Source organism: Truncatella angustata (assembly GCF_020726525.1).
Source record: "Truncatella angustata strain MPI-SDFR-AT-0073 chromosome Unknown BKA67scaffold_3, whole genome shotgun sequence".
NCBI lineage: Eukaryota > Fungi > Ascomycota > Sordariomycetes > Amphisphaeriales > Sporocadaceae > Truncatella > Truncatella angustata.
The window spans coordinates 1160161-1403163 of NW_025763383.1; the positions used below are offsets into that span (position 1 = coordinate 1160161).

General features: G+C 50.3%; 77 protein-coding genes and 1 non-coding gene across 78 annotated transcripts; 41 read left to right on the top strand and 37 right to left on the bottom strand.

Moving 5' to 3' along the window:
- Nucleotides 1-580: 580 nt before the first annotated feature.
- BKA67DRAFT_591713 (nucleotide-diphospho-sugar transferase) lies at nt 581-3354 on the bottom strand (the record flags this gene model as incomplete). The annotated part of the gene is made up of 7 exons (XM_046104751.1): nt 581-1817; nt 1874-2085; nt 2142-2312; nt 2377-2961; nt 3042-3148; nt 3213-3240; nt 3319-3354. 7 exons carry the CDS (start codon nt 3352-3354, stop codon nt 581-583), a joined length of 2376 nt encoding a protein of 791 aa, XP_045959529.1.
- Nucleotides 3355-5590: 2236 nt separating this feature from the next.
- Nucleotides 5591-6731, top strand: BKA67DRAFT_231876 (uncharacterized protein). The gene is made up of 4 exons (XM_046095633.1): nt 5591-5623; nt 5679-5750; nt 5831-6110; nt 6181-6731. The coding sequence occupies exons 2-4, from the start codon at nt 5685-5687 to the stop codon at nt 6540-6542; spliced, it is 708 nt and encodes a 235-aa protein (XP_045959530.1). The 5' UTR covers nt 5591-5623; nt 5679-5684; the 3' UTR covers nt 6543-6731.
- BKA67DRAFT_231669 (chromosome segregation protein) lies at nt 6732-10377 on the bottom strand. Its single transcript, XM_046095632.1, has 8 exons — nt 10170-10377; nt 9925-10067; nt 9701-9868; nt 9465-9635; nt 8093-9402; nt 7954-8036; nt 7598-7901; nt 6732-7548 (listed from the first exon to the last, which is right to left on the bottom strand). Exons 1-8 carry the CDS (start codon nt 10237-10239, stop codon nt 6921-6923), a joined length of 2877 nt encoding a protein of 958 aa, XP_045959531.1. The 5' UTR covers nt 10240-10377; the 3' UTR covers nt 6732-6920.
- Nucleotides 10378-11957: 1580 nt separating this feature from the next.
- Nucleotides 11958-16736, top strand: BKA67DRAFT_515548 (uncharacterized protein; the record flags this gene model as incomplete). Its single annotated transcript, XM_046097736.1, has 1 exon — nt 11958-16736. The coding sequence occupies one exon, from the start codon at nt 11958-11960 to the stop codon at nt 16734-16736; it is 4779 nt and encodes a 1592-aa protein (XP_045959532.1).
- Nucleotides 16737-19015: 2279 nt separating this feature from the next.
- Nucleotides 19016-19858, bottom strand: BKA67DRAFT_515267 (ABC transporter; the record flags this gene model as incomplete). The annotated part of the gene is made up of 1 exon (XM_046097713.1): nt 19016-19858. One exon carries the CDS (start codon nt 19856-19858, stop codon nt 19016-19018), a length of 843 nt encoding a protein of 280 aa, XP_045959533.1.
- A 213-nt stretch (nt 19859-20071) lies between these two features.
- BKA67DRAFT_560108 (Mis6-domain-containing protein) lies at nt 20072-23211 on the bottom strand. Its single transcript, XM_046102435.1, has 8 exons — nt 22992-23211; nt 22512-22887; nt 22387-22458; nt 22210-22333; nt 21991-22161; nt 21676-21942; nt 21500-21623; nt 20072-21451 (listed from the first exon to the last, which is right to left on the bottom strand). Exons 1-8 carry the CDS (start codon nt 23062-23064, stop codon nt 20547-20549), a joined length of 2112 nt encoding a protein of 703 aa, XP_045959534.1. The 5' UTR covers nt 23065-23211; the 3' UTR covers nt 20072-20546.
- A 1842-nt stretch (nt 23212-25053) lies between these two features.
- Nucleotides 25054-26753, top strand: BKA67DRAFT_657221 (uncharacterized protein; the record flags this gene model as incomplete). Its single annotated transcript, XM_046107077.1, has 3 exons — nt 25054-26458; nt 26510-26653; nt 26707-26753. 3 exons carry the CDS (start codon nt 25054-25056, stop codon nt 26751-26753), a joined length of 1596 nt encoding a protein of 531 aa, XP_045959535.1.
- A 5694-nt stretch (nt 26754-32447) lies between these two features.
- BKA67DRAFT_231964 (kinase-like domain-containing protein) lies at nt 32448-34765 on the bottom strand. Its single transcript, XM_046095634.1, has 4 exons — nt 34590-34765; nt 34456-34523; nt 34212-34379; nt 32448-34137 (listed from the first exon to the last, which is right to left on the bottom strand). The coding sequence occupies exons 1-4, from the start codon at nt 34639-34641 to the stop codon at nt 32497-32499; spliced, it is 1929 nt and encodes a 642-aa protein (XP_045959536.1). The 5' UTR covers nt 34642-34765; the 3' UTR covers nt 32448-32496.
- Nucleotides 34766-36522: 1757 nt separating this feature from the next.
- On the top strand, nt 36523-40680 carry BKA67DRAFT_516154 (uncharacterized protein; the record flags this gene model as incomplete). The annotated part of the gene is made up of 2 exons (XM_046097790.1): nt 36523-36594; nt 36670-40680. 2 exons carry the CDS (start codon nt 36523-36525, stop codon nt 40678-40680), a joined length of 4083 nt encoding a protein of 1360 aa, XP_045959537.1.
- An 836-nt stretch (nt 40681-41516) lies between these two features.
- On the top strand, nt 41517-43976 carry BKA67DRAFT_231987 (maltose permease MAL31). Its single transcript, XM_046095635.1, has 4 exons — nt 41517-41523; nt 41590-42030; nt 42117-42130; nt 42192-43976. Exons 2-4 carry the CDS (start codon nt 41854-41856, stop codon nt 43657-43659), a joined length of 1659 nt encoding a protein of 552 aa, XP_045959538.1. The 5' UTR covers nt 41517-41523; nt 41590-41853; the 3' UTR covers nt 43660-43976.
- A 544-nt stretch (nt 43977-44520) lies between these two features.
- BKA67DRAFT_232031 (WSC domain-containing protein) lies at nt 44521-48068 on the bottom strand. The gene is made up of 3 exons (XM_046095636.1): nt 47420-48068; nt 45984-47370; nt 44521-45933 (listed from the first exon to the last, which is right to left on the bottom strand). The coding sequence occupies exons 1-3, from the start codon at nt 47987-47989 to the stop codon at nt 44597-44599; spliced, it is 3294 nt and encodes a 1097-aa protein (XP_045959539.1). The 5' UTR covers nt 47990-48068; the 3' UTR covers nt 44521-44596.
- A 2055-nt stretch (nt 48069-50123) lies between these two features.
- Nucleotides 50124-51097, top strand: BKA67DRAFT_534208 (uncharacterized protein; the record flags this gene model as incomplete). The annotated part of the gene is made up of 3 exons (XM_046099828.1): nt 50124-50287; nt 50349-50567; nt 50629-51097. 3 exons carry the CDS (start codon nt 50124-50126, stop codon nt 51095-51097), a joined length of 852 nt encoding a protein of 283 aa, XP_045959540.1.
- Nucleotides 51098-51622: 525 nt separating this feature from the next.
- On the top strand, nt 51623-52907 carry BKA67DRAFT_232176 (uncharacterized protein). The gene is made up of 3 exons (XM_046095637.1): nt 51623-52129; nt 52177-52224; nt 52497-52907. The coding sequence occupies exons 1-3, from the start codon at nt 51877-51879 to the stop codon at nt 52808-52810; spliced, it is 615 nt and encodes a 204-aa protein (XP_045959541.1). The 5' UTR covers nt 51623-51876; the 3' UTR covers nt 52811-52907.
- BKA67DRAFT_232208 (uncharacterized protein) lies at nt 52772-54743 on the top strand. The gene is made up of 3 exons (XM_046095638.1): nt 52772-53121; nt 53299-53439; nt 53548-54743. Exons 1-3 carry the CDS (start codon nt 53004-53006, stop codon nt 54540-54542), a joined length of 1254 nt encoding a protein of 417 aa, XP_045959542.1. The 5' UTR covers nt 52772-53003; the 3' UTR covers nt 54543-54743.
- A 968-nt stretch (nt 54744-55711) lies between these two features.
- On the bottom strand, nt 55712-57729 carry BKA67DRAFT_534210 (aromatic amino acid aminotransferase; the record flags this gene model as incomplete). Its single annotated transcript, XM_046099829.1, has 3 exons — nt 55712-56795; nt 56859-57492; nt 57561-57729. 3 exons carry the CDS (start codon nt 57727-57729, stop codon nt 55712-55714), a joined length of 1887 nt encoding a protein of 628 aa, XP_045959543.1.
- A 1438-nt stretch (nt 57730-59167) lies between these two features.
- On the top strand, nt 59168-61195 carry BKA67DRAFT_657229 (methylenetetrahydrofolate reductase 2; the record flags this gene model as incomplete). The annotated part of the gene is made up of 1 exon (XM_046107078.1): nt 59168-61195. The coding sequence occupies one exon, from the start codon at nt 59168-59170 to the stop codon at nt 61193-61195; it is 2028 nt and encodes a 675-aa protein (XP_045959544.1).
- Nucleotides 61196-61789: 594 nt separating this feature from the next.
- Nucleotides 61790-65029, bottom strand: BKA67DRAFT_560151 (uncharacterized protein). Its single transcript, XM_046102436.1, has 4 exons — nt 64467-65029; nt 63949-64406; nt 62612-63900; nt 61790-62371 (listed from the first exon to the last, which is right to left on the bottom strand). The coding sequence occupies exons 1-4, from the start codon at nt 64729-64731 to the stop codon at nt 62260-62262; spliced, it is 2124 nt and encodes a 707-aa protein (XP_045959545.1). The 5' UTR covers nt 64732-65029; the 3' UTR covers nt 61790-62259.
- A 729-nt stretch (nt 65030-65758) lies between these two features.
- Nucleotides 65759-67267, top strand: BKA67DRAFT_657231 (trub family pseudouridylate synthase-containing protein; the record flags this gene model as incomplete). Its single annotated transcript, XM_046107079.1, has 2 exons — nt 65759-65795; nt 65853-67267. 2 exons carry the CDS (start codon nt 65759-65761, stop codon nt 67265-67267), a joined length of 1452 nt encoding a protein of 483 aa, XP_045959546.1.
- Nucleotides 67268-67711: 444 nt separating this feature from the next.
- On the bottom strand, nt 67712-68609 carry BKA67DRAFT_515141 (C-8 sterol isomerase; the record flags this gene model as incomplete). The annotated part of the gene is made up of 2 exons (XM_046097703.1): nt 67712-68076; nt 68321-68609. The coding sequence occupies 2 exons, from the start codon at nt 68607-68609 to the stop codon at nt 67712-67714; spliced, it is 654 nt and encodes a 217-aa protein (XP_045959547.1).
- Nucleotides 68610-68919: 310 nt separating this feature from the next.
- BKA67DRAFT_690102 (uncharacterized protein) lies at nt 68920-70330 on the bottom strand (the record flags this gene model as incomplete). The annotated part of the gene is made up of 2 exons (XM_046109123.1): nt 68920-70074; nt 70148-70330. The coding sequence occupies 2 exons, from the start codon at nt 70328-70330 to the stop codon at nt 69181-69183; spliced, it is 1077 nt and encodes a 358-aa protein (XP_045959548.1). The 3' UTR covers nt 68920-69180.
- An 888-nt stretch (nt 70331-71218) lies between these two features.
- Nucleotides 71219-72945, top strand: BKA67DRAFT_560158 (uncharacterized protein). Its single transcript, XM_046102437.1, has 5 exons — nt 71219-71398; nt 71476-71530; nt 71585-72064; nt 72139-72471; nt 72540-72945. Exons 1-5 carry the CDS (start codon nt 71362-71364, stop codon nt 72613-72615), a joined length of 981 nt encoding a protein of 326 aa, XP_045959549.1. The 5' UTR covers nt 71219-71361; the 3' UTR covers nt 72616-72945.
- A 195-nt stretch (nt 72946-73140) lies between these two features.
- Nucleotides 73141-73828, top strand: BKA67DRAFT_516460 (uncharacterized protein; the record flags this gene model as incomplete). Its single annotated transcript, XM_046097812.1, has 2 exons — nt 73141-73593; nt 73658-73828. The coding sequence occupies 2 exons, from the start codon at nt 73141-73143 to the stop codon at nt 73826-73828; spliced, it is 624 nt and encodes a 207-aa protein (XP_045959550.1).
- Nucleotides 73829-75330: 1502 nt separating this feature from the next.
- Nucleotides 75331-76056, top strand: BKA67DRAFT_657236 (uncharacterized protein; the record flags this gene model as incomplete). Its single annotated transcript, XM_046107080.1, has 1 exon — nt 75331-76056. One exon carries the CDS (start codon nt 75331-75333, stop codon nt 76054-76056), a length of 726 nt encoding a protein of 241 aa, XP_045959551.1.
- Nucleotides 76057-79006: 2950 nt separating this feature from the next.
- On the bottom strand, nt 79007-80267 carry BKA67DRAFT_515973 (CoA-transferase family III; the record flags this gene model as incomplete). Its single annotated transcript, XM_046097771.1, has 2 exons — nt 79007-80160; nt 80207-80267. The coding sequence occupies 2 exons, from the start codon at nt 80265-80267 to the stop codon at nt 79007-79009; spliced, it is 1215 nt and encodes a 404-aa protein (XP_045959552.1).
- A 315-nt stretch (nt 80268-80582) lies between these two features.
- BKA67DRAFT_657238 (RWD repeat domain-containing protein) lies at nt 80583-81425 on the bottom strand (the record flags this gene model as incomplete). The annotated part of the gene is made up of 1 exon (XM_046107081.1): nt 80583-81425. The coding sequence occupies one exon, from the start codon at nt 81423-81425 to the stop codon at nt 80583-80585; it is 843 nt and encodes a 280-aa protein (XP_045959553.1).
- A 349-nt stretch (nt 81426-81774) lies between these two features.
- Nucleotides 81775-83996, top strand: BKA67DRAFT_232411 (Metallo-dependent phosphatase-like protein). Its single transcript, XM_046095639.1, has 7 exons — nt 81775-82213; nt 82282-82362; nt 82434-82869; nt 82922-83165; nt 83220-83581; nt 83639-83762; nt 83815-83996. Exons 1-7 carry the CDS (start codon nt 82064-82066, stop codon nt 83849-83851), a joined length of 1434 nt encoding a protein of 477 aa, XP_045959554.1. The 5' UTR covers nt 81775-82063; the 3' UTR covers nt 83852-83996.
- Nucleotides 83997-84792: 796 nt separating this feature from the next.
- On the bottom strand, nt 84793-85230 carry BKA67DRAFT_534220 (uncharacterized protein; the record flags this gene model as incomplete). Its single annotated transcript, XM_046099830.1, has 1 exon — nt 84793-85230. The coding sequence occupies one exon, from the start codon at nt 85228-85230 to the stop codon at nt 84793-84795; it is 438 nt and encodes a 145-aa protein (XP_045959555.1).
- Nucleotides 85231-85698: 468 nt separating this feature from the next.
- BKA67DRAFT_232428 (transcription elongation factor SPT4) lies at nt 85699-86451 on the top strand. Its single transcript, XM_046095640.1, has 3 exons — nt 85699-85874; nt 85964-86217; nt 86299-86451. Exons 1-3 carry the CDS (start codon nt 85788-85790, stop codon nt 86327-86329), a joined length of 372 nt encoding a protein of 123 aa, XP_045959556.1. The 5' UTR covers nt 85699-85787; the 3' UTR covers nt 86330-86451.
- A 329-nt stretch (nt 86452-86780) lies between these two features.
- BKA67DRAFT_534222 (uncharacterized protein) lies at nt 86781-88781 on the bottom strand (the record flags this gene model as incomplete). The annotated part of the gene is made up of 1 exon (XM_046099831.1): nt 86781-88781. One exon carries the CDS (start codon nt 88779-88781, stop codon nt 86781-86783), a length of 2001 nt encoding a protein of 666 aa, XP_045959557.1.
- A 643-nt stretch (nt 88782-89424) lies between these two features.
- Nucleotides 89425-91956, bottom strand: BKA67DRAFT_635969 (transmembrane amino acid transporter protein-domain-containing protein; the record flags this gene model as incomplete). Its single annotated transcript, XM_046105668.1, has 3 exons — nt 89425-89776; nt 89833-91871; nt 91938-91956. 3 exons carry the CDS (start codon nt 91954-91956, stop codon nt 89606-89608), a joined length of 2229 nt encoding a protein of 742 aa, XP_045959558.1. The 3' UTR covers nt 89425-89605.
- Nucleotides 91957-93522: 1566 nt separating this feature from the next.
- On the top strand, nt 93523-97388 carry BKA67DRAFT_514978 (amino acid permease-domain-containing protein; the record flags this gene model as incomplete). The annotated part of the gene is made up of 4 exons (XM_046097687.1): nt 93523-93667; nt 93715-94697; nt 94749-95754; nt 95947-97388. 4 exons carry the CDS (start codon nt 93523-93525, stop codon nt 97386-97388), a joined length of 3576 nt encoding a protein of 1191 aa, XP_045959559.1.
- A 390-nt stretch (nt 97389-97778) lies between these two features.
- BKA67DRAFT_560179 (DNA-directed RNA polymerase) lies at nt 97779-99136 on the top strand. The gene is made up of 4 exons (XM_046102438.1): nt 97779-97991; nt 98464-98522; nt 98570-98680; nt 98732-99136. The coding sequence occupies exons 1-4, from the start codon at nt 97975-97977 to the stop codon at nt 98911-98913; spliced, it is 369 nt and encodes a 122-aa protein (XP_045959560.1). The 5' UTR covers nt 97779-97974; the 3' UTR covers nt 98914-99136.
- BKA67DRAFT_560184 (uncharacterized protein) lies at nt 99137-99998 on the bottom strand. The gene is made up of 5 exons (XM_046102439.1): nt 99751-99998; nt 99626-99682; nt 99500-99566; nt 99380-99443; nt 99137-99318 (listed from the first exon to the last, which is right to left on the bottom strand). The coding sequence occupies exons 1-5, from the start codon at nt 99785-99787 to the stop codon at nt 99280-99282; spliced, it is 264 nt and encodes an 87-aa protein (XP_045959561.1). The 5' UTR covers nt 99788-99998; the 3' UTR covers nt 99137-99279.
- A 368-nt stretch (nt 99999-100366) lies between these two features.
- Nucleotides 100367-102099, top strand: BKA67DRAFT_657247 (ribonuclease H-like domain-containing protein; the record flags this gene model as incomplete). The annotated part of the gene is made up of 2 exons (XM_046107082.1): nt 100367-101369; nt 101420-102099. The coding sequence occupies 2 exons, from the start codon at nt 100367-100369 to the stop codon at nt 102097-102099; spliced, it is 1683 nt and encodes a 560-aa protein (XP_045959562.1).
- A 1223-nt stretch (nt 102100-103322) lies between these two features.
- On the bottom strand, nt 103323-104204 carry BKA67DRAFT_232784 (uncharacterized protein). The gene has a single exon (XM_046095641.1). It carries the CDS (start codon nt 104016-104018, stop codon nt 103566-103568), a length of 453 nt encoding a protein of 150 aa, XP_045959563.1. The 5' UTR covers nt 104019-104204; the 3' UTR covers nt 103323-103565.
- Nucleotides 104205-105555: 1351 nt separating this feature from the next.
- On the top strand, nt 105556-106793 carry BKA67DRAFT_560190 (Longin-like domain-containing protein). Its single transcript, XM_046102440.1, has one exon. The coding sequence runs from the start codon at nt 105723-105725 to the stop codon at nt 106329-106331; it is 609 nt and encodes a 202-aa protein (XP_045959564.1). The 5' UTR covers nt 105556-105722; the 3' UTR covers nt 106332-106793.
- Nucleotides 106794-106933: 140 nt separating this feature from the next.
- On the bottom strand, nt 106934-111366 carry BKA67DRAFT_534229 (TRAPP II complex; the record flags this gene model as incomplete). Its single annotated transcript, XM_046099832.1, has 2 exons — nt 106934-111126; nt 111201-111366. The coding sequence occupies 2 exons, from the start codon at nt 111364-111366 to the stop codon at nt 106934-106936; spliced, it is 4359 nt and encodes a 1452-aa protein (XP_045959565.1).
- Nucleotides 111367-112087: 721 nt separating this feature from the next.
- On the bottom strand, nt 112088-113445 carry BKA67DRAFT_534230 (uncharacterized protein; the record flags this gene model as incomplete). Its single annotated transcript, XM_046099833.1, has 3 exons — nt 112088-112821; nt 112880-113203; nt 113373-113445. 3 exons carry the CDS (start codon nt 113443-113445, stop codon nt 112088-112090), a joined length of 1131 nt encoding a protein of 376 aa, XP_045959566.1.
- Nucleotides 113446-115479: 2034 nt separating this feature from the next.
- BKA67DRAFT_591730 (uncharacterized protein) lies at nt 115480-116743 on the top strand (the record flags this gene model as incomplete). Its single annotated transcript, XM_046104752.1, has 7 exons — nt 115480-115512; nt 115550-115711; nt 115762-116029; nt 116072-116253; nt 116339-116473; nt 116516-116576; nt 116616-116743. 7 exons carry the CDS (start codon nt 115480-115482, stop codon nt 116741-116743), a joined length of 969 nt encoding a protein of 322 aa, XP_045959567.1.
- Nucleotides 116744-117461: 718 nt separating this feature from the next.
- On the bottom strand, nt 117462-120173 carry BKA67DRAFT_232789 (general substrate transporter). Its single transcript, XM_046095642.1, has 10 exons — nt 119635-120173; nt 119528-119578; nt 119433-119459; nt 119338-119382; nt 119238-119284; nt 119134-119177; nt 118194-119078; nt 118090-118139; nt 117772-118035; nt 117462-117686 (listed from the first exon to the last, which is right to left on the bottom strand). Exons 1-10 carry the CDS (start codon nt 119694-119696, stop codon nt 117503-117505), a joined length of 1659 nt encoding a protein of 552 aa, XP_045959568.1. The 5' UTR covers nt 119697-120173; the 3' UTR covers nt 117462-117502.
- Nucleotides 120174-121280: 1107 nt separating this feature from the next.
- On the bottom strand, nt 121281-123581 carry BKA67DRAFT_591732 (uncharacterized protein; the record flags this gene model as incomplete). Its single annotated transcript, XM_046104753.1, has 7 exons — nt 121281-122094; nt 122145-122275; nt 122326-122358; nt 122415-122632; nt 122686-122838; nt 122892-123055; nt 123106-123581. 7 exons carry the CDS (start codon nt 123579-123581, stop codon nt 121281-121283), a joined length of 1989 nt encoding a protein of 662 aa, XP_045959569.1.
- Nucleotides 123582-124645: 1064 nt separating this feature from the next.
- On the top strand, nt 124646-126032 carry BKA67DRAFT_232994 (uncharacterized protein). Its single transcript, XM_046095643.1, has 2 exons — nt 124646-124854; nt 124915-126032. Exons 1-2 carry the CDS (start codon nt 124838-124840, stop codon nt 125879-125881), a joined length of 984 nt encoding a protein of 327 aa, XP_045959570.1. The 5' UTR covers nt 124646-124837; the 3' UTR covers nt 125882-126032.
- A 2824-nt stretch (nt 126033-128856) lies between these two features.
- On the top strand, nt 128857-131571 carry BKA67DRAFT_560217 (acetoacetyl-coenzyme A synthetase). The gene is made up of 5 exons (XM_046102441.1): nt 128857-129165; nt 129215-129996; nt 130153-130597; nt 130644-131243; nt 131297-131571. Exons 1-5 carry the CDS (start codon nt 129058-129060, stop codon nt 131453-131455), a joined length of 2094 nt encoding a protein of 697 aa, XP_045959571.1. The 5' UTR covers nt 128857-129057; the 3' UTR covers nt 131456-131571.
- A 1-nt stretch (nt 131572) lies between these two features.
- BKA67DRAFT_534236 (uncharacterized protein) lies at nt 131573-132094 on the bottom strand (the record flags this gene model as incomplete). The annotated part of the gene is made up of 1 exon (XM_046099834.1): nt 131573-132094. One exon carries the CDS (start codon nt 132092-132094, stop codon nt 131573-131575), a length of 522 nt encoding a protein of 173 aa, XP_045959572.1.
- Nucleotides 132095-134713: 2619 nt separating this feature from the next.
- On the top strand, nt 134714-137122 carry BKA67DRAFT_233070 (WD domain-containing protein). The gene is made up of 4 exons (XM_046095644.1): nt 134714-135674; nt 135741-136144; nt 136202-136682; nt 136739-137122. The coding sequence occupies exons 1-4, from the start codon at nt 135026-135028 to the stop codon at nt 136963-136965; spliced, it is 1761 nt and encodes a 586-aa protein (XP_045959573.1). The 5' UTR covers nt 134714-135025; the 3' UTR covers nt 136966-137122.
- Nucleotides 137123-138525: 1403 nt separating this feature from the next.
- Nucleotides 138526-140806, top strand: BKA67DRAFT_591737 (vacuolar dynamin-like GTPase; the record flags this gene model as incomplete). Its single annotated transcript, XM_046104754.1, has 3 exons — nt 138526-138575; nt 138710-140587; nt 140638-140806. The coding sequence occupies 3 exons, from the start codon at nt 138526-138528 to the stop codon at nt 140804-140806; spliced, it is 2097 nt and encodes a 698-aa protein (XP_045959574.1).
- Nucleotides 140807-142495: 1689 nt separating this feature from the next.
- BKA67DRAFT_514994 (NmrA-like family-domain-containing protein) lies at nt 142496-143866 on the bottom strand (the record flags this gene model as incomplete). Its single annotated transcript, XM_046097689.1, has 1 exon — nt 142496-143866. One exon carries the CDS (start codon nt 143864-143866, stop codon nt 142496-142498), a length of 1371 nt encoding a protein of 456 aa, XP_045959575.1.
- Nucleotides 143867-148099: 4233 nt separating this feature from the next.
- BKA67DRAFT_489372 (fungal-specific transcription factor domain-containing protein) lies at nt 148100-150113 on the bottom strand (the record flags this gene model as incomplete). Its single annotated transcript, XM_046096960.1, has 3 exons — nt 148100-149334; nt 149390-149600; nt 149685-150113. Coding segments are annotated over 3 exons (1875 nt in total), but the record flags the coding sequence as incomplete, so codon positions are not given.
- A 1062-nt stretch (nt 150114-151175) lies between these two features.
- BKA67DRAFT_591740 (uncharacterized protein) lies at nt 151176-153374 on the bottom strand (the record flags this gene model as incomplete). Its single annotated transcript, XM_046104755.1, has 3 exons — nt 151176-151468; nt 151508-153180; nt 153250-153374. The coding sequence occupies 3 exons, from the start codon at nt 153372-153374 to the stop codon at nt 151176-151178; spliced, it is 2091 nt and encodes a 696-aa protein (XP_045959577.1).
- Nucleotides 153375-157947: 4573 nt separating this feature from the next.
- BKA67DRAFT_t75 lies at nt 157948-158049 on the top strand. The gene has a single exon. It is a non-coding gene; the product is annotated as a tRNA-Ser (tRNA).
- Nucleotides 157987-159375, top strand: BKA67DRAFT_233113 (uncharacterized protein). Its single transcript, XM_046095645.1, has one exon. The coding sequence runs from the start codon at nt 158423-158425 to the stop codon at nt 159179-159181; it is 759 nt and encodes a 252-aa protein (XP_045959578.1). The 5' UTR covers nt 157987-158422; the 3' UTR covers nt 159182-159375.
- A 194-nt stretch (nt 159376-159569) lies between these two features.
- On the bottom strand, nt 159570-160352 carry BKA67DRAFT_657262 (uncharacterized protein; the record flags this gene model as incomplete). Its single annotated transcript, XM_046107083.1, has 2 exons — nt 159570-160124; nt 160188-160352. The coding sequence occupies 2 exons, from the start codon at nt 160350-160352 to the stop codon at nt 159570-159572; spliced, it is 720 nt and encodes a 239-aa protein (XP_045959579.1).
- Nucleotides 160353-162620: 2268 nt separating this feature from the next.
- On the top strand, nt 162621-164379 carry BKA67DRAFT_644825 (uncharacterized protein; the record flags this gene model as incomplete). Its single annotated transcript, XM_046105861.1, has 1 exon — nt 162621-164379. The coding sequence occupies exon 1, from the start codon at nt 162676-162678 to the stop codon at nt 164377-164379; it is 1704 nt and encodes a 567-aa protein (XP_045959580.1). The 5' UTR covers nt 162621-162675.
- A 47-nt stretch (nt 164380-164426) lies between these two features.
- Nucleotides 164427-166603, bottom strand: BKA67DRAFT_560294 (DNA polymerase subunit delta-2). The gene is made up of 4 exons (XM_046102442.1): nt 166469-166603; nt 166111-166420; nt 165110-166046; nt 164427-165049 (listed from the first exon to the last, which is right to left on the bottom strand). The coding sequence occupies exons 1-4, from the start codon at nt 166513-166515 to the stop codon at nt 164829-164831; spliced, it is 1515 nt and encodes a 504-aa protein (XP_045959581.1). The 5' UTR covers nt 166516-166603; the 3' UTR covers nt 164427-164828.
- Nucleotides 166604-166817: 214 nt separating this feature from the next.
- Nucleotides 166818-168534, top strand: BKA67DRAFT_560295 (WD40-repeat-containing domain protein). The gene has a single exon (XM_046102443.1). It carries the CDS (start codon nt 167011-167013, stop codon nt 168460-168462), a length of 1452 nt encoding a protein of 483 aa, XP_045959582.1. The 5' UTR covers nt 166818-167010; the 3' UTR covers nt 168463-168534.
- Nucleotides 168535-171015: 2481 nt separating this feature from the next.
- BKA67DRAFT_534248 (aspartic peptidase domain-containing protein) lies at nt 171016-172465 on the bottom strand (the record flags this gene model as incomplete). The annotated part of the gene is made up of 3 exons (XM_046099835.1): nt 171016-171489; nt 171550-171877; nt 171948-172465. The coding sequence occupies 3 exons, from the start codon at nt 172463-172465 to the stop codon at nt 171016-171018; spliced, it is 1320 nt and encodes a 439-aa protein (XP_045959583.1).
- Nucleotides 172466-172986: 521 nt separating this feature from the next.
- Nucleotides 172987-174416, top strand: BKA67DRAFT_560297 (Elongator complex protein 5). Its single transcript, XM_046102444.1, has 2 exons — nt 172987-173330; nt 173513-174416. The coding sequence occupies exons 1-2, from the start codon at nt 173172-173174 to the stop codon at nt 174371-174373; spliced, it is 1020 nt and encodes a 339-aa protein (XP_045959584.1). The 5' UTR covers nt 172987-173171; the 3' UTR covers nt 174374-174416.
- BKA67DRAFT_621445 (nucleophile aminohydrolase) lies at nt 174417-175962 on the bottom strand. Its single transcript, XM_046105483.1, has 3 exons — nt 175581-175962; nt 175390-175501; nt 174417-175250 (listed from the first exon to the last, which is right to left on the bottom strand). The coding sequence occupies exons 1-3, from the start codon at nt 175616-175618 to the stop codon at nt 174606-174608; spliced, it is 795 nt and encodes a 264-aa protein (XP_045959585.1). The 5' UTR covers nt 175619-175962; the 3' UTR covers nt 174417-174605.
- A 74-nt stretch (nt 175963-176036) lies between these two features.
- On the top strand, nt 176037-177265 carry BKA67DRAFT_560302 (vacuolar protein sorting 55). Its single transcript, XM_046102445.1, has 2 exons — nt 176037-176615; nt 176966-177265. Exons 1-2 carry the CDS (start codon nt 176360-176362, stop codon nt 177097-177099), a joined length of 390 nt encoding a protein of 129 aa, XP_045959586.1. The 5' UTR covers nt 176037-176359; the 3' UTR covers nt 177100-177265.
- Nucleotides 177266-177370: 105 nt separating this feature from the next.
- On the bottom strand, nt 177371-178193 carry BKA67DRAFT_534252 (uncharacterized protein; the record flags this gene model as incomplete). Its single annotated transcript, XM_046099836.1, has 2 exons — nt 177371-177915; nt 177992-178193. The coding sequence occupies 2 exons, from the start codon at nt 178191-178193 to the stop codon at nt 177371-177373; spliced, it is 747 nt and encodes a 248-aa protein (XP_045959587.1).
- Nucleotides 178194-179057: 864 nt separating this feature from the next.
- Nucleotides 179058-181094, top strand: BKA67DRAFT_657271 (cleft lip and palate transmembrane 1; the record flags this gene model as incomplete). Its single annotated transcript, XM_046107084.1, has 2 exons — nt 179058-179108; nt 179172-181094. The coding sequence occupies 2 exons, from the start codon at nt 179058-179060 to the stop codon at nt 181092-181094; spliced, it is 1974 nt and encodes a 657-aa protein (XP_045959588.1).
- Nucleotides 181095-182071: 977 nt separating this feature from the next.
- BKA67DRAFT_657272 (uncharacterized protein) lies at nt 182072-183172 on the top strand (the record flags this gene model as incomplete). The annotated part of the gene is made up of 2 exons (XM_046107085.1): nt 182072-182288; nt 182421-183172. The coding sequence occupies 2 exons, from the start codon at nt 182072-182074 to the stop codon at nt 183170-183172; spliced, it is 969 nt and encodes a 322-aa protein (XP_045959589.1).
- A 1254-nt stretch (nt 183173-184426) lies between these two features.
- Nucleotides 184427-187797, top strand: BKA67DRAFT_508066 (uncharacterized protein; the record flags this gene model as incomplete). Its single annotated transcript, XM_046097153.1, has 3 exons — nt 184427-184478; nt 186071-186715; nt 186794-187797. Coding segments are annotated over 3 exons (1701 nt in total), but the record flags the coding sequence as incomplete, so codon positions are not given.
- Nucleotides 187798-188684: 887 nt separating this feature from the next.
- Nucleotides 188685-189842, bottom strand: BKA67DRAFT_534256 (uncharacterized protein; the record flags this gene model as incomplete). Its single annotated transcript, XM_046099837.1, has 1 exon — nt 188685-189842. One exon carries the CDS (start codon nt 189840-189842, stop codon nt 188685-188687), a length of 1158 nt encoding a protein of 385 aa, XP_045959591.1.
- A 1963-nt stretch (nt 189843-191805) lies between these two features.
- On the top strand, nt 191806-192479 carry BKA67DRAFT_516347 (acyl-CoA N-acyltransferase; the record flags this gene model as incomplete). Its single annotated transcript, XM_046097803.1, has 2 exons — nt 191806-191974; nt 192076-192479. 2 exons carry the CDS (start codon nt 191806-191808, stop codon nt 192477-192479), a joined length of 573 nt encoding a protein of 190 aa, XP_045959592.1.
- A 281-nt stretch (nt 192480-192760) lies between these two features.
- On the bottom strand, nt 192761-195843 carry BKA67DRAFT_560316 (uncharacterized protein). The gene is made up of 3 exons (XM_046102446.1): nt 195226-195843; nt 193195-195158; nt 192761-193144 (listed from the first exon to the last, which is right to left on the bottom strand). Exons 1-3 carry the CDS (start codon nt 195498-195500, stop codon nt 192900-192902), a joined length of 2484 nt encoding a protein of 827 aa, XP_045959593.1. The 5' UTR covers nt 195501-195843; the 3' UTR covers nt 192761-192899.
- A 675-nt stretch (nt 195844-196518) lies between these two features.
- Nucleotides 196519-197425, top strand: BKA67DRAFT_534259 (uncharacterized protein; the record flags this gene model as incomplete). The annotated part of the gene is made up of 3 exons (XM_046099838.1): nt 196519-196725; nt 196886-196912; nt 197078-197425. 3 exons carry the CDS (start codon nt 196519-196521, stop codon nt 197423-197425), a joined length of 582 nt encoding a protein of 193 aa, XP_045959594.1.
- A 456-nt stretch (nt 197426-197881) lies between these two features.
- Nucleotides 197882-199211, top strand: BKA67DRAFT_534260 (uncharacterized protein; the record flags this gene model as incomplete). The annotated part of the gene is made up of 3 exons (XM_046099839.1): nt 197882-198111; nt 198206-198591; nt 198652-199211. 3 exons carry the CDS (start codon nt 197882-197884, stop codon nt 199209-199211), a joined length of 1176 nt encoding a protein of 391 aa, XP_045959595.1.
- Nucleotides 199212-201284: 2073 nt separating this feature from the next.
- BKA67DRAFT_657278 (uncharacterized protein) lies at nt 201285-206270 on the top strand (the record flags this gene model as incomplete). The annotated part of the gene is made up of 3 exons (XM_046107086.1): nt 201285-201315; nt 201388-205980; nt 206092-206270. 3 exons carry the CDS (start codon nt 201285-201287, stop codon nt 206268-206270), a joined length of 4803 nt encoding a protein of 1600 aa, XP_045959596.1.
- A 589-nt stretch (nt 206271-206859) lies between these two features.
- On the top strand, nt 206860-209159 carry BKA67DRAFT_234012 (putative choline dehydrogenase). The gene is made up of 4 exons (XM_046095647.1): nt 206860-207402; nt 207471-207736; nt 207807-208118; nt 208253-209159. Exons 1-4 carry the CDS (start codon nt 207008-207010, stop codon nt 209095-209097), a joined length of 1818 nt encoding a protein of 605 aa, XP_045959597.1. The 5' UTR covers nt 206860-207007; the 3' UTR covers nt 209098-209159.
- On the bottom strand, nt 209152-212220 carry BKA67DRAFT_602840 (Sec39 domain-containing protein). Its single transcript, XM_046105337.1, has 3 exons — nt 210527-212220; nt 210321-210477; nt 209152-210269 (listed from the first exon to the last, which is right to left on the bottom strand). The coding sequence occupies exons 1-3, from the start codon at nt 212031-212033 to the stop codon at nt 209222-209224; spliced, it is 2712 nt and encodes a 903-aa protein (XP_045959598.1). The 5' UTR covers nt 212034-212220; the 3' UTR covers nt 209152-209221.
- A 250-nt stretch (nt 212221-212470) lies between these two features.
- BKA67DRAFT_657281 (NADH:ubiquinone oxidoreductase 11.5kD subunit) lies at nt 212471-212896 on the top strand (the record flags this gene model as incomplete). The annotated part of the gene is made up of 3 exons (XM_046107087.1): nt 212471-212498; nt 212557-212696; nt 212753-212896. The coding sequence occupies 3 exons, from the start codon at nt 212471-212473 to the stop codon at nt 212894-212896; spliced, it is 312 nt and encodes a 103-aa protein (XP_045959599.1).
- Nucleotides 212897-213603: 707 nt separating this feature from the next.
- BKA67DRAFT_234039 (uncharacterized protein) lies at nt 213604-216107 on the top strand. The gene is made up of 2 exons (XM_046095648.1): nt 213604-214351; nt 214406-216107. The coding sequence occupies exons 1-2, from the start codon at nt 213822-213824 to the stop codon at nt 215685-215687; spliced, it is 1812 nt and encodes a 603-aa protein (XP_045959600.1). The 5' UTR covers nt 213604-213821; the 3' UTR covers nt 215688-216107.
- A 26-nt stretch (nt 216108-216133) lies between these two features.
- BKA67DRAFT_560380 (NADH-cytochrome b-5 reductase) lies at nt 216134-217515 on the top strand. The gene is made up of 3 exons (XM_046102447.1): nt 216134-216316; nt 216380-216475; nt 216566-217515. The coding sequence occupies exons 1-3, from the start codon at nt 216191-216193 to the stop codon at nt 217316-217318; spliced, it is 975 nt and encodes a 324-aa protein (XP_045959601.1). The 5' UTR covers nt 216134-216190; the 3' UTR covers nt 217319-217515.
- A 1991-nt stretch (nt 217516-219506) lies between these two features.
- On the bottom strand, nt 219507-222818 carry BKA67DRAFT_560382 (putative gamma-adaptin precursor). Its single transcript, XM_046102448.1, has 5 exons — nt 222563-222818; nt 222359-222482; nt 222079-222267; nt 219911-222014; nt 219507-219848 (listed from the first exon to the last, which is right to left on the bottom strand). The coding sequence occupies exons 1-5, from the start codon at nt 222570-222572 to the stop codon at nt 219762-219764; spliced, it is 2514 nt and encodes an 837-aa protein (XP_045959602.1). The 5' UTR covers nt 222573-222818; the 3' UTR covers nt 219507-219761.
- A 307-nt stretch (nt 222819-223125) lies between these two features.
- BKA67DRAFT_644848 (alpha/beta hydrolase) lies at nt 223126-224661 on the bottom strand. The gene is made up of 2 exons (XM_046105862.1): nt 224297-224661; nt 223126-224241 (listed from the first exon to the last, which is right to left on the bottom strand). Exons 1-2 carry the CDS (start codon nt 224360-224362, stop codon nt 223363-223365), a joined length of 945 nt encoding a protein of 314 aa, XP_045959603.1. The 5' UTR covers nt 224363-224661; the 3' UTR covers nt 223126-223362.
- Nucleotides 224662-224838: 177 nt separating this feature from the next.
- On the bottom strand, nt 224839-227669 carry BKA67DRAFT_560386 (ATP-dependent permease MDL2). The gene has a single exon (XM_046102449.1). It carries the CDS (start codon nt 227525-227527, stop codon nt 225149-225151), a length of 2379 nt encoding a protein of 792 aa, XP_045959604.1. The 5' UTR covers nt 227528-227669; the 3' UTR covers nt 224839-225148.
- Nucleotides 227670-231486: 3817 nt separating this feature from the next.
- On the bottom strand, nt 231487-233447 carry BKA67DRAFT_560390 (uncharacterized protein). Its single transcript, XM_046102450.1, has one exon. The coding sequence runs from the start codon at nt 233108-233110 to the stop codon at nt 231575-231577; it is 1536 nt and encodes a 511-aa protein (XP_045959605.1). The 5' UTR covers nt 233111-233447; the 3' UTR covers nt 231487-231574.
- Nucleotides 233448-243003: the final 9556 nt, after the last annotated feature.

Below are 243003 nucleotides of genomic sequence, written 5' to 3' on the forward strand. Positions count from 1 at the left end.
CAAATTTCACATCGCTTGTTGTATATCGAGGAATTTGTCAAGGATTTTATTTCTATCTTCTTCCTTCATCCTTGCCATTCTTTCGAGGCACATTTACTATTATCGGTCAATCTCAAATTTCTTTGAGTGCTCTTCACAGAAGCGTTATTTAGCAGTGCAGTCTGAGCAAAGGGGAAATATAAAGAGGAATGGACAAAATGTGATCCCGTTCGTGGTCAGCGGCTCTTCGACAAGCAGTCTATTTCAGACATCGCATGCTTATTTTGGGTGGAACTACTATAAAGCCTAGAACCAAGATTACTGAGGAACGATTTTCATTGTTTGTTTGGCAGATGGCACTATCGTCCAAGCTCAGTCCCAGTAGTTGATTATGCTGAATTATCGATACAGACCAGCAGCAAGGTATGTACTGCGGCGGCATCATCCACCTTGGCCGCCATTTCCTCTGATTCATCGTTCTTCGTATTCCGTGTATCGTGACACCAAGTTCCCTTATACTACACACATTACAGCTATGTCGTGTAATGCAAAACCATTTGTACTAGCAATAAGCATTAGCAGAGGCAGTACTGCGGACCTCCTATGAGTTAAGCACATCTAATTCGTTCTCGCTTGGCGGCAAAGGGGTTGAGTGCTTGGAGAAGTCCTCGCCCTTCTCGAATTCGGAGCCGGGCCCGCTGTAGCTTGGCTTCAAGACAGTATCTGATGTAGCTGTGTCACTTGTTCGGTTTGAATCTCGAGGTTTCGCCGGTTCTTCGGAGACAATGCTGCGAACTATGCTTGAGCTGGCGCTACCTTTCACTGGTTGCGGACTTAGCACTTGAGGAGATCGCGCCATGTACGTGGGGGAAGTCAAATCCTCGGAACCAAATGGAACAGATCGTGACGGCAAGTCGTCGCTGTCATGAGTATGGTCCCCAAGCTTCTGTAGCAGCGCCTCGGACTGTTGCTTAGCCAGTTTCTGGAGTTGCGCTACAGGATCCTTATGATGACGCAGAACGTTAGTTAGGTCGCAAAGGCAATCTGTTGGCTTCCACCATCGCCCATGCACACATACCCATTCACTTTGGCCAGGCACGCCCTCCGCGGCCGGCAGCAAAGGATCGTCGTCATCACCATCGCCGATGCCGGGGCCACCGCCACCCCAGAACTTCGGCCGGCGGATGGGTGCAGGCGTAACCGGCAGACTCGGGCGTTCAGCTTCCGACGGGAAGTCGGTCACTCTAGAACCGCGTCGCGTCTGCGCAAAGTCACGCTCCGCCACCGCCCCGCCCGGACCCGATAGGTCTATCTTGCCAGGAGATTTCAGACTTCTTGTACGTCGGTGACTCTGCATTTTGTCGACGTAGCGCTCGATTGCGGGCACTTCGTCCCATGCATTGGTCCGAGTAAAAGCAGTCCAAGGATCTGATGGCGTGATATGGATGGTTGGGGTGGCAGGTGTGACTGGCTCTTTCTGTTCTGCACCGGAGTGCTCTATAAAAGTAGTTTCAGTCGGCGGCTGGCTTTCAAAAGGAGCAGAAGCCCGTGGCTCACCCGTAGGCGTGCTCGATTTCTCCGTCTCGGTTTCTTGAGTCTGGGACGAATCATCGGCAAAAACACGAGTCGGCCGTGGTTGGCTGGTCTCCCAAGGGAAGATGGACTTGGGCTTCTCGACACGATATGTGGGTGGTTGTTCCGGGACCTTGTACCACATGTCTTTCGGCGGGCTCGGGTATCGTTCGGGAGGGACGAACGGAGCAGTTTCTTTCGACATCTCATAAGATATGGCGGGGAAATTCGCAGCTTCCGGTTTCGAGTCGGCTGGTGGAGGATGTCTAAACCATCATTAGGACTCGGCATAAACACAGGCGCGGATTGATCATAGACTAACCTTTGAGCGTCCCAGTCAGAGAAGGTGACGGGTGGCCGCTCGGGCTTCTTCTCCTCCGGCGGAGGGGGAGGGGCCTCCGGATGATACTGCTGCTGGGGAACCTGCTCTGCACGAGCCTCAGCTTGGGTTCCCTCGACGGTAGAGCTACTAAACGACGATGTACTAGGAAACTGCTCATGGGACTGTGTGGTGGCCCCGGACTGAGCTTGATGCTGCCCCCGTGGCCGACAGGTTGCCCAATGTGGTGCTGGGCATGGCCGCCAGGGACACCATCTTGTTGGGGATAATTGGATTGTGGCGCTTGGTCGTCTCCATGTTCATCGTAATGCTCACCCGTGCTCTTGCCATGTTCGATGTTGGTGACTCGAGGCTGTGGCGGTTGATATTCTCCCTTGGTCAGGTACTGTACCAGTTCTATTTGTGGTGTTGCAGCGGTATCCTTGGGAGACTGGATTTATTAGCGGATCTGCATCGAAAGAAATCGAGGGGAAGCATGTGTTTACCTCAGCCCTATAATGTCTATCGTATACTGCCCACCATCTGCCAATCATCTCGTCGTACGGCCCACTCCCTGCACTCGCACTTCGCCCTTGGTACCAAGGCTTGTCTGTGCCGATAAAGTGGACCATATTGATACTCGATTGGAAGTGGCGGTAGGCAGGGATATATTGATAGTGGCCGGACGGGGTAACATTGTAAGTAAAGCTCAAACGATTATAGGTATTCTTGAAATACATGTTCAGCAGGCCTTGATCGGCTCCATCAAAGGATATGCCTCTTTCTGCCATGGCGGAGAGGGCGTAGTAGTCCCCCATGTTAGGTGTCAAGACCATGACGCCCGTGTTGAAGATGTCAGGCCAGCCGATGTCTGGCGCAGCCGAGAAGGCATGGGGCAGGTCGAAGAGCTCATCGGGGGCTCGGTATGCCACGACATCTGCGTCCAAGTAAACTATCTTCCTGAAGCTGGTCTGTTTCCAGAGGTTGATCTTGGTAAAGGCAGAGGCGAGATCGGTACGGTTCATGAGCGACAGGTTCGCGGGGAAAGCATTCTTGATTCGTGGTACCGGAATGACATAATCGTATACCGTCTGCGGTTTGGAGTCGATTAGAACGCGGACGTGGCAGGACTTTATAAATCAGAGCGTGAGAAGCTTAAGCTTAAGCCTACCTTGAGTTGTGTAATAACTTCGGCAGCCACCGAATCCAAGGTGACTAGCACACCGAGCTTCTTTGTGGTACCGCTGTCTCGCAGCGAATGCGCAAGCACCAAAGCACCTGTCGTCTCGTTAGAAAGAAATGTTGGGGGATTGAGTACTTTGCTTGGGCGGAAGGAGTTTACCAGGCAAGTATGTGTCGGTTAGTAGAAGCTGTCGCGTGAGTTGTCAGCCATAAGCTCTGATGACCAGCGGCCGTTGGTCGGCAGCCGGTAGTGGGAGCTAACTTACTGTTAAATAAACATCCTCCGCTCCTTGCACAGCCATTGTGTGTAGGAATTGTGATCAATTCGCGCCAGGTTTGAGATCAAGGGCGCTATAAATGAACAAAGGAAGAGATCCTGGTAATTTGAGGAGCTTGCACTTGTGACGTTTATAACAAACGCCGCGAAACAAGTTCACGGAGTGTTGGCAAAGAAGGATGAGGTAGGGTGGTGTGTGGTATCGTAGGCCGCCGATGCTTCGCGACTCTTCTCGTGACTCGTGATGTGATGTGGGCGAGGAAACAAAAAAGCCCGGATCAAAATCCACCGATCAACTTTTCGGCCCCTCTGGATCTCTCAGAAGACCACTTGATGGGCTGAGTTCGCCGGCCTAGCTTCTACATGGGCATGGGCATGAGCATGGGCGTGATTGCAACTCGCAACAGAGCCGTCAAGTCAAGCCAGGCCAAGCCAAGCGCAAACCAGGGCTGAACGATTAGACAAGGTCCGTAACTGCAGTGACGAGAGCCTTACAGGCGCGCAAAAAAAGGCAACAAATTTGATAGGTTGTGTAACTAACGGTTTTTCGCCGTTAGCGAGATTTTCCTCGGATAGTTCAGTGGTGGAAACTCAAGCTCAAATTGACTTTGTTTCCCCTTGTGTTAGAACGAACTCTCGTGACATCAGAAGTTCAGAAAACCTCACCCCAGCTCAGATGGGAATTCGACGCTTGAATACAATCCGAACCCCAAAGTGGTTCCATATTTCGTCACTTGGCCCCATTCATGATTCGATCCAGTCCAGAATCCCCATGGGCGATCAAGTGGGCTTCGTTGAGCTCCCACTGCCTGACACCCGCTCCTGTTGGAGGAGCTTCATGCCCGTCACAAGGATCCTCCTCGGCTCTGGCGATGCGAAATTGCCTGGGAAGTTTTAGCGTGACTAGTGCTGGCGAGCTGGGAGCTAGTTCATCTGGATGATCCAAGCTCCTCAAGCTCCTTGAGCTCCCCAGACCCTCGTCGCATGCTATTTCATCATCATGCAGCACGGCAGCTAGAACCCTTTTCAATTTAGTCTTTGTTCAACCAAACAATCCTCGAGTTGCACATGTGCCCATCCCCGGATCGAGAAAAAGAACGACCCGCTGCATGGTGAACGTGATCTTCTTCCAGCGATCATCGTGTTCTCGTGATTGTCAATTGATGCCCTTGGCTGCAACGTACAGATGCCCGCACATGTATGTACGCATATGCATGGGTGGTGTAATATGGGCAGATTACGGAGTACAGGCACCCTGAGAATTCGCAATCTGCGAGCATTGATAACACTGCAGCAATATTGCAGTGACGTTATGCCGCAAGCCGAAAGGCCACAGAACTATGACTGGCGCTTACTAATATCCTGAAATCCCGGGCATACAACTCATCCATGATATCAACCAAGTCTGTGTGAACGCACAGCTCAGGCAACTCTTTATGGGGCCACCATGTCCGATATCCACTCCCACTTGCTAAGACCCCCCGCATTGTTTACAAACCAATCATAAGTCAAAGCCGCCCTTTGAGCTTCCCAAGTTAGGTAATGCCTAAGAGCTCCCAAACCTCAAGCCAACACTATCATGACCGCATGCGTAGCGGCCCAAAAGAGGTCGATTATTGGGAAGTTAACCAGCAGCGTAGACTTGATTATCACAACACGCCATGAGAACGAATACTGAACCTGAATTCAGGTGCCAAGAATGTGTTATGAACCAGACAAGAATCAACGGCAAATCATACCGCGGACAGTTGGAGGAAGGGCCGAACATGGGGGGGAGTACTATGTGATCGTGGAAAGGCCGTAGCAATGTGTAGCTGGGCATTGAAGCTTGTTTTCTCCACGGAGCAGTATTATCTACACCTGACTGACTGTGGAATATGAAGAAGCATTGATCAACATCCTGTTCATGTAATAGACTAGTCGGAGATTTGCGTATTCGTGGCAAAAAATTCCTGATGGAATAGCACAAGAGCAGTGTGTCAAAGACACAGAAAGACCAAAGCATACAATGGTGCCGCAACAGTCACAGTTGAGTTCATGATAGCAGCTGTTCCTGCCAACACTATTACAAAGCCGCCCCGCTGCCGCCCATGAAATCTGCTGCGCCGGCTCATCGATGGCATGTACTGCACAGTCCAAGTTTAAAAGCCGTCCTCATTGGAACCAAACATATTATTCACTGGAATCAATGGACTTGTGGTTGCCTGACACACTTTTACAGTTTAACCCCGAGGCACAACCACAAGAAACAAGACCACACAGCTTGGATATTGTACAGCTCAAGACACGACTTAGTTGGTATTCCTACCGCAGCCTCAGACATTCTCAGCTGACTGATTTTACTTCCTGACCACCATGAAGCTTCTCAGGGCCTTGGAGCCCAATCGACAGCAGGAACTCCTCCTGTCAGCGGCTGCTCAGGTACGCTTTCTGAACCGGGAAACCGGCAGTGATGTTGCGTGTTTTGATGGCTGACGACAAGCTCATTAACAACCCTGCAGTCGTACCGCCCGCTCAACCAGACACCGCCGATTGGTATTTGCCTGCTCCTGGCGAGACTCCCCTTGGAGCTACGGCTTGCGGTCTACGAGCTGCTTCTATGCTCGTCGCCGAAGATACTGATATCACACACCAGGCGACAGCGTTCAAGCTTCTGCCATTTTTGCGGCGGTGCTCCTCCGGCTCATTGGCGAGCTCAGGCGCCGATCCTGCAAACGTGTAAGCAGATCAATATGGAGGCCACACCGGTCCTCTATGGCCAGAATCACTTTGTCATCAGCTGTAAGTGACACGCCCACCCGCTGGGTGTTCAGCCGGCATGAGAACTAATTGAAGGTACTCTGGGGGACAGTTCCTCTCGACAAGCCGTTGCAGCTGTCCCATTTCTTCATCTACCACGTGCGGCACTCGACAGCGCTGGAGATGAGAAACCTGACATTCCGAGCTGGCTACATGGACAGGGACCTATACCCAGCCGCCTACCGCTGTCCATGTAGTACCGGTCAAAGGGAATGGAAGACAGACGGAAGGGCGCTGAGCAAGATCGTCTTCCCCCATTGTTCCCGGAGTACCCTACGACCTTCCCCGAAGAGAACCAAAGAGATTCACGAAATCATCAGGAATCGACTTCAGGTGGATGGAAATGATAAGAACCACAAAGGCCATAATAGGGCAAGATGGTCGTGCAGCACTTGCGGGCATGATCTTTCTTGAAGGGGGAGCCTCCTTCTAGCCCACGGTACAGGAGGTGATCGAGGATATTGTCACGTGGATTGGGAACGGGCTCACGGCAAAATTCGCCTAGAACCTGTTGTTTTGGTAATGGTGATATGAGGTCTATCTTGTATTGCTACAATGGGAAGTCCGTAGTGTCTATGTAGTCGATGATATTCTTCTAGCGCTGAAAAAACTTCTTGACCAGCTAGTTATAGGCATATCAGGCGAACAATACTTCATGGTGGATCGTGATTTATTCGTGAAATAGCCTCTCAAGTACTCCTTTTGGTCCCTATCTACATGATGTGTAGTGACATGGTATCTCGCTTCCATCCAGAAAATGCAATCATCCTCAAAATCATACAACTATTGCCCCTAGCTGATGTACACGGCCAAAGCCTGTTTGCCTTCGTCTGTAAGACGCTCCTGGACGTAACCAGCGATGGCGTTGTTGGACGCGGCATTCTCCTGCGTGAGGTACTGCTTTACCCATTGAGAAATGTCCTGAACTTGGGGGAGCTCGTCCCGCGGTGGTTGCTTGCATGTGTTTAACGGCGTAAAACCCATACCAAACCCTATATCATCGACATCTGCCTCATTCACCACCTCACCATTGCCTCCGGTCGCCACCTTCGGCGCATTCGCCAGCAAGGTCAGCATGGCCTCGCAAGTGAAGCGCCAACCTTTCTGGTAACGCTGTGCAAATGCCTGGCTCTTTGCAAGTGTTTTGGCGAAGGACACGACGGCAAGTTTTCGGTCAACGGGGCGAGCCAAAGTCTGTGAAGTAGGTAGAATTTGTTGCAGATAGATAGGCACGAAGATGCCCTCTTGAATGGCGTTGGTCTTGGCAATGAAGAAATCGGCTCCTAGTCCAGCATCTGTCCTGGCAGAGATCAGATGGTAGAAGCAGACAAAGCTTCGCTTGAACGAGTCTGAGGGATTGCTCTGAAGCTTGGTGTACAGGAGCTGCAGGATGGTGACGAAATACTTCTCAATGATAGCCCTATCAACTTGTTAGACCATGTCATCTTTGCGGCCGGAGAAGTACGTACTTGGGAAACGCTACTACAATTGCGTCGAGAATATCAAATGCACTTTGTTCAGTCTTCTTGCCGCTGAGCAGTTTCTGGAAGATACCCAAGATCGGCTCAAGTTGGTTCTCAGCCACGATTGAATCAGCCGTTCTTGGAACAATGGCAGCCAGCAAACGAGCAGCACCGGGAACGTTGCCTCTCGTTTCCCATATTGTTGGTAGGACGAGGGGTACGATTAGAGCCTTGTAGTGAGCAGGGAGAGCACCTGATGCATTGGGTTCCAAGAGTGCTGCAAAAAGTTGCAAGACGTAAGGAATAAACTCTACCAATCGTCAGTACTGCCCGCAATGTCACTTCTGTGGAGAAACGCATACCGTTGACCTCCTCAGTGAGGATTTCGTGGAAAGGTGTCCATAACCGCTCCTGCAATTGTGCGCTAGCACCCGGAGAACCATTTCTAAGAATATCAGTCAGCAGCGAGCTTTGTACATCGTTCAGTAACTAGAAACTTACTTGACCAATGCACCCAGTGCTTCGAAGTGGTAATAATAGAATCGAGGGTTGCTGGGGTTCTCCTTGATGACAGCAGTTATGTTGATCAGGTGGTCCAAAACCATGTCGGCAAAGGGCAATACTCCATCCTTCATGACGATCAGCACACGCATGATGCACCGCATCAAGAACTCGTTCTCCTGCATCTTTGCTGCAACGCTTTCCTTCTCTACGAGCTTGAACAAATGGTCGAGTAGGTCCTTCGCGAAAGGCTCAATGTCGTTCCGGGTGAATACATGGCTGCCAGCATCATCTGTCAGATACAGAACACGCTCTACAGCGATAGCAGCATACGTATAGACCACGTAGTTATCGGAGCCCAGGTTTTGGATGAGTGGTTGAAATGCTGCTTGCCATTGCTCCTTGGTGAGCTGGCTGCGGAATGTGTATAGGAACTTGATTGCGTCAACCTTGGAAATTGGTTCAGAACCAACATCGACGAGGTCCGAGGCAATGTGCTTCTGGAAGAAGTCGACGACGTCAATGAGCGAGTTGACCGTCTTGACACCCTGTGCTGCAGTCACGGCACCCTTGGCGGCGACAGAGAAGAATAACGATACAGCAGTGTCCTTATCCTTCCAGTTTGACTTGCCTTGCTCCAAGTAGTGGTTGATGTACTTTCCGGCGACTCCAGTCACAAGCCCTTCGAACTTTTCCTGGAGCTTTTTGAGGAAATCTGTGGCTGCACGGCGTCTGGAATCCGTGTCCGAGCCTTCGAGATCTCGTCGGATGAACTCAATAGGTTCATCTTCGAACTGTTCAATGTCAGACTCACGCAGCGCGACGTTTGGCAGCACGACTCCTTCAACAATTTGCTTCAACACGTTCTCATCATTGAAGTTCTGAGCATGTCGATCCTGGCCGGCAATAGCAGTCAGGAACTGCAGCGCCCTGCTGACCAGGTTGTCGTACTTCTGCTGGGGGCCAAGCGATGACAACAGATTCCAGGCACTGGTGATGAATGTCGGGGTAAAGCGACCAAACTCGTCGTCGTACTTGCTTGTATACAACTGCAGCACCTCGCAAATATCGGCCTTGACGTTCTCCAACACCGAAGCCTCATCGTCGTCATCCGCTACAAGCAACTCGTTTTGGTAAGTGAGATACTCGTGCAGCAAAGTTGAGATGCGCTCCAGATTATCCTCGAATTGTGGTGGTAAGTCCTGGCATGACAGGTCATAGAAGACCTTGACAAGTAAGCTCATGGTCTCGAAATAGGCCTTCAGTGCCTCCTTGTTGTTCTGGTTGGCCTTGATCTGTCCATCGGTGGCCTTCACGATTCTGTGGTCAGTATTGCACCGTCTCTTTTGATATCGATCTGGGGACTGCTCACATTCAGCAGGTTGAGGAAAGGCACAGCAAATGTCTGCAAGACATGGTTGATTTCGGTAAAGAGCTCATCGGAGCGGTACAGAGGACGCCATCGTTGAAAGATGGAGTGTGCAACCTCTAATACACCGTTGTTAACCTTGGCGTTGTCGGGGGTCAAGCGTGAGACGAGATCCTGTTTGCATTGATTGATTAGCGCTGCGATTATGCTCCGGGCCGGGCTTGTCTTGTGTTGCATACCTGAACGAGTGTTTGCCATCTCTCCCAGAAATCCGAGTCGGCAATCAAGCTAATAGCATCCCCGAGCTGAGTCTGGATCGAGGGGGGACATGAAATCATGAGTCCAATCAACTCCTGCTTGATGGTGTTGACCTCATCTTGCGGCAGCTTGTAGCTGCCTTGTGCATCCTAGACATGCCGATCTTTAGTATGGGTTCTTTGAAGCTGTGCCGGACCCAACATACCACATAGTTGAATCGGATGAAATTCTTGAAGTATAGGGCGGCCGACAGGCGATTCTGTGCAGGCAGCGACTCGTTGTGTACGATTTGCAAGAGGAGCAGAGAAAACTTGGGCTGCTTCTCCTCTGCCTTGAGAAGGCTCTCGGCTGCGCGATGGATTAGTCAGTCGAGGGCTCCTTGTGATACACCTTCGCAAATGCTGGACGGGATAGAGGAGCAAGGCGGGGCATTGCAGTGGTTCAACATACCTTTCTTACGCTCAGCAGGCTTCAGTGTGGCATCCAAGAGCTGGACAACACGGCTTATGTCACCGGCCATGATTGCGATGCCTGTGTGATGTGAAGGGATCGAACAAACAAAGCTGTGCAGTGGGGGATGTAGGATGGTGAAGAAAAAGTTATGGTGAGGATGCAAGACCACTATTAGCCAAGCTGAATTATTTGGTGTAGTTTGTTTGCACAGGGGACTAATGGCCAACCACAGCAACGGAAGCAGCGCCCAAAGCTTTAGCGGGGTAGGTATGTTAAAAGTGTGACCAGGTACGGATCCGTGTACACAACGTACACAACAACGGAGTTAAGCAACGGAATCTGTACTCCGCACTAGTAGTACCACTCACCAACGTTGCTAACCAAGTTATTGCTCGGGTGCAACTTCCATATCTCATATCTGTTAGGCACTACGGAACTTGGAGAGGTCTAGAATATATAATAAACCACCGCCAAGGCAAACAACACACACAAAGAAAGAAAGCGAGGAAGAAGAACCAGATAAAAATGAAAATAAAGGGCTGCTGTTAGTACATCACATCCCACGCTTTGGTGGCCGGTATATGCATAGTTCACAAAGCACAGTGCGGCCTTTACTGCAGGGGGAAACATTAACACTAAATAAAGTACCCTTGCACCTTGCCTTGTACGCTTCACCAAGCCAGATGACTGCAACCACCCATCAGTCGCTGACATACAGTGATTACTTACATACAGCAGCGTGTGACGAGCCGTTGTCACGTAAATGCACCCCCCGACGGTAGTATTTACTATTCGGCTCAATGTGAGGTCATGATCTGGAAGGTCCAAGCTAACATTTGAACGTTACGTACAAACTTCTGATGCCCTCAGAGAGCTGTTGCACTTTCTATTGGTCTGGCGCCATGGATAAACGATCTTGCGGCATCGAAAATATGCACGTCGCCCGAATAGGCACAGTGGCGGTCGCTTTTGTCTACCTAGACCAAGTACTTTGGCGACGCTCCATCCTGCTTGACATCAGTCCCCAAGGTTCATTACACTTTAACCTCAGAGCTTATCTTGCTCGATAAAGTTTGATGTCTTGTCATGGGCACTTTTTCCATGTATATCTCTCTCGACCATTGACCCACAAGGATTTCGCAAGTCATCCGAGGTTGTAGCACGACAACGCCATAGATTTAGCCTCTGTCAAGTCCTGTGAAGCTCAAAGGTGTAAGTCGCTAGCAGAGGACCATCTTGCACCACGGCGAGCGATTCGATCCGGGAGAGGCTACGTTGTTCTGCCAGATTTCATGCGGTTCGGATCGTTGCACTGGATGGAGGCTTCACAATCTGCGACTGTCCTTTGTACTTTTGATTAGCAGCCCTATGCGACCCGTAGTTTGCCTGTAAGTTGAACATGTTTCCTCTAGCCCATCTGTTATTTGTCCTCTTTCCGTGAGGTTCTGTGAACTCTTCCTTCCGGAGGTGAAGGCCAGCCATCGGCCGGGCGATCCAATGCCGTGCCCAATCATGGCATAATCGCCGCGACAACCAGCAGCTGATGTCGAGGAGAGGGCTGGATTAAAGAGCTTCCCATCCATCAGGGTATGCTTTGAAGCAATGGGAACTAAGCTCATACCTTCCCAATTTCCTTGATAAGCTTCTTCCTGCACATCCAGACCATCTACATTCCACCACCAATGCCTCCAAAGCAAAGCCGAGCTCATCGCTGACATGCTGCTGTGGTTAGTGTCCTCACTCGGCCTCCAGGCCGCTGAAGGCCAAGCCGAAGCCGACGACGACATGGCACCCTCGCCGGGAGACGACGGCCAATCGTCGCAAGACTCGAAGAATACTGGTGGACTTGCTGGTGTTTTCAAGAGCCTTACCGGCGGTGGTACGAAGCTGACGAAAACGACTTCGAATCCTGTGCCAACATCAGGTGCTTCCACAAGCATCAGTCTTGCCGCGCAGTTGAACGACTCGACGCCCCCACGAGGTCTGCCGCCGAACCACATGGAAGCTTTCGAGCAGCTCAGGACAGGCGCAGCCAGTGAGCGAGTGTCTGCTGCTCAGCAGCTTCGCCATGCTGTCGTTGAATATCCCTTGAACCCGGTTCTTGACATATGGTATGCAGCTAAGGACATGATCGACCCCAGCAATCCCAGCACTACTCGGTTTGCCGGTTGGGAGCTGCTCACAGCCTGTGTCAAGCATACATCATCCACAGATCTCGAGCGCAAGGAGTATTTTCAGACAGTGACTGCGCTGGCCAATCCGGAGGACTTCCATTTGCAGCTGACGGCGCTTGTTGAACTTACCAATCATGGTCGCAACCTCTCCGGGTTTGAGTACGATACGTTTCCGCTTGCGACCGTTTGGCTAGGCATGAAGTTTGAATCAACGCGACTGGCTCGGAAACAGGCGTCCCGCACGAAAGGCAAGGCTGTTTCGTCGGGTGAGGACCAGGATTTTGCGGATCTGTTTGCCTACATCATGGATCTCATCAAATTTAACTTCGGTGTTATGGGCGACGAAGCTGCGCAGGGCCTGATCGACGCTTTGGTCAAGATTTGCATGAACACCAGCAACACCGATGACCTCAAGGCTTGCATTGGTGTCATGGGCGCTGTTGTGACTTATGGCGCTATCCCTGACACTAAACTCAAGGATTGTGTCCAAGTGTTGAGCTCAATTCATTGCTTGGTGGACGAACTTCCAAAGGAATCGTGGCATGCACTAGGCATATTCTTCAAGTCTCACCATGGCCATGCTGTGGTCAGAATCCTGCTAGATATGCTAAGCTGCAGCAATGACGAAGTAGAAAAATCCAAGGAAGAGATTCGAAACGTTCGAGGTGCCTTGTCCGTGCTCCAGAAGCTCGTCTCTAAAACGACAGAGAAAGGATACCCTCCAGTTGCCTACGGCCTGCTCGTCGAAGGCATTTCCAACGTGACCAACTCCGCCAAAGCATGGAAGATACACAACGATGTTCTGCGTCTAATTAACGTTCTTTTTGAAGGGCCACATGGCCACATGAACCCAATGGTTATCGACGAGGATTGGAGCCCTCTGTTCGACGTCGCACATGTGTGCACACGTGCTTTCCTCAGTCTGCCGACAAGCGGTGGAAAAGACGAGAAGGAATCTCCACATCTTGTAATGGGGAGAGAGGTCATCAAGCTTATTTCCCACATCGAAACAGTGCTCAATTCTCAGCCAGATGAGCTATTGCAGCGCCAGAGCTGCATCCACTTTTTCAGCAAGATCAACAAGGTGCTACCCGACACTGCTGCAACATTGGTTCTCGACTACTTCAAGGAGTTCCGATGCTGTTACCCATCCGATCTTGACTGGGAAGAGAACTTGCGACTAGTTTTGGACGTCCTTTTCGCTAACCGCACAAGGTCGTCACAGCTTCGCGTGCAGGCTCTGCGGGTCGTCACAGAGGTATACTCCATGGTAGAACTACTCCATGATCAGCTCGAGCCCGACTTTGTACCCAACATGGTAAAAAGCATTCTCCGGGACGTGGCTGAAGAAAGCGACATCGATGTTCTTCGAGACATTGTCTCCTTCACTATTGGCATCGCGAGCAACGCAAAGCATCCGCTATTCCACTACATTGTGGACACACTTCACGGCATCCTCGCAGTCAATCAGTTGCGGCCCGCCATCTCGCCTGTTGCATCCAGATCTCCAGCTACGCCATCTTCGGATCATGCCAGCGAACCACAACAGAGTCCATCTGATGTTGTGGCCAAAGGCTACGTGCAGATATTCCTCCGAGTAATGCAAGCCGACGCGACCAAGGCCATCCGGGTCTTCGGCCTTCTGGTTACCTTGGCCAGGTTGAATACAACAGAGGTTGATGCAAGATTGACCGCGATGAAGTTGCTATTTCGACTCAGAGCCGACTGGGCCAACCGTGTGTACATTACCACGTTCTTCGAGACCGAGAACTTAGCTGCTACGCTTTACCGAACGGATGCATCTCTGGCAAAGAAATCAGGCGAAGAAGCAAGTCATCAAGGTCGATTGTCGCGAGGCGAAACTGGCTCTGGTCGTACGTCTCGCGGCGTTTCATACGGCACAGGTCAAAGCCAAGAGAGAAGCCTCTCTGACCGAAGTTTTGCTGTGAGAACAGGCGCTAGAGGTCTTGCTCCAGCGTATCATCAGCTTTGGTCTGACTCGGAGCCAAATCCCTTGCCTGAATTGGCCTCACGAGATGCCAGCCCGGTTCTGTCCTCGGTCTCCAAATCTAACAATTCTTCTGGAGACGACGAAGCTACTTTGCCAGAGTCCGTTCTTCCTATCTCCGACTGGCTAGCTGCAATCGTAAGCCTTCTCCAGCATGGGTGTGATTGGGAAGTTTACAGTTTTGTACTGGTCTATCTGCCATCCCAGCTCAGCAACCATGCCATGTTCAAGGAGGCAATCGATCAAGTTCGAGAACTGCGAAGAGTTGTCTGCGAACTCATCAAAACTCAAGGGTTTCGGGAGCCGCCTAGTTCGACGGGACTCAGGCGTGCTGATGTGGCTATATGCCTATTCCATGCTCTCACTATGATTATGAGTTATAATGAGCATTTCCAGAAGGCTGAGGAAGATGAAATCGTCAGTACCTTTGTACAAGGTATGGCCGCGATCGAGCGTACCGCGAAGCCTTGCATTCATGCTCTGTCCATATGCTGCTATGAGCTGCCAATGTCGACAAGCAAGGTTCTGTTGACCATCTTGCAGAAGATGTCACAGATCATCACCCAGCCCTCGATAGCTATTCACATCCTGGAGTTCCTTGCCTGTCTTGCTCGACGCCCGTCTCTCTTCAGCAATTTCCGCGAGGATGATTATCGCGTGGTTTTCGGCATATGCTTCCGGTATTTGCAGTATGTCAGAGAGAAGAAGCAGCCCCCCCGCACCAATACCGCCGGCGATGTGACCATGACAGGATCCGGAACATGCGGCCAGCCGGAAGGACAGGTACATCCAAATGCTTCCGACAACCTCCCACAATACGTCTATGCATTAGCTTATCACGTCATCACATTCTGGTTTTTGGCTCTGAAGCTACCAGATCGCGCAAGACATGTGGGCTGGATTGCGAAGAGTCTTTTCACTGATGTTGACGGATCCGAGATTGCTGAGGAACAAGCTCAAATCACGATTGATTTCATGCAAAGAGTGGCATATGCTGATGTTAGCGAATCAGCCGCTGACCCTCTCTTTACTGCCGATCGGTATGGCGAGATCAATAAGAAGCGATGGTTGATAGGCAATAGCATTGTGACTATTGAGCAAGCCCGAACTAGTGGTTGGGCACAAGTCACGAAACGTCAGCCGTCTGGTACATCTTCATACATGATCCATGAGACGTTCCATCCGCCCCCTGCACACCAAGAACACACGAGCAATGAGGTCATGGGCAGAGATGGCCGTTTAGAAGATGGAGACAATGTTCTTCCGAGTCATCTGCTCGTGCAACTACTTTCTTCCATGCCACAATGCACGGATCAAGCACGCCCAATACCCTTACCTAAAGAAGATTCAATCGACAGAGCACTCCGGGTGTTTGATCGGATCTCTACTGTTGACGGCCACAAAGCTGGCGTCATCTACATCGGCGAGGCCCAGACAAACGAAGTGGATATTTTGGCCAACGTCTCCGGAAGCAGGGAGTATGTTGAGTTTCTGAGAGGCCTCGGCACGCTGACAAAGCTCAAAGGCGCCATATTCAACACGCAAGGTCTTGACCGCGAGTATGATTCTGATGGCGAGTTTACTATTTGTTGGAGAGACCGAGTCACCGAGATTGTCTTCCATGTTATCACGCAGATGCCAACCAACCTGGAGCGAGATCCTCGATGCACCCTCAAGAAGCGCCACATCGGCAACGACTATGTCAATATCATATTCAATGATTCTGGCCTACCCTTCAAGTTCGATACTTTCCCATCCGACTTCAATTTTGTCAACATTGTCGTAACTCCTGAATCGCGAGCTTCGTTCGTCGCTACTAGGCAGAGGGCACCGATTGGCGTAAGAGAGTCATTTTACAATGTTCAAGTCATGAGTAAACCAGGCTTTCCTGAGGTCTCTCCCGCTTCAGACACGAAAATCATTAGCTTGAAGGCACTTCCCGACTTTGTGCGCTTGGTGGCACTCAATGCTTCAGTCTTCTCTCAAGTTTGGGCAAGCCGTGAAGGAGGCGAACACATCTCGTCCTGGCGTCAACGCCTCAGGGAGATCAATCGCTTGCGCGAGAGACATGCAAACAAGCCCACCACGCAGGCCCATGGTCCGTCTCCCTCGCCCCCAGGCACCGCTTTTAGTGGAAGGGCTCTTGCTAGTGCTCTGAATGCGCAAGGTGAAATGAACCGGCCAGGAAGCACTGTGCGAGATAGTTTTAGCAGCTTGCGACGATCCTCGGTTGCCACGTTCTTCTCAAACACGAGCGAGCCCAATACACACTCACACAGGTCATCAATCTTGTCCACTGCTCCAACAGAGAATACCGAAGTTATGCCCACGGGCAGCTGCGAAACCCTTGTCGACAAGCTCGACTTCTCAAAATGGGCCTGATCACATCACATTTTGAAACCACTTCAGTTGAAGTGTACGTAACGACTTGCACGTTTCACGCATGACCAGCTGGGAAATGAACGGGGATCTGCCACATTATTCGCATATGCGTCGGCGTCTGCAAAATTGAAGGATTACGGCGTTTGAATACGGAGGATACCAAAAAGTTCTTGTTTTTCCATTTCATTTCCACATTCCCCCCGCCTCGCAAGTCGGGCTCGGTTCGAGCTGGCGTTTCAGGTATTTGCATGGGGCGGTATGGACTACCATCTGCATTAGATGGCTTTTCATGTTGTCAATACCGCAGCTCATTTTGCTGCAGCACGAAGAGGTCCGAAATTCACGGCATGAGCCAAAACGCCAAGGACCAATCGACAGGCAGATGCCGTTCATTGCTTGACTTTTATGGCCCGCGCACTTTGTACTCAAACCATTGTGTTCAGTGTTGTATATGCGCAACAGAACAAGATTTTGTGGCTCGCTGCCAATATTGTCACAACGAAAGAAAGAAATAATAAAAATAAAAACGAGAGAACCTCTAGTCGACGCGCAATGTACATAAGGACCTAGGGCTAGCTAGCAATGGACCTGCGAGAGAACGTAAATCGGGATGAAAAATACAAAAAAATATGTACTATGGCCACAAAACGGCTGCATGATGTCTATGTTCCACGTTGACTTGATGACACTATGTGATGTTTTGGATAATATCTCGGCTTGAAGTATGTCAGTATTTGCGAATTATTAACAGTAACAACTCATCCACTGGGAAGACTGTTGACTCTAGTTCCCAGGAAGTCCCTGTCAACAGCGATGAACTCCCCCGAATATACTCATCACTCTCATTACCATCCTCCTTCATAAGGAGCCAGTCGAAATCTTCACTGACGATCTTCTCTTTGATGTCTTGCATGAGGGCATGTAGTCCTGTGACCACGCTATTATATCACGTCTCATTTACTGGGTAGCCTCATTTGCAGCCTCAAAAATTGATGTGCTACTATCGTTGCTGTTCTTTTCCTCAGTCCACGGAGGTCTTTTTCAAACCTGCCCCCTAAAGTCGTTGTCTACAGCTCTACCGTCGATTGTAAGAAGCCGCTCGGGAATAGACTCGTCCACTAGCTTATGGTTCTGACATTGTTTGTCGAGGGGATAAATGTTTCTGCGGTAAACTCTCCTGTCTCCACCTAGTTTGGTCGGTTTAAACTTCTCAATAATATCTTTATTTTCTGCCGGTTCTATGCAAATTATTTTCTCTGGACCTGATATTCTCGATCTCGACAGATGCAAGACCGGAGAAAAAGACTGAAACCTAAATTCATGAATCAAAACTCGGATAATCATCTATGTGGTAAGAACGGCAGGCCTTCACACATCGCCCGTTTGCAAATATTGTTGTCAGATTGGAAACAAGACAGAGTGAATGAAACGTCATCGTCATCCCCTACCTACAGCTTTATTCATCTAGATCGAGAAGCGGACGACAACTAGACAAGGACATTGTTCCCAGGATCTTCTGATAAAATTATGGCACAAGAGTTACATTCACCTTCGGCTTTACCGATTTTCGATTGGAAGAAGAATATTAGTTCGAACAAGGCATCGTTGACTGCCTTTCATCGCATTTGTATGTATTCCTTAGAGTGGCATTGGATCTCAAAGTCCTGGTGAAATTGTAAAAGTCAAAGCTTTCATATGATAGCTTATGCTGATGACATACACAGTTTACCCAACTCGCAGGGAACGGCGCGCGCAGGAGCAACTCTTTTTGCAAAGCTGCTGAGATTATGGACACCATCTTCAAGTAATTATGAAAAAGCGAGGTATGAAACCATCACCTCGTTTCGACTATATCGACCGCTCCATGGCCCACGATCAGCCTAAGCGGCGAAGTATTACAGCTGGTGGTTTGAATTGTTTTGCACGCTGATTAGATAGCCGCTCTGACCTTTGCGCTCCATAGACTTGCTCTATGGAACCAATCTATAACTCGTAGGAGTTGATCCTCTATCGTGCTGCCTGTGTCCTCCATCCTATGTTGAAAAGGTATCTTAAATGCATGTTAAGTGCACCAAAGATAGGCATGTTTTGTCCATATCCATTGGTGATGAGACCTGAACCTTCATTCTGCTACCGAAACTCCTTGAACTCCATGCAATGCGTTGAGTGTATGCTTCCTCTGGTGGTGCCCTGATCATCGTAGATGCTGGTTGAACGCATCTACTTTCGATACCTATACAGCTTCTCCCCTGCCAAGCTAAAGCCTATGCGTCCCGCAGTTACTTTGACTCGGTGCTTTCATCACCGTAGCCACCAAATCCATCAGGAATGTAAGCCCTGCCCGCATTTCCCAGCTTAGCATGATTTCTGGGGCCGCGATTCTTCAGGTCTGACTTGAGCCATCCCAATACCAACTCGCCCAGCTGACTGTTACCCGTGCTGGTACCATGTGTGTCCTCCAAGAACTTCTCTGTCGGACCCCACTCCTTGACGGTGCCCAGATGCATGTGTACCAGGTGTGTGGGCCAACCAGCAAGGTTATCCAGGATATGCGTGGCGTATACAATAGTACACTCCCTGATCTCGGTCTCATGTTTCAACCATTCCAGGAACTCCGATCGGCTCAGAACGTCCAGGTCTACCGTGATCTCATCCAGGAGCAATACCGTCCAGGGTCTGATGAGACCCATGGCAAGCTGGACGCGACGACGCTCACCGTCCGAGACAGCGTGCATGCGCCACTCGGTGTCGATGTCCAGCACGTGAACCAGCTCGTCCCGGCGATCAGGGTAGGCATCGCCACCGATGGACCGCAGAAGCTCGTTGACGCCGATGTCGGTCCGCACAATGGGGTTGAGCACCCACTCCAGGCCCAAGTAGGTCACACCTTCCACACTGTCCTTGAAAGGGTCTACGCCGGAAACATTGATGCTGCCACCGGGTGCGAGACGCTTGCCGGCTAGGAGACGGAGAAGAGTGGTCTTTCCTGCACCGTTGGCGCCGATGAGGAGGGTGCGCGACCCTGGTGGCACGGCCAGTGAGATGTCCTTCACTCCGGTGGAGTAGTCGGGGAAGGTGTATGTCAAGCTGTTGACGGTAATTTCGGGGGCTCCAGGCGCCATCTTTGAGAATGAGCTGGAGTATTCAGGAATTATGAATGGAATAAAATGCGAGTTAAAGGTATACCAAGTTGGAGGGAGTCGGGATCGCTTATTACTTAAATATCCTTCTAAAATTTTATGTTCTTCAGGGTCCAGTCTACCTGATTGCATGATGCCATTGACTCTTGCTGGCGCCCGCCCACTGGCGCTATCTCAAGTTAGTTCTTAGCCTTGGCCCCTGCAGACGCGGGTGTCGCCGAACCCTAGAAGAAAAATGGCCCAACCTTGGTGAGCCGAAAACCACGATCCTCTCATTATGCTGGTAGCTTCCGCATCGGCTCCGCTGGCAATGATTTGCCTAGAATACGGCACCACGATATTTCATAGTCATAGCCATGTCGTACATAGATGTGTTTATTTACCTCTGCGGTGTTCAGAGCGATGCAACCATTCTGTATGTGTGACTGGCTTCTGGGTTGCAAGTTGTCCTTTACCGAGCAACTGACAATCAGAAACAACGCAGGGTGCACTGTTTGTTTTAGAAAGTAACCTACGACCGATAATCATTGTCATATCTCTTGGCAGGCTTTGTTCTGCTCCTTCATATCGTGTCTACCCAAATAGAATACTCGGGGTCACTTTTTGGAAAAGAACTGCCCACGGCATCGCCAAACCAAAACCTTCGAGACTACGGTATTCATTGCTATGATCAAGTCCTCTTCATAAGCGTCGTCATAGTACCGTGCATCAATCGCCCAACACCCTCCATTCCGTTCTGCTCAAGATAGCTAAGAACTCCTAGGCGGTACTCATCCCATGTCAAACTAACTCCCCCGTTCTTGCTAAGCGTATTGAGACTGGCTTTTGTCACGGGCCCAGCGTGTCTTGTATCTAGACCTGAAGAACCCTGTTCCATCTCCACATCCTCGAGCTCACGTAAATAGGATGTTGCGAGTAACCCGAGCACTGGAGAGGCTGATATCGTGAACAAGGACGTCAGATTGCTTCCCTTTCGTAGGCCCGAAACATAGCTCGTGAGATCGTCGGTGATATCCTTGGTCATCAGACATGCGTGTGCGTTGGCGTCTTTAAAGTTAAAGGCACGAGAGCGCCACAAACAGTTGCAGACGTCCATCAGAAATCCGTTGAATTCATTGATATATGCTGTCGTGTAGTCGGAGCGTGAAGATGCCATAGCCGCCTGAAAACCTTGTTTGTAACGTGACAAAACCCCACATAAACGCGAGGTCGTTGTTGGTGACGAGCTGAAGTGCAGAATATACACGAGTGCAGACGGCGGGATGACAATTCGAACACTCTTCCTAAGTATCGTATGCGAGGCGATATATGCGACTGCCTCGTAGAAATCAAGCACTACAGAGTGCGTTGGAGTGCAAGAAGATGTCTGGGCCACTGTGAGGCAAAGCTTGTTCGCATGGCTGATAAGTTCTGAGATAGCTGCAGTACTTGATATCCGAAAACTGCGCTGTGATATCAAAGAAGTAGTCCAGTGCTGTAAAAGTGCAATATAGCACCCGAGTACATCCAACTGTGAATCTGCAGATCCGTCCAGCACCTTCCTCTCGAGAGTTGCGAAGATGGATTCGTACAGATCTAGAAAATTCAGCATGTCAGGCAGCAAACCTTAGAGAAGAGTCTTACCAGAAAAGCTGTGCTCGGGAAGAGTAGCATATGACAAGATGTGCAAGACGTACTGTCTGGCTTGCTTTCCGTCCCATACATTTAGATACGAGACGAAGAACGACAACACGGCTGATGGCAGATTCTGGTTATCTTGTTAGTATACTTGGAACTGCTGCAGTACAGGTGTATCTCACTTTTGTGGTAGAGGCATAATCCTGCAATGTCTCCAGGAATCCTGTCAGCTCTGCTAAGCTTGTCGCTTCATCACGAGATATTTCATCTGCGTAAGACATGAGCCAGTTACTGATGCGTTCTTCAGAAGCTGAATCTGGTTTCATAAGCATCAACTTCTGGAGTAAGGGATCTGCGAGCACTGATATCAACTGATTCGGCAACTCAATCTTTTCTAGATTGCTGACTAGTCCGTCAACAGTCTCAATCTCTTCGAGCGTAATTGAATCCTGACGAGTTAGCACTGGTAGACCTAGTGATCCTACGAGCACACATACCTCGTGAGCGTGGGAGGTGTGCACATCAGGTATGGCATTGACCTTCCCATGGCTATTACCAAGCCGACGCGTAACTCGAAATGCATCCCGAGGTTGGTTCCGCTCCTGCAGAGATTGGACATGCCTCTGTTGAATCTCGTCGAGTCGTTGGCGCCACTGGGGGTCAGGATGCTTAAAAAATAAGTGAAAGCATTGCTAAAGGCCATTCCACCAGCGTACCTTGAAAGCTGATGCCTTACCACGTGTTGCATCACCGACGATGATTTCTGGGTAATAATTCTTGAAGACGCGCAGGAGTCCTGTAAGCGCAGGGTCGTTTCCTGTTTGCCGGCTTAGAGCCAGCCTGAAGAATCATTAGATTCCTTGTACGTCAGTCAACTTGATGCGAACACTTACACGGCTTGGATGCGATATGGGCGGACGTGTCTACGTCGTGTAATCAGTGCCAAGATATGGCACAATTGTGGTCTGAAAGAATTAGCTGACGGAGTGGTGCTACGAGGCAACCGTAACTCTCATACCTGATGGCTGCAGTATCAAGTAGATTGAACAAAACGGCGTAAAGTTTCGGGAGCACACCCTGTTCTCCGACGATATGATGTACCATAATCAACCATTTCAAAAGTGCTCCTTGAATCGGCAGAGAAGGCTTGAGTGCGCCATGCCCCAAGCAGCCAATGACATTAATGACAATCTCGGGATCAATCTGTGTTGCAGGATATAAATTTCTGAGGATATTATTGAGACTTGCTTGGTCCAGATGACTCGGAGTGATAATAAGGTCAACCAGTTCCTTCAACGCATCTGGAAGTACACCCTTGTCATAGCACTCCGACGCGAGGGTCTCAACAGTGGCTTTAATGCTCGCCCCTCGACGTTTTGCCGGTATTTTTGCAGCTTTTTCGTGTGTCAGCAGAGCAGATGATGGACCGCTTCAACTCCATACCGATGCATGCTTGGAGCAAAAAGACATAGCGAAAATGCATACCGGGGTCACTTACCTTGTGTTACATCAGATATGCTGTCTTGCAATAAATCCTCGTTAGTTGCCGCATTATTGGGACTGGAAGACATGTTACAACGCTATGAAGAGAATACACAGAGCCTCCTTGCGTGTAAAATGTGCCGAACAATGAGTTTTACGACGATCTTCAAAAGATATACTGTACAAGTCTCGCGATGAGACGCGCTTAGCCTTGAAGCCGACGCGTGCTCACATGGTAGGTATGGCGCGGAATTTAGTGAAGCGGGGGGCAGATTAGGTACTTAGTGCCCCATGCGCAATCAGCCTTATACTGCGGGCCAGTCTGCTCTCAAATACGGGAGCTTCTACATCAACTCTTCCTACTCACTCAGACTCAACTGAATAGATTGGCTATCATAATACCTTGCCGTGCGCTCTTGAAATATGCGGATCGTTTACACATTGGTAGTCCTCCTCATGGAATGTTTCAACATTTTTCAAGGTTACCCCCATGTCCACAGAATAGGCCAGGTTGCGTCATCCCCCAATCTCATCACTACCGCTCAAAGCCCCTAGTCTAACAGAGCGAAACAGCCCCCAAGAGCACTCTGAGGTCCTTCTGTCCGGAAATCTATTGATGTGTTCCTACAGATGCTTTCGGATCTTCTGCCCGAGATCGGGCTTAATCAATGTTTCTGGAGAAGTTCATTGAGGTTCATCGCGCGCAAACATGACATGACATAAGCTCTGTGAGCTTCAACGGCTTTAAAATCGTGACGGTTGGGCTTGAAAAACGCCGCCAGGTCGCGCCCATCATGCCTCTCACCCCTTAGCATGTTTCGTGTGGGAAGAGCCGAAATTTACGCTCAGTTTTACCTACATAACGCCGCTGTGACTATGGTGGCTTATATTTGTGTAACATTTTATTAGTCGCATCTCGCATCCTACTGAAGAGGCAGACGCCGTGGTACTAAGCGAGAGCCGCCTCGAGGAGTTGTATCGCCTGCGGCAGGCAGTAATGACGAGATTACATTTCGGGCTCTCTTCCTGGCTGACTCTCACAGTCTTCGGCCTGCTTGTTTTGCAGCGGCGCACCACCATATCCATAACCATTGCAGAAGCCTCGTGCCATGTACTACCACGCATACGATCTGCACAGGTCTTACGCACAACTTTTGGGGGAATGTTTCTTGAGTCGGCCAATTGAGCCAGCTATAACCCCACCTAAGGATGCTGTGAATTACAGGAGAAAACTGGCGGCGTCTCCGCAGCTAACAACGTTATGAGTTGCAGATCCTAGTCACACCCACGTACTTTCCCGGGCACCTGTTCATTGGACCAGCATAGTCTCGTGCGACCCAAGCAAATTTGTCTTGTGCAGCCAGACACATACCTGAAGAAGGATTTGGTTGCGGGAGCCACCAGATCTTCCCTACAGGCATTATAAAGAGTCATCATTCTCCCCTGCTTCCGCTTATGTCGGAATTTGGTTATGGGATTTGGCTCATTGCAACGCCAACACGCTTGGAATTCAGCGTCGCCAACATCATCACGCTAATCGTGGACAGCAAAGTACTTGACTTCTTTTCAGAATCTTGCAGTAATACTGTTGTAAAATCAGTAATACTCGGCGAATATTGGCTTACACAAGCAACAAAAGGTCGAAAATTTCTGCAAAAGTTGGGTAACAATAAAGTGGTTATTTATCTATCACCTTTTGTTTTCACCTTCCCACCACTTGTATCTGCGCGCAAAATCTGGTCGCATCGACGGTGTCTGCCTGCTGGCCCGGAAAGACGCCACTATATGCTCGCACCACTGCGGCCCTCCTGCTTATTGCCTCACAAATGCTGACAGGACTCTGCATGTTTCCTATTTCTCTATAAGCAAACTCTCAGAATCATGATACTTATCTCAAATATCAGTATAAGATTTGCCGAGTAAGTGAATTTCCTTTATACTCGTAAGCTGATACCATATATGCGCAGCTCTCGTCTGTGTTTCAATGTTCCTGTATTCGGGGTCTACTAACGAATATGTACAGACGAGCGAATGTGTAACGCTCTGTATGATTGACCGAACGGGTACCGTACACAAGTATGGCCCCAGGCGAAATGGCATCGAACCTCGCGCACCGGACTGCCCTCCATTCCCATTCGCATCAAGCCATATCTTTATGGGATCGACAGTCCTGCGTTCCGCTTATTAATGTTCTGGGCAACGGAGATCTTCTAATACTTTTATCACCCGTCATTGCTCCGTCTCAAAGTGTGGATGTGCTTCGAGACCCCTTTGAACCATTTGGCCGGGCACTCGCCGCTAGGCATCCCTGGGTCCGGCATGTGCCCTATACCGCTGAGAATGGTATCACTAGTTTTCATGTGACATTTATCAAGAAAGCCAAAGTCTTGATTTTCGTTGTTGCTGGCGTTTCATTCCCGGGACAGAGACCGCAAGTCGATTTAGCAGATGTTGCACGATTAGTAGCTGAGCATCGGCCTCTGGTCATCGTGGCGTGCCAAAACAAGGAAGACCTCGGTATAGATGAAAAAGACTATCAAACAATACTTCAGATACCAGGGCATACACCAAGGAGCTTGGAACATGCAGCTGCTATATTATTTGGCGAAGCATCACCGACGATGACAGGCCTTCCTGTGGCATCCCAAATTTCAGACATACCTCCAAAACAATGGGAAGTTGAAACATTGCCCGACAGTTTGATAAGATACGACGTCTCGCCAGTTGTGGCCATCTGGAATGAGTGTCTACCTGAAAAGTTTTCTATGGATGGTTTTACATTGAAAAGCCTGCTGGATAGAGATGGTTTTGGGAAGCATTATGTTGTCAAACTGCCAGAGACAGGCGAAACTGTGGGCTTCTGCGCGACCTACACAACGTGGGCTTTTAGTGATCCAGATGATCTCGTTGGGTCACTTGCTGTCCTGTTGGTTAAGCCAGCGTACAGGAATCGCGGGATTGGTCTCAGCTTATACAATTATGCTAAAGACCTGCTTACGCGCACACGTGGTGTCAAACGACTGCAGCTAGGTAGCACATTTCCTCGTCTTCTCTCTGGTATTCCCCGAGAGCTTGCATCACAAGGCTGGTTCAGGAATCGTGGATGGAACCTGGACTCACAGACCCCGGGTTGTGGCAAGGAAATCAGTGACTGGCACTTGAAGGTACAGGACTGGCCGAGTGGAGGATTAGGCTCAGTTCCCCAGACCTACGTATTTCGACAATGCACTCCGAAGGATTTTGCGGAAGTCTTGGAGTTTCTACGAACCGAAGCATCTAGAAACGAGACCATGGGTTTATTTGAGGAGTACAAATGGAGTCGTGATTCCACGCATGATATTGTTTTATGCCTGGATGGAGATAATATAGTGGCGACCGCATTGACTTACATGGCTAATTCGGGCACAATCGCGGAGAATGATTTACCTTGGGCGCGGAGGATTGGATTCGCTGTCGGCGGCATCACCTGTATATGTATCGCCGGTAAGTGGTATCCATTACTTTCATGGTATTTACAAGCTAACGAACCCGAAGAGGGGCATACTACTCTGCAAAAACATAGGAACTCTGTTATGATCAGACTTCTGGGAACTTGTATTGAGTATCTTCAAAGCTGTGGAATGAATGAAGTGTTTATCGACGGTGTCCGAGGTGGCGATCAAGGCTTTCAAGATCTAGGTGATGTTGCATGTTTCCCCTTTCCCCTAAAGGAGTGACTGACATATCATCAGGATTTCGCAAGTGGGCTGTTTATCGCGATGTGTGGCAGACCATTTGAAAAACATAACCCCAGCATTTCCCACCTAAATAAGACCTCCAAAGCGAAGGTGTATTTTGGTTGGATATAACCAAAGCCGACTTACCACAGTCTTTGGTGCCCCACAGTACACGTGTAGTGACGAAACTGACCATCAACAGCCTGCACACACATCAACAACCCTGGACCTCAAGCAATAATGCTGTACCAAAGCAACACACGGACCGAGTTGAGATAGACTTGGAACAATGGTCCATATGCGCGCAAACAGAGATCGTCGTTAGACCGAGATGTTTCGTGGAAGGCATACTCCCAAGTCGATGGCCTCAACATGTAATCAAGCCATCAAGTCTAGTGAGACAAACTATTGGCCATATTTGAAAATACATTCCGCAAATTCAAAAACATATATCTTGCATTCAAGCTTTTCTAGCCAATCTGATGACACAAGTCTAAGTTACACGACATAAGCATTACCCGTATAACAAGATGGCAGATTTCTCACATGACTCAGAATGCAGTGACAAGTCTACCCTGGCTCGTCGTGCTGCAAGGCATAATACGGGGGGGAGGATGCAAGACCAGCAGACCATCACCGAAACGGCCTTAATTACACATTGGGCTAATATGAGCGATACCCAACAGCTGTACTGGAAGCGGCCGAATGCCGAGATATGCTAATATATTATTTGCAGATTAATTCGTTCCTCCAACCTCCTCATGTGCTGTGCGCCAATCTTGCAGGCTTGAGAGTCGAGGTTGCATAGCAGGGGACATGCGACACTTGCATCCCGGCGTGGACTGGCGGCACAGCAAGTTTTGTTGCCCAAATTCGCGACTTAGCTGGCTCGTTATTTTTCTTCGGAGCTTCAGCACCATACCATGCCGCGTGGAGTCTTCTCTGTGAAGGGATTTGCACTGTCATCATGTACGGGACTATTCTCTTAGCTCGAATCCTCCGAGAGTGGCAGCATTAAAATGGACCCGGGAGCATTTGAGCGGCGGCTAGCATGATTGACGCGGGCCGCAACCACAATGGTTATTATATGACATGACAGTTGCGGTCAGGTTTTTATCTTAGATATTATACATCTTCCTGAAAGAGAGATAACCCCGGGCTCTTACCGCTCAACTAGCGCAGTGACGAGACTTCACGAAGAAGTGACTTGGCAAGCGGGTTGCTCAGAGAACATTGATGCATTCGAATCAAGCATCGGTTACGCAAGGATATTTCTCACGTGGTACAAGCCGGGTACGTTATATGCTTGCGTCGTTTGCTAGCAAGTGTGGTTACTCAAGGGTACACGCCCAAGTAGGCAATATCTCTCCCTCTAGAATAGTTAACATGGGTTGTGTTACCTAGTCAAAATTCGCCGCAGAACCCCCAAGGGCTTTTGTTCCTATTGCCAGATCCGTCTGACCCGAGAGTATAGTCTGACGTGAGAGTTGCTACCAGAATGGTAACTCCGACAAAGGATGTAGCACAACTCTACTTGCATACTATACCCGCAGCTGTTGCACAAGCAGAGTTCTCGCTTCCAGTCATATTTGAACTCTCCACGCAGACAGAATTACTGAGCCTTCTTGGGTGTGTGTGTGGGGGGGGGGGACGGCGCGGATGCATATGACAAATTGCTAGGTGTTGTTCATTCGCTGTTAGACCCTCATCACTTCTTCATCACCTTCCTAGAATGTAACTTGTCGTATAAGCCTCATTGCTCCTTAAGATCGAAAAGACCATTAACGTTGAGCAATTGTCCACCTAAGAGGACAGGAAATCCCAGGTTCTGCACGAATCTATGTCGTATCGATGCTCTGGCCATGGAGTGGTAGTCAGTTCTGACACCATACGGTAGGTTGTCCATGACTGGGCGGCTATGGGCAAACATATCGATGGTTAACATTTCTTCCAGACACTCAGATACACGTCACTAGCCTCGCATTGGTCCACGGAGATACTTAATGATTGTACTTTCGATGATCGCGCAATCATTTCCGTTCGGCAATTGCCAAAATGTGGTCAATGGAATCTCTTTAGTGACTCTCGTAGCGGCTTGTAGTCGAAAATTTAGTCGTTCGGCCTATAGCTGCGGGCTTCGTCGAGGAGCGGCCTGTACTAAGGAGGCCTGCTTAGCTATCGTGAAAGTCCAACCTCGTTATGAGAAAGTATGAAATTCTGGGAATGACGCGATGCAACGTCAAGAACCATTTCTGAAGTTGGAAAACTTGCCAATGAAAGGAGAACGTTAGTTGCCGTGAATGCATCCGTCATTTCCTCAACAAAGAATTCAGGAGCTTGGGGATAAGAGCTTTTCGTACCTTTCAAAATTTCGCGAAATATAATACACTAATTTGTAGCTTCGATATAATAATAACAAATTGACAATCAACGGATGCGTAATTTATATTCAGTCATACGTTTTCGTGATGTTCGATAACGCAGCCAATACATTCGTAGTCTTGCGATATCAAATATTCTTCAGGATGAGGTGAATGTATCTTCTCGAATTTTCCCCGCCTGAAGCATTGAGAAGGCCGGTTGAGGCTTGCTATAATTCTGCGCTCTTCTTGGATCATATATGGTCAATTTGACAGGCCTCGACATTTGCCGTCAATACTTGGAGCTTCAACCGTTTCGTTGGCCTTGCTTAATCTTCTTTTCCATAGTCCTCAGTTGCGTTATTTGCCCATTGATCAAGGGACAACAAGGCAAAAGGCACTTAATGACGAGGAGCACTCAATGCATTTGCTGTACCATCTTAGTCCATGATGAGAGAACAACAACCATTGAAGAATACATGGTCGTGTGAACGTGGGTCCATACGCGTGTTATTCACTGAAAACACTGTCATGTTCATTCCATAGAGCTACTATAATTCAAGCTTGCTCACTCCTCGTTGACAAAGAAATCGTTTATATTCAGTAATCATCCACCCTCTAAAGCCAAAAGAAAGAAAAAGAAAAAAAAGGGGGGGATCTAAATCTGCTTGAATGCAAAACAGATGGATGTGCGCACCATGGTACCATAGTCTGGTTGCACGGCCATAGGGGAAAGTAACCTATAACAGCTGGACTGTTTCGGAGAATATAGCCAGTATAGCTCGATAGTAAGAAATCAGAAACTCATCTGGATTCACGCAGGTGGTTTCTGATATCGTCTTCCATAATTGAACGATCGTTGTCGTTCAAATACGGCGAAGCTGTCATCAAGTAGAATGCGTTTGCGGCTAGCATAGCTGCTCGCAGGCGGGCGAACGATTGGTGAAGGGCAAGCGCTGGTTCACTCTGGCAAGAGGCAGCAGCCCTCTGTAAACCTTCTGTAAGCCTCTATCCTTGAGCATTTTTGGCTATAGCTGGTGATGCAGACGGACTGGGACTTATCTGAAACCAAAGCAATTGCCTAGAAAGAGTCGAGACAACCAAAACCTAGCAGATTGAATGGGGTTCCATATGGATTGAATGCAGACAAGAATGGTTGTTATTCTCACCAAGGGACACGATCGCCCTTGTGCAGATATAGTAGTTTTTTGTTTGACAAAAACCGCAAAGAACGATTCATAGCCATAACATAATTGAAACATAATAGTGTATCGACGCTCGTTGCATCGTCAAGATCCAGACCAGTAACCTCTTGGAATTGGCAAACGAAGCTGGTTGACAATAAAGTCTTCTCGGTATTGTGGTCGAACAACTGAATGAAATATGCGTTTTGCCATGTCGAGTATGGAAAAAGCACTCTTCTCTACCAGTGGTTAATAATAATTGTCATGCAAGTTTTTATAATTACGTAAGAACAGCCATTGAGATCGACATTTAGAAGCTTCTCTAGGTTAGTATAACTCTCCAATTTAGTGCCAAGGGAAGAATTCTAAGTCTCTTACGCTTTTCCAAAATGATCAACGTGGTTGGTTTTGAGGTGAAATCTCATGTGCGGGATAAATAGGATAGTCTTCATGAAAAGAAAAATGTGGCGCTGCAGGGTGTAGAGCACGATGAGGCCTTGCAAAGAAAGCTTTGGGTTAAATAGCAAGTAATTAAAGTCAAAAAGGACAGATCTCCCAATCAAATTAGATATAAATGACTAATTTAAGTTATGTTATGTACTACAGTTGAATTGGTAGTTATGGGCATTTTCCGTGTTGAGAGGCAGTGAAAACCTAGTCATAATTTCATTGCATCACACACCGTGACGAACAAACAGACAGACATATTGTCATCATTATATATACGTGCGAGTCACGTTTTCTTCTTCTTAGGTTCTAGAGGAGGTACGGTTGACAGTCCGTGGAACAGAAAGACAAGTGTCTAGAGTTACCCATGTAGTTCGTCATTCTATATCGAGGTCTCAGAACTCAACAGAACAACATCCATAAAACCAAGTCACGAACTCTCAGATCGCGCGACAGGTCTCAGGAACACATATTGATCTTAAATGCTAATCATTAGCCTTCCTCTACCAGTTCCTTAGCGATGCTTTTGTTAAATGCTCATATTTAAAGAGCTTCCAAATATTCTAGAAAACGGCACGAACAGCCTACTAAGCCGTTGTGTTATAGCCCAAGTGCTCATCCCTTGAAAGTTCACCGACAACGGAATTCGCTATTCTGGAATTATTGGTAAAGACCAACCACATATGGGAGCTAGCTATTAACAACTTACGTAAGATCCATAACAGATGAACGCAAATCATGATCCAGCCTGACCAAATCTTCAATTAAAGGCAGCTTCCAACTACAAGACTATTGCATCATGTCCTTAACCTCTCTTCATGAAACGACTGACTCGCTACCGGTAGTTTCCTCTATATGCTCGTAATGAAAGCTCGGCCATTGTATGGGATGTTCTCCATTACAGTCTCGGTTGGTGGGCTGAGTGGCGTATGATGAAGCTGTGGAACGATGTGAAAATTCTCGGTCGTGGTGGAGCGTAATCATACAAACCTGGAATAAGCTTCAGTGAGCGTTTACTCTCCTCGGAAGTGATCGGGCGGTACCTGATTCAAAGGCTGATGACTCAACCAATTGTTGTTCTACACATCGATGATTGAGAGGATCTGGTTATCAATAAAATTATACCAGAATCTCTCTTTTGTTATTATTTTAAGTTTATATTAACGTTTCTGAACTCCCAGTTGGTACTTCGTATATATACATGCTGAGCATCTTTATAAACTGTATTTTTGTTGTCACGTTTTAGTCGTCGTTTTGACTTCCCAGCCACAAATTGTGAGGTTTGGAGTCATATCCACTTGGCTTTGAAAATGCAGATGAAAAATCTGCGGGAGAATTCAGTCAATGAAACTGAGTGATGCAATACTGGGTCATGAGGTTTGTGATGTGAATCGCCAACAAGGATAAAATGACTTATGCTATGTATTGGCTGTCAAACCTGTCTATCAAAAACGCCGCTTGACTATGTTATTTCTATGTACAAGAATTTTACAGGAAAAAAAAAAACACCATACCATGCAATTAGCTGGAGCCAGAAATACGGAGTGGTCATATCTCATGAAGACTCCTAGATCCCGGTGTCAGATGCTTGAAACGCCAATAAAAGAAAAAGGGATACATGCAGTGCCACTGCTCCTTGACTTTCGTTCAAACGTTCCTCCTGAGCCTACCATGACTTCTTCTTCTCGGAGATCACGTCCTCCATGTGGCTGTTGAAATCTTCTGGCTCATAGCCGCCTGGGTGATCATACAATATATCCTACATCCAGTAGTGCTCATTGGATCTGAGAGGAAGGTTTTCTACCCCTACCCAATCACATGTTGGGCCACCTTAGTCGCAAGCCATCCACCCAACGACTGTAAAGTACATCCGACAGTTGCCGACAATGCTCCATACCTGGTTGTGCTTCGCGCCCCGGGTACTTTGCCTCTACCGCTGCCTTCTCTCTGTCAACAGCCTTCTCAAGACTACCGTCAATACCGGTTACTACACTTCCCTGGCGCCGCCGGTGGGACTTGAGGTGTGGATTGCTGGCTGCGAGGATTAATTTTGTCGGGCTTTGTTGCATCTGACTTTGCTGGCTGCGGTCGGTGCGGTCGGTAGTTGGTGTGTTCCTGATGATAACAGTACCGGATAGCATGTCGCTATCCATAGTCCCTTTCATTGGCGCCATCTTGGAGAGGAAGGCATTGGAGAGCTTTGTGTCTTGAGACATGGATGCCAAAAGGCTCTGCATCATATGATAGGCACCCTCGGGATCGACGGCGTTCAGCCCAGCGAAAGCATCTGAAAATTTGGCCAAGGCATCTCTTTTTGCCATTGACGATGTCTGTGCGTGTAGCTCGGCCAAACTCGGCTCCACAGCCTTTGTGTAGAGACGGCGACCAAGGGTAGCTTCCTTGCTGTTGGCGTCAGCTGTTTTGGGGATTCTGTTTTCGTCTGAGAAGACGTCATCTGAGTCCGGCCAGGAGATATGCCCTGATGTGGAGCTATCAGAAGGCACTCTGCGGAACAGACGCTGTGATGAGCCGGAGTTGCCAAACGACATGTCTGGTTGCAGTGGCTTCCTGAGTGCTGGTCCGGGCGGGGCTCGTATGGAGCCGATGCCAGCGTTCTGTGCTAACGAGGGCTGTCTGCGAGCAGTGGCCTTTCTGACTGTTCCGGGTGTTTGAGCTGGGGAGGAAGGCTGCAAAGGTGCATCCTTGATATCCAGTCTGCGCAGTGCTTCTTCGGTAGAGAAAATGGATGATGGCTTTCGTGACTTGGCTGTCGTTTTCCTAGGCGCAACTGACCTGACAGTGTCAAAGACCCATTCGTCCTGGTCTTCCTTGGAGGAGATATCACGCAACGTCTCCTGATACATGGCTCGATGGTTTCTCTTGTTGGCTTTGCTGGCGTCATATGCCCGACGACGCTCGATCAACTCCTGCAATGCTTCGACCTTGCCGGCATACCGAATGAATCGATGCTTCAACATGTCTTTTGCCGAGGGACGGAAGTCGGGGTCCTTGACCAAGCACTTTGACACAAAGTCCTTGAAATCCTTGGAGTAGTTGCCCTCAAGTCTTGGAGGTGGGTTCTTGGGGATCTGGAAAAGGGCCTTCATAGGGTGCAAGTTGGCGTGGGGCGGTTCTCCGTAAGCCATCTCAAGAGCTGTTATGCCGAGGGACCAGATGTCGGCCTTGAAGTCGTACCCGGCTTGCTGGATGACCTCGGGTGCCATCCAAAAGGGCGTGCCGACGAACGTGTTCCGTTGGGATTTAATATTGGTCAGTTGTGCTGCCACACCGAAGTCGGCCAGCTTGACTTTGCCCGCCTCGGAGAGGAGAACGTTTGCGGCTTTGATGTCACGATGTATCTTTCCCTCTGCATGGAGATATTCCAGACCGGCAAGAAGCTCGCGGCAGATGATGGCTATGTGTGTTTCGCTGAAGCTAGAGGGCTCGGGTTTGAGCTAGCAGGTAGAGTGCGTTAGTACGAGGCATGTTGTCACAAAAGTATCCCGAGTCAAGCAGTATAGCTACTCACCAAGTCCAAGCAAGAGCCACCACCCAGGAATTCCATAACGATCCATAGCTTACTGCCTCGCAAGAAGCTGGCCTTGTATTGTGTCACATGCGAAGAAGCACACGTACTCAAGACGGAGATCTCGGCTTGGATGTCCTGAATATCGTCGTCCGTCGACTCGAGATCGATCTACGAGGCGGTACATTAGTGAGTCGATGCGACTACACGGTGGGTGTTTTGGACGAAGGGGGGTCTCGAGACTTACATGCTTAATGGCAACCACCTCACCCGTGGCCTTCTCAATTCCCTTGTAGACTACTCCAAAGCTGCCACCTAGAAATGGTCAACAGAACGTCTCTGGTGGTCTTCCTGAAAGGCCAGCGCGTGACTTGTACTTACGACCGAGCTCCTCGAGGACCTGGTAATGGCCTGCGATAGCCTCGTCGTTCATGTTGTCGTGGGTGTGAGCGCAATGCGCCGTTGATCACCGGAAGTACGTATTAAATCAATAAACAAACAGCGGTAGGGCGGGCGACAGCGATGAGCAAGACTCGAGCTCAGTGGCAGCAGAGGAGCCAGGAAAAAGCACAGTCGGACTTGGGCAGACAAGAACAAAGGAATTGTTCCAGAAGAGGTGCGAGTGCAAGCTAGACATGCAGCAGTGGTCAAGTGATATTCAAATGCAAGTTGGGCGAAGTGATGGGGATGTTGGCCTGCTCGTTACCAGGACAATATTTTGAACAGGGTCAGAGCAAGCTTGGGCCAGTCAATGGTTGCTACTTGACCGCAGGCACACCCGGTTGGGGCTGGGCGGCTGTGATTAGCGAGCCGATCAGCCTTTCCGTCTGTGTTCGAAGACACGAGTGGGTGATTGATCCCTTTCGAGAAAGCTCACGATCATTGCCATGGCGGATGGTTCTCGTGCTCGATTGCATTGCCCTCATAGATAATGAGCGCGACTCTTTCGCGCAGGACGAGACAACCAGCAACATGCGCGAGTCTTGTCTTAACTTACATGACAGCCGCCGGCGCCGACAGGGCTTGCAGAGCTGTCCATGCAGGGCTCTCTTGGAGACCCATACACACTACGGATCCGTACATACATGCATACATAGGTCTTCTACTATGTAGGTAGGTCTGCTAGGGATGGTACCGCCCCCGGGAAAAAACGAGCAGGGCGTTGGCCAAATACCTGGCAAGTACCACGTACAGGTCGCGAGAAGAGCTAGCACTAGAGCTAAAATAGTCCGGCAGGGGTTTCGATAGGCTTCTCTAGCCTCCTTTGTGGGCGGGATGTCACCTGGATACCCGTTTGGGCGTATTTCAGCTGCAGTCAGGCGCACGCAGGCGCATCCAGGCGCAAACCCTCAAGATGCAACTGAGCTGGCATGCACGCTTATTGGGTTTATGCGCGCACAGTTGGGGAATGAGATGGCGAAAAGCTTGCCCGTATATCGTCATGACCGGACCTTGTGCTGTGGAGGAAGAATATCCCAACTGCCATGTCTCATGTCTTTTTTTCTTCTTTTTTTTTGGGCGGTTGGCTGATGCCCCGTACTGCAGAGTTGGGGGCGTTGACGAGAAACAGACGTCACACCTAAATCTGAGTCAATAGTGGGGTGGGTCTTTTACGGGCTGTCTCTCACTTGAAACCGACTCCAGCGGCAGGGCACCGGGGTGGGTTACCCAGCAACGGCGGATAAACAGGAGGGGCACTGAGCTACTCCAAACCCCCAACTTTGGAAGGGCTGGGTACTCGTACAAGGGCCCTCCGAGGGCCACTCCTCCAGCTCAGGTCATCTCATCCCGGATCGTGGCCTATGCTGAACTGACAACAACCAGCAGCGCCCTGCGATCCCAGCGTTCTTCAATTACCGAACCCTTTCGCTCTGGCCGACACTAATAGCAGCAATACAATATTACCTGACCTTCTGCTGATCCACCAACACCCGATTGCAGCCCAATTGCTCTTCACCGCTCTCAGGTTGTTGCAGCTCCGTCTCGCGTCTCGAGGTAGTCAGTCCACCGCGCTCCGAGTACCAGCCAACCTCAACGTGCCCCGGCGCTGACCTCATCAACGACGACCACGACTACGAACACGATCACGACGACCACGACGACCACGACGACTTTGACGACTTCGACCACGACCCTGATGACCAACCTTCGCTATCATTTCTCGTGAAGTACCAACGAACAAAAAAGAAACCCCCCAAAAAAAGAAGGGAAAAAAAGAGGGACCGCCCGTGACACGACGCCACGTCGACGCGCTCAAACTGGCGTAAAATACTCATGATAATACTGTCAGCACGGCTCGACACCTACCGCAACCATGCCTGCGGCCTCAGCGCTGCCCACGCGCTTCCCGTGTTGGTGCAGAGCCGTCTATTCATGGGGAGGAGAGGTACGTGACGCGAACGAGACCTCGCACTGGTTGGAATCACAGAAGAGCCAAGACTGACACTGCACTACCATCTAGTCACAGCGGGACCTCGGCTTCATCGAGGGCGATCTAATAGAATGTCTGAATGCAGGAGATGGATCATGGTGGACCGGGAGGCTAAGAAGGAACAAGACAGTCGGCATATTCCCGTCCAACTTTGTTGAGGTTCTCCCAGAAAGTTTTCGACCTGTCAGCAGATCTACAAGTCCCTTGACCAATAGCAATACACCGAGTCCGACGAGTACCGCAATCCAAAAGGCAAAGTCGAAACCCTTCAGAAAGCCATTCGAGGCTTATGCGAAAGCGCCTCACTACACCACCGCCAAGCAGCCAGAAGTCTACAAAGACATGCCAGAACGCAAGAACTCGCATAACTCGATCCAGCAGCAACATGAGACGCGGCCGCAAAGAGCCAATTCTGACATATCGTTGATGCAGCAACCCAGTGTTCGCGACAGGATCAGCCGCATGCACTCGCCCGCTCAGGCACCCCGTGGCTATGGCCATGGCCATGGCCGTGACCATGCCCATGGCATGAGAGGTTCCTCGCCCGCCCCCAGTATGCACGGTTATAGCCACAGTTACGATCAAAGAGCGATCTCGCCTGCCCCGCCGCTGAGCCGGTATGGATACGGCATGAGAGCAACCTCACCGGCGCCCACCACGAGTCACTCATATGGCATGAGAGCAGCATCGCCGGCACCACCCATGAATCATTCGTACGGCATGAGAGCAGCTTCACCGGCACCGTCCATGGGTGGACACGCATACGACATGAGAGCTGCTTCACCAGCACCACCACCATCGAGTCGACACGGCTCTGGAATGAATACAATCTCACCGTCAAGGCCCATCAGTCGGCACGGATCCGGCATGAGCGCAGCCTCACAAGCACCGCCGATGAGTGGATATGGATACGATATGAGAGCGCCATCACCAGCACCTCCTATGACCATGAGTGGGAACCCGTACGACATGAGAGCGCCATCACCTGCTCCGCCCTTGCAAATGTCTTATTTCGGAACCCGGGCGCCTTCTCCACAACCATCACCGATGCAATATGGGTCAAGATCACCGTCACCCACCCCGTCATTTAGCTTCAAACCCTACCGTCCTGGAGCCGAACGTAGTTCACCTCCACCCCCAGCTCCACCCCCGCATCGGTCTGCTCTTTTGAGTCGGGGAGGCTCAAACGCTTCTTACGATAATCGACCTCAAACACCAAGAGCCCCGTCGCCGGCTCCCCCCTCTCCCGGTGGTGCCAGTGGCTTCACACCATCGCCTTTGAGGGAAGCCATGGATGGTGTGATGGAACAGCTTGATGCATTAGGAGGGCCTCATGAGGAGGAACCGCCTGAGCCCACCCCTCCTCTCGATCCCTGGTCGCCCGAGTCATTTGACATGGTTCATCATCGCTCCAAGAAGAAGGCTCAAACCCAGGCAAGACCGCAAACCTCGATGGGTGTCGCACTACAGGATGAAGGATATGAAACGTATAGTGGTGGATCATCGACTGAAAACACCTTTCACGGCAGCTATCGGGAAGACCAACAAAAAACTCCTCAATTGAGTAACTATGTCGAGAGAATGGAGACAAGGCTGCGGAAAATGCATCAGCACACCATGAGTGCCGGTGCTCTTGATGGAAGCGATATGCCCCCGCCCCCACCACCCAAGAAGCAGCAATTTGATCGACCAAAGTCCTCGTTAGGCGATCGAACCGAAGAGCGGCCCAAATCCTCCATGGGGAATAGGAGCGAAAGTGATAGGAAGCTGCGGACGAAGAAGTCCTTCCAGATTGTTGGACGTCAGGCTCTGAACCGGACCGCTACCACAAAAACAACTTCCACCGAGGCTACGAACAGCAGCGGTACTACCCAAAGCACCAACCACACTTTGATGAGTGGAACATCAGCTGGCGGTATCAGTGCAACCAGCGCCGGCAGTCTGGCACGTAAGAACCGTGATCGTGCTCGTAGTGCCTTAGGCTTCCGAGATGCAGACGAAATACCAGGTCTCGATCGTCCCACGACACCCTTTTCGGGCGTTTCTTATCACCCCAGCCATTCTTCGTCTCAGTTCCGCTCCCAGTCTCAGGCCGGGTTCCATGACGAAGGTATCGCAGCCGTTGGGGGCCTCGTCTCTCCTGGCGCAGCAAAGCCGAAGAAGTCAAACTTCATCAAGAGGATTCTTGAAGCAACAAAGACCGGCGTAGCCAGCGGTCGTAACACAATCGCTGCCGCATCAGGCTCAGGGTCATCCTCCCCAGTGAGAGGTGGGGGGCCGGACGGCATAAGAGCAATTGCAGGTGGAGCTAGCACCCCAAACCTCGCAAGAGAGAATGCTAGAGACATGGGACTGGCTGATGGAGTTGACTGGGTCCAAGTACGACGGGACGTCAACCGGTCCAACACCTTGAGCAAGAACGAGCGCAACGAGCGAAGAGACCGGTGCCAGATGCTAGATTACCCTGCGATCGACCCGGTCGATGAGCTCTACGAGAGCATTGAAGGCGATGAAGACGCAGAGGGGCTTCCCGTGCGCGATCCGGTCAATTACCTAGCCATCAATCTGAGTCAGGTCGACAAGAATTCTCGTTTCATCAGAAGCCTTCCGCCAATGACCACAGCCATCACTCTTGCGACAACATACGTTTGCCGCCCGTACCGGAGCGAAGTCCAGCGCCTCCGCGCTATATTTACCTGGGTTGCTGAAACGATCAACTGGGAGGAGGACTTCGAAGGCGAAGTTGACACGAGACGAGTCATTCAAACCAAAAGGGGCTGTGCAGAGGAGTATGCTGCTCTTGTTCACGAAATGTGTACAGCTGTTGGTATCCATTCCGAGATTGTACGTGGTTATCTGAAGACGCCCGGGGAAATCCCGGAGACCAGCATCATGCCGCGGTCAAACCACTGGTGGAATGCTGTTATCGTTGACGAAGAATGGCGCATCATGGACTGTTGTCTTGCTTCTGGATCGAACCCACGCCGGGCTCAGTATTCAAGCTCTACTAGTGCAAATGCGGACCTGTGGTGGTTCCTCGCTCGGCCAAGTGAGATATGCTGGACTCACATTCCCGAGCATCATGCGCAGCAGCATGTCTGTCCGCCCGTAGCTCATGAAACCCTTCTCAATCTTCCTGGTGCTTGTCCACCGTACTTCAAGAACGAAATGGCAATGGTCGACTACAATACTTCCTTGACGCGTATTGAGGATCTCGAGATGGTGCACATCAAATTCAATGTCCCGGCGGACGTCGAGGTGGCAGCTGAGGTTGAAGTCCGTGCTTTTTCACGCGATTCAGACGGTGATTTTTTCGAGTCCGGAGAAGTCGTCAAGAAGCGCGCTCTTGCGCAAGCAGAATGGTATGATGGAGCCAAGCGATACACCGTCAAAGCTCTTCTTCCGGGAGACGAAGGTCAGGGTATCCTGAAAGTCTACGCCGGGAAACGTGGTCTCATGCATAGCATCAAGGACATACCACACCCACTGGCTTTTGCGCTACCCATCATCCATACCGGCGAAAACCCGCCGTACGAGTTTGTGACCCGGCATCCCACGCCCCACGCCCAAAAGCACGATATCTACGTAGTACAGCCTCAATGCCAGCGTTTGGCACTGAACAACACGTTCGTGTTTGCAATCCGCCAGCATCCCTCGACGCCCGCCGGGTCGCCCTCAACCAATCCTGGCGGCACGAGTCCAATTCCTTTCATGAGGCCGACCAGCGCCATGAGTGTAACGAGTTCTAACCCTAGCAATGCTAGCAGCAGCGGTTATGGCGGAGGCCCCATCAACGGCAAGAAGCCAGCGAAGTTGGCAATCCAGACGCCGGGTGGTAAAATCCTGCGCTTGATGCGCAAGGAAGAGCGCCGAGGCATAGGTGCTAGCAGCCGCACCATCGGTGTTGAAGAAGAACTTAGTGACGGAGGCACTTGGGAGACCATCATCAAGTGCTCTGAACGTGGCGTCTGGCGAGGGTTGGTGCTCGCTGATCGCACTGCGCGATGGTGTGTCTTCGCAGAATGGATTTGTGTTGGCTAATGCCAGAGGCATTCTATCCACCAGCGATTCTATCGAATTGAGCAAGCCCGAGAGTGGGCCGTGTTTGCTAGGTTGTTGTATTTTTCGAGGGGAGGACAAAGACGAAGACTTAATATTCGGCCAGCTGGTAAAGGCATTATAATCCTTCGCATCATTCATCATAATTACGACTGCATATAACGGCGGCGTTCGTCTGGTATACCATGGATTTCCGCAAACGCATTTTCGTGGGTTTTCATGGACTGGTTCAGGGGCTTTGTTTTTCGGCTGGAGTTGGAATGCATTGTAAGGGCGTCGGAGTCTAGACAGCAGGTTCTTCTGTCCTGAGTAATTGCACTTGCACCTCAAGAGACCATGTTGTTGGTTGTGTATTAGTTTATATGAAAAAGATAAATGCTATCGTCTTGTTTGAGATGCATCTCTGGTGCGTGGGAATCTTCCAAGACACATTGATACACTATTACCCCCTCGTGTGACATTCATAAACTGAGCCGTTCTTAAAAGCCAGCCAAGCCCTACATAAGCATTCGAAGTTTTAGTCTGCCTAAACGTACTAAATCCCATCCAATGACAATCCTGCGACTCCTAACGTGGGTTGCGCAAAGTGATGTTTCTGGTTCGCTGATGGTGAAAACAGTACTGATAGACTTCAACATCAAGCTCAGCATTGCGACTGTTGCACAATAGTTTCTGTTTCTTCCCATTGGCATATATGTAAGCACCAACTCCAAGCCTGCAGGTGCGTTTCTGACGTCATTGGCTCATAAATGCCATCGGTGTTTTCATTCGGTGCAACAGAGCACATCTACAGCGCCGTCGGTTTTATGCAGCCCATGTCAAGCAGTAAGATACGCCAGCCAAATAGCCTTCAGACTCATTCATTGCTCACCACTTTGCGATTCTCGGAAGACGGCTGCTACATAGGCTAACTACCTATACACACACAAATAAGCTTTTTGCTGCCAACTAAACTCAATCAAGTTTCACCGCATAATACCATTTACCCAGCAATAAGTGGGGTTCAGCGGAGTCGCAGCACGCAAGCGCGTGACCCATCGCTCTGACGTCTCACCATGCGCAGACCCCGATAAGGGCTTTCTCTTTCTTCTTCCCCTCCGCGTTCAGAATCACCAGAGGATTATGCCTCGGGAAGGTGAAGAACAACTATAGAGAATGGAAACGGATCCACTAGAAGGGGCAAGTCTGCTGGCGCACGCGGAGCCTGGCGTGGGCGGCGGGAAGAACGGCAAGAGCGACGAGCATGCACTCACACCGAAAGAGGCCATGAAGGCCTATCCGATGGCCATCTTTTGGACGCTGGCGGTCTCGATGACGGTCATCATGGAAGGCGTATGTTATTCAGCGCCATCTGAATTGAGCTCGTATGATACACGGCCTTTATGGTTGTAGTTGCTGACCTAAAGTTTGTCTTACAGTATGACACGATCCTGTGAGTGATGAAACGACTGGCAATTTTGTCCATCAATGACATGAGCTGACTTTTACTGCAGCATTGGCAACTTCTTCGCCTATCCAACATTTGCGGAAAAGTACGGCCAGAAGATAGACCGGCATGGGCACCACCAACTCTCGGCTCCCTGGCAAGCCGCCCTCAGCAACATGGCCGGCATCGGGTCATTTTTCGGCGTGCTCATCAATGGGTATCTGGTCGACCTTTTTGGCCAGAAACGCGTCATCATCGGCGCCCTCTGCATGCTGTCCTGCTTTATTTTCTTCACCTTCTTTGCACCGACGATTCAGGTCCTCGCAGCCGGCGAGTTGCTGTGCGGCCTTCCCTGGGGCGTCTTCGCATCCTCGGCACCGGCATACGCCAGCGAGGTCCTGCCGCTGAGTCTCAGGGTCTATCTCACGAGCTACACCAACATGTGTTTCATCATCGGCCAGCTGATTGCTGCAGGCGTGCTCGCAACGCTTGTGTCGCGAACTGACGAGTGGGCCTTCCGCATTCCGTTTGCGATCCAGTGGGTCTGGCCAGCCTTGCTCATCCCGCTGCTGTGCTTTGCTCCCGAGTCGCCCTGGCACCTGGTACGCAAGGGCGAGATCGAGAAGGCGGAGCGGTCGCTGTTGCGGCTCAGAAAGCGGTCCCACGTCGCCGGGGACGATGCCGAGATCCAGGAGACGCTGAAGACCATTATCCGAACAGACCGCCTGGAGAAGAAGATCACGGCCGGGACGAGCTACTGGGACTGCTTTCGCGGTGTAGAGCGGCGGAGAACCGAGATCGCGTGTATGGCGTTCGCAGGACAGATGTTTTCAGGCCTCGCGTTTGCGTATAACTCGACGTATTTTTTCCAGCAGGTCGGGCTCACCCCGAGCCAGACCTACCGACTCAACATAGGTGGCACGGGCATGGCGCTCGCTGGGACGCTGGTCTCGTGGTTCGCGCTGATGCCGTACTATGGCCGGCGCCGCATCTTTCTTTGGGGCATATTCGTGCTGTTCCTGATCCAGTACACCATCGGTGTCCTCAACATATGGACCGACAACCACACCGTCGCCATGTTCCAAGCCGTGCTGACGCTGGTCTGGACGTTTGTGTTCCAGCTCTCCATTGGTCAACTGGGCTGGGCACTGCCCGCCGAGGTCGGCTCGACGCGCCTGCGGCAGAGGACGGTGTGTCTCGCCCGCAACACGTACTACCTGGCCTTCGTCGTCGCGCAGACCCTACAGCCCTTCTTCATGAATCCGACCCAATGGAACATGAAGGGATATACGGGCTTCTTCTGGGGCACGACGGCGCTGCTTACGTGGTTGTGGGCCTTTTTCAGGCTACCGGAGACGAAGAATCGAACGTACGAGGAGCTGGACTGGTTATTTGCTAAAAATACGCCGACGAGGAAGTTCGAGACTACGGTGGTGCATCTCTTTGATGAAGAAGATGGCGAAGAGGATAATGAGGAAAGAGCCGCCGAGGCCGGGGAACGGGGTGACGAGGGTGGGGAACAGGAGCCGAGATGATAGAATGAGAGGGGGAATAACTGTGGTCAGACGAGACTTGAATAACAAAGGAGAAATTCGAGCGTCATCAAATCATAAATTTTCGTTATCTTGGGCGACTGTTCCAGAAACAAAGCCTCGCCTTCTTCTCCTCCAGGCATGGTCTCTACATGCTGCCTTCATTGTCGTGAAGTGAAGCGGCCGTTGTATCTATGTTGAGCCTGCCGCTCTCATCCAGGCTTGTGCATGCGTACAAGCTCGCTGGCCGGTTTGCTCGCGGTCCATGGGCACGTCTGCATTAGGGAATGACGTGTATAATTATGAGCGGAGCTGCTGTTCTGTGGTTTCATCCTGTTTTACCATTGTACCTTCTACATGTTTCTCATTGATTCACGCCATTAACAGATTATTAAACTAACTCCCTAGTAATTAGACTTCAAACTGCCCGTATGGAACAATTTCCATGGCAATTAGGTACTTATCAGTTTGTGCCCATGCGAAGCTAAGAGTTCTTAGGTATGAGTTTAGCCAGTATGTGTTTAGCCATATGCCACAAGAGCCAAGCCTACGGCAAATAGTTTTGATAGGTTAACCGGATGTTCTTGTTACTCTCGGTTCTTTCGGTTAGATAAGTGTTGGATGTCCCTCAAGCGTACTAGACAATGAGAAAAAGCACACCAAGCCAAGATGTCCATATGCTGCCTCTTTCCGTGGTAGAGAATGTAATCTGTGTGATTTGATCATTAGTTAGATCTGGCCAAATGTAGCTAACGTCTTGTCGTATGCTATGAGCAAGCCAGTGGTGATGCCATGGTGGCTTGCGAGCAACGGCACCTATCAAGATCTGAACAATCATATTGAAGCCAAGCTGGCCTCAAGGATCTCCACCTAATATTAACATTAAGCTAGACTGAAGTCAGACTATGTCGTCCTATACACTGTGACGAATCTCTTCTTATCAGCTTGTTGAAGAGTAGACGCTTAGACGATCTCCAGCACCACAAAACTCTTTCGGGTTTCCACTACACGTCATGCTGCATTCTTCCGCAACTGTCTCCGTGCTGCCGCCGCTGAAACTGTTCCCACAATAACACTCTCGTCCATACTCTGTACCGAAATATTTAAAACCAGTGCATGACTCCGCGCATGTCTCGAGGGTCAAGTCATCGCTGCTCGTTGTCTTACTCACCAGAGCTCTCGAGCTGTTGGCTTCTGTGCGGCAGCCATCCCACATCCATTTCTCATCGATTCCCACCGTAGCCGGTTGAGATGGTCCATTTGTAGAGTTGCTAAAATACAGCTCCAATCGGCTCCCGGCGCCGCAGTATTGGTATTGGTTACCAGTACATGACATGGAGCAGTCAGACAGCGAAGCGTTAGTCGAGGACGAGGCAAGGCTGTTACCGCAGTAGCACTCGCCGCCATACTCGGTGCCGAAATAATGGTATGCCGAACAGAACGCGGCGCAAGACTCGAGGGTCATGGAGTCTGGAGATGAGGTGGATTTGGCGGATAGCGCACGCGTGCCAGTGCCCTCCATCCAACAGCCGACGAGCGCATAGGAGCCTACCGTGGGAAGGTGCTGGAGAGAAGACGAGGCAGAAGAGCTGGCCGAAGAGCTGAGGGTGGTACTGCTCGTGATGACCGTCAAAGTCGCAGTTGGCGAGGTGCTAGCCGGAGTGCCGCTGGAGGCCTGCGAACTAACAACAGAGCTGAATATGAGACTGTCTGATGAATACGTCGTTGTTAGCTGAGATTTTGATGACAAAATACTACTGCTCGAAAGCAGAACGGTGCTTGAAGGCGTGGAGCTTGAGACTATTGATGACACCGTGGAAGACGAAGAGTTCCGGGCAATGGAGTAGAGTTCGAGTCTATTGCTTCCACCACAATATTCGAGCTTACTTCCGGCACACGCCATGTTGCAGTCCCCATCGGTGGCTTTGATGCTCTTTGGGCTGAGAGCGTTGCCGCAATAGCATTCACGACCGTACTCCGCGCCAAAGTACGTAGAACCAGCACACCTCGATAGGCACAGCTCCAAAGTCATTGAATCATCGCTGTAAGCCGCCTCAGTAAGAGCGCGTCCGTCAACCTCGGTGTAGCATCCCAAGCGAGTATAGGGCGACACTGTCGGCTTAGGAGCCAGTGTGGCCGTTGGGGTTACTGTCGTCACGTAGAGTTCGATTCTGTTACCTGCGCCGCAATATTCCGTAGAGTCCCCAGAACAGACCATATTGCATTCCGAGAGAGTTACGTCTTCGCTTCCGGATGCGAGGTAATCACCACAGTAGCCTATCCTTGAATTAACTTCAATATCATTCTGAGCGGTTGTTCTTACTCACACTCGCGACCGTACTCTGTGCCCCAATAGGCATAGCCAGTACAATTTTTGGCACAGGACTCGAGTGTCATATCATTGTAAGCATAGCCTACTGCACTCAATGCACGAGACCCAGCTGGTTCTTTCTTACATCCAGCTAATATGTATCCGCCGACGCTTTGTTTATGGCCAAGTGTTGCAGCAGGCTCTGCGATAGAGCTGGTTGTCGATGACGTAGTTGGGGTAGTCGAGGAGGTTAGACTTGCTGAGGAAGTTGAAGAAGTAAGGGTCACTGAGGGAATCGTCGAAGAGCTGACATCCGACGTCGGTCCAGTTGATCCGGTGGTACACATTGAAGCCGGCGGTGCCGAAAACGAATCGCAAGAACCGCCTAAATCTGTCCCAGTATTGAAATCGTCTTTCAGAGCGTCAGATCCGCTTCCGCTAACAACGTCAATCTTAGCTGAATAAGAAAGGCTGGTATCCGTTATCTGATAGGTCGCTGTGTAAATTGTATATGACCCTACGCATGTGCCTTTAGTCATAGTTGTTGTGGTGGTACTTAAAGTAGCAACTGGATTACTACTGCTGCCGGCCTTCTCTGAAACGATCAAGTTAACAGGCAATGAATTACGATCGTTTCTCACAGCTGCAGTGACCGTGAGTGCGCCAGTTGTTTGTAAAAGACAACTCTGAGGCTTCTGAAGCAAAATGCCGTCTTGAACCGGATAGGAAGCACCGTTGTTATCAAACATTTGCTTCGTGCCGTCGGCAAAATTCAAAGCGAGAATGAATGAAGAGATACCGGCCGAAGTCGAGATCCTGAGGTCGCTTCCAAGTTGGTACCAGGCAAACGTATCATCAAATCCAGATCCGATGCCTTGTTGATTGACGGTGTAGGAGCAACCCGCCAATCTGCAGTTGCTTCCTCCACTGCGATCTTTATAGACAATGGTCATACTCGACGGCGCAGCCGACAGACCAGTAGTCCGTACACGAAACATCCCACCAAGAGTCATTGTAGTCGCACCTGGCTCCAGTGTCAATTGGAGACCGACTGGCTTAACAGTGTACGGCGCAATGGGATCTGTAAGCGTCACTTGAGGAGGCACAGCGTCGATCATCTTCTGCAGGATGGTCTTGCACACAGTTTGGAATACTTGTGGATCAGCCATGGCATTGACGGTCGCGTTTCCATCAGAAGCAAACACCCTTGCATCTGAAGCCCTCCCGTTCGTAGTCGACTGACCAACTACCAACGGGTTTGTCGTTGTATTATCGAGATACTCTGAGACAACCTTACTGTCGAAAGTAGCTACTGTGGAGTCCAAACCAGCTTCGCCATTCGGTGAGTTGGCCGGCGCAATGTTTGGAAACTGTGTCACATGAACTCCTCCAAGCGTATGTCCCTAGTCTTTGATGAGATAAGTAAGAAGTCAAGCAGTAAAAAGAACTCACACATGCGACCATCTGCACCATCTCGGTGTTATCAAACCCCATCCCCAAGAACCTTTGTTGAAAACTATAGAGACTGTTTTCAGGCTGCGGCACGCCAATATCTCCACCAGCTGTTGCGTCAACTCTTCCACCCCGAATTGGGATGGCCGGTCCACCACAAGACCTGACAGAGTAATATACACCAAGGGCGATTAGATCCGCCACACTTGAACGGGTTGTGTAATAGTTTGACATAAACTTCAACGTTGTTGTAAACCCAGGTCCTGTATTTTCACCCCTACCAACCTCGAACTGAAGAGATCCATCGAGCCCTCCTCTGCCAGTGTAGACGTTCCGCGTAGACATATCATGAAACCCTGTTCTCAACCACTCTGCTGCGTTCTGTCGGCCAGGCCCTGATGCTTCACTTGAACAGGGGACGACAGTACCACCAAAGCCACGGGCTTGGAAACCCTTTACCTGGTACATGATCTCCTCGATCTCATCAATCGTTGATGGCCATGTCGGATCTGCTCCTACGGCAGAGGCTGCGAAGAGCATGCCGCCCACAAGGCTGAACTTCAGTTGCATGGCAAAGGGCGATGAGTAAAAGACCCAGAACCTACTCGGAAAGTGAACGCAGTAAGGTATGAAAAGAAGGGTTGCAGCTCAGTGGCAACTGACATTTCTGCCGAGCATGATTGCAGGCAGTGTGGCTAATGAAACCAGGAACTGGAAACATGCCATGTTTAAGGCTCTATGAGAAAGACCCCTCCTATGGCTGTCTCATTGCCAAACATTGCACCCAGCATCGCTACTACTTCCCTAAAAGCACCATGCGGGCGCGGCTGGAACGGCTTCATTGCTTGGATCTCACGAGCCTTGTGGAGTCCGTCAGATGGAAATACGAGCACAGACAACACTAAAAGATGGCGTATAGTCAGAAGGACGAAGATTGGTCTGCCCTCTTGCAGCCGCATCGCTTCACGTGGCCGCTAATGCAAGTCAGGCACCATTACCAGGTATGCTGCTCTGTTCAATCTCGAAACGTTCGTATAGTAGGCCGTACCAGATAGCCATGTATACAAGATAAGCGGCAAGATCTGTGCAATAATGCTGTGTAGAACAATGCGCGTCATAAAGAAACAGCTTGTAATATGAACTCTGAGGTCTTGCAGACGCAAACAGACGTCGTATGATATGGCAGTCAGCAATCCTTAGTGATTATGGCGCCAACGCATACAGACTGCAGCAATAGCGGAGGTCGTATCGGGAAGCTGAGGATAAGATTTCTCTCGTGGTACCGCAGACGTCTGAGTACGACTAGCGCTAGAAATGTAGGCCGAGCCGCTCTAGGCCTCGGAAAAGCTAGAGTGTGAGGTTGCTGATATCTGCAAGTCGCATCATTGGGTGTTCAGCCTCTTTGCAAAGCTGAATGGGTATGAACTCGGGCCACACCGTGTGGTCAGCTCGCTGGGGCGTTGTCTTGCCTTGTGATCGACACCAGACGCATGGAAAGCTAGTGTGTTCAAGCCACAAAGAAGGTTTAAATCATTGTTCTAACAGGTGTTCGGCGCCGGTACCCCGTAAAGTAGCATCTGATCGTTAACGGCGTCCAAGTTGCATACGCATGGCTGTCTGCTCCGACAATAGTGCTTAAGCTTAAAATTTAGGATCGCGAGGTTGTTCCACCTCTTGGGTGAGGTCCGCAATCTGCTCAGGGGCTAGGAGCTTGTTGTTATCACCGACTCATATCAGGAATGGCACGAATCTTTCATATCAGGTTGTATTGCTTGAAGTCAACAAGCCGATGTTGGCAGCCTTTCCACATCGGCTAAAATGACTTGCTACCCATGGTAAAACATGTGACAGGGCTGAGTTGTTGTACAGCAGAATGACTTAGTAATGATTGAATGTCTGTTACTAGTCGCATTACCCCTAGATATCAAGGTTCAGATTGACTTCCTTCCGAATGTCGAACAATCCTAAGAGACATATCCGGATAAGACGAGCAACGGGCTTGCAGCTCTGCGTCCGACACCATATGCTGGGGTTCGAGGCGAATTCTTCATCGACCTCAACTACGCCAATTCCAGATATCAGACTCATGGCCCCAGTGATTGCTGAGCTCAACATCCCAAACATCAGCCTAAGTACATAGGAGCATACGGCACTTTCTCGCAGGTCTTCGTTCTTCCTTTGTATTACTGCCGAAGCTAGACCTTGGCTGGCGATTAATGCATCGTGACTATGGACGTCCGGAGCTGACGGGGGACTAGCAATCGGAGACATCGGCAAGAATAAGCTCCGTTCCAACTAAAGCCATCTCCACAAGGTCCAATTGGCCAACGAGCGCGTACGAGAGTCATTGGAAATGGATCATAACCTTGTCAATTGCGTGTGCATTTTTATGAGTATCCGTAACGGCTTCGAAAAGTTGAGATACACGGTCCACTTGTAGCGTTGTTGACAGAGCTATTGGGATCTTCAACAACTTTTCTCCATACCTTGTTCTCAGGAGTTGTTTTATTGTCGGCGGTGGACCTATTATCCTCGTCCGCGTTGTTTTGCTACAGCGTCTGAAAGACTAACTTTTTTTTATGACGAATGGAGTCGGCATAGAAACAAAGACATACACCAACTGTCACACCTCTGATTCCATAATATCTTGCCCTGCTATATACCCTCGAAACCCGACGATTCGGTCGACCGTCACACTTGCGCGATGCCTTTCCTCCAGGCGTTGACCGGCTACATCGCGCCGGTCTTCCTCATTGCCTCGCCGATCATTTCATACGCCGACCAGGCATTGTCGATGTCACGGAAAAGATCAAGCTCGGGCTTTTCGCTAGACATTCCCCTGATTATGCTAGTAGCATGCGTATTCAGGTTCGTACTTGGCATATAGTACATTCGCCCTATGTACCTTCCTGCTGACTTTAGCTATCAGGGTGTTTTACTGGTTCGGAGCGAAATACGATAACGCGTTGCTCATCCAAGCATTTACCAATATATTCATGCAAGTCATACTTCTAAAGGTTGCGTTGGATCACCGGCCGCTGCCTGCATCAAGAGGAGGAGAGGCTGGAACTCCGTTTGCTGGAGCGCAAGATGGTCTTTGGAGCATACGGAGGCCATACAACTTCTGGCAGTGGCGGTCTCCCAAGCCGTAAGTGCCGCGACGATGCCCAGTCCGCGCCGGATCACAGTTGTCGCTGACCATACAATAGCTACTGGCAGTTTCTGCTGTACATGTTTATTACGCTGACCGTGCTTGAGCTGATCGTGGCGCCCATGGATTCGCTTTATCCCACGTACTGGGGATTCTTGGGCATGGTTGGTTTATCGGTCGAGGCTACACTACCAATTCCACAAATGCTTGCAAACTACAGGTCCAAGTCCTGCAAGGGTTTTCGGGTGTCCCTTTTGGTCAGCTGGCTACTTGGAGATGCCATGAAGATGTACTGGTTCTTCACCTCGACAACAGAGATCCCATGGTCCTTTAAGCTCTGCGGTATGTTCCAAGCAGCATGCGACTGCTGCCTCGGTATCCAGTATCTGATTTATGGTGATCATGAACCCGAGGTTATTGCTCAACAATGGCCATATGCTGGTACAAAGCCACATTTACCTCGTGTGAACAGTGGAAAATCTACGCCCACAGGACGGATGACGCCTATGAGCGAGAAGATGTATTAGATATAGGGAATTGTATTAGATATATGTATCATGTCACTCGCGTCACTCCACAGTGCGTTAGTCTAGTTGAATGCTATACGTTTGAAATCAATTTTCGGCCAATCTATTAATGAAGCAGAGGCGAGTGACATTGGTATTCGTGCCATCGTTGCGCAATGACCTTATCATAGTATATTGAAAGTATGTGTGATGTGCATCAGCTCGTGTTGTTTGGGCCAAAGCAATGACCTCCGAAAGTACTGTCAGGGGTGAGCCGCTAGTTAAGTATTGTTAATAAGGTACGAAATAGTCACGGTCTGACTGACGGCTCATCACAAGTGAGTGGTAAACATACGTGTGATTAGATAATTTTACGTTATTCTGATCACTGAGAAACAGGAGTTCTCAACCGAGTTATCTGTCGCAGTGTTTGAGTATTGAAAACTTATTTCAAAGGAATAACCAGAAGTACCCACATATCAGCTTCGCTCCAGCTTGCACGCTTCACGAAATTCCAGGCTCATGGCCGCTGAATCCCAACCACCTCATCACATCAATGAAAACAAGTCAAAGCCTCACCAAAGCCTCACCTGAGCCACGAAACTCGATTATACTATTATAATTGCCGTGCAGCCCATGCCAATTGAGCACAGCTGGGCAGTCAAGAGTAACAACGTAAGTCAATGGTCCCTATGATAAGCTCCACACCAAATTCTCGCCGGAGGTCAATGCTATTCGACCCCTTCAGTTTTTGATAGTCTTTTCCTTGGTGGCATTCCGTTCAAAAGCATAATGCGGCTATGACCTGTCCTAGCTCTCGATCGTTGACTTTTCGGAAGAGCTGCGATAGAAATCCTCCAGCTGACAGATCTTCAGACCCATGCAACAGTACTGCGGCAGGGTGCGTGCTCAATACTTGCCATTCAATCTCTTGGATGCTTGATGCTCGGGAGGCTTTAACGTTTAGTGAGCCCGCAAGCTTGTTTCTACAGAAGACAACAGATTCGGTGAGGAATAATTGTCCCTACCAGAATGATCAAGGATACCCATTCGGTATGTGGGAAATTTGTACAATATGTTCTTCACTAACCACGACTTAGATTGGACTATAGTCAGAAATTACCAAGACATACTTGGACAGTCTCACAGTAAGTAGGCTTTTATTCTCAGTTCAAGATAGAAGCAACTTTGGGAGTCGAACGGCCTATATTGCTTGGACGAGATCAAAAGCCATGCTACCAAGTACAATGGCACTTTCGTAGCGTAATGTCTGGACAAATTCTCCCTTATGCACTATAATTTCATTCGCTTTGGAGTTGAGGCTGGCGTCCGGTTATGGAGGCTGACTTCAGTTGCCAATTTTTTATTCACGTCCAGCTCACCATAAACCTCATTTACCAATCGTCTAACTAATCCGGAGGAAGACAGAAACGTCGTCTAGTCCACCATCGGTTTCGAAACATACAAACTTATAAGGTCACATCACCCGTCCTCAGAAACAACAACGGGGGCCACAAGTCTGTTTCGCTAAGATTTTTTGGCCTGGGTAACATATGCGCACAGCTTTTTTGCTCCATGAAGGAAAAGCACGTCACTTGTCCACCAACATATTCACCAAACAACGCAGAGAAAACGCACTTTTTAGCTTCTTCACGTCCGAAGCTAGACACTGTGTCTGAGTGTTGCTTATTCACAGACACATCTTCACATTTTAGTCTTTCGTTCACATTCTGAATCCGCTCATCTCTTACTCCCACATTGCCTTTCTACCACCCAAGGCCAATAGCCTTTCCTTATTTAACAATAGGGAATAGCATACCCCCACAGACGCTCAATAGATACGAGGCAATAGTTTCGTGAATTCACAAACATCAATATCACTCGAACGACATAATATATATCTGTACTAGTTTCCAACTCACTCACGATGACTTCCACTCCCAAGGGCCCGAAGGCTCCCATTGCTAACTTCCGCACATACGAGGCACAAGCCCGCCTACTCGCAGCGGTCATAGCTACAGCCAAACCTAAGCTCAACTTCACCGGTAAGCTCACACTATTACAATATTATCTTATTCTTCTGCAGTTTAACTATTGCACTTGCCGGTCTCAATTTCTGCACCTGCCTTCCCGTCTTATGTTCCAGTTTGCCCGACAATTTACAGCTCCCTTTGCAAGTCACGTCCACTAAGTGCGATCGCGGACTAACTTGTGCAATTCAGCCATTGCAAAGCACATCGGTTCAGATGCATCACCGCACTCGGTGGACCACCGATTGCGCCCGATGAAACAGTTGGCGAGACTTCAAGCGAAGTACGTCGAGGAGGGCAAGGATCCCGCGGACTTGCCTGTTGACAAAGCCGGTATGGCGTAGCGTTGATTTATGCAGCATCACTTCTTTTTTTCTTCATCTACTTTCAAGATCATTACGTGAATATAGTTGCTCGGAGATATACTAATATTATTCACAGAGATCCACAAGCTCTTCGGTGAGTCCACTCCTGGTGGCCTCGAGTTTCACTTTCGCGAGGCAAAGGCTACAGGTCTCGCTCAGCAGGATGCTGTCAAAGCAGGCGAAGATCCCACTCGGGTCCCTGTCGGCCCGCAGACTCGCCATGTCGCTGCAGCTGCGAAGGCCAAGGCTCGTGGTCAAAACTCTGTGCCCAGCACGCCGTCAACCTCACGCAAGCGAAATGCATTAAAGAGCGGTGCTGCCACCACTGGTGGTCGTGTTCGAAAGCAGCAGCGTATCCACGACTTGACCGAAGATGACGTTGATTCGATCGAGGAAGATTTTGACGAGCTGGACCAGGACACTCCCAGCAAGCACTTTCCCCGCAGTGCCAGAAACCCGGCGTATGCTGTTAACAACAGCACCACGAACTCCGAAACCGATCTGACTCTGCCCACTCCGCGGCCCTATGCTCAAGTTCAGCGTGAGAACCAGGCTCGTGCCCGAGCTGAGTTTCGAGGAACTGATTCCCACGGTCAGCCCTATGGCTCCAGCACCGGCTTTGGTGCCGAAAGCTCTCATCATTCTGAGCCTCGCATGAACAATCATGCCACTCACCATCAAAGCAACTTTGAAGCTTCCAGTCAGACCTGGACAACTGCTCCTGCCAACGCTTCTTTCTATTCTGATTCCCAAGCTCGTAATAACGACGAGTTCCAGATTCTGGATGACCCGCAATTCTCATTCCCCAATCCCAACCGAAACCACACCGGCAATGGCGGTGGCAATCGTGCTCCTGTCCCGGACTTTGCGGGCATTAAGAAGGACCCCTTCGAGACATCGGGCACCGACAGCGACGTCGTGGACTTGACTCAGCCCCCTGGACATGACCAGGCACTTGGTCGCGTCGCTCAGCCCGTACTGTCGTACTCCCAGGACAGCAACCAGGGCTGGAAGATGCCTCCTCATAGCTACCAGTACGATGATGGCGACTATGGCGATGGCGAGATCTGATTGTCAACAGAAGCGATGCTCACAAGTGCATTTCATGGGATTTAGTAACGGTGTATGCGAGTCGTTATGTGGATGACCGCCAGTCTGTTGCCAGTATTTGACTGGTTTGTGGTTCACTAATATTAGTTTTCTCTTTTTCTCTTTGTTCTGGGGTTTACTTCCCACTTCTCGATCGACGAATATTGATGATCGTTCTATATATTCTTTTGTTGGTAGATAGACCCACACAATGCACATGTTTTCATACATAAATATACCAACTCTCGTGTTCCATTGTTTGGACGATCGTAGTTCCTAGAACTGGCTGAGACACGGCATGTATTAGCGTCAATAACGATGCATGCGCATGCGGTACACACATACTGAACCTCACGCTATAACTCCAAAGTCTAGAACTGATTCCACATGTCAGTCCAGCAGAAACTCCATGATATCGAGTCAAGATACTGCCACAGCGGTTTTCAAGGTTTAGGCTCTGACATCCACCATTCAGGTCGTGCCATCGGTTTCCATCTAATGTCATCATCCTCAAAACGACTGTGATGTCGACAAAATTTGGGAAGAAAAAGAAAATACTGACGTGGGAGCATAAACTTTTTAGGCTTTTATCCGTAATATTAGAGAGGCCCTGGACCAAGGTTGGCGGCGGCCGCTTGCAAGGCACTATCTGGGTTGCCGCAGCCTAATGGGTGACATGCTCGCGCAAGCCCATTCGCTACTCCCCCAATCGAGTATACGACAGTGTGTGGGGATCCGGACGTGCGAAATTTTGAATCTGGTTCTTATTTCTTGTTTCTCAATGCATGGTCGACAAGAAAGTACATGGTAATACAGCATATCCGCCAAAATTCTCTTCGACCTTGACACCAAACAGTAGCTAAGTATACTGGCGCCTTCACACAATCTATAGACAGGCCAATTTAGTAATAATTTAGTAATGTTCGTATTCCTCGTGTCGGCATTGCCCTACATCCCATGGCCTGGAGCCTTTCTAGAAACCAAGTTGTGCGTCAATCCTTGACCAGGACTCATTTCCAACCAGTCCAGTATATCGGGACTGCACTTTTGCGTTGTCAATCTGCAGAAATGGCAGGATATCGAAACACGAAGACGAGAAGATTCAAACCATGAACTCTGCGGTGGCAAGCATCAGTCCCTGCAAAATTCTCCTAACAGCCCATCACGCTTCCCAGATCTGCCACCTCATCATCATCAGCTTCCGAGGAATTGGCGTGAGGGAACCCTGAGAGGATATCCTCCAGCTCCTTGACGTCCTTGATCCGCCAGAACCTCTGCACGCCCGCCACAAACCTCTCGGAGCACAGGTCGATGTTTTCCTCGGACTCGGCAGCGAAGCAGAGGCGGAAATAAGCCCAGCCCCGCTTCTCCCTGATCTCGGGCGTGTTGCTGAACATCATTCCGGGGCTGACGAGCACCAGGTACGGCTTGCGAGTGAGCAAGATCATGAGCGCAGTCGAGAACACGGTGCCATTGAGAATGTTGCCCTCAGACCCGACCGCCTTCCAGAGTGGATGCGTCTCGTAGCGCATGTGGAGCCAAAGGAACATACCACCGCGGGGCCACCGGAAGTCGTACAGCTGCGTCTTGGTGATGACGCCCCAGTCCGCCTCGTCGTCCTTGACGGGTCGGCTCTGCTTGAGCTGGTAGGCGCCTTCTTCCAGGATGGAGGCCATCCGGTTCATACGTCGCTCGTACATGCCTCTGAGTCCTGCGAGCCAGCGGACCCAGCCGTCGACCTGCCAGCCCGAGAAGTTGTTTTTGGAGCGCGCCGAGTTGAAGCGTGCTGTCGCCTCCGGCTGGTGACCGATCAGTGCCTCGGCGAGCATGGACTGGACGAAACCGGAAGGCTGTTGTGTGCCGGACTCGCTGATGCGCACGATCCGCTCGCAGATCTCGGGCGCTGCTGTGATATATCCTACACGACATCCAGGTGCGACAGTCTTGGAGAAAGTGTCGAGGCGGACAACTCGACCGTCAACGTCCACATTCAGGAACGAAGGAGCCAAGGAGTCCAGGAAGGGGTATCCGGACTTCTTTTCCAAAGTGTTGGCAACCTGGGGCTTGGGAATTGGCAAGCCACGCGCCTTTGCCTCCTCGACGGCGGCGGAAGGGTATTGAAGGTACCAGTATGGGTCGTCCTCGATGATGACAACATCATACTTGCTACAGACGGCGTAGATCTCCTTACGACGCTCGAGTGACAATACACCGCTCGTGGGGTTGTGGCCCATCCTGTCTGCCCGTCAATATTACGACATCTGACATTATCAGATACAACATGCAGTCGAAACTTACGTCACCGTGTACATCAGATGCGGCCTCTTTCCCTTGGACGGGTCCCAGTTGGCCAGGACATCCTCTAGCCCGCCAGGGCCATCGACGGCCATGCCGCCGTCGTCCATCTCGACGGGCACGGCCTGGACGCCTCTCGGAGAAGCCTGACTCAAGACGCTGGGGTACATGAACACCTCGCTCAGCATACCCGGTCGCTCACGGATGTCGTTCTTGCCCTCGACCCAGATGTTCGTGAACAGGTCGAGCGTCTTTGACATGGCATCCGTCGCACCGACCGTCAGCGCAACATCGGGACCAGTGCGGTACGGCACGTTGGGGTGCAAGTTCTCGCGCGCGAACTGGCGAAGGAAGGACACGAGCGGCGGGTAGCCGACGGCCTGGCCATACTGCAACGCCGAGGCCAGGTCAATCTTTTTCAAGGGATCGGAAGTCTGGGCGTACGTGGGCACGGTGATGTGGGATGCGATCGAGGGGTCATCTTGCTTCTTGGTCCTCGAGGCCGAGAGAGATGCGGAAGCCAGTTGCGACGAGAGCGAGTCGGAATTCGGGTGATTCGGGGTCGGCGTCCATCTGTCGGGTCGTGCGGCTTGGGCCTCGAGTGTGTCGAAAGGGAAGAAGCGGGTGTTGGGAAGACCTGAGTAGGACGCGTAGAGTCAGTACGGGATGCCGGGTGAGCAGGGGCCGACGCAAGATAAGGCGCACCTCCTGCAAGCTGGCCGATGCCTGGGATTTGGAAGTACTTGTAGTACTGCTTCATGGCACTTGGGACGCGAGCCTTGGTCACGTCGGAAAAGTGATGGCTCATGTCCTTGGGCAGGGGCTTTGCCTCTTCGCGCCTGGCCAAGTCCTCAATCCATTGCGGTTCCTCCATGGTGGGCGATAACCTATACGACAGCAAGGGCGAAGCGAGGTGGATGAATCAGCGCAATGATTCGGGGTGAGGTTGGCTTTGGAGTTGAACTGGATGTTAGGACAGTTGAGGTGGGAAGTGCTAGAATGGGAGGGATTTGGGTCTACTGGATGGAGATGCTCTATTCGGAGCTCGAGTCCGGGGTAAGCAGTGCGTGGTCCCATGGGATCATGATGCATGTCGCCTTCCAGCGGCTTACAAATGGGAGGGCGAGCACTCCGTTTATCTTTCAACGACTTGCTGTTTTAGACAAGGGCACTAAGTTTAGAGATAACCACATGCAGCTAGTCGGCTAGTTGCAAAAAGGGAGCGATGAACGATCCTATTGGTCAATGAGGACTGAGATATGATGAGTATATCTTGCAATCGGTCGTCGAGTAAATCTTGAGCTGACTACACGTCGAACATACACTTACACTCTCTAGTATCACGAAGGAAACATGAGATTGCTTTCTCTGCAATCGAGCGTTTCTTCCTCGAAATCGCAACGTTGATTTTGCAATTTTTCGATTCTTCTTATTCCAAGTCAAGCGGTTCCAGCTATCGGTATCCAGCGGCGTCTGGGGATAGCTATTACGAAATCGTGCGTCATTCTTAGTCTATCAACCTTGAGCACAGCTGGACCATTCATATTTTTGTTATTATTATTTTTTTGGTGAGACGGCCGCGTCTTGACTTGACGTATGTCTGAGACTGGCCTCATTGGCGTATCGCATGAAACTAAATTCAATCCGACTCCGTGGTTCAAATACTGTTAGTGTCTTCATCTGGTTCCATGCATCCGCTTGACGCGTCGCCTTGGTTGAATGGCTGAATGGCGAGATTCGGCGAAATGTGCTCATCTGCTCGCTATACATAATAACCAAGTAGTACTTGCTTAATGGTCACACACACCCTCATACGGGGAGACACTACATACATATGATGTATCTATCGATCGGCTGGGCAGAGGCAGACGCACAGGCTTGAGTCCCGCAGTCTCTGGGTCCCGCAGATCCCGGGACTGGTCGTGGCCGGCCCTTGGAGGGGTTGTGGCCGGTAGCGGGGCAATTTTCTCAAGCGACCGAGCGGATTTATCACCAAAAGTCAAAACGACAAAGCAGGAGATGGATTACGCCATGACGACAGATTAACACCTTTTCATAAAACAACATTACCTCGTACTCAGAAATACCCATTTGGCGACTTGCTATTGTCAATAGTGTTTGGGTCAGAGTATTTGGCCAATCGCTTGTCCACGTGATCGGTATATATTCCGGTGCCGGTAACAATTTCCTGACGTAGCGGATCGCGTCTTGCGAGATACCCCACGACAACTCTCTCAAATAGCTGGTGATAAGCCACGCTGAATCTTCTCGATAGACTCGCTGGAGGATCGCGGCCATCTGCATTCAGCATCATGGAGAAAATCACCGACAAGATCGCCGCTCTGCCGGCCGATTCCAATTACTTCTCGCTCGAATTCTTCCCGCCCAAGACGGACATGGGCTTCTCCAATCTGCGCGATCGTCTCGACCGCATGGCACGAGCCCTACGACCAATGTTCGTGAACGTGACGTGGGGTGCGGGAGGATCGACTGCTACCAAGTCTCTCCAGCTTGCCGAGATATGCCAGCGAGAGCTCAACTTGACAACATGCCTCCACCTGACGTGTACGAATATGAGCCGCAAGATGATCGACGGGGCGTTGGAAGATGCCAAGGCGCTCGGAATCCGAAACATTCTCGCTCTACGAGGCGATCCTCCACGAGCGGCAGAATATCAAGACCCAAACGAAGACCCGGAGAACGCCATTGATGAAGGTTTCGTGTGGGCCATTGATTTGGTGCAATACATCAAGAAGCACTACGGAGACTATTTCTGCATCGGCGTGGCCGCATATCCCGAGGGTCATGCCGATGAGAGCCACCCTCAGGGCCAGAGTCTAGAGCATGACCTACCTTATCTGGTCGAAAAGGTCCAGGCAGGAGCAGACTTCATCATGACTCAGCTGTTCTTCGATACGGATGCCTACGACAAATTTGAACAGACGCTGAGAGAGCATCCCAGTGGTGCTTTTACGGCGGTCCCGATCATACCCGGCCTTATGCCGATACAGAGCTATCAAATGATCAAAAGGACGACAAAGCTCAGCCATGCTAAGATACCGGAGTCCCTGATGGCCCGTTTGGATTCGGTCAAGAAAGATGACGAGAAAGTCAAGAGCGTCGGTGTGGACATTGTTAGTGAGATTGTTGACAAGGTCAAGCAGATCAAGAGCAGAACCCCAGGTCCGAGGGGCTTCCATTTCTACACCTTGAATCTGGAAAAGGCTGTCTCGTTCATCGTCGAACGAACTGGGCTTATCCCACCAGCAACATCTGAGGATCTGCCGGAAGAGGCCGTTGTCGACGAACTCATCTCTGTGCCTACTCTACAAGTCAACGGTTCAGACCACAATACACCTGTGGCCTCGCTGAGACGTAGCTCGCGGAGAGAATCGTCGATTGGCTCGGACCCTCGTAATCGAGTTATCGTGAGCGACCGGCCCTTGTCGCATCCTGAGTACGAGACCAGTGCCAGGGACGCGAGCGTGCCAGCGGAACTAATCAACACGAGAGCCAACACCCTCGCTATTTCCGAAGGCGAAGGAGTTCTAGGGCGGGAGGCGACTTGGGACGACTTCCCCAACGGTAGATGGGGTGATGCAAGGTCCCCGGCTTACGGTGAAATTGATGGATATGGCCCAACTCTACACGTGACGAACGCACAGGCGCTTACCCTCTGGGGAAACCCTACAAAGAGGGAGGACATCAGCAATCTGTTTGTAAAACATCTACGGGGAGAGCTGTCGGCCATACCGTGGAGTGAAGAGGACCTGAACGCCGAGACGAGTACGATTGTCCCGCAACTTCTACAGCTCAACTCCAAGGGCTGGTGGACGGTGGCATCTCAGCCAGCTGTGAACGGTCTGCGGTCATCCGATCCCACCTTTGGATGGGGCCCTCAGTCAGGGTTTGTGTTCCAAAAAGGATTTGTGGAATTCTTCATCCCCTCAGCAGAGTGGAAGACCCTGCTCGAGAAGCTTCAGAGCTCAGAAGTCCAGGATACCGTTTGCTTCTTTGCTGCTAATGCGGCCGGGGACTTCGTGTCATCTGACATGACCGGTGGGATCGATGGCGAGGTGCAGCAACCGAGCACCAACGCCGTGACTTGGGGTGTATTCCCCAGGAAGGAGATCGTCACGCCCACCATCATTGAGGAAATGAGCTTCATAGCGTGGAGCGAGGAGGCGTTCGGCATCTTTGCCGAGTGGGCAAAGGTTTATGGAAAGGGCTCGGACAGCGCCAAGCTGCTCGAAAGTACGAGACGGGACTGCTGGCTTGTCAACATCATTCATCACGACTATGTCGACAAGGATGCGCTCTGGAATCTGCTGCTCAACTAGAATTTCATGTATAGCATGTAGGCGTCTTTGCGGCACTCGAATACATGATGTGACCAAGTAGATCTCCTCGTGAAGAAACAACACTACCTGCTGTGATTAGTATGACATGACATTCCGAGACTGCACATCGGTTGGTCCCATCCGTAAGCCCTCCCCCCCTTGCCGACGCCCAGGGGCGATTTTATCAGGTGTCGGTATATGTGACGCCACCTAGCCGTGATTTACAATTAATGGTACGCTGCCGTGCTACACTCCCAGGACCCTGACCAGCGTGTGGGCAGGAAACTACACGTCTTCTAGTCATCTCCCGTTATTGGAAGCGATAACACCTCGTTCGAGTAAATGGAATTTATGGACATGTTCAATTTAACCAAAGTTCCTGGCCGTTCGTCGTGATTGACTGTGGTAAGAGTGCTTTTATCTTGATTGATGGCCAGGTGCTCAGGGAAGAGAAGGGATGAGCAAATCATTTGCTATCGGTGAGCCGGAAACCACTTGGTAGTTTGCAGGTTAAATATACACTGAATGAGTCATTCTCCTATGTTAACCTCTCAATAGCCAACGTATTCCTCAGTTTTGAAGTAGTGGAGTAGTCTTGGAAAGAGTATATTACTTCGGTATTCTAACATATGTTCTCCAGCTCATTGTTCGGAAGAAAGAGCATCCATGGAACTAGTGGGCAACTTAATCATTTGAGTTGCAAGCGACTAATCAGTTTGCGACAACGGCTTCTACTGCATCATTAGTTTGTTCGGTGCGACAGATTATATCTGCAGGATTTGTGGGTATATTTGTTTCTATATTCCCGTGCTCACGACCATAACACACGTTGCAAAAAGTGCCGGAAAGCATCTATGTGGTGCCAACTCACCAGATGCCAGATTACAATATAAAGCTCGCTGTAAACGCCAACCAATGTCAGCCATCACGCCGTGAGGTATCATTCGTAAACTCTTAACCCAATTATCTGTTCACAGATTCGAGACACGCGCCTGGAAGCAGATCAAGTGTGACGATCACTTGTGTGCAATCACACATTGGATGCTTCAACTTGGAAGATCCCTTTAGATAACTAAGGCTTTTTTAATGGGTTGCGGGATTGGACGACCATTGAGCTCAGCTGAGTCTGAGCCCTTCGAGTTAGAAGTTGCTTTGCGGATCTTGTCGAGAAGGTGACTGTAACTATGTTAGACCAGTTTGAGTACAACGTTACCATATGTAGAGGAATCGTTCATGTTTGGAAGAACTGTCTCCTCGTTTATGTGCGTAGTACTGGAGTTGTAGTTCAATCAATACCCAAGTCAGACCGCTGTATGCGTTGTGGTTCCGCGAAACACGTCGCAATGAGTGTACTAGTGGGGTCAAGGTGGGTGATGGTGAACTTCAACAAGAAAAGAAGGGGGAAAATAAGCATACTTGATAGGCAAATGGCCTCGACTCTCTTGCATTGCGAGGTTGACCTTTTTTAGTTCGCGTTCCTTTGCTTCGTCACTTGCTTCCTTTTCATGCTCCTCATAGTGTTGATGGATTAGCTCTTGGCCATCCTCGTCTTCTGCACTGCGAACAACGTAGTCACAGTTAGGTTCCTCACAGGACCATGTGTGATTTGGTCCTTTCGGGGTTGTTGAAGGCAATGGTTCGGCGTGGATCACAACACGCGTAAGTGGCTCCTTGTCGGTGCTGTCTCCATCCTCGTCATCCGAAGACGAGTCTTCTTGTAGTTGCTCCTCATTTTCATCGCTAGCGAAGAATTCTGAGGTCCTGACGTGTTTTCTCTGGGGCTCCTCTTCGTCATCAAAGTCCGTGTCATCTCTGCCATCCTGCTCTCGAAGACGCTTCTGGGCTCCTCCTAATGATGGCCGCAGTCCTGCTGCTTTCCCACTTGGACGACCTCTCGGCGGTTTCTTCCCACTTGTTGGCACAGGTATCGGCGTAGGCGCAGACTTTTCAACCGATGACTTGGTGTTAGGATTTCTTTGACGTCTTTGGATTCTCAGAATGTGTTCTTCCGTGGTGTGTTCATACTTGGGCTCGGCATTGGCATTGTCCTTTGCCCATCTGTACAGCTCGCTCTTATGCCACTCTGGAGCAAGTTGCCGAGCTAGTCCGCCGGCGTGATACTGTAAGACCTCTGCCTTTGATTGATAGTTTGTGATGCTCATGGCCATGTAGATCTTGGTCAGCCAGCTGTTGACCGGAAGAGAGTCTGGGTGCTTTCTGTGCTTTGCTCCAGCATTCCACATGTCAAGCATCTTTTGTCGCTCTTCATTTAAGACGTCAATAACCACAGCCAGGGCAGAAGCTGAGCCTACCGGCATCGCAGCAGGCGGATCGTCCTTTGCGCGGGCTGGCAGCGCTAATGGCTTCTGAGCAAAGTCTCGCATGCGGACGTCGGCAAGTTCAATTGACTCAAGTCTCTTCGGTTTCGACGGCGATTGACGTTTTACCCTAACAGATCTAGCACGTGATGCCCGCTGTTCATCGCTTCCTGACTCGAAAGAACCGAGCTTGCTCTTTGAACCAGCTCTGGTACTGACCGAGGACAGGTCTGTTTGGGCAATTTTGGTTTTGCCTTTAGAGCCACGACTATCCGCCGAGCTTGACTTTTGCCGCATTGAGGCTGGCTTCGACGCAGGCAACTCGGGCTCAGTAAAGGCAATCTCGGCAGAAGGGTTGGGTTTTTTCTTGAGCTTTTGTACAATATCCTGCGGAATTAGCTTGGTACGACGCGGGTGAGAATACGATAGACATACGGGAAATTCATTACTGAGCCAGGCATAAAAGCCAGTGTCTTTGGGAAACTGAGCCAGAAGGAAGCCCGCTTGGTCGTGGCATCGTTCAGTGACTTCCTCCAAGGTAGAGCCGTCGCCTATGGCAGTGGCATACCTATAGAAAATATCCTGTAGTTCAAGCTTGACATCCTTGATGCGTAGTTTCCGCCTCTTTTCCCGTGGTTTGGCCTGCTCAAGTTCTTTCAGGGCGTCCAATTCGGCTTCGTATACATCGAGCACGTTGTAGTGCATGACAATGCCCTGAAACATGATACTGGCGGTTCGGGCATACCGCTGGGCGGGGATGAGTTCAAAGTGAGCTGCCTCGCCAGCGGCCCAGATGACCGGGGTGCCAGATTCTTCTTTCAAGCCGATGGAATAGGTGTAGGTTCTCGAGATTTCTATCCACATGTGCTGAGTTCGTTGGTAGCCTCTGATCACTTTGCGCAAGCATCAGCCCTGTCGTTATGGTTGTTTGGACTGGACTGGACTGGACTTACAACAACTTCTTTGGTCTGGCTCGACAACCAAGAGCCCGCGTATCATGAAGGGTCCTTGGAGATCGACCTGTAGCAGATTGGCCATCTGTCCATGTTTATCGTAGACGACAGCCTCGTCCAAGAGGAAGCATGGCCAGTCCTCCTGTTTTAGACCGGGAGAAGCTGCTCGTATTATCTGGGTCTCTTTGGTGTACACGAGTTGCTGTTCGTCTACGGTGGCGACAGTCGAATTCGAGGCCGCCCTTAGGCGTCGCCTTCCTGCCATGGTTGCGGGGGGCCGTGGAGGGATGGTGTGTATGGCATACGATATGGCGTAGGCTGCACTACGGTCGGGCGGGTTGGAGGATTCAAGTCTGGGGGAGGAGAAGATGAGGTTGGTTGTGATGGAGAGCTCAAATTTGGCCCATAGCTAGTGACCAAGTAGCTGTGGCGGGGTGGTAGTGGTGGTATTAATCTCGAGATTATGATTGTTGGAACAATGCTCATGAATTGATCAGCATGCGCATAGTAGAAGCAAGAAGCACGAAAGCCCGATGCGCGATGCACTTCAGTTGGTACTTCAGTTGGCACTTGAGTTAGCACTTAATTGTCGTATCGATTGGCGGGGAGGCTTTCCAATTGCCCAGGGGCAAGGTCTAGTTCGGGTCGAGGTCTGGTCTGGTCGCCGCAGCCGTCGGAGCACAGATGCTGTAGCTCAGATGCTGTAGCTCAGATAACTTGGAAGTAATGCTACTTGGAAATCAGGCCTTGTGCTGCGCTGAAACGTGGCGAATTGGGAAATGGCAGAGGTACCGATACATTGCGCAATCCTGCACACAGAACTGAACTACTATAGTAACCAACACATACACAATCGATAAGTGCATTGTCATGGTCCAAGCAGCTAACTTATAGTGGTTAACTTACAGCTAAAACTCGCTAACTTTTACAGTAGCCAACTTTTACGGTACTGGATGTAGGTACAGCATGTATTGTATGTATGTAGTTGCCAATGCTGATCCACACCCCGCAAGGTTCACTAGGAACTCTCAATTCTTTCTTAATTTTTTTCTTCAAGGATCATTCGCCGAAAAAAGCTGCCTTCACATTTCTCTGCGCGTCGCATTTTTTCTGCGCGCCGCATTTTTCTATTGACGGCCACGAGGATTCGGATTCGCTCGGCCCAGCGCTTTCCCCATCCGCTCTTCGAAAGACCGCGTTGCTTGTTGCATGTATAAGCGGTGCTAATACTGCGCTCACCTTCACCTTCAATCCGGGTCTTCCCGCGAATGAAAGCTTCGAGGTTCTTCAGAATGGCGGCATCCAAGCCTGTCCTGGACGGCGTATTTGGTATTAACAAGTCTCCCTTGCTATCTACGAGTAAACACTAACACGGCCTCTCCGCAGGCGTGAACAAGCCCATGGGCATGAGTTCTGCCCAGGTCATTCGCGACTGCCAACAGCAGTTCAACCCATCCTCATTCTTCAAGCCAATGATAGACGAGCAGAAAGCAAACAGAGGACAGGAATCAAACAACAAGCGCAAGCGACGTGGCTATGGCAAGAACGATATTCGCGTCAAGATGGGCCATGGTGGCACCTTGGACCCCTTGGCAACCGGCGTCCTCATCCTCGGGGTAGGCAATGGCACCAAATCCTTGCAGTCATTCTTAGACTGCACCAAGACGTACGAGACCGTCGTTCTGTTCGGCGCCAGTACCGACACATACGACAGAGTCGGAAAGGTCTTGAAGAAGACAGCATACGACCACATTACCAAGAAGATGGTTGACGAGGCAATGAACAGCTTCCGTGGGAAGATCGATCAGATGCCACCACTCTACTCAGCCCTCAAGATGGAAGGCAAGCCGCTGTACGAATACGCCCGCGAGGGCAAGCCCATCCCACGTGAGATTGCTACAAGACCCGTCGAGGTCGTCGAGCTGGACATGGTCGAGTGGTACGAACCGGGCACACACGACTACCGCTGGCCCGCCGAAGAAGCCACACAATTCGAGACAAACTTTGCCGAGCAGGTCTGGAAAATCCAGAAGGACCAGACCACCAGGGAGAAGCGCACCCCAGAGGAGGAGCAAGAGGAGAAGGAGGCACTAGAGCGCTTTGACAAGGTCAAAGAGAAAGCCGAGCAGAGGGTGGACGATCTGGTCTACGACCAGAACAACAAGCGCCACAAGAAGGATAAGAGCCCCCCGATGATGATGTCTGGTGCGCTGGGAGAGAAACCCGAAAAGAAGGTTGGTGGCAAGGGCTCCAACCTCATTCCGCCGCCCCATGATCCCAACACCCCGCCGCCGTGGGACGACAAGGGTCCGCCTGCCGCCCGCATTCGTATGACTGTGACTTCCGGCTTCTACGTGCGAAGCTTCTGTCACGATCTGGGCATCAAGGTTGGGTCGAGCGCAAACATGGCTGCACTGTCCAGAAGCCGGCAAGGTGATTTCCTGCTGGGCACCGAGAACTGCATCGAGTACGACGACATCATCAAGGGCGAGGATGTCTGGGCGCCCCAGGTTGAGGCTGCTCTACTACAGTGGAAAAACAAGTCAAAGCCGGGTGCGGCGCAGGCTCCTACGAGGGCCCAACCAGTAGAATCCCCGAAGCAAAAGTCCATCGAAAGTCCTCCCTACAAGCGCAAGGCATCCGAAGAGCTCGTTGCAGAAGAGGCTGCGCCGAAACGAAAGAAGTCCAAGTCTGCTTCTCCCCAGCCAGCCCCGAAGAAGAGCAAGGCCGAGGAAGAGGAGGAATGGCAGGGTGTCAGCGATGTTCCAGTCTCCCAGAAACAGGAAGTTGCACAGGCCTAATTGGAGACCTGGGGGGGCACTAAAACATGTGTGGCGATCTTGAGGCTCATTTTTGGCGTAGAATTAAAAGTTGGAGATCGCTCATTAAACGATTTCGCGGTACATAGAGAGGCATTTTGCATTGGCTAGGCGTTGGTAGGGTTCAAGTGCTCGATTTTTCGGTCACGCCCAATTGATACCATTGTGGTTCTTGACCTCCTAATTTGCTATAGACAATTGGATCATTCAAACCAGAACGTAAGACGTTGTTTTGTAAAACCACACGCACGCACTTGTCTTGATGGCGCAAAGCCGAGATGGATATAGATTTTCCGTCAAGCATGCTTCTCTCGGCGCGATTGACGCTCGAGGATCAGCTCATATTAAAATTAAGTATATAGTTGGCCGCTCGCTCAGCAGCTTTTATGTAACAAGAAATAATACACGGGGGTTTACAGTTAGATTCTAGAACTTGCCCAACAGCAAGTTGCCGACCATCTCGCGGCCGGTGACCCACGTGGTCCTCCACAGGGTAGGGAAGTCCAGCGTCGAGCTCAAGCCGTCGGCGAAGCCGAAGAACAGCATGGGCGGGATCCAGCCACGGGCGTACTCGAGCGCGAAGCAGCCCTCGGGCATCTTGTACTGCTTGACCGTGCCGCGGTGGAGGTGGTGCACGGAGCCCGCGGGGTAGACTTCCGGCAGGTACGCGCCGGGCGTGTATGCCCACTGCTCACCAGTCAGGATGTGGAAGTAGTCGTCCGCCGTGTGCCGGCCCGTGTGCCCCTCGGTACCGATGGTGGTGCCAAAGATGATGAGGTACTCAGTCACGCCTGATTACTTTGGTTAGCGAACCGCTGTAAAAAAGAGTGTGCATCAAATAGATTGAACAGGAAGTTTTGGTGTGCGTGATGGATCAGAAGGAAGGCAACGGAAAGTTTCGACATTATTTTGCGCTTCAGATGACAATAAGGTTTACATCCGAGATTGTTTCGTCATATAAGCACCCGTAGTAAATCTAGCCATTTACAGCTAGATGAACAGGAAGAGGGGAGAGAGGAATCAGCAAAGACTTACTAGCATGGATGATATACATGCCACCCATGGCGCCGCCAGCATTGTTGAAGATGTACTCCTCTTCCAAGTTGACGTTGTTAGGGTGCATGTCATGGAGCTCCTTGGTGATGTAGCGCACGATGCTCTGAGTGTCGTTGCCGTGCGCCGCGATCCCGCGCTTTGCCAGGTCGTGCAGGTGCGCCCGGTCAAAGATGTAGAAGGCCTCCAGGTTCTGCTCCAGCAGGTAGAACACGGGTGTCAGCACACCGATGAGGATGGCGATCCATGTCAGAAGTCTCGTGGACGCCATTGTAACGACGACGACACTACTGTACGGAATTGGGGAAAGGAGTGTGTGAAAGACGAAATGAAATAGTTGGTTTTGAATGCACACCGGAGGAAAACTGACCATAGGGGTCCTCTTCGGCAGTATTTGTATTTTTTTCTCTCTCTTTAGCTTGGCAGGCGGTCAACCGTAATTTGAGATTCGGGATCCGGGGATCCGGCTCTTACGATTGCAGTATGGCCTGTGCCGCGGGTTCCGTCTGGCATTAGCGTGCATTGAGACCCCTGAAAGGCCGCCAATTGGTCATGATAGACGATTCATTGAGCAACGCGCTGCAGGTAGTGTTCATCGCAGTTCATGGAGCATCCCTTGAGCCAATTTAGAGACTACATCTGCTTGAAACTGTTATACTTCTTTCTGGTTTAGAGTAACATTCTGAAAAAACTGATCACCGGCTCCAGTAGTGCTTCAAGTTCTCCCATAAAATATGAAGAGGATAAAGGGAGAAAATGCTCAGCTGTCAGTATTAGTCAACTACTAGGATATGTATTTTAGACAAGGAATAATTCCAGCCAGATATCCATCTCTCTTGCTTCTACAACAAAATGGCAACCCCTTGAGCAGTCTTCCTGGCACCAAGCATGTCGAGCTGCAGATGCTGCACTTGTTGCTTGCTAACAGCATTAACGACCGTCATTGCTGCCTGGGTAGTCCCATTGCCAGGACTCAACGCATAAATGAACTTGCCCGCGGCTTTGAGATCGATGAGGCCCGGGTCCCCGTTCGCGCTGAGATCGATCTGGCCCATCACCATAGCACTCGTGGTTGACACCTCGACTAAACGGTTCTTTCCGACGTCGGTCACAAAGGCCGTATTCGTCGCCGGGCTGATGGTGGCCCAGCACGTGGCCGCCTGGCCATCCACTGCTCCCTTGCCCGCAACCGTCGACGCGCCAGCTTTGTCGATACTGAGGACGGCCGCGCCGAATGATGCGTCGGTGACGAAGATATTACTGCTGCCAGGAATGGGCGTAGAGCCGAACAGAACCGCAGTGCCGTCCGGAGATGACTGCACGCCTTGCTGACTGACAATACCGCCCTGGACCGGAAAGGCCGCCAAAAATCCTGTCTTGTTCACTGCCGGGTTTCCTTTCACGGTGGCAAACAGCGTCGAGCCGTCACCCGAATAAAATACTTGGGAGACAGTATTCTCTGGGCCAACAGGGGGGGTGCTTTGACCGATATCGAACACGCGTAAAGTATCCATTGCTCCGATGCCTTGGCTTGAGAAGGAGGCGCATGAGATGCCCGCCTGGGCCCCCGTCATACCTACACAGACCTGTTTGTTCGTCTGAGAAGCAGCGACAGTGTTTGGGAATTCGCCGGGCACGGGTACTGGCCGGCCAACCATTGTGAGGTTCGTTGGGTCATTCTTGTCAATGGCAAACATGGTGACGCTGTTGGACCCAGCATTGATGGCGAAGAGATGCTTTTGGAATCACCTGTTAGTGAAAGACTGCTTTTGTAGTGCGAACATTTTTAACGTATTGAGATGTCCATACATTACCAGCTGTTGTTAAGGCTGATTGGCTGAACAGCGCATCCGGAGCAGCCGTCTCATTTGTCGCCAACATCCCACTTGAACCCGAGCCATCTGTAGGCGTGGATGAAGCACCGCAGTCGCTGACCGTTCCGTCTATTTGAACAGGAAGGGCAATGATGCTGTTGTCTTGTTCGTTCGTCATCGTGTATACTGCTTTAGCATTGACGTTCCGTGGCTGGCATGGCTTGGCCAGAATCGGGATCGCCATTGGCGCAACGCATAAAATTTGGAATAGACTAGGCATTTTGTTTGCTGAATTGCCAAGAGACGTATGTGAAAAACGAACGGATGAATTAGAAGTAGTAGGCTACCTGAGCTCGACTACTTTATAAGCAAACTAGCTGTGGGTGATGGGTCGAACAGGACCTTGACAGCCGCGATCCAGCTCAGACTATATACAAATATCTTCTCTACTAGAAAGAAGTTCTCCCTTCAAGTCCAAGAGCTATATCATCAATAATTCCCTTTTGGGACAAGGAGGGACAAGGAAGTGTGTTAAGTATGATCATGTGTAATGAGACAGATTAACAAGCCATTCGTGTTTAATGTCACCCTTGGACTCCTGCTACCGCACCAACGGACACACGCTTGAGATAATCAGAATTACCTATTTGGAACACACCAGTAGAGATAGTAGCCTTCATCCTAATGAGGGAGATGACACTATCAGCATGGCCTATCTCGGAACAGAATGGTCTACCCCGTCTTGGAAACAAGGAGGGCTGATCATAGTGGAAACCGTAGCTTTGTGTGCAGGCATCCTCCGAGTTGAGTAGTGTCGCCCTGAACTAACCCCCTGTAAGCATGCCGTCTCATGTAGGTATCTCAGAGGCTGTAAGAGGCCGTATGATCGACCACTAACTGCATTTGCGAATTTTGATGACCCAACGTTTTAAGCTTGAACATGAGACAACAGGGGGCGATACCCCGGAACATGGACATCATACTAAACACCAAGGATTTTTTAGCGCCTAATTCCAGTGGATGAGCACTCGGGTTATTGCTATTGATGCGCAGTATCGGAGATTAGATTTATTTAAAACCGTTACTATCCAGAGGCTTGAGTGCAAGATATCGATCACATCTCCTCATTTTTGAGCCCAAGGTGGCACTCAGCTTACACGAAACCCGTTACTGGTCTTATCCTTACTTAAGAGTGCATTACTCGATATCATGAGCAACGGGGTTTTCAGGATATTTAATCCTAAAGGTGCGCCCTTAGGTCTCATGCGCCGTATCCGGGTGAATGATAGCTATCTGGTAAGCGAATGCTGATGCTGATCACAGGACCCAAAGAGGATCCTATTGAGAAAAGGAAAGACCAAGTTCGGCGGGCGCAGAAGTAGGTCTCTCATTCGGTAACATGTCAAGTCTGTACTGAATAAACATCGCACAGGACTTACCGTGCTCGCAAGGATAAATACACAAGATCACTAGAAGCTGCTTTCTCCAGAGCGCAGGTGCACGAAGAACAACTCGTGAATCAATGTGTGCGTCTGCAAGCGACTGTGCATGTTCTTGCTGAGCTTCTCGTCAAAAATGGAATCCAAACTCCTCCCGAGTTGTGCTATGATGAGAGGGGAAACGACTCTGAACAGATGTGGTTGACGAACACTTCGTCAGCCTCTGCCAGTTCGACACCAACGAGCACCCCCATGTCACGTACCGAAATCTTTGAGGTCATGACACATAAGTCGCCGCTGGAACTATCAATGAGCCAATCATACACTGGAAAGACGGCGCAGAATTCTTCCATGAAACGGAACGACCAAGCGTCCGTCAACGAGGTCAATAATACCACCGGAGCTCTCAAGTATCGTTCATTACACCTTTGCCACCTGGATCAAGTGGCTGTAGGTATGGAATTTGTACTGACGTAAGGCTTTCCACGATTCCGTTAAACCCCAGAGCAAGACCGTGATCTCCTGCTAATTTCTCTTGGACCAAAAGGATAGAAGAGCCGTGTCGAGACCATATTCACGGCGATCTCAACAAGCCCGACGAGCCCAGTGGTCATGCTATTACGGCAACAGCGCAACTGCATCGTACCAGGAACTGGTCTGTGGCATCGGGAACCTCGGGTCCTGCGCCACCTGATCAGACCTGCTCCGCTGTTATACTTGATCGTATGCGGGCTTTGTCGCCACTATTGTGTTCAGCAGGCGAGACGACGCCGATACAGGCATGGGACTTGATTCGGTGTCAGCCACAGTTCGGCGGCCTTGCACTACACGACTTGAGATATCTAGCAAAGAAACTGCGCGACGCTGTCAATTGCCACGGGTATGTCATGCCAATCCCGGACAACAACATATATTGCATCAATGAGGTTGGACTAATGATGCCTCAAGGTATGGTGCTGTGGTCGAATTATCAGTCGTCGAGGATCTCCTGTCTGAGATCCTTGTGCGTGGTAATTCGTTCTGAGTCCACACTCGTTAAGCAAGCCATGCGATGCAAGTGTACTCACTGGCAGCTTGCGTAGATATAAGCATTATAGCACACCGTAGTGTGGAAGGCAGGATGTGATGCGCATATCTTCCGGGATTCCATGGATAATGAGAAGCTGTCTCGGGTGATTTCTCAAGGGAACTCCACATGGCACTAACAACTGGGGAATACAGTACCCGAATGCGGGATCGGGGAGCGAGGGAACTAAGATTAGATGAATACATAGTTGGTGATAATATGTCGGCTGGAAATAGAAGCAAGAATGACTTCAATTGAGGGTCCAGCGGATCCTCTGGATCTACTATAGCCCAAGAGCCCTGCCCCCATGCCAGCCGCCATCTGCAAGGCTCGCGTAGCCCCAGAGCTCTAGACACAAGACGAGTTAGCGCGCAGTACACCCCTAGCTAGCGCATTGCAGTCGCCCTTCTAGCTGCAGCTCTTAAAAAAGTTCAGGTCAATCGCAAATGCAGTATCGCAAACGTCACCAAACCACAAGACAACATGGCGCAAACTATAGCGGTTCCTGGCCAACTGCTCGGCTCTGCAGAAAAATACGCCGCCGGCGCTGGCACACATATCCAAGACTCAAATCTGTATTCGTCCCTTCTGGGTACGGTTGCCGTCGAGCAACCCGAGAAGGCGCCCGGTCCCGCGAAGCGACTCACCAAGATCGAGGCGTTGAAGACGCCTGCGACACTCCCTACGATATCTGTCTCGAGATCCGGCATCTCGGAGAAGCGCGAGGTCCTGCCCGAGGTTGGAAATGTGGTCTTGTGTCGGGTAACACGGATACAGCCCCGCCAGGCCAGCGTCGCAATCCTGGTGGTGGGAGAGACGGTGCTGGAAGCTGAGTGGCAGGGTGTCATACGTTCGCAGGATGTCAGAGCGACGGAGAAGGACAAGGTCAAGATCTATGAAAGCTTCAGACCAGGCGACATCGTGAGGGCGCAGGTGGTAAGTTCGAATTTCCAAGCATGGACGGCGTAGTACGGGGAGAGCTAACCTGGACATTTGGCAGATTTCCCTTGGTGACCAAGCCAACTACTATCTGTCGACTGCGAGCAACGAGCTAGGTGTGATCATGGCAACGAGCGAAGCAGGCAATGTCATGTTTCCCGTTAGTTGGAAGGAGTATAGGGACGCAGACACCGGACTTAGTGAGAGTCGGAAAGTTGCGAAGCCATTCTAGGTATCCGTTCACGTAGAGAATTGGACGGATTACGAACGAGGTTCATTGTGTCTTTGATGACATAAGTTTATCATGGAAACAAGCACAGGTGCGTACTTTGCATCACCTCGTTTGTTCTCTTTTTGAGACTGGAGTTGCCGCTGCAGTTGTCACAGATGAAGATCCATCCATCATATGGCCCTATGGCGGAGACCAAGTGAGCTGTAGAAGTTGTAGACAGCCTCAGATTGGCCAGCCACGGTCAACATTCTGTATAAGAGGAGACTGAGGGGGGATATCTGTCAGTGCACGGTCCGTGTACTAGAATGACGTAGGGCCAACTTCAACTATCTTGAGAACGATGGAAACAGCAATTACTGATGTTAACTATGTACAAAATCTCACACGTAATCCACGTGCGAAGCAAGCTGAAGCACCATGAACTCGCAATGGAGCGCATTTGCTATTCACATATTCAAGCTGGCAAAGTACAGTACGCACTTATTTGACGCATTGAGAGAGATAGACATACATGGACTAGATGTAACATGTTGACAAGGCCTAATTAACCTTATTCTTCAAAACCGGTGGTATATCACATTTGCCTTTCAAGATCCTCTCGGGATTCCCTATAATATTATGTACTTCCTAAAACCCTTTTATCGTTTCTCCATCCTAACCCATTTGAATCTTTTTATTTTTAAACCCCCACCCCCGACGACGAATATTTACAGAATTTTGTTGCGAGTTACATGTTCTTGTACAGTCCCTGTCCGTTATCAAGCTGTCCAACTTTACTCGTGACAAGGGGTTACTTTGGGACGGGCCGCAACTTTGGACTGGACTAAATCATAGAAAAAAGACTTGTTACAGAATAATTGATGATTTGTCGTCCGAAACCACAGACCTAATATTAGTGCCGTTCTCAGCAAAGAAGCCACTCATTTCAAATTGCGAGCAACGGAGATTTGATCTCTGCACCCTGCCTGCTTGAATATACGCGACATGCCCCCAGCGAAAGCCAGCTGCGCCTCGTGGCACTCGTTTTAATCCCCGCCACCTACAAATAGGACAGGACCCTGCATAGCCTCCCCCAGGAGACCACCCCTACGTAATAATGCGACTGGACAAGTGCCGTGTCAATCTGCAGCTTGCTTGCACGGGAAGGTTGGAAGAAGGAAATATGACTGCGGCCCAACCTCGCATCATGAGACTTTTGCCAATTCTCTTTGCTTCATGATACGAACCTTGATTTTTTTTTACGACGATACGATTGCTATATACCCCTTAGACGCCCTGGAATTTGGATTACGAAGGATTGAGACACCATACGTTGTAGCAATCCTACACACACACATACACACGCCCGCGCGCGCAGCGACAAACGAATTTGCGACTTCGCTTTCTCTTGAGCGTCAACTGCAACGAGAGACTTCAGGCACTGTACTAATACACGAAACAATTGATACCCAACGCAACCACACCCGAACTCGCTAATGGCATTGGGATTGCCCACAACCACCATGACTGTCGATACCACCACGAAACCATTAACACCTTGCTGTCCAAATTGCAACGCAACCCTTTTCTCACCCGACGGTACAGTCGAGGACCCGACCGCCGCCCTTCTGGCAGCACAGAAGCAGATTGCCGACTTGCAAGCACAAGTTCGCCTGTTGAATCAGAAAGCCACCGCCGCCGTCGACCGCTGGGCTGACTACGAGGACGAGCTGTCACGGTTGCGCGCCGCCTCCATCTCCACGGCCAACAGCAGAACTACACAAATGCACACCCCCACGCCGTCGCAGAGCGGCACCTCAATCCTGGGCAGCCCGACGAGATCGAGCTTCCTGAACGCAGGCGCAACCCGGATATCGCAGCTCCTTAGCCCGCGGAAGAGCACGCCAAACCTCACGTCCGTTGGCGGGCGGGGATCGCTGGCCTCCGGGCTGCCAAGTCCAGCGCCTAGTACTGACGATTTGATGGAGGCGCTTTCGCGCGAGCAGAACTTGAGAATTGCGGCTGAAGGCAAGCTGGATGAGACGTCGAAGGAGGTCGAGGAGCTGAGTGCGACGCTGTTCGAGCAGGCGAACGAGATGGTGGCAAGCGAGCGGAAGGCTAGGGCCAAGTTGGAAGAACGAGTGGAAGTGCTCGAGAAAAGGGACGAGGAGAAGAGGAACCGGCTGGAGAGATTAGAGGGTGCGATGGGACGGATCGAAAGGGTTGGGCGCTTGTTGGATGGAAAGTGAGCCTAAAGTACGCGCACAAGACCAAGACGATTGCAGTCATGATCTTTGCGCTGCCAACCACCCCCCGCTACTCATATCTGAAGGCTGTCTGGTGTCTTCGAAGGAAGGTATTTCTTCGGGCCGCAATCTGAATGATGAGCATTCAGGCATGAAGACATGTTCAGCACCGAACACAGGTTTTGCGACAACAGAATAACGGGCCACATATCAAACCGGCTGAACCCACATTGTTGACCTCTGCGGGGTGGGTCGATCGACCTGAGTTGGATACCTACCAGCTGTACTCGAATATCGAGAAGACTGTTAAGGCTAGAATCTCGCCATTCAAGCGCCCAGTCCCATGGACATGTTCCATAACGCTGTCTGGCCGGCAAGTCTTGAAGTCTTCTCAATAGCTTCAATTATGCAGACCCATACATACCCTGTGGTGTATATGCAGGGACCACATCACCACTGCAGATAGATCTGTCATCACACTTTGAATGGCTTTTCAGCGTCAGGTTATTTTCGTATGTTCTTTTAGATTGGCCAAACAAGCCTATTCGGTAGGACAGGATTCCAGAGCCTTGCAAGACTGCAAGCACTGGCATGGACAATGAAGAGGAAAGCATTATGACCGGTCAGCTGTCTCCAATGCATCGAAAGATCAAGTCCACCACTCGGTGAAGTGCACAGAAGCCTATTATGGCCAGGTACGTAGCTGGCCTAGCCGCTGATGGCTGTCAGTACCAGCTATTCATATTTAGGTATCACCACCACGTGGCATTCATTGAATCCCGTAATACAGACGAAGAAGAAGCAAACAAACAAAGCGTCACGAAAGGTTATCATCGTCTGGGTGGGCACTTCTGAGGTGGTTGAAATAAGGCACACGATGCATTGGCTAAAACCGATGCTTTAGGTTAGGTCATCAGCCTCTAGGACAACGGTGGAATGGAACGTCGTCAGACGATATGTGGTCCAGTCCCAAAACAAGTCAATGAAACCGGTTGTCAAAGATTCAATACACATCCAGTAGAAACTGATAGATTATGACATGGTTTATAATCGATATGATAACTTCCTCCAACATACAGAGAAGCAATTTATAATTTCCTAGAAAATTAAATACAAGGAATGCTAACATATTGCACAAATCGTGATGTCAAGGAGCCAAACTTTACATGTGTTTTTAAAATAGGTATGTTCATTGCAGTAGACTAGTCGAAGATGCAGACAATATCGCCACCGTATTGATTGAGCTTACTCTTTTCTGGGTGCTCGAAGAATATTTCAATCCTATCGTATAGAATATTAGAGCAAGCTCTCATGAACCAGCAAGGCATTGTATCCAATCGAGCAAAACCAAAAGTGTTTATGATGTTAGAAGATATGGGAGCTCAAGGGACTGGCGGCCTGGTTTGAGGAATATTATTATGATTGGTGTATGGTGTGGAAATATCAACGGAAGAGTATGGTTATACAACTGCGAGTAGTGAAGTTCGCTCTTGGGTGATCTTAGGAGGCCGCTCTCCAGACCATAGATTTAAATGGTCACTTCAACGAACCTAGGAATAGTACACCGGACACAGCACCTCGTAGCCTGGTCATGAAAGCACAGTGGGTGCCAAATTTTATCGGTAGTGGATGCCTCATAGGAAGGGCATGGTTTCCTTCACCCGATCAGGTTTTTCATTCATCAGCGTACTAGAATAACTGGAAGCCGACCCAAAATCGAACGTTCGTTATCTCATGTACAGTTTCTGCTATCTACGACAAACAATTAAAGGAACGAGGTCTTAAATCGCGCTCCATCAGCTTTTGCGGAAATCCGCTGATGCTGTAGATACAAAATGTGTCTAGTCCAGTGCGTACGAGAGCCAGGCGCACCTCGAAACGAAAATCTTCAATTCTACTCCCAAATGTATGCCGTTCTCGATCATCTCGGTGGTGTCTATGGCGTATGCTGACTCATATAGATCAGCTGGCGTTGAGACCAAGGAGTGTGGAACGCCTGTGTCGGAAGCCAGAACCCTCCTGAGAGATTTGGCAGGCGACATATGATGTTACCATTCGAATACACTGCCGAACCTGTACCTTTTCTAATATTATCACCAAGATTGCACTCAATATCATTGATTCGTTCGGCGTCTCATACCATCCTTCCATGGATACCTGGGGAAGGGTTTTTCCTATGGACAGTACAACGTCAGGTGTCCTGTTCGGATGCTCATGAAGCGTGATCCTCTAGGCTTCTTCCATCGCAATGAAATTGTTATGCAGCACACTCCTATTTATGAACTCCATCGCACCTTGCTCAAAAGCTTTGAAGAAACCTGGAGCGGTAGACGTGATACGGATAATAGCTTTAATCAGTGGTGCTTTCGATGGAATCTATAAGTTTAGTCGATACTCCTGCTTCCCAGACCTTAAACTCCCCTCTCAGGATTACGGGCCTCCGTCATATATATTCCACAAGACTTGCGCCCCAAAAAAAAAGCTACTAGGTACATTTTAGTTGGATAAAACGTAAAGTACCTTACCGGCTTCAGATATTGCAGTCACTGTCACTTTCAAGGGGCTGTAAGTCGATTTCAGACGACCCGAAGAGCGGACGGCTGGACTAGGTTCCCAGCTGCTGTGATATGGTGTGGTGTGCTGGATCGAACAGAAGACGAATTGGTGCGCTTTTCCCAACACCTGATGCACATAATGAGCTTTTGCAGTCATTGTCTCAGCGGATGCTGAGCTTCAGTCTGACGTATCTAGGCAAAAAAACGATGCAGACTTTTGCAGTACCATGAAAGGGTCGTACTAGGAAATGTTCACGGAAGGGGCAGAACAGAAAGTCCGTCATCATGAAATGTCACTGACACACGATGGTAACACTGTCAAGCCAAAATCGAAAGAAGTGAGTTCCAACATGAGTTTGAGGGCTAGGCATGTACATTGGCTTCGACTCTTTTCAACATTATAGCTTCGATCTGCTTATCAGCACTAGCCCACCCTTCTCAACTTCGAAATCTCTCCCTTTCACCCAACCAGCCCATTCTTCTAGAATACCCTCGCCTCCTTGGCCTGGCCTCATTCCCTGTCCTTCATATCCACTGCCCGCGAAACCTCTGCCTTGGCCATGCACGGCCGGGTTCGTTGCTTTTTCATTCACAGCTAACATTGGCGTATCTCTAAGCCCTACTGGCGGTCTTTGGTCGCCTTCACGACCCAGATGCTCTTCTAGCTCTGCATATTCGAGTACAGGTGTACAGCAGGCATCGGTGCCGTCAAAAACTGCCTCCCACTCTGTTCTCGTCCTGGACTTGAAGGCAGCTTCGAACTGCTGCTTCATCTCCGGCCAGTTATTGCGATCGTAACGATGGTTATTCCACCCTTTGTCAAGACCTAGCCGCTCGATGAGCACGGCGAAGAATTGCGGTTCAAGTGCTCCGACAGCCATATACTTCGCATCTTTTGTCTCGTAGGTATCATAATACGGACAACCGCCATCGAGTACATTTTTTCCCCGGCTTGCATTTCCCATTGGCGTCTTCAGCGCTTGACGTGGAAATGTGGCCAGGTACGAAACCCCATCAACCATATTCGCCTCTACAACTTGACCTTTCCCTGTTGACTGCCGCGTGATCACGGCGAGTAAGATCCCCTGAAAGAGGGTTGCACCGCCACCAGCAAAATCAGCCAGTATGTTCATAGGAGGATGCGGCTTTGAGCCGTCTCGACCAAGCAACGAAAGCACACCAGATACAGCGAGATAATTGATGTCGTGACCGGCCATGGCCGCATATTTACCATCGCGGCGGAAGCCCGTTATGCGCCCATAGATGATTCTAGGGTTTATGGTAGAAAGCACATCAGGCCCCAACCCAAGCTTTTCTAGCACCCCCGGCCGGAACGGGTCAATGATGATATCGGCGGCTTTTGTTAGCTCTTTGATCAGTGTGACCCCGTCGGGAGACTTTAAATCAACCGCTATTGATGATTTATTTCTGACTAGCCTGTCCTCAGTTGGTGGTGCTTCAATGCCGCGAGTATGGGTTTTGCCCGGAATGGCACGGTCGATACGCAACACGCTGGCTCCAGCATCCGAGAGAAGGAGACCAGCAAAGGGACCTTGTTTATGGTTAGAAATGCGTGAGACAACACCAAGGTTTGTTACCTGGAGCAAGACCAGCGAACTCGAGGACCCTAAGTCCATGAAGCGGTGGCGGTCCGACCATATTCAATCTTATAGTCCTGTGCTACAGTGAATCCAAAGGGTTGTTTGCTTTCAGAGATACGTGAAGGTCTCACGAGCGTTGTCGCAATGAACAATCATCAGTGTTTCCGTATAGCTCGCTAGCAATCGAGAAGTTCTAAGGGGCATGACTGTAATGCATGACCGCGGGGTCTAGCATTGTTGTCTAAAGAACCGAGGCTTGGGGATAACGATCGGGTTCCAGAGTATGGGGAGTCGGATGTGGGGTAAATTGGAGTAAAGGGCATTTTATACTTGGCTACAAAACGTATAGCCATGTCAGTAGACCGTACTCATGTCACTTTGCAGAACCCTTTTTCTTGTTGGTTGAAGGTTCTACGACCAAGCCCGCTTTGACGAACGCATCTCTCGCGGTCTGGTTGATCAGAGCAAAGCGTCGCGGCCCCAACTTGTGACCTCCATACCAACGGGAGACAATCACCATCACATCCCACAGATCCATAAGTTGCATAAGATGCAATAACCGACTCCCAGCAGCTGTCTCCCCATCATCGTCACAATCTTGAAAGGTTGCACCGTTTGGTCCCCTTATGCGCCATGCTGTCATGTTGTGAGTTGCGACACGGGCCTTCTTGTCCGTGGCCAGCAGGTGTTGGACATATGCCTCTGCCTGAGTTGTGGAAGTAACGGGAGCGCAACGGGCCAGGAAGGTGGACTTTAGCTCGACAAAAGGATCAGACATGATCCATGGAGGCTCGGGCATGTTGAGCAGATCCGCGCTGGGTTCAGCACGTTGGCGGTTTTGTTCCGCATCCGGCTCTGGCGTGTGCTCTTCCTCATCGGCCTCATGGGCGGCAGATTCTTCAAGACGTCTCTTAAGCTCTTCTAGTGCATCGAACAGGCAGACCATGCCAGGTTCATACACACTACCTATGACGTCTCTGAATAAAGATAGCTCCCGTGCAGCATCTCCTCGCTTTCCATGCTCGCCGGTACTGTTAGTACCGACGACAGAGGGAGGCTCCGCGGGATAAGATGGTGGAAACTCAATTCGAAGAGACGATGATTCTTCAGGTGGTGTCAAGATGTATATGTTTGGGTTGTCGCTTGCTTGCACTAGACACCCCTCGCCATAAATTGAGTTGATGGCCTCGACTTCGTCTTTGAGCTCGTCAGACATGGTGACTGGCTGTGAAAGCTGGCCTTGCGTTGCTCAGACTAGTATACCAATGGCTGGTAAATAAATGCTTGTTATTGGTACTAGTGCTGTGTCCGGAGAGAAAAGGCTTGTGACGGTAGCGTCAACCTATGACATGACATCTGGTGCAGCTTGAGAAATGTCTCGAGCGCCTGAGCTGAGCTGCCGGCCGCTGGGCCTAAAAATGCCCCGCGGTGATTACATAGTAAGACGGAAATCGTGAACGCAGGGGATGGAAAGGCATACCACTAACCTGGCTAGAAGCCGTACCGCTAGGCCATAAACGGCTAAGATCCATCTGATAGTGCCCCTCCTCGACCCTGGTACCTGCAAAAAGCTCCGTGCACCGACAAGCATTTCATCTGGCCCGAGTCCAAAAGTCCAGAGTCCAGAGTCCACGACCCGCGTTTCTCGGGCTTTCCATTGTAATGGAATATTCTTTGGGCTGATCTTCATCCTTGTCGCCACGAAACCCCTCTATACAAACGACGTGCCAGCTCTCGAGGAAACTTGCACAGCCCTTATCAGCAGTCGCACACTCATTGCGACTAGATTCACAGGACTGCAACCCTCATATCACAATATTTCGCAGCTTACGCCAGCAGTGCTGTTTCGACAACATGTCTAGTGCTGTAGAGCAGGCTGTCGCCTTGAAAAACGACGGCAACAAGGCCTTCGCAGCGCATGACTGGCCCAAAGCCATTGAGCTGTACACAAAGGCGATCGAGCTGAATGACAAGGAGCCTACCTTCTACTTGAACAGAGCTCAGGTTTGTCCAACTATGCCTATGTCCACCCGGCTGAAAATGCTCGCGTGACTGACAGGAAGGAATATCAGTGCAACATCAAGACCGAAGCCTATGGGTATGCGATCGCGGATGCCACCAAGGCTATCGAGCTTAACCCCAAGCTCGTAAAGGTTAGTCCCACCGGTATAGACCAGCCATGTTTATAGTCAAGACAACTAACTCGGTATGCAATATAATGTAGGCCTACTTCCGCCGCGCCGTCGCTTATGTCGCTATTCTGAAGCCAAAGGATGCGCTCGGCGACTTTAGAGAATGTGTCAAACTCGATCCGAACAACAAGGACGCTAAAGTCAAGTTGGCGGAATGCCAGAAGGTCGTCCGCCAGCTTAACTTCTTCGCCGCTATCGAATTGGCAGATGAGCCATCGGCAGCCGAAGGTCTCGACCTCGATTCCATGGCCATCGAGCCCGATTACGATGGTGTCAAGCTGGGAGACGAGATGACGCAGGAGTTCATTGATGACATGATCGAGCGCTTCAAGAATGGCAAGAAGATTCATAAGAAATACGTTTACCAAATCGTTATGGCCACCAAGAAGATCGTCTACGAGGAGGCGACAATGGTGGAAATGAAGATTCCCGATGACGTCAAGTTGACTGTCTGCGGTGACACACACGGTAAGCATGCGCGTGCTCCAATGCCGCGGGCAAAGCGCTAACTGTCATACAGGACAATACTTTGACCTTTTGGAACTTTTCAGACTGAACGGCCGTCCATCAGAGAAGCACTGGTACCTATTCAACGGTGATTTCGTTGACAGAGGATCGTGGTCATGCGAGATTGCGCTACTGCTCTATGCCTACAAGTGGCTCAGGCCTCATGGTTTGTACCTGAACCGCGGTAACCACGAAACAGACGACATGAACAAGGTCTATGGTTTCGAGGGCGAATGTAAGGCCAAGTACAACGAACGGCAAGTTTTCGCTTCCTGGCTCTGACGCTGTTTGTATACTAATACTACTTTCAGGGTATTCAAGCTCTTCTCGGAGAGTTTCTCGGCCTTGCCCCTAGCCACGCTCATTGGCGAGAAATATCTGGTGCTCCACGGTGGTTTATTCTCAGACGATAACGTTACACTTGACGACATCCGAAAGCTGAACCGCCACGCTCAGCGACAGCCTGGACAGGCAGGTCTCATGATGGAGATGCTCTGGACAGATCCCCAGACTGCCCCTGGCCGAGGTCCCAGCAAGCGTGGTGTTGGTATGCAGTTTGGTCCAGACGTGACGAAGCGATTCTGTGACAAGAACGGACTGGACGCCATCATCCGTAGCCACGAGGTCAGAATGGACGGTTACGAAGAAGAACACGGCGGAAAGTGTATCACAGGTAAGATGAACTGCGACACCACGATTTGAACCGTGCATGCTGACTGGCTCTCTCTAGTCTTCTCGGCGCCCAAATATTGCGACCAGACAGAAAACCGTGGCGCATACATCAACATTGGCTCGGACTACAAGTTGCAGTTCAACCAGTTTGACGCGGTGCCCCATCCGAATATCAAGCCTATGTAGGTTCCATCCCATCTGCGCCGCGTGAAACTTAGCTAACATATGATCCAGGGCATATGCTCAGAACTCCATGATGTCAATGATGTAATTTGAGATGATCTTTGGTTGATTCCTCTGGTATTTTGTGGTGATAGATGGGCTTGTCATTTCTGCATATAACGACTGCATCATCTGGAAGCATCGGCGTTTGGGGATACAAAGGGAGGTGGTTTTAAGGTCAGAAAAGGCTTCTGAAACATGGCAGCACTAAACTTGTGATTTTGGAGGGACGAATCGTCATTATTCTGTGACAAACCTCAAGTCGCATACAAAGTTGACTTTACGACAACCCAGTCCATAGTTTAAAATAAAAATTCAAAAACAGCAATGCTGCGAAAATGATCCCAGCAGTCTTCCATGCATCACTACGTATTTCCCCATTAACAGCAACAGCCACACACACACATGCCACCAAAGGCATGCATGGAAGTTGCAGAAAAATTCCCGATGTACGCCCTAGTGAATACCAGTGCTTACACTACTCTGTGGAAGAGTCATGCCTCTGTCTATGGCTGAAGCATGCGAAGTGACCGTAGATGCATGCTGTAAGCGAAACGGAGACATATCTGTTCCTCGTACTCGAACGCCTATAAATTCCCGGATACTCCAAAAGTTTGTTTTCGGTAAAAAAGAATGAGAGCCAATCTAGCTGCTTTTGAGATTGAAACAAAAATAAGAACCATACTCCAACTAAAAAGCCGCAGCATGTTGCGGTGCCGACCTCCGTAGTCCCAGACGAATTACACGTGGTTGTGTATAATGAAGCATGATACTCCATAGAGACAAGCCACCATAGACGATCTTCCACCAAACATCCGGGATATTGGTTGTGCGTACGCATGTTCTTCAGAGGAGGCTGTCTGGTTTTGAGAAATCTTTCATAACCCATACTCAAAACATACGCCTCACGATTTCTGGAAGCTGCGGGCTTGTGAATTACGATCTTCCAACTCAAATTTGACCTTTTGCTGCGCAGCTGAATACATTCGTTCAGGCCTTCCATAATCGGTCTTGGCCTTCTGCCCCAACCAGACTACCCAACCAATCCGAGCACCCCTTTATCCGGAATGTCGAGTGGGTGCTGTTTTCGTAAGTTCCTTGCCATGCCGTAATGGCAGCTGTGAATGCGCCCAGATCGTCCCGTGGTATTCTCAACCAGCAGCTCGGACCTTCGACTTTGAGAATATCTATGGAAATGGCTTGACCCGAGAGGCCCAGGAATTGTTTGAGAGCTGCCGTGCAGTAAGATCGCACTTGAATGGCATCCAATACCACGAATTCTGCCGGGTTGCGAATGACCTCCAGGTGAGCGTAAGAAAATGGAGGAGCCTTGATGGTACATCTCGCTAGCTCGTGAGACTTGTGGGATTTTGCTGCCGCTGCCGTGCTGTTGATGCTGGTGACGGTTGTGTTGCCAGGGTCTGCCATGATGGTTGTTTTCTCTTGATGGGCCAGATATTCCACGTCAGGGGGTTTATGGATTGACATTCGAGGCTCGTGACTGGAAGAACAAACAGACCAGTACCTTCTGCACATGCAACTCTAATTTTCTAAGGTTAGTTTTTGCGGCTCAAAATCAGTGCATGTTTGAGCTTGGCCCAGATCCCCGGATTTCTCAGGGTTATGGAGGTCGGTACCTACATGCTCACTCTATGCGTAGCACCTATCAGACTATTGTGTAGACTAGCAGAGCCTGGGACCCCCCCCCCCCCACCTGAGCTGTCTGTAGCTGAGCTTGACCTGCTAAATGCATTGCAACAAAGCCATATTTTGGCGCATTCATCAACACGCACTCTACCTCGCTAACTTTCAATGGCTTTCGAATGACTTTCGATTCCTAGTACATCTATCGCCATTCATTCATTCCCGACTCGGACAAAGACAGACGACACCACCCACGCTTTTAATACAAGACATAACTGGCGACTCGCGCACAACCACTCTCGCATATTCACACAAGAGACAGCAGATTACCAACTTGCAACATGGAAAGAGGAGGCAGCTTTGTTGCGCCCGGCCAGCAGCGCTATCTGCGTGCCTGCATGGTTTGCTCCATCGTGATGACCCAGACTGTACGTTCGCCTGCGCTTTCGGCTCATCGACCACCCTCCCGCATCCTGAGTTCTGACCTTACGAGCCTCCCAACTAATACTGCTCTCAGCGCTTCCGCCAAGAAGGCTGCCCCAACTGTGAAGAGTTCCTGCACCTCAAGGGAGACACCGAAGCGATCGAGTCGTGCACGTCGCAAGTCTACGAGGGTCTCATTACCCTGGCGAACCCCTCCAGGAGCTGGGTGGCCAAGTGGCAGAGATTGGACGGCTACGTGCAAGGCGTCTATGCCATCAAGGTCTCTGGACAGCTGCCCGAGGAGGTCAGGACGGCCATCGAGGAGGAATACCGAATCACCTATATTCCGTAAGTCTGCCTACTCCCTAGAGCTGACGATGAAAACCAGGGGCATGCTGGCAGATTAGAAGATGCTAACGACCAACTTAGGAGAGACGGGAGTGCGATTGAGACGGAGTAGAGGTCATCTCGGCCACACAAGTCTTTAGGGCAGTTTTCACGATACCCCGGTTAGAGCAGACTGGTACGACGATGGAATGGCTTGGACCTTTTCAATTGGAGACTTGGCGACTGAGCAACAGCGATCGCAACACTCGAGACCGGCCGGGTTACACAAAGACGCATCCTTGAACCTGGGATAAATCCTCCGAACAGAAAAAAACACAACTACCGGTATCGTTTTCTCTCTGCACAGGACAAGACAAATGAAAAAAAAGGAGTTCTTCAGGCAGCAGCAAGGTTTTAGGCATATGCGAAGGCGTTGGCAGCTCAATTTTACTGGCGTTCAGATAGGGCGGAACAGGACCGTCCCCGAATGGGTTCATCAATGCATTATATTTACTTTCTGCTGGTCTACCGCCTGAGGGTGTCTTGTCAAAGTTTGTAGGGCTTCTTCGATTTCATTAATTGTCCTAGAAATCGCCATTTGCTCTCTTATGGATATTGTACATTTGGGTTCTTGGTGTTTCTTCCCCGGGATCGATCAGTCGTGCAGTAGGTATGTCGAGTCTCCTCATCAATCGTGCATTTGCTTCCTCTGTGAGCTTTAACCTCGGAGAAGCCTTGAGCGGTCTCAACGGAGGGAAAGTCGCCGTACTGACGTCTACGGGAGTCATCGCCCCATAGTCTTTGAATATATCCGCTTCCCAGTCCCCGAGCGCGGAGTTGATCTCGCTAACGGTGTTGCTGATTATACCAGGGCTGTCCAGCGACCTGCTCGGTAAGAAAGGCAATTTGCATTCAGCAATGTGTTTAGTACTCGTCTCCCTTTCTGGCGGAGCCGAACTAAGTCGTAACATTCCAGTGGCTATGTCGAGCCGTCTCCGGCTACCCAGATCGCTCTCTTCGGTGGCGCCTAATGTAAACTTACTGTCAAGCGCATGGGGTATGATATGACCGCTTCTATCCTGCCCGACCTCGATCTCATTCGCTACGATCCGCGGCTCATGGCGGCTCCCAACGCCGTCCTCCGCATCTTCTGGTTCATCACGGACGAGCATCGAATGGTCTGGCACCAGCAAGGTGAATCGACTGATTTCGGGCAACAGATCGCCCTGTCGGCAGGCATTGCAGAACCCACTCTCCCGCTCTTCGGGGTACCGCAGGGACCCTTTGTGCTCCTCCCGTGGCGCATCACGACTGGATAACTGAGGTCTCTTCCCGCCAATGAGACATCCGGGACAGCCAAGTCCAGGAGTATCTGGTAGGGGCTTATCGACGGAGTGGCTTGGCATGGAGAACCTAGGAGTCTCTGGGCTACTGCTCGTGCATGTGTGCGGCGTCAGATGGGGCACATCCGCCGACTCGGGAGTGTCGTCTTCCCATACAGAATCTATATCCAAGCCTTCGCCCTCCGTGTCGCTGCTCAGCTGAGTTGTCGTTGACGCGCCGAGTGTCGGTGGGCACTGGTGCGTCAGCTCCGGAGGCACGGTGGCTGATCTCGGCAGGACTAAAGGCTTCGTCGACTCACGTCTATAGACGGTCGAAGGAAGGAGTGACAAGGGTACGTTCACGTATGATACTGCACTTGGTGTATCGTAATTTCGAACTCCTGCCAGTGACTCCAGACCTGCGATTATTGGTGCGGCAAAGTCTGGGCTCGCATTGATCGGCGTCGGGGGCGTCCATCTCGACCCGTCATCCTGCCCAGAAGAACCGTCGTCAAATCCAATCATGATGTTCCGCGGCCCCATTGACATGGTGCTCAGTTTCGACGTCAACGCTTCAGGCACATACGTCCCGCTGTGTTTGCGATGGGAGTAATTAGCCCTCGCTCTTTTCTTGTCTGCTAATCTTGTGCTACTCGATGATCCCGAGGCGGTCCCTTTCCAGACTGTATACGGCGAATCGTTCAGCAGGTTCTTTCCTGCTGCCGCCGCCGCCGCCGGCGGTGTTACATAGCTGTTTTTCTTGGCCGTCACCGAACTGACGGGCCGGGCCCACGAGATTGGCTGGAACCCGACAGTATTGACATCACTCCATGGCGGCTTCTTGTGCGCGTAATACGCCGTCCCCAGATCTTCTACCATATGACCCCAGGGTTGTGATATCCAATTCGGGTCCTTTGTCGCAGACCGCAGGTCGGAGACTCTACGGCCAACGTCTTTGGGGCCACGCTGCTGCAATTGTCTATTGTTGGCTATGGCGACTGCCGATAGCGAATCATTCGCAGATAATATCGGGTTTGTGGAAGATGCCTTCTGTGAGTGCTGGCGCTTGGGCCGAGGGCTTCCCCTCCTGATGCCTCGAAACCGGCTACTTGTACTCGGGTGCGTTGTCGAGCTGCCGCCGCGCGGGCTCGCCTCCTCCCCGCCGGTGCGGCCTGCACCTGCGATGGGCGTAGAGGACGACGATCCTCGCGCGGGTTTCGATGCTAGACAAATTTCGTGGTTATACGTGCGTGCGATGCTCATCTAGCATCTGGATTTCTGCTTCTCTGCTCTTTTTGATGTCCTAGTTCTGCAGGCTCTTTTCCAGAACTAGCATACGTGTGGTCGGAAATATTGCGCTGTGCTGCCTGCTATCGTTTTCTTGATTCAATCAAGGAAGTCTCAGTCGATGACCCAAGCCCCTTTGGCAGTCGAGTTCTTTTACTACCTTTTTCTCGAGAGCGGCGCGCCATTGACCTGGTGGTTGGTTGCTTTGTTTGTCTTTCTAAAGAACAAAGAAAAGAGAAGCGCGGTCGTGACAAGCCAACAATACTCGCATTGTAACCAACAAATCAAGCGATAAATTCCTTGTCCTTGTTGGCGGTGATGTCAAGGTCCCATGTATTATCGATTGCTGGTCTAGTGTTGGCTTAGCGAAGGTTGTGAAAGACTCCATGGTGAATTCTCTTTTCGATAGCATTCGAGTCGCTTGCGGAAGTTGGGGAAATTATTGTTATAGGAATCACATGTTCACGAGCAAACCTCAAGGCTCGAAGTTGTCATGGCTTTGGAGAACCTACGGGTGCGCAAGGGAATGCAATATCGGCCAAGGTCAAATAGGAAAGAGCAACGGAAAGAGCAACCTCAGGCTTGGATTGATACACCACCGAACATGATACTTAGATATTATCCTAAATAGATTGGGCTGGAGCCAACTAGTCTTACACAATCTATCTTGTATCTTATATACACTGTTGTTTCCCGTTTATAACAGGGTTCTATTCTGCCCAATACGTCCCGCATCTATATGCACCTATGCTACAATACAAGGGAAAGTGTGTCGAATGGGTGCCGAACCAAATACGTGCCTAAGGACCTCTTTCATCACAGTACTTGGGTAGGCTTGGACCAGAAGTACCCCAAGACATAATGGTCAAGATAGTAGTGTAAGCCATGGCAATGAATCCAAAGATGCAGAGAGCGATATCTGAGTACTTCCAAAGCTTGCTCTTCGCGACTGCTTTGTAGTGAAGCATTGCCTATAAAGTGGTCAGTTTGTTTTCATATGAACCCTTCTATATCATGCACAACTTACCGGGTAGATGAACACGAGAGGAATACAGGCGAAGTTTCCAACAAGTGCAACGAATTTGTCCAGATTATCGGCACCCACCCAGGCAATGAACGCGCAGAGGAAGACGACCAAGAAGCGAAAGACGTTTTTCTGCCACTTGATGTAAGGATTGTATTTGCCACTCTTCGTGAACAACGCATTCTCGGTGATCTTGATCGCTGGAAATATTTGTAGCGGAGTCGACAGTAGAATCGCAACTGAGTAAAGGAATTGAACGGCGTTAACGAACTTGTTGTCCTGGGGCAGGTTTAGAAGGACCACCGTTTCGGTTTTTGATCCGTAGGCAGCGTATGACACCGCACCCATGGTAACGAATATTGTTGTGATAATAATCATGACTATGAACATGACCTTGGGAAACTTGGCGGGTGACTTCATCGATTCCTGTACCGGAATAATGAGGCCGATACCTTCGAAAGTGAAAATCGCTGTGCCAATGAATAATGTCCAATCCTTCTGGTTGAACAGTATGATATCTGCAAGACCGTTATGGCTAAGAGTGAGGACATCGTAGTAGAAGAGATATGCTAGCCCAATGACGATGAATGCGTCGGCCACCAATGCGGTGAAACCGAGTTTGCCAATATCCCGGAAGAGGGCGAATGGTAAGAAGATTACCATTTGCATCAGAATCAGGTACGTAATCGGGATGTAGGTATTGCATTTTGAGACTGCAAGAATGAACGCCTGCAGATTTTCCGACGTAAAAACAATATACGCAGCCACGAAACCGATTTGGCTGATGACGATCGAGGTTAGAATGAGGTTTCTCATCCACCGTCCATACAATATACCACCAATATCTCCGAAGGAGCCGACCACCTTCAGGCGTGTAGTGACGAGTAATACGAAACAGTAGTAGCTAACCGCTGCGATGAAGGCGAGGATCAAGTTACTGAAGACCATACCACCACTGAGGTATGCTCGTGGGAGGAAAAGTACACCAGTGCCAACGAAGGATTTGAGAAGGAGGAGTGCAGCATTGAATGGGGAGTTGTTTCCGCTGCCTCCTCGAACTCTCCTCCTCCTCCTACGGCGAGATGGTGTCAGTAAGGCGCTATCCTCCATGGGTTCCCTGTCGTCGTCGCTACCTTCATCAGACTCAAATTCGTCCTCGCCAGAGGAGAAATACTCTCCAGGCAGTAGATCCTCGTCGTCTTCCTCTAGCTGCTCTCCCGCAAAGTGCCCGTAGATGGTCAAGAACTCCAAAAAGCTGTTGGTGAAAAGCTGAGGCTTGTTTCGGCTGGCCTCCCCAGCTTCGACACTTGAGGCATGAGCAGAGGGGCTGTGCGCCGAACGTCGGATATAGTTGCGCCTGAACCCGCCGGGTACCTTGATGGTGTTGATGTCAAGCGTTTCGTGCTCAGGCTCAGGACGGGAATGGGTGAAGCTTTTACTCCGCTGGGTTTTATACCGAGACTGCGCGTCCTCGGTCCATTTATAGATTGGGCGTGTAATATCACCTCCCTGTAGTTGCAAGCTCGAGAACTCGTCATCATCATCGAGAGCACTATCTGTCTTGTCCCCAGTCTGCTTGCCTTTGCCCGACTGCTCATTCAGATCTGGTGTTTCGGATCGTTGAACCAGATGGCGCTTCACGATTTCAGGATCTTCGTATGGCGCATCGTTGTCACTCCTGCCTTGTAGGTTCCTTGATCTCGCGTCAAAGGATCCATAGTTGCTTGTCTCGGCGGCCAGGTTCAACTGCGATCCTGAGCCAGCCGGCGAGAGTGGGCGAATCGGAGGCGTCCCGAACCTGGGCGGTGAGGTGCCGACGGAATTGGATAACGCAGCAGCTAAAGCCGATACACCAGGACCGGCGCTGCCTGCTCCTGCTCCTGCAAGCGGCATCACGTTTTCCGAATTCCCAATACTGGCCCGACTGGGCGAGTAGTTCCGGGGCGGAGTGCCGAACGCTTGGGAGTGAGCAGGTGTAGCCAAACGAGCGGTCGCATCGGCTCGAGGGATTGACGTGCCATAGTTGCGGCTTCGTATCGATCCTGCTCCGGGAGAAGAGGATATTGGGACTTCGAAGGGATTCCCGGACTGGGGGATAGAGCTTCTACCGCGGTTCGGTGTGGCCATTGTGTCGGCTGAAATCAGGAAAAGATACCAGGAATGATCTGGGGTGTTGGCTTGCCTCGAGTCTAGTTCATACTCGGATACAAAGCTAGTTCTGAGAGGTCTGGAGGAGGCAAGGCCGCATCAGTAAGCTTGGAACTCACGGTTGGAAGCAGAGCTCAGTGAGCGAGAAGCGGCGCAAGCGTTGGAGTGCGAAGTACCGCAGTGGATCAAGCACCAATGATGTACAGTAGAGGACAAAGGCGATAAGCTCGTTGAGGTGACGATAGGACTTCTCTCACTTCCGGGTTACAACGGCAACGGCTTCACGGGGAATAGCAATCAAGTCAAAAGACGGATCCGACATTTATTCTGAAAAGTGTGGACTCTTAGTTTCCACCATGACCCAGCGGTAAAAGCCCTCGTGATGGATGACTCTCACACGAGACTATCGAGAGCTGGGATTCAAATCGCCGAGTCAGGCAGGTGATACCTTCTTACTGGCTGCCCTGCTGTAGACGCCCCGGAGTACGTCCTGGTACGCTAGACAGGTAATCTTGCCGCCCACTAATTGGGGGAACCTGGTAGGCTGATTTTGTTTCACTTCACTAATAAGTACTTGCTGTAGCAGCCTACCAGCCTACCTACTGATAAGAGCCTCCGCCAACCCACTCCAGCTTATGTAACGCTGCTTGCTGACCATTGCATGCAGTGAACGTCTTGCAACGACTGCAGCGGTGCTCTGGATACCTACCCTCCATTTTGATCTAACTAGTTACATGATTTGCTATAAATTAGCCAAGCTGCGAGACCTCAAACCACTTTATTTACCTGATGTCTGTCATAGATTTCGAGTAGTCGGACGTGTGGGGTTGATCACCGTGAAGACCATAACTGGATCGTGGACAGTACTGCTCAGACTTACATATCTTTTGAAACCTACGCGAGCTCAATCATTATCAAGGATATCCATATTCAGTTACAACTTGTTCTGTGTCACTTCTTAACATCTGGTAGAAGCAACACTGATGACCGTGGGCATCACCCAGCAGCTGCCAGCAGTATCTTTGGTTGTATATCCAACTAGCCCGACGCTGCAAGCCTGCCCCGCCTTGTGGTTTCAATACAAGTACGAGTGACGTTGACTTGCCCACTTTCGCGATTCTGGCGACTCAAGTGGTTGCACTACGACGCAGATCATTTTTATTTACTCTGTAGCTGCTTTACCGCCTGACTGCGGTCTACCGTATCTACTGTGCATATGAGTTGTTAGAGTTGCGAGTGAAAAGCTATGTGGGGTATGTTGTACATGCAAGCGTTTGTTCGTGTTGGCGAGCACTTGCTAGACTTGCCTACGACCCGACCAACAAGTTTTCGTTATTGACCTTCACTGCACGTCTTGCCTCGCTTTCATGTTCTGTTGGTGGTGGGTTTCCAATGTGACGATGAGCTGAGCCAGTGCTTGCACCTATCTGACTAACCGCAAGTTGGGCACGGAAAGAAGCTCCACGCGACTCCTCAAACCTCAATTGCTTCTTAGTTACGGGCCGACCAACTTCAACAGTCTGCAGTCTAAGCCGCCAAACGACAATGGATCCTGCCACCTCTAGCAAGAAGGCCAAACTTGGCACGGCCTCAGGTGTATACATACCCGTCGTTCTTAATATCATAAGCATTTTGATGTTCCTGCGATTTGGGTCTATTCTTGGACGAATCGGATTATTTGGTGTACTCGGTAAGCTAGGTCTTCATACATTCCGGAACTACTCTAACAAAGGACAGGTCTCCTCGCTGTTGCTTACTTTGTGGACTTTGTAACCACATTGTCACTTTCTGCTATTGCCTCCAACGGCGAAGTCAAAGGAGGAGGTGCCTATTACTTGATTTCCAGGTCTCTTGGGCCGGAATTCGGTGGCTCTATCGGAGTGCTCTTCTACCTCGCCCAGGTTTTAAACACAGCACTCAACGTTGTGGGACTTATCGATTGTCTGAAACTCAACCTTGTAGAAGTGATACCTGGGGGCTACTGGGAGAGCTACCTGGTTGAAACGTGTGCTCTTGTGTTCTGCACGGCACTTTGTCTGGCCGGCAGTGGCATATTTGCAAAAGCTAGCAACGGCTTGCTTGTGGTGTTAATCATATCTACGTTGAGCATACCAATTTCCGCAATTGCTAGACAGCCTTTCAAGGATGCTAGGCTCGGCATCGAGTTCACGGGAATGAGTGCCAAAACTTTCTTGTCGAACCTATATCCCGCCGGGCGACCGCATTATCGGGGTGGAGAGACATTCAGGGAACTTTTCGGTGTTTTGTTTCCTGCGACTTCTGGCATATTCGCTGGGGCCTCAATGTCTGGAGATCTGAGAAATCCCAGTAAGGCAATACCCAAAGGGACGTTATGGGCAATGCTATCAACACTGATCCTTTATCTACTGGTCATATTATCCATGGCCGCGAGTGTCACCCACAACTCTTTTCTCAATCATACCAACATCATCTCTGCAACTAGTGTCTGGAGTCCTCTCATATTAGCAGGCGAGTGCGCCACGACATTCTTCTCCGCGCTGATGGGTCTCATTGGGTCTGCTAAACTTTTACAAGCATTGGGTAGGGACAAGCTTCTACCAGGACTCACTGTCTTTGGGTATGGCACGAAGCGTGGTGACGAACCTGTATATGCTATTCTACTCACATATGCAATCGCCCAAATTGCGTTGTTCGCTAATCTGAACCAGATTGCTACATTGATAGCAATGGGCTACCAGGTGGGAGAACAGTGCCGGAGTTGATGTGATCATCTTACTAATATGTCACAGATGACGTTTTTCGTGATGAATCTTGCATGTTTCCTGTTGAAGATCGGCTCAGCCCCAAACTTCAGGCCTGCCTTCAAATTTTTCAGCTGGCAAAGTGCGTTTATAGGTAGTCTACTCTCTGCGGCAGCAATGTTCTTCATTGACGAGACCTACGCTACAACAGCGATATGTCTCCTTATCTTCCTCTTTTTGCTCATACATTACATGTCGCCTCCAAAGCATTGGGGTGACGTGTCACAGAACTTGATATATCACCAAGTTAGAAAATATCTGTTGCGACTCAAGCCAGAGCACATCAAATTCTGGCGGCCACAGATTATACTTCTCATCAACGATCCTAGGCACCATACCCGACTGATACAATTCTGTAACTCAATTAAGAAGGGTTCTTTATATATACTTGGGCATGTCATTGTTACCGATGACTTCAACACTGGTGTCCACGAAGCCAAACTTCAACAAGCTGCGTGGACGAACTATATTTCGGATTCCTCCCGGATTAAAGCCTTCGTTCAGCTGACCATGTCACCAAGCATCGAATGGGGCGTTCGCAATTTGATACTATCAGCGGGACTTGGTGGCATGCGCCCGAATATTGCCATTTTGGGGTCTTACAACATGGAAGAGCTGCGGAAAGCCGAACCTCTTATCCCGCTTCCCTCGGCGCCCTCGTCTCCAATGAAAGCAAAATTTGACCTGAAGACTAAATCTGGACCTGTGAAAAGACGTCGAGGTGATACTTCAGCTCGACTTCTCGAGTCCTCCTTACCGACGGATGCGATCCGTACTGAAGGCATGTTGTCTGTCACGAGCTATATGACAATTCTTGAAGATCTCGCTTTAAGGCACCGACTTAATGTCGCAGTTGGGAAGGGGTTTCATTCACTTGAAACACCTCGGCACGATGGAAGCAATACAAGGAAATACGTCGACTTATGGCCGATACAAATGTCGGCTGAGATCACAGCCGACGGCAAAAACGTCGTGACGACGAATTTTGATACATGTAAGCTCTCAGCTTTCTTTTATCCAACCATCCGTCTGTTATAAGCAACCCACCTGTGAAAACTTTCTCCGAGGATGAATCTGGCTCTTCATAGCTTTCCTGAGCTGGTATCACCTCAGTAGTTGGATATTGAGGCTCTGTGCACCATTTATGCTGCTTGAGTTCAAAATGTGAGCGCTAATTCGATACCAGATACAATGATTCTGCAACTGGGATACATCTTGCTGAGTGTACCAAATTGGAAGAAAGCATTCAAGCTGAGAATACTGGTGTTCGTCGAGTACGATACTGAAGTGAAAGAAGAACATGCCAGACTCAAAGCGCTGCTGGACAAGCTTCGAATAGAGGCTGAGGTACGAGTCTTCTGGTTGGCATCTGGCTCACTCGCGACATACAATTATATTATCAACGGGAAAATCAGTAAAGGCATTGACCACGAAGTCAATCACTTATTGAACCGGGATGAATGGTGGCAAGAACTTCAACAAGTGCGCACTGAGGAATCTCGGCCAAAAGACGTAACCGCTTTTGAAGAATTACTCGAGACAGGCCGTCGCCGGAGTTCTTATATGGCTACGGTGACCGAGAGCAGCGACTCTCCAAGACAACAAAATACCCAAAAGAGCCTCACTTTACCCAAGAAATCTACCTTCTCCAAAGTCTCCAGGCTCGGAGCAAGTTTTGGCATACATACGTCTCACCTTGACGCAAGTATCCTCGAGGATGAAACGACTCGACAAACCTACGACTACACCGACGACGAAGCTGCTTATTCATCATCTTCAGATGCAGACTTCAACGACGCGGCCAGCGAGGGCGACGTTGATGGTGCTGCTCCACAAGCAAGACCCTTGCTACACTCTGGCCGACGAAAGAGTCACGGGGACTTGCTCCAAAGAAGTATAACGCATCGGAAGCAACGTAATATTGATAGCAATGCCAACACGCCAAACTATGGCGCCGTCAGGTCTACCCCATCTCTTTTACGAACGGATCGTCCAGGCCTGTCGCCGGCAGATTCTTTCAAGCGATCAGACAGCACGCAAGCACTACTAGGCCTGCCTTCGGACCTAGCTCAGTCAGGGCCGACTACACCTTCGATCTCCAGACGCTCAACCAGACCTACGATCTCAAGAAACTCTTCTGTGGGAAGGTTCTCGAGTCGGCCAGTTCCAGAGACACGGGTTCAGAGTGAAGGAGGAGAGCAGCGACTCATGTTCGCCGAGGAGACGGATCCAGCGCGGACACCCCTCATCCGTTCTAGGAGAAATTCAGTGTCACAAAAGGCCAACGCTCATGATGCGCAGCTCAACATCCCAGAGTTCCCAGGGTTCTGGAATTCCGGTTCGACCAACGATGAGGAGGCTCGGTCAAATTATTCCACACAAAGCTTACCACTGTCTTTCAACGATTTACCAAGTCGAGCCCAGCATATGATTTTGAACGAACTTATACACCAGAATAGTGATGAAACAGCTGTCCTATTGACGACCCTACCAATTCCTGAGGAAGACACCTGCAAGGATGAGGAAGCTAGCCTGAGGTATCTGTCGGATATTGAGGTCTTATGTCATGAGTTGCCCCCTGTGCTGTTAGTGCTCAGCAACAACATGACGGTGACCGTGAGTTTGTAGACTGTCAGATTTGCTCAGACGCCCCTTTTTGGTGGCCATGTTCGCAATCTCCTGAAGTCGAAGGTATAAGTTAGGTAGATCGATGTGTCTTACTGCAAGCCAATTTAGCGCATTTACCAGTTCAGGCGCTCTTATCGCAGTCCTTGCAGTGGCTCAGTGACATTCAAGAATTGTTCGTTACAATTAAATTTCCGCAAGTTTATTTTGTCCCTGGTCTCGCTACTAGTCATTTATTTGTCCGAGTGTTGTGATACACGAGTAGATGCATACAGAGAGAGATTTCCAGAAGCGCTTGACATCTCTCAGAATCTAGACCGGAGTTTACCCGGCGCCTCACCTTAGCGCCGTTGCATTCATTGCCTCTGGCGGTTCTCTGGACAATGAACATTCCTTGCATTTACGGCTAACGACAAGACATCATCATTGGCTCTTGCTTTTGGGTTGACGCTCACAACATTCGGCAACATAATTACCGTCGAGTCTATTCGTTACATTTAAAGGACTCATTTCACTTCGGGGCCTGTCTCAACGCCTCGCTTACCTAATCCTTGCTTTGTTTGACGGTGGCTAAAAGAAATCGCCCATCATGAACGCACCAGATCGGTTTGTGAGCCCCTTCTCCTTATTTAATACGGACCGGTTTTGGGAGTGTGATGTTGGCTGAAGCTGTACATGGTTTGCTGGAGTGGTAATGGAGAAGCATAGGCTTGAGGCTTCCATCGGCTGCGACAAGGCAGGCGGCCGGCAATGGATGCGCAGGTCACGACCAAAAAGCCATCTCCAGATACTCCTTGGACCAAACGCCATTCGTGGGCAACGTTTGGCCTAGTAACTGAGGTTGGAAGGCAGAGCGTTGGGGTCGCCGATGCTTTGCTTTGCACTTTCCTCAAGCTTCTGTCACCTCCCCATCCCAAACAATTCAAGCCGCAACACGCCACACAAGTATCACCGAGAAGTCTCACGTGAAAGCGAGATTTGTGGTCACCATGAGGCACGACGTCAGCCATAATCGGCTCCCATCGTTCGGCTACCTGCAAAAACAAATTTCTAAGCAGCTTAACTAACTCTCATGCAGCTTCGAGCTCTTTCTGCTTGACGATGGCCAGAAGAAGATTGAGGAGAAGATATATGCTGGTAGGATGGCAATGTGAAATTACAGGACGCGTCTGACCTCGTAACAGGCATGTCAAACACGTCTGACTTTATTCTGAACAAAGAGGATCACACTCTGGGCAACCTGTTGGCTGAGCACCTCAAGCAACACGCAAAGGTATTGATGTGTGGGTACAAAGGTACATAATTTTCGCCTATATTTGTTGGCGGTCTGTCTAACGGTATTGTAGTCGCCCATCCCAACGTCCCAGAGGTCATGATTCGGGTGCAAACAGATGGGACGATCACGCCTAAGGATGCAATGGTTGAGGTGTGTAAACAACTTATTCAGGCGTACGGACAGCTTGCCCGCGAGTTCACGAGAGAGTATGAGCTGCGCAAGATGGTCTCAGCGGGTAATCAGGAGGCCTAGGAAGGCCGTAAAACTCAATGACCTGGGATTTCTTGGCATATGGAAGAAAGGTACATGGCAATCTGAGCATGATGGGCTTTGGACTTAGGTACGGCGTTCCTGGCGTATAGAGTCATCTGGACTGGCAGAACACAGCGATGAATACGATTCATCACAGTGCATTTCATGGTAGCATAATTGTTTCACAATCGAGCCCTGCCCTCGAAGGATTCTTATTTCGGCATTATCTGCGTATGGCCTCCCTTCTCAAGCTGTCTGAACCTGTGTATTTGTTTGTCTGCAAGGTTGATGTCATTTGCTAGGCGCCTCATGATTTGCACTACCTTCCGCTTGTACCAGTGTAAATTCTCCTTGATGCGCGAGTGATCACGAGGCCGCCACAGGACCCTCTCCACCAGGAATCAGCTAAGAAAGGCAAGTTAGAGTGGGTTTCCTAGCAGAGGAGGTTGACGAGTTGACGACATACCATGCAGATATTGTTGCCATTCAGTAAGATCTTGGACAGCTTGGTGTGGTTGCCCGAGTAGTCACTATACACACTGTAAGCCAAACCAATCAACACCCGCCGGGTCTGGACGGCACGTACAACTCAGTCACATCCTCAAGCACCATGTTGACGTAGTCATCGAAGCCCAGAAGCGTGCCGCTGAACTCTGTGCCAATCGTTAGCCGGCCGCCATTCTTGGCCATGGTCATGAAAGTGTGCTCCTACCCTTGTCACCCTTCATGACAACCCATATCCTCGAGCCAACACACTTGTCAATGAGTTCTGTAGAGCGTTAGCATCTGTCAAGCCATGTAGCCTGTAACTTGTGTGGCCCGGTAGTTGCACCTTACCTAGAGGGAGAAGCTGGGAGGTGGATGGGGCGGCCATTTTGTCTATGAACTCTTGGTGACTGAAATCAGATGCAAGAGTCTGGAATTATCGAGGGTGGCTCCCAGGTAGCTCGCTGTCTTGGTCGTTTCTGCGTCTCAAAACCCACAGGGGTGTCCCGCGCATGAAGGAAGCTTTTGGGGGGGTGTGAGCGCAGCCCGCATCACCTGTTTTCGCGGATGCCCACTAATGACTAAGCAGCCCAACCGCCAATCTGCAGCACTGAAGCTCCCCCCAACCCACCGCAGAGACGGCCATTGCGACCTCCCCCGTCTTTGCAAGTACGTAGCTTGGCGAGTGCACGGCGGCGCGTCTGCCTGGATGAATCCACCTCACATACGCCATTCCTCTGACAGTGCTTGAGTTTTGTGTGGTTCAACATGGAGCTGAGGGGCAATTGCTTTGATCTGTTTCCCAAATGATACCCTCCTGTATTTCCTGTTCTCCTGCGGGCTATTCGCTTCATAGATTCTTTGGCGGCACGTCACGGTTAGTCCCCCGGTCTGCTACCCGCCTTAATTGATTGAGCTTCCCACCACTAAACCTGGTCGGAACAGATTGCGCTCTACATATATCGGAATGACTACGAGTCCGTCAAGATCCCAAATATGGCATCCCTCGAGAGGCATTTCATTTTCACCGAGCCCCAGTAGACCCTCTTCGGTTGTGTACGGGTCGCGACAGCTCAGTCACTCGACACCGGCTTTGGCGGAGAGGCACCACGATGCCCTGTCAGCTGCCACACGACAAGAGCAACAACGAGACGCGGAGCACCTCTATCACCCCATAGAGACGGAGCCCGCCAGTCTTTACCCTGTCCTGCCACTGTCGCCAGACGCGTACCCAGTAGTTCAAGCTGAGGGGGGTGTTCTAGCAGCTCCCGCGTCGGGGGGACCCGAACAAAAAGCTGAAGAGGAAGCCCCCCTCGAGCCTCCATATCCAGCTTTAGACTACAAGTTGTCAAAGGAGCTCTACTATGCTGCAAAACGGGCAGCCCCCGGATCTCCTGCATCGTACTGGTCGTACTCATTATACAGAGGACCTAGTAAGGACGGAACCGCCCAAAAGCCCAAGGTTCATTATTGCAGAAGCAAGCACACGGCCGAAAGGGTCTGCCAGCAGTACTTTGCCAACGAGAAGGTGTTGGGTTTTGATCTCGAATGGGCCGCCGACTCGCCTAAATCAGCCGGCCCCAGACGCAATGTCTCGCTGATCCAACTGGCTAGTCAAAGTCGCATCGCCTTGTTTCATGTAGCCGTGTTTCCTAAAGATGATGACTTTGTCGCCCCAACTTTCAAGAGGATTATGGAGGACGCCGAGGTTACCAAGGTTGGTGTTTGGATAAAGGGTGACGCCACCAGACTGAGGACGCATCTGGGCATCGAGTCCAAGGGCTTGATGGAGCTGAGCCACTTATGCAAGCTTGTCACATACTCGAGGACTGGGGAGTACAACAACATCAACAAACGATTGGTGCCACTGGCCACCCAAGTTGAACAGTATCTACACCTGCCCATGTTCAAGGGACAAGATGTTCGATCCAGTGACTGGACTAAACAACTGAGCTGGGATCAGGTTACCTGTAAGATATTGCCCCTGCTATCGTGCGATGATTTTACTTATCAAGCGTAGACTCAGCATCGGATGCCTATGCTGGCGTACATCTCTTTGCAACCTTGGAACACCACAGGAAACAGCTTGATCCATGCCCGCCCACCCCACATCATGCAGAACTTAATCTCCCTATTCGTCTCTCGGACGGTCTAGATTTAGCGACAGACTCGGAAGACGAGGTTTCTGAACCTCCACCGGAAGATGACGGAAATAGCTCTGGCATTTTGAGCCCTGCAGCCAGAAAGCGTGCGCTCTTAGCACATCTGAAAGCTCTGAAATCAGCCACAAAGCAAGTAGCACGTACACTGCGCGAGACGGAGGACGTCTTGGACACTCTTGCCAAAGATCCACGTATCAACGCAGCAGATACCTGGGCCAGGACATTCATCGCCGAGAATTACCAATCAATTCAGGATGAAACTGCATTTGTCAGCAAAGTGACTTCCGGTTCTGCTCGGTTTGTCGAGCTTCGAGCATATCACTTGTGGCACACGAACAAGGACTTGTCTCCTGAGGATGTGGCTGCGCTTCTGCGAACACCACCTTTGAAAACGACCACGGTTGTGGAGTACATCTCAAATGCGGTGAGACTTGAGAGTTTACCGATCAACGGCCTTAGGTTCGACAAGGACATCGACTCACGAACCAGGACGTTCAGCAGATATAAGAAAAGGTCTCAATCTAATCTGCCTTCTTGAAGTGGTCCAATTGCAATCACACTTACGAAGAAATCGTACGGTTCTGTGAAACCGCCTATAGATATCAGGTACATATACCTCGGGAAAATTTGCAATACCACAACTCGAGAGACTACTATGGGTATCATAAAACGTCTTTGCTGGGAAGCCTGCATTACTCATACCCGCACTGCCCTGGGTCGCAAGGTGCCTCATCGATTGGACGACCGCCAAAGCTCCATTCAAATTCAAAGGGGGAGCGGCATGCGTCGCCCCAGGATCAAAATGCTACGCCCGAGGGGCTCCGTTGCGCGCGATCGTTTCCCGGTCTTAACCTCTGCTCTGTCATGAGAAGTAGTGAAGTCCTATGCAGCAAGTGATGGTGACCATCCGAACACCATGGTTATGCGCACCAGGCCTGGATATATTCACTGTGGATCGTGGCATCTTCTGTAAAAGGAAGCGGTGCCAACCTGACCACGATGCGACGAGGTTGTGTCCTGGTTGGCGGAGAATCGGATCCGTGGGATAAACTGTGGATAGCATCGCAAGACGTATTCACTGTAACACTGTGGTGTAGAGAGGCCTGAGAGGATCCGACAATGAATGAGGTGTTGAATATCTAGTCTGCCACATGCTTGCGGCTGCAAAGCAAGGAGGTTCATTGGTATTGATGCACGGGGGCTCAGTGTACGACTCGCTGAGACCCATGGCGGCCAGTGAGGGTTGTTTGCCTCAGAGACTTTAGCACTGCACCAGAAGCAGAAGCAGAAGCACATGTGGTCGGGCAGCGACATGCTACACTTTGCAAAGGAAATGTTGGACAGTAGCAAACTGCGGCTACATAGCTTGGTATGTAGACATATACCAATGAAAACTCACCCGGCGTGGCGACCCAGAAGTCTTGAGGTGACTGTTTGCAGTGTACGAAAGAGCCAAGAAAGTCCTCCTTCAACGGAATGCTTCCCCCGTATTTCCAGCACACTTGCCTGTTTGCCATGCTGGTGGTGCGCCAGCCACAGGTGCGGATGGAACTTTCGCCTTGTTTTGGGACTGAGGGTGAGGAGGAGAAAGGCAGGTGATGCAGGGCTTGTATCCCAATATCTCTTGGATGACGTAATGGTTCAGGATTGTACGATAACTACAACTCGTCGTTATTAAGTAAGACACGAATTATTTGAAGAACCCTCGCGCTTAGAAACTACAAGAAAGCACGGGAATCCAACCGTCGGCCTTCCGGGAGGTAGTCCTTAAGTAGTAGCCGCCAGCTTTGTCATCTATCTTGGTTCATCCGAGGCGTCGTTCGAAAAACGAATCCATCTACCCAGATCATGCGTGGGGCAAGGGGGGCATGGTACCATCTACCGGAATGATCCGTCTTGTCAACAAGCCTGAGAGCCTGTTTCTTGCTCGGGATCTCCGCTTGCTGAGCTTCAAGCCCGGCGCCAGCCTGCACCCCCATCTCGCAAAGCAGCCTCCCTACTTCGTCAAGCGTCGACTTCCTTGTCTGCACCGTCGCTGCCAGCGCCCTCGGCCGCGGCGGCAACATCGGACTTTGCCGAGTCGATAGTTGCGGCCTCCATGTTTGGCTGCTCTGCGTCGTGGCCCACATGGTCATCCTCCGACTTCTCCGCCGCCGGGTTCGTGCCGACATCAGCTGCTAGCACGTTCCTCAGGTTGTTGGCAGCCTTGGCCTGTCTTAGCCACTCCGGATCATGCTGACCGGCTGCCAGTGCCTTCTGGTACTCGGCGATGTCGTGACGCAGATGGTCGTTGCTGGCCAGGGCGGACAGGTCGCCGTTGTACGAGTCGCCGGGCCAGTACTTCTGGACCTGCGCGACCTGCTCCGGGGTGAGGAGTTTCCAGACCTCGGGGTCGAGAATGAGTGCTCGCAGGTTTGTCTGGGCCAGGGCCGAGTGCTCGTTGAATAAGAGCTCCATGGTTGAGGGGATTTGTGTGTAAAGGATGGCAGCAATAAGCGTCGGAAAAAAAAAGGGACATAAAGCAGTAGCATGGGTTTATCACCGTTCGTTTTGCGTGATTTCAGAAAGTGACCAAGGTATAATCTGCTCGCTGGTATTTGTTGGCATTTGTCTGGTTCCAAGTCAAGAGATATGCTCTTTGTCGCTGCGCACATGCATTGTTTGATGGTTGGTACGACTGGCTCCTCTGCGGTGTGTCTTGATGTGCTTTGATGCGCTCTCCCAAGCGACTCTCTGCTTTCTTCTGGAGCAGAGGAGTTTTGAGAAGAATGTTCCGGCCACTGAAAGACCCGTCGACCTGGGTGTTATGGGCTACGGGGTTCCGCCTACTACTGGCGTGAATGGCATGCAGAGAAGGAGGTGCTTGTGTATAGCTTACTTGTGCACTCCCTTTGCTGTTGTACGCCCTGTTTCTCTTGTGACTGGTACGAAGTGCTCGACAAACGACAGGAGAAGCAGTCTGCATCGCAAGACAGCAGGCACCACTCTTTATAAGTGATACTTGAACACAATCTTATTTGCCCGTAGAGGTCGATTAGATAGTAGCAACAGCAGGTGGGCCGGGGCTGAATTGCCGCTTCTGGTTCAATTATGGCAGCAACTGGATTGCTGCTGCTGATACTCTCGGGAGATACGTGAGAGTTATTTCGTGATTTCGTAGTTGAAAAGTCTGGAGTAGTTTGAATTATTATTATTGTTGTTGTTGTTGTTATTGTGAGACTATGCATGCAGACATGCCAAGTTAGTCTTGGATGAGCTCTACTGTACATAAGTCAAGTTAGCTTTAAGCAGGATCCCGCCAGGACCCAGCGTACTGTCAGACCAACCTTAGCGCATTACAAGTAAAGTATGTAACTAGGTTAAGTAACTAACTTAAGTATTCTGGACACACAGTACACATCGTCCACCACGCACACGCACAGGTGGGTTCTTATCGGATCATGAGCATCTTGATCTGTCTTATCACACAGCAAAAGGGCCTCGACTCGCAGCCCCTTGTCCATTGGCTAACCTTAGTTACTGTAGTTACTTGTTTAACATGCTAGGTTACATAGCTAACTAACCTAACCTAACTCACTCTCAAATATGCTCTAACCATGCTGTAAATCCATCCCCTGACGTAGGTAGCCTGGCTACCTTGGCGAAGCTCATGGCCAGCTCCATGTTTGTTGCTTAATCCATGGCTTTTAAGTTGACGTTAACATCAACGGAAGAAGGCATTGAGTGGGGGTGCCAATCCTGGATGTGTGCAATTGTCGCGATTTAACTTATTAGCCCACCAGAACAAAGGACTCTGCCCTCGTTGTTTCCGAGAGAACCTTCCCGTTTGTTATAGCACTCTCCTCTCGTCACCTGCTGGTAGAAAGCCACGTGTGCCCTTCCCTGAAGTTGCACCCTCGCCCTCACCCTCGCCCTCAACCATAAAATCAGGGGCCACGAGGCAGCCTGACAGCCCCTACAGTCCCCTTCCAGGAACCCATTATCTCAATTGCGACGACGACGACGACGACGACGACGACCACCACCACCTCCTCCTCCAGTCCTTCGCATACGTAACCAGCAAACATGATCAGGTCGACACAAATAGCCCGCGTCGGCGACGGTGCGCTTCCTTCTCCTTCCACCACCACCCTCCTCTTCTGACCTCCCTTCTCAGGCCTCATGCTATGCGCCTCGGTCGACGACGAATCCACCGAGTCCTCCCTCGCCGAGATCAAGTCCCAGGTGAAGCTGATCCTGCGCCGCCTGAACAAGAACGCCGAGCCGCAGGCCTCCATCGAGTCGGGCAGCTTCACCCTGCACTACCTGCTGAGCAGCGACATCGTCTTCCTGTGCATCTGCGAGCGCTCGTACCCGCGCAAGCTGGCCTTCACCTACCTCTCGGACATCAGCACCGAGTTCCAGAACTCGTACCCGGCCGCCCAGCTGCACAGCCCGACCCTGCGCCCCTACGCCTTCATGGAGTTCGACACCTTCATCAACCGGACCAAGTCGACCTACGCCGACGCCCGCGCCACCCAGAACCTCGACAAGCTCAACGACGAGCTGAGGGACGTCACCAAGGTCATGACCAAGAACATCGAGGACCTACTGTACAGGGGCGACTCCCTCGACAAGATGGGCGAGATCAGCTCGAGGCTGCGCGACGACAGCCGCAAGTATCGCAAGGCCGCCGTCAAGATCAACTGGGACCTCATGCTCAAGCAATACGGCCCCTTCGCCGTCTTCGGCCTCATCGTTATATTTTTCATATGGCTGCGCTTCTTCTAGAGCATCAAATGAACTGAGGAAGTGAAACCGGATGGGGGCAAGGGGTGCCGTCCGAGGGACCTGTTGGAACCAGGTCCTGATTTATTATACCATAGCCATGGACACGTCCTCGGAGGGGAACAAGCTGAGGCGTTGGCTTATGCAAGAAGATATGGCAGATGATGCCGAAAAGAGCTTTTGTCTAATCGAGCATGTCGTCCGAGAGAGATAGAGGCGCATTTCTATACCACGTGGCGGCGTTTGACGAGCATCTGCTGTACAATATATTCAAGTCCATGCGCCGGCATAATATGGTCTACGTAGGGTTATCTAGGAGGCCCGCTTCGGGTGAGGTGCCAGAAGAGCCGAGTCTGCAGCGAGCAGACAGTCGCTGGGCGCGTACATTATTAGTCAGGCAAGAACATAACAGCAGCAATATATCTGCTGCAATACCAAACATAATGAGAACAATTCACAAAGCATTCGACTTGCATTTCTTCCATCTCTCACCGGGACGAACTCACGGCGCCCATCTTCAGGGTTAGCTTTGATATCTTTTCAAGGTGCTTAGTATTACATTTATGTTGTGTGTGTGTGTGTGTGAGATCAGATTGTCATCTCCTTCAGTTCTCGTCGCTTCCGTCCTCGCGGTCTTGAACACTGACGAAACACTTGTGTCTCGAGTGCCAGATCCTCCTCTCCCTCGGCCCGAGCACGGCGTCCATCATCTTCTGCGTGTCTGACCGCTCGCGACCGGTTTTGTCATTGTCGGCAGCACCACCACCACCATTGCTGTTTTTGTCGCCTTTTTCGTCCTCTTCCCACAGGATCGTCTCCTCGACACTGGCCACAAACTCGAATTCGCCACGACACAGCGGCGTCAGGCCGATGACGACCTCGGTGCTCTGTCTTGGCTCCAGCAGCGGGAGAAATCGCTGCATCGTCCCGTTCCAGCCCAGTTTCCGCGTGAAGTCCAAAGCCACATTGAGGGGCCGATGGCAGAGCGCGGGCAGCAGTCGCAATGTGGGATATATTGGCTGGGAGGTACGGTTCGTGAGCGAGACCTTGAGCTGGGCAAAGTCGTCAACATATATCGTGTTTTTGGCACATCCGGTCGCCTTGGTGGCATCATCAGAGGCGACAGAGATATCGATACCAACTTCGTCGACCTTGACAGCCTCGATCATACGCGGCGTGAGACGGATTCCGCGGAACTCAATACTGCCGGATCTCGAAGGCCCAGAAAGGGTCTTCCACGACCCTTTGAGGGAGTCGAGCATGCGCTCACGGAACCAGAAGGCTTCGCGGTTGGCGCGTTCCGTCTCAGGAGTGATTTTGCTGGTACTGACCACGAATTGGCGTTGGCGAGATGGATTCAAAGCTGGAATTGAGGCGTGTGGGTCTTCTAGGAATACGCGAGGGATAGGGAAGACGACACGATTTGTGTTGCCTGGCAAGATGTGCTCTTCTATCGTGAAGCCTTTCTCGGCTTCGAGGCGCACCTGCATATGACTGGGCCAGGCATTCCTCAGATCCATAATCATGAGGCAGTACTTGTCCGAGTCTGAGACATCCTCGCCCAACTGCTCTGCACCAAGGCGTTGCCAAAGTGGGCGTGGCACATCCCCTTGGATTGGAAGTATGTCCATCCTTGCGACCTCCACACTAGCATTGACTGTCACAGTCATGTCTAAGCATACTTGTCGTGTGTGGAATTGATCCTTAACCTCTTCTTGGGTTACACCAAGATAAGCATAGTCAATCTGGATCGTTCCATTGGTCAAACCTGGCTTACCCAAAATCTCAAATTCGAAAGTGTTCGTGCCACCTGGCGCAATGAATCTTTTCGAATCGTCGGTTTTGCAGAGACGTAACGCTTGTTTCCTTGCCAAGACCAACTCATACTCGTAAAGTTCAGAAGGCGTAGCATCTCTACTGGTCAGAGCTGTTTGTAAAGGACCTTGTGTCGAATCTTGAAACGAGAATAGCAGAAGATCTGCGGGAGTTTCTGCAGATAGATTCTGCAACGTAACAGAAAATATCTGTCTCTCACCTTCAAGGACCATGATTGCGGACTGCGGCAATGTTGTCGACTTGACCACAATAACAGGCTGTGCTGAAATGGTACTCAGGCTCATGCTTTCGGGCTTCAGCTCCGGCCCGGGTCGGTTCAGCTGTTTGCTCTCATAGAAACTGTTAGTCCTTTCAATGGAGGTAAGGCCTATCGCCTTGATTTTCACCTCCGTATCTGCTACCCATGAATGAGGAAATATGGGAAACCTTCTTTCCCGGCATCCTCGAACCTGCACTATAGCACCTGTGACTTTCACAGAACCGGCTTCCTTGGGCGTCCCGTAAACCTTCAGGATCTGGGTTCGGTAAGGCCCAATGACCGTGCTCTCAACTGAAGATTCAAATACGGCTCCTTCGGTCTCGAGTCTTATGCTCTCAATATCCACGTCGATTTCGTAAGGGTTCTGAAGCGTGATGCGGAAAGTGGCTGCTTCCCCGGTAACCAGTGTTTGTTCGACAACTACTTTGTCGGGTGCTCTCAGGAATGGGTTGTATATGAACGGATTGACGTCCTGAGATGTTCGCGCATTGTTTGCTCCCGGTAGCACGTTTCTAGCATGTGGTATGGGAGCTTTCGTTGGTGGCAAGGGGTCTAGAGATATGCCACGTACTAGGAACTCGTCCCAGAATTCCGCTGCTAGATGACCTAATCCTAATTTCCTCGATAAATCGGCGGTCTTTGAGATGTTATTGACGAGTCGTATCTGCTCGTCACGGGTGATCATTGGCGCAGCATCTTCCCGGCGCGGCCCGGGTGCTACACCACTGCCAGCAGTTCGCAGCAAATCGCTCGAAAACTTCAGCACGCCATTAAAATCTGGCAACGCTTCGGACATGTTAATGCAGGCGCGCAGGACATTGAGCTTGACATCTTGAATGCCGTAGTGCCTAACCATGGATTGGTTCTCAATCCTTGAAATGACTTTGCTATCACTGTCATCCGGAGACGAGGCAGAGTCCGCCCTGAGTTGACCGTTGAAGCCCACGACACCATACGTTTTACAAAGAATGCCTAGGAAAGCATCGATGCCGTGCTCAATATCGCCTTCGCCTAGTTCTAGCGCTCCGGCACCATTGCTATGACCATTGACGGCATCCAAAGCTACTAGTCCCGCGGCTGGGTGGATTCCAACCTCTGCAGCTCCGCGAGTACGTGCTTCTACGAGGCCAGCGACGAGAACGCCTACCAGCTCTCGCAAGACCATCGCCTTCTTTCTGTGATAACCCAGTGTCCCCATGACTGATGCAATCCCACTCAGAACAAGTGCACGATCAACTGTCGTTATGACCTCACGTCCTGAGGGGGGGAACGCCCGAAACAAAAGATTTGCTACGTAAGTTCGACTAGGTGTAACGCTCAGTCGAGGCGATGTCGTTAACGGGTTGTGCGAGCTCTTGCCAGAAACAACCATGTCAAGAAACTTCGGGTCCAGCCGCCCATCACATATGTGCAATGAAGTTAAAAGACTGCAGAATCGGATAACCATCTCGCACAGAGGAAGTGGCGGTAATTTCTCCCCAGATATCCTCGTACAAAGGCCAATGATCCTCTCCAGAAGATCTGGTAGGCAAGCCTGGAAATTTCGCAGGTATTTGGGTTGGTCGGGAATGACATCCTCGACCTCCGGTGCCTTACTCGTCGGCTTATCTGGCGACAGACAGACCGCCGGCACTTGGAACTCGATGCCGGCCCAACCTAGCAGAATCAGACATACTGTAATGAGATCAAGCGCCTTTCCATGCCATAAATGATCGTTGTTAGACTTGGCAACAGTGGCCCCCTCGATCAACTCTTTCAGAGCATCCGTCCATCGTCCTGCCTGAAGATATAAAGAGCCAACTATTATTTTGACTCGACCCTTGCCTTTGTTTCTCCACTTCTCGTTGAGACCTCCTGGACCAAAGCCTTGGACTGAAACTTTGTCTGATGACGAAGATTTAAAGCCCTCAGCGGTTCCAGGCCTCGAAGGCCTTTGGTCTGGGCTTGCAGGGTCCTGGTCACTGCCATTCGTCATCTCATCAAAGGTAGTTGGCGGATGCGACAGTCCACTGCCGTTCCTCACAGGGGTTGATGGGCGGTTTGTGGGAGTTGAACTGCTCGATCCAAAAGACAAGCCCTTAAATGCTGGCAGCGACATGCGCGCTTGGCTCTTATCCGCGACACCGCTGGTCGATACTGATCTTGTGGGCAGGGCGAATTGTGAATTCCTCCGTAGATGGTTCGGGTCCTCGGTAGTATTTGCACCGTTCATCTGTGGTCTTACCGCATGCCCCGGAGACTCGATCGCTGTCATGGCTTCGAAGGACTTTGCCAATGTGGTCATCTCAGCCAACAATAGCGAGGATATGTCGCACATGATGGTCTTGACAGTCGTTCGTATGGAATGTTCTATGGGCGGAATTGTTTTGACGCCTTCGGGCAGGACGATGGGTTGTTCTGCCGGCTGCACATAGTCGAATATGAGGACCTGGTGAATAAGGGCCTTGGTATGCGCGTCTCTTAGATCTTCCAGTTCCTGATACAGGGTACGTATGTTCCTTTCTGTCATGGTTGGGGCAGTTGCGGACTGTCTCTTGCTGAAAGCTCCATTCTCCAGCTCGGCTCCATCGGCTATAGCTATGACGGCGAGAGGCTCGCGGTACAGGTCGAATGGAGACAAGGCCAAGTGTGAGGGAGGGGGCACGTGTGTGATGAGTTCGTAGAATATCCTTCCGTTCGGGAAGGCCAAGGGCGAGAACATGTCTAGATAGCGAAAAGTCAGATCAGATCGCAGGATTGGATGATGCTCCTTCGCGGAGGTACAGGTTGCGACTGACTCCTATTGGGGCGCCCATCGGCACTGATGTCCCTAAGGTGGACGTCATACTCCTGATTCAATCTTGTTACAAAAGATTCAAATCTGTCCCCCTTGATCTGCCCGACAGGCACGACGAGCGCTCGTACCCTCGCCGGAGCGATGGGTAGCAAAGAATTAATGGTCATGGTGGTGGCATTGGGGTCGGGTTGTCGCCAGCTTCACTTCGAGGAGTTACTGTTCTGCGCCGACATGGCAGGGGCTAAGCGGTGAGGTGCTGCTGCGCACTTTCGAGGGCTTTAGCTAAAGTATATGTATATGGTGGTTGTGGGATGAATCGCTTTGTTCCTCAGACCGCGAAATATCACAGGTAGGGTAGTATTGGGTATGCGCGAGCTGTCAAACTGATTTGACTCGTGGCTAGGCGCATGTGCCACGCAGCATCATTGCAATGTCGAACTCTCGCGCGCAGAACGGATGCATCATGACAAGCTGAAGCTCCTTGCCAATTGAGCCTCGCGCACCATGCTCAAGGGGCAGCCAATCAGACACGACTACTGGAACCAAGGGTCTCGATTGTACTGTGTATCAATTGTATCGGCGTACGCTACTGTAGCAGCATGCTCGGTTGACCCGCAGCCAATGACCTCGACGTGAAAGGACAATCTTGGTTGTGTTGTTGCTCACAAAAATAAGAGTAAGATAGATAGATTCCTTAGCTATGTCAGGTATTTTGTGTATGTTGCCAACACTGCCAAATCACGTTCAATCTCAGTTTGCATACGGAGTTTGTCTGGTTTTTTCTTTTCTTTTTTTAATACCAGGGCAAGTTATGTGTATTGCGTAGCCTTTTCTTGGCCCCCCCCCCTGCTACCTCTTATGAATTATGGTTATTTGAGTTGAGCTTTGTTAGGTTGCACCCGAGCTGCTAGCCTCAGCAGCTCTAGCTTTGCCTTGCCTCGCCTCAGCTTTGAGCTCACTGTCAAAGATATCCACGGCCAGACTCGCTTCTACAAAATCCTCCAATTCCTCTGTCACCGTTTTCAGTTTTTCCTTGACAGCTTCTGCTCCTTCAAATCCAACTATATGACGTGCAGGTGGGTTTTCGTTTCCGCCTATCTCAGTGAGCGCGTTCACTGTCTCCTGAACTAATTTGTCCAGCGACGAGGCGGGCAGTTTGGGGTATCGCTGTATGATCTCATCCTCGGAAGCCTCCAGGGCTGTCTCTGGATTCATGTTCAGAACATTGCTGAACATGTCCCGCACACTCGGTGCTGGATTGTTATCACTATCGTAGTGCGGAAGCTGCGGCGCAAAAACAATTTTGTTCGTCAGAGACTGTATCTCTTTGTGCGGCTGCACTATTGTGACTTTGATGTTGAACGGCGCGATCTCGTACGCCAACGAGTCGCAGAACCCCTCCAGTGCCCATGTCGCCGCTGTGTACATGGACATCCCAGGAGTCCCAATATGCCCGCCAATACTTGAAAGAATCATGATGTGGCCTGTGTGTTGCGCTCTCATCAGCGGGAGTGCAGCCTTGATAAAGTTCACCTGAGAAAAGAAGATCGAGTCAAACTGATCCCGTACAAGGTTCTGTGTCGCAGCATTCGTCGACAATTCCTCGACCGTGCCAACAATAGCTGTCGTAAGTTAGCCGGGCGCCTTCTGATTAGCGTCACGACGACTCTTCAAGCTCACCTTCTGAGGTACAGCATAGCAGAATGTCTAACCTGCCAAATGTCTCCTTAGTTTCAGCGATGGCGGCGCCGCACTGTCCCATGATGCGGCCATCGCAGCGGATGGGCCTAATCCGCCCTAGCCAGCCCTCACGGTCCTTGCGGTTGCTCTTACACTCGCTGATCAGCTCGCGAAACTCTGCATTCCGGTCCTCATGCTCAAGTTCATGTGGCGGTAGGCATGCGGCCACATTGTCGCCAGCTTCCAATAGCTTCCGCATCAATCTAATGGCGAGCGGGGTGAGTGCGGATGTGAGGATCCATGTCCGCGGGGAGTTGTGTGTGGCTAAATCATCAGTCATTAGTCGTATGAATCGATTTTCCAAACACCGTCACAGGTCGAATGTAAATTGTGCTGAAATGGTTTCGCGCTTCGTTCTCCGAGTGCTCCAAGATTTTGAGATATTGCCCAAGTGTAAAAGGAAGATGTCAAAGGTGGGATCGGGATGACGTACGAAAAGAAGCTACAGGGACGGCATGAGAAGAATGTCGCGCAGGGCCAGCCTCGGAACTCTTTCTATCGGACATTTCTTTTTGTCTTGTCTCGACTTATCGGAGCCGCAATGCATGTATAACAACACCCACTTTATGCGGCTCTTCTTCATGATCCGTCTCGCACAATGAAATAAAAGACTCTTTGCATTCCCATTTCAAATGGGTATGGAATGATACGTATAGAACAGGGAGCCTTTGGCAGAAAGGCTCAAAAATGGAATTCCAAAGAAAAGAAACCGGGAGAGAGGGCATGAAACATGGCCACAAGCTGGAGACGACAGTATCATCCTCTTATATTGTTTTACAGAAAGCACCCGTCGGGCCTTCTTTGGGTAACCCCCTTCTCAAAAGGTCGGTGTTGTGTACTTCTGTCATTCAAACCTGTCCACCCGGCAGTTGCGTCTGCCTCACCATCCCGGAAGCACAATACAAGCCAGTACTAGTAGCTGCCCCGTTGGGCATAATGGAATGACTGGATGGTTTGAAAGTTTACCCTACTACCAATAGCCTACCAAAGCCCGTCGCCTGAAAGTTTATCTTCCCAGGGCCCCAGGGGAAATGCAACATGGAAACGCAGGGTATTGCGGATAGGCATGGCAGATGAGCCAAGATGGTCGTCAAGCATGGACAATACGAGCTTTAACGAGATGGATCATGGCTTTAGATGGAGGCCTGGGAAGGGTACACGGCCGAGCTAAGGCATTAGAACCCCTAGATATCCCCGAGATCCCTGCTGGCCATGATATTCGTCGAGCCAGGGGCCCCAGGAATCGACAAACCAGGGCTCGAACTTTCAGATATTGGGCTGCATGCCCCGAACATGCAGTGCGACCTATGGCAACGTTTTCCGAGGCTTATTTGAAAGAGCGGGCGGAAGACTACTGTCGCATCAGTCTCCACGTCTGGAGAGGAAGCTGGAGACAGAATATTTGCCGATCCTCAATGCCCTGTAGGCAGTGGAACTTATAGCATGAACCTCACGGGTTCCTTGTTTCTTAGGAGCAATCAAGTTAGGAGGAGTGGCATCATGTTCCTGGTTGATAATTTGCTACGACTCTAACCTGATCATTCTTCGTTCTGAATTCTTCGATACGTGCAGGGGATTTCGAGACTATTGTTGGCAGGAGCAGATGCGAACAAAACTTGATATGCAGGTTTGAGCGACTACTCATGTATGCATGTACCGACGAAGGTTGGCAGTAAGTCTTTTCTTTTTTTTCTTTCTAGAAGGCGTGCCTGAATCTTAAGCAACTTCATAGCATGCAGTAGCGCCCCCAATGTGATATCCAGTGAGCATAGGGGGCATAGGACACCTAAGAATTGTACTTCTGCCGCTAATCTGGGGGTACGGCACCATGACTCAGTTTACCTAGGTTAGACGCCTACTTTGCGAACCCGTAGAAGCGGTAGATACAAGAACTAACCTCAGCGCAGTGTCCGAAATAACAGGATATATGGGAAATAACGCCCAAGAATAACAAGTAATGGTTTTCTTTCCTATCAAGTCCACTAGTCTAAGCTACATCATAGGCAATAATTATGAGATATCACATATCACGCTAATTTTGTCGTCTGTAGGAAGTATCATACTATCACAAATTATTTTATGTTAGTCCTTTTAGTATTTTATAGATATTTTAGGTGTTTTTTTAATGTAATTAACGTTAGAATGGCATCGGATAGTTTAGGACATATCAACTGAACGCGCCAACGAGAGGAAGCCGCTTCTAGACGCAATGCAACTGACGAATCTCGAAGACATCCAACGACTGGGAAAAGGAGGGGCTCTGGGGCCGTCGGATGGCTCACTGGCTCATACTGGCACACGGTCATTGCCCTGGTCTAACGACGAAACTAAATCCTGACACAAATCACAATCAACTGTTGCCAGTCTGGTAAGACACTAAGGTTGGGGTTCCGTCTGCACGTACTCTGTTCACCAGTGCTACTGTTGACGATCTTCATACCTGATCTTCCTATTGGGTTGCAACTGCCCACTTTCATTCCCGCTCTGACAAGAGAGCCCAGAACCTAGTAGTGACATCGATATCTGATTAGTTGTCAAAAATGCCCACTCGAGTAGACATCACATACATCGGTGTCAGCCCGGCCCGCGCAGCCAACCGATGTCCTGGAGAGCGCCTCCAGCACCTTGCTAGACTTTGAGGGCATGGGCTTGGGCATCGCTGAGCACTCCCATCACTCCGCATTGGCTGCAAAGATCATCAACGAATTCAATACCGACTTGGCCACTACCTTGATATTTCTGATGACCATGAGATCCTCTCCATGCAAGGCGGTGGCAGTGGCGAGTTCTCGGCCAGTGTTTAAAACCTTGTCGGCGCTTAGGTTACCAGGAAGCAGGAGGAGGCCATGAAGCAAATTAATGATGACAAAACAAAGGTTCCGGAACTTCTGCAGAAGCAAGTTGACATGGAGCTGAAGCTTGACTACATTGTGACCGGCGGCTGGTCACTCAAGGCATATCAAAAGGCCTGCCGCTTGCTAGGGGAGGGGTACGTCAACTTGGCTACCGATACAAGAACCATTACTGACGAGAAATTCGGCAAGATTCCGGAAGAAAAATTCTTGGAAGCATTCAAAGGACGCAGCTATGGTCTATAACTGTAACGGTGGATGTTGATCCCCAAGTTCCCAGAAATCTTCACTCCTAAGGCAGACAGCTCTAGTCTGACCGTAGTTCTGGATATGTCCTCAAACATTCTTTCTCGGAGAATACTCATCAAGAACTACCACTTGATCTTCTTTGGAGCTCAAAAAGAATCTTGGATCCACTGGTATCACAATTGCAATTGTCAAGAAGAATCTGCTACCTCCATTGTGCCCTGAGCCTTCTCCAAAGCTTTTGAGGAAGCATTGATTGTCCATTGGGTCTATTGTCCTTTTATATGTGACTATTGCTAAGAACAACTGCTCGTTCAACACACTAAGCATTTTTTATATCTACATCGCCGGCCAGGTTTTGAAAAAGGCATTGGCTGACTACAGACAATTCGAGGTAGACGGTCAAGAGGCTGTGTCAAACGACAAGGCAACACTCGTCTACGACGCCCTAACAAGCACTTGAATATGTACACAGTAGTCCCGGACAAGCTGCCCGCTCTCGTATGAACATCTGCTTCAGGGTCAACAAAGGAGGCGTCGTTAATACAGCCGAGAAGGCATTCGTCGAACAAGCTAAGGCCAAGAACTTGGGGGCCTTAACGGGCACTGCAGTGTGGGTGGAAGCCGGGCTAGCAACTATAACTTGATACCTCTCAAGGGCGCCCAGAAGCTTTCTAAGTACATCGAGGACTTTGCTCGCGCTTGAAGCAGGACTGGACTGTGCTGAATAGGTGTTCTGGTTATCATGAAGCCAGAGACTCCAACAGGTATATGGTTGGCTTTCCTTTTCTTGCCCATCAATGCAATCTTCGAGAGTTTGTATACGGTCGTTTCAAGGGCAAAAAATTGTTTGGAAATGGTATGCCATATATCAAAGGGCACGCCAGATAGGAGTACAATGGCGAGTGATTGGGTTCAGTAAGCAATAATCATGACACAAAATTCAAGGCTGCGTGGAGTGCAGGCGCCCTTGCGGTTAAAAGGAGCTTGGCACATGATCAATCACCCTCGATCATCCAGGTTGGTCAAAGTGCAGCCAAGAGGCACAGATGGGCCGATACAAATAGAGCCGAGCCAAATGACTTGCAGATAAATCCACATGAACTGATGACAATCATCTCCCGAGCCTTTAGGTTCCTTTACCCGGCACAGTACATGCAGACTATAGCCAGGCTGTGTACCAATCATCGCCTGAGGAATGGTTGTTTCATTCTTCGGTTTCTAACTTCGTTTGCACCAAGTCCTCGCAGGTCTACGCCATTGTTCTTACACCGCTCTATACCGCCGCGATCATCTCAACTCGAAGACGATGCATCATGCCAGAGGCTGTGTAGTTCGTCGAGCCGCAAAGGCTTTGGAAGAAAGGACCCATTGTGTAACTAATAAACAAAATACGGGCTTAGTCGAAGTGATGCACATGCCACATCCTCTGACCACTCCGGCACAAGCGATTCATGCCGTTGACTCATCGCACCTCGGATGCGCTTGCTTGAGATCCCCCACCCGCCGAAAGCCGTCGCCACCTATCTTCGCCCTTGAGCTCATACTCGGCTGTGGAACGTAAGCTATAGGGCCGACGCGTGATGTCTTCTCGATTTATATCTTGGACAACATGTAGCATTTCAGTAATACCGAATAGTTCATCCATTCTACACATAGTTGAAGTCAACATATAGCACTACTGGAAACTCTGGGGAGTCTCGGGTAAGAAATGACAGGTATGGGGTTACTTACTTCTCCAATGACATTCCTTTGGTCTCTGGGATCAGGAGGTACGCATAAAAGAACATGCATGCGCAAAAGGAGCCGAAGAGAAAATATGTACCGTAGCCTGCGTGCCCCATATTCTTCATCATTGTCGGTACAGTTCGCGCGACGAGAAAATTGAACAACCATTGTGTCGCCGCAGCCTGCGCAACGTTCATGGCTCGCAGGCGTGCGCTGGGAATCTCGCTCACGTAAATCCAGCAACAAGGTCCCCATCCGAACTGATAGCAGCTAAAATTTCCAATAATCAACAATCTGACTCGGAGTGTTTATGCTCAGACTTACGCTGCGAATAGGAAGATGCACACGATCGCTACATATCCAAATGTCGGGATCTGTTTGACGTTAGGTACCGAGACAAAATCATGAACGAATGAGAATCGACCTACTGGTTGCCCCTGAACTGGTGGACTGATATATATGTATGCACCAATAACAAACATGGATATCGATAGTGCGATGCTTGTCCATAGTAGACTCTTCCTTCGTCCTAGTGAATCTGCTGCGAAGATGAGGAAAGCAAGACAAGCGACGACCTTGACAACACCATATATACCCGTTGCAAAAAGTGAGCTCTCTGTACTGTTCATACCGAGCGACTGGAACATCTGTGGTGCGTAATAGTTGATAGCGTTGACGCCAGTCATCTGCTGGCATACCATCAAGCTAATGGATATAAGCGCCCGATTGCGATTCCCACGTATGAGCCACATCTCCTTCAGCAGCGTCCAAGTTGTCGCGTCGCCGACAAGCCGCCGTTCGATCTCGAGTTGCTCTGCCATTCCGTACATCTCGTGATTGATGTATTCGTGATCGTCAGGCAAGCTTGTCAGCTTTGACAATATTCGAGCAGTGTTCTCCCAGTCATTCTGCCTCGCCGTCCACCTCGGGCTTTCAGGACACCACAGCATCCCAACCAGCAGACATATCGCCGGGACAGACTGCAAAGTAAGCGGAATTAGATAGACGTATCTGTCGTTCCAATGATACTGCGCCGCGTAGTTGACCCAGAAGGAGAGCATCACTCCGTTCACAATGAATAACTGGTAGCACCCCGTCAATGCACCTCGGATTGCTCTTGGCGCACATTCGGAAACGTATAGTGGTGTCAACATGGAGGCGGCACCAACTCCGAATCCAGCGACCAGTCGCCCGACGTACAGGACCGGTAAACTCAACGTCGGTGCCGCTTGGAGCGCGATTCCAATGCAGGTGATGAGTGCAGCTGTTACCAGCGACCATCTTCGCCCAAATTTGTCGGCAAAGGGAGCGGCCTTGAGTCTTGAAATCAATACTTGCAACGTGAGTCGCGCTGACTTATACACTCACAGTCAGGCAGGCTAAAACACACCCTGCTTGTAATGTTGAGACGACTGCCTTTTTGTTAGGTTTTCCTTTTCTAACTGGGAAAGATATTGGCAAGTGGCTCGTACTATTTTCTGAGAGAATGTCCTTCTCACTGCTGTCTATGTGATAATCCCTACTCTCGTTAATAGTACTCGGGAGCTGTTGTGTAAATTCTTTGACACTTACTCCATAAACTTTGGCATTATTAGAATGCCTCCTATTGCGCCAATACTGGATTGTGATTAGTTGGATATGTTGAAGATATCAAAAGTGATACTTACTCCCAACCGAAAAGCATTCCGCCGAAGCTGTAACACCCAGTTAGAACACTGTCGTCCAGAGGTCTGGATGGTTTGATTAAACAGTTAAGTCTTACCATGATGCACATACTAGCGCAAAGACTCTCCATCCATATATTTGTGGTGGGCTGGAATGCAGTCAGTCACAGGGTAGATGTGTCGCCTCACAAACCGAAACACCTACTCGTCCCGCATAGCATCATTTCTGATAACTAGCCTGAGGATTTTCACCCATGTCTTTCCCATTGCTGCCACAGCTAGCCAACTGCAGTACAAGAAACTTAACAACGATCTACAATGACTATGATCGACTGGGGAAAGTGCAAGGCGAAATCTAACGCGAAATCTAACTTCCTCGAAGTGTAAAGAACACAGAAAGGATGCTACAATTCAAAACTTCTCACACAAACAAGACATGACACGAACATGGAGGGGATCGACTGTGCCCCCGTCAGATGGGCAATATGCAAGTCGTGGTTTAATGACCATTGCCCTGGTACTGAACCATACTTATTGGGAAACATTTGGCTTTTGGATCGATTACGCCACCAGGCTGCAGGTGTAGACAAGCTATAAGTATCCATGATATTGGGGTGTGATGCATAACAGCACTGGACGCCGAGGCGAGGTGCTCCCCATGGCAGGATGTTCGGGTGAGTGCACGACAGCAATGACCAGGTACAGAGTAATTGGAGGGATAAGTAATATCAGCGTTGTGCGACACACCTATCTAGAAATGCATGGTGTAGGTACAGGGGCCTTTCTCGTTCGCGGAACCTCTTTCGTGGAAGCCGTTTCAGCTGTAAGTTAACGCAGCGCTATATACCACTCACACTGGGAAAGAGGGCACACGATTGGAGGTGGTGCGTTAGACGAGGGTACATGGTTAGGGTCTCGCGTTACCGGGAAGGTTGAGTCTAGAAGCAAATGAGAACGGTTCCGTTCGTCTGTCCTGAGCTGGCCCGCATGACTGCAGGTTGCAATACGCAGGCACATTCAGCTGGTCTAGCCGAGGAGCACCTTTTCCAGATGGCTGGGACACAAACCTTGGGTGGGATCATCAATCTGCAATCCTTCGCAATACCCTCGCTTGCGGGAGACACTGCAAATATCGATTCTATGTTTTGCATCAAGAAAGTGATTTAAAAAAAAAAATTTGCAGACTCTGCATCGACCTTTTACAACATCTCTTCGCTTGAAAGAAAACTTCAGGATTATGATGAAATCTGGGGTATGATGTCGTAGGCGAATGAAAGATCCTCTCCCCGCCTTTAGCCGTTGGGGGGAAGGGGTGCATAACAAGACCATCATGCCAACTTTAGCCGACCTTGTATATTTTGCAGCCAAAAAGGGATTTTCGGGTCGTTCCACAAGCGTCTCTCTCAATAACTGAAATATCTGGCTCCTGGTCTCATATTGAGGTGTATCACTGCTTTCGGTGCTTACGCAGTGTTCTTAAGCAGCCTCCAGAGAGGGAGTCATGAGAGGCTGTCAGGTGCAAGGATTGATCATGTAATGGCACGGAGCTGAGTTGATTATTGGTTACTTTGTGAACTAGAGTTTAGACATCTTTTAGTAATCATAAATATTAACATGACATACCCCAGCAGCATCAATTGCAGGTCCCCGAAATTCCAAGCGCCATTCCAAAATCTATTTCATAGGGCTATTGCATCTACGTAATATCGTAAAGAGAGCAGTGCCCGCATTTGTCGCCTTCTTAACCCATGAGTCATTTCATACCAGACAATTTAATCATAATGTATCGGCGAAACTTAGAAGAGTTTATGTTTACACAACAGCGGCCCATCACGACACAAAAGTAAATGCTCATGCCACAATCTCATCACTGAGCCATCTCGGGATCTTAGGTACTTTGTCCCATCCACCAAGGTAACTCTGCTTGGAGACCCCCTCGCTTGAAGGCTTGGCATAGATTGCCGAAACGTACCAAACCACCTCCCCTTTCTTGATGGTATGCTGCAGTGTTGGAATCACCGTACGGCTTTCGACCAGGTTGGAGTTCGGATCCGCATTGACAAGCATAGCACTCCGTTCAACATTGACTTCCAAGGCCCGTATACCAACAGCTCCTTTCGATACGGCGTAGGCCCCCTGACGACCTGTCGACCAACCCTCTGGACTGTTGAGGTCATAATTTCCGATAATCTTTGGGAACGTGCCTTCCCCTTTGTCGGCATCGTATGCGTCCAAGTAACGTCCATCAATTGACCTTTGATTGCTGATTGCGAATGATCCATCAGCGGTCATAACTTCACGGCCGGCCTCAATCTTGTGGGCTCTAATATGCCAATTTGGTGAAGACTCGCTGGACGGAACCAGAATTGTCTTGACTGTGACATCTGAAAATGGTTTCCAGACTGAGACGAGCACAGGTTGGTCATCTCGATTTTCCAGACCAGCATACTCAGACTTTCTTCGAGTTTTCCAGTAATCGCCACCATCGTCCGAAAGGCCTAGTTGTGATGCAAGCGCATACTGCTCCAAACTAAAAAGGCCCGGCGGTACAGAGTATCCATAGGCGCTACTGTATGCGAAAGCTCCATACTTGGCATGAGTCCCCTTCATTGGATAACTACACGCTTGCCCTGAAGATAGGAGCATACAATGACCTCCATGGTAACTGCAGAAAACGGGTCAGCATATCATTTTATGGAATTTGTGTAGACATACCTCATGATATGTCCTGGATGCTTTAGGGCCTTGACTTTCGGTATCACATCTGCAGCCGATTCTTCCTCCGATGTCCAAAAAGGGTGATCAGCCGGCACAGCTAAGCAGATGAAGGCGAGACATGCCCAGTACTAAGTATTTGGTCAGCAAACAGAGACAATAAAACGCAATCATGACTCACAGGACTCCCAGGGCTGTTATAGTTTTCGGCCATCTAGGTCCGGTTAGCGATGTCCTGAATGACGTGATTCATTACCAGTGTATACTCACATACATGTTTGGGTATGAATACCCAATCGTAAGTGTGCCACTAGCACTCCAGATATCTGGCTGAGTCTGCCACCATCGGAGATGTCTGAGGACAATCCCTTTCACCATGCCCCAAGTAAGCGGCTCCGGCAGTTCAACATCGGCATAGGCAAGGGCTCCCCAAAATGAAACCATTGCAAATCGATAGCCTACGCTGCGACCAAACGGGATTGCTCGACCTAAATGCTCATTAGGGATCAAACCGAGGAGAAAGAAAGCCACACAAGCCCACCTTCGTTATCGAAATAGTGTACCATGTCCAAAGCAGCAACCTGAGCACGCTTTTTGAATTCTGCTGCTCGCTCTGGTTCTTCTTCGCCAGCCAGTTTTGCGTATAGCAGCTGAAGAAAATGAATAGCAAAACTCGACGAGTAGTAGTCCATCTCTGCCATTGTGTCAGCAATTTATGTCACCAGGATATTAAATTCTTCCACTTGCGGTGAATGCCTTCTGGCCCATCGTTTGACCAACCGTCACCACGATAAAACGTGTTCAGATGCTCGATGTCGCTGTCGAGTCTCTCTTGAGAAAACTTCCCTCCATTTTTCTTGAGTCCAAGGTTCGCGAAAACTCTGAACCAAAGCCAGTTGGTATTTGGCATACTATAAGATATTAATGTCTATCACAGGATTTGAGACTTTGTGTAACACACTTCTTTTCGTTGACGGAGTTCCCCAACCATGCCTCGACATTGCCCCTCTCCTTTTCGTTCATTGACTGCCAGAATACTGGAGCGACAGCAAGAGCAAACCCAAGCGGGCACATCTCGACCATTCGTTGATCATTATCGCGCGGGTATCCCCAGTACTCAGGACTGTCTGGGTCAGTACCTGACTTGACACCTTGAACCCACCACTCTGTACCGCGGTAGTCTCCGTCGCCTGCCAATAGGCAAGCCAGACCCCAAAGCGGTCGACATATACCCTCGACCTCGGATGCGGTCTGGTCGAATCTCACTGCTGTTGCACCTGGACACTTGACTCTGGCTTTTTGTGGCGAGAAAAACGGCTCCAGCGGGTCAAGTAAAGTTCTCAGTAACTCTTGCACAGAGTTTCTGTCGGTGATTTTCACTTTGGAGAAAGGGTGGGTTCCATTATACCCAAGATTCAACCCTATGTTGGATCCCATGTTGGCTGCTGATGTTAAATCTTGTGTTATCACTTGTTTCAGAGGAATAAACTCGGAAATCATGCAGGAAGAAGATATACTCAAATCGTCCCTTTACGAAACACATAATACCCAATGGTGACATAACAAGCGACCCAGTCCCGGGGCCGCTTCGTCCCGAGTGAGGGGCATATTTCGGTCGCGTGGGGTGATGTTCTCGCGGCTAATACTCCGTGTCGAGATCATTGCCCATTGACGAACCTACTTTGCAGTATGGCACACGGAAAAGAACCGCCAAGACGGATCGCCGGGTAAAAGCACTGCACTAGGATACATCTACCCGTCTGTCTTGTGGACGGGACTGTATGTATATACTATCGTTACGAAGGCATTCCCTTGGCAATACAAGGGGAATGATCTGCAAAATTGAAAAATAAAAATAAAAATTCTTCAAATTCGCTGTTTTTATTTGGTCAATGACTTCTTGTCAGCACATTCAAGCAGTGCTGTTGCAGATTTCAGACTAACTCCTCCTCGATGGCTGTCTTCATCCTCGCTGTAACCCCACTAATGACATGGGGACGAATGCTTATCCGACGGAAACAGCGGGGTTTTATCAGCAACACCAGTCAGTCCGCCAGAGATGGGGGACCATGGACACGAAGTCGTATGAATGAGAGCCCACCATTTTACCATTAGTTTTCCCATCCACCCTTATCGAATTCTCGTAATTTTGAGGCTATTCTATATTGTCCTAGTGATGGCGCAGTCCAATCAATTATATTATCCGCGAACTTTCTTGGTCACCGTTCGTCTCCCCATAGCAGCCCACGTTCTTACTATAAGCGATGTAGTGACTTGCTTAAGCACCGGTTGTGCCAGACGTATTTAACCAACATGTCTTGTGATACTCTCACACGAGTGACTTGAAGCCATACATGAAAGCTTATATACTATGGTTTAGCTCATTGGGTATCAGACGCTCTCCAACTACCTATAACAATGGTACATGGCTATGTCACGCCAAACTTTTCTTTTTTTCTTTTCCGGCGTTATGTAAGTGTGTGTTACACGAATGTTAGAGAAACCTGCCTGTGGTTCTTCACGGCCCGATCCATTTCAAGGTTGAAACATGGGGGCTTGCCGCGGCTGAGAGTACCGCACGATACACCACTCAATATTCAACGCAAAGTAAATCTACAATGCGAAAGTAACTCCTTTATTACTGTTTTTACCGCTGTTGTTCAGACTCTTATTCTATTGTCTTGTCGGACACCATGCCGTGGACCGAAATGTAAGCAGCACCACCATTCCTAGCTTACGCTGCTATCTTAACACAATTGGTTGGACACAGATCACCTTTGGAGATCCTGCGATCACAATACAGTGCATTGCCTTATCCAACAACAACCTGGCATGGGAAGACAGTCATCGTCACCGGCGCAAATGTCGGAATAGGTAAAGAGACGGCCCGACACTTCGTGCGACTCGCCGCCAGCAAGGTTATCCTAGCTTGCCGGGACGTCGATAAAGGCAATGCTGCGAAAGAAGAAATCAAAACTTCTCTAAATAATCCTCAAGTTGTCGAAGTCTGGCACCTAGACCTGAGCTCATTCGAGAGCGTGAAGGATTTTTCCATCCGCGCTAACGGCCTTGCTCGCCTAGATGCCATCGTCGAGAATGCCGGTGTGATGTCAACCAGCTTTGTGCAATTTGAGGGTTTCGAGCAACAAATCACGGTCAACGTGATCTCGACCTTTCTCTTGGCTCTTTTGATCCTCCCGGCGCTTCGACGCACTGCTACACAATACAATGTCGTGCCACATATCGTGGTCGTTTCGTCAGACGCCCATATGTACACTAATTTCCGGCATCGCGATGCACCTGATATCTTCGAAGCACTCAGGGGCACTGATCATATGAACGACCGTTATGGCGACTCGAAACTGCTACAAATTCTTCTCACGCGAGAGTTGGCGAGGCAGCTAAGCGCATCCAACAAGCCGCAACTTATTCTCAACAGTGTAAGCCCCGGATTATGTAGGTCACAACTTTTCCGGAATGCGCCATGGCCAGTCAACTGGTTCATGCCGATAAGTTTTTTTTTTCTGGCCCGAACCCCCGAGATGGGGTCAAGAGTACTTCTCGCAGCTGCCACTGCTGGTGCCAATACACATGGGAAATATCTCCAAGATTGCGAGTTACACGCCGAAAGTCGCTTTGTTCGAAGTGACCAAGGCCAACGTGCTCAAGCGAGAGTGTACGAAGAGCTTATGAGGATCCTAGATTGTATCGCCACCGGGATTCGAAACAACATTTGATAGTATGAAGCTTTGGAGAGAGAGAGAAACGGGTATAGAAGGGGGGGTAATTGCGTAGTTGTACTTATGGGAACCGCTGGAAGACTGTGTGACACTGCCTTTCGAGGATAAGGAAGACGAAACAGAGACGTCGAGAGGCACACAAGCTATCGTCTCTGGGATTTGCAGCCGAACGATGGCCGCCGGGGCGTGCTCGACTTCCACAGAGAGCAACACAGTGATGATGGCCCGTATATTCGATAACGCATAAACAAGCTTTTGCGTCGCAAACGTATACCGGTTATCAGTGACTCGGGAGACGATGAGACCGAGGGCTGCATCCAGCAGCAACAAAAAGTGTTTTGCGCGATCATTAAGACATGAGAAGCTAGAGGATATGAGTAAACATCTCAATAACTCGACTCTTTGGGAGGTCGATATAGACACATGCGTTAACGAAGAGCAACCTCAAAATATATTCAGTAGGCAATATTCGGAATCCTTTGATTCCCTCTATAGAATGGCTCTGGAGAGCATATTGCCTACCAACGGAGTTAGATTGTTTGTGAATGCTTCAGAATTCCGAATTATGTCAAACGAGTCCATAACGTTGCATGTGCACGTGGGACGAAGTGATAGGAGATTCACAATGAACAATTTGCATAGTGAGTTATACGTCTTGAACATCACCAACTTCTCAAGGTATCAGCGATCACTGAGTATCAATTAGTGATTGGATCTGATTCATATGCTGTGGTACCTCGGTTAGACCAACTTCATCCCATTCACTGCGGCCCGCTTGTAAAATACGCGCCAGGCATCCGAACACATAGTCTGATGGCTAGCCTAGACGAAACAGATGCTCCTGGGGCTCTTAAATTTAGAAGAAGACCTATGAAGGATAACAATTTCATGAGTCAACTACATTTATCTAAATGATTTCATTATATAGCTTTGGACGGTCCATGTGATGGGATGGTGATCTCGAGGTCACTGGGAAGAAAGTAGTATGTTAGCCCTTCTCCCTGCCTGCACAAGATACCACTCGCATCAAATCTGGCGTCATATAGGGGTTGCTACGATGCAAACCACATACAGAGCTATCCTTCATTACGGTACATTCGGTAGACAACTCATCACAGTTGAGAAGCTGATTGCATACAGTGTTTCCCAGCTGTTGTATGCGCATCTACTTCTTCAGCAGTGGAAAGGCCATCAATGAGCTCACGTGTTCGGCTATAAGAGCTAATGGGGTGCCAATAATACATGGGATTTCTATGGGAGGGTTGGCGCTGTTGACCGAGATATATAGGAACGAAACGAGTAATTACAGGGCCGCATACAACTTCAGAAATCTTGCAAGGAGCCAGTTGCAAACGAGACAATCGAATTTCGGCAGCACGCTGGCACGATGGAAGCTGTTACTATCACGAACTGGGCCAAAGTTGCAGCAGATATCGTGGACTTTTGCGCAAACCCCTCTTTCGAGGATGTGGTGAGCCCAGTCCTTGGCCAGCTCGAACACAAAGATGCCAATTCTCATGAGTCATGGACTCTGCATCAATCTGCACACCACCGGTTCAAGATGAACGCCAATGCACTACCTTCATGCCCAGGTAATTCAGTGTACGAATTCTTGGAAGATATCAATCTCAAGGTGCAAACCAAATGGTACAGGAATCACGGCCTTCTTCCAATGCCGCCAGACAGTCCTAGATTTCGATTTCAATCAACTGAGTATAAAAATTTAACCAGTGCCGGCTGACGAAGTTCTCCTGCAAGTGCGGCTGTGGCATCAAAGTCCGCCGGCGTAGACTAAAACATAAGTAGCGAGAGTCTCCGTTTATGTAACGTAAAAGACGTCAGGAATAGAATCTGATGTCACAAGATCAGTCTGTAATTGATACGATAACCCAGGGCTATCACCGTGGCTGACCCCTGTGGCTGCCCTAGGCAACCAGCTGGATATGTGCATGTAGCTATATATCCGTAGATATCTTCTCCTTCGTGTCCTTTTTCTATAAGCCACATCACCCCTATACCCATACATGTCAGTAATAATCAGAAAGTAATCACCTAAGAGCGCTTAAGCAACCACAATTAGTATATATGCAATATGAAATACAATGTATCAACTTTTAATTAAGATTGATTTACTCGTATATCGAGGCTACATATAGAAGAAAATTTGTATCTCCGCCTATTAAGACAACCAACCTCACTACTTTGGGACATTCTTTCCTAACATGGGGAGTCTTTGTTATCTACCCACCATCGTCTCGTCACCTCCTGCCACGGATTCGCGGGTTTTACCCAGCAGTCAACGAAGAGACTTGGACCCTTGCTTGCGCGATCCCGAGTCTGTGCGTTTGCGCTTGCTGGCGCTCATGGCGCTCTCCTTACATTCCATAAAGTCATCGCCTCCATCGCTGTCGCTACTCACCATAGTGGTAAAAGCGGGTTTCTTGTCGACTCGTCGGGGTGTTGGTGTGATCGGAGGACTTTGTCAACCTCTTTTGTGCAGTATCGTTTTAATGTTGGCATCACTTTGGAGCACCTTGGTGATGATGTTCATAACCCTAATAGGTGTTACAAATCGTTACATCCACTCAGTGATTGCGGCAGCCTTTCTTACGCCATATTATACCATTACCTCACTGCTTAATAACTACACTATACCGTTTATACATTAACGATTCACAAGGTTATTACACGTCATAATCAATAAAAGTTACTTATAACCAGCGTTAACACCTATGAAGTTTTTAGCTATCACTTACCAATTTAATGCTATCGTAATGAGGTGTTTTACTATTTCTTTCTTCTTTTTGCGAGGTGTATTTACCCCGGAACCACGGGCCATCTGGGGGAAGTGCGGGGGCTCAATACCGAGGGTTTGCTCGACCATGTACACCTGCATGCTCCGATTCCGAGGTTGTGTAACTCACTTTATTTGCCGAGACCCAAGGGATTTCCATCGGGTTTCAAAGCTGACACTTCTGAATTCTTCTGTTCGGTTGTTAACGAGCACCAAGATTGTTCTTGAAGCCAGTCGCCATCTTGATCACGCATTGGCTCTACAAGTGTTTATGCTAGACGAAACTCCGAAGATTCTTTTACTTCATTAAGCCGTTGAAGAGGCCGTACAAAATTCCGGATACAGAAGCGAAGTCAGCACTCAAAGTGCTCGCGCAACCATGGCATCCATTATTCCAAGAAAGCTTTGGGAGCATGCCGACCCAAAAAGCACTAATATGTGGAAGTTTATGCAGAAGGTCAATGGGAAGCATGGACTCAATCTCAACGTTCGTCAGGCCATTAGCAAAAAGCAGGTCCGAAACTAACAAGATTCAGACATTCTGGGACTTGTATCAGTGGTCAATCACGAATCGTTCTACCTTTTGGTCAGACGAGTTCGAATATGCAAATCTCATCCACTCTGGCTCCGTCAAACGCGTTGTAGACGAAAGCAAATGTATTGACGAAGTTCCGCGATGGTTTGAGGGTATTCAAATCAACTTCGCCGAGAACATCCTCTGGACTCGCCAGCCCGGCGACGCATCAGATCAACATGGGACGGTTGGGAAGGAAGACGACAAGATTGCACTAACTGAAGTGCGGGAAGGCGTCAGCGAGATCCGCGAGTTGACATGGGGCTCGCTCCGGAAACTCGTGGGTGATTACGCTTCCGCGATGCAGACAAATGGCGTACAGCAAGGTGATCGTATCGTTGCAGTGGCTGCAAATAGCATCGAGACTCTAGCAATCCTGCTCGCGACTACTTGGTTAGGTGCTGTCTTCAGCAGCAGCTCTACAGATATGGGTGTTTCGGGTATCTTACAGCGCACTGTGCAAATCAACCCGAAGTACATCTTCATGGATGATGCCGCGTTGTATAATGGCAAGCGGGTCGATTTACGCCAGAAGATTACTGATATTGAAGCTGGTATGAAAGGGTGTGATCTATTCAAAGGAATTGTCTCGATACGCCGATTCAAAGAAGCGCTGGATGTCTCGAAGATTGCTCGAACCAGGACATTCGAGAGCTTTCTGAGTACTCGGAAAACAACGCCTCCTCCAATTGCCCGACTTGCATTCCATGAGCCACTCGTAATTTGTTACTCTTCAGGGACTACGTAAGCAAACTTCGTGGTTTTTATGCACCCTTTCCAGCATGTCCATGGAGCATCTACTGCCCATTATAGGCATTTGGTTCTTCATGCTTGTTTCACTACGCTTCCGAAGACTCCCGACCATCATAAAGAAGTATTTACTGACTCCAAATACTGTAGTGGAATTCCAAAAGCCATCGTGCACTCCGTGGGTGGGATTCTTGTAGCTTATGTCAAAGAAGGGACGATACATGAAGGCCTAAGTGCTCAGTCCGTCGTGTTACAATACACAACGACAGGGTGGATCATGTATTTGGCGAGTGTCGGATCGCTTCTGTCTGGAGCAAGAACAGTGCTTTATGATGGATCGCCATTTCAGCCAGATCTAAAGACCTTCGTAAAGCTTATTGGGGACCAAAAGGTCACCAAGCTCGGAATTAGTCCTCGATGGATGCATGAAATATCGAAAGCCGGTATCTCACCACGCGAATTAACCGATTTGTCCAATTTGCAAGTTGTCACTTCTACAGGTATGGTTTTGTCGGACCAGCTCTTCGAATGGTTCTATGACTCGGGGTTCCCGAAATATACCCATCTTGCCAATATTTCTGGGGGTACCGATATCGTAAGTCAGCCCAATAAAATGTGATGTTGTAGCTAACGAGCGGAAGGCTGGATGCTTCGGTCAAGGAAACCAATTAACACCAGTCTACGTCGGCGGTACTCAAGGCCCAAGTCTCGGAACACCTATTGCGGTCTACGACTCTCTTCTGCCTAATGGTCCGGGTAAGGAAGTGTCCGACGGCACCCCAGGAGAGCTCGTAGCGACAGCTGCTTTCCCGAACGTTCCTGTATATCTGTGGAACGATAAGACGCCTGTGGGTGTCAAAGGCTCCAAGTTTCACTCTGCATACTTTGCCCGTTTCGATCAGGTTTGGGCACATGGTGACTTCGTTGTCATTCATCCGGTCACCAAGAATGTGACATTTCTTGGTCGCGCAGATGGAGTACTAAATCCTAGTGGCGTTCGATTTGGATCAGCTGAGGTATATGGTGTTCTAGAGAGACACTTCTCGGACCGGATCGTTGATTCGATCTGTGTTGGTCAGCGAAGACCTCAGGATAACGACGAAAGTGTAATGCTGTTTCTACTTATGCGCCCCGGCCAGCCTTTTGACAAGAAGCTCGTGCTTGAGATCAAAGATGCGATCAAGAGGGACTTGTCGAAGAGGCATGTGCCGAAGTATGTCTTCGAAACGCCAGAGATACCTGTGAGTAGATCGAATGGTGAAGCAGTCTAAACATCGTATTAACTGCAATGCAGACCACCATCAACTTGAAGAAAGTTGAACTGCCTGTGAAGCAAATTGTTTCGGGCTATACCATCAAGCCTAGTGGCACCCTTCTAAATCCAAAAAGTCTTGAGTATTATTATCAATTTGCGACAGACGAGGTCCTTAAGGCGGGGCAGGAGAAATTGTAGAGCTTGCTCCCCATTTCAAGGAGATATTATAGATAGAGATATATGGGATAAGTAGGATACAGGTCATTAAAGACAGGGGTTAGAGCAACACTATTCTTACAATCTTCGATACGAATATTAAGATCTCTCTTCGCTTTCAGCAAACTTTCCACCGTGCACACCGTATCTCCAACCCATATATCCAAGCATACCCGCCGTACTCCCTAGGCCAACAGCTCCAACAGCACCTACCCAACCCGTCTTCCTCACGCTCTTCACCGCTGCCGCCCCGAGGCCTGCCAACATCCCAGCATATGTGAAATCGTCACATTCAATCTGGCCCTTATTTTCCAACAGTCTCCAGGTACGATCCTTCCACTCAATGTCCTCGCGGCCCCACATCCTGGCCACCAGGCCCAGCGATACAATGCCTACTGTCCATATGGTATACTTGCCCGTCGCGGCGAGAAGAAGATGTGACTTGGGGACCAGCGGGGCGGGCTGCTTTCGGATCCGGCGAACAAGCGACTGCGTTCCGTATTTCCCGATGCCGAGGACCGTCCCTGTCGTCACCGATCGGACGAGCACGTGTATAGTGAGGATGGTCCCCGCCAGGGGTTGGTCTTCCGCGTAGGGAGTATGAGGGAAGTAACGAGACATTGCGTTCCTGACGAGAGCTGTGTTGCCAGTGAAGAGCCACGTGACGTTCCAATACAGCAGGACTACTATTTGTCCAGAATTTATGATTTTGTTCTTCGCGTAGGATGTTATACCAAATGCTTGACGTTTGTCTGATAACTCAACGTGCGGCTTCGTTCGTATGAGTGAACTTAGTTTCAATAGGCCCGTGGGGTGTCAACCAAGATAATGTAGTGTAAGCAGCAATTGTTCACCTGAGACATGAATCAACAGTGGATGATGGTTGGGCTACATATAAGATGATTCTTTTGTGTGGATCGCCTTGCAGCAAGGAGCGAGCTACCTGCAGCCAGTGATGAGTGCTCAGATGGAACAAACAATTCCGGTATTGAGACATTGATATGGGTTATCTGTGTGGAGAGATTCAGGTTAATGGCCGTCTATGAGTTAGTGTGCTTACTTCTGCTGGGCAGTTAATGCCGGTCGGCAGTCAGGTTGGTGGAAGCGAGTGCGAATCGGCGTCACAAAAAGCCCGATTTAGTTTGAGCAGATTACAAACCGACCTCCCTGGGCAGACAACACATCTTATGGTTCCCTCCGAACTATTATGTACATATGTTCTCCCCAACATTGATATCGTAGTTGGGGCACAAAATATGATTGCATACAGGGCGCAAGCAGTCACTTTCTGCCACTATATTGGGCCATTTTCATAAGTGGCCAGACCAATACCCATGTGCTGAACTCGGCCCGCAGTGCCCGAGCCCCCCTGCCAAACAAGTTGAGACCTGCCTCCACAGATGCGAGCACTTGTGCCCATGTCCTACCAGTTATACTCACTTAGATACCATGTAGTCTTTGTAGATTTTGAGTGCGGAATCATTTTCAACTGACGGTAAAGCATCTTCAAGTTGCTTATGCTTAAGTCTCTGAGATGATTGCCCTGAGCCACGAATTGGCGAACGATTGTGGCGATTCATAATGACTTTTGAGTCGCATCATGAAGCTCAAGCAACTGGCAGTTGTCTTGAATGAAAGTTGAATGGCATGCGGTCTTTGCAAAGGACTGTATTGTCATTACGATGAGGACTGGAACGTGCTTATCATGGCAAATACCTCAACAGTCAAGAGCGGCTCCGTTCCTGCAGCGATTGCATCAAAGCCATATAGGTCTGTGCTTGGCGTAGAGACGGCCTTGACCTCTGAGTAGAGGTTACATCCTATACTAGTCTAGTCTAGCTGAAATTGGTAAATGAAACAAACGACTGGTCTGAACTGGGTTGATAGGTATGTAACTCTCAAAGGTCAAGCCCATAAATAGAGCGTGACACGCTCTTGTGCCGATTGCGCTGTAGACTTGGGCAGACTCGTGACAGCTGAACTAGATACATTTTGCACACTCCAAATGGCGTAGATCCGGTTCCATATCACGCAAATTATTGATTGGGGACAACAGAATCATATGGCATTCTCCGTCCAGTGTAACAGGGTTAGCCTCTCGCCTTTGGGTATAATGAGGTGGACGCCTACGGCGCTACAGGCGGCAGGTTGAAGAGGTCATGTCGGGTCGCATGGACATATACTGACAGTGGAGATTGAGTGAGTATCGTTATCGAAAGCGTCCACTACCCCCATCTTACATATGTACACACGTGGAGTATCAAGGCCTTGCGCGGAATAGATTAGCGCTATGGCAATCCTCCGGACATACATACGCAATACAATGGCGGTATGGGACACCCTGTCCATATCCAGGAACATAACTCACATGCTTGCGTACGGTATGGAATGCACCAAAGCTGGCCTTGCGTCAAAGTAACATTCATGGCCATGCCCGCGCAGGGTGTCACAACGAACCACGAAGTGCTGCACACATAGTGACTTGGAGTAATGGAGCGAGCTGAGGAGGAGCGGGGGACGGGGAGTCGGGGGGACGGGCAGCAGGGGACGCTAATGCGGTACTTATGTACCTCTACAGCACAGGCGATAAGGCGTCAGCACGTCCATAGGGAGAAGAAGGCCAATCAGCGCTAATTGTCCCGTGATGATCCCCAGACTCTAGGTGTGTAACTGCGGCGTCAAACCTTCCATCCGACCTTGGAGCAGACGCAACGCCTGGCAGGCATGTACCTCTCTTCTCGTTTGCAACTCGACAACGACGGCTCATCTGTATACCACTGCTCTCCGCCGCAGCAGACAGTCGACTAGCATACAGCTCTTCTCCAGAGCACTGCCCTTGGGAAGAAGCCTTGCCACAAACCCCCTCGGCCCAAGCAGCGACGTTCTTGGGTCTAAGTTCACGGTCCACATTGACATGAGGTCAGCCATCTCGAACTGGCAGTGGTCTTGCAGAGCGGCCAACCGTCCATAAGCTCAAGCCAGAACCACACATCAACAGCTCAGCATTCTCTACATACAAACCACGTCCAGCTAAGGTTTACTGACCTGCACTCGCTGCATAACCAAACGTACAAAATCGCCATCTGCCTGCCATCTTATCTGCCGCTCCATAACCCGGACTCTGGAAGCTCCCACCGCAACCACCGTCACTGCGGGAAGCTTCGTCTCCCGCAGTCAGTCGAAGTGGCAGAACAAGATCCCACGGCCAGATTCACCCCATCCATCTCCGACGACCCATCCATTCCTCCAGCACCCCAAGTTTCCTCCAGCACAGTCCTCTCTTCCCCCGCCCCAGCCCCAGTCCCAGTCCCAGTCCCGGCCGATACCGAAGCCAGCTACTCCCTCGACCCGTCATTGTCAGCTCGCCATCAACTCGAACCGTCCCCATCTCTCGCCGAATATAATCTCGGACAAATACTGGGCAGGAGAAGGCGAGCGTCTGAAGACGACTACGATTCGCCAGAGCCCACCTCTGGGTTCATAGAAGCCTCGGCTTCTCGAGACATCTCTCGTACCAAACCTACGGCCAAACGTCGGCGTCCTGACGACACAATGTTGGCCGACACAGACACAGACGGCCCATCACACGGCATGGCGAAAGCCCATGCAAACGGAAAGTCGCGGACATCGCCATCAACAAGCACTAATGGCAATCACAAACCAGTCGTTTCGACAAATGGTTCTTCCAAATCTCGATCGCCAGAGACTTATTTCGGCCACGATCGTGAAGAGGTGACCCGGCTACTCATCCAAACTCTGTCAGATATGGGCTATCAGTCCGCCGCCGAAAGCGTCAGCAAGGACAGTGGATTTGAGCTGGAGAATCCAGCAGTGACGGCATTCCGTAACGCTATACTTGGTGGGGACTGGGCTCATGCTGAACGATTGCTGGATGGTGCAACTTCCGCCGACGGCAGGTTGAACCGAAGCGGTAACGGGCTAGTGTTGGCACACGATGCAGACAGGAATCTCATGAGGTTCTGGATACGGCAACAGAAGTACCTCGAGTTTTTGGAGGAAAGAGACACCCGCCAAGCTCTGTTGGTCCTCCGCAATGAGTTGACACCTCTATATCACGACCCTCAGAAGTTGCAGTTCCTGTCTACCCTGCTCATGTGCCCTCCAGATGATCTTGAATCGAGCGCGCAATGGGATGGCGCTCTTGGCCAGTCTCGGAAAATTCTGCTTTCCGAGCTTTCTAGTAAGTAACGGCTTCCTGTATCATGGAGGCTGTTCCATAAGAGGCCCTCGACTAATGTCAATGCAGAATGTATTTCTCCGTCGGTCATGCTGCCGGAACACCGCCTGGCTGTATTACTTCACCAAGTCAAGCAAAATCAAATCAATATGTGCCTGTTTCATTCTAGCGCCGAGTCGCCCTCGCTCTACGCGGACCACATTTGCGATCGGGAGCGATTTCCATCTCAACCGATCATCGAACTCGACGATCATTCAGGAGAAGTTTGGCAGGTCGCCTTCTCCCACGACGGAACCAAGCTGGCGAGCTGTGGAGGTGATAAGCAAGTTATCATCTATGAAGTACCGTCCTTCAAGGTTCTTCACACCCTCAGAGACCACAGTCATGGAGTAGGCAATGTCGCCTGGAGTTGGGACGATTCTATGCTCGTTACTTGCTGCCAAGACCATTACGCGCGGTTGTGGGATGCGCATGTGAGCTCCCCCCCAATGATCCTATTTGAGTGATGCGATAAACTGATAGTAGAACAGACGGGAGATCTTCGAAGAAAAATTGAGCGGTTTTCGGAACCAGTCAGCAGTTGCGTTTGGGCTCCAGACAACCAGTCATTCATCATTGGTTGCTTGGACAAGTCGCACTCGCTCACCCAATGGGATACACGAGGCAACAAGATCGTGGATTGGGAAACAAGCACTCGGGTGGAGGATTTGACAGCATCGGCAGATGGCCGATGGCTCGTTGCCATGGATGATAAAAACCATATTCACATCTACAACCTCGCGAGTCGAGATTTGGAATACTCGATTGATCTACGGACGCGCTTGACATCCGTCACAATTAGCGCAGATTCGCGCTATCTGCTTATTAACCACCAGAGTGGCCTTGCAGAACTTTTTGATCTGGCACTCAAAGAGCACGTAACAAGCTATACTGGACATACCGGAGGCGACTTTGTGATACGCAGCGCATTCGGAGGGGCCAACGAGAGTTTCGTCATAAGTGGAAGTGAAGGTAGGCATCCCTTGATCCAATCACAAACTATACATACTGATTGGGATTTTTTCTAGATGGCGCCATCAACATCTGGCACAAGGCCACTGCCACACCTGTAGAAAGATTGGTCGGCCACCAGCCAAGGACCAACTCGGTTTCCTGGAGTCCCACGGATCCGTGCCTCTTCGCTTCCTGCGGCGATGACGGCAAAATCAAGATGTACGGCACCATATTCCATGAAGCAATACCTTTGAGCTTGCCGCTGACAAGGAGAACAGATGGTCCAACGATGAATGGGTGAGAAAGCATAGACAAGAAAGCGGCCACAGTTCAAATGGTTGGCATGGAGAGCGGTACAGCGATGACTAGAAGCCGCTCAAGCTCGTGCTGTGTGATATTCTTTTTTTCCCCTTCTCCCCAGCATGGTTTTATCGAGTGCATAGGTACGGCGTCGGCTTGGTTATCTGGCGTACTCCACTCTGGGATTGCATATTGCACGATTACACACGGTTTGTTTTCTTCTTGAGTTTCTCGGTCATATACGGAAGTTCTGGTGCAGACCAGTTTCCTGGGAATGGGATAGGATCAATTAGCTTGGTCAGGCTTTCTTAAGTTTATGTTTTGTGCGGTGCTGTATGCCGACGAAGTTCGCACCATTCGGCGTTTCGGTTGGTAGGGTATGCTTGAGTTGATTCAACGGCACTACTCAAGTTTGGTATCCGTCGTGTACTACGAAGGCAGAGTATACACGTACTTTGTATAAATGCCTGAGAATATAGAGTCATCTAGTCGTTAGTATACTAGTATCTAGACAAATGCTCCACGAAATACCCTAGCTGTGCTGCAGCAAGAGGTAAGAATCGGAGATGGAACCTATCAATTATCGCCTTCTGCCTGCCTTGTTGTCGTCAGCTCATGTTGCAGGTGACGAATTCCATCTCAGGCACCAGAATTCTTTAGCCCAACCAGGCTAACCTGACTGGCCCGCCACTCAATGTGCATCGCAATGACACCCCACTAAGCCTAGGTTCTAGGTTAGAGCTCAGCCCAAAGCAAATAGCCGACTACGTGATACATATGCGGTGGAAAAGAATTGCTGCCAAATCGACACGTGGAACTAGGGCCAGTTCAGCAATGTTTCTCCTCTTGTGGACTAGTCCGGCGTCGTCCCGCCACGGATAGTGCAGATGCCAGAGATGCCAGAGGGGCCCCCGAACGAGCCCGGCCAGGCCTCCCAGCAATGAGGCATGCCCAGGATTCTGCCCAGCCCAGCAGGAAAGGCGAACCCTGGAAGTTGGAAAACAGGAGCCCTGGAGGGAGCCTTACCGCTAGGTTAATACTCTACAGCATCAAAAGCCATTTGTGATCCAACGATTTCCAATCTGATAGATTCAATCAATCTTGCAGACCAGCTTTGCTACTGTCGGTACAAATCTTCATTAGTATCTATTGCTTCCAAGACAGGAAAGCTCGCAATGAGACCTTAAGACCAATAACCACATCCATAATCATACAGATACATATTCAATCATACCCTCTCGACCCTCTAACGCTAGTGGCAGACAAGTGCCAACTGACGTCGACCCGCTGCAATCAACAGGACCCAACGCCCACATCATCCAACCCCCCTACCCCTACCCCTACCCGACAGCAACGTAAAGTAAAGTGAAGTAATTAGTTAGTAGCAAGGTAAAGGTAGCAGCAGCCGTAGCCGCCACTGATAGTCATCTCGCCTTCGCTTCACACATCGCGAAACACCCACCCTCGACAGAGAGGAACAACAAGCAAGAACAACGACGAGTCTGTCGCAAATCATACTCGGCTCCTCAAGAGGAAGAGGGAGAAGAAACGCACCTTCACCATGAGCGAACTAGTAACTCAGGGAGGTATCTCGGACCCTGCCCTCATCAAGTACGTGGCCCCTTTGCATCGCTGCCCTCCACCTCGTCATGCATGCGCCGGCTCTTGCAACGCCGGCAGCAGCATGTTCGAGAGAAGATCTCGTCGAGACAAGAAACGCTGACCCATAATCTATCTGACTGCAGGCTTGTCAACAAGCTCCAAGATGTCTTCGCGACTGTCGGTGTCAACAACCCCATCGATCTGCCACAAATAGTCGTCGTCGGTTCGCAATCCAGCGGTAAGAGCTCGGTGCTCGAGAACATCGTAGGAAGAGATTTCCTGCCTCGAGGCTCGGGTATCGTGACAAGACGGCCCCTGGTCCTCCAGCTCATCAACCGACCCGCCGGGTCACAACCAAACGGAGTCAAGGACGAAGTCGCCAACTCAACCGATAAGGCTGCCAACCAAGACGAATGGGGCGAGTTCTTGCACGTCCCCGGCCAGAAGTTCTACGACTTCAACAAGATCCGCGATGAGATCAGCCGCGAGACTGAGGCAAAGGTCGGCCGGAATGCTGGCATCTCCCCCGCCCCTATCAACCTGAGAATCTACTCTCCCCACGTCCTGACGCTCACCCTTGTCGATCTCCCCGGCTTGACCAGAGTCCCTGTCGGTGACCAACCCCGAGACATCGAGAGGCAAATTCGCGACATGATCATCAAGTACATCCAAAAGACAAACGCCATCATTCTGGCCGTCACCGCAGCCAACCAGGACCTGGCCAACTCGGACGGTCTCAAGCTCGCGAGAGAGGTCGACCCCGATGGACAAAGGACAATCGGCGTCCTGACCAAGGTGGACTTGATGGACGAGGGCACAGATGTCGTCGATATTCTCGCCGGCCGCATCATTCCTCTTCGCCTGGGCTACGTCCCCGTCGTCAACAGAGGACAGCGCGACATCGACAACAAGAAGCCCATCAACCAAGCTCTGGAGGCCGAGAAGAACTTCTTCGAGGAACACAAGGCCTATCGTAACAAGAGCTCCTACTGCGGTACTCCTTACCTGGCACGAAAGCTCAACCTCATTCTTATGATGCACATCAAGCAGACACTTCCCGACATCAAGGCCAGGATTGCCAGCTCGCTGCAAAAGTACAGTGCCGAACTCACTGCCCTGGGTCCTTCTATGCTCGGCAACAACTCCAACATCGTCCTCAACATCATCACAGAGTTCACCAACGAATGGAGAACCGTCTTGGAGGGAAACAACGGCGAGCTGTCCAGCACCGAGCTTTCTGGTGGTGCTAGAATTAGCTTTGTCTTCCACGAACTGTACTCCAACGGTGTCAAGGCCGTCGATCCTTTCGACGCTGTCAAAGACGTGGATATTCGGACTATTCTGTACAACTCGTCGGGTTCCTCCCCCGCTCTGTTCGTTGGCACCACCGCTTTCGAGCTTATCGTCAAGCAACAAATCAAGCGTCTGGAAGAGCCCAGCTTGAAGTGTGTCTCTCTGGTATATGACGAGCTGGTGCGCATCCTTACTCAACTTCTGCAGAAGCAGCTCTACCGAAGATATCCTCAGTTGAAGGAGACTGTACACAACGTCATCATCTCCTTCTTCAAAAAGGCCATGGAGCCTACCAACAAGCTGGTCAAGGACTTGGTGGCTATGGAATCCTGCTACGTCAACACCGGCCATCCTGATTTCTTGAACGGACACCGAGCTATGGCTATTGTCAACGAGAGACACACCAGTGCCAAGCCCGTGCAGGTTGATCCCAAGACTGGCAAGCCCCTTCCTGCTTCGGCCACTCCAGCTCGTGCTGCCAGCCCTACCTTGGACGTCGGAGACGCGAGCAATGGTGGTTTCTTCGGTAGCTTCTTCGCTGCCAAGAACAAGAAGAGGGCCGCAGCCATGGAAGCGCCGCCACCCATGCTCAAGGCCTCTGGCACCCTATCGGAACGCGAAAATATCGAGGTCGAGGTCATCAAGCTGCTCATCTCCTCGTATTACAACATCGTCAAGAGAACCATGATCGATATGGTTCCCAAGGCCATCATGCTGAACCTGGTCCAGTATGTACCGTAATCCCTGTATACACGTACACCCAACTGACAATTTACAGGTTTACAAAGGATGAGATGCAACGAGAGCTTTTGGAGAACATGTACCGTACTGACACTCTCGACGAGCTTCTCAAGGAGTCCGACTACACAACCCGTAGGAGAAAGGAGTGCCAGCAGATGGTCGAATCGCTCAGCAAGGCCAGCGAGATTGTTAGCCAAGTACAATAGAGTGGCACTCGATGTCATTTCTAGAAAGGAGGCGTGGTCTTACATCACATCATTGCGCCATCGGGTCTCCGGAAGCATGATAATCAGGAGGAGACTAGAGACAGTGGTTCAGATGAAAGTCCCCGTCCGCCGTATTCCGTTTTTATACCACAACTGTGATGTGAAGGGCGGCTTCCTGGGACACTCTGTAGGACATCAGACTGCATTACGGCGTTGTGGCCATGTAAGGACCCTGGTACTCGGGAAAGGGGTTTTATGTTCAGCAGGGCTTGGCACATGATGCTCTGTGTGGCATGTGCGCCTGTCCATCACTCATGCTGGGAGATATCAGAGTTCAGCAACCCCATCTTGTGTCTGACGAGAGGCGCGTTGTTCGCGAGATAGATGGAGCAAGGAAGCTTGTCGGTAGACGGATGATTATAAAATGCCCCCATGAACTTTCAAGCGCCATTTTCTCTTCCCGATATGAGCTTTTCATGTAATTATTTACCACTGACGCCATTCCCTGGTACCTTGGTGTTCTATGAAGCGCGTGATCAAGTATACAGTCCGTCCATATTTTTGCAAGACGGATGATGCCGTGACGGAGAGAGACCTCGTAGAGGAGGTCAATGAACGTATCTACATTAAGCTATCCAACAGCAGGTGATCCAATGGGAGCAATCAACTGTTGCCACTACTTGACATTGATCTATAGCCCGTCGTGCCCGTCGTTCTCTTTGTACACTCTCCTGCTTTTTTTCCCTCCATCCTCTAGACACGGAATCTGGAACGAAAAACCTCTGAGTAAATCTTACAACCGGCGGGAATGTTTGCAAGTCCGTGTACTTACTCATAAGGCGAGCGTTTGTACTATCAACTGCAACTTGACAAAAAAGGTTTTGTTTTTATTTTTGGTAAGACTTCGTCGAGATCCTAGCGGTGGTTGACGACGTGGCAGTTGCTGGAGGGCGAACTCATGTGTGGCGGAGGACCAGCTGGTTTTCCCGCATTGCACATATCGGTACGTCATGCCCGGCTTCCAGCCAGCATCCGGGCTCGTCTTGAGCATGCTAGCAGTATTGAGGCTTGTGGAAGTTTTGAGAGCACTACCCATAATAGATCTACAGCATCCAAATATTCTTTGACTTTTTTTTTCTTTTCAGTATTACTATCCATCTATCCAATAAAAGCCTAGTTCCGGCTATGCCTCCCCAGGATCTTCGATACTCCTTTTGATCGCACGCAAGCTAAGCGCGCATGTAAGAAACATCCCGCCTCCTTTGTTTTTTGTCCCCTTTGTGCGGTACGTGAAGTCACTAGTTCGCTCTCAAAGCTAAGCAGTAACTCGGTGAAGACATGTGAGCCTCGAGTCCTGATTGCCGTCTAACACCGTGCTGTGTGAAAATGCATAAATACGTTGCCCGACTAACCCCGTCGTGAAATGCGGTATAATGAGATGCTGTCCGTTGAAACCTTTTGTGTAAATGCCAACCACGCCGGAAATGTAAATGACTAAACTGTTGGTTGAGATGGTGAATTTTTGGTAAGGAACCGCGCCCTTCGAATGATGGTCTTGTCAGGAAGTTATCGATCGAAGACCAGCGCGAGCGCGAGTCGCTGTACGTCGTGAGACTTGAGACTGATCCGACTGGTAGAATGAAGCCCTGAAATGGACACATTTGTCGGACTTTCGTGATTGTGGGATGACTATGCGAGCCACTGCTCTTCGTCCCTCTTCAGACCTCGCATGACGAGACCTTCATCGAACGACTCATCACTGTCGGGCTCCTCGTCATCTAACGAGGGTACCTCGTTCTCCGCTGGCTCTTCGTATTCCTCATCATCAAACATCCATGTCTTTCCATTCGCTTCCTCCTCGAGTGGGAAGATCTCCCCCGCGTACTCCTCAAGACCTCTGGGACCTTCCCAGAGGGCCAATGCACTCTCTGGGCAGCTATCCTCTAGTTCGCGGTCTCCAAAGTAGGGAGGTTGCTTTGCCGGATCACTCTGTGTTGGAGAGAACAACTTTTCCAGAGCCACTAATTGGTCCCGATATCCTTCCGGGATCTTGCATTTGACCTCGATCGGGCCTCGCTTGTAGCGTACACGGCGACCCAGACCTTTCTCAAAGGCTTGACAGGCTTCCAATGGGGTCAGGTGCTCATATGCCAAAGCAATGCGCTTACCGTTCCACTTCGATGCTCCATCTTTGAAAAGTTGCAGAATAGCAGGGCCGACATCGTGCTCGGCGTCAAGCCATGGTAACTTCGCATGGGGGTGGAAAGGGGCTTGCCATGTAAATGATCCGTCGGGTTGGAGATCCATGCAAAAAAGTGGATAGGCCAGGGAGGTGAAATTGTTGTTGTAGATTCCAGTGTATACGAAGGTGGCGGGGAGTCCTATTTGTCGAATGTAATCCTCCACCTTGTGCTTGGCTGACCAAAGAGGCAACGAGGGCCAATCGGGATTATAGGCCGCATGGTCGGGCATTGACGAATAGACAAAGTGCTGAACCCTGGCCCTCTTTGCGGTGTCTGCAATTGCCTCGCCAACTTGGACTTCGTTGCCGTAGAATGTGGTGTTGATGAATGCTAGCTGCGCCCCGGAAAACACTTGTGAGATAAGGTCCTGGTTGACGACAATGCCCGGGATGTGACCATTGGCGGTGACATCTTGGTTATCATCCGGCTTCTTTCGGAGGTACAGCTCCCCGACGAAGACTGTGACGTTGGGGTTGGTAGAAACCTCGGCGGCTATTACACCCTCCAAGTTTCTTAATTGCGCGCGAACTTTGTAGCCGACGGCAGTGGCTATCCGGATTAATGAAGCTGCTTGGCGGCCACTCGCATTAATGACAGCAATTGTCTTATCTGGGGTAGGCATTGAGCGCTTGAGGGGCCTGAAACTCAGGGAGTTGTTTCTCGACATTGAAAGAATTGGCGATGATTCTGAATAAGAAGATCGAGTGTGCTTGTGTCTTGCTGTATTTACCACTGCCTTGGGGGAAGCGTTGACATGTTCCGAGGGCGCTGGTCTGATGACCAAGTCGGTCCGGATGGGTATAGGTGCCGCAGGCATGGCTATTTTAATGCAACTTTGTACGGGGTCCAAAAGGTCCAGTCTCGACGGGAGTAAATAATCAGATATCGCAATCGCCCGGAGAGGGGTGCGAACAGATACTGATATCGGTGACTGTCTGGCAATGCGTTTTGACGTTAGGCCGACAACAAGGGAAAATCCGGGGAATAACACCCAAATCAGGCCGTTTACGATCCCAAATGACCAATCAAGAAAGAAGCCGGTGTGCCGCGTTGATACGAGTAAGCTTTCGAAGTATCGACCCCAGCTTATCGAAATGTGCAACGATGGCAAAGCAAACACCATGCACCTCGTCACCGGAGATAAATTGCGGTTGACAGCCTGATATCTGGACCGGCACGCGATCCGCTATACGCAGTACCAATGAGAGCACCCTGAAGGATCGGGGGGAGTGGAATGCGCGCCTGCAATCCCAATGGTCCAACGGTACGTCAGCTTAGGGATATGGTTTTTGGGGTGCGACAGCGACGCGACGCAGGAGGACAAGCCAAATGCCAATAGCTCTTATCAACCCTAAATGTGAAAATCCTTTGGCGGGGAGCTAGAGCCGCGTTCAATGTCCGAGGAGCACGAAGCGGATGCGTAAAAAGACCAACTCCTCAGATCGGAGTGGATTGGTTTTCCTTTTGGGAAGAGTTTCCGGACCGGTGAGCGTCTGCCGTGTTTGACAATTCAAGCCCGAAGTCTGAGGGAATGCGCAAAGTGGCAACAAAGCCGATTCTCAGCAGACCTTATTTTCCAGATGATTCTCCGTCCGGCCTGAGTAGGAAGGAAGCGATATTGCGCCTGATGTGATTTGTATCCACACTGGGGTTGTAACACGCTCGCTCCAATCGGGTCCTGCAGCGGAGGACGTGATAGCAAGTTGTAACCAAATCGGCAGGGTCTGTTTTGACACGACTTGTGTATCGGCAGCCCACCGGATCGATGGTGTCAGTCAGCGCAAGGGCGGTGAAGATGATCTCAGCAGGTTTTCATGTACTTTGTCCAGCTCAGTTCAGTTCAGCCCAGCAGTTGACTTGAGACTGTTTGCTGGCTGCTGGCTATGGGTTTGGCAGACAGTGGCGCGACCAGTGTGCGGATCTTGTAAAGTTTATGTTGTGATCGATCATGCGCCCGCCTGAAGTGCTTAGCCCAGGCTCGACAGATGATAAAACGGTTGTGACGTATGGAGTTATGGCAGCGGCTCAAATTTAAAGTTTCAGGAGTCTTATCAGACGGAGACCGTGGCGAGGTCGGAAGAGCAAAGGACGAAGACGATGAGCAGGATGTTTTGTTCAAGAATGATTATTAGGCGAGCACCCCAGTACAGTACTCGTCTGTTCAGACAGCCTCCGTGCCCGAGACTAATACTGTGATTCGACCTTGTAAACCCGCTGCCTCAACGAATGATTCAACTAGAAGGAAAAGCCTGCCCGATTTGAATGATGATGCACGCTTGTATCCGTTTCGTCCAAGTAGGCAATAGACGGGCGCTGGTTCCGAGGGGAAAGGAATTATGTAACAGAATTCGGAGTGTTGAACCGTTGCTGGCCACAAACTGGAGTTTTTGCGTCAACGTGCTGCTAGACTCGGGAACCCTCCTCTAACATACGACGGACCATAGGGATTCTGCTAGGGGCCACAGATCGTAGATTTCCCTTTCGCTTGGCGCCAAAAAGTCATACTAATAGAGGAAATTTTCTGACAGGTGGAGCTCACCCTTGGGCCTCGTCTGCTCGACCTCATGCGTTCTTGATGCGTTATCAAGTAATACGACCGCTTACTTGACATCACGAAATTAATTCGTTGCAAATATCCACGGAGGAGCCTGGTTCTTTCCAGACAAGGTGTGCCCAACACATGCATCTTTGAGTCATTGCACCTTTTACTTGCAGTTGAGAAATTGCGGTCCCTGGTCTCCAGGAATCCGGTTTGAAAAAGAAAGGATCATGAGTTATCAGTGTGGATGGTAGGTATTTGAGAACAAGTATCAATTCAGCCTTGCTTAATCTATACTAGGTCCGGGGTTGAACACTAACGCCTCAAATAGGATGCTATTCTGTCCTATCGGTTCCATGCACCATGTACCCTGATTGTACGTCCCAAGCGCCATTCTGGTAATCCAGGGGCAAAAACAACTTCGTTTTCGATATTGCTCGTTTCTTGGGATAGGCAGATCAGATGATTGTCTGGGCTGCTCTAGTTTCAATCCAATACACCATCAACCGGAAGGCCACCGGTGGCTTTGCATAGTACGATTGTTTCCACCGTTACAGTAGCTTATATGATGTGCTATTACCTCAACTCAGCTGATCCACTGGCTCACTGCCGGCACATCAATCTATTATCTAACTTGACCATAATGGATCATCCTTAAGTGGGTGGCCCTGTTTCTGCTACCTTTTCTTTGTCCACGTGCTTCAACACAAATTTTGCTTCGCGCCATTTGTCAACGAGTACAGCAATTTGCAGCTGCGCTGATAACAGTGTCTGTTAAAAAGTGCGACTGAGTCGTGCGTGAAGTTTGATCAATATTGAGGCAGATAAGATACATAGACTACACGCGTCTTATCTCGCCGTCTTCCCGTCATGGCCTGTCGATCAGCGAAAGCTTCATTGCAACGCCTCGACTTTGCAGGCTCACCAGCAAGTTCCGCGTCTAACTTTTCTGGGTCATTCGTCCCGACCCGGTCTCCTGGTTCCCCATACATCCATACTGCAAGCCTTCAAGGTCGCTCTCAAGGTCCTCGTCCTAGCTTTCCACTAGTTAGGGCGCAGATGGTGCAAGTAAATAGTCGCTAGGCATGGGCTTTGGCGATATCGCAGTGGGAAACAAACCTGCGGTAGCGCAAATTGATTCCAGGAACGCCGGCTATACGTGGCATTGGTGCTGTATTGATTGCTCTTCAGCAAGTTATTGGACAGTGGTTTCGACGTTGTCAGAGTTTCACTCAATTCCGTCGGCTTATTACGTACATCATGTAGCGCTAGATTCACCCTACAAGATGCCGTCATTCACCGTGACTCTAACGACACATTTGAACCATGGCAGCCCTCCCCGCGAAACTTGAGCATTTCCGCGGGCGCTTTCCCCAACCAAGCGCATCACCACCAAACCTCTTTGGGTGTCTTTCTTGTGCAAATGGCGAGCGAAGGGGCACAACGTAACGACTGTGCAAATCGGGGAAGTAGTCCCAGCATATCCGACGCCCCGTACACCCAAAGACGCCATGCATGTATGGCAAATCGAACTGCTTTCCGCCAGCTACATAAGTTACCATTCAGTGTCTTCGCGGGGTACCCCGCGATTTCCTCGAGGGAACTGCGAAACTTAAAATGCCGTGGCTGGTCTAATTGTAAACTAGATGTGAATCTCCACTGTCCGTGATACAGGCAGACAGGTTGAACAAATGCCAACAACCCCAAGCATGGAGGAAGTGTCACGATCTAGCTATGCATCCGCTGGCCAACCAGAACTGCCAGTATAGAACATTGTGGGATAACTTCATATGATCGCTCAAGATTCCCAGATCCAACACCCCATGTTATATCCTAAAAAGACATGATCTACGTTGCTGAAGGCTGGGCTTGGTGCAAAGACACTTTGATTTCTCTAGAATCGTATTTGGGCCGTATCGGGATGCCGTTCAAACATCTACCACGCTAACCACTCTTCTTTGAACATCCAGCGCCTCTGAGAAGTCGTCACTTTCTGTTGCCAGAAACTCGCGCATCAAGGAAACCGGTTATCGAAGACCGAGAGAAGTAGTCCCCGTAATATTCCTTGTGATGAAGTCCAAATCGTCCAAAGGATTTCTGTCGAGCATTGACAGGTAATCCGACTGGTCTCCTGCAGTGAAGGAGGGATCCCCATCGCCAAAAGTATCGAGTTGACTCTGAACATGGCCACTAATCAGCTCAAAAAGTCATATGTGTATAAGGAGTCAAACTCACCCAGTCATAGTCCGTACCAGGGCCGCCAATCATCCACACCATACCACGATCCGCCGTGTTCTCGTGGACAAGACTTGGCGCAGGGAAGTTGAAAAATGCCACGGCGTCTTGATCGGAGACGCCATCCTCTTCTAAATTCCGAGCACGGGATCCAGCACCAACCCCATCGGATGTCAAGTGTGCCACCGAATTTGGGTCGCTACTTAACTGTGTAATTATCTCGTTACCTGCAATGCTACTTGGCGCAAGACCCATCTGAACTTGTATTTTCCGTGTGACCGTACTGATTAGTTCGGCAGCCTTTTTACACTCTGGTACGTTGACACACATCTCCTGCCAGATGAATGCCGATCTCCTGAGTATGTCCAGGAGTGCGTCCTTTGTCGGGATTGATGAATCACGTGTGTACTGCTTTGACTCCCCAATGACTTCTGGATACTCTTCGCTTTGTATGATGAGGGCGACGACCATATCCGCCAGAAGGAAGTCGTTCACGGCCATGGATGAGATGAACCAACCGTTGGGGCTGAGCATGCCTCCCGGCTTACAAGCATTGTACAGCAGATCTTGATAGCGGAGAAGTTCAAGTGAAGCTGAGAGACATGCTCTCCTGGAATATTCATGTTCCGTCTTAGGAATCGCGTCTGTGATGTACTTCCGGTGGAGTACGCACCGGCTCTTCTGGTACAAACTTGCCAGGCCATACCTTTGAATCACCTGCATTGGGTGGTCAGTGATGCTCTTCTCCATTGGCTTGACCCTCAGGAATGTGGGAACTGCATTATAGGTCTCCTCAAGAACCGCATCGAGCTTCAATACTTCTGCGTATGTAGGTATATTGAGCGAATGCGCTTGACGAGCCACCAGGCCAAAGACTCGACACAGGGCGGCTTTGTTGATTGCATAGCTGAGTGGTGTGTACTCCGACTGCGGACGAGACAGAGGCAATTCCTTGCTGTCTTCATTGAAGTCACTGTCCAGCAAGTTGTGCGGCAGTGAAGTATCGCTCTCAATTCCATGAATCATAGCCGGTAAGCCGAGGTGAAACGCGGCAAGTAAATCGATCTGGATCGCGAGGTTCCAAACTCGGCGGCGCATCTCACCATCATATGGTGATATATTCGGCAGCTTGCTCGGATCTCGATGCAGTCCCATCTTCAGCATGAGTCGGATAAGGACAGAACACAACAAATAACATTTCATCTGAGACTGGCGGTTCGTGACGAATTCTGCCTCGGCGTATAGAAGCATTGCTTGCAAAGTGCATTGATTGGGTTGGGAATATTTGCCCCAAATCAGTGCCGTTCCAGCAGCATCACGATAGAGTCGGAACCTATCCTTAGAATTCATTGGTGAATCGGCCGCGAGTTCCTGTGGAGCTTCAAACGTGGAAATGAATATGCCCAAACTGATGACCATGAATAAAACAGCAAGCCAATGCAACGACACCGAGTGTGGATCTTGCCAATATTCGTTGTACTCTTTGGTGAACGTGAGCTTGTGCAGGATGTCTAATCGCAGGTTAGCGAGAATGAAAAATTCTATTCGACAGATATTATTCCTCACGCTGTGAGGGGATGTTGGAGTTGAAGTATCGCATCATCAAACGATCAATGACACTCTTCTCCGGTAACAGTGACAGCAATTCCTCCCTATTCCTCGGTGCGCTCTGGCCGAGTAATAGAAACTCGGGTGACGCGCCTGCCTCGAAAGGATCGCCGCCTGTTTCTCCCTCATCGTCGTCAGGATACTCGAAATAGCTCTTCAGTTCGCCGATCTAAAGCGAAAACAGATATTAATAATCATGATGGCCATAATTTCACTCCCGCTTTGCCTACAGCCCATGTGAGGAATTACTCACATCCTGGAGAATAGCAGCGAAATGTGTCCCTCCAACATAATTTGTCACCCCCAGATCACCCCTCACGACCTGTCCGCCAGCGTCTGTGCCCTGAGCCTGAACCTGAGCCGATCTCGTGCCGTCCTCTCCAGAGGGCCCCTTGTCGCTGCTAGCCCTCACCTCCCCGACCATGCCACCCGTCGGCTGCGTGACCGGGTTGCCATCCTCGTCCAACAGGCCCCTGACCATGCCCTCCAGCCTCCGGAGCCGCGCCGCCATGCTCTTGGCCGCTTTTTGCGGCCTCGCTGGCCGCGGCACGTACCGGCAGTCCTGGGGTCTGCCTTTCTTGTGGCATTGCGAGCAAGGGTCCTGACGGTCACACTTCAACTTTGACGCGCGACAGGGGCCACAGGAGAGGATGACACGGATTCTCTTGGGCTGTTGGGGGTTGGTGCCGGAGGGGGGTGAGTCAGCGAGATCTGGCATGATGGCGTCGGTGGGCATGATGAAGACAAAAGGATAGTCAGTCAGTTTAGGGGGAGAGGGGGAGAAAGATTGTCGTGTGAGCTAGACTTTATTTATACAGGCGAGCGACCCGCGGAAGTGTTTCCCCTCAAATCTTATGGACACTGGGGAAAGGCTTCGTTGTGCGGATGGCTGGGTGTTGTTCAACGAGGTTCTATTCAAGGTGTGGGGCTTTGGTGCTTCTGGTTGACTCTACTTCCGCCCTTGACGTTTGCAGTGATAGGTTCATGGAATGTGGGACAAACACCAATGCAGGGACATATTGGTGGCAGCGAATGATCTCGTATAGCCAGACAAGCGCAATACTGTAAGCCTATTACTATTCAACAAACATGAGGTTGTTGGATGATTGAAGCTAGCACGATGCTACGCTTGCTGTCAGCTTACGATTCTATAGTGCTGGCAAGTGTATTGCACTGTCGAACTGCACTGTCCTCCAAGGGTCACTTCGCACATCCGTTCCATATCCTCGCAGATGTTGGACTGTAGAATTCCCGGCAACGTTCAATCAAGAAATCAGAGGAGCAGTATCAGTGCATAGGGCTTTTGCTTCGGTTTGGTTACGGCACATGCTAGGATCATGCGTATGTAGATATCGGGTGGTCCAAACTTGTATATTGGCCTCGAGATTATTAAAGACTACTCGTTGGCGGTGACATGAATTTCACCAACGATCCCGCACCGAACTTACTGCGCGACTGCGATGCCCATTAACAAGTTGCTCGAGCCAAAGCTTTGCTACAAAAGCATATCATTATTTTCCAGAAAGACATTAGGGGTTATCCTACTAGTAAGTCCATGTTGCCATGCTTTCGACTCATTCATAAATAGCATCTTTCCCATATCTCATGTGCAAAAAATGGTCCCGCCGTTGGGTATAATGAGCAGAATTGAAAGAGCGATCCCTCTAGGGGTGCCGAAGTGCCATTAGAATGAGTTGGACTCCTGGTGCCAGCACTTGAAGTCATGGTTATAGAGAAACTCGCATCACCAAGCGAACTGAGTGACACGAGTTTTCATATCATGCATCCCTGGGGTGAGATCTCTTGAGCCGCACTTGAGGGTCGCAGTACGCTCACGAAGATCAAACTCAACGGCTCGGACCATGACTCGCTTTTCTTCTGGTATGCTCTTAGTCCGGAGAAAAGCACCACTAGTTGCAGTACTTTGCCTCCGACTGCTGACGCTCCAGCGAGCATTACCTCCTGGACCTAGCGGCCTATCGTTCTCAAACTCGATGGAGCCATTTGATCTTGCACCAGGGCTCTCTGCAGAATAGGCTTCTGACGAGGAGCTGATCGAAGGTCGTGGCGATTCACCGGGGCCCAATTCTTCCTCTTCAATAGCCATGATCCACATGCCGATCCGCGCAATGAGCTCGCTGTCCCACATCCCCTCTCGGCGGGAGCTGCTCATAAGAAGTTGTATCGCTTGTCGTCGAACCGTGGGCTCCCTGCATTTTGTTGCTACGACAAATAGAGGGGGCACAATGCCCAAGTCGGCACTAAAACTGGGCTTAATGTGCTTTGCAGACCACTCTCCTCCGCCAATAATATCAGGATGCCCAGATTGATGCTGACAAAACTGTGGATTGGGACATCTCTTGGCCATTGCCTCTCTCTCTTCGTCTCCTACAACCTCAACTGCGAGCTTGACAATGGCTCTGAAGTGAGGAAGGAACGAGTCGAACTGAGCTTCGCTTTGACTGAAAGTCATCAAAAATAGGATCTGGCCCATTATCTGGAACATCTTGAGGACAGAAATGGCTGCCTTCTCTTGGCTGCTCTTTCCTGGTGCATTCCTGGAATTCAAAATATGCTCGAATGCATGAGACCACGATTCTATCTCGGTCTTGAAGCCCAGCCCATACTGTTGGAGCTCTCGAGGCAGAACGCCCATCGGGCTCGTGCTGCTGGTGTACTGAAACATGGTTTCAGTGAAACGTAGCATCTTCTCACAAAGAGAATCCCAAGCAAGTCGAGCATCAAGAAGTGATGAGAATCGTTCAGGGATTGGCGATTGGATCGTCGAGACAGGGGAGCCACCCTCGGACGACGGTGATGTCGGGTCGGTATTTTGAGGCGTGAGTCGGATTACGAAGGGCTGCGGAAAGTGAAATGCCATATCGTAAGACTTGGCTTGAATCGCTAGGCGCGTAAACATTTGGATGAGATCCTGCTCAACCGGTTCTTCAGGTCTCGGCATGAAAGCTCTGCGGCGCTCAGACCTCAGCTGTTCTAACAATTTCAAACCTGTTTGAATTTGAACTATGGCCTGTTTGTGGTCGCCGATAAAAGAATCAAAACAGGCCAGCAGGACTGTAGCCATAAGACTTGTCCTCTGTGTCGACTGATCAGATGACATTTGACTCCGGATAGCTTTCATTGCCGAGTCGTAATTGCGGAAAGCTACTTCCCAGTGGGCTCTTGCATGATCAGCTGGGTCAAAATTGTCTGATGGTGAGCCAGGCGGCGACTCTGTCATTTTCTCCAGAGTCTTATAAAGTGCCCCTAGTGCCACGACAGAGTGCCGAATAGCCTCCTCCGTATGGCATTCTTGCAGCACACTGCGGTTCCAAAACGACGAGTCGAAGAAGCCGGATAGCTCGCCTGCTGTGCGTTCTCGGAACAGCTGGAAATACAGGCCATCTTGGGGGTTAAAAGGTAGGTTGACACTAAGACGATGAATTGTCAAGGTTGAGAAGACATTCTCCGCGGGATTGGTGGGAGTGAGGGGTGGTGTGATTCGTTGAGGTTGTGGTTGTGCAAGCTTCCGCGTAGATATAGTTATATTTGATCGAGCTCTTGGTGCAATTTTTGCCGGTGCAGCTGCCGCCGAAGCCAAGCCCACGACCGTGATCGGTCGGGGTGCAATCCTGACTTCTTCGAAGATCCTAGCTCGTGGAGGTGGAGGGTATCCCTTGCACTCCTTCTTGGATCGAACGCATTGAGTACAGGCCGGCCGTTGCTCGTCGCACTTGATTCTGCGTTGTCTAGAAATCTTCAGTATAGTCCCATACACTATGCCACCTAGCGCCCACGAAGAAGAAAGGGTGCCGTACTTGCAATTGTTACAACCAGTTTTGACTTTCGGCTTGCTGGTTCTCGCCCTCCTCGCCCTTTGCGACGCTTCACCAGAGTCGGCGGGCTGACCCGCGCCAGGGGTGTTCATGTCGTAGCCAGTCATGATGCAGTATGCAATGATGTTTCTGTTGACAAAGTACTGCTCGGTCTCGAGAGGCGACCATAGCCAGTTCCAGAGAGTTCCAGCTCGACAAGGGACCTCGGCGTTCTTAATATCTCGTCAACTGTTCTGTCTCTCTCTGCTGTGGAGCTCCCAGATGCCGGCAGTGGGGAGCGGACGGATAGTTTTAGTGAGGGTGTCTATGTATGTATTCTGCGTGCTAGGTTAGAGCGAACGGTCTCTCGAGTCATGACACGGCCCACGGTTTGTAAGGTATACCGGAAGTGGCACATGAGAAGGAGAGGAGAAAACCAAAGCCCCGAAGAAGTCGGATGGGACTTGTTAAGCACTTGGGACCATCTGCAGAAAGAAAAGAAACGAAGACTTGACAGTAGTCGCGGGCGCAAGGCTCGTGAATATGTCCGTAGTAGCGCAACTCGGCGGACCTTTGTGGAATTTTAGTGGGACGGGTTATCTGGGGGCTTAGACTGGGACGGCTTGGGTATAAGTCGTTTTTGAACCTCAAGGATGTTGGAGATACATATGCACTTGCATATTAGACAGACCCTTTCCCTGACCAAACGTGCACTGCATATCCTCAGCCATACGTACCGCAGCAGGTACCTGAGGAATGTATAGTATATAGCGCCGGAGGGTACACATTGAAAAGAGCTAACGTAGGTAGGCAGCCCGCTGCGGAATTGCATTACCATGTACAGCGATATGCTCAATGACTTGCATCTAGTCTACAAGCATCGATTTCAGCGGTGTCGCCCAGCACGCCGTACAACTTCGACCTCGAGACACTCATATTGACTGGTTTCCTGTTAGACATGCTTTTTGAGACATGGTCTGCTCAGTAAAGCATCTTGACGCGGGAGATAGGGACAATCAACTCTATGGGTTGTAGGTAACCCTTTTCGTCCACCTTTGTGCGTCTTGCCTTGACAGCGGCTAGCTGAACAGAACTATTTCTAGGGTCCAACTCCTTGACAGGAAAAAATAAAAGAAAAAGACAGGAAAGAAAAAGGAAGGTAGAATGCCTGGGATCACATCGAACGAACTGGCCTTTTCGTTTTTAATTGAACACAACCAAAGCACCGAGAATGAGACTTCATGCGACTACAATTGAGTGACACGGTTCAAGCCACGGCAGTTGTTCGTCCTCATCAGCACATAGTATCAGAGCAATTCTGCCAAGTGGCTCCGATGTGTCGAACATATGTAGTGCATGTCACCCACTTCTGATGGTCATTGTGGTCGCACGCATCTAAGTTCACTTCTCACTACGTACTCCGACGGTTCGCACCGTCGCCTATTTAGGTACGCCACGACAGCCTAAGTAGTTCTAGTCAAGTCATCTAACAGTTCCTCGGGCAATAAACCGAGCGAGCATTGATAAAAGGCTCACCTTGCAGCCTCATAGGCTTGAGTCACGAATCGCAGTAGAGTTATGAGACGAGTATAACATCGACTGAAATATAGAAGGGCCTTGCACGGACTCATGATCGATGCCAGGTTACACCAAGCACAGGCATGAATAAGTAAGTACTAATTTGCAACCCACGCGCTCTCTGAGAACGAGAATCAGTTCCAAGAAAAGTTGGGCGAGCGACGGCTTCTGCATTTCGACGCTTGTAGTTGTGGGGGCTTGGATTTGCAAACCCCTGGACACACTGAGTGAGTCCCTAGACTAGCCAAGCATATCTTCCCTGTACTCCGAGGTCTTTGAAAGACCAGGACTGCGCTTGGTCCTGCAACCCAACCATGGGTGGTCGAATCTTCACCAAACTGATCGATGACAACAATGATGTCGACCGCTACTTGCGAAATACCTTCAATCGCGTGTCTCAATAGCATCAATCGGCACGCCAAGCATTGATGGTACGCCAAAGATGTTGTTCGATTGCTCCTGTCCAGGAAGATCTAACGTTTTACACTTTCTAAGGACCATTGACCAACACGGAAGCGGCCCGTCACTAATCATTCCTTTGTATTCCCCACCTCCCTTTCAGCCCTACGAAAGTCATGATGTTGCTTGCATCCAGCGCTTTCCGATTGTATCTGAGTGGTCTCTGAGTAGACAGCCAATCAATGCTGCATCGTATTCCCCGGTAGCTGCACGCAGAACCGCTGCCTGTCAGCAATGCAGACAATGATCAATATACAAGCAAAGTAAGCACAACACCCCCCTCTAAACATTCGGCACTCGCCAATTTGAGGCCTCAGCCCTACAGCATCCTTGTTCCGGAAATCTGATTTGCTCTCCTCTAAACTCTGTCATTTATGTAGTCCTTCCAGGATCCATTCTTGAGAGGTGTATGTATCCAGCGTGTCACGTTCCCTGACTGCGGGAGGTAGATGGGCTACGATAGTCCGCACGCGCATCGCTTGACCGTGATCAGGATCGATTGGGCAGAATTAGACCTGTACTATTGAGCGCGTCAAAGAAAGATCGTTCAAGGACTGAAGGTTAATGCCGAAGGGTTCGGGTCAAAATACGGGCTTGACCCGGGCTCGAAGGATGACACCTTCTCGGGACAAACCTCGGGACAATGGATATACCGTTGGAGGGTCTCTTCACAGACACGTATGGAAACAATGTAATCAATAGTCATATCCTTCTGACCATAGGCTATGTCCCTGACCTGTTCGGTTAGAAAACAACCCCTAGCATTGACACTATGGCCAGTCGCCCACCAATTCTGAGAATATACCTGAAAGGTTATTCACGTAGTTACTGAATCATAGTTGTGCATGCATCGCTAGACATGCAGACACGCACTTCCACCAGTACACAGAAGATTTTGAAAACTGATTGTCATTGGAAGCAACCCATCGACACTCATGACGCCATCATAACTATTTAGGGTCAGGTGCTGGTTTGGTTGCCGGCCAGCATCGTTGTTTCAGGGGGCATGCGACTCCTTCAGGATTGTCACTGCAAGCGAGAGTAGACTAACATTGGCCCTTCGTCGAAGCCATCCGCGTCCTATGTGCGACGGGATGGTACAAACAATCAATACATCGGATGTACTTCGATCGGCCCTTTTTGGAAATCGCAACCACCCGTGTTTCTCCTCTCCGCGACTTGGATGGTCGTTCATTTCCACAACAGATCGATTACCGGTGCCACTGGTTCTAGCCTATGATTGGAGTCAAGAGTGTGTACTAGAGCTGCGTGTCCGATCTGACCTGCATCTGCTCCTCTGAGCTGGCGGCCTCGAGGGGTAGCATGATACGATACCACAATCATGTCCCAAGCATTTTGGCGAAAACGGTAATATGACGATACACAGCCGCTCGACTTGACGACATAGTATGGAAGTAGGTATACGATCAGGTTCACGGGTTCCCCACGACTCTGTATGGGTCCTGCTCAGCCTCTGTTAGATCGGTGGAGCACACTATAGCCGACCGCTACTTGAGTATTGCTGCGGCTGGTTGAGGCGCTACTTGGCGAGAGGCATCCACCTAAATCGCAGTGAAACCACGGGCAATAGAGAATAGGTAAGCATTATGAAAGTGGGAAAGAGCAATACTGCAGCTACGGCATGCAAAAAGTGCTACGTGCACGTCATGATAGATTCAAAGCCGGTGAAGCACACAACAGCACGTAGAACCCATGACCCTTTTACTAGGTCTGTAATAACGTGACGCAAATGTTCCTACTTGATCCGATTCTCAAGGTCCTACCGCCTCCCATTCCATTGCCCAACAAAGCTGTCGGAATAAGAAGCCCCAACACTATGATGTGCAGCAACGACCAGATCCAAGACACTGTGGAAATTCCACAGGAAAGACAGAGGAATTTACTTCTGGAAGCACGGGACAAAGCAAATTGCATATCGCATTCCTTATTCCGTCTGCCAATAGAAGTTAAGCGCCTTGCATAGAAGCTTTGGAACGTTCCCTCGGAAGGCGGACATGACCGAAACACCAACATGTCTCTGGCGGCTTGGAGCTTGGGGCTATGTACTGCATGCGCGATCATCACCAGGTTGATTAGCCGCCCGGGGCCCAGGATACTGGATGCAGTGCTTACTGCATATTTGCTATCTGGGAGGCGCCATAATACAGAAAATTGATACTGGGGTGATAAACATTTCACTAGCATGTCCCCAATGGACCTCGGGAACGACATGCTGACTGTGCATACCTTAGAGTTCATGCCGGAGTCCTCAGGTGTCTCAGATTTTTCTCAGTGAGCTGCGGTGATGCTGCACCGCGAGAAAGCATGGTCCCCACGATAGCATCTGCCGACGTCCCCAATTGCAGCGTATGCTACTGTAAACAACCATCGCTCGGAATGAAAGATACAGCTTCGGCTAGCACCATGCTGTTCAATGGAGACAAAAGCTCCCCCCCGGCCATGGACTAGAATGGCAAGCCAAAAGTCTCGTGCATATGCTCGCTCCATCGACCTTTATCCTAATGCTGCTGGTGCGTTCCACATGTGAGAGCCTGCCAAGGGATGCCGCGGCGTGCTCGACTCCGGAGATATCCCCAGCCCCACTTTCACATTCGCGTTGGTCTGAGTATGGATAAGCAGCGTTTCTTCATCAGCAAATTGGCTGGCAACTTGCCAGAGTGGTTAATGGGTGAGACTCGAATATGCTATACGCAATTCAGCCATCTCATGGCTTCGGCCGCGTAGGTTCAAATCCTGCAGTTGTCGCTTCACAGCGTCCAGGCAAAACCTGGATTTCTCTTTTTGGCAGTTTTTTGGGGTTGTGGTGATAGAAAATGGTGTTGAGGTTGAATGTTTGTCTGCAGTTCGAACTGCTGTTCTGCAGTTTGGTTTTGGGCAAGCGCAAGACGGAGGACGGAGGACGGGCAAATTAAGTGGGGCCGTCTCTCGCAGGTGCAGACCTCGAATCGATGACCCATGCAAAAAAGTTCCATGGAGACATAGAGAAAGAGTATTCATGAGCTGTCACTGTCGCTCAACACTGAGCTTTACCTTATTGTTATATCCATCAACCGAGTTTCTTAAGATCGGCTTCAGCCTGACTCTTGACCACAATTGAGCTCCAAGACACAAGAATACTATGTCAACCACAGGCTCCCAACACGCGCAGCCGGCGCCGGCGCAACCTGCTGGATCGCAGCTCGCAACCACCCCCTCGCCCTCCTCGCAGCAGCAGCAGCAGCCGCCCTACAATCTCCTCCACACCGCAGCCCTCGTATGCACGCCCGTCGCCTTCCTGGGCCTCTTCCTGCCCCCGCGGCGGATCGACTTCCGAGCCATCGTCCTGGGCAGCACCGCCTTCTGGGGCGCTTCCCAGCTCAAGTACGACTACACGGGCACGTCGATGCTGCACAACTGGTGGCTAAAGGAGAAAGACACGTCCGGCAAGCCCTCCACCGGCGGTCTAAACGACTATCTGCCGAGCGACCGGGCGGCCGAGGTCAGCAGGCGCATCAAGGAGGAGAAGGCGAGGCGCCAGAGGACGAAAGAGCTGCTGGCGAGCGGCATGAGCGAGGAGGACGTCAAGAGAGTTCAGGAACTTGAGAGGAGGAAGCAGCGGCAACAACCCCAACAAGCAACAAACACCCTACAGACAAAGGGTGAGGGCGAGGGCGAGAGTGAGGGTGAGAAGGGTACGCTGAAGGCCATCTGGATGGGTGATGCCAAGGAGAACTGGAGGGAAGAGCGCGCCAAGAAGGAACAAGAGGCCTTGGCTGAGGGTGGAGAGGGCATCTGGGGGCTGATTACGGAGCAGATCTCGGAGGTATACAACAGAGGGGAGAAAAAGGCGCAGGAAGAGAAGGCGAAGAGGGAGAACAGCGCAAACAAGTCTTCGTGATCTATCAAAAGCTGTGGGTGGGATGCGTGGTGCTCTTGGTGTCCCGCGTGTAAAAGTACCTGCGATGCCACAGGTTCCGCATCAAGAAGGGACATGGGTTTTGTGATGTATATAATCGGTTGTAATGTAGGATAGGGTCGAAAGCATGGCCAATATGCATGGCTGGAGTTAAGGTCACTGGGCGAAACGATAAGGCCTGGTTCGAAGTAAGAGTAGTATACAATGTATATGACAAGAGCATGGTCTGAATTGCCTACAGCCCGAGGCTAAAGGCTACTTCACGGTAAGATTCCGCCAATAAAGACTATCTTTTAGGACTGCATCTATTGTTTCAACACCCGCCTCTTGTACGTCAAACCTTTCTATCATGCTGCAGGTTGAAGTGGGATCAAGACTCGGTCTGCTCCTGCTCCTGTGCCAGTTTCTTCTCTCTCCTCTCCAGCTTGGACACAACCTTCTGACGCTCCTTGAGCTTGCGGCCCTTCAACAGCTTCCCCTTTCTCGTGCGCAGTCGGCTGGCCTCCTTCTCTTTGCGGTCCTGCTTCTTCTTATCCCTGACAGCCGCCTTGCCGTCGGTCTGCTTGATCCACTTGTCCAAGGCAGCCTCCAGCTCCGCCGAGTTGTCGTCGGCGCCGAGGTTCATGGACTTCCGGAGCGCCTCGCGTTGCTTGCCAATCAGTTGCAGGCGGCGACGTGTTCTTCTGTTGATCTTGCCGCTCTCGTCTATGATCCCGTCCTCCTTGAGCGCTACCTCGTCCTTGGGAGCGGCCTTCGTCGGCTTGGTGTCTATGGTGAAGATGGAGTTGGGCTCAACCTCGACGGGAGCCTTCTTGGGTTTCGTGGGTGCTTCTGCTTCGTCCGAATCGGAGGACGAGTCGTCAGATGCTTCCGAGGCGGAGTCGGAAGACGAGTCCGAGCTAGACTCTTTTACTTTCTTTCCACTCTTTCGGCATTGTTAGCATGTTTCCAAGCCCGCCGCAGATCATTGAACCATTGGAACCCTCACCTGTTCTTGTTGTGCGTCTGAAGCTGCGGAGCTGTCCGAATCTTCACTTTCCTCCTTGGCTACAGCCTTGGGCTTCTTTTCTTTCTTGGCCTTCTTCACCTTGTCGTCAACGACCTTTGGGACCTTTTGCTTGGCCTCAGCTTTCGCCGTCCTGTCTTTCGCCATTTCCAAGGTTTTCTGATACAAGTATCGCCAATTGAACGAGCTTGCTGTGTATGAGATCTAGGTGATCCTCTTTGGTAATTGCCTGGTGCCGTTCGGACTTTGCGCTGCTCTGGCGATCAATCGGAGCGTTCAGTGAAGCCACCTCAGTTTATGTGGCTCGTAAATCAACCCAAGCAGTTGTTCTCAGAGTGTCTGCGCATCTAGTGGTTGCTTCGTAGCAGTCAATTGAATAGCCTTCGCAGTATAGACTAGAAGGTGGGAGGACTGAGAAAATAAAAGTGGTCCGCTTTATCTTATCGCTGCCAGCGCGGAACGGTTCCGTAACTCACCGTGAACCTGAGAGGTACCATTCGAGACAGACAGAGCTCTACGCAGTACAAGGAAGGAGTAAATACCTGCTCTGCTGTAGACGAGAGGCTTTGAGACACATCAGTAGCCGGGTGTGCAACCTCATCGGTTTTTCGGTCGTTTGGATGATTGGAAGGTATAGAAGATGAAAATCGTCTGTTGACCAGTAGGCTGGAAGAAGCTGAACATAGTAACAGGATTGCCTATAATAATCCCAAGTATGCTACTCAGGTGTACATTAAAGATGCGGAGCTACATGCTCAACAATTTTGAAACGACGGATTCGTTTATTGCTCTACTTTCTACTCATCGCCAACCATCTTATCCTTCACTCCCTTGTTATACTTTGTTTTCAAACACAAGTCTCAAATTCCCCATCACAACCACCCAAATTGCGCTTCTTTTTCTATTAAAAATATTTTTTTTTAATCATGTTGCACCTCGTTTTCAGGTCGTCCTAACAAAGGCTCAGTCCATGTTTTCCCGCTACCCGAATAAGGATGCCTCACCAGACAGATGGCGAGCAGACCCCCAAGGTCCTGGACATTGTGACGTCTTATGAAGAGATACAGAGGCGTACTATCGTTTGAGAAAGCTTGGCTGATCGCAGAAGGCATCATTGGAATCTTCTGGCCCCAATGGCGGCGCAAGGCAACAGTGTGACGCTCGTGCTGCGGAATGATCAAGATACAGTCTCCCACTGGGTGGATCGGCAGCATAGCTGGCAAGTCATAGACGAGCTGTGTCCGGCACGTTGGTGGACAAACCCATTGTACTCAAAATCTGTCTCCTTGGCATGCACGATTATACAGATCACCTGCTGTCCTATTTCATAAATGTGCCGAAATGCTTCCCATATAGCCACTTGTCGAAAACCATGCGGTTAGTATACAAGTGTGGAAAGCTGTCTCAGGGGTATCAAAGTCGTCAGGTCAAAGTAGAGAAATAGGATACTGTGTATGCAGTATGGAAGTTGCGATTGGGTCCCTTTTATAAGAACTGGGAGTTTGATAGGTTGTTTAGTGTCTGTTCTAGAGTTTGGTAGAGAACTGCCGTTACTCTAGTAATAATTATAAAGACAAGAAGAATATGCGCATTGTAAGTGAAAGAGCAGATTTGAAAATTCACCTCGAACCATGATTGGCATCTGTACCAGATGAGATTGCTTATTAACCCTGCCAATAACGGCAATTACTAAGGGATTGCGATGAGGAAGTCACCAATATAGACAGTATCGCATGACTGACTGATACATGTTATGCCCCTGTTTCCTTCCCGTCTACTGCTGCGATTGTATTGTACAACGGTATACATTCTCCTGGAAGCACAAGCAGCTACTACAATCTGCCATCTGCTCCCACATTGAAACTAACATAAAAGTAATACCTCGATTGCCATTACAACTGTCCTAGTTGGCCTCCATTGTGATCACTCATCTCTTGATCCTGTTCCATACCCGGGCTGTGAACAGCAGGTTCCGGCATACCGCAAACTTTGGGGTGCTCATCCCCCCTTTCATTTCTGCTATGCAAACCCCTGAGCGCGATTCTGGAGCCTCTTGATGCAGAGTGACCTCTACAAAGCAACGCGTTTAACTGCCAAGACCTAGACCTAACGGCCGTTCACCGCACTCACCTTCGCCTTAAAGTAAGTAACTATATCCGACCGTCCCTGCCATGCTTCTAAACTTCACCTCCACCAAGGTCATTTCCTTGCCTATCGAGAGAAACTCGTCATATTCCTTAAGTGCCTACTTACCAAAGTACCGCTATTTCTCTTCACATTTATATGTTCGACTCATGAGACACTTCAGACTGACTCACTTGCAGGTATAACGAAGCACCAAGCCAAATCATATATTTATTAAGCTTGCACTTACACGAATCCAAGCATCGATACCAGCAGTACCAAGCAGACTACGGTCTACAATCCTACCTTCTGCATAGTCAAAATACCAATAACACATTGAAACACAATGCCTCGAAGCCAGGCAGCCACGAAGCGTGCGTCGGCAAAGAGACGAGCTGCAGCTCCTAAAAAAGTCGCCTCTGCCACAGCTCGTCAAACCGGCCGCCGCGCTACCCGCCCCGGGCATGCTAGCAACGACAAAGGCAACAAAAAGAAGCCACAGCGTAAGAGCCGCAAGAAGAAACAGCCCAAGCAGGACCTCGGCGGGCAGCGATTGGAGGAGCAACCGCCCCGGCACCATCGTGTCAGAGCGCTCATCGCAGCCGCCTTCCCAGGCAAGCGACGAGCCTCGAACGCCTACGACGACAGGATCGTGAAGCGGAGCCGCGCGTCCTCGTTCGTGCACCTGCCGTGGGAGCGCGAGAGCGAGACGATATTGAACCAGCACGGAGAAGCGATCGAGAAGCCCGGCTATGTTGCACATAACCTGTTCGGCAGCTCCGGCTTTGGCGACCAGCGCACGCTCATCGATCGCATGGCGTCGGGCCAGACGCAAGGCACCAGCGACGACGATCCGATTGCAGCCATGGGATCTTTTGGAAAGCTGCCCACCGAGATCCGCGACATGATCTTCCGCAGCCTGCTGCTACACCACAGGGACATCCGGGTGCTGCGCGGGTGGTCTCTGGTCTTCCCCCGCTCGCGGCCCAACCTGGAGGCCAACATGCTGCGCGTCTGCCGCGTCTTTTACCGCCAGGGCATCCGGATCCTGTACGGCGAAAACACGTTTGTGTACCTGATCCGAGACCCTAGCTCCTGGCGCTCCGACACGGCCATCGTCATGGAGCACGTGTACAGCCAAGAGTCCCTCCCCATCGATAAGCACGGCCATTTGATCCGACGGATCAAGGTCGTGGTCGAAGCGAACCGCATGCATCTGCACGACGCGCGCATGACCCTGCCGCACGCCTTACAGAAGTTCCTCCCCGGCGGCGACCTGTCCACGCCCGCCCAGCTGCACACTGTGACTCTCGAGCTGCCAGCGCAGACGCGCCACAGCCTGGGCATGAGGGGCGACACGGGAACCAGGCTCGCCGACGTGCCCGCGTGCTCGTGGCTCCGCCGGGACTCGTCGGTGCTGAGCGCGCTCAAGCACCTCAACTGCCAGTTTATCCGCGTGCTGGCGTACACCGCACCTCGCAGTGGCGACCGCTATGGTGGCGAGTGCTTCGAGGCGCTCATCGACCGCCGTCCACACTTTAGCCAGCTCAGCGCCGACGAGGGCGACCACGATATGTGGGGCGGCGATGGTGTCATGCTCGCGACGCGTAGGCTTGAGGCGGTAAAGTCGCGGGCTCGCCTCCATACCTTGTATTTCTGGCTGGAGCAGCTGACGCATGACTGGGACGCTGACATGCCCATACGTGCTGTGATCAACGGGCCCTTCGAGACCTATGTGCCAGGATTAGAGGCGGGGGAACCTCTCGAAGCGCTGCCTTCGGGGTCGACCACTCGATCGAGTCGACGCAGCACGATGGGACGTGTGAACTACCGGCTCTCGGCTAGCCCCCCTGGATTGAGCGAATACGACGATGAGTACGATCACGACGGAGGAGACGATGATGAGGACGACGATGAGGACGACGATGAGGACGATGATGAGGACGACGATGAGGGCGACGATGAGGACGACGATTCCATGTTTGTCGAGGCCAAAGGAGGCAAGGGAAGCCGTCGTGATACGTTCGTTGGTAGCGATGTTCTTCAATGAGCTCAGGACGAGTAACGACAGCAAAGAGCTTTGTGTTGGGCTGATTGGTGGTTTTGGACTTGGCCTTTCATCGGGTTCCTTTCTCCTGAAAGTTGTGCCAGTCGGTTTTGTATGCATTCGGTTTTCGTCCGATCGCTTTCAAGTGATACAAATCACCTGGCGCAATAGACAAGTGGTCGGCAGTGGTATTCAACCCGTCTTTTCTCACTATTTCATTTTTAGCCTCTATGCGACAATCTTGCGGTGGTTTCACATGGGCTTTGCGATGGGTTCTAATCGGTTAGTTAATAGCCGGACTTAGACTAAGTTAGCTGCTATGAAATGGCCATGAACAATAGTTTGAGCAATGCTTTTGTGTTCTTAGCGACTTGTGGTATCATTCGAGTATATGCTGCAGTTATCTCTGCTACATTTTGTCAACCCCTTAAAGATCAAACTCGCTCACTCACTTACAAAGTAGCGATCTTGACTTTCGTTACATCCAGTGTCTCCATATCCACCAAGACCAACTCCTTTGTTGCAGCAAACGATGGTACGGTAATAAGCCGCACAGACTGCCCTTCTGGACCGGTGACGACTCTTGTTCCAAACTCAGGCTGGCATCCAACAAAGTAAAGGTGCGGACACGTTCTCATAACAAACGGGTCATCGTCTTGGAACGGGTATGCCCCTAGTTCAGAAGTTAGTTTTGCTGATTTTATTGGCGTGGTTCCCGTTTCATGTGACTTACAAAGAGTGTCAGGCGCTGTTGGTGCACAGCAGCGCCACCTGCACATGGCTTCCATCATACCCAGTCTATCCTCACTATCGACGTACTTGAAGACATCATCCACATTCTGGCCTCCTGTGCCCAGCACCCGCCACCCGTCAACTTCACCTTCCCACGGATTTGTTACGTTGTCAAGCCAGCCTGCTTCATTTGAGGTGGGCGTAGCAGTGTATGGCCTGGCATTCGGGAACATGGCTGGATGTATAGGTTGTTGTGGGTAGCTGGCATTTGCAGGATCTTGCGCACCAGGGAGCATGGTAACTGGCATGGTGGGGAGAATGGACCCGAGGAAATCATCGAGAAGCTGAGAAGGTAAGGCGTTGTACGAGCTGGCATCATACCCGTATTTCTTACTCGTCTTCTTCTCGGTCGGCTTTTCCTCAGTGATCGGCCGTTCTTCATTTGATATCGAATTGCCAGCTATTATTAAGCGGCTTATTTGTGATAACTCCTGCTGCACGGAAGAGTCAAAGACTTCGCCAAGCAAGTATTCCAGGAGCAAGTTGAGTTCCATTGCGTGTGACGCATTCGAGCCTGAAAAGCCTAAACCGGAGACTATCGCAATTTTCCCGCCACTTCCACGGGATTGCGAATCGGTCATCTCGTCGTCCTCATCTCTGTGCTTCTTAGTCTTCGTACCGTTAGTGGTTGGAGGTTTCGATAACGCCCAACGCTCTGGTTGTGGCGGCAAATCCGGAAGTTTGAAATCGATAACTTCTAGCGTGCCGTCTGCGTTCTCGGTTCCCATTACGGCAATAACACACCCTGTGACAAGAAATACTGACTTGAGCGCATCGCCGACGAGGCGTATGCGACCAGATTCGTCCTCCAAAGTGACGGCATCTGATCCGTCATCAGACCAATACTTTTGTGTCGATGTGGGCGCGGAGATCCATCTCTAGCATGCTGTCAGCTCTGATCTTCGGGGTGTTTAGGTGTGAGCTGGCTGGCTAAAGACCTACGTCCTTGGAGACGTCCTCCAAAATATTGGGCTTCAGAGCCATATCCATGTAGACTGTGCCAGTGGTCCAACATAACTCGCCCTGCCGAATGTCCAGTACTCTGTCCATCCGCCTAACTTGCTCGCCACCAATGACCGTGTTGCTCCATGCTTTAGATGCAATGGCCTCGACAGCTGGCTTGATCTTGGTCAACCTCAAGAAGTACATATCAGCGAATTGTTGCTTGTATGACTTATCCTTGGCCAACCGAAAGGAATGGAGGGCCTTGTACGTCGACGCTGTCCGTTCAAGCTCATCCTCCTTCTTGCCCCTGAAGATGGCTCAGCATATATACACCAATAAGCGTGTTAGAACTCACGAGGGCTTCCGGAGTAGACTCCCTTGTACACTGTCAAGACCTGCCATCTTAGAGCTGCGTTTTGGGCTCTTGGGAAGCAGATTGGCCAAATTTCCAAATAAAAAAAATGGCCAATTGGAAGATGAAAGATCAAAGATGGACGGGACGACGCGCTCTGGAAGCCCGACACGCGTTAAGTGATGTGGGGCTGTCTCAGCGATCTTTAGCACATCTTAGCGTGCAGTTGGCCGTCGCTGGCCGTTCACTCATTGGTGAAAACCCCCTGTTCCGCGGGGTAAGGCTACGGAAGGCTGCTGGGAGTCTTAAAAGAAAATATCAAAAATTTGGGAAAAATTGTCTGCTGCTGTTCGCTGCTCAATTGGGTCTTAGCAGCAGATCATAGGACATTTCCAAATCGCAACACAACTCGGTAATCTACGAGCCGCCAACGAAGCCTGCATTGCTTTATTTGTTGTCAAAGGGTCCGCACAGATCTCAATTCTTTGATACGGGACGAACTTGATTCTATAGGACTTTCAAAGCGGCGACCGCCACCGCCCAAGATGGATTCCGCGACAGGAACCCAGCAAATCAGGGTCAACTTCACCACGACACTGCCCGAACTTCAACTCCCAGACGGCAAGAGCCAATTGCTCGTACCGGGTGACATCAAGCGTTATGGCCTTTCCCGCGTTCTGAACTCCGAGTCCATGCTCAACACAGAATCCCCTGTCCCTCTCGATTTCCTCATCAACGGCACCTACTTGCGCACACCTCTCGAGGACTATCTGAAGGAGAACGGCTTGTCGTCTGAAACTACCGTCACGCTTCAGTATGTCAAGAGTTTGATCCCGCCTATGTACCAGGCGAGCTTTGAACACGACGATTGGGTCACTGGTATCGATGTCCTGTCGGCGACCTCGCGAGCTGGTGTGTGGACAGGCGATGCCCTGCGACAGGGACAAAATCGGATTGTTTCGGCTTCATACGATGGTCTCCTGAGGATATGGAACAGTTCTGGGCAGGTTATTGCGACCTCGCCATCCGCTAGCAATGGTGGTCACAGCGCAGCGATCAAGGCCGCCAAGTTTTTGAGCTCTTCTCAGATTGCCTCTGGTGGAATGGATCGCACAGTGCGCGTTTGGAAATACGCCGAGACCGACGAATTCACTGGCGATGTCAAGCCCACTCTTGAGCTTTTTGGTCATCAGGCATCGGTTGAACATTTGGATGTGCATGCTCCGACCAAGCGCATACTCAGTGCATCCAAGGACGGAGCCGTCGGCTTGTGGTCGACATCCAAGTCCGCTGCACCAGAAGCACTTGCCAGCCTTCTCCCAGGTGCCGGTACCAACGTTGCCAAGAAGAGGAAAATTGCTGCCGCAGCACCACAAAGAGGCCCTCTGGCCATGATGCAGATCCACAACTCTCCGGTATCTGGTGTTATCTTCCACCCTGATGACTCGACTGTGGCATACTCGGCATCCGAAGACCATACCATCAAGACAATCGATCTCACCACACATTCCGTAGTTAGCACACTCACGACTGCGCATCCCTTGTTATCATTGGCCTCCCTCCCTGGCATCAGCACATCTCTGTTGGCGGCAGGAACATCAGCAAGGCATATCACCTTGGTAGACCCCCGAGCTTCGGCGGCTACAACCTCAGTGATGACTCTTCGTGGCCACCGAAACTTTGTCACATCTATCTGTGCTTCTCCCAACGACAACTACTCCCTCGTTTCTGGATCTCACGATGGTACATGCAGAATATGGGATCTACGAAGCATGCGCACGGGCACCAAGGCGGAAGGAGGTGGCAGTGTCAGCGAAGCCGTCTATGTCATTGAGCGTGAGAGTCAGAAGAGCAAGAAGAAGAAGAGCGATGTGCCAGGCGCTGGCTGCAAGGTTTTCGGTGCCGTGTGGGACAAGCACTTTGGCATTGTAAGTGGAGGCGAAGATAAACAGGTGCAGATAAATAGGGGTAACGATCTATTGCTCGGAAAGGAGTAGACAGAAGCCAAGAAATGTTGCCCACTGTTAGATTGATACCCCAGATAATGGATAGACAAAAGCTGGCGTTCATTGTGTTCTATCTGCGTAAGAGGTCAGTAAACGTGATATTTACAACGGTCAAGCCTTGCGAATGGTAAATCTAGTAACGAGTGACTGTTATTGAAGTCGTCCATTGAGCTCAAGCGTACGCTTGTTCATCGTCTTTCTTGACTGTGTCCCCTTGACTTCTATAAGGACATCAACGAGGTTAACTAGAACGGTGCGAAGCAACGCGACAGGATGGGTCCTTCTGATTCTCTTGTCCGTTTCTGGCCTGATGCCATTGTCCCTTCAGCAAAATTCGTGCCAGTTGTCGGGTAGAACTCTCGGAACCTCGTAAGCTGCTGTGATTTGAAGACAGACTCTAGAGCTTGTACTGCAATAGACGCCTCAGGTTCGGAGGTGTACCGGCCTGGAGCCGCCGACAAAAGTGTATACGTAACATCAGCAAGGAGACATGCCTGCTCAGCCGGTACACGCGAAGTCTTTGAAATGGTCCGAAGTTTCCGGAAGTATTCTTCTGCAGCATAACCAGAATTTGGAACTCTCTTGACACCCTGACCGTCGTAATCGCAATCTAGGGTAGACAGAAACTTAATAACGCACCTTTATCACAGAATGTATTCATTACCCTTAGGCATCCCACTCTTTCAGAGGCCTTCAGGCTTATATGGAAGCAACACAACAAAAAATCAAGTCATGGCGTGGTAACATTGTCAGGAATCCTACTGGAGCCTGGTCGTGCACAGCGAAATACAAACGTATTCGGGTTGACCTGGCTGTCTGGATGTAACTTCCCCACGGAATGTGTTGGTATGTAAACACAGCCCAAGGGGGCCATGCCTGACATTGCGCAGCAGCAGATTTATGAACCTCCAGATCTATCTTCATGGCATCGTCCAGGTTACACAAAATGAGGGTCTTATTTGGGTCATGTCCAATTTTCTAGCAGTAGCTTTAGCATCCTAAAGCGTGCCGCATCCATAAATTGTTCAAATACCGGTGACTTCGCTGTGAAGTCCAAGCTAAAGTTGATGGCTAAGGCAGGCGTACCGAGGTCATCCAAGTAGCAGTCTGTTTCAAAAAGCATGTTGGAGTGGTATGATTTAAAATGATACCCGACTATCCTAAGTTCCTTCTTGAAGTAGTCCAAATTGCTCGCAGTGGTGTTCTCGGAGCCGGAATGTTTTGATAGCACCATTTCGATTTGAGCAAGGAGTTCTACGGGATTCGGCCACTTTCATCGAGACCTTCCTCCTCCTGAATTTCTAAAGCATATTCCATAATAGCATGGAGTGACTGCAACTGCAAGGCTTCGAACATGTAGTGCCGCCCTATCAAGGAATCTGCTCGTGGGTTTCTCGTTTTGACGAAAGCGCTATGCGCCCCCATTATCGCGATTTTGGCCTTGAATGTGGCAGCGCTTTTCTCCTGTAGAAACAAGGCCATATCTCGGGTTTGTAAGAAGTCGGCGACTGTGCGGCGTGAGAAGTCTACATAAGAACCATACGTCTGCAATAGTCCTCGGCAGTAAGCACTCACGCGGAGCCGAGTGTACTGATTCAATTTTTGAATATCATAATGAAGAAGAAGACGGTAATATATATGGTCATCGTACGATAGGTCGTCATATTATCGCTCAAGGTAATTGTATACCAGAATTTCAAACGGCGAAGGTGCTGCGACCGCCACCCACATTACACCAGCCATCTTTTCCAGATAGAATGGTTCAGCAGAGTCTAAGATGCATCGAAAAAAAAAAAAAATTTTAGGTCAAGTGGAACGTTTTCAAGCCTCTTCAGCAGGTCGGAGTAGCTGTCATCATTCGTGAGGCGATTCCGAAGTAGCCGTATTACCATGAATACCCAAAGGAAACCCCCCATAGATCGCCGAGCGACTTCGCATGTCAACTCGGAGGCCCTGGTAGTCTGAAACCCCAAATATTATGTTCGGATAAACGACTCTCGGTATATCTCTCAATATCGGTCTTGTTAACTTCATGCATGTACATCTTTGTTGAAAGATTACTGCCAAAGGCGTCTACGAAAATATTCCAAGGACGACTCGAAACGCAACTTTCCATAGCAGACGAGCTGGCAAGAGCAATCAGGTCTTTACAAAGTCCTATGCAGTCGCTCTCATCAGCCTCATATCCATCTAATCCAACGATGAAACGCAGAACAATAAGAGTCACCAGATGATATGGCTTGTTATTCAAAATCTTACTACATTGTCTATAATATTTACTGTTAAAGGGTCGCCCTCTCACAGTGCTTGTAACTTATGGAATGTAAAGTTTGCGGATGTGGTCGGATAATTGTGGTAGGATCGGCACTCGTGTCCTGTAATCTACAAGTAGCTGCATATATATTTGCAAAAGACTCGATTAGGGTAGCCTTTACCGATCTATTTAGGCATTTACGCCACAATTTAATCCTCCGCAGATGAATTGGAGCGACTCTACATCCAAGTGAAATTCTGGTATATCACCTCTCTTGTACATAGCATACTTCAACCCACCTTGTCGGTTCTCTGCGCAAACTTCATCTCCTTCTTGTCCGAGACGTCAAACACAACTAACAACTCCTGCAAGAAGACATCACCAAGTATGTAGGTGCCCGAACCCCTCGCGATCCCCGTGGTGCAATAGTCAGCATCAAATTCAGGGGTCCTTGTCTCTGGTAGGATAAGGCTGCTGGGGTCAATCCTGAGCTTCTTGCCCCCGATGCCTATTTCCACAGTGGGTGGGATAGCATCACACTGCACAACGTAGGTACCACTGCCGTAATACTCTGCCGGCGGCGAGAAGAGGCTGCTGATGTTGTCTGCTACGTCTCTGGGGAAGTAGGCGAGTGTCGTCCCGGTGTCGACGATCATAAGAGTAGGCTTTGTCCAGTTTGAAGCAGTTTCCGTGTTATTGAACGTGACACTCTCTGGGCGCAGACCGTAGTATAGGTATTCTGCCGGTTTGCCGCTGATGCTGATCTGGAAGGTGTCAAATCTATAGCAATGCTGGGTCATCAGAAGTGATGTAATTTATCTTACCTTAGAGATAGGTGTGGTAGCGAACTCTCCAGTCTTGACCGCAGGCGGAACTCCGCCGAAAGAGATGAAGGACCGGTCATCGTCACGAGACATGGCAATACTGAACACGGGCGACACGGTGCCGTTCAAGCTCATGGTCTCAACCAACGGTGGATATCTTGCAGCATTGGCATCGTTGTCCTTGGAGGGATCTGTCCCCAGATATGCAGTCGTGAGCCCGCGGAGTCCCAAGCCTAGTATACCTGAGAATAGTCCATTCCCTCGAATACTGGCCGACGTCACGAGAGACATCTGTTGACGTGGGACGGTGATGCCAGCTACAGTGACACTAAGGAAAGATTTAGTCAATCCGTGTTTCTTGTCCAACTAACATTTCACTAGACGTGAGAGAAACCTACTCAGCGTATCCGAAGTCGCCATTCAAAGAATCTCCACCACCATATGTGATATTCATATGCTGGTCCGAAATCTTTCCACCCGAGAACTCGCCTCCATATGAAGGGCCAAAATTGCAATACAGCTGGGATTGAGGCGCGTGTGATCGATCAAGGCATTGGTAAGCTGAAGACATGAGCCATGTGTCTGAGCTTCCCGTATCGGGGATCATCGACCAGTTGCTGCCACCAATACCCACTTGCATCAAATATTCAGTCTGCAGAGGGATTGCCTTGATATGGTCGGTCCCCGTGCCAGCTTGCCGATTTTCTGTATCGTCATGGGCAATTGGAAATGGCGGATGAAGAAGCGCCTCGCGGTTCAGTGGGACTCTGATCAGAGGATGAAAGTTATCCGTGATGGATAGTCCCGCTTCAGCGATATAGTTTCGGCGAGGCTCGAGGTCATCGAAAATCGGCGCAGCTAGGCCGAGTCTCAGGGTAGCCACAAACACCAGGCTTTGAAAGGTTGACTTTGCCATGCTGACACCGTACCGGAGATATCAGATCAAGGTGCTCAACAGATGGATAACGATGTCCCCGAGCAGAATCTACAGAATTCTGTTCTGCGGGGGCTCATGGTGTCCATATTACAAGAGCACGTTGTAAGCTATATGTTTACTCGTAATTCAATAACTTACGACAAAGCTTATCCAATCTAGTGCCTACAACGTATCCTGCTTCACGTGAGTTGGACATTCCAGGTATTTCAAGTAACGTGCCATTGGCAGGTCACTTTCATTGCTCGTTGGATCATGCCGAGAGGATAATTGTAGGATAGACTGCGGGGTGCATGCTCCAAGGTCTGTCGAGTCATTACCGGGAGATGTGCATTAGACCAATAGCGAAGATAGACCAGCCAGATTATATGAGTTCAGGGTAATTAGATAAAGTGAGAATCGAATGTGGTTGAATATCGTAGTATAAAGTACACAGCCTGTTGCCGTATTCGGCCAGTCCAATAGAACGCGATGGAGGTGACCTTCCCCGCTAAATAACCTCGAGCCACTCCCATCGAAGTTGGGTGACATCAGGGTCTTGCCAAAATATCTTTCACAACTACTTTGAGTTTAGCATCTCGGCAGTCACTAAAGATAATCTGACGACCAATTTAAGCCGGTACAGGGGAAAAATAAAAAAGAAGAAGACAAAGACCAAGGAGCTACGGTGAGGATTAGTTTTCTCAATATGCCGTCCGCAGGACAGACGCACGCGCGCTCACATGCGCTGCTCCTCTTTCAGAAACTACTCAATCTGCGCGATAGTGCAAGCCCACTGACACTGGTCCTCGACACTCTGGAACAAAGTGGTCGGCCGGTGCTCCATGAGTTCATCGCCAGAGCCAAGGTCGGTAGTTCTCTCACCTCTCTACCTTTTAATTTTTCCTCAAGTCAAGGGTTCGAGGTCATGCGACGCCCTCAAGCTCCTCCTGGCCAGAGCACTGTCACGTCACCGTTTCGGACTGCCATAGAGATACTACTTCACACCCCCCAATGTATGAGCAAGTGCTGATACGACCCATGTCCTAGGTCTCACGATCCAAGATCATCTACCTATCCTTTGGGACCCTGCGCAAGCCCACAGACGTAGAGATCTTCGTCAGGGCGCGGGGTAAGTCGCTCGACAGCCTGCGGTCCGAGATCGTATCGCAGTACCCCAAGGCGGGCGCTGCTGGTGCTGCTGGCGCGGGCGGAAAGGTGCTGCTCATCATAGACACGCTGAATCCGCTATGCGGCACGGCGCCATCGCACCTGCCGCAGTTCCTGTCGTCGCTCATCACGGGCCCCGCCGTCTCGCTCGTGGGCCTGTACCACACGGACGTGCCGGCGGTGCTGCCCCGGACGTTCGGCGAGTACGAGCCGCACCCGCTGACGGTGCTCTCGCACCTCGCGACCGCGATCCTGCAGGTCGGGAGCCTGCACCAGGCCGCCAAGCGCAGGGAGGCGCAGAACCGCAGCCTGGCGGAGCCGGAGTGGGGCCTCCACGAGGGTCGGGAGGGCGTGCTCATCGGACTCAAGGGTGATAGGGGGGCAGCCGATGGCCTGGTGGTCGAGATGGAGATACGGCGACGCAGCGGGCGGTCCGTGGGAGAGAAGTTCGTCCTTATCACTGGCGAGAAGCTGGGACTGGGAGGAGCATCGCGGATATCGCTCTTGAAGGATCATGCTATGTTTAGGGATCCGGCGGCGGATGAGGACGAGGCCAAGGAAGGTGATGAGGCGGAGACGACGTTCAGCCTGGGGTTGACGGAGAAGCAAAGAAAGGACCGCGAGGGCATCGTGCTGCCGTACTTTGATGCGCAGACGGATATAGGGGCTGGTGAGGGTGGCAGGATCCTTTATGAGATGGGCAGAGAGGATGACTTTGATGACGAAGAAGATGAGATCTAAGCATAGTCAATGAAGTGAAAGCTAGCCCAATGGCAATGGACAAAAATTGACGTGGCTTGCGTAGCAATGTTCATTATAGTACATCTCTAGATGACTCTGGTACAATACAGACAAGTCCGTTTAAATGTCCCTCGGAGCCATATCTATTTTGGGGCCAATACCCCACGGCTTTGGGGCTCTGGAGTGAAGGATTGTCGTGAATGTCATGTCGCTCTACTCAGAGGTGCATTGTCTATTCATCATCAACCTGCATACCCTCGCCTTCCGCCGTTTCAGCGGCTGCCTCTGCATCGTCGGCAACGCTGTTGATCCATTCCTTGACCTCGTTGCCGTCGTGGACCTTGAAGAACTCCAGAGCCCTTTTGCCGGCCTCCTTCAAGCCCACGACACCCACACTCGTGTTCTCGACCGTGAGCTCACGGTCCTGGACTAGTGTCTCCTTGAGAGCTCTCAGGCCGTGCTTGATCAGCTCCTCCCTGCCACAGTCGGGGAACTTGTCGGCGTTCTTCTCGAGGTACGTCCTAGCCATCTGGGATCGGGCGCCGATTGCGCATGCGACCATCTCCTGGGTCATTCCGGAGGGCTGGAACTCGTAGAGGTGGGGGCCGGATTCGTCGATGCCGGCAACCAACAGGCCGACGCCGTATGGTCGCTTGCCGTAGTGTTGGGTGTTGAGCTGAGCCTTGTCGCCGATGAGGGAGACGAGGGTCTCAACGGGCATGGCGCGGTCGTAGGTCAGGCGTTGTGATAGGCATTGCTGCTTCATGAAGTTGGAGAGGACACGGGCGTCTGAGGTCAGGCCGGCAATAGCGAGGCCTACATGCTCATCTACGGCGAACAGCTTCTTTTGGTATGACGAGAGTTCTTCGGCGTTCCTCTATTCGAGAGGGCAATGTCAGCTCACGGAGGGTTCTGGGTCAGGATAGGATATGATATAATAGGATACAACAGGGTATAGAACAAAATAGAATAGAATACAACAGACGCCGTAGCTGAGTTGTGTGGATTTTATGTACCTTGATTGCGACCAGCACGGCATGTGTCTTGCTTGTCAATCCCACCACCACTGAACCTTGCTTGACGGCCTCGGCGGCGTATTCGACCTGGAATATTCTTCCTTGGGGAGAGCTGAGGGAGGGGAACATGGGTCAGTATATGTATACATTTATTTACATTGGGTAGTCGAGGTGGGCAGGTTGGAGCTTACAATGTGACGGAATCGTTGTCGTAATTGTTTCGAAACATTGTGAAGGCGTGTCAAGACGGTGCTGTGGGAGGTGAAGGGGCGGGTGAGCTGTGGGGTTTGTATTTGGGTTGCGAAGTGGTGATGTGATGTGATGTGATGGTGTTTGTGTCGAGCTTAATGTGGTTGTTCGGCGAGGCTGATAAGTTGATTGATTATGAGCATTGGCGAGGCAGGCAGCTGGAGCTTCGTCAGGTCCCCCAAGACTCCAAGGTTGACTCTCTAAGTGCCTCCTCCCACCAGTGAGGTGAGCTGCCCGCTGAAGCGCTGTCTTTTATGGGTTTAGTGCACTTGCAGGGGGTGGACGGGGGGCCACCACATCAGCTCTGGGCAAGTTACTGTAGGCTGCAATTGAAAGGTGAAGGTCCAGGTCAGGGCCCACTGTCCCTTAAGTAAACCTACTGTACTGGCTGGAAACTGCGGACTGGGAGCGGCCTGCTGTGGCGCGAGCTTCTGGGAGCTGACGACACACCACACCCAAAAGCAGGCTGGTCCAGGTTCACTGACCCGAAAGCCTCATCTACCTATTTATGCATCTACCACTTCCATTGCAACGTACTTCAACGTAAGCCTCAGCAGGCCCTGCAGTCAATATTGCATCCAACAATCTGCTTGGCCATCCATAGCACGCGATTCAACACCGACCGCGAATCGCCCACCGACCGCAATCAACGCTGCCCCCCTCTCATGCCAGCCAGCCGCGCCATATCCCTCCTCTCCTGCACGACAGTCATATCCTCAAGATGCCACACGCAGGTATTAAAACAATCATCGCGCTGTCCTTCGTGCTCGCCGTAGGATTTCTGCTTGTCATCTTGTCCTGCGCGCTGTGGGGGGAGTATCTGCCGCTGCTGGTTGTGGCTACTTACGTCCTGGCGCCTTTGCCCAACTTCATCTGCAGCAAATGCGCCAACCCAGACGACTTCGTTGAGAGCTCTGGAAATGCCATCCTGGATCTGGGACGCTTCTGTACCGGTTTCTTGGTCGTCATGGGAATTGGTGAGTGCTTTTCACGTTCTTTGGTCGTTCGGGAACGGGCCGGGAAACAGGACGGCGGAAAATATAATACTTCCTTCATGCGCGTCGCCTCGCCCTTGAATACGCTCCCGACCTTCGACCCGGCGCAACAGCCTTTACATGATGAGAACAGTTGGTCCGTGTTTCTGAGGAGCTTAAGACCCTCCAGATGGCGACAGACACAATAGCACTTTGTGCAGCTCTGATACTCGATTTCAATTTCCTTTCTTTCTTTCCTATTTACCTGGAGAAGACCAAATTTGCGTATGGGAATGGCGAAGCGAATTGTACCAGGAAAAAGAAGAAAATCACTTTGCTGACCAAAACAATAGCACTACCCGTCCTTCTCTACCACTCCTCCTTGATCAATGCTGCGGCGACAGCCATGAGCATTATCGGAGGGCTGCTCATATACGGAACTATTATTTCGTTTGGCATGTTCTTCCAGGAGGACAACGAGTTCTAAGCTGGGGGGGATTGTGGGTATTTAGGCCGATGGCGAGACATAGGTAGCACTGTCTAGTTGCAAACTTTACCAGCGCACAGAGGATGACGTTGAGTTTGGATGGCCAGGTCAGCATCGTGCGTCGTTGGAATATGTCACTTTATACCCTAACACGAATGGGCGCCGCTCCGTTGAATTTCAATTTCGGTTCGATTCAGGCGAAGCCAGGGCTTCTATCCCTATTATCTGATTGGAATCCTGTCTATTCCGTGTCAACCTCGCACTCATCTCTCTACCGGGTTTCCCAAGTCAGGTTGTATCTTGAGCTTGACACTTTGTAGCCCTTCAGCGCTTTGATCGCGTCGTCGGCCGTGGTAGCTGTAACCAGGATATCCGCGTTCGCTGCTCTAACAAAGTTCTCCTCAACAGCCTTGTTGAGCCAATCCAACAATCCATTGTAGAAACCATCGATGTTCAGCAAGCAAATACCCCTGTCGTGAATGCCCAGTTGGTTCCATGTGGCCACCTCAAATAATTCTTCCATAGTGCCAAATCCACCACTCAGCGCAATAAAACCGCTCCCGTGGGCACCATCTATCACCTCCTGCGCCATCATCTTCTTGCGAGTGTGCATATCCGGCACTACGGTCGTTCGCCCGTACACATCGGCTTCTGGTACATAGTGTCCGTTCTCGTCTTGCTTGCCGGCGTAAGTCGAGTCGCGCTCGAACTTGACGAGTGCTGCCGGTATGATTCCGTGCACAGCGTCAGGCCCAGAGATCGCCACGATCGTCTTGGCTACCTCGCCCATGAGGCCTACAGTGCCACCTCCGTAGACTAGGATCATCCAACCAAAATATGAGTTTACCGATGGCCAAGGGTCTATAGTGATTCGGGCGGGCTCCAGACTTACCAAGCGAGATGTCGTTCTCTGCCATCTTTGTACCCAGCGCGCGGGCTGCTTCCATGTGAGCCGGGTTGCTGCCTGGCGCCGAGCCGCAGTATACGCAAATCTTGATCTTCTTCTGTGCGTTGGGATTAAGTCTCGACCCTTCGGACGGTGTGGCCGTCCGTGACGCCACCGGAAATGGGGATGCGCCGCCTGATTCGGTCATGTTGTGTGTTGCCACCCGTTCTCTATCCTATTTCGTGTTTCGGGGAGGTTACACACAGCCCGCAAACGAGAAGCCGTCACTTGTGTGAGCGGAATCGGCGTCCTGAACTACACGGGCCCGATGGAAGCAAACGAAATAAGGGCAGCAATAGCTAAACTTGGAGGTCACCCAGTGTGATCAACTCGGTGTTTATAGATTGCAGACAGTAGTCACGGAGGTGGTATGGTCGAAGAGTCATATACCGTTTGGTGTTTTGGCGGAGACAAACATAGGCTTCCTGGGGTAGGTGGCTTGGGCACTTGGCTATCATGTGGCCGAATACTAGAGGCTATCGTGGTTCGGCGAATGACGTAACTCGATCGAGCGTCTTAGATAATCCCGAGATGCCTCTGGACGAACGCTGAAAGAGAGCCTGTAGACGCACGACGGCGCTGTCCGCCCAGAGGATACGTCGCACATCCAAAGCGTGTCCGAACACGGCTTGGTTGAGTCATTCTGGTGTCAACAAGAAGGCAAATCGAGCGCTGTGAACACCTGCATGTCGGATGCATGCACCGTGCCGTAGTTCCCCCTCCAGCAGGCGGCGTGTTGCTCCATCGGCCTGCGATTCGCCGACTCGCCGGCCGGGACATACTAAATATACGTGATCGATCCACTCTGGAAATTCGGGGCTCTAGGCTGGACTAGACCAACTAAAATGCCCAGGCCAGCAGGCCACTTTCCAACAGCGTCTCCCCCAAAAGAGGCCACAGCTAGCTCCCCCATATGTCCTCTTGAGCAGCTCCTCTCCATTGTGCAAGCTGACGGATTTCTTGTTGCTCTCATCAAACCCAGAGCGCACAGGATCCGACTAGTATCTTCAAGATGCCGCAAGAAACTCCAGCGGCCGCCAGGCCTGCTCAAGAAGAGCGAGGCGTAAGTAACACGTCGCACGGGGCTACATTGACAGAAGCACTGACAGTCATCATGTAATTCTAGCAGTCCATCTTCTACAAGATTGCCCAAGCTCTTCTGATGTGGTTTGGTGTTCAAATGATCATGAAGCAATTCATGGGGGGAAACAAGGCGCAGACCACCACCCAAGTCAAAGATGCCGAGGGAAATGTCGTCGAGGTCCCCGCGAATACCGCAGCGATTCCTGCCTACCAGGCAAGGCCCAAGTCTCTCGATGAAGGCGCAGTCTACGCTCGGATCCCTGAGCGCATTGCTCCCATCTGGCCCACCGACAGCTCTCTCGATGTCATTGTGACAATTTCTGATACATTCGTTCCGAAGCCCATCGCCAAAACAGAGGAGCAGTATCGTGTTCTTGATGAGAAGGCTTTCAAGCTCAGCAACTACAGCGACAAGCGTGTCATTGAGACTGAATTCACCGTTCCGGCTGCTGTTCAGAAAAATGGAACTCTATGGGGTCACTTCTACGTCGGCTTGACTGGCACAAACTTGGATCCCAAAGAACCCAACTTCGATCCTGCGACCGCCGTCCACTTTGCCTACCCCCTGACCCATTATATCGCCAAGAAAAAGGTCGCCAAGACCCGCAACCTGCTTGAAGGCAAGGACGAGATCATTGAAGAACCTGCCGAGGAACAATCCACTGGTCCGGTCGTTGCGAGCTACTACCACCCCAACACGACCTTGTCATTCATTCCCGATACTGGCATCCTGGATCTCCAGAAGGCTGCCGCACCTGTTCGCCAGTTTCTGAACCTAGAGCCAACTGGCGCGCGCGATGGAACTGGTAAAAACTCCTGGTACTACCCGATTTTGTATGTCAACACGTTCTGGCAGCTTAAGACGCACATGACCGTCCTCAATGAGACCGTCCAGACGCTCCCTCTCCGGCTCGATCTCACCAACTTGAGAAACTGGCAGTTCACCATGATGGCGACTGTTGACCTGAACTCGAAGGAACAGGCCCGCCAGGCCGCATTGGGCAACTCATCACCCGGAGGCGGTGATGGTAGCGAGATAGAGATGATCAAGGAGATCTTTTTGGACACCAATCCTTACCTCCTCGGTATAACCGTCGTCGTCAGTATCGTTCACATGATACTGGAGACGCTCGCCTTTGGATCTGACATTGCGCACTACCGCAAGAAGAAGGATAATGTCGGCATTTCTGTCCGTTCCATTCTGGCCAACGTCTTTATGCAGACTGTCATCTTCCTCTATTTGGTGGACAACTCGCAGAACACCAGCTGGATGATCTTGGGTACTCAAGGTGTCGGTATTCTTATCGAACTCTGGAAGGTCACTACCGTCGTCGATGTGCGCCTGCGGCCGAGTGCGCCTGGCTCGCTGCTTCCTTACTCCGTTGTTTTCGAAGATAAGCACAAGCTGAGCGACACGGAGGAGAAGACCAAGGAATATGATGAGATCGCCTTCAAGTACATGTATTGGGCCGGCGTCCCGTTGCTCATTGCATACGGTATCTACTCCCTGGTGTACGATTCGCACAAGTCTTGGTACTCATACATCATCACTACCTTGGTTGGATCTGTCTATGCCTATGGTTTCTTGATGATGGTCCCATCTCTTTACATCAACTACCGCCTCAAGTCTATAGCCCATATGCCCGGTAAGGCGATGATGTACAAGTTCCTGAACACTTTCATCGACGACCTGTTCGCCTTCACCATCAAGATGCCCTTTTTGCATCGTTTGGCTACGTTCCGCGACGACATCATCTTCTTCGTCTACTTGTACCAGCGATGGGCCTACAAGATTGACTACACTCGCGTCAACGAGTTTGGCCAGGGTGGCGAGGATGAGCCTAGTGAGGAAGTCAAGGCACAGCCTAAGTCCTTGCCAAAGGCCGACCCGGAAACCGTGAAGGAGATTGGTGGTGGTCCGAAGGCTACTGGGGCTGATACCGGTAAGGCGACCAAGAGGAAGTAGAAAAGCTCGATTGGTCATGGCGTTTGTACACGATGCCAATCAAACTAGTCACACCCGCCTTATCTACACAAGACATGACTCTCAGTCCCCTGTGAACAAAGCTCCACGACTTCCGGGCACTGTGTTCATATGTCCTAGTCTAGACCAACAAATAAGATAGGCCAATTAATGACATTTCTCGCACATCTCACGTTGGTTGTGATCATCCTGGCTGATACATGTCTTGACACCCGAAACCTGTGTGACTGCATCGTTGGACAGGCAAGGGTGACTTGTACCGATGCTGATTGAATCGCATTCAGCCCTATGAGGTACACACGTGGTTGTCAGACGGTTCATTCGGGGATCCTGTCCAATGCTTTTGACGGCTGACAAGCTTTAAAGTTGGTTCTCTAGCGGAGGATCTGGTCGCTAGACTCGGCAATTATGCCCAAACAGGGGGGCCCATGGGCGTAGTTGGCCCCAATCATCGGGAAGCTGCAGGGTCTCCAAGCTCTACAAGGTCTTTGTCACAAGCCAAACTTGCAGTGAAAGCCTCCCAAGTTCCCTTTCCATCCAGCTCTCCAGCTCGTACTGATACGGAGAAAGACATGCGACACCCGTGCAAGCGGCAGTAGACGTTCAGGAGCACACTCTCCGGCATCTATTTCCGATACTTAACTGCTCCAGTCTTCTTCGCCTTGGGCCAGTAGCGACGTTGCATTCAAAGCGCATTGGAAGGCCAGGCGCTCATCTCCCTGTAACCCCTGCCGGGCAAAGCAGAGCCACGAAGTGAAGCCAGGGAACCATCCCTCGCGGTTCCTCGCAGCAAGACCAAGAAGCTGTCGCTGACGAGCCCGCAACTTCTGGTTGGCGTAAGAACTAACAGACTATATAAACTCTCTCCAAGCCGAGTCAAACAACCCGCATCGTTTTGAACCATTCCAGCCGTCAGCCTCCACATCGGAGCACGGTCTCACTCCTGAGGCGACAAAGACATGAACAACGAGAGCGTCGGCTCGCTCCTAGCCGTCATTGCGAACTCGATCAACGATGCGCTCCGAATCATGATGTTCGCCGACAAGCAGGCGTGGGGTTCCGACGAGTTCGAGCAGCTGAGAATACTGGAGGAGACCTTGGACGAAGCAAAGAAGGACTTTCAAACACTACCATCGCTTATCAATGGCAGAGAATACTATGAGCATGACAGGAAACGTACGTCTTATTCATTCTGCGCTGCATGCAGCCAATTCATTGTGGAACGGCTTTGCAGCCGGGACAAAGCGTCAAGAGTACGGGACATTGTAGTAGAGGAAAGATTGACCTAATCAATTGTAATCCATCTAGCCGACTCCCTCGAGGATCTACGATTGCTCTGCACACGCTTTGGTTTCCATGCGCTCAACTTCAAGGAGTGGGTACGAACCGGCGGACCCATCGACCCAACCTGGGCACGCGAGACAATAGAACTCCGGCGCGAACTCCATCGGGCACAATGTCGGGCGGCCAGGAGGATATTCAACTCGGAGCAGGAGACGACCACGCGATGTCTGGGCGCCTTTCAGGTGTTCAGAGTGCAAAGGTCGCCGGAAAACCCGCAGCAGAGGAGTTTGGAAGAGCTGATGGCCTGCAACGAAACTGGTAACTTCGAGCGCTTCGGCGAGGTCGATATAGCTTTCATTTGCGACTTCTGCGACGGCTACATAGTCTGGGAGGACCTGCGCGAGATGCCTTCGTCGAGGACAGCAGCGCAGGATCACACGGAGCCCACGAGCGCAACGAGTATGACTCCAGGGCAGGACACGAACTGGCAAGCGGTAGGTTTTAAGTCCTCAGACGGCGAGGAAAAGACGGTCGTCTTCGCGCCGGTGGCTATCGCGAACCACATGCCACCCGAGCCTGGGGAGTGGCAGGCGAGGATTCTTTGTCCGTTATGCGACGACTACTACACGGAAGAACAAGGCGAGGATGACATGGACAGAATCAAGTGGAACTTGGACGAGGGCGGTTTTGGAAACATGGAAGAGTTCAGAGAGCATCTTGAGTGGAGGCACTCGGCAAGTGCCTTGCCCGACACGAGTAATTGTGTCGTGATGTGAGTTCACCGAGCCTACGGAGTGACCTGGCCGGGACTTCACTCCAAGATGTCATGGGAAGATATAGAAAGCCACGCTCTTTTTGAGCAGCTTTTGCATTGCCAAGGAGTTAGCTTTCAGGGTCAAATACTAATCAAGTATTCTTAAGTAATGACATAGAGCGGTCTACCGCAGAACATTCTAGCATATAAGAATGAGTCGAGATGATGGTATGTAGCGTAGATTGTGATAGTTTACAAACCATTACTCGAGCATTCGAGAATTATGATATAGAGCAGCCTACCTTGGAGAGTTTTATAGCCGAAAGGAAAGAGTCGAGATGATCGTCATTAGTATGGATCGTCATGATGCGTGAACTCTCCCGGAATACATGCGGGAGTAGTACGCTAAAGAAGACCTGCTGAAACTTATGATCAAGATGGTACTCAAGGGCTAGATTATATCCCTTGTTATTAGTCACATATCAAGGAGATTTACGATCTCATCCCCGATGTCTAAAATGATTGGCCGCATTTCCTCCGATTTTGGATGCGATATTCCGCTCGGGCCAGCTCATGGTATATCATGGATATCGTTCCGTGGCTAGGGCGACCATTCGTCAATATTACACGGGCGTCAAAGGCCAGATGAGGGTTCTCTCGATACGACTTTTCTGTTACTCTTCAAGAGCTGGATGGAGCAAATGGAACGACACTATTGAACGCTCGGGACATTTGAAGCGGAACTCTCTCCACATGACGTTTGCGCTCCTAAATAAACAGAAAGCGGCAAGCTTCAGCGACACGGAGTATTTTCTTCACGAACGTTGTCAGCCGTTCAGCGATCGACGAACTCCACTGTTTCGTCCCAAACGTACCATACATTTTGGTATGTATGCCGTCCCAAGTGGTCGGGATTGAAACATGATTGGACAACCTGCAGGGCTTGATCGACTATGCGGCCACTCTAATGATAAGCGGATTCCCGGTACTCGTCAAAGCAAAGTTACAATTAGCAGGCCCCCCTTAGCGTCAGGTACAACACGACAGGAACGGCGGCAGAATCTTTTGTGCTTGTGATGCACGTGTAATCCGACATATATCGTCGATGCTATACCCTGTACTAACGGCCGCCTTGTAGACTAGCATCTCGATGTTACATTTACGGTAGCTCTGTCGTGATAGCATCACTCATCATACAGTCTACATGTCCTCATCCATCGCCATACAACGAAGTGATCACACTTCGGCAGAACATCACAACAGTGAAGGTTAGCGGTCTGCCGCGGCTCTACAGTTTGCAAAGCACAATTCTCCACAGTCGTGCCGCTGTCAAGAAGATGGAGAAACTTTGCCACAATCCCAGGTCTAGGCAAGTGCCCCGTCTAGAAGAAATCCTCATGGCGCTGGCGAATACACCACGGCTAATTTCTTTTTACTAGGTTCAGTCTATACTCCATCTGGCATTGATGCACAAATGCTGAGTGGTTTGGGTTTCCGCGCTGCCGGAAATGACACGGATATCCATGCGCCACGAGCTACCACAAGCTCACTTGCAACTATTGTCTTTCTAATATAACTGTCCCCCGATCAGAGACAACAACCGATCATCGTCACGATCGCACCTCTCACGACACCCATCTTCGCTTTGTCCCTTCTGTCGGCATCAGGACTATCGGAACGCAATCTTCTCGGCTCTGTGCGGGACACGGACTTTCGAGTCAGTGTCCCAAAGATTTCCAGCTGAACGCTTTGCATCTCGAATCCCACATCACTTAGGGAGTATGACTGCACAGTCGAGCTTGTTCCCAAAGTTGGCATGACCAGAATTGCCATTGGCGGCACTACCGTTCTGCGGTGTCATCATACAGAAAGAAGGGTTGTGCACTGATCCGAACTAAACGTTGCTGCTCTGGCCTAACGCGTTCTGGTTGGGATCCCAAGTGGCTTCGTTGCTGATCTCTCAGCTCGAGTCAAGATGAAGGTTCCCAAAAGGGGAGAAGCCACTATCTCGGTCGGGACAAGAGCCGTCCACGCTAAACGATCGCTAGTTTTCGGTATCTAGGCTTGAGATCCGCTTGTCAGTGACGAAATGCAACATGCAGACGCGAATGGCATCTTAACCGTTGGTCTAAGATTCAGCTCCGTCAACCCATGCCATGATTTCACTTGTCGTGGGCCCTTTAGGGCACCGTGTGCGTCGTAATACGGCAGATATAAGCTCTAACACATCTGTCAATTACATAACTATCACAATGCCTATCTGAACTTGCTTTCCTTGGACCGAAGTATAATCCCCTTTTGGCACACCACGTTCATCGACGATCCATGCTGGTTCAGCAGTGAAAGCAAATTAAAGCGTCTTCTCCCCCTACTACGACCGAGAGTCTCGATAGACCACGAGGTCTAAACGCCATGTCTCAGTTGCTACACTCTCTAAGCCCAAACCATCATCCTTCTAATCACTCGTCACGTCAAGCTGGTAAATCACAAAACGCACCGAACGTCAAATCTGTAACCGCTTTCGGAACACATTACAGAGAGGGATCAGAGGGAGTCGGGGCTGAGATACCTGATATACCTTTAAGGAAATCAAGCAGGCGGTTATCAGTGTCGGAATTCATCACTTCTTCTCCTTTCAAGCAGCACGGGAAACCTAGGTTCGTTGAGGACGTGGACGACCGGAGATCCATAAACTCAAATTCCATGTCACCACAAAAACCAATGAGGTGAGACTCTAAGCACATGTAAATCAAAACCGTCATGTCTAACCCAACAGCCAGTCCACAACGTGTTTCCCACGAGGATCTGAAGGATCATGCCGCTAGCCAGGAGCCCGAGTATATTCACGATCCAATGGCTAGTCGCTCACCCTCCACTGCGCCGAAAAGCCTGATGTCGAAATCCTCACGCTCGTATTTAGGCTCTTCTGCAGACTCGGCGATGTATGTGAATGCGCCATCATCGTTACCTGCTCTACAAACACGTGCCGTTGAAGAGAATGATGGCCTCGAACCACTTGCTGAAGAGGAGATCGATCCTGCGTCGTTCGATTTGGTTGTGCCGGCTCATGCGCATAGCAAACAATACTCTCTGGAAATACAATCCGAGCTTATGTTTTCATCCACGCATCTGGCAGTCATATTTGAAGACCCGGTCCTCTTACAGCGCTTCACAAATTTCATATACCAAGTGCGACCGAGATCCGTGCCCATACTACAGTACTACATGGACGCGTTCAAGGCGCTCAGGGCCATTGAGTACGCTAACGCCATTGTTTCGGGTCTGCAATCTGTCGGGGACCTGAGTTATACGTCCGAATCGATAGACCAGACGTCGAACCAGGCTCTGCGAGACAGGGCCGACCAGGCATTCCAGACACTTGCGAACGAGGAGTTGCCGGCCTTCATTACACATACCTATATTCAGACTGTGAGCATGACGATAAAGAGGCGGATCGCGGATACACTACCGCCACACCTGAGGGAGATGTCCGAGGGACTAGCTGAGGTTTTCTGCCTGACTGATCCAGCCAGGCCAGATAACCCCATTATCTTTGCGAGCGAAGGTGAGCTGCCTGTGGACTTTACCCAGAACACTTCCTTTCCCTTATGAGCCTGACGACTGACAAGTGGGATCTACACAGAATTCCACAGAACAACCCAGTACGGCATGTCCTATGTGCTAGGTCGCAACTGCCGCTTTCTACAAGGACCCAAGACGAACCCCTTTAGTGTGCGCCGGCTCCGTGACAAACTCAAAGAGGGCAAGGAGCACTGCGAGACTTTTTTGAACTACCGCCGCGACGGCCAGCCCTTCATGAACTTGCTCATGGTCGCGCCGTTGTATGACTCGAGAGGTATAGTCCGATACCACATTGGTGCGCAAGTCGACGTTTCAGGTCTCGTAAAAGACTGCGCGGGTCTGGAGTCCCTCGAGAGGCTCATGGAGCGCGAAAACGCTGCAGATGGCACATCTGCTCATATGCCAGTTCGCATACATGGCCACAAACCCGACGGCGGAAAAGCAAATCACACCCACGGCGATGCTAACAACAACAACACCAACTGCAACGAGGAGAAAGACGAGTTCCGCGACTTAGCCTCCATGTTCTCCCTGGGCGAGCTGAAGACGGTCCGCGAGCACGGCGGCTCCATGCACCGCATCAACCACTCAGAGCTGACGGACACGGAGGGCATCAGCAACTGGAACAAGCCCCGGGTGCTGATCAGGGACGACGCGGCCATGGAGCGCCGGGGCTCGGACCCGGTCCTCAGCTCGTCCCTGGGCGGCTCCCTGGGCGGCGGCAGGCTCTCGGGCATCTACGAGCACTACCTGCTGGTGCGGCCGTACCCGAGCCTGCGGGTCCTGTTCGCGTCGCCCTCGCTCCGCGTCCCCGGCATGCTCCAGAGCAACCTCATGCACCGCATCGGGGGCTCGAGCAAGGTCCGCGAGGCCATCGCGCAGGCATTCGCCGACGGCAACGGCGTCACGGCCAAGGTGCGCTGGATCAGCGGCCGCGGGGAGCAGCAGCAGCAACAGCAGAACAACGTCGAAGGCCGCGGCCGCTGGATCCACTGCACGCCGTTGCTGGGCTCCAACGGCACCGTGGGCGTCTGGATGATCGTCCTCGTCGACGACGAGCAGGAGCTGCCGGCCAGGGCCCCCCGAGAGGCCCCGCCCGTTGAGCGCTATATACGGGCCCCGACGGGGGGCCGCGGGGGACAGTTCGGCGCCAGCATGGACAACCTCAGCCTGGGGAGCCTGGGCTTGGGCAGCGGCGGTCTGGACGACGGCTCGCGGTTCAGCATGGGGAGCCGGTCCGACGTGAGAGACTACGGCGCCGACGCGACGGGGAGAGGCAGCGGGGACAGGAGTGGCGGCGGCGGCGGGTATGACAGCCCCAGGAGCATGACCGGGCACCGGAGGACGCCGGCGCTGAACAACGGCCTGGCTATGCACGATCCGAGGTTTGAGGGGGGGCCCCGGTCCATGGCGGATCCGATCAGGTTCGATTCCTTATAGAAATTGCGGGGAGGAGAGTCGCTTGGTGGAGAAATGAGAAAGGACGGGCATGGAAGCTGTGGAGGTAATTGAACGTTTTGTCATGGCGGTTTCTCTAACCATGGGACAAACACGGTGGTTTTGGAATGGGCTGTTTCGTGCATGGTGAATGAATGGGATACCCGGTTTTCTTTTGTATGAGGTTACGGAAACAGGCGCATGGCTGCGTTTGCTTGGGCGTGGCGCTATTGCCAACATCAAGACTAAAAAATGAATCATCGCATACCATTTCCATGTTTGTTGTTTATATGTGTATTTCTTGCCATTGTATCATTCATCTAAAACGGAGCCATCCCGAGGAGGCTGCGTGCTCTCTATAGTCGTGACCTCGCCCCGGGTCTATACCAATATCATAGCCAAATAGTGCTCCAACCCTAACGGGGTATATGTTGCGAAGTTAGTTAAGGCATTGCCATGAGAGCGCAGAGGGCTTGTGCCATTGTGCAGCTCACAGAGGTCGTACCACGATATCATTACGCCGACTCGGCTTGTGCTAGTAGTCTTTCTCTCCACCCGTTACAGACCTCTTCAAACCCACCGACCACGTCCCGACAGACGTTGGCGGATTCCCGGTTTTGCAGTCGCTCTCCCCAGTTTCCTCTCTTGAGCCAGATCTCACCTTCCTCCCTCAGCTCTTCTTCTCGTTTCATCTCTGCCACCATATCCTTGGCGGACTTGAGCCGCCTTGCCGCCGTTGTCGTCGTTTGACGGGACATGTGCAGGGTGTCTGAGAGGTAGTTGAGAGTCTGGACCAGATCCGCCGTGACGGTGTGTAACGCTGCCAGAGAGTTGTACGCCGAGGTGGCAGGCCTTGGCATGTCGTCTGATAGGGAGACCAGAAGGGGTAGCAGGTCGTCGATGGTCTCTGCGTCCGGCGGCATGACCAATGGTGATAGCAGCGGAAAGGTGAGGTTGTGTAGTTGGCGGGTTTGGTGTGCCAGATGTGTGGCCAAGGCCGAATGTGCCGTGATTAATCTGGTGGTGCTACCTTCGACGCCAGACTGCGACCCTAGATCTCGCAGGCCGTCTGCTACCCGTTTGAAGACCATGTCGGCTGGGCCGCTCTCGGTTCCCCTCCTTGCAAGCGATTCGACGGCGTCCATCCTTGCCACGAGACTGGGCGGTATGCCCGGGGAGTCGAGGTCCGAGTCGGAACCATATTCACTGCCATCATATGCGCTTCCTTGTCTGCGGTGCCCTTTACCGCTTCTTGGCGGGCTTAGATTCAGGTTCTTGTTTCTGATGGGCAGCTCGACGTCGACACCGCTGTCTCTGACCTCCCCGACGTCGTCGCCGCCCTCGGGGCTCTTGGCATCAAAGCTGATATCCGGTGCTTGTTCGCTGTCGTCCTCGTAATATTCCCCCTCGTCTTCGTCTTCGTCTCCGTACAGGGCATCGCCCAGCTCGTCTGCCAGGTTGCCAAGTCCGTTGTCCGCGGGTTCGAAGTTTGCGCCGCTGAAGGTGCTCAACTCCTGCTCGTTCATGCTGTTGCGCAACGGTGTCATGGGGTCCGCAAAGGAGGACTTGGAGGCTCGCCTCGCGGTTGGTGAAGCACCGGGAGAGGAGGGTTGAAAGGGGTCGATGAGGGAGGACTGGCGCGAGTGCCGCGGCGTCCTCGGGGATGAAGGCATTATGAGGCGGGCGGCGATTAAAGGAGCTCGAGATTGAGGCGTGAAATCTTGGACAGGTCGGGTATCAAGCGTCGGTGCTGGCAAAAGCTACTAGTCGTGGCTGGCTAGGGTGTTGGGAGGTTTCGTTTCTCGTAAGTCGTGATATTTATAGCCAAATAGGCGGCTCAGCAGTGTTCTGTGCAGGGAGTGGTTGTTTATTGTTGTATGCTCGTCCAAGTCCAAGCTTTTGTTGTTTGCGCATTAACTGTAGTGCAATGCTTGTTGTCAGGTGGAGATGCCGAGTGTCCCCTTGTATATCAGAGGTGCTTAGTCTATAACTGGATCTGCTGTGCTGCACACACAAGGGCCAGCAAAGGGAATGAGTGCAATGCTGAGGGTGTGTCGAGTCCAAAGGAAAACAACCAGACGAAATCAAGATACTACGCCTCTCTGTTCAAGCACAAGACGCTTGTTGAGTCGACTTCCTTTCTTCAATAAGGTGCAGCTACAGTACGAGCAGCGAGGCGAACAGCCACTATCAAATGACAAAGGCGAATAGTACGGACTGGAGGGAGAAAAGAAGAAGACGAAAGAAAAAAGAACCAGCTTGACTCGGTGACCCTGACGATCTCATTTCTATCAATCTGAAATAAGAGATGGACCCTATACATCCTGGTCCTGGTCCTGGTCCTGGTGAACGGCTTTGTTGACTATGTATGTACATGTGAGCGGGGGGGCCTGTGCATCAGTCTTTAGCGGCATGCACAAGTGACACCTGGGCACACATGAGAGCCCGTATCAGGCGCATCCCTGCTGGCATGCAAGCCGGACGCGTTTTATGCAGCCTCGAGTTATTCAGCACCTTACCCGTCCCTCACTGGAGTGGAGTGGAGTGGAGTGGACTGTTGCCCGCACCAAAACTTCGCATCCGGTCCTCTTATTAGTCGGGCACTCTTTGACGGAGGCTTCATAATACTCCCCCTTGCTTGAGCAATTGTTATCTGGTAGTGTCCGGTCTTGCGACACCGACTACGTCCGAGTTCAAACCTTCGTTCGTCTGATCTCCATTTGGACGCATCTCACCATAACGTTTGTATAGCCACGAATCACCCAGCCCTGGTGGTCTCTCGAGTTCAGAGACCCCTTCGAGAAGCAGCAGTTGCTCACTGGGTTGTGCACGTAAGAAGCCCAATATATAAAGGTCAGATTTGGAAATCCAGAGTTTGACTACTAGAACTCGCTTTTGGGAAAGTCATCAACTGAGATCTCCATTAGGCTTTGACTTGTACTACTTGAGGGGAAAAAGAAAGAGAAAAAAAAGGCAAATACCAAGAAGTGTTGCCATTTTGCAGAAAGGCGTAAAGCTAATAGCTCCTGCCTTGTTCATTGTTGGCACGTTTGGAGAGAAGTGCAGTGCACTTGTGTGACTTTGCCTGTAAGTACATCCAGTATCAATGGTGATACTGTACTGCTAGATTTATAATACGGACAAGAAAACACAACCGAATAAACTATGTTGATCAGACATTCATCGTTTTCTTGGCACAACGTAGCAGTTCATGGTTGAAAGGACGAGGCTACATGAGCGCTGGCAACTTGGGGGCCATTGTTGTGAAGTCACTTGAGTGGCCCCCTTTTTCTACGAATCTCGTAAGAGAGTCCCACATTAGTCGCATCTATATGCACTATTCTGTGCTTGCCTTGAGTATTCCTTTGCTCTAGAGTCATACCACATGCTCTTATTGTCGATGGAGTTGCTCTTCCCTTATCCTGTGTCGTCGACAAGTCCGCCCGCCCTAACTATACTCGTCGATAGGATCTCACAGACCACCACCTTGCGCCTCGCTCGACGACCGCACCTGCTGGTAGCTAGCTAGCTTAAGAACAAAGCTCCGGTGGCAAACGATTTGTCCTTTCAATCACAGTTTTGCGCCTCGGAGATCAAACTTGCAAAGCCGACACAGCAGTCAGCAATCTCGTCAAGATGGTGACATTCCGACGCTTCAAGCCCGAGGATCTCAACAAGATCTCCATGTGTAACATGGACCCTCTGACCGAGACCTACGATGCGTCTTTCTACCTCCAGTACTACGCAAAATGGCCACAGATGTTCATCGTGGCCGAGGACGACCAGGGCAACATCGTTGCTTACAGTATGAACCTCCCTTCTCCCCTCCCGCGCAGATTATACGTTACTCTACGCACCAATACACACACATACACACACAGGATGCTGACAAGACACGAAAACCAGTCATGGGTAAGCTCGAGTCCTCGCCGTCGTGGATGAACCACTCGCCGCACTACCTGCCGTGGCACGCGCACATCACGGCGCTGACGGTGTCGCCGGCGTACCGGCGCACGGGCATCGGCAGCATCCTGACGCGGCAGCTGGAGGAGGAGGCCGACGTGGGCGACGCATACTTCATGGACCTGTTCGTGCGGCGCAGCAACGAGCGCGCCATCGCCTTCTACCGCCGCAGCGGCTACAGCGTCTTCCGCGTCGTCAGGGACTACTACGGCGACAACGTCGGCGACCCCTCGGCCTACGGCGAGGACGCCTACGACATGCGCAAGAGCATGAAGCGCGACCCCAAGGGCGAGCACGTCAGGGAGAACGGGGAGGCGTTTGAGGTTGACCCCGAGGATGTGTTCTAGGGCCCAACGGCCTCTTGCAAAGGTGAACCGCAGGTGGTGTGGTTTTCAATCTGGGAGAGAAGTATACAAGAGCAGAGAGCTTGACCAAAATATTTCCAGATAGAGTCATAGAAAAAGAGGACATTAGATCCTGACCATATTTTCCTAATGAGCATTTCGTTATGAGGACATGTGGGCGTGGCAAAGCCACCAAGAAGTTCCAGTGGCTCGCCACACGACAGTTTATCATGTTTGACCTGGATCGGGGTTGCTGCACGCATTTCCGTGCGGCTTCCTGTACATTTCTGTGAAATGGAAGTGTTTTAACCATGATATTCGTTCCTACCAATAATCACTGAAGCTATACTATTTTACGCAGGTGAGTGCTGTCCCAATAGCCCCAAAGACACACTGGTCTCTTGGCTTAGTTCAGTAGCTCTCCTATAGCTCTGAAGGGCTCTTCCCTACAGGCTTATCCTCGACCATGTCGGCTTCCAGGGCCATTGCTACGTCGATAAATGCGGGGCTGCGCTCATCCAAAAACTTGAGGCCTTCCGTAGCCTTGCCACCGCAAGCTCTTTCAAGTGCGAGGAATGCAAAATGACCGCCAACCACTGGGCGGGCTTTGAACTGCGCACCAGGGTAGTTACTTGTTTCCGTATCATACAGATCCGTGAAGGGTAGACCTGCGTATATGTTAGCATTGCAGGCGGTAGTAGACTCGTGGAAGATTTACCTGTTACGGTTTCGTTTACCCAGCGAGCAACATTGGTAAGAATTGTCGACCGCGTCTTCTTGCTAGTGATTGCGGCAGCGAAAAATTCCCAATCACTCTTGGCTTGCAGGTTGCGTTGATCAAGAGGGAGGCCATATCGCTGCACGACATTATAATACCAATCGCTCTGGATTTGGTAGATTCGGTCTGGGATAAAGGTCGATTTCGATGTCACGCTAGAGTCTCCGACCAGTCTTGCCTGATCCTGAGCCTCGGAAACACTGTCCCTAATTGGCGATTTGTTCTCCGAAGTGTGAAAGCAAAGCAGCGCATCGGCGTAAAGATTGTACAAAGTTGTCCAGGAACCTTGCCATGTGTAAGATAGCTTGGCATGAGTTCCATCCTTGGAGATGCCAAAATCTTCCCATTGCTTGATGTAGTCATCGGCGATGCGCTTGTACTCTTTAGCGTCTTTATCGTTGCCAACGATGGCCGAGAGGTCCGCCATGGCTCGAATACCAACGATGCCCTTCAAGGCCAAGTTCGTCTGGTTAGCCAACCAGCCAGCAAAGTCATCCGTGCAGAGCTGGTTCTCGGGGATGAGCGATTCGCGAACAAGATATCCATTCCACTTCTCCCACAAGGAATATGACTTTGAGACCCACCGCTTAGCTACCTTGCTTCCTGTCGTACCCATATCTTCGAAGGACTTATCCATACCGTACTGGTCGACAGATATGAACTCGTCGACAACGCTAGGGTTGATTAGCTGGGCAAAGACCGGAGCTTCTCTCCCGAACGCGGGCTGTGAACCATCTTTGAGCGCATTCGCCAAAGCCAGAGCCATGATCAACATGTTTCCGCATTCCTCTACCGGCATATACTCGTCATTACCGTCGTTGTGACCGGTCGCGTTGGGGAAGTGAGTCCCGAGATCATGCATGCTGTAGTCGTTGGGATACTGTCCACTCAGCTGGTGCTCCAAGAGGGGCTCCAGGAGATAAGCTAACCACTGGGGGTTTGTGTAGAGGAAGAAGGGGAAGGCCGGGAAGATGACATCCACCGTCTGGAAGTTTCCGTTAGAAGATATCTCCTTCAGGAAGAGAATCGGGTTGTCCGGCGTTCCCGCCCATTGTGTTGCACCAAAGATCTGGCGGGCAGAAAGCTCTGCAATGTCCTTGTACTCAGAAGAACCAGAGGCATACGCATCCTTGGCTAGCTGTGTCGAGTAGTCATTTGCCAGCTTGGCCGCAGTCTCGTAGTCATCGTAGTGAAATTGCAACATGTCCTCAGCGGTGAAGAAGTACGACGCCCATAATGGGCGCATTTGCGTGAGCCCTCTGGATGATGCAAATTGAACGACAGGATCTTGGATCAATGAGAAGGTAAACACTGCACTATCTGTGTGAGTGGTGGCATTGTAGGCGCCATCAAGAACAAAGTGCTTGGCGAACGCAAAAATAGGCTCCTTATCAAACATTCTGCGCGGCGAGGACTCGGTGTCGTTGTTCAGGTGGCCGTGCCTAGCGAATTGCCTAGTGACAGATCGAATCTCGCCAGCTTGGTGGTCAATATCAGCAGGACCAGAGAAGTAAAGTGTCCCCCATTCAGCTTGGTCGTCATGTTCTGTTAAAAGCTGCTGTTGTGCTCGGGATATTCTCCACGACTTGATGGCTGTTTCCGACTTGTTGGAATTTTTTGGCTCATGGAGTTCCCAAGCAACTTCATTCTGCCTGTCTCCGCTCACCCATTCACCGTTGATGTCAACAAACAAGCTCACATTCAAGTCTCCCTCAACAACGAATGTCATATAGGACGCAGGCAGCGCTTGACGGAAGGTGGATGTCGGCGTGATAGGAGATAAGAAAGACAATGTGATCTTGACTGCCTTGTCTGACTTGGAACTCGAGATCGTGTACGTGAGGTTTGTTGTCGAGGCATCAAAGTCAGCTCCATGATATTGGGGGAATGCAACCGTGAAGTTACTGAGCAGCAGGGTCGTAAGCATGGAGTTGGCCAGAATGCTATACCCTGTGAATAGGAGGAGCCTACCTTTTCTGATCACCCTTCAGAAAGTGATGAGGCGCACCAAGAAGGGGGTACACGGTATTAGTCTCCGGGATGGATGCCAAAATGCCAAACCCAAAGGTCTTGCCTGTCCAAAATATAGGCCAACTGCTCCACGGCTCGTGTCGCGCATTTCCGAGCCAGGTGCTTAGGTACGGGTTGCGTACAGCCAGTGGCAAAACCGGAGGTGTCAATGTTGAGGCTTCGGTGGTCATGAATGACCCCAGGGCCGCCAGGGCCGTCCAGCCGCTCAATCTCATGGCGGGCAGTGGTGGTGGAAGTCAATACTGAATAGCAAGGCTAGACAAGAAGAATACAACCAGAATAAAAAGTGGTGATATACTGTAGATACAGATCTAGAGATGAAACACAGGCCTCATGTCATTGATTGCACCGCAAACATCAAACGATGGAGAGGCAGGTCTCGGGAAGAGTCTTGTGCTTGCACGAACGGAAGAGCACTGATGTTAAAGGATGGGAAGAAGGCATTGCGATCTCCATCCTGCCGATGCTTCGCCGCGCCAACTGTCTCCGCCAAGCTCCATAGGACTGTTCTTGCTTCAGAGGAAAGGTCCAGCTGATGACGCATTCTGGGGTTGATCCAGGGGCATTGCATTAGCTTGCAGCCAAAAGGAGGGGGAACGACCCACGTGTCGTGTTAAAAATGCGGGTTAACCAGGACTCTCCTGCTTTTGTGGGTGAACTTCCCGGCTGGGTCGGACATGTTGAGCATAGAGTTTGCATTTAGACTTACATGATCGCATCTAGTTCTAGCGTCAAGAACTATAATACTCGTGGACATTTGCGGATGTTTTATCATTTCAAAAGTTGAGCGTTTTACCTTGCCGTTCGAACAGAAAAGAAGACAGTGTTGCCAGACTTTCCATTGTGCAGTTTCTGCTGCCAACTCTTGGTGCTAATTGTCACCAGAGATATCCAGCCACTAATGACCGAGCGACTTTTTGCCTTGGGAGAACGAACCGACGATCGATGGGCTCTACCCTTGTTTCGTCAGGTTTTAATATATCGCATCTCGTGTGACCTAATGCTGTCGTGATTGCATGGCACATGCATCCTGACCAAATTGGAACTTAAAAAGACTGGGTACGTTGTCAAAGGAGGCCGTTGAGCCGCCTGCATCTCTGGTCTGGAGAACGAGTGCATACAGTGCTGCGTACCTACAGTAGGTAACACGGACTTTAGGGTTCTTTAGCGCTTCACTGTCGATATGCAGAAGTCCATGACAAGGCAACAATCATCTCGAAGGAGCCGCACGTAATGGTTTGCATGCATACACTATCGCCAGTTTTGGCACAGGTGCAGTGCGATAGCAGCCTGACGATGTTGCATCTATGTGCACAGATGCCTATAGGGCCCTCGTCGCCTAACGAGGGCATTACGAGACACATACGGGAGATCAGAGATGTACGAGGACGGATCCTGCTTGTCAATCCTGTCAAATGGTTTTCTGTATGGGCCTTCAAGGTAATGTACAAAGTACAAGAACGAGTATAACAGTATAACATGTAGGAGCCACTTCTCCTGTGGCACATTCGACATCATCAGATAATAGCAAGTTCGTGGGGGCGGGTTTCGTTTGTTCATTCATTCGTATATCAATACGTATGCAACTGACCAAACACAGGAGCATTCGGACTTGCAGGCTGCTAAGGTACGGTACAGTAGACAAAATGTGTGCATCTAACGCAGGATATTAAGCTTAACGAGGAATGCAGAGCAAGCCACATGACTGCGCTTGAATTAATGCTGCATTTCTTGGGAGATATTTCGAGATCTGACCCGTTTGCAAGTTATCTTGCTACTAAAACTGGAGCAGCACGTCATGCCATACATAGTACATACGGATCCGTACAAAGAATGGATCAATAGTGATCTGAACCGTATCGGGTCTGATGGGTCCAAAGGAACCCGAGAGGCTGGCAGCTGCCGTGCAGTGCCTGCTGGATGCCTGACGTGGGATGTTTGCCTGGCCGCGCCTGCCTGGAACGTTCTTGACGCGTACCAATTTATTGGTGTCCAGCTGCAAGGCAAAAAGCAAGCAAAGCAAAGTAGAGGCAAAAGGCAAAAGGCCAAAAAAAACCCAAAGACAGCCTTCCCCATTTTTCCTTCCCCCGATCATCTTGCTCCATCAGCACTCGCCGACGTGACCTGGAGCTACTTTTAACGCCAGCAGCCTCTGACTGTTGACACCATTGTAAACTAAAAGTTTATACATACTGCTTCTTCAGTGACGATAGGTTTTTTTGTCGATTCGTTCTGTAACAATCACAGCAAACCACAACCCAATACCTGCACCAGTTTCGCCTGCCCTCCGTCAATCCTTTTCGGTAAGCTTACCTGATTCCGCCCGATCGACCTGGCGAAAAAAAAGCAAGGACAGCAGTAATTTCCCGTCCTTGCTCTCTGCCTCGTCCATTTTTCTCCCTTCCTTCACCCAACTGTTCGACCTCCCATTCATCTTGAAAACTCCATCGTCCATCTCATCAACACTTGACCCAGCATCACACAACGCATTGTTTTCGGGTCTCTGAGAAATATCAAGCTACACGCCTGTCATTATCACGTACCAGATTACCCCTTGCTTACGAAACTCCCATCAGAATAACTACGCATCACAACCATGGCCGACCCTGGAATGGATTACGAGAACCCTGAGGGTGACCGCTACGAGGGTATGCTATTCTACCATTGCTATTTGAGCCAATATCATCAATCACGTACTAACACGTTTCCTTCCCTAGCAGAAGAAGCTCCTCGTTACCGCGATCCTCGCAGCGCCTCCCCTCGCCCGACCGGTGATGATGGTCATGAGCCTCGTCGCTCTGCCTCTCCCAACGGCCACGACGACCGGTAAGCATCTTTGATTTTCGCGCTTGCGTGCATTGCGCTCCAATCGCTCAATTGTCACGCATACAAACGCGAGCTAACTCGGCTCCTTTTACAGTGGCCCACGTGATCACGGAAGCAAGCGAGGTGGTGGTGGCGGCGGCGGCGGCGGCGGCGGCAACGGCGACGATGATGATTCCTCCATCAACCCTGGTTCCAACTTGTTTGTGACTGGCATCCACCCCAAGCTTTCGGAAGGAGAGGTTACTAGAGTCTTCGAGAAGTATGGTGAGGTTGAGAAGTGCCAGATCATGCGCGATCCTCACACCAAGGAGTCTCGAGGTTTCGGATTCGTCAAGATGGTCACATCCGACCAGGCTGACGCCGCTAAGGATGGTCTCCAAGGTGAGGTCATCGAAGGCCGCACATTGAGCATCGAGAAGGCCAGACGTGCCCGTCCCCGTACTCCCACTCCTGGCAAGTACTTTGGCCCACCTAAACGCGGTAAGTGTCGTCTACCCACTAGACTCTGAATGGCTTTGAACTAACCGACACGATAAGAAGGTGATCGTTTCAACGACCGTAGAGGCGGCGGCGGTGGTGGTGGACGTTACGGTGGTGGTTACGGCGGTGGACGTGATGATCCTTACCGTTATCGCGGAGGTGGTGGTGGCGGCGGTGGCTTCAGAGACGACCGCGGTGGCGATCGTGATCGCAGCTACCGTGATGACCGTGGCGGTTATGGCCGAGACTATGATCGCGACCGCAGCTACCGTGACGACCGTGGTACCGGTTACGGCGGGCGTGACTATGACCGTGGTGCAGGTTACGAAAGACGCGAGCGTGGTGCCGGCGGTGGTGGTGGTGGTGGTAGCGGCGGTGCCGGCGCTGGCGGCGATGACTATAGCCGCGGTTATGGTGGTCGTGGTGGCGATGACCGTGAAGCTCGCTATGCTGGCGGTCGTGGCGGTGATGATCGTCGTGCCCCCGGGTACGAACGATCAGACCGCGGTTACGACCGTGGCGACAGAGACGGCCCACGAACTCGTGAGCCTGCTGCTTCCGGTTATAGCGAATCCGCATCCCGGCCTGAAGGTCGTGACGCCTACGCAGGTGCGCCCTAAATACAGCAAAACACCTCAGTATTCCGGCGCCAGCAGCTAATGCATTGTCCAGGGAGATAAAGGATTTGGCATCCTGCGCTCGTCTGCGTCTGCACTCTCATCGGTTTGACTCATCATTTCCCTCGCACCTTGTTTTGTTGTCGAAGGACACCCTGATATCGGCGGACACCAGAAAAGTTTGACACAAAGGAGTTTTTCACGGCAGGCAGGAAGGAAAAGGCATTTCCACCATATTTTCTTTTTGTCGCAAACCAATCTCGGAATGGTCTCAACCAGATGACAACCAGCATGCGCTCAGTTTACGACTTGCTCTAATTTTCTAAATTGCGGATGGTGAGTGAAGGGCTCATCTGATCGACGTTTGTCGTCGCCGGGCTTTTTTTCCCCTTCGGCTCTTTCATATTGGACCCCCAGCAGCATCCCCATTTCTGCGGGTACCACTGTCGCATCACAATCGGCCTGTCACTTGTATCATTATTTCAGTCAGAACCGGGGGGTTTTTCGAGATATGACGAAGCTTTGGCGACTGCAAGTCATCAGCAGCGATTTGCCGGCACAGAACAGCAAATGGCCAGCAAATTGCAACACATAATTGATCGCAAATTCCCTAATGGTGCAACAATTGATTCGACTCGACTTACCGTAAATTGCCTTGATGATCGCCATGAATGCCGCTTCGCACCTTCGCGGCTGTAACAGCAGCATCAAACAACCGCCATTTCTTTGTGAACGCATTGGCGACCAATCTCAACTGTATTCAACCTCTTGCACGTCTCGACTCTTTGTCAATGCTTGCGTCTTATCGTGCCCTCGTGCGACGAACAGCTTCTTTTCGATTTGTCGCCACGAAACGCGTTGGGCATGCAGCTTTTCCTTTGACGAGACAGGTAAAAATTCCCTCGAAAACAAGTCGTTTACTAATTGCACTGTGCTGCGGTGCGTGTATCTAGGGCATTCACTGGCATGTGGCGTGCCGCCAGAGACAAAGACCGGCCGTGCTTGTCAGTTATCCTGCAAATCGTGCCATCCAGCGGTTGTGTAACCGCATCTGCTCACCTCATTTGCCGTCGAACTAATGCTACAGTTTCAACCTATATAGCAAAGGATGAAAGGTGAACTGAATGGGATTGTCATTAAATCTCTCAGTTGGCTAGGTGTGAAACCCGTGCCAGGAAAATTTCAAACGACGGGGGCATTTGTAACAATTGTAAAAGAAAAAGAAAGAAAAAAGTTATAAAAAGCAAAAGGCCAAGCTTGGGGGATTCAACCCAACGTATGGGAAATCTCCAAGATATTTTACCTTACCCGCTACCTCAAAGCGGCTATGTTTTACTGCTACACCATTTTGGGCTTCAGCAGAACACTGAGACATTATCAAGCATTTTTCTCCAAGTAGCCAACCTCGAGGCCCCCCTTACAAAAACAGATGCGTGAGCCCTTTCTACATATAAATCATTCATCAGTTTCTTGTTTATTTTGTGTCTACGTCTAGATTAAGATTTGGGTTGTGGAAGATGTGAAAAGTAGTATGTTTTGCGGTTCAAGCGTCTGTTAGTATTACTTTGCAAAAGGCCTTATGGGCTCTTTTGTTGATGACATTCGCAAGCAGCCATTTCATGAAGCCTATCCATTGGTATGTTCGCTCTCACCGACCTTTGTCTTGTTCATTTCGTCGGAAGCTAAGTAGTCTATACTGGACAGCTGCGGATGAAGTAGCTGAAAATCATCCGGGACAAAGAACGACAAACCGAAAACGGCATGTGAAGACTCTGAATATGCGCCGAAATAGGTAACGATTTTACAAGGGGCGGTATATTTTGTCTCCTTTATTCAGGAGATATATATGGTATACGATAATCAATTCTACGACTGCAAATACTAAACTCTGGTGTGCTATTTTATATCCCGAGATAAGTCATGTTGATACAACTCAAATCCATATAGCCATATCACACGTAGCGCAAAGTGAACATTGCGTCACAACCTCGGCCATATCTGCCACGCAGTGCTGCAGAAGCAGAGTATTATGCTCAGTTTTACATTGGGGCTGTGCGAACAAAAGCAATTGCCGACATGCAAGCTAAACTTGAAGAAGATCACCATGGTGAGAAACCTCACGACCTTTCCTGCGAGCATCTCTTCGCCTTTCATCCAACGCGTAGCTAACAAACTGTAGCTGCTCGGAATGTGCCGTGGCATAGGAAAAGAGCTGAGCAGAAGAGAAGAGCTAGAGAGCGCAAAGCTGCCCGCAAGGACAAGATTCGGCAGAAGCGCCAGGATCGCATCAAGCGTGGCCTGCCAGTGCTTCTCTTCCCAACTGTATCCGACATCAATGAGCGTAAAAACGCACGGAGGGCTCTCTCAGACAAGCTTAAGGGCCGCACGAAGCGGGGTGTTCTAGAACAAGTGATCGGCTCTGGTGGCCTCCATGCTTTCAAGGAAAAGACACTTACGAGCCGTGCCGGCCAGGCAATTGCTACAGACTACGATTGGTCGTGGAGACAGAAGAAGTTCCGCCCTGAGGAACGGGTGACGGATCGAATTGACCGCATGGTCGGGCGTATGGTAGCCAGGGATGATGAGCAACTTCAGGAGCAGTTGAAACGTGATCGCAAAGCACATGTCAGGACACAGAAGAAGGCCATGTGGAGATGGCAGAAGGATGGTGATGGCGGTTCTGCGACCATTGTTGGAAGCTCGGCTACTACTGGATCTGGCCCAGGTGCGCCGGCCATATCAGACATCATGAAGGCATTGGGCGGAAGCAGTGGCGATCGAAGTCATTTCGATGGCAGGATTACTATCAAGCGTATCAATTCTGCATTTGACCTGGCCAATCCCTCCCCGTTTGCTCTGGCTGCGGACGTCGCGCCCTTCATTGATGAGAATGATGACCCCGCTGGACTTCTCAGAGGTCTCTCGAGTCATTTTGACGAGGAAGTCGATACTGAAAAGGTCGTCGAATGTATCGAGGCAGAAACCATGGACTATTTGGACGACATGAAGGTCGACAAAGATGAGTCTAAGCTCAGCAATACTGAGTTCAGCGGTTCTGCAACATCCGAAGAGTGTCAAGAGTATTTTACTGATGATTCCAACCTCAACTCTAATGACGAGAAATATGAAAAGTTTGATGAGCAAGTTGACGCCGAGCTTGATGATATCTTTTCGGTAGAATGGCTTAACAAAACGCTCCAAGAGATAGCTGTTGAAATCTTTGCGGATGCGAAGGCCCGGTTTATTATAAAGGAAGGTAATGCTGTCTCCGATGAGGATCTTGAGCTCCTATACAACCAGGTCACAGCAAATATCAAGCAGGAGTGGGCCATTAGGATGTTTCTCGAGGGCGACAAGGTCAGTAAGAAGCCAATACCGATCAGTCTAAAGCCTTTCAGGAAGGAGTTCGGACCTTCATTCGATGAGGCGCTTTTGGTTGTTATAGGTCAACCTTCGCTATTCTCCAGAAAGTCAAGCTTCTCTACGGGTGGCTCGGGCAGAGGGCGTGGATTTCGAGGCAGAGGAAGTCGGGGAGGTCGCGGTCGTCGAGGGCGAGGACGAGGACGAGGAGCGCGAACAGCCCCACCATTGCCGTCGCCACCGCCACCTCCAGCACCCAGTTCAAACCCTCGGGGCTTCCGACCAGGCGTTACTATCCCCGGGAGACTGGAGATATGGGACGACAATGATGATGACGCGCCCTACTCTTTTAGCTCGTCTGACTTGAGCTCTGACCATGGTCGTGGGACAGAGAATACCACACCATGCACTCAGTCTGAAAGCGATGAAGCCGACAGCTATTCTGATAGCAACTACTCCGTAAATATTGAACCTGGTGGTTCTCAAAGCATAGAGTCAAGCAGGGACAACGACCAGTCAGTCCCGAACAATAGTGGGGCTGTCCTGCTGAGCAAGAGATCGGCTGAGAAGCTTATCCAAGAGGCGAGGCAAGACGCCATAAAGACGCTGCTGGGTGAGCTCACCGACGGTGTTGTGGCTTCAGATAGAGAGAAGGGGCTTCGTAGAAGACTGGGTTCAAACTGGGCACAGCGGTTCTTTGAAGCTGCTATCGAGGCCATCCAGTTACAGCCCAATCCCGTTCCAGTTCAAGGAGAGCAAAGCCCACAACCCGATCGTCCTCATGGTAGCCCATCTGGCTCCAATAAGTCCGGACGCAGTTTTGTATCGCAAACCCCCAAAATTAGACAAACGCACCCGCAGGCATGGCCTACATTGTATCCCGATCAAGACCGATATCTCATCAATCAAATGAACGAGGAACTCACTAAGGATACCTGCGGCATTGTAAGTGAGGCCGATGAACGCGAGCGGGACTTTGCTTGGGATAGGCACTGCCTCTATGCCAATGGGAAGATGCAACAGCCTCAGCTTATGGACTTTGACCGAAAACACGACTTCCGAGATTACAATGATGACATCCTACATGAGCAAATCACACAAGATGCTCCGGACTGGGATCCAATGAGCATTGATCCTCAAGACACCCATATCATAAGCCGTACTTGGCCGGTACAATACGACGGCGAAGCCGGATATTTCACTCGTGTGCCGGTTGAAATTGATGGAAGGAACGACGCGTACGACGGTACTAAGATACCAATACCAACACCCCCATCTGATCCTCCTATCAACGGCGACGGTGGCGGCGGTCCTCGCCCACCACAAACGTTCCTTAGTGGTCTCCATGGTTACAATGAGTATGGCGACCGCGGCAACATTCCGATATCAACTATTCAAGTTCAGGATTTTGGTACACCAGTCAAGCAGCCATGCCCAAAGCCGACTCCTCTCAATCTGAGTAGCAAGATTGATCTCCAAAGTAATAAAAGTCTGACAGCCAAGCAGAGGGCGGAACAAGCAGCAACTGAGGCGAGAAGATTGAAGGCAGAAACAGCTGCCAAAGAAGCGGAAGCTAGCCTTGCAAAGCTTGCGAGTGAGGAAGAAGAGAAGGAGAAGACTGCAAAGGTGGCTGCCCGTAAGGATCAGGAGCAGATGGACGAAATAAATCGTTCAAGAGAGATCGAAGCTCATAAACGGGCCGGGGAGATGGAAAGGACTTGCACTAGACCTGAAGGCGTTGTGCCAGAGCCCCCCATGGGACATGATCATATTCTCCATGACCTTCGTGACTTTGGAACTATACTGTCGGGACTAACTGGACCTCTGGTGCCACAGCCACATAATGGTAACGGACAATCATCAGAGCCGGTGCAGACATCCTCGCCGAAAACACCTCCGAGGAGAACCCCGGCACTATCTGCTGGGGTCACCTCTCCGAAACCTTCCAAAAGCGGCACCGTCAACCCAACTGAAATCGCCGCCACGAGTCCCCAGGCGCCAATCTTCGGAAACCCTACACCTGATGATAGATCGAACAAGAGTACCGGCGACTCTTCTACAAACAGAACTGGTGGAAAGGGTTCTGTATCCGAAGGAGAGGTCGAGAATTTTCCGTTCGCACAGGAAGAAACACCGAAACGAAAGGGTAACTCTAGGCCTCAAAGTCCTGTACTCAATTGGGTAGAAAGGGGGAAACAGCTTGGACAACAAGTCGGCCCTCCAAGTAGCGCGTTCGGAAAGCAGGCCACAGGTAGCTCTTTTGGTGAGCCACTCAAGTCAATCAAGGATTTACAGATCAACGTCGACCATCGCAAAGACTTATGGGGAACACCGAAGGCCAATCTGCCAGCTAAGAATCCTGAACTAGAGTCGCAGGGCTCATCGAAGAGAGGAAAGAAAGCGACTCTTGCAAACCCACCGAGCAAGCTTGAGACATACATTCCCAGTTCCCCAAAAAGAACTAGAAATTCATTTGAGGCTCCAAGTGCAGATAGCTGGTCTTACACAGCATCTGGGCAGTCGACTAATTCGAACGGAAAACGACCTTCTAGCACATCGACCATTTCTCCAAAATCACCCAGTAAAGCGCGTCTATCTCCCGAACCTGCTGAGAACCACGCTATATCCAAACTCACGTACCCAGTGCAGACCTCAGACGCCTCGAAGGCAGTGCTTCCGGAAAAGGAGGAAAGTTATAGGGTGTCTAATCTCCCCGAACGATTAGAAGATGATAGCCCCACACGCGTCTTCTTCACAGCTGGGAAGGCAACGAGAGATCCCGAGGATGAGTATCATGCCAGGGAGCACGCTTGGAACACCCATAGACCACATCTTCCCAAGTGGAAGTATTTCCAGGGGACATCGGGTGCGAGTGAACCGGCATATGTCTTTGAAGAAAGGTACCGAAGAATCACGACGCAATACCTCAAAAACGGCGTTCCTGATCAGATAGAACACGAAGAAGAGGCAGATTTCGAGTTCCGAAAACAGGCCTGGGAGCAAATCAATGACGGTGAAGATGTGAAGGATATACGCGAGAAGCTCAGGGGCTTGACGAGAACAGAGCTTACGAACTGGCTCAAGAGGATGCTCATGACTATAGATTTCTTAAAGGGCGTCGATCTTGCCAAGATTGACAAAGGAATCAAGGCCATGACAGACGGACTTCCGCGTCTCGAGTGGGAAGTCGATTACGGCGTCAGTGCATTGACTTCGAAGGAAACGGATATCTTGGTGGACCGAGGTAGAGACTTCACCAGTCGTTTCAATGAGCGGCGTCAGCATACTGCGGACGACGAAGGGCCTTACAGCACCTTTTCAAAGACTAAACTGCACCTTTATTCCTTGCTAAGACGGCTGGATGTTCTAAATGACAAAGTACAACAGTCAGAAGTGGCCGCGCAATCAGCTGGTAAGCATAAATACCCGCTTTGAAAGAGACATGGTGTACATTAGTGGATTAAACACGTCCTAGATAAACACGCAATACCATTCGCTTGGACAATCGCTGAGTCTTCTATAGAAAAAAGGAGTCGCCGTACAGGCCTGTCTCAAAGTGTACTTGACAATGTTGAGCGAGCTGTCAATAGCGTCAATGGTCGACGCCCACCGACGCCGAGCCAACCGTCGACGCGCAGGACCCCTAAAACCATGAGTTTTGACGACTCCATGGGGCACGAACATGGAAGAGCCCAGGATTAATGAAAGAGTCGAGATAAGGTTTTGTTGCATGAAATGTTGGTTTTCCTTTGTTGACTGATTTGAATTTAGTCAGGAGTTCTTGGTGAATATTTCATCGTTGTAACAGAACCATACTTGAATGCAATTATACGTTTCCGTTACTTCCTACTTGAAGGGGTGAGTGATGCTTGAGATGATCACCTTCTGCGCTCTAGTACGAATGGGAACTGTGCAATATGTATTGTATTCCCTGTTGTGTAAGCAATGTCAGATCATATTTGTTGAGTCTCTCAGGCAGAGAGGTATGGCGGCGGTAAATGTGAAGGGCCTGGCAGCACGTGTTCTCGGAATCGTCGAGAAATATGATGCTGCACCCGTAGAACCACAGCTGTTATCATTCCCTCTCTTTATGTGAAGCGGAATGTACGTGGCTGTTAGCCAACATCGGCATATTGGGTACTGTTACCATTTCAGGGTTTGGAATTTTGGACCGTGTCAGATCGGCCATATGTTGACTAGATTCATTATGCTTAGTGAACTACTGTAACCGTGTGATACCCCTGCCATTGGTGCCGAATAGCCGCCCCCGTGATAGGTTCCCTTGATAGCACGAGAATGGCCCAATAAGCACAGCCTTCCCTAACAAGGGTCATGAGCCAACAAAATGCGTTTCGAGACCTCATGCTAGGCTCCAGAAATGTGAAGACAGCTCGCTCCTATAATCAGTCACATGGTCACGTCATTAAACCTGGGAAATAATGGCAGGTCCGGCAGCAAACGTTGAAGCTTTCCTTCGGCAGCGGTTCGACTACCTTATAATCGGTGGGGGGACGGCTGGCCTCGTAGTCGCGGCACGTTTGTCGGAAGATGCGAATCTTACTATAGGAGTACTGGAGTCAGGGCCAGTCATCGACAAGCTGGAGAACGTAGACATACCCGGCTTGTATGGACAGGCTATAGGCACGGATCTCGATTGGCAGTTCGAGACCACTTCGCAGGAGGGGCTTGGTGGGCGAACACTCCCGTGGCCTAGGGGCAAGATGCTTGGCGGGACGAGCGCGCTGAACTTCATGACCTGGAACCGCGCGAGCCGGGACGATTACGATGACTGGGTACAGCTGGGCAACAATGGCTGGGGGTGGGATGATCTGCTGTAAGTTTCAGCACTTGATATTGACCGCTAAAACTCTTCATTCCATAAACGCTAACGGCTGTGTAAAGACCGTTCCTCAAGAGATCGGAGGCCTTCCACCCTCCAGGACCAGAAATGCAGCACACGAATAAGGAATACTATGATGACGAGGCGTTTGGAATGAACGGCCCCGTTCATATCTCCTACTCAAAGGCTTATTCAGACTCGCACCAAGTTTGGCACCAGACCTTGAACAACCTCGGCGTAGATACGAACAGACGCCACATGGCAGGTTCAAACGTTGGCGTATGGACTAACATCAACTCAGTTAATCCGCGTTCGTACGAAAGGTCCTGTGGGTGATCCGCTCTTTTCATTGTTGACGTGGCTTCTCCTGTCAAACATCGCTGATTTATTTGCCAAAGATTCCAGCACAGCATACTACCTACCGTACTCACAACGACCAAACCTCCATGTTCTCACCGGTGTCCTGGTAAACGAGATACTACTGAAGCAACAACATGGCGATTGGGTTGCCCATGGTGTGCGCTTCGCCCACGACGGAAAACAATACGCAGTACAAGCGCTGCGCGAAGTCGTCCTGTCTGCGGGCAGCGTACAGTCGCCTCAGCTACTAGAGTTATCAGGCATCGGTAATCCGGAAATACTCGGGAGCGCTGGGATCGAAACCAAAGTCTCGAATGCAAATGTAGGAGAAAACCTTCAGGACCATATCAGTAAGTTTTATCTACCCCTCTGATAAGCTTGCATGAGAGCGAGCGCACTCAATTATATATTGATGTTTTCTTAACTTATCTATTCTCCCTTGAGGCCTACCATGCTATCGATTTTGACACAATAACAGTGACAGCCATGATATTCGAGGTGAACTCAAGCCTCGCAAACCCCGATGACTTGAAAACCAACGACAACGCCAAAGCCGCAGCAATGAGACAGTACACACAATCGCAGTCAGGACCACTGACCGTACTTCCCTGCTCCATATGTTACTTGCCACTCTCACATTTCGTGCCGGAGGACATCCTCTCATCTCTCCAATCCAGAACAGCAGATCTGAACAACATCGCACAGAACAAGCGAAAGATTCTCGCACAACGTTTCGACAGCCAGAAAAGCCTAGGCCAGATCGAATACATCTTCGACCTCGGAAACTGGAACCCCTATTTCGAGCCGGCCGCCGGCAAAAAGTACGGGACCATGCTGCAGATACTGCAGTACCCGTTCTCGCGAGGGTCCATCCATATTCGTTCCTCAGACGCCGCAGACAAGCCCATCATCGACCCGGCGTACTATTCCGGGCCGGGGGGCCAGATGGACCTCGAGGCCATGGTCCTCTGTGCGCGTTTCGCCGACCGCATCTGTCGGACGGCGCCGCTCGCCCGCATCGTCGGTGCTCGTGCCTCGCCGCCGGCTTCGGCCACGCGTGACGAGGACCTGCGTGGCTGGACCGTCGAGAACACGATTACGGACTACCATCCCGTGGGGACCTGTGCCATGGGGGGATTTGCAGGTGCTGAACAGGGTGTTGTGGATGAGAGGCTGAGAGTCTATGGTGTCGGGAGACTCAGGGTTGTGGATGCGAGTATCATGCCCTTACAGATAAGTGCCCACCTACAAGCCACAGTCTATGCAATCGCCGAGAAGGGAGCCTGCATGATTCTAGAGGACAGGTTAGAACGTAGACCACACATGTAGGTAAATACGCGACACATCTGATATAATGATATAAGCGAGCGGCGTAGCTAGATAATGGTCTTTGAATTGTACAACTCTTCGCTATCGTCAGTCATTAAGCATTACTATATCCCATCCAGCCAGGCTATTCAGAAGCCCGCGACTGTGGTCGTGCAGGCTGAGCTCCAATGAGCCAGCCGACACCCGATGCCAGTGTCCCTACCGCAGCTTCTCTCAGCTGATCTCTCTTTCTGACTCGGTTCTGATCATCGTGTTCCTCGGGTGTACTTTGCTTAGCCTGTTGCTCGCCGCGTTGCAAACTCGAAAGCGCAGGAAGGTTGAACTGTGCGCGTGCCATGGTCGCCCTTGAAAGATCGAACAATGACATTGGCGCTTCCTCCTGCTGCTTGGCAGACCTTGTGGTGTTGCTCCTGACGACGCCAGCAGGCACTTCGCTACTGAATCCTCCAGGCATGGCTTGGACGTCACCCTGGTCGTCCCAGGCGGATTCTTGTTCCTCGTCCGCCTTCACAGCTGCACCAAGCTCTTCTTCACATTTGCGGAAAACCTTCAATATTTCCTGCAGTGTATCTGTTGGCGCGATCCTTAGTGCAGTTGAAAGACACTCAATTCGTTGCTCCAGGTGTCGAACATCGAGATTGCCGCTAGATGTGCCAATATGTGTCGGGCGAATCGTACGCGCCGTGCGGCGGTACTTACCCGCCTCCAAAGCGGCTCGCCAGGAGTATTCATCGGCCGATGTCAGTACAGTCCTCCCAGACGCCAGTCTGTTCACGACGTAAGAGTATGCAGTTTCGAAGTCATCTTCCGTCAAAGCTGCATCTATACACATAGAAGTCACGCGCTTCTCGACCAACGCATGTTGTTCGAGTTCATCGAGGACTGCCAAAGGCCTATTTGACTTTTTCTGCACGGGTAGTCCTGCCTCAACCATGTTGGATCCTATTTCAAGGAAAGCCTGCAGTCTGGTGTAGCTGTGTGGATTTTGTTGCAATACTTTCCCAACAATAGACACGGGATCGGAATGAACACGCAGAACCACTGGCGTGAACGGCTCTCCTTGTTTGAGTGCTAGACGATAAGAGCTTAAGCCATGGGTTGCTCTCAGAAGAGCTTCAATTTTCTTCGCAGCAGCCCCGTCTGTAGGCAATGTCTTGGGGAACGCATGTACACTAGCAAGCGATTAGCGGACTATCAATCCAACAGTCCAAATAAAAACCTACATATCATCGCATTTGAGTAAGCCGCCCCGAGTACGGTTTGGATTCGAGGCGTTGTCATATGCATTCATAGCTGCTGCAACGATAGTGTCCTCGAGGACTTTTTCAGAGAGAATCTTCTCGTGTGAGTCTTCGTATATGGATCTTGCAAGAGAGTATCCTGGCTCAAAATCAGTTCAAGTTAGACAACAAAAGGTCTAATGACTTACGTCCACTGGCAAGGAATGCTTTGAGGCACTCAATTTCGAGGAATGCCCTGTCGAGCCGACCGAAAACACCCTGCAACCTTGTCGAGGCGTCACTTGCAGTTTCTTCAGCACCCCAATCCCGTAGCCATAAAAGCTCATTTCGTGCGCGTACCCAATATTTATCATCCGTCTTCGCTGTATTGTTGCGCAATGTGTTGATAAACTTGAGAGCCTCACTCTTCTGTTCTCGCTGGTCTTGGAGGAAGGCCAGTTCACCGGCTCTGCGAATGCAGCAGGGAGCACCAGCTTTCGTAAGTATGAAAGCACTTAAAGTCAATGCATGCAGAATATGTGTGGATTGCTTCGTAGGAGCTGTAAGGATATTCGACTCTTCCAGCAGGTCGTTGCGCATATGCGTCGCGTTCTTGGCAACTATGATCGACTCATTGTTGAGCTCGTTAAGCGGTGGCAGCAACGAGGAAGCAACCTGAAGGGTGGGCATGGGGTCTTCCCCAAGTAGAGCATTTACTCTGGTAATGATAGTATTCACCCCAACCAAGGCTTCAACGGACGCTTCTGTCACTAGATATGCTGCCGCTAATGCAGCACGAGCGTATCTCGATTCGAGATAGCCTTGGTCCTCGTCCTCCATCCACATAGATCCATAGCCGCTCAAGTCGACATCATTGGGTCCATCCCACTGCTCGATTGCTTTCACGGCGACGATCCACGACCTGGATGCTTGTTCCGTAAGCCATTCCAGCATTTGCTCCCAGCCTGGGCACGTCTTGTTTTGTGATACTGGTTGCCCATCTTCTCCGATGAGAGTATCGTCATATTTCCATCTGGCATCATTATATAACCACGGACCTATAAGACCGCGCAAGTCTCGGCCAATGTGAGAAAGACTGTCGTCGCTCACACCAGTCTGTTCGAGAAGCAGGGCTACGGCAGCCCGGTCGTTGAGCTGCTCGAATTCTGATAGAGTGTGTTGTATTGGGCTATGCGGGTAATATTCGTAGTTTCGTCTCAGCAGAGGTAACAAGGCGGATATCATCCATGTTCGGATGCAGGGAGCATGGTCTAGAAAAGGGACAATTAAATCAGGAATTTGCGTGAGCAGACCAGCCTCTTCGTCGATCCGGTGGGCACGGGCAAGCAAGAATTGACTGAGCAAGTCTTCTGTTGCATGCCTAGGCGCGACGGACGAGGTCAAGGGAAGTAGTCGTAGCTTTCGGACCTTCTTTGCGACTTCAACATCGGTGAAGTGTTCCACCGACGAGGCATCAATCTCGCGGGATGCATCGTCTTTTTCAAATTCGTCTGATTCTAGTCTCTGGAGCAACTCGACGTATCGGGCTGGCTCAGTAGTTTCGGGTAGACAAGTCAAGAGTATGCGCAGGAGGAGCTCCTTCTGTAAGACCTTGTCATATCGTAGGGCGAGTATGGTCAAGCTGTCGACATCGGATTTGATAGCAAAGTGCGCCGCCAGAAGGACAACTTTGGGGGGTGAGAGAAGAGATGTCATGTTGGACTAGACGCGCACATTTTCCCACTTGACGTGTGCGCTTACAACACAAATGGGTGGGTTAAGACTCGGGAAGGCATACACATGCGCGGGTCGCGAAAGCTGGTCTCTTCTCTTTACGGAGTACTTGTACCAAAGGACGTCAACGTACGTCAGTACTGTAAGGCCAAGCAAGCAATTGCATACCTGGACACAGACCCAAGACATAGGCAAGGACAAAAGACAAGGGAGCAGGGGGAGGAGCTTTCCTGCGCCACAGCAGGGGTGCCCGACCGTGGCCCGAGCTCCACCAATTGCCACACTCCCAATTCAAGTTACCAAGCTCCGCGATCCGCGATCCCGTCACAACGTCGAGCGTCAATCACGAAACCACCAGTCTGGCGTTCAATTGAAGCTTGCATAGCGTCAGCAGGTCTACCCGTCCCTCACAACTCATCATGGCTTCTGGATATGGCTTGCACGGAGGTCAGTCCCCGCATCGGCTCTCAATCGCTCCCACAACTAACCCACATATCTTTCCCAGGCCCTGGCCGATGCTTCCCTTTCTGGCAAGAAGTTCTGTCCTGCTACGTCGTCAACACATCTGCCGACGATGATTCTGGAAAGAAGAAGTGCCAACCCATCCTAGAGGACTACTACGAGTGTCTACACCACAAGAAGGAGGTCAGCAGCCGACAACCTGGTGAAGTACACTTTGGGAAAACTAACGTAAATGCCAGGCTGCGAGAACGAGAGCGCTGCAAGCCGCCTTCCGGAAAGCCGAGTCTTCAGCAGGGCGAGAGAATGCACCGACAGCGGGCCAAATACGGAATCTCGGGCTTTTGGACAAGGACGACGACACCAAGAAGGTCTTGGAGAAGTGATTGCGTTCATGGCGAGACCAGTTCGTTCGACCTTTCGAGGGTTGTGTACATATGACGCGACGGGGTGTAGGCAATAGAAATCTTTCAGCAAAAACCAGTCCGCTGTAAAGGATGACATGGACGATTCAGAACCCGTCTTTGAGAACTGCTGTGAGCGTCAGATCTTACAGCCACTCTAAAGTGATCCAGCACTCCTATACCAGTGGAACCCGATCGAGTCTATTGGCGCATAGGTGCAAGTATGACTCTGATCGGCTGTCAAGCGCTCAAACCCCATGCGAGAGGCGTCGTTATAGAACCAACTTAGCTCAGGCAATGCATGGAATTGAAGCTCCAACGAACTCGGTAAATATCCACCCTGCGTTCTTAACAAATGATTCGGTACACGAAGCACAACTCACGGCTGGTGACTTGGAGCGCTTTCATTGCTTCAGCTACCAATTCGCAATCCAGTCTTCTTGGAGGGTAATCAAGATGCAATTGTGCTAATTTTGAAGCTGGGCAACGGCGCGTTGCGTGAGCTCATGACCCAGAAGCGGCCAACACCTTCGTTCCTTCCTCAATATAATCGCATCCTCTCAGCGTGACGGAATTCTCGTACGATTGTTGTTAGTTCTTCTGTGTTTATTCCACATCAGCGACATGAGTGTCAAATCTTCCTTTCATATGAAATTACAAAATTTGCTTCAGTCAAGAAGAATTGTCTGAGCAACTATCAAACTGTCTTTCATTCGCAACATTTCTGAGCCGACCCACATTGTCTTGTCCGAGATGCCCATCTTTCGCGGTATAGAGGTGTCCGTTGTTGCCAGCACTGGGGCCAAGAACCTTCCCGAGTATCCTCATCCAGATGGGTCGTCAGTACGCCTTGTATCGCCAGACACTCTGCGCTGTCAAGATGCACTGAGCCCGCGGCGTTCGGAAGATGCTTCTGTCGTATCTGATGGAGATCCAACGCGCCAGAAAAAGGTCCATCCGCGTATCTCAGTTTACATTCCTTCACTGCCAGGTAGGCTCATGGTCACTGCCTAGCACGCCTTCACTTGGGCTAAGCAACATTCCAGGTGAGCAATTCTGGTTACGGTACGACATCATTCGAACTCCACCTCTAGCAACACATCTCTACTTCAAAATGTACATGAACGGAGCGGCCATCACCTCGTGGGGCTTGCCTGTACACGCGGAGAAAAACGACCGAGCCCAACGTTCCACTGGCGGCACCGTCGTCAGAGCTTTGTACGAACCAGGCGAAATTTGGCATCATATGAGCACAGATGTGGAGGGAAGGTCGGTTGGTATCGAGATGAGACACTTCCACTTCATGCCTGGCTCGGACAAGAAATCCGTCGCTGAAGATGGAGGACTCATCGAGATACTAGTTTTCCGGTCTCAAGGACGCAGACGACGTGCGCCTAAGATGTTCGGGTTTCGCAGCCAGGAGAAATACGGAATAGCGTGAGTATATATGTCCTTTCGCTGGAACGTCAGCATCCTCACTGACTAGTACAGGTCCCCAACCGGAGGCCTAGTGGAAGATCCTCAAGATGCAACATTCTACGACTGGCTCCTCATTGATCCAAAGGACGCCCCATTCGCTTCCTTTCGCTTTCACTACAGGTCCATGAAACATCTACTGCAACTCAACCTAGTTCCCCAGTCCGAATCGAGGCCGCAACTCCCGAAAACGGATGCCAAGTACGCCATCGACCAAGTAACACCTGTCAGTGCTAACAAGACATCTAACTCAAGGTCTCCAGTGACTCCAAACTTCTCCTTCGAAGTTAAACCTTTGCTTGCAAACATCTGCCATGATTCCAGAGACCGAGGCCTGGGTGGGACTTTCGAGCACAGAGAAGAGGAGAGGTACTTCATGGATAGTTCATTGGAACCCTTCCCTTCTATTGCAGCTGATCAGCACATGCACCAGCCGGCTAAGATTTCCAAAGATCCAACACCACAGAAGATCCTCCATCGTCCACTACCTGAGCCACCGCGACCGAGATCACGGCATACGTCTCAGTCTTCTGTGCGTTCCACTTGCCCATCTCTCACCCCTTCTCTTGTTAATTATGTCGAGAATGGAGAATTGGGAGATGAGGACATCAAAATTGGCACGGCTCATACTGTCTTGTGTTCTGTACCGTCCATGGTGGAATTGCCCTGTCGAGTTTCAGATGTGGGAGAAGGTAACTCTTTTTCAGATTATGAGCGTTCGCCTCCTTCATCAGTTACGTCGCTATCACAATATCTTCCGTCACCAGAAAGATATCTGTCTACTACTGGAAGTGTTCTTGAGCACCAAATTGCACAGTTCACCTCTCCGCCCATTCTGCAGCCTTCTCCACGCAGGATACGCTCTCGAATCCCAACTTCAGTATCGGAGATGACTCTTTTCGGTGGAGGTGCGCTATCATCGCCAGGGACGCTCAGCCTGAGTGAGTCGGAGTGGATGAGACGAACACCATCGCCGGTACAACGAAAGCCCTTCAGCCGACTTTGGAGTCCTAGATTAGGGAAAAAGCTTGGCAACTTGGTTTCGCAGGACCACAGGCGCAGAAGCCGTTACAGCGACATTGGCCCTTACCCCTCGAACGAAAGCTTGGGTGGTGTAGGACGAGAACCGGGTCATTCTCCAACTATCAAAACTACTGCATTCCTTGCTCAAGACGCTTCTGACGACGCAATTACACCACGTGCCGCTCAATTTCCGGATCATGTTCGTGGTGAAGTCAACTCCGAGGGCCGTGACGAGGTTGAAGCGATTGAGAAACCGATCGGCAATTGGATTTGAGTTATACAACTAGGGCAGAAGTCGCCAAGTTGGTTTTGTCGTTGTTTAATTATGCCATCATTCGAGACTATGCCACCAGCGTACCACAGACGGAAATGGTTCATGAGAATGGGGAAAAATCGATGGCTAGCGACTGCAGAAACACCATAATATGTATACATGTGCGAACGCATTTGTCATAGGCTATTAGTACTTGCATCCATAGCAATAGGTCCTATTTCTGGTAGTGCCTCCCATTTGTCCGAGACTTCGTGATGAACACGCACCCTTGTTTGCATGTGTCCGGGCTCGAGATTTGAACCGCAATAGTAGCCACTATAGATGTTGCATAGTGGTGCTTCTCTAGTGTCGTCGTGTCGATGCAACACTGAGTGAAGTGGACCCACCCAAGCTCTATTGATAGGATGCATGACCTCAACTCACTGAGTGTATCTTACGCTCATTGCAGTTGACCGTACGACGACAATCTATGTCCAAATAATCCAGTAACTCGAGGTGAACTCATGCATCTGCAATATATAACTAGACAGATAGCGCACCCCAATTGCCAACGCTTACTAGCTAAAATGTTGTCTACCTCCACCAAGACCAGTCATCTCGAGCGGACAGCAGCAGAGCCGCGCGACAGGGTATGTTACACGACGTATACGTCCGTTGTACGATCTATAATGACTGATGCAATGAATTTATAGTCTCTCAACACAGTCACGATAAGGAGGATAGATCAAGTAAACGACGCGATACGGCTCTTTCGTCTCGAGGTCCCAACTCCGGGCCCTCCTGTTCACGCAAGTCGCTCCCCCATCGAGTCACCCCTCCCCCCATCTTCCCAGGAGATTTCAGGCCGTGGACTGCTAATCCTAGTACGGACGCAATAGTTCCTAGCCGGCCAATGGCTCGACGTTTTCGTCCCCGGTATCCCCAAGCCCGGCGGCTTCACCATCACCTCGCCACCCTCCAGGGCTCGGCCCGGCGTCGGCACAGGTGCGAGCGTGGACCCGGAATCAAGACCGGGGTACGTCGAGCTGGCGATACAGAAATCCCCCGACAACCCGCCCGCGGCTTGGCTGTGGCGGGACCCTCCCTCCCCTATCCTCGGCAGAGAGCTCCGCGTCCGTGTGGGCGGGTCCTTCGTCTGGCCACCCCCGGGCATCGATGTCGGCGCGCTCAGGCGGGTGGTGTTCGTCGCCGGGGGCGTCGGTGTCAATCCGCTGGTCAGCATGCTGAGCGATATCGCGGAGAAGGGAGGTGCGGGGTTCGAGGCGAGGTTCTTGTACTCGATGAGGGATCCCGGCGGGGGAAAGAGAGATGCCACGCAGATGCTGTTCCTGGAGAGGCTACAGGATATCTTTGGAGGTGGCAAGCTGAGGGGGAGGTTGCAACTGTATCTGACAGGCGGCGCAGAAGAGAGCGGGTCGTTGAAATGTGGCGATGGCGAGGTAAATTTTGTTGGAAGGAGGATAGATAAACGCGACCTAGAAGAGGCTGTTGGCTCTGTGTCAGACAGACGGTTCGCAGTCGCATATGTCTGTGGTGTGCCAACGATGACCGACGGATTCGTGAAAGACCTAACGGACAAGGATGGCCTGGGAATGGCGTCCCGTATGGTGCTGTGTGAGAAATGGTGGTAGGACTCTATGAACAAGACGACGTAGAGTAACGGCATGTTAGACACACGCTTGATATATTCTAGACGTTTCTCACTGTGCACCAGTGAATGAAGAGAAGAAGAAGAAGAAGAAGAAGAAGAAGAAGAAGAAGAAGAAGAAGAAGAAGAGGAGGAGGGAGAAATAGGAATGGTTTCTATTACACAGGGAAGTGGTTCGCTGGGGTATGGGGAGCTACTCACACGGTGGTTTCGACGTATAGTACTGATTCAATGCCTGCTCACTAGAGGTGTTAATTGTTGCGAGGTGGACCAGCCACTCCCACACATCGAAAGCAATGGTGTTGGTGTGGTTTGTCCTCGTTCGTTTCGTCTGCCATGTTGTATCATACGCGGCACGGCAGGCCGAGCCATTGGAGGGCACCTGCCCGTTGGGAGGTGTGATGCAGCATGGACTTCCGGGTTCGTAACATTTTTTTCTTTCTTTCTTTCTTTCTTTCTTTGTTTCTTTCTTTCTTTGTTTCTTTCTTTCTTAAGTTGAAGGTTTTCTTGTTATTAGTTTTCTTACGGTAGGACTTGAACTGCGAAACGACGGTCATTAATTGTTGACCAAATTCTATCACAATAAACCATTATGCCCATCTCTTGGTGATAACATTCTTGCCAATTTTGCTTTATGTTACGTATTTACTTGTTAGGGGTTTTATTTACTTATTTATTATAGATAGCCGATGGATTTCAATCTTTATAGAAGAAGAGTCTTACTATTCCCATTATTACACACGGAACTATCTATCTTTGTGATTTATTCTATATTAGAGTACTTAGCATTCATCAGCCCGAGGGCTCTCTTAGATTCTTTCTAACCTGCCTCCTCATGTTGCTTGCTCAGCGCTTGCTCTTTCTCCACGACCTTCGAATTCAACTACAACCCGAACGAAATGATTTCGAAGCCTTGCCAAAAAGCCATGAAGCTTATAGCCTACCGTGAAAAAAAGAAACCAACAACAGAGGCAGAGGGCGGCTCAGCCAAATAAAAAAAATATGTCTAAGTAAGAATACCTATAATTAAGAACTGCTCAAGAATGGAAGGAGATTGCCTGTGCCATTAGGAAATCGGTGATTTCATATAAACCAATGATAGAAGTCGCCTTAACTAAGACGCATGTAGAAATTATCGCATAAGGGATCCAAAAATGGCTACCAGACTAGATGACATGAGCAATATGACTGGAGAGAAAATGCGTGTTGATCATAGATCTTCTCATATTTCATGAACAACAGACAAGACTAATATGGATTGCTAAATTGAATCCATGTCATCATATGCGCCCCTACCTGGACTTTGTTAATTATCCAGTCTCCCAACGACATTTCAAATAAGAATACGATTCATCCAATTCACACTATACGTATATAGTAAAATGAAAGGGCAGAGGCTACTTTGTTGTTTGGACGATAATGCTAGAGATGTAATCACGGCTATGGCATAATGTTGGTAATGTCATATAATAAACTATGAGCCTATACTACGATATCATCCACATATATTAGAAGTTCAACATCTTGGCAAATAAAAGTGATAAGTAACAGTGAGAGGTAACGCTAACAATGGAGACAAGAGCCTATTTAGCATGCGTTATTAGAACAAAGTTGGCCAGAGCCCATTCGCGCTATGCTCAAGTTATTCTGGATTAATCTGCTTGGCGCAGCTTGGATGTAAGGCTGCCAGATGGACAGCCATGATACATAATCAGAACCAATGTTAGCTGAAATTTGGAGATGCCGTCTTGACTACCTGCTTGACATTTCTATTCCATGGAGATCCTTTTTTCCCCCCCTTATCTCCAAGAGTAGTATTATGCCTAGAAGAGATTGAGACGATGTGTTAGTCGTAAGGTTCTACTTCTACAATTAGAGTCAACTGCATGAATAGGGCAACATCGAGTAATTCCAGCCAAGTTGTTATTTTGTGAAAACCACTTGATCTTGTCTGATCACAATGAGAAGCGAAGTGTTGCGACAAGTAAGATTTGTGGGACCTTTGTGCTCGAGGTTGTAGGCTCGTGGATACCTGGCATGAACGAGGCGATTTCGTTTGCATTGAAAATTGAGTGATGAGTACAAAAAAAAATCAGAATCCGTTTGATTCGATGATACTATGTTGCAGTGAAAGTCTTGAGTTGACTGAATGATGTGGCAAATGCCAAGGAGGCCGTCTCATTTTGAAACAGATTCATTCTGCGCGGTGTAGCTTTCTTCCTGCTGTGAACAATGTATAAAACTTGCTGGATAACTAGACATCGATTATATGTCATACTGCATGCACAGATAAGGAGCTTGAAGTTGGGGATCCTAAGATTGGCTCAAACTAGCATTACTCGACAGGACCACCTGGAATCTCAAATGAGAAACCTATTTTATTAGCTCCCTGGAGCTAATTTTATTGGTATACACGTCTATCCAGCTCATGATGGCTCCGTCCAGTTGACTTGGTCCACTACCTGCCCTGCTGATGGGTGTGCGTAACCAATTCTCAGCCGCAATCGGAGAGGCTATGAAAAGTGTTAACGTATGATGAGCTAGATGAATAGAGGCATTTAGAGAGGTGACTTACTCCTTTTACACCCATGATTCTCATAAGCTGCGTTGCCTCGCCGCCAGATGGAATATCCGTGTTCGATATGCTGAGCAACTGCAACTTTTGAGTCTTAGGCACAGCGGCTTGAAGACCGGCGTTGGAAATCTGACCGCCTGAGGAGTTACGGAACCGTCCAGTAACCTGCACCATACCTTCTGCGTTGCGCTGTACTTGTAGTGTGACATTCACACCGTTTGCATCATAGCAGGGTAAGCCAGCAGCTGCCGGGGGTGCTTGTGATTGTGGTGGAGGTGTGCCCATGCCGCCCAGTATGTCTAGGCCGGAGCTGGCCGGAGCCGTAGCTGGAGCAGGCGAGGATGTACCGCCTTGAGAGAAAAGGTCCATGATGGAAGAGACGTGGGGTTGTTGGGGCGGCGGTGAACCAGCACCTTGGGGTGGTGGGCTTGTGGTGCCTCCAAGAATATCGGCCAGAAGATCGGTATTGCTAGGACCGCCGTTTGTAGGCGAAGTCACGGCTGGGCTGCCAGTGACATCGCCCATTAGGTCTAACAGGTCTTGATCGGTGGAAGGCTTGGCAACAAGTTTCGACTTGCGGTTGGCAGCCTTTTTCGTCTTGGTGGTGGCCTCGCCCAGCACGCGTGACGATTCCCTGATCTGCGGCGGGGGCATCTTCTCCAGTACTCCTCTGCGTATCTCATCGTAGGAGAAGAGATTGCTGTATTCGACAGCTCTCTGTTGAACTTCGACATCCAAACTCGTTTGGTGATGCTGAATCAGACGCCGTACCCTTTCAGTTTGAGACGGGTCGGACAACCTTGTGCTGAGTTTGACCAGTGCTGTGATAATATACTCGGTAGTAACCTGGGTGGCATAGTTGCTGTTAAGTATCGTGGAAAAGAGATCGATGACTTCGTTCTCCTTGACCTCCTGAACAAGCTCTTCCTCTTCATACTGCCCTCCTTGGAGCAACGACTCGGCATATTCTCCGATACACCAGGATCCAGCCTGCGTCAGACTCTCTTGGGTGATGTCCTTCTTCAGATTGATGTAGAGTTTTTGCACAGCGTAAGTCTGGAGCTCAGGGGTAGTGGCAATGAGACGGATGAACGAGGACATGATTTGTTCCCTGACAAAGTTTCCGGCAAGACTGAGTACCCGCAGCATGGTGTCGAAGTGCCATCGCTTGTTGGGAGCATATCGGTCGGCGGCGATGCCAATTTGGCTAGTCATGGTCGGCTTGAACTCATTGTCGGCCACTTCCAAGAATGCCAAGAGTTCCCTAATGAGTATTCGGACATTACTTTCGTTGATGAGCGTGAAGCTCAGATCCAACGCTCTCCGCCTGATACTGATGTCTGGATCTCTCAGGCACTCGAGGATTGTGTTCCGGTGCCTTTGAACGGCGTTGGGCTCGACTGCAACGACCCTGATAAGGGTATTCAGGGCAACATATCGAATGTTGTTGTCGCGGTTGGTAAGGAACTTGCCAAGAATGTTGACACCGAGCACTCGGAGACCGGAGTCGGCATCGATGTCCAGAATGGTGCGAACGGCTTCGTAGAGGATAGAGTTGCCGACGTTCTTGGTGGAGTCCGTGTTGGTGGCAACCTGCGCCAGGATGTCGTTGATCTGCTCGGTCCCCTCGGAATCCCCGCGGACCAGGACCCGTAGGAGGTGCAAAATCTTGACTTGCAAAAAGGGATCTGTAATTCCAGTGACGTCGTGTTCGGGAGCGTATCCGGATGTGGCCAGACCTTTCAGTGTCCTGACCAAGACGGGTATGAACTGCTTGAACTTGTCGACAGTTCCCTCCTCACCGCCTTCCTCCTCGTCGGCTTCGCACAAGCTGGTGACCAAGGTGAGACCGCAAAGCAGGACGCCGTGGTTTCGGTCGGAGAGCAGAGCAGCAGCCTTTTCGATGAAGTGTTCCTGCAGATCTGGCACTTTCCGGCATATTCTCATGGCGCATAGTGCTGCTTTCCGGCGAATGTAGGGGTTGTTGGTCGATACGAGCTTCTCGATATCGGCGAAGAGGTCTCTCGACATTTCCTGCGAGGCAATGTTTCCCAGGGTGCAGAGCGCGAGACCGACCACGTATTGGTTGGAGTGGCCGAGGTCGCTAGACGGACGCACTGTCAGTAAGGACGAGGGGGGAAGGCGGGATGCAATTGGAAGAAACGCACTTCTGAATAGAGTTGGTGACCAGTGTCAAGACCTCCTGATTCTCGTCCAGCAACAAGCTCGTGGCCAGATGTCCTAAACGCTTGTCCGCAAAGCGAGGTGATGCCAGCAGTTTGATACACTCGATCTGGCCGAAATGTGTTCTCTCTCCCAGGGTGAACAGATAGAGAAGCTTGGCGACATTGTTGCGCCTAGACTTGCGGTGTCAGTCAAGCCACGCTCTGCCATGTCCACGTTTGGCAAGGGCGAGGAGCATGCATTCTGGATTCATGATATGCGCACCTTATGTTGTGGTCGTGGCTTTCCTCGCGGAAACTAGCTCTGATGGCTGCGCTCTCCTTCTGAATGACAGCGCGCTCGTCGGCGATGGTCTTGGCCGCTCGTACATTGCGGATGAACTGCTTTACTACACGAAGACGGGTTGCGTTAGCCCAAGATGCGGTGGATGGTACGTAAGGAGCACCGTCTCAGAGCTACTCTGCTTACAGGAACTCATCTTGGCGGCTGGGACAGGGCCCTCGAGGGCCAGCTATGATCGATGGCCAATGCAGAGGAGGGCGGAAAAGGCAGCAGTTGGCGAATCCCGTTCTGAGTGTGCTCTGGGAGAATGGGTTTGTCGTCGAGGCAGTTGCGTTGCCTGTCTGGTCTTGTCTCTCTCTCCCCTTGATGCTACCAAGTCTCACAGCTGGCATCAGAGGACAAGGACGAGGGACGGGGAGTGGCCCGCCTCTAACCTTAGTCAATCGGTCTAAACCGCATTCAGTAGGGGGGGAGAGAACGTGCTGTCCCCAATTGCAAGTGCAGCTGCAGGTGCAGGTGCAGGTGGGCTGTCTGTCATTAAAAGTAAAGTAAAAGGCAAGGCACCCAGATTTACTCACAGTGCCAACCTTTTCATCACAGATGTTGCACGATCGGATTTATGCTACTGAGGCTAATGGTGGTACCTTGAACACGAGCTTTCTTGGCTTGTGCCTTCGCAGTTGTGGTTGATCTGCAGGGAGACATCATGCCAGTATCGCAGAGAATCCAACTGAGTGTGTAAAATTAGAGGTTTTTTATATTTAAATTGGGGGGCTAATTTTTAAATAAATAAATAAATTTATATACAAATACAAAAAGATATGATAGCTCAAATCAAACTACCTCGATGTAAAGCTTAGGGGTACTGTTGGTACTGTCCAGTATCCTGAGACACCTTAGAACACTTCAGAAAGCGTCCTTCGGGAAATGAAGCTATCTGGTAACAGGACATTCCGTTTCAAACACACACACATATCAAACACTTCTCACAACTTCGCTTCGGCCCGTCCCCCCTCAACCGAGCTCTTGGTCTTCGTAACCTCTGTGCCTGCTTTCCGACCACCCTGAACTCTTTCCAGAATCCAGTCCCTAACCTCACCATAGAACCTCTCCCGTCCAGGATCCGAGTGCAGCTGATGGTAGAACCCTTCATACACCCTGAACTCCCCGTCTTCGATATTCTGCCTCTCGAACCACTCCTTGGCCTTCGCAAAACTGCACACCCGGTCCGCATCGCCATGCATGAGCACCAGGCTCTTCACATTCCTGCTGAGCTTCGCGTCGCCCTTGCCAAGCGCAGCCGTGCGGTCCAGTAGCCCCGCAAGTCCTTCCAGTGTGCCCGTGTCGTGCATCAGCTTGTCCTGCTTGATCGACTCCACGACCTCCGGGTCCCGACTGATCTTGTCCGCCGCGATGGGCCGGTGCAGGTGGAAGTGCGGCATGAGCTTGCCCGCCAGGCGCCCCGAGAAGATGGTCAGGAAGTTTGGCTCCTCCTCCGCCGTGAACCCGATGAAGGGCGACTCCAGGATCCAGCCGCGTACCTGCTTGATGAGGTCCTCGTACTTGGGGTCGCTGGCCAGCGTGAGGACTTGCCCGCCGCCCATGGAGTGACCGAGGACGAAGACCGGGACGTCGGACGGTAGCTGGGACTCGATGAATGCTGCAATGTCCGCCGTCACTTGGGATGTTGGTCCCGTGAGGCCGCGCTGGGCTGGCTTGGTGACGGAGCGACCCCAGCCTCGCTGGTCCAGGCCATAAACCGCAATGCCCGCTTCCGCAAGCGTGGGAAACAGTTCGTAATAGCGGCCCATATGGTCCGAGAAGCCATGGACCATTATCATTTTAGCTCTTGGCGCGTTGTCAGGCTGCGAGAGCATGTTAGCCCATGCTCAGTATATATTAATGCGAGCGGGTCCTTACAAGCCATGATTTGGTGTAGAGGCTGGCATCTCCAATCTGGAACGTGCCTTCGACTTCTTGAACCATGGTCCTTGCTGAGTCGGACCGAGAAAGTCCTGAAAATGAACGAAGAAAAAGGGACGGTCTTGATGCTCTTGCAGCTTGTGTCCGACGAATTCCACACGTAGTGGCTTATGTGAACTGTCAGCAATGCCAGGCAATATCCTGGGCTTTGGAGCAAAACAAGGGTATCAAAAAGACAAAAGTGGAAACGCTTCAGCGTGAAATATGTATACAATCAGTGTTCTCTGCGAGTTCTTTTTAGCTAAAACGGGGAAGTAGTAATACGTTAAAGTGATGCTAGGTTCTGATAAAGCCATACTTAGTACAACCCGCAAGGTCCGTTCGCCGAGGTTCACATGTGGCGGGGACGATTGGACCTGTCAACAGCGAGCGGCTCAGCTTGGACACCCTAACTGGCAGATCAACATTCCATTAGTCTGACCTTAAAGAGACGAATTAAAAGACAGCCAATCAAGATGTTGACATGACACGCGGTTTTGTTCGTTATTGAATTTATGTATTCATGCAAATTTCTCCATCAATGCCTCAGAGGGTTTCCGCAGAAACCCAAGAATGTCTGGAGGTATCATTGAGTGGAGAGGTGGGAAATATTCTACACAAGACAGCATTATATGGCCTCTTTTATCAGTTCGGAGTCGCCTTCGCCCAATACAGAAAGTGTTAGTCTTCAAATCATCTGACGACTGCCACGACGTGACGAAGGACCATGTACCTTATCAAGTCCACATCGCAGTAAATACTCGATGTTGTCTGACTGATGCGAAACAAGTGATAAGTAGAATCATTCGTTTACGATTTCTCGTTCTTCAAGGCCTCGTCCGTAATCTCCTCTATCTCCTCCCCATCCTCCTCGGGCAGCTCCTCGTCTATAGCTGGAGCCTCGTCGATCGGAATATGTCTTGGGGTGTGCACTTGTGGCACGTCACCACCGCTCATTTGCCATTCCATCAGCTTGCTAAAAGCGCTGTTGGGATCTGAGCTCAGACTGGTGTACGATCCCATCTCGGCTACAGTGCCTTCGTTAGACAGGACGATGATCTGATCAGAACGCTTGATTGTCGAAAGTCGATGCGCAATAGAAATGGTTGTACTATGTCCTCGAAGCAGCTTTGCCAATGCGCTATTGACGAGTGTTTCGGATTCGGCGTCAAGTGCCGAGGTCGCTTCGTCAAGAATGAGGATATCCGGGTTCAGAAGCAAGGCTCTTGCGATGGCGATACGCTGCTTTTGTCCTCCGGACAGCTGGGCACCTCGGGGGCCGACCTGCGTGTCCATACCCTCGGGGAAGTCCTTGATGAACTGGCAATTGGCCTCTTGAGCTGCCTTGAACACTTCACTTTCCGAGGCTTCAGGACGTCCATAGGCAATGTTGTCCTTGACAGAGCCAGAGAACAGAACCGGCTCTTGAGAGACGACACCAATGCGACGTCGAAGTGACTTGACATTCATGGTCGTAATGTCGACTCCGTTGACGTAAATGGTACCAGCAGTTGGGTTGTAGAATCTCAAGATCAAGGAAGCTACGGTGCTCTTGCCGCCTCCCGACGGGCCGACTATACAGACGTTGCTGCCAGCCTGAATGGTGAAATCCAGCCCTTTGAAGATCGGAACGGCTGGGCGAGTGGGATAAGCAAAGGAGACCTTGTCAAAGACCACGGGCCCCTGGGCAGATTTGACTTTGACGCCCTTCGTGGGCGGTATGCTAGGCTCCCTATCTTGTAATTCGAAAAGTCGCGTGGCAGCGCCGACGCCCTTCATCAATTCGGTAAAGAAGCCGCTCAGTCCACTCATACTGGAACCTGCGAATGCAGCGTACATCATAAAGGAAGTCAAGTCACCGAGGGAAAGTGCGCCGCTCGATACATAACCACCACCAAACCACAACATGGCCAGAATGGTCATGTTTCCCATCCAGCCAGTTGCGCCGAAGAAAGAAGCAGTATACATGGCGTCTTTCATGCCGAGGTTGAAAATCCTGCGAATCTGTCCATTGTACCGATGCAGCTCTTGGCGTTCTCCGTTGAAAGCCTGGCTCGTCTTGACATTGCTCAAACGTTCCTCAGCGATCTTGGTAAGTGTGCCGACGTTCTTCTGGATGTCTCTGCTGATCCGCCTGATAAAGCGAGCATATCCAAAGGTGAGAACGCCAATGAAAGGTGCGGCAAAAAGTATGATGCTCGTCAACCCAGGACTTATCAGTGCCATGGCTGTTATTCCGGCAGCGCCGCTGATGAGTGATCTCAGACCATCAGACACATTCTGGGTAATGCTTTTACCGACAATAATGGAGTCAGCGCTCAGTCGCGAAATCAAGTCACCAGTCCTGTTAGCGTCGAAAAACTCGGCATCCTGGAGGTATGTCCGCTTGTATAATGAGGATCGCAGACGAGCAACCACTCGCTCTCCAATCAGCCGGAGTACAATGATACGGCCAAAGTTAGCGGATGCACCAAGTGTGAGAACACAAGCAAACACACCAAAGAACTGGTACAACGAGAAGCCGAAGACTTTTGCATCGTCCAGCGCCTGTTTGCTAGCTGCATCCATGACACTGCCGACCACCTTGGGAATGGACATGGTGACCATGCTGGATAGAAGAAGAAGGACCAAGGCCAGACCGAGGTACTTCAGCTCCGGACGCGCAAGCTTCAGCAACCGCACGACCTCGCCGGATTTTACGCTCTTATTCTTAGCATCCTTTTCTTTGGACAGACGAGCTCGGTAGTTGACCTGGGCGGCTTGCTTTGCTCTTTCGCTCTGCTCAAACCTGGTTGGCAGGGGCGCCTGTGCTTCGCCGTTCTCAGTACCAGACACGGGCACAGGGTTCGACTGAGCGGCCGAGGCTTGATGAGCATTGCTCCTTTGGTCGTGGACTGCCCTGGTCGTGGAGAACTGGCGCAGGACAGCTATGGGGGAGTTCCACGTTGGCGTCTGTCCTCGAATCTGGTACAAGACGGGCTGGTTTGCCGGCCGTGCGAAGCCTCTGGTTATTATTTGACGGTAGGTTTGTGACGGAAATTGACTGGGTACGGCTTTGAGAGCTTTGGCACTGAATCCTTGGCTCGCAATTGCCCCAGGCTGGCCAAGAAGCCCCGAAAGCTGCTTGCACAGGCCGATATTCGCGCCGCTCGGAGGGAGCAGCGCGCGTCGCACTGTCCCCGAGACCATTTTGGGGGGCTCTTATCGCGGGCGGAAAGTCATTCGGGTATCGGCGAAGCTCGTCGTACGCGATCGCATTGTCTTTGGCGAAACTGGTTGGCTGATGAGACAATAGTTGTCAGACTCTTGAGGTAAGTTTAGTTCCTCAGAGGTTCAAAGCTTCTGAAATTCTAGTCTAGGATAGTGATTCCGTCACCACCGAAGCGGCTCAGTGGCAGAGCACGCGCTAGCCGCTATCGGCACGCTAACATCAACTACGGGAGCTCCTGCGGGAGCGTGTTTACGCCGTCTGAGCGAATTCCCAAATACGAACCCGGGGTTCCTTTTCCAAAGAGCAGGCCCTCCCGATGCGAATACTCACTCCTATCACCATTGTCTGCTATAGCTTCAAGTTTGATTGTCTTGGATTGGTCTGCCGCGACGAAGCTATACTAGACTAGGTTAACCTAGTTAGTACGATGTCGAATGGACCACAACAGGAAGCACAAGCCGCGCTCAAAGCCAACAACGGATCCAGCGAAGCTGGTCGAGTGAGACTGTACAACAATATTTGCATGTAGCTTGGAGGTAGTTGGTTTCTCACAAACCAACCGTCTCAATAGACAAACTTAAAGCCAGGCATCCCTACAATTCGACTGCCTCTGATAGATACCAATGATGCACTCTATTGTGTAGCCTATATATCACTATTGGAGGGTGCTTTCCAGAGATTGCGATCGAAACAGTCTGGTCCTGCCAATAGTATGCTACCAGTAATATTCTACATGATCCGTTTATTCGATGATACCTTACATACCAGACTACATTTTGAAGTTGAATCCTTTGACGGCGTAGATCTCATCGCTAAATGAATCTCTTAACTATACAGGAGACCGGGCTCTGCAGGCTCCAGAGGAGAAAGTAGGCAGCCACATTACGAATCTCTTTTATCAAAATCTGCGAACTGCACCTTTCTCCCAAATGGCAACAATCGGCTCATGTACCTCTTCGGGCTCCAAAGGCCGCAGACGAGGTAATGATAAATGCTCGATTTATCCTGAGATCGGGCTGTCCATGCCGGGTTTCGCCGCCGTTCTCAACGACAAAATTCATGATCCTAGCCGGTCGCGTGCACATCCCCGACTTTAAAACATATATCCTGTCATGTGGTGACCCTAAAAGTAATGTCATTCCATCGATCTCAACGTCTCACAGCACTAGGTATAATAACAGGGGGGGAGGGGGTATAAATGCTCGGGTTACATGGGACAATAGTCGCACAAGCTGAGCCCTCTATGGCCCCCAAAAGTCTATCTTTCGATTAAGTAAGCATGAAAACACAATGACACTCAGACACCGACAACATGACACGGTGGAAACCACTCGAAAAGCCCGTTTTCATGTTTTAAACTGTACTTTCTCTACCAGTACTTGCTCAAGTTGATGAGAGTTTTACAAGCATAACATAAAGTACATAAAGTGACTTGGCGATGATCAGATGTTAGGCCACAGGCCACATGGTTGGTCTGCGATCTCGTATCCCACGCTTGTCCCCATTGATTTCTTATGTACCGCGCATTCAATTTCTACATAGATAACATCGTCTCAGCTTACGTACTGGCATTAGATATCTGTGTTTCAAAAGTGTGATTACTTTGGCATGACACTAATGACTAGAATATACTAGCCTCCAAGGTTCATTAAGTACACGTGGCTATATCAATGAAGGTATTACAATCATCATTGTGGCATGTATCATCGTGATCAGATGGTGCGGTAGAAGCCGAAATTCCCGTTCATAAGCTATGCAACTAGGGCTAGCAGCGTTTCAGTCGAATTGGACTATAGGCGTGCCACGTTGCTGGAACACTCAAGCCAGTCATCACATGATCGCACTGTTTGGTCACGATACATGGATTTGAGCTATCATCGCCAGTGCATCAGTCATCGTCATCGGGCATATAAATACCGCAGTCAATCAGGCAGCTATCTCTAGCGAATTGCAGAGGCTCCACAAATGGCAGGACGGGCTATGCAGTGTTTCGGTCGGGTCAAACAGGATGCGAGTTCACGGCGCCAGCTGCCAGTTGCGGTATGTTCAGACAAATGCAATTCGGTTCCGAAGAACCATGCATATTGAAACATGGCGCAATGCGGAGAAATCGGCGGCCCTTGTGATCTGACAGAAACCCAGGCATACGGATCTGACAGTGGAGTGCGCCTTGTTGTGCCTCTCTCAATGCATCCTTCACAAAAGAAGCGAGTCATTCACTGCAGGCAGCATCGTGGGATGGTACCATCCTGTATCTGTACTTCTGATGATCGTGGGTGGAGTTTTGGTAGCTAAGGGTAAGGATGAGCACGCCGACCCCTGCTTAGTCTAGGAGAGAAACATACTGTAGTATACTTTTGCGCTTGTTGGGGTTGTCGTAAATATAATCAGATTCATCGTGTTTTGCAACTCCCCCTACCCCGTTACAGCGAGGTTAGAAGTACTTACAGCGGGCCGCCTCAAGCACCTGAACTCACGAAGAAACCAAATGTCCATGGAGCAAAACAAAGGTTGACATCTACCAAACAGCAGTATTGCGAGAGGAAAGACCTTACTGTATCGAGGCGTTATGTCTGAGACAAATGCAATTAATACTACTATCATAAACTCAATTTCGATACTGTTACTACGGGTACATTGTTTTAAATTTCCGATATCCGTTGTTCAGGGCCTGTCATTGTACTAAGGATGTTGGTTTTCTGCATTCCTGTGTTTTATATCTCACAGTTTAATCTGCGTAGTTGACATTGCAATCAGCTCTCGCTTAGGAAGGGCAAGGTTGTCACAACGACTGTTCATCATACTGAATTGACACAAAATGTTATGATACACCTGCAACATTCTTCATACCCTTAATTATTCCGCTCCACATCATGTTATGTAACAAGGATTCTAGACCAGCCCTCCTTCTTTAGTGTCTGTAATAATAGGTTATCTACTCACCACTGTAACTTTCGCACGGAAAATACGTCTAATTAGTGTATAGATCGCTTCCTAGACAGTCTACGCCATTATCATTATCCAAGTAAAGTATTGAAACCATACCACTCAATCCATGCCATGAAGTTACAATAACCGAGGGATTGTGATGCTGAGTGGCCGTTGCTCTATGCGGCCACACACATCAGGTACAATTGGCAACGCCAGCCTACAATTTTGACACTTACAATAGAGACAGCTGGTTCCGTTACTCAGGATATCTGCGACAGAGATATCGATAAGATTATGATATGCGAAAAGCAGGGAATCATGGTATCATTGCCAAAATGACCACAGCCAATATTCAGTCAATATGAAATATAACCGTTGATAACTTGCATAATGCCTAAAAGACTGCCTTCACTCATGTAGATTCGGTCGATAGCTCGCCCGCCATCATTGGTAAGAAAATTAGGAAATTCAGTGCCGACAGGTGCTGGAAACTAGTCTCCGGACCAAAACCCTCACTCCACAAAGACTCGTACCAAATTATCTGACCGGATATATTGTCAGCAACGATAACATCGCTCTGGCCAATGCCCCTCAGATCAATTCGCCTGATATCTTTTGTATTCAATTTGATACTGGGCACTGACGCAAACGATTGAGGCGTCGCTCGCTCACTGTTGGGGAGGCAGCTGTAATAGCTGTCTAGGCGTCTTCTATTGCTAATAATTACTAGACTCTGTGTCTTGTCAGTTTCCAATTTCTCAAAGGCCGAAGTGCCTCTGACCCTTCGAAATTCATTCACCCCAGGCATTCTAGCTTATTGTGTGTCGAATGATTCCTATTTACTAAAATCTCTCAACACTAATCGTTTCCAGCTTGCCTGACTTTGTTATAGACTCGCCGGCAATAATGGTTACGATAGCCTATAACAAGACAATCCATATTCGCATTACCGCTTGAACGTTCAATGAAAGCAAGTTAAGTTTACATTTATCAAGGCACATGTTTAAAAATAGAGCAAAATTTAATTATAGAATAATAGTCTACTTAACACCAGCCAAATGCCTTGAAATATAAACCCTATTCGCAACCAGTATCTAAGACTCAGGCGCACCGGCACTTCCACTTGGCTGATCACTTGATGAACCACTTGGCTGGGCACTTGGCGGACCACTTGGTCCTGCATCGTCGTGAGAAATCGACAGGTACTTGCCAGGGTAGTATTTGGCTACCCACATCTCCGCCAGCATACTCTTGCTAATATCCTTCAGGTAGTAGTTGATGGGGACGCCAGAATTACCGTCTGCTGCCTTTTTGAGGTAATCTTCAAGTGCGGTCATCATAGAATTGACGTCGATAACCTTGTTTTTGCCATCATCAATTTCCGCCAATGCCGATAGGGCAGCCTTCATCTCGGCATTCTTCATAGACAGCATTTGGGCGCCAGTTCGCGCCGCATCCGCCGCCTGCTTCACTGAATCTTGTTCAGCAACAGTCGCATTTTGAATCGTCGCAAGCGCCTCGAGGCTTGACTTCGGATCAAAGTTGGCAAACTTGTCAACACCAATCTGAACCTCACTCGCCACAATGGAAGGAATCACGCCCATGCAGATCAATGTGGCATGACAGTTGATGTCCTGCGAGCTGAGTAGGCTTTTGACGCTATTTGCCATAGACTCGTTGACGCCGAATCCACCAGAAAGATTTGCGTAAGCTGCAAGTATTTCCAACTGCCCTTTGGCCTGCGTCTGGAAAGTTTCAACGACAGTGTTCATCTTCTCGCTCACGCTTGTATTGCTGCTGTTCAAAATGTGGACCATGCCCACAAAGCTGGACCCGAAAGTCATGCCAGAGATGATGCTGAATCTTTTGTCATCTTTGCCTTCAGCCTCTTCCTTGGCTATCCCCAACATGTTCGCTGTGTTCGTGGGGATGATTTTATCCTCTTTGAAAAGATGGTTCCACACCTTGATGCCCTTGTCGACATTAATGACAAAGGGTGCCAGAACCGATGCATTCTTGTGAGTACATGATACAGAAATGACCAGGGTGCCCGAAATGTTGTGCTTCTTGACTTGATCGCTAACCTGGGTCGCAGCGGCCCGAGTCATCTGGCCAGACGTGCTCTCGCCCAGCCAGCTCATTGCGGTTGACACATACGATGCAACATTGCCAGCCAAGGACGAAGCCTCTTCTTTATTAGTGTCGTTAGAAAAGTATTGTACATCCATATTGATAGAGTCGGAAGCAAGTGGCATTGATTTGATTTGTGTTTTGACGTAGTCCACTGGGCTCTCCATCTCCACATGGACGCTCCTGATTGTAGCACGTAGAGGCTGGATCTTCTCTTCGGCCTCAATTTTCTCCTCAGCGTAGTCTGCTGCGGCTTCCTCAATCTTGCGATCCAACGCCTGGATGGACTTGTTGACCTTGTCCGTCTTGATGCCAATGTTGAGAAGCTCAGTTTTAGTCATTTGAAGACTGCGCTTGGCTGCTAAGAGAGTATTGAGCTGTTCTTGGGCGGCATCAACGGGAGCCTGGAGCCCCGAGATCTGCTCAACTAGTTTGAGCGCATCGCTGCTCACGATGTTGGCTAGTACGAGCGATGGATCATAGGGAATTGAAGAAGGCATTTTGGTGAATTGGCTGAAACAGAGACGCAATGCAAGTATGAAAGCTTAATACAAATCTATGATGGTTCGTCTTGTGCTCCGGTTTTGTAGTTGCGGGAATTGGAATGGCTCGTGATTATGGGCCTACTATTCAGCCCAATACCCATCACATGGCTCAGATCTCACAACTCGATCTCGGTCCACCAAAGCTCCTCACTCCGCCATGATCGCAAGCATGAATATGTCAGCCTTACGGTTCCTTAGTCATAAACGTCTGAATTGTGATAATGCATAACAAATCTCGCGGTATGTGGCGTCAGGCAACGCCGTTACAAAAATCTTATCACAAGCAGCTGGTTGTCAGCTTGAAATATGTCTATTTGGAGTTTGATGGCCATCACAAACTTAAGCGATCGAATCAGTGCAATGGCGCTTAGTCATTGACTGATCACTCGGGGAAGCCGTGAAGTTACGCTGCTGAATACCACGATGCCATCAGCAGCCACAATAACATAATCTCTAGTAGTAGGCTGATATGATGAGATAACTTCTATTTATAGACAGCTAAACTCATAGACTTCAGAGCAGACTGAATTTAGTATATGGAAACCAACTAAGAGAGAGCTTTCCTACTAATTACAATGATAGTGTCACAGTGAGTAGGACCCAATTCAAACAAAAAAAACCAATTCAAAAAAGTTTAAAAAGTTTAAAAAGAAAAAAAAGTTAAAAAGAAAAGAAGTTTAAAAAAAAAAAAAGTTAAAATTTTTTTCCAGACGATCATGGAACTAATGACTGTGATTGACTCTGAAATTAAAGGTTGAGATATAGTGACTATCTAGGGAGCACGCTGGTAGTGCTTATAGTCGTTAGGGCGTCTATCAGAGTCTGGAGGGTTATATGTTCCCGATAGAGCATTGAGCCCGATAAAACCGGCCAATAGCCGTCAGGAAGCAAGAATGCCATAATACCTAGCTAAGATTAGATACATCAGCAGCCACTGGTGGTAGCTGACTAAAGTTGAGTGGCAAGAACCGCCCCAATCTACACTTACAAATATATACTAAGGGCCACGGAGGCTACGCAAAGTCATATCCAATTGAATACCAAGACGAATGGACTACCTATCTTGCCAGTGCTTACATGATCAGATATTAGTAGCTGTACGAGCTGGATGGGCCCATGGGGACGGATTTGCTAGCATCTGCCATTTGCCGTGTATTGTCCTTCTACACATCTGTATCTCGCGCCTTTCAGTCCGAGTCAATTTTCGAAAGGCATTTGTTTTATCTTCAATTATCATATTTCACTGCTTGCCCACCATGTAATGGATGCCTCAGGTATACACCTAGGGCAACCACTTTAGGTAGTCTTCAGCGGAACAGATGATAACTCCGTTCCTCACGGTTACATCACACTGCATATCAATAGACTACTATTGATCACCATACCTGACGAGTCTATCACCATGTCTAGATATACTGGATTTTCTGTGTTCATCGAGTGTCAGCCCCGTACCTCATTAGAGTCGGCAGCTCAGCCGTACCACCACGTCCGTCTAGTCTGCATTCCTGTTTGGGATCATACCTGAGTCTGAGAACTCACACGGAAAATTAAAGACTGGACATATGATGCAATGAGTGACATTACTGGCCCCAAGAAGAGCATTGAGTGCTCAAGGTACAGAAGCCGTGGCCATGCAAGGGTCTTGCCGAAGATTATTGGGCAAATTTTATGGGCTACACAGACCTGGTAAAGGAATTAGTTGCTGCCAAAAGTAATATATATCCTTTTACATGTCTGTGTTACACTAATATTATGTGCTAATACGGATCCAACATAGGCGTTCAGCTCGCACAGAGGATGGGAGACTACAATTTCCTTCTAAATAGCTGCAAGTTCTGCGCAATCGCGGTTGCAAAGGAGCTGGAATCGCAGCCAGGGCCCGAGATTCAAGTGACAAAGAGATGGCAAAAGTAATTTGGAGCAAATAAGACCACTTAAGGGTTCACAACCGTTCAATAATTGTCGTGCTACATAGGAGCTGATGGGTGTTCTCATAAGAGCGCCTGGGTGGCAAAACTCTGTCCTGCCGCTCCTAGTAGTTTAATAGAGTGAGAACACCGGAATTACATTCAGTTGATTCTCTTTTTTGACAGAAAGTTCAACGCTGACCTGCTATTCCCTCAGTCATTTAGGTACGACCTATACGCCTAGGCAATAGACCTCTCCACCAGAGATCTGTTAATTGGGCTTCAATTCCAATTCACTCTCTTTACACACAAAGCCCATGATCTTCGTGATCTACAGGCTAACACAATAATTTCACAATTATACGATGACTCAATTGCCCTTTCGGTGCTCTATAGCTGTTCGTAATGATGCTATTCAATAGCCCTCTGGAATTTCCATACTATGAGTTTTGTCTTAGAACCAATGGAAGCAAGCAGTCTTTGTCAAAACTTCTCAATCCTTTCGGAGATGTTACACTGATCCCATGGATATTAAAACGCTTTTGCATGGGTGAGTGACAGCTGGATGTCTTTGGCATCGTAGGTAGCTCTATAAATATCTTATGATTTTTGGTTTGTCTTTTTGCAACATATCAGATCTGCATCATCACACTGGTGTATATCACTGACGGGGTCCAATGTCCAATACCCCTTATCCTATCAACTAGTTATTCCCTGGATACTCACTTATATACCTTATAATCCCTTAAATAAATAAACACCAGTAGACCTCTAGCACAGTTCATTGTTCTGGGAAGAATGACGATTCTGATCATGGGCGAATAGTAGCAGTTGTGATACTAAAGAGTGGGAGCGACTTGAGTCATTCTAATACTGGTAGGATTTGAAAAACTATTCATTAATTATATCCGTCACTCATATTCCTCATACATCGATACCTTCAGTTTTCAATTTCGTGGATACGTCACGCTTTCCAGATGCCCACATATACTTTGTATGAAGATCAAGCAGGTATAGCTATTTCTCAATTACAACGGTCTCTTGGCATATTTCGTAAATTCTTCATAGCCACTGGTACTTCGACTCATTGAATAGTATGCTTTTCGCAGTGCTTCATTATTTATTAATATACTATTCAGTGTACTATCAGACAGTGAGGTTGTCATCGACAGAATTTGTAGTGAATCTCGGATAGAACTCAAATGTAAATGTAGTTGTAACATCTTCTGAGTACTTAAATGTATGCTGTCAATTGAGCCAAAACTTGTTCTCGATGCCACTAAGCGTTCTCTATGACCGCCGATTCATTGGTAAATGATTGTTGTGCTGCAATTTTGTCATACCCCTTATACCACTCCTCCTCAAGGTCTTCTTATGTCACGGAAGCTGTCTGTAACTACGCTAAAGCGTTCTTTTGAGGGCGAAACACGATGCGCATAAGATGATGGATATAGAAGTCGGAGGATGGCGGCTGCTGGCCACCCTTTCTCGGGCTATTGGAAAGGGCAGATGGAAGCATATTAACGCGAAGAGAGCGAGAGCTGCCAGAAAAAATGTAAGAGGACATGGAGCCGCGGTGACTACGCGGGACATTGTACAATATTGAAAGGACGACTGTAGCATGGCTAACAATGGACGACCAAGACTTGTCGTATGTCCGGTATGAGAGGTGCCCAATACGACAGCTCGCAGCTGAAAAGCAGCGAGTGTGCTGCTCAGGGGTCTCAACCTCACTAGGATGCCGAATTCCTCAGAGCTGTAGTTATATGTGCTTGAATAGGTAAAATGTTGCCGGTATATTAGGTATAGATATTATCCACTAAAATATCTCAACTACACCGTTTTCGACCATTTACTGCAACCCTACCGTTACTATTTATTTAGTCCAAGCACAGTCTCTACCCAGCCATACCTTTTGGAAGTTCAGCACGTAGAGAGTAGTCACCCGCCTGGACGTTCTACCTAAGTTGCACGTTTTGCTTGCCAATAACTCGCACCACATGGATTTGATGAGTCACTATAGGCCAATTGCACCTCTACACGCGGTGTTCCGATCTCTGATCTTTGGAATCACGACAATCATTCTATGCTATCTATCTATGGTCAGATGATCAGACCACCAGCTAACCTAGTTCTTGTATCACACAACAGCATGTCATACTTGTACCACAATTGACGATGAGTATTTATTTCTCTAGATATGTAGCAGTGATTTCGCGTCAATCAGGCGACGTCAAAATCAGAGCTGTCTGAAAAACCTCCAGGAACAAGCTTTAGCAACCAAGAGCGGCCGAAGAATGCAGGTACAAAGCACGGGTGACATGCCAGTAAGCCAACACTCATCTGTCATTTAACCGCCGTCTCCTCAATCTAAAATCAGCATGCCAGAGAAGGCAAATGAAAATGGAGAACCAAACTAAAACAAAGCAATTCGTGCGCCTCAAATTTAAGGCCTTTCCCAGAAGGTTCTACCGTTTGTGAAACCAGTCGCTGACTATTATGCGTCGATGTGCTGCTCATCGAACATTCTACCGCTGCAGGAAGCCGGAAGGCAACGCACAAGACGATTGCGCAACTGGCCGAAGCACTGCATCTCAAGCGTTTCGGGCCACTGCATGTTTTCCAACTTAGCAGTAAGTCTCAGACATGGATGAGGTTTGCAAGAGTTCTCCGCATCTTGTGCAATTGCTGCTTCACAGAAAAGCAAACGGAGCGCGGGCTCCTTCGCAATCATGCCCGCATTGTGTAATTATACATGTCTATGTATGCAAGAGAGGCCATACCGGTTGAAAGGCGCCCAATTTAAGGTTTGTCAATGTCTCGGCCTCATGTACTTGCTTATTCCGTCCCACCAACCAGCTGTCGCTCCGGTGAGGCGGACAGCAGGCGGCCGAGTCCCACAGCAGATCCGGGAGACGGCCGACGGACAACACGAAGGTTCCGGGGCCTCTGCAGTTGTTGACATAAAGCCCATTTTCTGCATCACCACACACTTGAAGCATAGAGAGAGACCGGCCCACCTTTCGGTATTGTCAGTGCACAATGCAAGGGCGCAAGCCGGTTAGCCGCATAAAACAAGAAAAATCCTAATTCGAGTACTTTAAGCTCCCCCTCCCTTCCTGCAACACGGAGCCTCCCCGTAAGACCTGTAAGATCCGTCTGACCAGAAGGGCGAAATGCGGCAAGCCGGCAGGGCGACCGATCCACAATATCAAGCCTTGAAATTTGATTGTACACAAAGTGCCAACCCCTCTCAAGGAGCTGAGACAGTGAGGCTAAAATATCGGCATTGTCACGCTGCTTGGGCACTGATATGGTTGAATGACGACAAAGGAATTTGTGGAAGGAAATTGCGATCGTCTTATTCCAGTAGTAGTCTCAGCCGCACTTAATGGGAGCCTGTATTCTAAGATGTATCTCCAGTACGTCCAGGGGACGTTCAGCGTGACCCTTGACATACATCAGTGGCGAGTTCCTAAACACTAGTAGCATGTAATCGACCCATAACGTATAGGGAGCTGCATTGATAGAATCAGCACTTGAGCTTCTGTCATCATCCCGGAAATGACCTTGCCATGGTATGCCAAGGTGGCGCATTGGTTCAGTCGGCACGGCATAATCCATGACATTCGACAGCTGACCCAAACTGCTCGACTGCTTGGGACTTTAGTGGTAATGATATGTGATAGGGTCATCAGAATTCAAGTACCTGGAAGCTAATGATTAACTGCATATTAGCTGGCTGTTGTGTCAGCACCATACGAAATGCATGCCGGGATTTTTTTATTGGGCCTTGACCTGGACAGGTTACAACCAAGCCTTGTGTGCTGACCTCTGGGAAACAAGCGGTCAATTGCGTACACAATGCTGTGTAATTTCGAGCCTAGCACTACTCGTCTGCGGTAGCCTGCATGGCAACTCTTCACTCAGCGGACTTAGTAAATGGAAATGATTCAACAATTCCACATCAAAAAATATCTCAATTTGCAAATGAACAAGATATGCAGGTGAATCTGGCAAGAGGCCTTGCGAAGAGTCTAGACTGGCTAAACCAGGACATGGCTAGAAGCGCAAACCGATCTTGAGTGAAACAGCCAAACGGATTTTACCATTATGATTGGGCAGGATAACCCCTTCTCCTAAGCGACGCCTGAAGTGGCTCGCAAGAATGACAAACCTGTATAGCATTTGTTGTCCATGATAATACACCGTCCTGTATAGCCATAGCCGTAGCCAGTCGAAATGCAGGTCGTGCTTTTCAGGCCTAGGCTGGCTAAACCTGCCTCAAGCACACATATATGGGCGACTGCGCAAAAGTGGCATGCAGAAGCATGCCGATAACGCTGCATATTGCCCCCAGCTCACGGCCGGGGTTTGTCAACCACGGGCCCGGAGCTTTGGAGTTCATCACATTTTAGCATGCTGACGATGCCGCTCCAATGGTTGCGTAGCAACACGCCCCTGCAAATTCGACCGCGGGGATCATAGGGCTGTTCAAGGCGGAACAAGTACCTGGTACGTATAGATACTGCGAGTGAAGACAGTCCCCAATCCGGACCGACTGCTCACATCCGATATTTGATAATCCCAAAGAGGACGAATATGGCCAGTGCCATATCTTATCGCCGCGATGATGTGTCACATCACATGACCAAGTCAAATGCTGACTGCGTAGTTGGCTGCAGTCGTTTACATCACGATGGGACACTGCCATGAGTCAGCTGGAAGATAAGCCATCGCGACATAGCCAGGACCTCTAGCATGAGATGAAACATGGAATAGTACCCGGGACGGACCACCCACCATTTACAGTGCACATGCCAAGTGTTGTAATAATGACACAGCCTTCGTAAAAACCCAAATAACGAAAGCCGGGGTAATGCGACGACTGCTTGGGAGCGGTAAGTGAAGTTGCTTCCGATGATGCCAGAAAAGGTCAATGTTGCATGTGAGTTAGGCTGTGCTTGTGAAGATTGGCCACAGTCAACTGTGTTGTGTTACAGAACAGCCCTGAAGCCATGCCATGTATACCGTCCAAAAGGGTCTTCCTGCAGATAGTTTCTTCACACCACGCGAGCATTGCGAATATTGCATGATCGCTGGACCAGTTCCGTATTCTCGCTGAATCATAGAGAAAGCACTTTAGTTGTCTATAGCCCGCGGCCGCACTGTGCAACACAACGTTGACGCCAACAGCTTAGTCCTACGTGCATTGAGGCTTGGAGTACAGAACCCGTATCAGAACGGCAAAGCTATTTTACATTTCAGCAACGATAATCGCGATCTCTTCCGGTCGGCGGGCCTTGCCGTTAAACATGGTTTCTCCATTGAAAGTTGCAACCCCAGAGTTCGGGAGCGGTTTTGTCCAATACAAGTGCTCCTTCCACGTGGTCTGGGGAAGGACGAGAATGTGATAGATCATACTGAGCGGAGCAAGGGATCCTTCTGACTGCGCCCCAGCTTTGCTGCAAGCGTATGCGATCAATGCAACTGCTTCTAGGTGGCATCCGACTGGCAGTGGTTTTGAGCTCTAATCGAGTATGTCTGGCTACAGTAGCTGATGAGATGACAAGGGTCGATGCATGCTTGGAGATCTTCCTCACTACGACTGCGTACCTAAGCAACTTGATGCGGCAAGAGCAGTGATGTGTTGGCCTGGAGCTATAGCTTTCGGCAAGTGACTGAGAAGGATCCCCAGCTTTCCAGGATGCGGCAGGAAGCACCTATGGACCGAGATATGTTTTCTCTAGATCATATATGTCGTTTCATCTAACATTGGGGGAGGCTGCCGCTAATAACCCTAAAGCCTCACTGGACGAAGGGTGAGCTAGGAAACAATTCCGGAACGGGGATCTTGCTGTCACGAAGATGCAAGTGTGATGGGCTTACTATTAATATGGTGTTTTAACACCGATAATCCTTATTGTGGATGGCTGGCGAAGTGCATGACCAAATGACACGGCCGCTCGCAATAGAATGCAATCTTACACGGCGCACAGTACCTACTGTATCAGGCCTCGGGTTTACACCCCGCTGATAAATAAAATGATCCCTGAAAAGGTCATGAGCAGAAATGTGTATGGTGGATGCACGCACACTGAAAAAAGAGGTTCCCAGCCCCCCGATGGATCCGACACGCTGGTTAGATGCCCCGGTTTTTATGCGGAGAATGCGACTGGCATGTAGCGAACCGTGGAAGGATTCTAGAAATTCGTAATTGCATGCTTGTGTCTGCTCAAATTCCGGGACCGTTGTACTCCGTCTGACCGAATCCTATGCACACGGTCCTTCCTGTGTGCAGCTGTTCTGTCGTCGATGATGCCTGTTTCGCTTCTAGCAGCAATCTCGGGCAGCGGAGTATAATGTTTCGAGGAGATACCGAACAGCCAGACCAAAACGCTCGGCAGCTCTGGCATTGTCGTTTGAACACACGATTTCCTACATACACATCCAGTATCAAACCACTCCGCTCCGTAGCCAAAGCTTGGTTGGGTTCCTAACTTAGCATGTGATGATTGCTCCAACACAGTATACTATTGCCTGCTGGCCCGATTGCCAGACCAAGAATGGGGCGGGTTTGGCAGGCATTTGTGTTTTTGGGCAAGTTTTAGAGAATGCGAACCCCTCCTATCGCCTGTGAGTTTGCCGCACCTTTACTATTTTGCGGAGAATTACTACCCATCAGTTCGCACGTGGACGGGGTGGGCAACCCCCTTGAAAGTCGCAAGCAGTAAACCTTAACAGTTTAGCTTACATGCACACTGCATGGCATTTCGTGCTTGACATGCCAACTTTGACGATACACTACATACTTACTGCCATGTCATGCAAACAGTGGGCGATGCCCCTTATTCCCCAGAGTGAAGCGAAATCTGACGGACCATAACGTACGTATGTCATGGCAATCGTGAAACGTAGCTCCCCCCTCAACTAGCGCCTGAGTTGCGAAGCTCTGAGCGCGGCATTCGGATCGTCTTCCAGTTCCCCACACTGCAATCAAGCTGCACGAAATGATGTGCATATTGTCAAAGCGCCAAGTTGATTGCCACGGTTAGGATGGCCCCTGAACTGACTCTTACTTTCGTGCTGGGAGAAAGACAGGATGAACCATGGATTCCTGATCGTCAAACTTCTCGACAACCACAACCCGCCTATCAAAGATGAGTACTGGCACTGCCTAGGCACGAAATGGCAATCGCATGGAAATATCGTCCAAAGGCTATGTAAGTCAGACGTTAGTCCCAGATGCATATTTCGTTGGGCTTGTGTTGTTATGCTTTGTCCTCTGAAAGCTTGATGAATCTTTCTCATAATGCCAAGTGACAAGTGATAACGGTAAGATCTCGTAGCGAACCAGCTTGTAGCAGTTTGAGTAATTCCTAGTTACGAGATAGAATCTCGTCGATCCGTCATTGCCGATATCCGTTTTGCGGTCAAACACACAGGCATTGGCACCGGATTGCCAACCATCCTTGCGCTTGCGCCAGCTGAGTTGGCATCCGAAGAGGGCGCATTTTTGAGAGACACTCCGTACAGCTCGGGGAGCAGTGTCATAAACAGTGACGACGTGGTACATTAGTAGAATCCGAAGGAAAACTGAGTTGAGACCCCATTCGCAGGGGCCCCGAGCTCTCCACGGAAATTCCCGCATTAGGCAAGTCTTGAATTTCGAAGTGGGGTCGCGGTCAATAGCCCTATGGCATTTTCGGTTCCTCATCAAAATTGTCGTGTCGAAGCGCGTTTGTTCGAACTTCGAACACGAACAAACTAGTCTAGGGTCTTGCCGCGCTTTGCGCCGCCTCTCGTTTGACGGGATCAACACATGGGTGGATGAACAGCATGAATTGGGAATGTGGCAGCAGAGAGACCAGTGTCAAGAGTGGATGAAAGAGGTGGGGTGATCATGTCTCTCTTACCCAGTTGACGACGACATCACAATTC

What these genes read in the sequence shown, in the direction of transcription:
- BKA67DRAFT_560382 (XM_046102448.1), bottom strand. An exon ending in AGCCACGACCACAACATAAG is followed by an intron (nt 222,268 to 222,358) that starts GTGCGCATATCA and finishes CCGCAAGTCTAG; the next exon opens with GCGCAACAATGTCGCCAAGC. An exon ending in GAATCATGGGTGTAAAAGGA is followed by an intron (nt 219,849 to 219,910) that starts GTAAGTCACCTC and finishes CACTTTTCATAG; the next exon opens with CCTCTCCGATTGCGGCTGAG.
- BKA67DRAFT_560217 (XM_046102441.1), top strand. Translation starts at nt 129,058, where the DNA reads ATGGCATCCATTATTCCAAGAAAGCTTTGGGAGCATGCCGACCCAAAA. An exon ending in TTTCTGGGGGTACCGATATC is followed by an intron (nt 130,598 to 130,643) that starts GTAAGTCAGCCC and finishes AACGAGCGGAAG; the next exon opens with GCTGGATGCTTCGGTCAAGG. An exon ending in TCGAAACGCCAGAGATACCT is followed by an intron (nt 131,244 to 131,296) that starts GTGAGTAGATCG and finishes ACTGCAATGCAG; the next exon opens with ACCACCATCAACTTGAAGAA.
- BKA67DRAFT_621445 (XM_046105483.1), bottom strand. Translation starts at nt 175,618, where the DNA reads ATGTTTCGAAACAATTACGACAACGATTCCGTCACATT. An exon ending in GACAACGATTCCGTCACATT is followed by an intron (nt 175,502 to 175,580) that starts GTAAGCTCCAAC and finishes CCCCTCCCTCAG; the next exon opens with CTCTCCCCAAGGAAGAATAT. An exon ending in CCGTGCTGGTCGCAATCAAG is followed by an intron (nt 175,251 to 175,389) that starts GTACATAAAATC and finishes CCTCTCGAATAG; the next exon opens with AGGAACGCCGAAGAACTCTC.
- BKA67DRAFT_560151 (XM_046102436.1), bottom strand. Translation starts at nt 64,731, where the DNA reads ATGGCAGGAAGGCGACGCCTAAGGGCGGCCTCGAATTCGACTGTCGCC. An exon ending in GGCTCAGTAATGAATTTCCC is followed by an intron (nt 63,901 to 63,948) that starts GTATGTCTATCG and finishes CTAATTCCGCAG; the next exon opens with GATATTGTACAAAAGCTCAA. An exon ending in CGAGGCCATTTGCCTATCAA is followed by an intron (nt 62,372 to 62,611) that starts GTATGCTTATTT and finishes ACATAGTTACAG; the next exon opens with TCACCTTCTCGACAAGATCC.
- BKA67DRAFT_231876 (XM_046095633.1), top strand. Translation starts at nt 5,685, where the DNA reads ATGAAGCTTCTCAGGGCCTTGGAGCCCAATCGACAGCAGGAACTCCTC. An exon ending in TCCTGTCAGCGGCTGCTCAG is followed by an intron (nt 5,751 to 5,830) that starts GTACGCTTTCTG and finishes ACAACCCTGCAG; the next exon opens with TCGTACCGCCCGCTCAACCA. An exon ending in GAATCACTTTGTCATCAGCT is followed by an intron (nt 6,111 to 6,180) that starts GTAAGTGACACG and finishes TCTGGGGGACAG; the next exon opens with TTCCTCTCGACAAGCCGTTG.
- BKA67DRAFT_560179 (XM_046102438.1), top strand. An exon ending in TGAGGAGAAGATATATGCTG is followed by an intron (nt 98,523 to 98,569) that starts GTAGGATGGCAA and finishes ACCTCGTAACAG; the next exon opens with GCATGTCAAACACGTCTGAC. An exon ending in ATTGATGTGTGGGTACAAAG is followed by an intron (nt 98,681 to 98,731) that starts GTACATAATTTT and finishes ACGGTATTGTAG; the next exon opens with TCGCCCATCCCAACGTCCCA.
- BKA67DRAFT_233070 (XM_046095644.1), top strand. Translation starts at nt 135,026, where the DNA reads ATGTTGGCCGACACAGACACAGACGGCCCATCACACGGCATGGCGAAA. An exon ending in TCTGCTTTCCGAGCTTTCTA is followed by an intron (nt 135,675 to 135,740) that starts GTAAGTAACGGC and finishes ATGTCAATGCAG; the next exon opens with AATGTATTTCTCCGTCGGTC. An exon ending in CGTCATAAGTGGAAGTGAAG is followed by an intron (nt 136,683 to 136,738) that starts GTAGGCATCCCT and finishes GATTTTTTCTAG; the next exon opens with ATGGCGCCATCAACATCTGG.
- BKA67DRAFT_560316 (XM_046102446.1), bottom strand. Translation starts at nt 195,500, where the DNA reads ATGAGATTGAGCGGCTGGACGGCCCTGGCGGCCCTGGGGTCATTCATG. An exon ending in CTGAAGGGTGATCAGAAAAG is followed by an intron (nt 195,159 to 195,225) that starts GTAGGCTCCTCC and finishes CCTGCTGCTCAG; the next exon opens with TAACTTCACGGTTGCATTCC. An exon ending in GGTAAACGAAACCGTAACAG is followed by an intron (nt 193,145 to 193,194) that starts GTAAATCTTCCA and finishes ACATATACGCAG; the next exon opens with GTCTACCCTTCACGGATCTG.
- BKA67DRAFT_560108 (XM_046102435.1), bottom strand. Translation starts at nt 23,064, where the DNA reads ATGTCTTCCAGTCCCAATAATGCGGCAACTAACGAGGATTTATTGCAA. An exon ending in GTAAGGCATCAGCTTTCAAG is followed by an intron (nt 22,162 to 22,209) that starts GTACGCTGGTGG and finishes TTATTTTTTAAG; the next exon opens with CATCCTGACCCCCAGTGGCG. An exon ending in TCCCGAGCACAGCTTTTCTG is followed by an intron (nt 21,452 to 21,499) that starts GTAAGACTCTTC and finishes TGAATTTTCTAG; the next exon opens with ATCTGTACGAATCCATCTTC.
- BKA67DRAFT_560390 (XM_046102450.1), bottom strand. Translation starts at nt 233,110, where the DNA reads ATGCCTTCTTCAATTCCCTATGATCCATCGCTCGTACTAGCCAACATC.
- BKA67DRAFT_560380 (XM_046102447.1), top strand. Translation starts at nt 216,191, where the DNA reads ATGCATCTGCAATATATAACTAGACAGATAGCGCACCCCAATTGCCAA. An exon ending in CAGCAGAGCCGCGCGACAGG is followed by an intron (nt 216,317 to 216,379) that starts GTATGTTACACG and finishes ATGAATTTATAG; the next exon opens with TCTCTCAACACAGTCACGAT. An exon ending in CTCCGGGCCCTCCTGTTCAC is followed by an intron (nt 216,476 to 216,565) that starts GCAAGTCGCTCC and finishes CGGACGCAATAG; the next exon opens with TTCCTAGCCGGCCAATGGCT.
- BKA67DRAFT_560386 (XM_046102449.1), bottom strand. Translation starts at nt 227,527, where the DNA reads ATGGTCTCGGGGACAGTGCGACGCGCGCTGCTCCCTCCGAGCGGCGCG.
- BKA67DRAFT_560295 (XM_046102443.1), top strand. Translation starts at nt 167,011, where the DNA reads ATGGATTCCGCGACAGGAACCCAGCAAATCAGGGTCAACTTCACCACG.
- BKA67DRAFT_232428 (XM_046095640.1), top strand. Translation starts at nt 85,788, where the DNA reads ATGGAAAGAGGAGGCAGCTTTGTTGCGCCCGGCCAGCAGCGCTATCTG. An exon ending in CCATCGTGATGACCCAGACT is followed by an intron (nt 85,875 to 85,963) that starts GTACGTTCGCCT and finishes TACTGCTCTCAG; the next exon opens with CGCTTCCGCCAAGAAGGCTG. An exon ending in TACCGAATCACCTATATTCC is followed by an intron (nt 86,218 to 86,298) that starts GTAAGTCTGCCT and finishes CGACCAACTTAG; the next exon opens with GAGAGACGGGAGTGCGATTG.
- BKA67DRAFT_560158 (XM_046102437.1), top strand. Translation starts at nt 71,362, where the DNA reads ATGAGCAACGGGGTTTTCAGGATATTTAATCCTAAAG. An exon ending in CAGGATATTTAATCCTAAAG is followed by an intron (nt 71,399 to 71,475) that starts GTGCGCCCTTAG and finishes TGCTGATCACAG; the next exon opens with GACCCAAAGAGGATCCTATT. An exon ending in GGTATGGAATTTGTACTGAC is followed by an intron (nt 72,065 to 72,138) that starts GTAAGGCTTTCC and finishes TTGGACCAAAAG; the next exon opens with GATAGAAGAGCCGTGTCGAG.
- BKA67DRAFT_233113 (XM_046095645.1), top strand. Translation starts at nt 158,423, where the DNA reads ATGTCAACCACAGGCTCCCAACACGCGCAGCCGGCGCCGGCGCAACCT.
- BKA67DRAFT_560297 (XM_046102444.1), top strand. Translation starts at nt 173,172, where the DNA reads ATGCCGTCCGCAGGACAGACGCACGCGCGCTCACATGCGCTGCTCCTC. An exon ending in AGTTCATCGCCAGAGCCAAG is followed by an intron (nt 173,331 to 173,512) that starts GTCGGTAGTTCT and finishes CCCATGTCCTAG; the next exon opens with GTCTCACGATCCAAGATCAT.
- BKA67DRAFT_560302 (XM_046102445.1), top strand. Translation starts at nt 176,360, where the DNA reads ATGCCACACGCAGGTATTAAAACAATCATCGCGCTGTCCTTCGTGCTC. An exon ending in CTTGGTCGTCATGGGAATTG is followed by an intron (nt 176,616 to 176,965) that starts GTGAGTGCTTTT and finishes CCAAAACAATAG; the next exon opens with CACTACCCGTCCTTCTCTAC.
- BKA67DRAFT_560190 (XM_046102440.1), top strand. Translation starts at nt 105,723, where the DNA reads ATGCTATGCGCCTCGGTCGACGACGAATCCACCGAGTCCTCCCTCGCC.
- BKA67DRAFT_231964 (XM_046095634.1), bottom strand. Translation starts at nt 34,641, where the DNA reads ATGAACGACGAGGCTATCGCAGGCCATTACCAGGTCCTCGAGGAGCTC. An exon ending in AGGTGGTTGCCATTAAGCAT is followed by an intron (nt 34,380 to 34,455) that starts GTAAGTCTCGAG and finishes ACCGCCTCGTAG; the next exon opens with ATCGATCTCGAGTCGACGGA. An exon ending in GTGGCTCTTGCTTGGACTTG is followed by an intron (nt 34,138 to 34,211) that starts GTGAGTAGCTAT and finishes TCTACCTGCTAG; the next exon opens with CTCAAACCCGAGCCCTCTAG.
- BKA67DRAFT_232176 (XM_046095637.1), top strand. Translation starts at nt 51,877, where the DNA reads ATGACCTGTCCTAGCTCTCGATCGTTGACTTTTCGGAAGAGCTGCGAT. An exon ending in TGATCAAGGATACCCATTCG is followed by an intron (nt 52,130 to 52,176) that starts GTATGTGGGAAA and finishes ACCACGACTTAG; the next exon opens with ATTGGACTATAGTCAGAAAT. An exon ending in CATACTTGGACAGTCTCACA is followed by an intron (nt 52,225 to 52,496) that starts GTAAGTAGGCTT and finishes ACTAATCCGGAG; the next exon opens with GAAGACAGAAACGTCGTCTA.
- BKA67DRAFT_560294 (XM_046102442.1), bottom strand. Translation starts at nt 166,515, where the DNA reads ATGGCAGGTCTTGACAGTGTACAAGGGAGTCTACTCCGGAAGCCCTC. An exon ending in AGTCTACTCCGGAAGCCCTC is followed by an intron (nt 166,421 to 166,468) that starts GTGAGTTCTAAC and finishes AGCCATCTTCAG; the next exon opens with GGGCAAGAAGGAGGATGAGC. An exon ending in AACAGCGCCTGACACTCTTT is followed by an intron (nt 165,050 to 165,109) that starts GTAAGTCACATG and finishes CTTCTGAACTAG; the next exon opens with GGGCATACCCGTTCCAAGAC.
- BKA67DRAFT_234039 (XM_046095648.1), top strand. Translation starts at nt 213,822, where the DNA reads ATGCTTCTGTCGTATCTGATGGAGATCCAACGCGCCAGAAAAAGGTCC. An exon ending in CAGGAGAAATACGGAATAGC is followed by an intron (nt 214,352 to 214,405) that starts GTGAGTATATAT and finishes TGACTAGTACAG; the next exon opens with GTCCCCAACCGGAGGCCTAG.
- BKA67DRAFT_560184 (XM_046102439.1), bottom strand. Translation starts at nt 99,787, where the DNA reads ATGGCCGCCCCATCCACCTCCCAGCTTCTCCCTCTAG. An exon ending in TGTCATGAAGGGTGACAAGG is followed by an intron (nt 99,567 to 99,625) that starts GTAGGAGCACAC and finishes CGATTGGCACAG; the next exon opens with AGTTCAGCGGCACGCTTCTG. An exon ending in CTTGAGGATGTGACTGAGTT is followed by an intron (nt 99,444 to 99,499) that starts GTACGTGCCGTC and finishes CAGTGTGTATAG; the next exon opens with TGACTACTCGGGCAACCACA.
- BKA67DRAFT_232789 (XM_046095642.1), bottom strand. Translation starts at nt 119,696, where the DNA reads ATGGGAAAGACATGGGTGAAAATCCTCAGGCTAGTTATCAGAAATGAT. An exon ending in TGCATCTTCCTATTCGCAGC is followed by an intron (nt 118,036 to 118,089) that starts GTAAGTCTGAGC and finishes TGGAAATTTTAG; the next exon opens with CTGCTATCAGTTCGGATGGG. An exon ending in AAAGGAATGTCATTGGAGAA is followed by an intron (nt 117,687 to 117,771) that starts GTAAGTAACCCC and finishes AACTATGTGTAG; the next exon opens with AATGGATGAACTATTCGGTA.
- BKA67DRAFT_602840 (XM_046105337.1), bottom strand. Translation starts at nt 212,033, where the DNA reads ATGACATCTCTTCTCTCACCCCCCAAAGTTGTCCTTCTGGCGGCGCAC. An exon ending in AGCATTCCTTGCCAGTGGAC is followed by an intron (nt 210,478 to 210,526) that starts GTAAGTCATTAG and finishes ATTTTGAGCCAG; the next exon opens with GATACTCTCTTGCAAGATCC. An exon ending in TTACTCAAATGCGATGATAT is followed by an intron (nt 210,270 to 210,320) that starts GTAGGTTTTTAT and finishes ATCGCTTGCTAG; the next exon opens with TGTACATGCGTTCCCCAAGA.
- BKA67DRAFT_231669 (XM_046095632.1), bottom strand. Translation starts at nt 10,239, where the DNA reads ATGGCCGGTGACATAAGCCGTGTTGTCCAGCTCTTGGATGCCACACTG. An exon ending in GATGGCAAACACTCGTTCAG is followed by an intron (nt 9,636 to 9,700) that starts GTATGCAACACA and finishes CAATGCAAACAG; the next exon opens with GATCTCGTCTCACGCTTGAC. An exon ending in ATTGTAGTAGCGTTTCCCAA is followed by an intron (nt 7,549 to 7,597) that starts GTACGTACTTCT and finishes ACAAGTTGATAG; the next exon opens with GGCTATCATTGAGAAGTATT.
- BKA67DRAFT_232784 (XM_046095641.1), bottom strand. Translation starts at nt 104,018, where the DNA reads ATGGAGCTCTTATTCAACGAGCACTCGGCCCTGGCCCAGACAAACCTG.
- BKA67DRAFT_232411 (XM_046095639.1), top strand. Translation starts at nt 82,064, where the DNA reads ATGTCTAGTGCTGTAGAGCAGGCTGTCGCCTTGAAAAACGACGGCAAC. An exon ending in TCTACTTGAACAGAGCTCAG is followed by an intron (nt 82,214 to 82,281) that starts GTTTGTCCAACT and finishes AAGGAATATCAG; the next exon opens with TGCAACATCAAGACCGAAGC. An exon ending in AAGGCCAAGTACAACGAACG is followed by an intron (nt 83,166 to 83,219) that starts GCAAGTTTTCGC and finishes TACTACTTTCAG; the next exon opens with GGTATTCAAGCTCTTCTCGG.
- BKA67DRAFT_644848 (XM_046105862.1), bottom strand. Translation starts at nt 224,362, where the DNA reads ATGGTTCAAGAAGTCGAAGGCACGTTCCAGATTGGAGATGCCAGCCTC. An exon ending in TCTACACCAAATCATGGCTT is followed by an intron (nt 224,242 to 224,296) that starts GTAAGGACCCGC and finishes ATGCTCTCGCAG; the next exon opens with CCTGACAACGCGCCAAGAGC.
- BKA67DRAFT_234012 (XM_046095647.1), top strand. Translation starts at nt 207,008, where the DNA reads ATGGCAGGTCCGGCAGCAAACGTTGAAGCTTTCCTTCGGCAGCGGTTC. An exon ending in TGGGGGTGGGATGATCTGCT is followed by an intron (nt 207,403 to 207,470) that starts GTAAGTTTCAGC and finishes GGCTGTGTAAAG; the next exon opens with ACCGTTCCTCAAGAGATCGG. An exon ending in AAACCTTCAGGACCATATCA is followed by an intron (nt 208,119 to 208,252) that starts GTAAGTTTTATC and finishes TAACAGTGACAG; the next exon opens with CCATGATATTCGAGGTGAAC.
- BKA67DRAFT_232031 (XM_046095636.1), bottom strand. Translation starts at nt 47,989, where the DNA reads ATGCAACTGAAGTTCAGCCTTGTGGGCGGCATGCTCTTCGCAGCCTCT. An exon ending in TGGTGCAGATGGTCGCATGT is followed by an intron (nt 47,371 to 47,419) that starts GTGAGTTCTTTT and finishes ATCAAAGACTAG; the next exon opens with GGACATACGCTTGGAGGAGT. An exon ending in CACAGAGTACGGTCGCGAGT is followed by an intron (nt 45,934 to 45,983) that starts GTGAGTAAGAAC and finishes ATTCAAGGATAG; the next exon opens with GCTACTGTGGTGATTACCTC.
- BKA67DRAFT_232208 (XM_046095638.1), top strand. Translation starts at nt 53,004, where the DNA reads ATGACTTCCACTCCCAAGGGCCCGAAGGCTCCCATTGCTAACTTCCGC. An exon ending in ACCTAAGCTCAACTTCACCG is followed by an intron (nt 53,122 to 53,298) that starts GTAAGCTCACAC and finishes TGTGCAATTCAG; the next exon opens with CCATTGCAAAGCACATCGGT. An exon ending in CTTGCCTGTTGACAAAGCCG is followed by an intron (nt 53,440 to 53,547) that starts GTATGGCGTAGC and finishes TATTATTCACAG; the next exon opens with AGATCCACAAGCTCTTCGGT.
- BKA67DRAFT_231987 (XM_046095635.1), top strand. Translation starts at nt 41,854, where the DNA reads ATGGAAACGGATCCACTAGAAGGGGCAAGTCTGCTGGCGCACGCGGAG.